The 250,007-nt window shown below is 36.8% G+C and overlaps 1 protein-coding gene and 1 long non-coding RNA gene across 3 annotated transcripts; both read left to right on the top strand.

Annotated features, from left to right (window-relative positions):
* Positions 1-7,736: 7,736 nt before the first annotated feature.
* WDR72 (WD repeat domain 72) lies at positions 7,737-127,975 on the top strand (the record flags this gene model as incomplete). Its single annotated transcript, XM_082769143.1, has 20 exons — positions 7,737-7,748; positions 15,833-15,994; positions 17,117-17,223; positions 20,032-20,110; positions 22,953-23,124; positions 23,656-23,732; positions 24,755-24,874; positions 27,177-27,322; positions 27,666-27,762; positions 29,360-29,501; positions 29,989-30,231; positions 30,785-31,005; positions 32,361-32,556; positions 45,941-46,146; positions 62,202-63,022; positions 67,850-67,941; positions 70,166-70,248; positions 75,991-76,102; positions 120,358-120,456; positions 126,347-127,975. 20 exons carry the CDS (start codon positions 7,737-7,739, stop codon positions 126,400-126,402), a joined length of 3,243 nt encoding a protein of 1,080 aa, XP_082625269.1. The 3' UTR covers positions 126,403-127,975.
* Positions 127,976-138,665: 10,690 nt separating this feature from the next.
* Positions 138,666-158,531, top strand: LOC309882478. 2 transcript variants are annotated; one of them, XR_014318295.1, is made up of 5 exons: positions 138,666-138,807; positions 151,256-151,302; positions 152,330-152,458; positions 156,945-157,111; positions 157,990-158,531. It is a non-coding gene; the product is annotated as an uncharacterized lncRNA (long non-coding RNA). The 2 variants fall into 2 exon arrangements; XR_014318296.1 differs by having other exon boundaries at positions 151,256-151,334.
* The last annotated feature ends 91,476 nt before the right edge of the window (positions 158,532-250,007 follow it).

Here is a 250,007-nt window from a genome sequence, read left to right as displayed (position 1 = left end):
CCAAATTTCAGTTGTTACTAGAAGTATGGAGCGTAGAAGTTTCCTTGCATAATTTACATTTCTATCTGAATATTATGGAGCAACCTTTTATTCTGACCTGTATATATATTTATAAAGAACCTTTTTTTTTTTTTTTGGAACTCCAGCATTTAATCTTTTTTTCTATTGAAATTCCCCCCTTGAGAAGAGGGGAAATCTGCTCCTTTGCAAATTAATGTGATGACTGAATTTTTCAGCTTATTAACTTTGATCAGTATCTCCTTAGTATCTCACTAGCACATGGAGCAATATGCCAATCACCACAAAAGATGAGGAGATAAACTGGGGTTTTGGCCTCTCCTTTGAAATCAATAAAATAAAAACTAGCATGAGGAGATTTTTGTCTATTATGGGAAAATTACACATTCTTCACATCAAATTCAAAAGACATTATCTTTATTGTGATCACAAAACTAAGCTGAAAACAATGAGGAATTCAACCAAGAGTCAGAAAAATCAGGTTTTCCAGAGGTCTTTTCTACCTTTCAGAAATAGATTCTACATTCCCAGATAATTACTAATAATTTTTCAGGAGATGCCATAAGTGATAAAATGTAGAAATAAGGAACTTTAACAAAATATGCTATCAAGAGATGTATCAAAACAACAGGATAAGCAGAAAACCAGGAAGCTGATTTTTGAGTCTGAGAAACTATGAAGCAGTATTGAAGACAGGAACTAAAAATTAGACCAGTTTGTTCCCTGACTCCTGAAGATAGGCACAAATATGGCTAGGGATAACTGGTGATGTGTTCTGGGCTTTACAAGAATCATCTTGATAGTGATGCATTCTATTTACCCTTTTGTGAATGGAAACAAAGAAATGGTTCTCCTTACAAACATTTCATGTTGTTAACCAAGTACATGGATACAAATTTCACTGAAATATCTATTCATTAGTTTTGGAGATTAATAACAAGAAGTCAAACCACAGTAATAAAAAAGTCCTAAAATTATAACACATATGCAAAAGATGTCTTAAATTTGTATTCAATATGTCGTATGCTTTGTAGTCACAGGAGCTAGTAGGCTAGTAGTAGTTTTATCTGGCAGGTTGTTCCTCCCATTCTATTGCTGCAAAGTGGTATTTCAAGTAGAATTAAGGTAGATGCCCATAGATTTCTGAGTTTCTGAATAACTGAACACCTAAAGCTAATGATAAAATTTTGTTGTTTTTAATTTAGGAAAAAGCTTTAGAAGAAATGGATGAGTAAACCCAGGTAAAACATACAGATTTATATACAAATTTTGCATGTTAATCTACATCTTTCCTTCCTTAACTACCATTCCATTAGTATTGAAAACTATCAATCGCCTATTTATGAAACTACATCTGGAATTAACATATGTACAGTGCTTTGGGATCTTCTTGTGAAGAACGCTACTAAAACAAACATTTTATTTTACATAAATAAACACTGAATACATACAAATCAAGCCTCGCACCACTATACTGAGAAAAGGATCATGTACTTCTGATTACATTCCCTAAGTTTAGGTACTATTCTGACCTATGACCTCCGCCTCATCATTTGGGCAATTGAGACCATATGCCTTTGTATAGGTGGATCAGAAAAGGCTATGTTAATACAAAGAAACAAACCTCTTAACAAAAGCCCAACTTATTTAGTATTCATCATCTATTTTTTTAGTTAACCATGATTATCTATAGTTTTTTTGTTTTGTTGTTAGTAGCTCTGTTCCTTAGTGTGATTTGTATAGAATTGGTTGCTCCTAATTCAAATTCAACTGTGCTCATAATTAAGGAGGAATAAAGGTTTCCAAATAACCTTTGCTCACCAGCAGCCAAACTCTTCTGCTCAGTCAGTGATTGTTAAAAATACAGGTCTGTTCCCTAGGAAAGGAAATGTTTTCCAGTCTCTTGCATCTCTGTTCCACACATTCACATGCACACATGCTTGCTACCTTCATGACTACTTTTATTTTAGAGACACCTAGTGGAAATTCCGATTTGTTCTGGAGGACAGCAATGCCTTCTCATTCCCAAGTGATTTTCAGTTGTATTCAGACTTACTTACCTCTTTAAACACAGTAAATATTTGTCTTGTCACACATGCACAAAAAAAAAAAAAAAAAAAAAAAGATAAAATACATTGCAGTATTTCATACTACATGTGAAAAGTTTGGGATGGAAAAAAATGTCATTCTTCTCTTAAGTACACATCCAAAGAAAAGAGTAAACATATCTAGTTTTTAAATTTTGTTTTCATGACTATAAAAATAGTACCTTGTTTTTATAAATTTTCTTTCTTTGGGATGTCGAATATTATTCATCTTATTCACCAGATTTGGTAATTTTGCCTCTGTATCTCTTCCTAATTATAGATCTGAAATGGGTGCTTATTTTGTCCCCATTGTTTCTATACATAAAAGCATCCTGATGAATTTGAGATTCAGTGGAGTGTTTGGACCTAGCTAGCTTTCTTTTTGTCAATGGAATTATTCTATATGTAAAAAGGTACACCCTTAAGAGAGGAGGAAAAAAAGGTTTCTAAGCAAACAGATAAAAATAAGAGTCTTCATCTTACTATCACTATCCTGTGATTTAGCAGAATGTTTTCTAACCCAGTCAACCTTGCTAAGTATCAGGAGCCTAAAATCAGTTGCATTTCATAAGCATGGAAAATTTTTCAAAGCATTGGTACATTCAATGGCTGCATTTAATCTGTATGGGCACTTGACTTCTCTTTAAAGATGTAATATTCTTTTCAATTAGATTTAAAATATTAGTATTAAAAGAAAAGCAGTGGAACTATCGATAAGTATTTATATCCTGTGTCTGTTTGGAAATATAGCCATATCTTATGTTTATAAATGTTCCCTCTAAAATCAGTATTTCTAAATATCTGTAATAGCTCAGCATTTCCAGACTTTTCTTTTAAAATCACTTTATGCCCTGAAGTCACATTAAACACAAATTTACCTGAAACCAAGATATTTCCTGTCACACTTCTGTAGAAAGACAGTGCAAACAATTTTTTTTTTTTTTCCTCATGGTTTCTCACATCCCAGGAAAGTGAGAAACTCCTAGAAACAAATACAGCTTTCATTATTGCCCACATTATAAGACCTTAGAGGAGCAAGACTACAGGAAAACATATGGTTATGTTGTTTATTTAAAGGAATTTTAAAATTGGGAAAAATTGCTGCAAAATTTTCATATTGTTTACCATGATAGAAATAAGTATTCCACATTTTTCCTCAGAAACAACAACAAAACTCACAAAAACTAAATCCATTTTGTACAGATAATCTTACAAGGCAAAGCATAAAGATAATTATTATGACAAGAAAGTTGTTTTTTTTTTTTTTTTTTTTTAATAGTTACGATATGGAAAAAATAGTAAGAAAGGTGCTTCTACAAGCTTGATCTAGTTCAACATCAATTCCACAATAACAAATCCCATTTCCACATTCTCAGGAAAATTAGGCAATTAATGTCTTTTTTTCTCCATGCTTTCCTCTGGCTCTCTCTAGCGTCTCAAAGTGTATATTACATCTAACGCTCACTACGATTTATTCCTTATATTTTCAAATTAATGATATTGTGATGCTGTCTTATTGTCGGACCTAGAGATTATAGCATTTCATCTGAAAAAAAAAATCTGTACAGTTTGCAAATCCAGTAAGACAGAGATGACAAGAGGTTGAATTTTGCCATACTTTAATTCCAGAATATAACAAGTAGAGACTTGTATCATCTGTTTAACCTATTGGTGAAATTGTATTTTTTTTCCCCTCATAAAAGAGTCAATTTAATCAACAGCATCCTTCAGTCTCCAGGAGTACATCCACTGGTGAACATACCCGTAGCTTATCTTTGCAAAACAATAGCTCAATTGACATCAAATGTAACATTTTTCATCAATATTTCAACACAGCATACATAAGACAATAAATTCTCACTACTTGACAATTCTTCCCTAATGTAATCTAAGCTAATGCTGTTTCATATTTCAGTACACAACATCTGTCAATGTTGTTAAACACTAATTGCACATACTCATCTCAAAAATATCCCTTGATTGCTAATTGGGAACAGATGAATGCTTAAGTTCATGGAAGTTACTTTTCTGCTCATTCAAGTAAAAGGAAAAGTACTTTGAGGGAGATGAAGATAAAAGAAATGGAGAAATTAGTTACTGGATTCTAATAATATAAATAAAGACTGAAATTATTATATGGTCTGAAAGGTTAATAAATTAGTGAACTGGCATTTTTAATGAAAAATAGATAAGAAATGGGTCTAGTTTGTTAAAACACATTTCTGAAGTTCTTTCATAGTTTTTTGTTTTGTTTTTAAGTGCATTTCATCAACAAATTTCAATTTTTATCATAATGAAAGCAAGACTTATTTTTAGCAATTTACATTTGGGGAAAATAAGAGACTAACACAGAAGTTAGCTACATAATGTCTCTGCATAGACCAGTGCCCAAGTCTGCAATGGAACACGACATTTCTGGAGCTAGCACTCAGCTAACTCCCCAAGCCAGAATAACTTATCTTCAACAAAACAATCAGAAAAACTCACACATACAAACCACAAAACCTCCTGTAATAAATAACTGTGTTTAGGTGAAATGGAGTAGTTTTCCTGACAGACTGAAAATTAGGAAAAGAGCTGGAATAAAATGCAAGTATCCTATAACAACACATATTCCTCAATTATCATTTTTACAACTAGCAACCAATGTTCACGTTTGGGGGAAAAAGAAAGATCTAATTTTCTTCAGAAGAGATTCTTTCCAAGCCTACAGTATTCAATACCTACACTCTTCTCCTTTGCACACTTTTCTACCTGTGAATTGCTCTTGCCTTCCTTGTGGAGAACCAGCAGCCCACATAAGCCAATATCCTTTCCTCCAGCAAATAGCGATCTCTTGAAATCCTCAACTTCAAACTACATTATCTTAAAAATGTTATGATATCTAAGAATAAGTTACATGATTTATACAACTAAATTGTTGTTTTTAAAGGAATAGTGATTGCTGTACACACACATATATAATACATGCAGATTTCAGAATCAATATTTTTACCATGAAACTGTAAGTGTATTTAAATGATGATAAGTATGGGTATTACTTTTATGGCATATTTTTTTTCTACTGAAATAACAAATATGGTGTTGAAACACCCATGACCCTCTTGAGCATGAAATATAACTAAATATAATTAAGGTGTTTGTGTCAAATAGTGCTAAAATGTACATAGCAGTTTTTCTTATGGGAGCTTCCAGCTATCAATGATTAAGAAGTCTGTCAAAAATCATTTATTTAAGTTCACAAGCAGAATTTGCAGTCCCAAGAAGCTCCAAAGAGCATAAGCAATATTTGGTTTATCTATTGGTATTACTTGGTCTCATACAATTATTTCACTTTCTTCATAAGCATCTTCTGACTACAAAAACTTGCTGACATGCCAGTTAATGCCACTGGCTTTAGAGGGTAAGAGATCTTTAAAAATAAATAAATAAATAAATAAATTGACGGCTATTAGGGCATTTTGCTTTCAGTGTGACTACTACAGAAATCCCCAGAAGCAAGCCCAGAAAGGAGGTGCCTTTGTAAGCTTTCACCTAAGACACTCCATGCCCATGTCTGCCACTTGTAGCAATACAACCTAACCAGACATCAGCCTTTCCACTGGAGGCCTATTTTCAGGGTTTACAATTTGCCTACATAAAATCATTTGTGAAGTAAAGCAGTATAAGAAGTTTAATTTCTTAAGATTTTAATCTTATAACATTAAAAAAAAAAATAATCTGAATGTTGAACTGCAGAGCCACTAAGAAGATAGAAGTTTGAGAGAAATGTGTTTCAAAGTTTCATAAGCTTTATAAGCTTTTTTTCCTTGTGTTTACTTACCCTTACAATGTAGCCAATAGACAAAGACTATAATTACATATAATTTATTAAAACATTGTTGTTTTTTTTTTTATCTTAAAGCAGGTACCCCAGGGAAGCATTCTTAGCATGAATTTGATATTACCAAAACAGAGACACAGCACAAGTAAGCCACCATACTAGTTACTGTATTAAAACAGAAAGTTAGCTCTTACCTTAAAACAGAAAAAGTATAGGCATTAAAGATATACATAAACTTTTTTGCACCCTACTCCCTCCCTGGGCATTTCAATATCATTTCAGCAAATATTAAGCAAGAAAATTCAGGAAGCTTTGTGCTTAGCAACACAAACTTCTAAATAATGATAACTCTCATTATTCTGTTAGCTCAGCTGTAATTAAGTCTTTCAACAGAAAAGATAAACTCACAGTTGTACGTTGCAGCTAGTCCACATTGGCTCCTCACAGAACATCTCACAGGCTATAGTTGCTTTATATCTGATACTTGAACAAGAAAAATGCAGACTTGTAAACCAAAGGAAACCTAATTTCTTTATTCACTTCTTTTCTCCTGCTCACAACTTATTTAGTATAAGTTAACTAAGTTACTATTTTCAAGCATAAATATTTGAAGCACAGTTTACATCCCTAATGATTGGTACCCCCTTCTCACCATGAAGAGCCTAACTCTGCAGCTAACTGCCATCTCATATTGAGCCCCTAGGAGCACCTGTCTGAAGGCTTGCATCGCGGGAGAGCTACCCTCACCTACAGCCACACCTTCAATCAGCCACTGCAAATAGAAATGCTCTTTATGCCATGCTTGAAGCAGGACAGATGGTTGAAAAACTACCTGTACCTCATCATCGTTAAGGGATAACTTCTGAAGGGCGGGTTTGTACATCTCAGACTCTCCCTAGGTGGGGAACAGTCTGGGTCTGCCTCTAACAACGCCTATAGACCTGTGAGGGGGGTGGCAGGGTAGCTGTAGCCCAGGTTTAACCTTTTTTTTTTTTTTTTTTTTTTTTTTTTTTTCTCTAGTCTCTATTTCTTACCATTTTGTCCATCCCCTCACCCCGACTCAGTAAATAAATAAATAAATAAAACTGTTAAGGCAGAAAACTCCCGTTTAAGCTCTTCACCTCAGCGAGAACCACTGGGCTGTGACAGGGCGGTGCGAGCCGCCCCTGCTCCATCCACCGTCCCGCGCCCAGGGCGGGTGCAGAGCCGGGTGCAGCCTCCCCTGAGCGGGATAAAACCGGCGCCCGCTCCCTTCCTCCCTATCCCCTCCGCGTTCTCGCCGCTGCCGATCGGTCCTGCCCTCGCTCGTCGTGCCTGGGAACCGCTGGAGGTAAGGGACTGTGCTCGCTCGGCTCTTGCGGTGCGACCGCTCCGTGGGGGTCGGAGCTTCGCGTCCTGCCGCTGGTGCCCCGCGCTGGAGCGGTGGCGGCCATGAGGGTGCCTCGGGAGGGCTGGGGCCGGTGCAGGTGCAGTGCTTGGTCAGGATCCTGGGTCCAGCTTTGTCCGAGCTCCTGGGAGTTTTGTTTGAGTAGAGCAGACTTTTTTTCAACTGTTTCTGGTCCATCTGTATGTCACTTAAAATACCTGTAAAGCTGTATTATATTGGAGCTTTGGTACTTGGTGTTAGCTGTCCCATGTGAGTGTTCCCAGTCCCTGAAAATCAGGAGACTTATGCATACCTTCCCTTGGCTGTGGGAGAGTGTGCTTCTTCCTTGGTCTTCCTGAAGAAAAGCAGTGATGGGAGGACACAGCAGGACAGGAAATAGTAGGCCATGGGAATGGCAGAATGCTTTTGCGCTATTGTAGCGATGCCCTGTTGGGTAGGCACAAAGTATAGGGTATTGCAATGCCATTGCTCTCATGTTTCGGTTGTTACTTTTCTAGTAATTGCTAGGATTATTAGAGCAGTATTTTCTTAATAGATCAGGGACTTTTAACACATTGATGCCTTTGGTAAAGAACTATGATCCTTTAGGAATGCTCATTACAGAAACAGCTGTTTGTTGTGAGCTAGTTCTGCTCATAAGGCTGGGGTTGGTTGGCAGGCCTGATCTCACAACAAGAGTGGAATTCTCATTACATGTTCTTGGTGTTAAAGTTAGAACTTTACTGTAACAAGAAGTGCAATCCATGCATTGCAATGCATTGAATCAGTTCTGGACTTTGATTTTGCTTCATAATAAACAGTGTCTTTGTACTTAAGCTTATTTGGCTGTGTAAATATTATAAGTCATTTAGACTTGTTTACACTAAACAGTTGCATGCCCCATAGCACAGAACACTGCATAGAGGCCTGTTTGGTCATAAAGAGTATTCAAAGAGCAGGATGGAAAAATAAGGAGTTCTTGAATTGTCATAGGTTAGAAATCTTGATTATGATGCAACTGATTACAATGCTAATTAGTGATTTTTACATCACTATATAAAAGCCAAAGGATGGTGAAATGTTTTAATTGTTTTATTTCCAGCATCTGATTCCAAGTTTGTTTGTTATTTCAACATTCTGGAGTACAGTGTAGCTGAACCAAAAACACCACCCCTTTGTTGAACAGATTTATCTTCAGTGACTTCAAGGTCACTTAAGGAAGACAAACTGAGTGACCAAAGCTTTGATGAATATTCACTGACTTTCGGTTTGAGAGTTTTTCAGATTTAAAGTATCTTGACCTTTCCAGATTTTCTTTTCTGTTAAAGTACTGTAAAGAAAAAAGAATTCTGTAGGCTTAGTTATGGCTAGTTTGTTACAGAATCTGTGGTATGTCATAAAAGTCAAAGTACATCAAACCTATTGCAGATTATATATGACTTTGCTTACATCTATGTGAATTCTTGACATAGTTTGTTATTCTCTGTTCTCCAAGGCATATAGGCCATAAACTTGGGGTTGGAGCTACATTAGCAGATCCTGTGATGCTTGTGGGAATCACTAGTTCCTTAAAGAACATAAATGACTTTCTTCAAAAGAACTTAATAGGAAAGTCTAGGAAGCTGTCTCTTTGCTGGCACAAGGAAGCAGCACTTTTTCCATATGGAAAACTTACTTTTTAATAAAGGTAGGTATAGTTTAGTGTATAGAAAAGCTAAGGCTAAAACATGTCTATATGTCAGTTAGGTGCAACTTCATAGAAATCTGAGTTTAATATCTGTAGATACTGGTGTCCCACTTCTGTTATATATACTTTCTTGTAAGAACTGGAGGAGTGAACCTCCCTGATTAAATACCCACATAAGTAATGCTTTTCACCATTTAAATACATGTATGAGTAACTCCACTGAAGATGAATTAGCTGATGCTATTTGTATGCTTAAGCAAGTTATACCTTAATTCAGGTAGGACTAAGATGCTTAAACATCTCATTTTCTATAGATAATTAGTCTTGTATTTGATAGGACATTCAGACAATAAAAAGAAATGTGGTTTTAAATGACACCTGGTTCCAAACACTCGTATAATGTACTCTTTTTTCCCCCCAAATAAACTGCATGTACACAGGATCTCTTAATATGTGGTTTAAAAACAAGTTTCTTAGCTCACATGCATTAATTGTTGTCAAGCAATGTTTACACAGCTACCAGATCCTTGATTTTGTTGTTGAAGCATTTACTGAAACATTTACTGTTTAATGACAGTAAAAGGAAGTGTTTTTTTATATTTTTCCATGTATTCTGATTTTTTTCACTTGGCCAAAGAGCATCTCATGACACTTGTCTAGCAAGCTTTAAATAATAGGCCATGGGGTAATGCAGTAACTTCAAGGAGGTGTAGGTTATTCTATTGTACCTTATTACAGTGTGTAGAGTACAAGGGTTCTGAGTTGCTTATGTTTTCACTGCCCCCATTTTCCAGTTTAGGAGCAACATAAACTATTTTAATTAATATTGTGTCACCAAAAGGTTTTGAAATGGCCAATTGAATTCTGCCAAGATAGAGTCTTTTGATGAAAACATATCTTTATTGATTGTAGAAGAAGAAAATCATTCTTAAAATGAAATCCAGAGAAAAATCATATCCCTCAGAGAAAATTTCTGAGTGGCAGGCTGAGATTAACATCATAAAATTGAATTTGTGCTGCAAACCTTTGATGTAATCAGCAGCTGGGAGATGGTGTTGCCCTTACTGTGCTCCTTCTGATTGTGGTAAATTATTGTGTGGAATGAAATAAGTGTTTCTTGTGTCACTCGTTCAAGAAATACAAACGAACTATTACTAGGTGGTTCTTGCTAGTTAAAATGGTCTGTATTGATTCCTGGTCCTGGTATCTTGCTCTCTTAGACTGTAAAGCGGCACATTCACACTGCAGGGGAGGTCTGCTGGTCACTCAGCAGTGACTCTGGCTGACTAGTGTGTAGTTCTGCCAGGTCTCCAAGCAAGTCCTGTTAAATCTTCAACTGAAAGTTTGTGGCAGGCTAGCAGGGCCTCCAGGATGAATGTGAGGGGATGAAACCACCAAAACAAAGTAGAGAGAGAAGTGTGGAATAATGCAAGTTCTGGCAGAATACATTAGAACAAAGTAGTGGGAAATAGAGATGTCGATGACTGAAGTATTTTAATTGTAGCCCAACATATGATTAGAGGTATTAATTACTTCAAGTATAAAATCATTTTTTTTCTGTTGAATGCACATCTTAAAGGATACAGTTATATCTATTGTGTAATGTGCTGAATACTAATTGGTTTGAAGTTGTTGCTATTAACTACTTCAAACTTATTTCTTATCTTTGTCCTGTTGTTTAGTGTCATTTCTTTGGTTATCATTGCATTTTAATTTACCTAACCTCATGTCCTACCACTATCCTCTCTGCTTTCTTCCCTGCAGCCTCTACCTCTCTGTTTTATTCCTGTTTCTCACTTAAGCTTTCTCATATTTCATTTCTTTTCTAACTTATTCCATTACATGCACCCTGCTGTTTCACAAACTGTAAAATATTGTTGAGCTGTATTTTCAGATTCACGGATATAAGATTCTGAATAACAGCTTATGTAAATAGCAAAGTTGGGACCAGCAGCATGGGCACTGTGGTGTATCAGCAAGCTTAAAAAGGCAGCATTATGTCACTTCTGCACCTTTAAAAGTTTTTAGCTCTAAATGCTAAATCTTAATTGTGGCTATTAGAGGGACTTGTTCTATATTGTGGACAGTGAGTGAGTATAATCTTTTAGTTCTGGAACAAATATCTTTGCTGATTTCTGGAGATAACACATCATTCTTAAGGAGAGTGCAGTATTTACAGGTTAAAGTAAATTCTGAGAAATTTGTGATAGCTTTGACTTGCATTCTGTTTTGTTACATTTAAGTAAAATATTTGTTTCACTAACTACAAAAATGTTGATAGAATGTCAGATACAGAATAGAGAGAAATAGGAGAATGAGGTGAGTTAGGAACACACAAACCTTAGGAATTTGTTATCAAAACCTACCAGGCTCTGCTTAAAACATTTCCTAACACTTCACCACAATGATCAAGCTAAAGAGGGTAAAATAGCTGACATGCTGTTTCATGTGGCCTTCAAGGATATTGCTGTTTGGGCAAATAGCATTTTGATAGATGCATGTTGCTTTTATAAAATTTTTCAATAGCTACTTTTAATCAGTTTGGCCCACTTAACCTTCTCTAAATATTTGACTTTTGAATCCGATATAAACAGTTAAATGCTGCTCATCTCTTAATACTTTCAGGTCTGTGAATGGGTTTCTGCCCTCCTCCTCCTCCCCCCCCAGTTGTTGAGCATTTACCTGGATTTTGAAACAACTGACTTTGTATTGTACAGGCTACAGAGAAAACACAAAATAAGTAACAATACAAAACCAGAAAAGGCTTTCTGATGGGATGACTGTCATCTGTAGAGTGATTTTTTTTTTTTATTTTTTTTTGTCAGGGAAGGTATACAAAGTCCCTCCTTCCCTACATAAGCTATAAATAACTATTCAGTACCTCTCATTATGGGATGTTTTGTGAAGGAGGCTTCTGTCAAAACTCATGTTTTATTACATGAACTGTTTAAGATTATATCTAAGGCAAGTTCACTTCCTAGTTCCAAGGACCCTGACACATTAGAACTGAAGAATTCTGAAGTTTGCTTTCAAAATTTAGGATGTTTTCTTGTATGAAGAAGTGATTCCTATAACTGTAGCTAATAGTTTAATATTGTTCCATGTATCTCATACAGAAAAGTTTCCTTTATGCTTTTGAGTAAGCTCTACCTATAAACATAAAGCCAAATAGAGAATGTAAGCCATAGACTTCAGTGGGAGCAAAACACAACCCACATCTTTCACTTCAAATGGCTGTAAATATATGCTGAGAAATGTGTCCAAAAGTATACCTCCTCCCCTTTGCAGCCTTAAAGTTTTTGATTAGACTTCTAAATACATTGCAGCTTCTGTAAAACTATAGTTGTATTTAGCTATTCAAATGGAAGATTTGATACTGTACAAATGATCCAAAGTAGTTAAAATAGCACACCTGAAGTCCTTCAAGCTGTGCAGATTGGCATAATTTTCCCAGAGGCTTGTGCTGTGATTCCAGTGTGAAATGTTCACAGAACTAGAGACTGCAGGGTGGAGATGTGACAAGTTAGAGGTGGAATGAACTGGACTGGTTTTAACTAAGAACAAGAATATTATTTTGACAGTCATGAGGGAGTACTCCTTGGCAGTGAAATGAGGGCAGGACAAACAGAAGTGTATTAGGTTGCAAGCGGGGAGAAATAGGGAGCTGAACCGAGGAAGCTGATTTAAAGTTGGATTACAAGCTAATACAACAAATCAGATGTGCTTGAGTGGGCAGAGCTGGAAAAATTTAGCATGTGTTGATAAGCTTACATGCAGGCGAGATATGCCTTTGGCAATATTTGACTTTGTGGAAACAGATTTTACCTTTCTAAAGGAATAGTCTGATTTATATGAACTTTCTTTGCTCTAGGTGTTATCACCTTCAATAAATAGTTTTGATAAAGCTAATAGACAAAGAGTGAGTGTATGTGCATGTAAGTATACAATATTTCTAGGGTCATGGTATTCTTTGAATAAAAACCTTTATGCAAAGTACTTCTATCTTGTGCATTTAAATATCTTGATCTAAAAAAAAATAAGCAAGGGGGAGTAGTTAGGGACAGTTATATTAACACAAATTAATATAATCTGTTTTCTATTTTTCTCCATCTTCAGCCACAAAGGCTGAATGTAAAAAGGTCAAAAGGTTCTTGTAAACCTTCATTTATATAAAAGTGAATTTAGAATGATTTGTCCTTAGTGTGGTATATTAGCAAATTCCAGTAATTTTTTTAATTTGTGTTGAGTTCTCTTATGCATCTCTTGCTCAGCAGTGGGTCTTCAACTAAGAATATTTCACACACACAGAATCACACAGAATTTCTAGGTTGGAAGAGACCTCAAGATCATAGAGTCCAACCTCTAACCTAACACTAACAGTCCCCACTAAACCATATCCCTAAATCTTGATTCTATATTTCTGATAGAGAAAAATACAACTTACAGCTTCATATTCAATGCACTACAAAACTGGGTTCTGCTACCTTATGGTGTTTTACACCAATTGAACATTCCCATAGCACAAGTATAAATGACTATATGATATGCAGGAGGGGGAAAAAAGGGCACATCTTAAAGACCTAGGATTTGGCTTATCATTCAAATATTACCTTTGCAGCCATCATTCCATAAATGTTATGAAAAGGTGAATTTTTTTTGCCTAGCCAATATCTAGAAATGTATCTCTAAAGTTTGGGTAGAACAACTATTCAGGGCATAAAACAAAGAAGAAAATTACTGTTTTTCAGTAAACATAATACTTCATATGACTAGAAATTAAAAAAAAAAAATAAATAGAAAAATCAAATTCTAACGCATTTAGAATATGCAATAATACCTCACACTGTGGGCCTATACCAAAGTTTTGTTTTAAAAGTAAGTTTATTTTATCCTAATACACTCTTGATCTCATAATTAATTTCTCAGGTTCCTCTTCCTTTGCCTTTGACATTCTGGTTGAGGTTGCATGGCCAGTCCTTCTGCATTGATTGCCATGCCAGACTTTTCTGTTCTTTTTCTCAGTGACTGAGCTCTTCATCTCGTGTTGTTGTCAGCAGTTAAGACCATTCCCATAGTTCTGTGTCACTTAAGGCTTTTATTAATAGTAGGGAAGATACTTATTGTCTCCCTTCAGCTGCTATGGTGTTGAATTTAGCAATAGTTTGAATTAAATTTTCTTTAAACTTAAAGGCTGCTTCTGTTTCCTTTTCTGCTTTGTAGTCTTCTGAATTATCATAGGAACCGCAATTTCATGCTCTTGCATGATTGTTACATTACTTCCTTCAGCTGGCTGTTATCTGCTGCCACATATTTTGTACTTCCCAGTTTGTCTCCTGATATTTCAGCTTTGCTGTCTTCTATTTTGGTTGACCATTTCCATCTGTACTGTTCTAGCACCTTATTACTGGAACCTGTTTCATTTCACATATCTTTGCAAAGGGTGTGGGATATGGAAATAGTTTGCATTTGGGCCCAGGTAGACACTGCCAGTTTATTGTAGGAATTCTTCATGTAAAGACATGGATGATACAGACATTGTTCATCTGTGTAAGTTTTTTAGTAACCATTGCTTTTACATAAGTTCTCCCAAAGGAGACATATTTGGGTGTTTCACTAGTTCCCCTGAGAAATCTTAACAGGACGAATATATATTTTTAGATAAACTGACTATTTAAATATCAAATTATTTATGTTCACATGTTTTCTCATTTTGAGGATGCCATTGGGAGTACTCTGTAAATATGTTACACTTAGGAACACATGAATGAAAAAGCATTGAAAAACACTGAAACCAAAAAAAGGCAGAAGGCTTGTGAGGTGACTGAGACAGCAGTTTCCTCCCCAAGACTTTGTTTGAAGCAAAACTAGTACAGAGTCCAGCTAGTAAGCTGAAGTGTTTTTAAAACAAATGTGCATCAGTTTTTAGAAACAAAAAAAGTAGAACTTGTTTAATAAGGAAGATCTTGTAAGTACTGTTGTCTGAACAGACACTGTAATAGTTTCCTAGAAATGCAGTTCATAAAAATCTCGTGACTAGTAGTCATTTTGGACAATTCCAATAAACTATTTTTTCTCAGTAGTGGTTGAAACCTATTACGCTGACAAATCTTTCAGACAAAGGATATATGAGTTAGGAAGAATTAACAGTCTTGTTCTACTACATGCTTACTAACTGCAGGTCTGCCCCCATCTTCCTTTTGGGTCACATCTGTAGGAGATTATGCTCAGTGGTTGAGGGTAGAATTTTTCACTGTCCTAGGTGTCATTTCTGTCCCTGACCCACCTCCCATTCTGTCCTTCGAGCACCCCATTACTGTCTTCCTTTAACCTTATAGGAACCACAGACTCTTTACTGATACCCCTGTTCCCCTGTCATCCATATCCTATAGTTTGCTGCTGAGCTTGAACAGCACTGCTTGTTAGGAGGTAGAAAGTAGGCATGGTGCACTCCACCAATAAAAACTTAGGGCAAAAATAGTGATGTGCCCATCAGATCTAAGGCAGGTTGTGTGAGACAGTACGGGACTCCTGTTGCTGATACTTCAGTATTGTGATAGTACTGGTATCTAACACTGGTCCTGTTTGTTACTGCAGAAATTTAAAATAGCAGCACATCACCTCACTGTCCCATTGTACATATAAGCTATTAATGGGTATCTATTTCAATGGAAGTGTTAGTGGGATATTGGCAACAACTAGAAAATATTTCAAAATGTCATCATCTTTTCTGTAGCTCCCCTTATCAAATGTTGATTCAATTATTTGATTGTGTTTTGCTCTTGGTTGTGTCGTGTTTTCTTTTTTTTAATCACATGTGACTTAAAATCATTTTGACTTGTTTCTGTTTTCAGGTGCCAGCTATGAATGTACCAGTACAGGCTGTGGCAGTGTGGGGCAAAATTGCTCCCTCTCACAGCATCACTGCTATTATGATTACAGATGACCAGCAGACTATTGTTACAGGAAGTCAAGAGGGACAAATATGTCTCTGGGATCTTTCATCAGAATTAAAGGTTTGTGTCTGCCAAATTGATGGACTGGAGTTTTCTCTTTTATTACCAACAGTGGAATTACCCATACTCTTGCACTTAAATTAATTATTAAAGAGTGTGAGACTTGTTATAGGAAACTCATGAAGCAAAGTTATAAATGTTGAAATACCTATATGAATAACCTGTTATTTGTGGACTTCAGAAAACTTTTCATGGATGATCATTGACCTGTATAATTATAATTTGAAATTGTGCTGTGAGTTCTGCTGTAACTCACAGTAATATAAAATATATGCTACTATTTTAATTCATATCCTGTGAAGTGTCTTTTTCTTTAAACCAATTGATGAGTGTGGCCTAACATTTCAGGATTAAACACCTATTTATAAAAAAAAAAAAAAAAAAAAGAGCTCTCTACCAAGTTAATGGAAAAACTTGTAAAAAGATGGAAGTAGTAAGATGAAATATTGCAAATACATATTTTTGGTATAATTAAGCTGCAAACCTACTGGCTTATTGCTACTCTTTCACATTTATTTTCTTCAAAATGGAATGAAGTCAAAGCAATGCTAACTTTTGACTGTGTTCCTAGAGGGATGGCTTTGTTTTAGATTTTGACATCATCTGAGTATGGCTTGAAACTTTAGTGGTTTGTTTTTTTTTTTTTTTTTTTTTTGTTTGTGTTTTATGGGGCTACCTCTTTCCTTTAAGATGACCTTTGCATTTAGTGAAGCTCATCAGAATCAAAGGGGTTACTGAAACATAGTATTAAGTGTATTCTTAAGAGTTTTGCTATATCAGTTCCCTACTTTGCTTTGCCATTTTTGCTGTATGTAGTACTGCAAGGGCCAGAGTTCCTGTACATTACCAGTTGTATTACATTTGACACTCTGTATTCACTGTAGTCTTGAAATTGTTTTTTCTGAAGAATTTACAAAGACTGTACTTCATACTGCCAGTGTGCAAACTGCATAGTCTTTGCACATTTCTGTGCATCCCAGAAACATCATTCAAGAATGCAAGAATATAGAACACATTGTTACTTACTGATAACATCTACAAGTAGTATCTCTATTTTTTAGATCTTTGTAGCTTATACAGAAAATGCTCTGTTTAAGTTAAACCATTGTATTATTCTCCTAGATTTCATCTAAAGAAATTCTCTTTGGCCATACTGCTTCTGTAACTTGTTTGGCAAAAGCAAGAGAATTTGAGAAACAACCATACGTAGTAAGTGCTACTGAAAATGGGTAGGTAACTGAATCCTCAATTATTCATTTTCTGAATCAAGAAATGTATGGCACATATAGGTCAGATTCTGCATTTAGCAAAGGGTCTTTAATCCACTTCCTCTATGCTATGAAAAGGATAACATTTAGTTATGATAATGATTATATTTATCATAGGATAGGCTAACTGGGAGCCAATGTCTTGGACAGCAGAAGGGTTTGCCAGTTTCAGGTATCTAGTTAGTGGTCAGGAGAATGAGGGTCAGCTAGGCTCCATTCAAATGGAGAATCCCAACCTGCAGCAGGGAATCAAGATGCTTAAAATTTTTAGTATTGTAGTGTTTCCTTCCTGAGTTCAGTCTCAAGAACAGAATTGGTAAAGGAGGCTCACGTACTATGTCCAGTTTATGCTTGCTCAGTGACCAAATCTGACTAGCTATTTTGGAGCATGTCCTTCTAGAGGCTCCTGATCTTGCAGATTCTCTACTATGTTTGTAGTGACTTGGCCCACCACTTGAGTCAAACTCATTTCTCCAGTTCTTGCAGGGTAACATTTGAGTCTTCTTTTCCTCTGAATATTTGATAATTCTTTCAGCTGGAATTTGAAGCCCATCTGTTCAGGCTTTCAGCTTTTGAAAGCAGTTAGTCAGCTTATTACTTCCTTATGGGTTGTTCTTAAATAAATTTGTCTTGCTACTTAATACAGTTCCCTTCTCATATTAGGTTCATCTTTTCCATTTAACAGGACAGCTTTAAAACCTCTTCCCATTATGAGCTCCTGTCAATTGCCCTTCTTCAAGTTACATTTCTCATCATCCTAAGGGTACTACTTTACCATTGGAAGGCTTGTTTCTTTTCCAACCATCACCAGCTGCTAGGATCTAATTGTCTCAATATTTGATTTACAGGAAGAGGATAACTGAACAAACTGGTTTGGGCTTCTGAACCCAAAACTGCTTACTTTTATCTTCCCAGTGGGATGGTCTAACCTGTAAAGACTGCAGAAAGGGAGATAAGTCTACAGAACTTCTTTTTATTGACCTCTTACAATTTTAATCAAAGATTCAGAGATGAAACTATTTTTCATCCTAATTTTGAAGTTCTGTTAGTGCAATGTTATTTCCAGATCATATTGGGAGAAAATACATGTATACTGTGTTCACAAAAAAACTGGGATAAAACACATTAAGAAACAAACAAGACTTCTTTTGCTATAGGTATGCTGTGAAGAAAGAAGTTCATATTCTGAAGGTTCTGCATCTGAACATATCATTGGGCTTGCTTGGAATGGATATTGGTAGTACTAGTCTTCAGACCCCTTTAAATGTGTACTTTCTACCAAATTATAGCTTACCTTTCATCTGTACTGAATACAGGCAAAGCATCTATCATTGCTTACTGGAAGGTTGCAGTGTCAAGTTGAGGTAATTACCAACAGTAAGCTTCATCTTCAGGAGATGTGGAGTCTGTCCAACTGTACTGTCTGGCCTGTGAATCATTCAGTTCTCTCCCACTTTCAACCCTCCATCTCCTTGGATTGAGGAAATTGTGTGGAAGATGTTTGTTTCCCCCCAGCCTAAATCCCATGTCAGTATCTTGAGTGTTTCTGTAACTGACTTATTCCAGAAGGATGAATATCAGACGCTTTCTCTTTCTTATACGCAAATGTTGAGATCAATCCATAATGATTCAGAATCTTTCACTGATGTGAACAAAATTTCACTTTGTCTGCATGTAGTATGCCCTGTAGGACAGGGTTATCAACATGTTACATTACTTGTTCCTTGTGGTACAAAAAGTAAATTAAGTGCAACATACAGAAGCTGAAGTTATATTCCAGTCTAATATGTGCATGTTTGCATGTATGGATAGCAATGTAGCTGAAGTGGTAAAGTTAATTTTCATATTCTGATATCACCAAGAAGAAATTCATTGCTTTAAAGTGACTAATAAAGTGAGAGAATTAAATTATGATTTTTTGGTCTACAGATTGATACACTGTGTAGGTATAGATTATACTCCTCCCATTTAGTTGAAAAATGTAAATTAAGTAATATTTTTAATTTCTCAAACTATGAATATTGGTGTGTAGAATAAAATGCAAGTCTTTGAGTTTTTCTGATATATTAAAATATTTTTCCATAATATGTTCAAGTCTTCTTACAGAAAATGTCTTAAAGTATAATTAGAGAAATCATAAAATGACACAACATTTAAATTGATTATGTTTCTGTTGTACTCTGATTTCAAAGCATGCTGAATATCTTGATGAAGACTAGCTAGTGAGTCTTTCTCAAACATTACTCTTAAATGTAACTAAGTGCAGCTGGAATTGTTGCAGATATTCACTTTGTAAAGACAGTTCAGGAACAGCCTCACGGTGGCACTGTTTAGTCTTAACAGAATGCATCAGTTCCCCTCGATGCCTGTTCTGCAGCAGCATTCAGTTTTTGTTTTTCAAAACGCGTGGTTTAAGTTCAGTGAAATGAATCATTTTCAGGAGGATGTCATTCCAACGAATGATAGTTACAGTGACACTTTGACGAGCTGTAATGGCAGTATACCTACAATTTGTTGTAGAAAAGAGTTGGCCTTAAAGTCAGGTTTGCTGTGAGGTAGCAGGGTATAATTACCAAAACAAAAAGAAACAGATACTGTATGTCATCCCCTGCTAATGACCGCAACATTTTCTTACCCAGTAATCTGTAACAAAAAGCCCCATGAACGATCAGACTGCACTTAAGTACAGCACTAAAGAAAAACTTGGTGCAAAATTATTCCAGCCAATTGAGTGGAAATGACAGAGTAATATGAAATTGTTTTTGGCAGGGAGATGTGTGTTTGGAATGTCGCTAGTGGACAGTGCATTGAGAACACAAAGCTTCCTTATAGGCACACAGCAATCTATGTAAGTATAGCAACTTTTCATGGAATGTCTGTTCATTACAAGAGGAGTTTGCTTTATTAACGTGATTTTTCAGAAGCATAGTTTTAAACATAGCTAAAATAGACTTCAAAGAAAATTTGTTGCATTAGCTTTGTTATTTTTCCTTTTGACCTTCTTCTAAGAAAATAACTAGAATTTATGTTCATCTGTATTCATTATTCAAATCAAACTGATTTTAAGCCACAGATGTCTAGAATGCCATGTCACTTAATATATTATAAAGCTTGGTCATCAGGTAAATGCCACTGTCTTGTAATCTTTACTTTTGTCCTGTGTTAAAATGGCATGGGAACTTCAGGTCTAATGTTAGTTTTTGATGTATTTCTGAATTACATGCAATCAAGGCAAATACAGTGAGCCAGTTTGCAGAAGATCTTATTTTCAAACACATCTGAGAGGTTTTGATGCTTAATGGCTATCTTCTAAAAGACTGCTTCCAAAAATGTACTTTCATTGCAGAATTCAGGGGCAGATTACAGAGTATTTTTTTTCGGAGGCCAAACTGCTTTAAATCTTTCTTCAGATGATCCCAAGTTTTTGGCTTTAACTGTATCAGGTACACTAAATATCCAGATATTGGAGTATGAGGGTGTTTAAAATGTGTGTGTGCACAGGTATTATTTAGGAGCCCAGCATGTGCGAATTTGATTCAGAGAGATGTATTTATTTATGAAAGTATTAGTAAGAGAAGAACTCGGGATTCCTTGGTTAATTAAAATGCTGCTTATATTCAGTGAGGAAGTCTGTGGTGGAACTAAGTTTGCAAACGTTGAAGATCTGAGACCTCACTGAGTTCTCATGTGACTCTTAAACTATGGGTGAATTCAGCATTCACATTCTGCTAATCTTCCAGCAGACACTGTTTTTCATGTCAATGTTTTGGTTGATGTGATGAATTCAAACATAACTGTCAAAGATAAAGGGAAGAAGGAAAAGCTTAGGTAAACTACCAAATAAAAATATTGATGAATCGCTTCTTAAAAATGTATATGTTTATTTATATATGCACCAATATGTGTATGTATAAACAGCGTAAAAAGCTATTCCTCTAATTTGTATGTGTTTATAATAAAGTATCTATGATTTTGTTTGTACACACACACAATATTAATGCCCCCAGTTACGTAATTGAAGCACAGTATGATCTGTGTGTTGCTTAATTAGATCTTAATAGTGAGTTATGGAGAAGTTTGCAAAGAAGCAGACAGATCTGGCCTAGCTGATTATCAGATAATCTGTGTCCTTTTGTGATAATCAGAAACAGAAGCTTAATTCTTATCCTTCAAGTAGGAGAAACAAGTACTTCAGAAGTATTACTTCTCTATTAGGAGGTGAGAAGTTACTTATGGCTAGATAATTATTTTTCATCTATAGCTTTGACAATATGGCTAAAGGAAAATATGAATATCTAAGAAAACTTTCATAGGAAAGAAAATAATGTGACTAGAACAAAGTTATACTTAAAATTCAATTTTCAAGTATTAGTAATAGCTTACTTGTTTTGCTGTAGGTCTTTTTCTTCCTTTGAAGAATAGCTGTGTGTGGCATAGTAGGACCTGAAAAAGAATAGTTTCATACAGAATGTAATCGCCTGGAAAATGTAGTGCATACTCTCTTTGATAACATCACTGTCCTAAAATGTTGCTTTTAGTTAATGCTCTTATTTAGTGTTTCCTTTTGTTCAGCATAGGTGGTTCTGGTGTAAATTGCAAATATCAAACAGTACAAACAATATTTGCAGTTTGAAATGAAATGTTGACCAGGGTCAACTCCTACCTGTTTGTGGGACCTTAAGCAGTGTGGAATCTCTTCTTAGAGGACTGGCTATACAAATATTCCTGTTCTAGTCTAGTTTAAGAGTACCAGTTACAAAAGTTTCCTATTTCTAAACATTTTTCCTTCTGATTATTTATTTCTGTGACAATAGTTATCCTCTTCTCACGTATTTATCTTTTTGGTTTTAGACTTCAATTATTTAACTGATAGTCTGAGAATTATCTAGCTAAAATTAGTAGAGAGGATTTTAAACAAAAGACAAAAACTCTGTTATTAGATACTTATCTCTGACTACATGATAACATCATTAAAAAACGAGAGCTTGAAAGCTTTTTTACATGCTATTGCTTATGTATTTATAGCAATTCTGTACAATTATAAACAGATATAACATGAAATGCAAATATGCTTGCACATAAGACACCTCACAAAAAAATCTTCATAATTACTCTGCACCCTTGTCATCTGTTCTCAAGTACTTTTCTGTGTGTGTTTCTTCTATTTTCTTTTTAAGAAAGAATTGTTCTTTTGAACACCAAAGCAATTAGTGTCATACTGAATAATATCTCAGAGCAGAAATTATTTCTGAAAAATAATTGAGAATTCATTATGAATCCTCTGTGGTTTATACCTGATTTTTTTCCCATGTCCTTATGTACCTCTTGGTGATGGAAATTTGATCTCATCTCCCTCCAAACACTATCTCAGAGAAACAAGTAGCAAATTCCTTAGCAATTTATAATTAGAACTAACACCTTAATCATTTTCAAAAATCCTAGTAGGCAGGGCAGATAACACTTTTAATATTAAGTACCTCTTTTAATATATGTCTATTAAATTGTTGTAAATATATGTGGAACACTTGTATCATAGGCAAAATGGTGTATTGACTCATGCTGTGTACTATATATTTTTAGTAATTCTTTGATTGTTAAATAAAAATTCAAGTATGATATGCTTACTGTAAAAAAATATGTATGCACACTTACGTAGCTCTGTATGCTGATGCTTCTTTCCATTTGCACAGTACTACCATTGCTCATTCCGAATGACAGGTGAAGGCTGGCTTCTTTGTTGTGGAGAATATCAAGATGTTCTTATTATTGATGCTAAAACTTTGGGTGTTCTGCACACTTTGTCTTCTCAGTCTTCTGATTGGATAAATTGTATGTGTATTGTTCACTCTGCAAGAATTCAAGGTATATGTTATAGATGTATTTATGTAAGTCAATTTACATAATATTTTTTGTATAGATAGTAGAATTTTAGATTTACAAATATCTAATGCTTTGCAGAGCAGTTATGTACAGGACGTTAATATTTCATTGTTGATACCTTAAAAGGTGTTTACATACTTATAATGCTGGTCATGTTTCATTCAGTATCTTAAAGGAAAAACAAATGGTCTCTACAATAGTAAGCAACTCATTACTTTAATGTGTAATTACAAATTAATTTGGTAATATCAGGGAAATTTTTGGGTGTTGAACTCCTGTTTTATCTTCTGTTAGAACATATCTATAAAGCAAAATAGTTATTCACTATTTGCTTGTAAGCTTTGTATTTCAATGTACAAATTAGTTGTTTAATATTTAATTTAAACAGTACCCTGCAGAATCCATCAGGTTTAGTACTGTGTACAACACCATTGTCTATACCAAGGTTCTCCTTTGGTGTTAGGCACTGTTTGGACTTGGTTTCAAATTGTCTCACTGTTGCCTTTTTGACAGAAGACTCGTTGGTTGCAGTGTCTATAACCGGAGTTCTGAAAGTATGGGAGCTATCTTCATCTCTGACTAGCATACAGGTCAGTTTGTATGAGCTGTGAAATGATAATTGGAACAATAAAAAAATATAGTAATATCCTCAAGTGAAGGATGTACTGAAACAAAGCACAAATGAGTGAGAATCTTCTGGACATGAATTAAACCAGATTGATTAGTATTGTCTGTGTCCTTGATGAAGATGTTAGTCCTCACTAAGTTTCAAAAAAAAAAAAAAAAAATCTGAGGAAAAAAATCCCCCTATTGCAATTTAAAATTATTTGAGCCATTGGACAGCTCTTAAATTGATGCAGCAGTTTTCTACCCAGGCTTCATATCTTTCCATGTTCTATGGTGCTGAAGCTGTAATGGTTTTCTACTGTCTCAATAATGTCACTCAGTTCTTGCAACCTTTTAATTCCTTTAAACTCAAAGCTCTTTAAAGCTTACTCTTTGTATGTCCTCTTCCATCTTGTTGCTTTTTCTCAAGATGGTCCTCTAGTCTTTCTTCTATTTTTTTTATTATACTGTCTTCACTTGGAAAACTATTACTGTGTCATGACCTATTTGTCCATCTTCAAACTCGCTTATTCTCTTCAATTTTATGTTAATATCAACAGCTGTCACTTGACATGCACAGGTGCTAGAACTGGAATACAATGGCTTGGTTTGGATGACTGGGAATGCAGAATATTCTTTAGCTATTTTGAATCTGATAATGTCACTCTATGGGTGGTAGTAGCTATTTCTTGACTGAAGAATACTTAGCATATATTCATGGCAGCAGGTTCAATCCATAACCTGCCTCTAGTTCTTTTCCATGCTCATTATCACTTAAAGTGAGATCAAGATCTGAGCCATGCAGAATGTCTTCTGGTTACACAGTACTTGTGAAGCCTACTGCACAGTACTCACGAACGTTGTTCTCTTATTACAGTTTTAATCAATAATATGTCTTATGCTTTGAAAATACATGTCAAATAAACATTGAAAAAATGTTTTCTATTCTAAAAGTAAAACTATCTGGAATAATTTGCTTGTCTTTTTTTCCTTTTGTGCTGTGAAGGAGAGGCAAGATGTATGTGAAAAGGAATCAAAATCTCTGGACTGTTTAAACTGTCAAGCAATACGGTTTTGCACTTACACAGAAAGGCTCCTTCTAGTGGTGTCCTCCATATGCTGGCAGGTATGTTGTTGAGCGTTATTCTTTTTTAATTTTATTAGTAACTTTGAAAAGCTTATTAACTCATCCATGAAAATACTACTTTTCTTCAAGTTAAAATGCTAACTAATGGTCATATGTGTGCTGTCCTCTCTCCTGTTATTTTAACTGCCTTACTGAGATGAAGTGTTTATTTTTAATTAAAGTATTTCTGCTTTAAAAGTTTGTAATGAAATATACTTACTATCCCATCAATTTCAAGTATTACTTACACTTAAAGAACGGGGTATATTATGGCCTTCTCAGCAGTGCATCTCAAAAGGAGACAAACACATACTAGAAGGACATGGAAGTATTAGAATGAGTCCAGAGGAGGGCCACAAAGATGATTAAGGGGCTGGAGCACCTCTCCAGCCTGCAGAAAAGGAGGGTTGTTCAGCCTGCAGGAAAGAAGGCTCTGGGGGAACCTTATTACAGCCTGCCAGTACCTAAAGGGGAGCCTACAGGAAAGCTGAAGAGACTCAGATTCGTTATCAGGGAGTGTAGAGGTAGGGCAAAGAGTAATGGTTTTAAACTAAAAGAATCGTTTTAGATTAGATATTAAAGAATTTCTTCCTTATGAGGGTGGTGAGGCACTGGAACAGGTTGCTGAGAGAATTGGTGGCTGTACCATTCCTGGAAGAGTTTAAGGCTGGTTTGGATGGGGCTTTGAGCAACCTGGTCTAGTAAAAGGTGTCCCTATGGCAGGGGTATTGGAATTATATGATCTTTAAGGTCCCTTCCAATCCAAGTGACTCTATGGTTCAAGAAATCGCACAATAAATGTTTAAGTATGTCAGAGGTAACCATAGTCAGCAAGTCCTCAGTAATTAGAAGCCTTTGTTTCATCAGGGCCTCAGTACCTTTAACAGTAGCCAGCAAAAACAAACAGCCCAGACTATCACTTTCTGTTTCAGTTTTAAGAAAACAGATGATTGTGTAGTTACTGAAAATGTAATTTGGTGTTTTTAAAGTTGGTCTGAACCATGGTGTGAAAACTCAGTATTTTTCACCTTGGTTGTGACATTCCTCTTGTGCTAACAGCTCAAAACTATATTAAATTAAGGACCTGATCCAAGGAGTACTGTCTGATGGATGGGGTGTGGAACTCACATACATGACTCGAGTCAGCTTTAACTAATACACTTATAGGATATTCTTGAGACTTCTCGTGTGCTATTTAAAGTCTGTACAAAAGCACTAATAAGTTTTGTATATAGAACAGATACGTTTTATGTGAAATGAAAGTAACATTCATTGTTTTCTATAAATTTGAATAACATTTTTCACAAAAGACACATGTTTCTTGTAACATTTCCATTACGCATTTGAGTATTTTACTGCTTGAAGCGGTGGTATAGATGTATAAGTTGTTTGTTTTAAAATTTTGTCTGTTAATGAACATATAGCTTTAAAGAAAAAGAGAATGTTACTACTTAATTAGAAAGGTATGTGTTGTAAAGATTCATGTGTGCTTAGTGACTCAATTTATAGTAATGAAAATATAGAGGGAGTTAGATATGAAGTAGCTCCTATACGAGCAATTCATAGAAAGATTTTGGAATGAGAATTTCTTCAAACTGTTGGAATAAGTTATTGAATGTGGCTAAGAGAACTCTGCATGGGGCTATTAGGAACATGCACAAACTTATTCAGTTTGCCTTGCTCATATCCTGTTCTGGTTTAAAATGGCAAGGTCAGAGGAAACAAGCTATTTTTCTTTTTTTTTAGTCCTCATAAGTGGAAAAGCTACAAGAATTATTCCAAGCAAATGGATTTATACACATGTTTTATATGTATTCTTTACTTTTAATTTGTGAAAAATAAAAATCTGTTTACCAAACACAGAAGAAAATCTGTTCCGTGAAAATGTGCTTTGGTTACACTAGCAGTTTCTTGTACAGAATTCTTAAAGAATACCAACAGAGGTATTCAATGTCTGTCAGACTTCAATGTCATACTTGTTACATACTAAATTCATTATTTTTAATATTTACTGGTCTGTTAAGTTATATAATAAAAAATGCAAAGCAAAACCTAAACCCTATCTAAAATCTACTAATATACTAGAAGCCTTTAATTTTATTTTGTCAGTTTATCTTTCAGATACATTTTGATTCAGATATTATGGCATTTTAATGGTACAAAAACTGATTTGTCTTTATCTTGACTTTGTAGTGAAACTACCTTTTATGTTTTACTTACTGATCCTTTGCACAAAACTAGCTTGAACTAAAATGAGACAGTACTGTTTGTTTATATTTTACTGTTTTTTCCTCTCTGTTAGGTTTATGATTATTGTGACTTCTCCTTGCTCTGTACTGAGTTCAGTAAAAGTGGTCAGTGTTTTGCTGGTGGAGAAGTACTAGCAGCTTACAGACTGATCATCTGGACAGAAGATGGCTACAGTTACATCTACCAGCTGCTAAACAGGTGGGCTCAGATGGGAAATTCACACAAAAAGTTCAGGTACAAGATGAACTTTGGGAGGTTTATTATGGAAAATCTCTGCATGTTGCAAATGATCAAAAACCTGAACAAAACCACTTTGGCACTCAAAGATTTACCCTGAATTTGACAGCCCTTAGCCTTTGTTTGACACAGCAGGGGACACAGAAATAAGATTAGCCATGTAGAACTTGGGCAGCTGGTGCTGTGATTTCACAAAGTCGCTTGTAATTGCTTGGTAACTTTTAATTTAATGTGTGGATCTTGGACATTACCATTCTGCTTTCTAAAAATGACTCTTTAAATCTCTTATTTTTAAATTATGCAGCGGGCTTTCTAGAAGCACATATCCTGCAGATGGGAAGGTGCTGAAAGAAACTGTTTATCCTCATTTACTCTGCTTTACTGGTCTGAAGGAAAATAAGGTAAATTCATAAAGGTTTACAGTCAGCTTCAAAATCTGCTGTATGCTTTTAGTAAATTACCAGAATAATCCCTAAAAATTGTTTAAATATCAACCAATCTGAATGTTGCATAAAACAAGTAAGGCATTCCTTCATTTGGACACTTATTTGTAAATTTGGAGATGTTCATAATGTATTGTCTTAATCTCTGGCAATTTTTCACAGAAATCCTGTGTCTTTATCTACAGACTTTTATTCTGTTTTTGTAATACAGGCAGAGCTTTTCTTTAAGTGGTCTAAAATAGCTTTAGATCCTTTTATTTGCACATCTGTAAATAAAAGCGAGCAAAATGTAAACAAGTTGTTTCATTCTTGTTCTATTAAGATATGCATGCATATTTCAGTGAAATTGTGTAAATAGGTTGTTCCCATGTATACCTATCTTAAGCTGAAGGGGTTTGAGTCTATGACACTTTATTTAGAACACTGTTATCTTGAGCCTTCAGAGGCATAATCACATGCCTAACTTATATTGTGAGCAGACTGACAGTACTCAGAATGCATAAAATACCCACAACTCTTCAGAACTATGGCCTCTGCCTTGAAGAAGCTTCTTTGGTAAGAGAAGAGGAAGAATTAAAGTAGGTGATCTTTACTTCTGTTTAAGAACTTATGATTGGCAGGGTATATCAATTTCAAATTTCCAAGTTATCGCTTGGATGAGTTCACTTAAGCTATTTTGTTTGAAATCTGTATCTTGGTTCACTGTTTTGCCTTGTGTGACCAGAGTGAAATAGGTCAGGAAAAACAGCTGAACAGCTGACAGAAATACTGAACAATGGATAGAAGTTAGGAAGTAGAAAATCTGTGTGGGGGTTTCTTACTTTTGGAAAAATAAAACAAAAATAAATCTAACCCTTCAGCATAGCAACAAAACCAGAATCAAAGCCATTATATTATGAAATTTGTTTGAAATTGGCTTTGGAAGATGTGAGGTTTTTTGTGTGTGTTTTTCTTAGAAAGCATTTGTATTGCATACTTTTCTGAAACCTGACATTTTCCTTCAGCTGAAGGAAAATAGAACAACTCATGTTACCCTCAACAATCCTTCTGATCTAAAAACAGTTGTCCTAACTGGGGAAAGATGCCAAAAGGTCATTTGTCATGGGGGGAGAATAAACAGAAAGCATGCAAATACAAGGGTTACAGTGAAGGAAGGAAAATAATGTTGACCCCCTCCAAATGTATGCATTTTTAATAATGTCCAATACTATTTTCTTATACTTCTGCTCAAGTATTTACCCTCCTGCATGAATAATTTTTATAGCCAATATGGGGTCTTCACTTAGAGGCAGTGAACCTAGGGATCTCTCCAAGTACGTTTTTCCATTTGAGATGTAGGTTCAGCCAAAGGTACTGGCAAAGCAGAGGGGCTTGCACCAGACAGATTAGACCTGGTCCAAGCAGAGCTTAGTGACATCTGAGTGTTCAACCTTTATTTGTTTTAGATTTCTATGGCTTTTGATGCCAGAAACTTTGAATTTTCAATTATTGCATTATTTGATCAATTCTTCTACAACAGAAAACTGATTTGCTATTGTTTTGGTTTCTTTGGTAGAGTTTTCCTTTTGTTATGGGCTTTCTGAACGAAAGGAAGGAGCCTTTTTATAAGATTCTTTTTTCTGGTGAAGCTTCAGGAAGAATCACTTTGTGGCATGTTCCCGATGTCCCTGCATCAATGTTTGATGGTTCCCCAAAAGGTCTGGAAAATCTATACTCTCAATACAGTCTCCTTAGTTATGTCTTTAAGTCAATTTTCATGAATGCTTATTCTTATGGAAAAAGCTTTAACAGAAAAAAAAAAATAGTGCTCATCTATATAGTGTGATGATTGTCTCTAATTAGAGGCAACACCAATCAAGAGTGTCCAGGAATGGACACAATTTCTATGTATAACTGAACAAATCTCCCTATTTCCACCTGTCCATAAACACGTCTTTACTAAACATCATCAGAATTTGCTTAGCTGATCCTACTTGTGGCTTTTCATGGACAGGTAATAATACTTAAAGATTTTTAGTGAGAAGATATGATCCAATGTTGGAACGGCAACTGACTTTCCAACTTCAGGATGCAGAAGGGATAAGTTAGGGAAATAATGGAGAAACTAAAATGTATGTTTGGTTTTGGTTTAAAACAAATGTCCCTGCCTCTCTCCACCCCCTACCCTCACTACCCTCACTCCAGAGATCCCAATTGCAGCAATATGGAGTCTTCAGGATAACTTTGATAAAAACCTTTCCATGTCAGAAGGCATTATTGATCATCTTTGTGCATCTAAATATGGAATTGAAAGTGCAGTTGTGACTTCCTCTGTGTACATACCCAGCCTTGATAAACTTGTCTGTGGCTGTGAAAATGGGAAAATTTTCATAACACTAGGCTTAAAAACCGCAAGAGCAAGACTTTTAGAAAATGTGTCTTTGAAAGGTAAGTTTTAACAATTTTACCTATTATCTCAGCCAACCACAGAATACTTCATACTTCCAATGTCCCCTTCAATGAGCCCTGTAAAAATTCACTGAAAGTGAAGTTGATGGTCAGGCTCTGAATGAGAAAAGGAAGATTATGATGGGCTTTTCCCTCCTTATGTAGATAACTTACTAAGATACAGTTTAGTACTACCAAGGTGCTTTGCACTGTTAGGAATCTGGGAATGGCTGCAGGGATTAAATCACCTGGAACCTGGGTTGCAGGATGTCATGGTAGGGGCAGTAGTCTTCTTTATTTTCCCTCAAAAAGATGATTCCACTGAAGGAATGAAAAGGATACATCTTAGTAGCTGAATCTCAAAATGTAAATCTTTGTACTTCCTTTTGGGAAAATGTCTAAAATTGTTTGATCCTATGGATGTCTTGCCTAAAACTCATTGGATGAAAATTCTTAGTTGTATTTGTTTTCTGAATCAAGGTATTAACAAATGTGTTTATTTTTATTTTAATTTAATAATAGTCTTTAAAGAACAAAAATACTTTTGTTTCAGGTAATCTATCTCATAAAGTTTTGAATGGTCATAGTAGCAGAGTTACATGTTTACTTTATCCACATGATAACTCAGTCAAGTTTGATCCAAGCTGGCTTCTATCAGGGGGACAGGATTCTGTTGTGATCTGCTGGAATATATTTACTGGAGAAATCTTGCACCAATTTATTCTGCAAGCTGGTACAGTGATAGAGCTATTGCGATCTCCAGAAAACTTCAAAGTAAGTAAAAACAAAAGGTATCAAATATAGATACAAACATAAAAGTATATATATAAACTTATGCATGTGTGTTAAATATATCTGTATATATGAGAAGAAAACACTATCTGGTGGTACTTCTGTGACATTTTGTCTTTGATTTACATTCACTAATCAATCGTCTTGTTTGAAAGTTACTTTTAATTCTAAGGCAGTGACTTTTTGTTAATTTGTAATTTCAGAGGTTCAGAAAAGTGCTAAAAAAAAAAGTGATGTAGTAAATTGAAGTTCTTAACAGTATACTCATTTTTTTATATTATGATTATCAAGCTATTTTAATCTGTTTACACTTCTCAACTTCAGAAGTAGATCTATAAGGTTAGGGATTTGAATGTAGTAAGACAAGAATTAGACCAATAGCACTTAAATATAAATAGTATTTCAATCTATACGGTTGTAGTTAGTTCCTGACAGATCTCTGTGGTCTGTTGTATGTACACCGTTGTGTTTTTTAAGCTTTAGAAAAACTTGATTTGTTTTAATTTAATTTTGAAGTAAGAATTCATAAGAAAAAAAATTACTGAACCTTTTATGAAAAATCACTGAGCAAATTCTGTCCCCATTTCATTTGTCTTAGCCTACATTTGATACTTATAATTGGCTGAGAGTTTTCTTAATGATAACATTAAGATTAAGCAGTCTAAAAGACCTTTAGCAGTGATGCGATTGAATACCTTCTAGAGGCCTGGCACAAGTTCTTAATGTTTGTAAGGTTCCTTAGTGCTTTTTCTGGAATCTAGATGGGATTTAATACCTGCTTGGATGATGATCCAGTTCTTAAAGGGCTGAATTTTTTCAGTGTGAATTCCTTTGTCACCAAAAATTATTAGCGGAAAGGGGAGGCTTTGCAGAATCAATTCCATCCAATTTTAAATTAAACTGCAACATATCTGTTTTTCATTAGAAATATACTGCCCTTTGCTTTTGTGCCTTAAGACTTGATATAAGTTTATATCACATGATTAATAGTTTGGCTTAAGTTAATTTCTTTACTACTTTCTCTTCAAGGATATCTGCAGATAATTATATATTTGGTTATATAATCACTGTTTTGTCAGGCTAAGTACTGTGGACTAATGGTATTTAGATTTCTCATATTTGAAAAATCAGAGTGGGTGTGTATCTTCCTATTTGTGTATTAGTTTTACAGCTAGCCTGCTAAAAATGCATCAGAGAAATAGGCTGAAATGAAATATTTTCCCAAACTAGTATGTTTCAGGAAATAAATCACTAGGCAACTTGCTCCAGTCTTGTATCTGGTGTGGTCATAGCTGTTTTTGCAGTACTAATAATGAAGTTCTTAATCTATTCTACAGTTTAAAGATCACAGCATAGTATGCTGTGTGTGCAATGATCACTCAGTAGCTATTCTACACCTTCAGAAGAGAGAGTGTCTCCTACATGCCAGAAAGCATCTGTTTCCTGTGAAGAAGATCAAATTTGACCCTGTTGAAAATCTGTTGATTGTTGGATGTGAAGATGATTCAGTGTATGTTTGGGAAATTGAAACAGGTAATAAGTTATATGTTCACTTTAAGTTCTGTCTGTCTGTCATGCTAGGCTATACAAACCTAACTTACAGATGACTGAAGCAGAAGTACTAACATGTAGAACATTTTACTTAGGAAGCTAAAATTTTATATTAATATATAATTTCATATAACAAGCATGATATAAAACTTCCATATGGTTCAAGATATGGTTCAAGATAAAATAGCTTATCAGATCCTGACAATTGGATCATCAGCTGATGTTGTAGTGAATAGAGTTGAATATTTCTGGAAGCTAGGAATAAAAACAATGTGCTCTCTTGAATTAACAAAAGAAATTTACTGTTTTAACAATACCAAATTATAGCATGAAGTTCTGCTTTCTTCAGCAAAATTAATTTGAAAAACCTTAGATATAATTGTGAAGCTCAAAAGTGTGGAACTTGGAAAACTAAAACTGAGTATTCAAAGTTAAATTGAAGATTTCCTCCAAATTAAGACTGATTCACAAGTGTAATAAATGCAGTTATTTGAACTTTTCAACAGAACATGGGAGAATGTACTTGCACTAGGTGTTGCAATATAGTGTTTCTGTGCTGTTCAGAGTAACGTGCCTTGTGTGGTGGAAAGATTACATAATGAGTCTAGAAGCACTGAAATGCAGAGCATATTAAAGCTGCATGAAAACAGTTTTATGTGTCCTGTATGACACTGGAACCACAGTTTGCTTCACAAATCATTTCAGTGCAGTCCCTGTCTAGGCTGTGTTTACTTCAGAGTCCTCAGTTATACGATGGAAAAAGTGTTTAATGAATCAGAAACATATAAAGGCTCAGGTTGGAAGGAACCTTAAATGTGTGTTGTTAGAGAAGGCCATGTCAGCACAGGAAAAAAAGCATTTTGCAAAATTAAGTGATGCCTAAGCGGTCTAGGGCTTTGAATTTACTACTGACAGTAGGGATACTTCCACCACCCTGCAAGGATAAGAGGTTCTTTCTTAATTTAAAAAAAAAAAAAAAAAAAAAAAAAAACAAAACACTCATGGGCAGTACTTATTGTGGAGTGAATTCAGTGCTGCTGCTGTGTGTGTTTAGCAATGTGGAAAATTATTTTGACTCTCAAAATCTGTAGAAAAGTAAAGTTAAAATGCAAACTTTTGCAGTGAACTATAAAAGACTAATCCTTTCTATCACAATGCAATGAGCAAAGCAGACCAAGAAGTTAAGGGACTGAAAGGGAGACAAATGTACCTCAGTTGCAACTGTATTCTAGTGCAACTAGATGAAGTCATGTGAAAATATAGTGAGTTCTTTGTGAATCACTGAGATTTAATAGTGTAGGATTTTAATGATACCAGGGAGACAAATCAGAGTATATTTGTCCCCTTTAGCTATCAAAATAATGCCTGCTTCACAGGAAGTAAAATGGATGCCACTACTCATGTATATTATATAACGAAGAAGGGTGAAGATAATTAAAAGCACCTTTAATTGATGTTTTTGTATCTTTTGCTAATAACATCAGGCCGGAAGGAGAACTACAGTCACCACAATTAAGGAATATCTGGTAAATAAGGGATGCAGTTATTTGCTATATATAGTGAATAGCTTCTGTATTTCTCTTCCATATTTGTGAAAATATAGCTGAAAAATATACTGAAATATATATCTGAAAAAATGATACCTAGAGAGAATACTCAGGAAAGCCTACTAAGATATACTGTAGTTGGTTTAATGTAAGTTATGTTTTTATTCCAAGAGAACATGAAAGGTCATAGCATTGATCCTTGAAATTGGCCTGACCTAGATCAGGAGCTATGTAGATACTTCAGTATCACTCAGGCAGACAGCATTATTCAGAGGTACAGGGAAAGATGTATACAGCATCACAGACAAAACTCGGCAGGAACAAAGCAGACTTCCGTTACAGTTTGATCTGTTGGTTAATGGATAGACATGCAAAGTACTAACTGCTGATGCAGTTACCTGTGAGCATGTCCCCTGATATTTAAAGAGGATAGACTCTAAGTGACAGCTTTGTGTTTGGATTCCATTATGGATATGAACATAAGATTAAAATGTTAGTCATTTCTATAGTCAAGAAGTATTTCTCTTCTGGCTGTACTGTTAGTTTCCTGACTGAAGCTTTGCCTCCTTAAATGAAAGTCAACAGATTTTGTGTCAGGATTGTATATCACTGTTTGCAGTTTTTTTAAATGGGGGGGGGGGGGGGGGGGGAAGGAACTGTTATTGTGCTGGAGTTAATGGATAACTGGGAAAACAGCCAGTCTGTTTATAATTCACATCCCAAAATTAAGGAATTTCCATGAATACTTAAATATTTACACTGCTGTAGAGTCTGCAGTAATTCTGTTGAATTTGACAAATGACTTCACAAAAGTTTAGGGGTGTCTAGTACCTATCACTGTCTTTTAGCGATACCAGTTTAGCTTCAAAACTGTCCTACCAGGTAATTAAGAGGATGAACCCTTAAACAAATGAAAGACTTCATTATACATTACAGTTCATCTTCTCAAGTTCCTATGAGGGAGGTCAACACTTCTCAGAAAGCATTTAGAAGCTCAAAATATCTTTTTAGCAGGCTTTTATTTTCTTGTTTTATGGGGTGGGAACATCATCACAGATTAAATCTAAACCAGTATTTCTTCATGTGCAACCTGTACAATTTTCATAAGATCGCTGAAGATACTTTATTTTACCTTGTAAATGGGAAATTGCCAATGAGTATGATGGGCTGCCTCTACTTAAAAAAAAAAAAAAAAAAAAAAGCATTTAATGATACTTTATACTGAAGTGCATTAACTGGCGAGAGTTGACTAAGTGAAATTTACAGTTTACCTTAAATAACTTGGCATTTACATGTATTTACACTTAAACTACTAGTTTATAGGTAGATGTCTAAACTCTGTCTTTAATGAATAGGAGGAAGTAGGAATAAGCAGAAGTGCTTATTTTTTCTCCTCCAATAACTACAAGAAGACGGGGGGGGGGGGGGGGGGGGGTGGAGGGGAAGGATGTTTAAGTGAATTGTTTACTGCTTTTACAAGTCCAGAATAAGATGAATTGCATTTCATCCTTAGTACTTTGATTTACAGAACTAAGTAAAATTATTCTATGTTAAATTTAAATGTTGCTGCTGAGCATACATGTAAGTAGTAATATAGATGTTACGAACTAATATTTGTGTAGTTTAACATTTTGCCTACAGCTTAATATATGGAAGCAGAGACTTTCCATTAAGGTGGAATATCCTTCCATGGCAATAAATATTGATCTAATAAAACATATGGAATATTAACATAGCATATATACAAGATACATTCCAAATTGGTGTACTAGAAGACAAATATGACAATCAATAACAAATTTTATTTAAATTAGAGTGCAGAATATTTTCTTCAATAGCCACCACTTGAAATCCACTTTGATAAGGAAATCAGCTCTTATCTATTGCTCTTATTATCTGCTCAGGAAAATGCATCTTTGAGGTTTTTTTTTTTTGTTGTTGTTTTTGTTTTTAAAAAGGTAAATGTTAGTGTAAGATGCAGCAATAACAGGATCAGTTTTCTTCCTGATTTACACACCATATTTATGGAGCCACACTTCAATCTAATATATAGAGACTGAGGAAAGAATGGACAGACTTTTTTAAGCATGTCATTTGTTGAAGGTAGATATAGTTTTGAGTTATTACTAGTTTAATATGACTTTATTCATCATGCTTGCAGAATCATCTAGTAACTTACTATATTTTTTTCCCTGCAAATCTCGTTCTGTTTTATTATTTAACAACATGCTTATTGTGAGTTAAAAATAAAATGTAGCTCAATCAACCTTTTTGTTCCATTGTCACGATAGTAATATACAGGTATGATCTGTTTCTGCTAATGGGAACAGTGATTTTACTATAGCTACCTAAAATGGGCACTCTTGGGAAACATGATTCATGAGACATTGTTTGACTTCTGTTCATCTATTTTGTTCACTCCTCTTCTGAACTGTTTATGGATCTTTACCTCTTACCTTTTACATGTTAATATTCTGTACCATTTATTACATGCGGGGTAATTAAATTAGTTATAAATAGCAAAGGAAATAATTATAGCATTCTGAAAACTAAATTGCTAAAGAAAAACAGGTTATTAAAGTAGCTATGTAACTATGCTTGAGATGTTTGAAGGAAGTAAAACATAAAATTTAAGCTTTGAAAAACTTGATGCTAAGGGTAAGATCACCTGTATAAATCTAACTGCACAAATTCCTTCAGTATTTAGTTTTCTCATGCACTTCTGAATGCTGGAGGACAGACATTTACTAATGTGTAGAATTGCATAGTGTTTTGTCTACATTATGTGCTGCACTCCCAGTTTCTGTTACACTACTTCAAGCCTTTTATGAATATATTTTCATGTATTTTGACATGATGGTTATCACAGTATGAGGGCTTTAATAAGAAAACTTTTGGCATCTTCCTGTCAGGTGCAGACTCACTGCTTCTAACTTCACTTAACACCTATAGTAATCCAATGGCATATATAATTTTAAAAGGTTATGTGCAGAATACATTGTACTTGCATAAACATGCAAGCTACCTCAGCTGATATTCTGTGTTATCCCTTCCTGTCTCTGCAACTTTATGTTGATATTTACACAATTTTCTATGTGTGTATAGCTTTTCATAGAAGAAAAGGAATTGTTATGACTTCTGTTCACTGAAGTCCATATATGTTGTAGTATGGGATGGAGTCTGTATAAACCTCTCCGGTTTGAGCAAGCAAATGGTAATGATGCTACATAATCCCCTTCAATTGAAGTTGCCACTATGGTGGGAACAAGACATCAACATTGACAACGTATTTAACAGAAGTGTTCTATTCAGTTTTGATTCCATGCTCTAAGGCATTAAGATTTTATGCAACACCATGTGTTTCATGACTAATATGATAACAATAATAAATTATTTCAAACACTTCTGCTGGGGGTGGGAGTAGTCATAGTCTGACAGTCTGACAGTCATATATGCCAGAACACTTTAAAACACCAGAGTTCATTTTTAGATATCTATGCTTCAAAATTTTTTTTACAACCAGTGCCAAAAAAAGTCTAAGTCTCTGATAAACTCTATGCTATTGTTATATAAGCTGCAGGATATGTGGCGTTTCCTTTCTTTGTTTTAAAGGAGACCATCTTTTTAGTACATCTGATAGCTTTTCTCACCTCAGAACAAATTAATCAGTTAAGAAAACTAAGCTTTAGGTTTCATTTAGGGACTGTAAGGAAATAATCCGGAGAGTTTTAATGAAACCCTTAAAGCTATAGCAAAATAAACTTCAAGTTTGTTCTTAGATAATTGTAGAAGTAATCATAATTACTCCTCTCACCCTTTTGTCTTTGTAAAACTTAGTGATTTACAGTCTCTGATATCTTTAATTTTCCTTTTTCCTCTCTTTCTCTTTTTATTTCATGTCATCAGTCAGACTAGATTTGAATGGAGTGTATGGCCTAGCTGGTAAATCCTGTGTTTGCTTTTCATATGCTGCAGGCTGTGGTGTAGCTAAGGTCAAGGTCATAGCAGTCACTGATTTTTTTATTTTTTTCTCCTCAAGTGCCCTCTGCATAGCCTAAAGACATGGGTTGATTAAAAAAAAAAGTTTTAGATTCCTTGGTAACTACGCCTGGTAACACTTTTGTGAAACACTACATGTGTACAGGAAGAATCTTTCATATGGTACCCCATTATATTATTGGGAGCAAAAAAGGCCTATTAATAACTTTCTGTGAAGCCCATTTATTTATTCATGTATTTGTGGTGAACAAAGTTTATCTCTAGGGTCCCATGCTCCTTGTCAGAAGTCTAAGTCACTTCTATGTTTGTAGGAGTAAGATGCAGTAACAGTGAAAAGGTTTTCTTAGAAACCAGTCTAGTGTCTCCTTTCTATGCAGTTCATGTGTGTAGAGTAATGAACTTCATCTGTAACTATTGGTATAACACGATTCTTCAAAAGTGCCAAATTCTGCAATAGGCATTACAATGAGATAATACCTAACTAGTTCTATTGAACTCTCGTCAGATATTTGGCTAGTTAACATTAAGCTTTTGATAAAATTGCTGTAGTTATTAATGAAAGCAGTCAGGTAGTAGAGGGCTTTCAGAGATGCCAGATTATCAGGAAGAGGTGGTATATGACATGTTTTAATTTTTTTTCCAAGACATGCTGTATTTTGATTAAAATCTCTCTTGTCTAACCCTATACTTTAGAAAATGTTTACAATTTGTCTGTTTTGGTTTTCTATCGTTTAGTCTTTTACATGCATTTTACACATGCTCAGTTTGTACCCACACAATCTTTGCTTTCTTTATTCTAGAATTACACAAATAAATATTGATAAATGATTTGTTTAAATAACGTTTAATTTTTAAGGTACATGTCTGTGAATGAACCCATAATATGGGCCCTGAAGTCTGCTTGCTTATACAAAAAACACTTGTTCATACTTCTGACGTTACTGTTAATAAATATCACTTAATACAAAACTATGGATCAAATATTAGGTACTCTGCTGCATTCTTAGGAGTTAATTGAAGACTGAGATGCTTATATCTCCCCCAAAGGGAGCTTTTTGCGTTTAGAAAAAGACTAGTGATTTAGCTCTTCTGTTCTTAGGTCATGGTCTGACCTTCAACATCAACAGTTAGGGCAGACGCCATGTAGGTTGACATCTTGACATCTTCTTGGTTTCCCCCTCCTCCTCCCTACTTCATGCTTAAGAGGCATCCTTAGAGAAAGGGAGAACCTGCTGTACACTATTGAACCAGAGGCAAAATAACTTATTTGGCCAATGTTACCATAATTCTAGGAATATGCAGTGCAACATTAAAGAATGTCTGGATTAACTAATATTTCTTTGTTAGTAGCTCTGTGCAGAAGTCATGTTATCATTTACACTGTGTTACTTTGAACACTGAATAAATTGGAAGGTGATCCCATGATTGCTTCCCTGGGGACACTCCAGTACCTGATCACCCCCTTAGTGAAGAACTTTTTCTTAACATCTAATTTGAACTTCCTCTGATGCAGTGTTAATTTGTTCCTTCATGTCCTATCACTAGTCACAAAAAAGATCTGCTTTTGAGGAAGATGGAGACAGCAATGAGGTCACCCCTCAGTGTCTTCTCTAAGCAGAATTAATCAAGTATCCTCAGCTGCTCATTACAGGTCATACACAGAGACTTAAGTCCTTTTTTTTTAAGACACAAAATATCAGCACTCACTTATATGTATTTAGCATATTTTAGAACTTCAAATGATCAATAAATGTGAAGATGTGTTTTTGATTTTTTTCATGGGTAAACCTTTAAGCTAAAACTTTGTTCTTTTTGTGTTATCTTGCAAGTAAGCCTCAGGTTAGTAAGTAGATTCCACTCAAATATTTCAGTTGTCTAAATCTGAGAAATTATTCAGTAACTTGGTGATGTAGAAAGTACTGGATCTTGGACAGGTCTGTTGAAAAAGCAATATCGTCTTTTCTTCAGCCTGGAGAAGCTCAGGGTGTGTATTTTGTGCAGAGAATAGTAAGGTACATCTATATTTAATACATGTTATTTTAAACTATATATACTTATGTACTTATATTTGCATATATTTCATGTATATTCAGTAGAACGTATATAATTAATTCCATATATTTTCTAAAAAGTATGATTTCTTATAGTTGATAGCTGATGTCCATTCTTTATTGCTAATTAATTAAGTAGGATATTAAAAAAAAAAAAAAAAAAAGTAGTGGAAAGGAAAACTGATTGACATGGTCATTGCGGTCTGAAGGGTTCAACTCTACTCGATGTTTTTAATTCCAGACACTAAGGGATGATTGTCGTGCTCCATGTTTAAGATGGCAATAAAAAAAATAGTTTAAGATGGCAATATAAGAATAGTGAAACTGCTCATCTTTACTAAGTTCAGAAATGTTCACTTCTTCAGTTTTGCTGACATACGTTATATGTACTAAATTCTTGTTACAGTTTTGTTGTCTTTAGCTATTCAGAATAGTGGAGTGAAGAAGCAAATGGGAGTTCTACTGGCCGTTCTTTCAGGGTATTTTGTTTGCAGCAGAAATCTTGAGATGAGGACTGTCTGTGTTAGAGAATTTTGCCTACACTGTGTAAACTGTGCACTACATAGATAATGTCAGAACTTTTCTTTACATAGTTCTTTCTTGCTTTTTTTTAACTTAATATTTTTACAAACTTACTAAAGCAGTTCTAAAAATGTGTATTCTGAAGAATCTCAATGTTCATCAGACTATATGACAGAAGTCTTCTGAATGTGGAAACCACAGCAGTCTGCCAAGTCCATTTTCCTCAGTGACAACTATTCTACTTGCTCCTGTATACAGTGCTGAAGTCATAGTAAAATATAATTTCAGAAATAAATACATTTCAATAGGCAGGATATTATTTGGTCTATCCCATCTGTATTTGTTAGATTTTATTTATTTAGTTTTCTGTCTCAATATTGGTTTGAACTGTGTATTTTAACTTAACACAATTCTTGTTCTATCTAGTTTATGCTATTTGATATTTGTGATAGAGCTAACATTTCAAAGATTTTTTTCAAGTGCTTGAATACTGTCTTGAAGCAGAATGGTAGACTGCTTGAAAAATAAAAATAAATAAATAAATAATAAAGCATTTTATAGTGAGGAAGGTGTAAGTTCTGTTTCTCTGACTCAACCAGCACAGAAAAGATGTAGGTGGATGCTCTTCAGATGAAAAAGATATTTATGGAAAGGAATATTTTGATAACAAATAAAACACCAAGAAATAGCTAATATCATGCAGATGATAGTTGGCCTGACAAGTGGTGATTTTTGTTTTGGCTACTAGTAAATTTAAAGAAAGACTTGTTCTTAACCGCATGATCTTTTTAAATAACATCAATTCTAAAACCATTTGTCATTCACATAGAGCACCTCTGCTATAAAATTCAGCTGAGTTACTAGGTCACAGCAGCACTGCAGTATTGAGGATGTCTTTTCAATACTTAGCTGTGACAGCAAACAGAAAGCACTGGAGCCTGATGATATGACAGGTCATGTGATGTCAGTGAATACCTTGTCTTGAAAAAGATAATATGCATGACCTCCCCAGTAAAAATGCATCATTCAGTAAAAGCAGAACCCTGAGAACTGCATGGACAGCACTAACACCAAGAGACCCAATTTGTAGTACTTGGTCCAGAAAAAGAATAAGATGTTGTAACAGTCTCTAGCCAGTCACATCTAGTGGTCCAAAGCTGCCCAGGAGAGTGAAATACTCCACTCTTGTCTGTTCATAAGACTTGGTTGCCATGGTCACAACCTTAGAGAGATAAAGACTTTTTCCTGTATTTTGTATGTATAGTAGGGGGTCATAGCAGTGGACTTGCTATACAGGAAATATTTTCTCCTTCATTCATTGGTACCTTAACCTTCCTTGTCAAAAGCTTTGGGTTCATTTGTGTTTAAAATACTCCAGATTGGAAAGAGTACAAACAAGACAGCTTTCAAATGTACAGTCTCTTTTATTGCTCTTTATTCTTGTTTTCCCTTAAGATTAGGGACAGCACTTGTAGCTACAGTTTCTGGAACAAACCACCTAGCCCCTGTATTTGTTCAACTGTCTGCATTGGTCAGAATCTTTGTTACATAAACAGTTTTCTCCCTAACATGCTTCTTTCTTGTATAGTTGTATTCAGGATTTCCAGCATATACCTCTTCCTTCGTCTCTGCTGCCTACTCGCTTTGCAAATGAATATTTCAGTCTTTTCAGAAATGCAAACACAACTGGATAGGATAAATGTTTTCTAGTACTTCCACGATTGCCCAGCTTCCCCCATCATCACAATCGTTTCCTTGTGTACTCTGTGCCCTTTTATTGCAGCTTCAAATGTATGCAAATCCGTGCTTATAAACATACTGTGCTCTATGACTTAGAAGTATATGCAAACAGGTACACCTTTAAGAACAGAGCTTTCTTCTGGAAGATGTTACTTATGATTATAAGGAACCTGAGATAGCCGCTATGAATAAATAGCTTTAAGATGGAACTCCAAGTGGAACTCAAGTTTTTGAGATTGATTTTATGATATCATAGCCTTCTGTCAGTAGTAAACGAAGCTGGTTGTCCAGGGAATTTCCTATGTGAAATTCCTGTCTACAAATGCACTTTTCTTAATCCCCACCTGGCTTCTTTTATGTTACTCTTGTATGTCAAGGGGTCTTTTTTTTCTTTTTTTCTCCCATTATGAACCTGGATGTGTTTCTGTGGCTTATAAGAAATCAATTTTCTCCAAACTATACCTACAAAATAGTATACTTGCTGTGGCATGATCTTGCTGCAACCAGTTGCTGAACACTTGCAACTCAATCTGTTTGGTTTCTCAGTTTGCATCCACAAGTCTGTAGGATGTAGAAGTACGTCTGCCAGTATTTGGAAATAAATCCATATAAAATGTTGATTTGCTTTCATATACATCAAGACTGCTCGTTTATTTCATTCAGGCAATGGTCTTCAAAAGAGAAATACTGCTGTCCGTCTATTTGTGCAAGGAGCTAAGGGATGGTGAGGCACACTTAGGTGTAAATGCAGCCAGCAAAGCCTGTTTTGCATATTTGAAGCTGTCTAATACTAAAGAGTATGTAAAAACAGGTCTTTAAAATTTAATAATAGGTCCCTAAAATTATTGGATTCATTAAGAATTTTTCCACAAATTCTGCCTTAGCTCCTTGCTCATAAAGGTAATATCCTATTATTTCACAGGTATATTACGGTACTTCTTTCTGAAGTAGCTGAGCGTGTAGTTAATTGTAGTGAATTGTACAGATTACAGTGATATGAAAAACAAGGATGGGTAGAAGCACGTACACATATACATTTCCTGTATAGTAGACTTGCAATGGTAGGTCTTAGTGAGAGTTTAGTCTTCTACGCTTAAGGGAGAGCTACTACTTTTTTGGTGACTTTTATTTATCTTGTGTTCTGAAAAATGCCGTGAGATCTGTAGAGAGCACCAAAAACTATTCTGTATGCATAAAGAAGCTAAACTAATATTGAATGAATGTCCACATTATTTCCTTATAAACTTAACTTTACAAACATGATAACACTTTTAAGAATATTGTTCATTCATGTCTAGTATGGATTGTATAGTCCTTCCTTGAATTTTTGTGGTCCTGAAATATTGAAATGTTGCAGCCAGTATTTTTTCCTGAAGCGTTCATAAGCAGTCTGACTGAAGATCTTAGGCCTCTTGTTTTCCTACTCACTTCTGTAAGTCCTTGACACTGACTGCAAATTTCTTCACCCCTGGGAAGGGGTGAAGAAAATGACATTGAAAAGAACAGGGCCTGATTTTTTTATTTTTATTTTTTATTTTTATTTTTATTTTCATTTTTTTTCTGTAATAATATAGTGTAGTTTATGGCATTCAATTGAGTTGGAGGGGACAAAAAGTCAGTTGCATTGCTTTCTTGTGCTTTGAACAGGAAGACTATTGGCCATATAACTGAGGTGATACTGCAGTTAAGAGAGATAAGTTTTGGAGAAATTTCAGGTAAAGAAATTTTATAGAGACAAATGCATTGTGTGAGATCCCTCAATCCCAGTCCAATATTTTTAGCAAGTGCTACTGTTAAAACTTCAATGTTACTTTTTTTTTTTTTCCTTCACTGACAATGAAAGGGGAAATTCATGTTGTATTACTTGAGGCTACACAGAATTTAAATTTAAGGAAAAATATGTCACATTATAGCAGATACTTACTTTTAAATTGTTCACATGTCTCTTATTGCTGCTATTTATAGGAAATGTAATAGTTTCTCAAGAGTTTAATTCATGGAGGAAATTTGTAGTATTTATTAGGATCTCATTTTAAAATATACTCAAGCTCAGTTACAAAGCTTTAATGTTAGTTATGAATTAAGTACTATTACTGGAATATCTTCTTCTGGTCATGAATGTTCATTCAAATTATTTCAATTGTTTGTGTTTAAATATCCTGCAAATTTCAGATATTGAGCCCTGTTTTCTATTCTCCAAAATTTAGCATTTAGAGTACTATAGAAAAATGTGTGTGGAATTTTTCCTGATTCCAGTCAGACCTTATATCTTGGTGGGAGGGGATGGGAATACAATTTCTATGTAGAACATAAAAAGGGGTAGAAAGTTTTAATTGGGAATGTAACTTGAAGGAGAGAGAACAGAGCAAATTCATAAGGTCTTCATTCTGTCTGACCCATAAACAGCCCAGAGACTCTGGAAAAGAGGTGTGCTGCTGTCTTCAAACAAAATCAAACAATCTTTTTCCATTGGGGACTGTCAGCCTTCCAACACACGAGCAAATGGATGACGTCATATTTAGCTTTCCTGACAGCATTTCACTCCTCTGCACTAACCTAGGAAATCACATGAAGAGTGGGAAAAATACAGTCAGAAGTATCAAGAATTAGCAGTCACTAGTCAGAACTAGATTAATTTTAGACTCTACAATTTTTCCATGTCGGCTAGAATTTCCAAAGCCTAAGGTAAATGATTTGTTCTTCAGGAGAAATGAAGAGGGTACAGTAAGAATGAAAAGAAAACTGAAGAAAGTAACTGAAGAAGAGCAGAGCCAGAAGCTGTTCCTTGGGGAAATAGCACTCAAATCTTCCTGTATTGTGGATGCAATGTTTAAAAGAATCAGATTCCCTATATCCACACAACTGATAAAGCAGTCCATGAAACATTGTATTCATATTCCTGACTCTTAAGCTAGGTGTAATATATTCAGGTATTTAAAAAGTTTCAGAGGTAGATGGGTTTAAGTAACAGAATGAAAAATTTTGAGCTTTCCCTTGCTATTTGTAACCCAGAACACTAGAGGACAGCACTAAAATATTACATAAACATATTATTGTTTACACTGTTAATTACACACTGAAGGCTTTGTGGGAAGGAAAACAACTGAGAGCTAAAGTTAGGGAAAGTGGTGTTTTGAAATTTCTTCACTCCTTTTGAAAGTTGTATCTGACATCATGTTATACAGAATATACTAAGTCTGTTGATGTTTAAGGTATTTGTTAGAGTCTCTTCAGTAGTTAAGCTTTTTTTTAAAAAAAATAATGTAATAATGCTATAAAATAGAATCTTGTGTAGAATATACATTTTTAATGTCTAGAAAGTAAGGAATTAGTTGGCTTGTCTACGAATATAGGTTAATGATTTATCTGTTTACATGAAGTGTACTGTGTTAATATAATATTTTAATATTTTGTTGTAAATATTGTGTTATTGTCACAATATTCAAATGGGAATGTGTATTAGTGTAGTTCCTTGAAAAAATTACAAATTGTGTTGTGGTCTTCTAGGCACACTGGAACGGCATGAAACAGGCGAAATAGCAAAAGCAATTCTTTCTTCCATTGAAGATTCAGAATACTTAGTGGCAGATGCTCTACTTCCTATATCTCAAGAGTCAAAAAGAAATAAAAATCCTGAATACAAATCCTCTAGCTCTTATAAGCTTGGCATGGTCTCTTATAATCTTACTCATACAGAAAAATCTTCAGATAAGGTAAGGATGCAAAGTAATGCATTTCTCTAGGGCACATATTTGTGATACAAATTATTTACCCTTTCATCTTCACTGTGGAGCCCTGTATTAATGTTGTGGATACTTGGTGTGAAGTTTGTAAAGCCATGTGCCTACTTGTTCAGTTTCTGTACCATTTTGTAAAACAAGTGGGAGGTGTGCCTTATGTATAGCCAGTAGTAGATGATCTCAGAAGGATTTTCTTGATTTTTAGCATTAGTTTTGACCCTATTTGCTTATTCTGCTAACTTAAGACTGCATCTATTAGCAATACCCTCAGGGCAAGTGAACCCACAACTTCAGTTGGAAGTCTTGAGAAAAGCACATCATGGCACAATGCCATTGGCATTTCCCTCATTGCTCTTCTACAAAACTGCAGATTTCTCTTGACATGCAGTAGTAGTTTTTATTGGTTGTTTGTTTTCTGTTAACAGTGGGGAATGGAGTGAAAGTGCTTTTCATTTAATTAACTTTGGAACACTTTATTGCTTAAAAAGGGCACAGTGGGCACCAAATATGTATGTCAGTATTCAGGAGTGATATGATCGAGCACAATATCTAGATTTATTGAACATTTTTTCACTAATGTAATTAAACAAAAAAATTGTGACTGATGGAAAAGATTTGCTCTTCCTTCTTGTTTTCCTGTTTCCTTCTATTATTCAAAATATAAAAAAGTACAGAAACTAGTGCTAATATGCTGTTAAAGCTGAGAAAAAGAGTACAAAGATATTGAGAAATAAAGTGGAAAGCTCATAAACAAATTTGCTTATGGCTCAGATATATATGTATATTACTTTTTAAAATTATCTATAAATAGCTGTTATTTGTTAAATGTAAAACTAACTTTTAAAAGAATCTCAAATTTAATACAATCTCAGATTTACTGGATTATGTATTACCTCATTCAAGCTGGAAGATAATGGCAAAATGGCAAATACCTTTTTCTCACAGTCTGTTTATCATGAGTTAAATATATTCACTGAATTTTTGATACAAACATATCTTAAGAATGGGGATTCAACATTGCTTGTTTGAGTGTAGTCTTAATACATTTTTGGAATAGTTTTTCTCTGTGATGAATCGGAGGAAGACAATCTGTTATTCTTCAACAGTAAATGTAGATCAAAAATACTTTCCTGTGAGTATGAGAAGGTGAGAAATGTTTTCCCTTAGCTTGCATGTAGAAACAACCTTCACAATGGTCTCTGGGCTTTTCCTGGCTTTTTCGATTGTGTTAAATGAAAGACTGGGTTTTCCAAAATTCAGTCTGATAAAGAATAGCTTAATCCAAGTCTTCATTCTGAACTTTCTTTTCTGTTGTTTTTTTTTTTTTTTTTCTTTATTGCACTTAAAATTTATATATGCCTTTGAGTTTATAATTATGCTTGTTGAACTCTTTATATTTCTCTTTGACCTTTTACTAACCTTTGTCTGATTTCTAAAGTTCTTTTTGATCCCATTTTCTGAAAAGTCTTATTAGAGCATAATCCTGCTGAGCATGTTGTGAGGCAGATGGTGTGCTAGTTGGCCATTGACACAGAATCTGATCTCACTATTGCTTTATTAAAAGGAATAGTTTCTTCTAGTATTTTTAAAGAGAAATAACAAAGTTATAAGCATCTTTGAATCATAATTTTGGCCATACATTTTAAATCAAAAATTGTATGGATTTAAAGTGGCTGGAAGGGAGATGTGCTGCTCGTGGAATATAGGAAAGTAGTTTTTGGCAGACTATAAAGTATGCAGTTTAATGTGCTTTAAGGATTATTGTGATTTTAAATTGGAAGTAATGTCACAATAGGTGACAGTGGAGTTATAATAATTTATAGCACTTTTTGAATAGGCATGTGTCTCAGCTACTCTGAATCTGCAATAAAATATTCCATTTACATTTTTAAACTTTGCTCCTTAGTTACCTTGTTCTAACAAAAACTTTGAGAGAATATTATTGATGGCTCTTGGACTTTCCTATGACTGTCAAAATACCTCTTTTCTTTCACCTTCTCATTTTTTGTCTTTGTAGTCATGTTATGTTAGTCTAGTTCCTTAACAAATGGAGATCTGTACTTAGGAAAACTGCTCTTCATTCAACTAAAATCTGCTGTCTGTTGCATCCAGCATTTCTCCCCACTTCTGTCTCCATTAGAGAAGATTCTGTAGATTCCTGTGGGAGATACTGGAGGCTAAATGTATAGGGTGTAGCCAAACCTGGGAAGATAATGACAATGGTGGTCCACTTAATGCTTTTCCAGAAACCCAGTGTGGTCTGCACAAAGGGAGCATGCCGCCCTGTGGATTTTTATACCTGATACTTTTTTTTTAATGAAGTTCAAATAAAGGCTTCTTATGAGTTCTACCACTTTTCTTAGTTCTTATTCTGGATTTTTTTTCATTTTTTTCTTCCAAGTGTTTTGTGTTGACTCTTTTGGAACACTGCGGCTTAGCATCTTGAAATAATTTCCTGAAATCCACTTTCTATGAAACTAGTGGAAGTTCTGTGGATATCAGTGGGTTCAACACTTCATGCTGTATTATTAGGTATATAATGATGACACAGATCAAACTATCATGAAAATTTCAGGTTCTCAAAAGTCTTTATCAAAATGCGTATAAACAATCACTAATTCATTATTAATTTGCTTCTTTGGCAAATTGTGTAATAGAAAGTTAACATGTTAAATTATTGGTAAGACTGATTTTGTGTGTGTGTGTATATGTATATAAATCAACTTTAGCTTGTTTCTGAATTCAGTTTCAGAAGACATGAAACAGAAAAAATGAGGAGGCTCTTCTGTCCTTGTCAATATTACTCTTGTAAGCAAATCTTATTTTGTACAATGATCAACATGAAGCTCACAAGCAAGATTCAGTATTTTTTATTATATTGTTTTGTCATTAAATATTATATTTAAGACAAAATAACATCTGCAAGACAATGGTTTTTCTTTCTTCCTAAGAAGAATAATATTCTCACATAACATTCCAGCTTCAAAGCCTTTCTTTCAAAACATTTGTCATCATGTAAATCACAGATACAAAAGCAGAATGCTTTGATTTCATGGTGTTTTGACCATTTTAATTCTTTTATTGTGCTGCACGTGCCAGTGGGAGTACCAATAACAGATGAGTGTGACAAATGCAGTTAACACAAGATCCATATTAATGTTGTCAAATACCCTTGATATATTTAAACAGATTTTAATTATTTTCCGTGTCAAAAGACCTGGAATATATAGTTTAATAGTTCTTCAAGAAAGCTTTACTTAATATGTGAATGTAAAACCTCTCATAAAAATGAAACTTTTATATTGGCCTTAGTCATTGACATAGGGTATTCATCAAGTCGGCAATTTGTGTGGCAAAGTGCCATTTGAATAGTGTATTGTTAGAATACTTATGGTCCACTTGACAAGGGCTCTTGCTGTAAATAGTGCAATTTGACTCCAGCTGTTAAAGAGTGGCTTTGACAGCAGCCAAATAGAATGGAGATGCTTTACTGCACCGCAGAAAAATCAATATTGGGTTCTTGTTCATAGTAACCTGTTTTTTCTTTTTTCTTTTTTTTTTTTTTTCTTCCCCAGATTTACACAAGACTACCTAGAGTTCATTTGTGGAGGTTTAAATATTTTTAAGTGTCTGCTTTATTTTCAGATTAATATTAGTGATAAATGATGCATGTGTTTAAGAAGAATAATAATCAGAAAGTATTTTGTGGATGTACGTAAGCAATGTGGTAACACAGCATTATTTCAACTCTAGCTTATGTGGATGAGTATTAGGATGTGGGTGCATAAGTTATGTAACTAATGACAAAGTCTTTCCTTCCTCTGTATCTCTTTTCCTTTTTTGTACTGCTTCTGTGCTATCGTGTTGTTTTTTTTTTTTGTTTGTTTGTTTTTTGTTTATTTTAAAAAGCAGGTCTCTTTGTTGTTCTTCCTGTAACAACCCCCACAGATGTTGACAATCTGTAGTGCCATTGTAGATTTTCCTGAAGCATAGTCTTGCTGGTGCTGAACAGTTTTCCAGCAGTATTCAGTGACACAAGGTTGCTATGATACCTGGCCAGTAGCAATAGGTATTGAATCACTGGTCTTAATTACAATAGGCTACATACTAGATTGTGTGCTCCTGGTGTTTGTATGGAACTAGCTCTCATCATATCTTTAAATCATAACTACATTTGCTATCAAAGCTGTGTAAAAAGCTGTTTTTTAAATGTGTGTGTGTGTGTATATATATTTATAAATGCTTCGGTACTGAAGATTAAATTAAGATTTAATTGATGCACAAGCTAGATGTTTGGGAATTTTTTCCTTGACATTTCACAAATATAAAATATTAGAAAATTTCTCAGCTTCTGAGTTTCAATAATTTAGATGTAAATCTGTGTTTTCAATACTCTTAGATTTTTAGTGCACTTTCCATATGATTAGAGCTTCCTTTAGATAAAGATGTTGGAGGAAGAAGAGCTTCTAAAATTTGTACAGTAATTGCTAAACTAAATGATCCATGTTGGCCCTTGGTTTTTTGAATTATACTACTGCAGAGCTAGACTAGAAAAGGGAAACTTTTAATATTCTCTTCATATCTGTGTAGGTAAGATGAGCAAGACAATGATGAAGGGATGAAATAGATTTATCTACATATGAGCATTTATAGGAGTTTTTGTTTTATATATTTCACTTCACTATTTCTTAAAATACTGATCTTTGAGCACTGAGCTATAACACAGCGTTAAAGAATGTTGCAGACAGTCAAAAATATTGAAGTGTACAAGATCTGTAAAGAGTAATTTGATTTATGTAATTATTAGAAATAAGTATAACTAGAGTAGTTAATTAACAAATACTATGGCACTCTTAAAATGCATTTAAGACATTTTACCTAATATTTGTACTAAGGAACTCCTTATTCACTTAATAGCATACATACTTTGCTCTTATCAAAATATATGTATGATGCCTCTGAAACAGAGGTATTTCTTCTGTAGTAGTCAAGTTCATATTTTTATAATTGCTTAAAACTGAAGAAATACACAATAGAATGTACAGAAGTAATAAATTAAAAACCCTACTTTGTGTTGTAATATTGTACAGAAGCAAAAGGCAAATAAGTGCACTGTAGGACAACAGCAGACATTACTTTTAGTAAAATAATGGATGCAATTGAAAATTGTTATTGGAAAACTGGAAAATAACTACGAATTAAGTCTTACCAATGGGGAAACTGATAGAATAGTGGAAATGAATTCAAAGCACAAATACCAACCAATACTTTTCAAATATGAGATCAGAAGCACGGTACATTAAAGACCTTTTATTTATTTTGTTTAGTGATATTTATAGCAGTACTATGCAGTTACAAACTTTCATTATTTGTAAGAAACGGACTACTAAGGCCAAATCAAAATAAAAAGACAAATGTTTCTCTTTAAAGAACAACTTTTGTTGTTCTGCCAATGTATTTCTTTTTCTTGTTTAGGGATTGGTGTTTAGAAATTGTATTTAGTAGTATATTATTTAAATGTAGTAGTAAAATAAGAAAAGAAACAAAGATCTATATATAGATTTCCCATAACCCAAATGCAATGTACTTCAGTACCACATTTATTGAGAAAGACACAATTATGTATTTTGTCAAGGGACCAATGTGGCAACATAACTACAGTGAAGGAATCACTTTGGAGTTCTGAGATTAAATAGGTGACAGTCAAAGGGCATCATGATCCTGAGAGAGGTTGATAGCTTGGACCCCATGCTGGCTTTGCTGAAAGTTACTGCAGTTTTCCAAATTCGTCAACCCAATCAATAAGTTGTTGATTTTAGTGTTTTCTCTATTGATTACTTAAGAAAAGAAAAGAAAAGAAAAGAAAAGAAAAGAAAAGAAAAGAAAAGAAAAGAAAAGAAAAGAAAAGAAAAGAAAAGAAAAGAAAAGAAAAGAAAAGAAAAGAAAAGGCTGCCATCGTGATATTGTAAAATATTTTACTCTTACAAATGTGGATAGTAAGCAACACAGGTTGACTAAAATCTGTGAATAATCTTTAAAGTTTTGTTTCAAAAAAAGCACAGTACTTATATACTTCTACAAGTTTTTCTCTGCTATTATACTGAAGGTGAAGTATTATACTTAATATGTTTGTTTTCTTTGTCTAGAAATCTAATTGGACCCTGTGCTAAAGCTACAGAAGTGCTATAAGGTTCTACTAGAAGCAGTTCAACATCTGTAGCTCTTGTAAAGTATTTCACACTGAAGGACCATTTACTGAAGCTAAGCTAGCCATTGCTGTCTTTGTCCTTCTCATCTTTCCATGTACTTCGGTTGCCATGCTGCAATTCCCTTCTCTATCCTGTGGAAGCTGTAGCAATTTTTTTCTCTTTTTGTTTTTTTTTTTTTTTTTTTGGGGGGGGGTGTATGTCCTGTGTTCAGTTTCTACCCTATTGAAGTGCTATTCCCTTTATCTTATTCTCCATTGATTGTTTCTTTTAGTTCTGTATATAAAGTCCTATACAGTTCTAAATCTTTTATTTTACCTTTACCCTTTAGAAGTCCCTAAGATGCAACTTCATCTGTAGATTGACCTAGTTTTTCCTTGTAAGTGCTTTACCTTATTATAATTCTGAAATTATAGTAAATTAAATCATCTTTGTAACCTTTATGTTTTGATGTTCCACAGTGGAGTTCTTGAGGATTATTCACAATTAATGACAAAAGAACGGTGGAGTCTTTGCACTTGTGGCAACAAGTATTTTCTGTTTTAAACATTAGATTCCTGGCCTTTTAAGTATAATTTGATTAGTGGTATTTTAGTGAAGAAAAGTACCAACAGGCATTCAGATCTGTGCTGAGGTGTGTACCTATGCCCATTCAAAACAGAATGGTAGCTTTGTCAGAAATACATTGGCAGCTTAAATGAAATTATGGAACATGCAGGGCTTGCAGAATGGTTTCTCCTGAAACCAACACCCAAATTTACTTTGCAGAAGAAAGACTTGTTATCTGCCAGCATTCTTCTAAAAACATTAAATATCTTGCTTCCTTTAAATAAGGCAGAAATAAAGGACTGAATTGCAGATCAATTAAAAAACACTATCAACAACAAAGCAAAAGAAAAACAAACAAAAAAAACCAATGCTTATATTTCCTTCTGATGTGTTTTTCCTACATGTGCTTAAATTTCCTACTCAAACCTGAATTTGTTCTGCTGGTCAGGTTTGGCTCTTGCAATTAATTCTGAGAAAGATGATTTAGCCAACCAGATACGTCTGAACATTTATTTGGAAATACTGTCCTCTTGGAAACCTATGCAGTACTACTGCCTTTTGTAAGATTAAACAACTCAAAGAAAGGATGGCATGAAAGCTATAGGTACAGAGATATTGCTGTTGTTCTGACATATCCTAGAAAATGCAATTAATGATACAGGAGCTGAAGAAAGTCCAGCCTGCAGATTCATGAGTTTTTAAGGACGGCATTTTCTGGGCTAGACTACATTATAGTATCTAAGGATTTAATCCCATAATTTCCTGTTTGCTTGTTTAGGAGAAGGTCACTTTCTTAGAATTCAATTGTGTACTTTCTATGTACTTCTAAATTATATGAATGGGTTTCTTACAATCCCATATGGAAAATTCACAATCAGAGCAGGCCAGGGCAAATGCATTATTTCAGCTGGAGTCACCAAACAGCCATGTGTTGGTAACTTAATTTTTTATATACATCAGTTCTTCTTGGAACAAAGTTATATTCCCATGCTGTTAGCCTTCTTCTGTGGTCATGTTGGCAGTATCTCTTTCCAGCATTATTCTCACAGATATTTGGATATTCATTCTTCCAGTAAATTGTTCAGTATAATTCCCATATCCATGAATCAACTCTGTACTTTGTGGATTACTGTGGCATTGTTTGTCCAGCTGATCTAGGAAAAATGGCAGATTTTCCATTTTACAGATTTTCTAAGAGCTGGGTAAGGCTAGAAAAAGTTTTGGCTATTGCCCGTCTCTGAGTCCTGCATGTTTCTAAAGATTAATAATTTTTGGTTATGGTATTTACTTCTACATTCAAGATATCTTAATATGTTAGGATGTAGACATAATATACATACATTTAGTATATAAATTAATAAGACTTCATTTAAAAACACTTTATACTTCCCTTCCATCTCTGCTTTTCATGGTGCAGAGACTGTCTACATAGACAGATTTTATTTTGAGGTGAATGGAGTTCCCCAGTTCATTTGGATTTTTTCTATAATACAAATGTTACATAGAAGAGACATTGTTAAAGGTATTAAAAATAGTAAATGAACATGAGAAAGTGCTGAATGCCCACCTCAAGAGAATACTGTCTGTCCTGTGACTATTACTAACTGAACTGTCTGAAGTTAAGTGATAAGAATGACCTCATTATAGTCATGTTTACTCTGTATAGTGCTCATCCTATGCATAACATCAGCATTGTTTTGGGGTGGGTAGGCCTGACCTGTCTTTGCCTGCTTTGGAAGGCTATAGATACTTTTAGTGATAAATTGTTCACATGCTCCCTAAAATCAAGTGATCCTTAAGAAACAGGCAGGATAGATGTGGGAGTGTGGATGGATTTTCTGTAAGAGTTGTATTGGGTTAGTCTACTATGTAGAGATGAATGTGCAACTGATGACTTGAATTCTTTAGCCCTGTGCGAATTTTTAAAGATAACGTGTACTTAAGATCTATTTCAATTGTATACCTATAGTCTGTAACTATCTTTTAACCAAATGCATTTTTGCCCGTATCCTAAATTGTTCATTTCAGCAGAGCAAGAGAGTGAAATGAGATAGCTGTGTATTTGCAAATGACAGAGGGCTTATTGTAAGCCTATTGTGAATAGCTGATACAATTAACATGGTGATAGAACAAAGAACTAGAAAATGTTTTAAGCTAGTATTCCTATAAAACATCAATGATGCTTTGCCAAAAGATTCAGATAAAAACTTTACCTCTTGGATTTATTTTTCTGAAAACTGAGACATGTTTTAAGAAGAATATGCCATGGTTTCATACAATTTAGGAAATTTTCAACAGTATATCTTATTAAGACTGTATAACACTCGTGTATTCAATATTATTGATGATTATTTTTCAATTACAAATGCATAAATATGGCAAGACCACATTTATATCTATTACCAGTTCTTCAAGCATCACCATGAAATTTGATGCTTTCTCTTTTGATATTGTCTGACTGAAATTTTGGTGCAGTAATTTAAAGAGTAAGGTTTTTTCAAACATGTAAGTTCAGGGAAATTTGCAATCGAGGTCCAAGCCCTATCCGAATGCTCTGTAGTATCTAACTATTCTAGTATTTCTCCACTGTATGATCTGTTTGAACATGCGCTTTGTACTACACTAATTCTGACTGTCATAGTAAAAGCCTGGATTAAATTTTCTTCTTGCCCTTTAAATTAATAAAATAATTAAGCTTTCAAAATTTGAAGTAACTTTGTCATAACTAGTAAGTTAAGTTGTACCAAGCTTTTAGTTTTATCTGTAGAAGTTGAATCTGAAAAGTATATTTTCCTAGTCAATAAAGAGGACTTGTACATGTATTTGTAGTGCAGATTTAAGATGTGCTGTTTGAAATCTGAGATTTTTGTGGAACTTGGCAGCAATATTTTATGTTCATAAACCAGGTTGAAGCCCCAAACACAATTTCATTTATCTTTATATTCTAAGCTTTATAGAATCTGCAAAAGTGTCCATCTGTTCAGCTGAGATTGCTTCAAATAGTGAGTGGTCAGAGAGACTTAGCTGATAAAGGTCAAAGGAGCCTCTTGACCCTGTGATACTTGCTAAAGCAATTGGAGCATAGGGACTGATATACAGTTAGATATAGCTTGCTAAAGCAATCTCCACTTTAATTGGTAATGATAGCAGGAATACACAGTAAAGTCATTGCTGAAAGAAAACAAAAAGTATCCAATATAGTAATTTATTACCAGTCAGTGGGTTTCACGCACTAGGTTGTTTTACCCCTGCAGTGGTCAGAGAAAGCAAAAAGGTACTCTAACACTTAACTGGAAATGGATGCCCTGCTGCTATCAGAGATGCATGGTGGTCAAATGATTGCCTGTGCCATTAGCTTGGTAATGTTTTCTCTATTGTAAACTCAGCTCCCCATGTTCTTCCTGTGCATCAGCTGCAGATTGAAGGCTTTCTTGTTTGTCTTCTATTTGTGCTGCCAATCATCAAGCTGCTGTCCACCAAGCACATTTCAAGGAGGCAATTTTTTTACTACTATCGACTACCATCTCCAGCAGCCCAGGGCTCAGAGGATTTAGAAATGAATTTAATGCTTTAATTTACACTGTGCCAGCCATTTTGTGCATTGTTTATGTATTTGTATTTTTGAGACAATTACAATTTTTCTATTTTGCAAAACTGTTAGATTGCACCTGCAAATATGTCCCTGAAACATAACTGTTCCTTACATGTATTATGTAATGTTACTATTTTCATTTAAAAGGCTAAAAAGTCTAGTCAGGTAAAGCCACTTACTAAGGTATTCCATATTAATATTTAAAAACAAACAAACAAAACAACAACAAAACTTGCTACCCACCATCAAGGTCAAAAACATCATGGAGAATAGAATAGAGCTGTCACTGGCAATACAAGCGGTTATTTAAGACAACTGGGCGTGGTAGCCATCCTTCAGTCAAAACAGTTCTTCCAGATCCATGAACCAAAAATTTGAAACATAGGGTAGGAGTAACAGACAGATTTTTACAAGCAGCTGTGAGACATGCTTATTTTTTTATGAGCCTAGAGGCAGACCAATGATGGGACATGATTCCAAGAAAAGTTAGGAGTTCTGAACTTCTATTGATATCCCAGTAACAGGTATAATCAAGATGCAGAAAATTTTTCACCTGCAAAAAAATTTTAGTTGGCAAATTCTACTGCCCCACCCTCCTTTTCTTTTTGGTAGCTGAGTTTTGTCACATGTTAGTTTATAAAATAATAATCCTACTTATTGTCAATGCTATTGATTGCCACAGAGGTAATGAACAGTAAACGGGAGTAAATGAAATATGTAAAAGCTATTTAAAATTTCTGTTGTCTTTGTAGTGTAACTCAAGGGCAGATTACAGAGAAAAAAACCTGTTAATTTCATTAAAATACATCCAGTCATAGTCTCAAACATTTTGTGCTATTTCAGAAATTATCATCTGAAGCAATTTAGACTATAAGAGTGGTTTTAAAAACATTTTTTTGCTTAATAATATTTGTGAAAGGGTGAAGTGTGTGTACTTTTTTCGCATTTTTCACAGATTGTCTTAATTGAATGCACTTAAGCAGACACACAAGGATGCTGGTATTTAACTGATAAACTAGATTTCTTTTTAATAAGTATATTTAATAATGGATTATTTACTCTTTAAAAGTGAAAGTCATGCTTACAAACTTTTATTATGGACTAAATGCCGTGTTTTATTGGGTCTATGATTAAGTGGTCTATTAAGACTATATTTTAATGATTGTCAAAACAGTGAAGTTTAAATCTGCTTAAAAAAAAACTGCAGGACACTAACAGAAAATCCCCTTCCCAGCTGCTACCACCCCCTTCCCCAGGCCTCAAAATCACCCATAGCACAGTTTAAGAATTTTAGACTGCTTTCTCAATACTTCAGTGATGCTCATTGCCACCCCCCCCCCCCAAAAAAAAAAATCTAACTGAAATTTATCCTAAGAAAAATTTATCCTGAGAATAAGTTGTTCATTTCAGCCTAACATTTTCTAGAACCTACTCTCACAAGAGAAAGCTTAAATGAGCAGAATTTTAACTCCCTGAATGTTGCATAATTTAAAAACAAATAAAGCAAAAACCTTACAGATTGGAATTGGTGGCTCACATTTATGCTTTATATACCATAATTCATATTGCAGGCTCTTCTGTGGCTTTTTTATTTTTATTTATTTTTATTTATTTATTTATTTTTTAATCCCAAAGTGTACAATGGATAAAGGAAACCCAAACTCTGTAAGAATCCCTTTTAATAGTTTTGGACACGTTTTTGTGTAGAAGTTGATACTACCCACACTGTGAGGACTGAGCTATTTCTTTTTAGTAGTTTTAAAGTGCTCTCTAAGTATACTTTGAGTCTGGTTTTCCTTCTAGAGTCCACCACATGATCTTGCCACTTTATTTCTTTTATGTAAAATAAATGTCAAGACCATTCTTGTCAAAACTATTTTTAGCACAAAGCCAACAAGAGAGTGCATCTGGTAAAGAAAGCTGGAGTGCAGAAATAGTACATATACATGAGGAGCTGAAAAAATACAGGAATCCTTGCCAGCTAATGGAAGTGTGTATTTTACATGGAAAAATGTAAAAATGTTCCTAGATTAAGTTGTATCCCAGTGGAAAAATGCTTTTAGAGATGAGAAGGCAGCTAGATAAAATAACACTTGAATTCTAGTTCCCTTTAAAATTTTACGTAGTGTCTATGTCTCAAATATGTTAAAGATAGCCCACACATAGATCAGTGTTATGGTAAGGGTAGCCCCCTACCTCCCACTACTCATAAACAAGGGAAAATGTTTTCTGGGCTGCTAATGTGGTTTTGTAAAGATTTGTAAAGAGGGAAGTAAAAGCGCAGTCTTCTAAGTTATGGGAAGGAAAGGATTCCATGTTAGAAGAAATCCTGCAAAGTTGGCTCGTGTCTTGTCCTGGCTCCAATACCTTTAATAGCTCCCTAGATGGCCCCTAGAGAAGTCATAGTTGCCATGCATGGCATATAGCATGGCCTTTCTTTGAATCCTTTCTTTTCTACATATAGAAAGCTGTCATTCAACCAGAGATGATGAGTCTCTGGATATAATTTTGGTCTGTAGCCAAGCTTCTTTAAAGCTCACAGGTGAAGGCTTCAAATGGAGCATTATCAGTGAATACAGATTACTCCAAGCAGCAAATGCTCTGAACTCCAATTGTTAGCAGGAATGTCATCAACATGGCTGTGTTTTTGAACAAGGGAAGTCTCACCTCTTTACTAAACTTCAGCATCTAACAGGGATTTTGTTTGGTTTGGAGAGGGGAACAAACACTATTTTACTTCAGAATTTGTTTAAATTAAGTTGTGATGGTTTCAAAAGCTTTATGAGAATTTATCAGTTTTGTTAGGAACTAGCCAATATTTTAACTTAAATGGCTGGTGGTGGTATTAATTTGGTAATAATGTATAAAGACACAATAAAATAAAGTGCTTCCGACTTCCCAGTTTCCAACGTAAAAAAAAAAAAAAGTGTTAGGTACATCATGACAATGAGAACGTTTTTAGTGACAGTTTTTAGACCTTACAAAAACATGTTTTTCTTTTTCTAAAATTTACTTTCTTGACTGGCATAGATCTCCTTCAGAGTGAATTGTTCTTAAACTTATTGCTAGTGATGCACAAAAAATGTGGTAGCAAATTCAGCTAATTCTTACAACTAAAGTGCGGTGGTGTGCCTTAGCATTTATAGTTATTTTAGATTCATACATCTGGATAATGACAAAAAGGACAAAGTTCAGCTTTTAAAATGTGGATCAAGTTATTGAAGCCAAGAAAGGCTTTTTCCCTGTAACAACTTTCAGAAGTTTGTTTTTTTTTTAATAAATAATCTTCCTAATTGCTCAGCTAAATAATGAAAGTAGATGAACATTGGTGGTCAGGAAAGAGATGCCAATGTGGAATCAGAAGGTAGGCCGTGCCTACAATAAAATTTAAAATTAACAATGGTAAATCAGAAAAAGACGCCTCTGGTCATTTAACCTGCAGAATTGAAGGAAACCTTTGTATTATTAGATGAATCCTTTTTTTTGACATGAAAATTTGAAATTCATTGGGAGAATGCTAAGGCTTGAATGGCTTGATATTTGGGTATACACAGTATTATCAGATCAACTAATTTGGGTTTGAAAGATCCCATGATATATGAAATTGCATCAAGCAAAAATTGTCAGAAAAAAAAAAAAGTATCTTATTACAGAGACCTGTGTGTTGGCAACAGGGAGACCCCAAAGTTGGACCATGTGGTTCAGAGACAGGTCATGCTTTGTTATTGCAACTCCTATTAGCCCACTTCTTGAAGCCAAGTTATTAAATTCTTCATATGTTCATTTAAAAATGATAGTTCTGATACTTATCTGTATATAGTAAAACTTATTTTTGTAAAATACTTCTGGAATTTCAGGAAAGACAGTACAGAATGTAAATAATTTAATCTACTTTTCAATAACCATCATCAAATGCTATTCCCTGTTCTCCAGTTCATAGTTAGTTTTATGGGTTTCCTTCCATTTTCTGTCATCTTATGTTACAGTGAATAGCTTGTCCATATTTCTAAATAGTGTTTTATGTCTGAAGCTTTAGATATCCACCTTCTTTCAATGGAATTAAATGCCTATGGCAGAGAGCTAAGGTAACTTTGTAGATGCTTTTAGGATCAATGTCAATAAGCTTTCATATTGCCAATAAACATTTATTGTGGCCTTGCACCCAGTAACATCACCAAATGCCTCAACAGATTGACATTGTCATAGTATTTTCTTTTGTTTGTATGGCGATTTTTCTAAAGGCTTCTAAATGCTAGTCAACCAAATATAAATGTATAGAACAAAGAAGAAAGTTCAAAGCCTAAGAATACTTTCTATTAATGTTAAAACTAGCTTATGAATTCCACCGTTTGCATTCCATTGGATTCTCCCTATGTATCAGTAAATATAAAGATTAAAATAATCCTAGTGCTGAAAAACAGCAATATATAAATGTTACAATATATACATTAAAGGAAAGGGATAGAAAGGAAACCTGAACAAGCTGTTATAATCTCTTACTTATGCCTTCCCATAGAGATCTTTAAATAAGATTGTATATTTAGAGTCTATCTTCACCTGGTGGTAACATCATTCCCTAAATAACAGAAGGGCAAATTTTTTATTATCCAAAACTAAGTAGTCAAATTGCTTGTAAACACGGTTAAAATTGCACTTGTGTTATTTGTAACTAAAATATTAACAGTTTATGAATAGTTAATCTTATAAAACTTGTTAGCAATGCAAAAGCAGTTAGGTAAAACTACTCTTGAGAAAGATGAGTTAATCAACAATCATTAATCATTCAAATTAAATCCAGCTGTCACCTCATTTTTACTAATATTTGTTGATAGTGTCTTTTAAGATTCAGCTCACATGCTCAGCAGAAACAGTTCTTCATTTGCATTAGCATAATATTTCTGACTATCACAAAACAAAGATCCAGAAAATCCTGCATCACCTGTGATAAGGAGCATGGTGCTATGATGGCTCTTTGCAGAAGCATCACTGGGCTGAAAATTTGCTTCTCTATCTTTCTGCTTGTACATGCTTGCTTGTAGACATGAAATAACTGGAATGAACACAGTGCTGAGAGTATAGGCTTGTGCAGGACAATAAAAGCATACAAGCCGTAACTGCTTAAAGAAACGGGCAAAAGAATCAAAATGGAATTTATACTCATGTCTGTTTTTTCCCTGAAGGTAAAAGATGCTTCTTCAATAGATAGAGCAGGTTTCTGATATCAGATGTCACCATCTCATAATTTGACTTTAACATTTGATGGTCCTTCCAGTAACTTCAGAAGAGTGCACCTTGGTAGTGAGGCACAATGATTCCTATGAAAGAAAGTAGTTGTTTTCCTGGAAACTCATCTGAAATGTGTCTCAGACCAAAAAAAAAAAAAAAAAAAAAAAAAAAAAAAAAAAAAAAGTTTCTTCTCTACAATGAAAATTTATTAGAATATTTTTATTTTAAAAGATGTTGGGGAATTGGGGTTGCAGTATTTAAGTACATGTCCCTTTGCATATATGAAATGATGTAGAAGGAAAATCTTTTTCCTAAGTAAGAAGTGAATAAATATGATTAAGTTAGACTTAATGGAGTTAATGGATTTAGCCTATTCTATATGCAACTCTATGCAACTCTATAAAATTACAAAATATTATGGATTTGTCTTTGGACGTTTATTATTTTTCTTTCAGATAATGGATAACAGCCTCATTCGACAGCCCTTTACTGTTTTACCAGTTAAGACAAAATGGAACAGTGCAAACTTTCATATTCTCTTATTTGATCTGGAAAAACTTGTGGAACTTCTGCTGTCATCTCAACTCTGTGGATTAAAGTCATCAAATTCATTCCACAACCTTGACACTATAGAAAGAGCCAAAAGTACTACTGAGAAAAGGGCACTGACATTAAGAAGAAATAAAACTGCTGGTTCCATATCAACAGTTGATGGGCAAGTAGATGCTGTTTGTGCAAACCAAGTCAGTGGGGATACTAATGCAGTTAGATCTTTGGAAGAAAGTGGTGGCATAAAAAGACAGAAAAAAATGAAGAGTTCGAGAAAGATTAGAATGCAGTCATCAGGAAACATTGATGTGGACATCGCCACAGATACAGCTAAACTGCTTTTGTCATGTCTCTTACCCTGGGGTGTAGATGAAGAAATAGACAATCTTTGTGTAAGACACCTAGATATATTACGGCTCCAGTGTCCAGTTTCTTTTGGACTTCTGTCAAATGAAAGTCACATATCACTGATGTTGCCGGGATGGAAGTGTACTGATTGTGGTGTGCTAGAAGAACACACATTGAGTAACTTGTTTTCAAAGAGAGTGTTTGATTTATCAAACAAGTACCTTGCTGCAACTGAAGGACAAAATGAAACAAAGGAAGAACCAGTGAATAATGCTTATGGAGCAAAGGGATCGGAAACAGTTCTTTTCTTATTTAACAGAATAGCTTTAATAAACAGGATAATTAACATGCCTTCAGCAGATACAAGTGAAATTGAAAGGTAAGAACCCTTTCTTTTGGTTGTTTTTTTTTTTTTTTTTTTTTTCCAAAATACTTTGAAAGAAAAGGGAGGGGAGGAGGAGAGAATGACATGACTGATTTTGTTCTTAAATATGGACGTATTCAGTGTAATTTGCATTCTTCCTGTAGAGATTTTTTTTATAGGATGTCTTTTCAATGAAAGAACAGGTAAAAGTTAAGTATCTTTACAGCTGATGAATAAAATGACGTAAGAAACTTTTCAACTGAACAAAAATTTGAATTATCCAACTTCACACCCTATCTTTCCAGAGAACTATTTTCCTCACTACTTAAAGTAAGGAGAATAATGAGGTCTCTTCAAGCACATTTGGAGACGTATTAACGCATTTGTGCTGTTTTAACTTCCATTCCCTATAAGCAATATACTTCCTTTACCACGAAACCCCTACCTCCACAGATAAATAAAACATGAGAGGCAACAATCTCTACTTGTTATGTTATCTAAAGTAACACACACAGAGTAATAATGGCAGCTAGAAGGAATGAATACTTTATCAGCCCTTATGTTATAAGAACCATCCCAAATAACATTTGTTACTTAAAACAAATTTATCAACTAAACACTTTTTCCACATTTTGAGAAATAGTATGCTCATTAAATAATAATGACCCATCCAAATAAGGCTCACTAGTCAGCCAATGGATATTGTCCAGACTGTTTTCATTCAGCAAACCAATGTTGGTCCATATTTAGTATTTTAGGGACAATGAAATTCAGTGTTGACACTATGACCTAGAGGTAAGGAGGGGAACAAAAAATACTGATCCTGGTGCAGCAAAGAACTGTGCATCTTCCACAAGGCTCTGGATATTCAGGATACCTCATCCTGAATATATATACATCCTGTATATATATACATCCTGAATATATATACAATATCCTGCAGGACAAACATGCATTTCTCAGTTACTTTTCCTGCTTATTGCATTGTCTACTGGTACATATTCAACACAAGTTCTTATATTAAAGGACACTTCCAAGATTCCAGCTTGAACATGAAATCTTTTTTATGCAAGAAAATGTTATGCCTACATTGTGTCTTACAGTACTCTGTTGGTAGAGACAATGTATTCAGTTAGGAACATACTAAAATAATATATTTTTCCTGACAAATTCTAGCTTTGGAGAATCTCACCCATAAAATTATTGAAGTTGAATAGAAAAAATACATAGTTTATTTTGTGAAAACACTATTGTACAATTTTAAACTTTCTCTAGGGAAGGTAAAGCCATAAAAGCAAGTGTCACCTGTAGAAATAAGTGATATTCTTATTGTACAAAATACAAAAAATTGCCATAAATTTCAGTTTAAAAAAACATTAGTTTATATTCAATGACTGTGAAATGCTTTAGTTAGGATTTTGACATGGTTTGGTATGGATTGTGTCTTTTTTTTAAGAGCTGAATAGTATTCTTATTTACAGCTGTCTTGTGACTAAGTTTCAGTTTGGTGCCATTTGTGATGCTCTCATATGGGCTGTTACCTCCTTATGGAGTCATCTGAATAAGAGCTCTTGAGTTGTATCCATTTAATTCTTTTTTTTTTTTTTTGGGGGGGGGGGGAGGTTGATTGGTTGGTTGCTGTTAAGCTCCCCTGAGTTCCTACACAGCAATACCATGTACTATGAGTCCAGATAGAGATAACACAAGTCTTTTTTTTTTTTTTTCCTGATTTTACTTGTTGAAAGATAGTGTTCTTTAATAGGGAATTTGATCAGTACTAGACTGTATCTGCTGAATTAACGGAGACCTTAGAGATTTTAGAGTAACCTGGGCCTTTTCCCTCTATACCTTTGGTGACAATTTTTTTTTCTCATAATGGCTTTCTGTTCAGACCTTATTCTCCCTGCTACATTCCAAGAACTGTTTTGGAATGTTAGACGTGTGAGTAATAATTCCCTTTTTTCCCTAATAAACAAAGATAACAGATGAAGTATGTAAAGAACTTTGTACATTTTCCTAACGGCTGTAATGTGCAAATGATGCCCCACTACAGTAAAGAATCATCCCTTTGACAGCAAATCAAAGTTGTGTGAGTAAAGACAAGATTGTTTTTCTGTCTCATACACACACACACAAGAGGTTATTTAAAGAAAAAATAATCTGTCTTTGTAGAAGAAGCATATTAGAGTCAAGGAAATGAATTTAATTCTTCAAAAATTAGTTTGTTGTTTGTTTTAATGATTCCAAAGTTGGTAGGCTTAGGAAAAAAAAAAAAAAAAAGACACTATCTACTTTAATGCAATAATGTTATCGTTGTGTCTGAGTATTAAAGGCACAGTTCTGCTATCTGAATTTACTATCTAAATGTATCTATAAATTCTGTATAACCTTAAAATCAGTAATGTGTATGTAAATGTATCTCTTTCCACCTAGAAAGCCCTTTTCCCGTGAAGTTTCCTTTTTTTTTATGCCTAGTAGTATGCCTAGTGTGAACATGACCATTTATTTACCATGTTTTTGTTATTTAGTATTTGCTTCACTTATTCTTCTCACAAATAATTTAGGTTTGAAAAAATTATCACAACCTATGTTAATTTTTTTTTTCATCTTCCTATATGACTTGTCCTTATTCTTTATACATTATTCACTTTGTTTTGGGGGTTGGAATGAGTTTTGTTTTGGCAAGCTGTTAAAATAATGCACTTTTGCCTAATTAAAAGTTTGAAAGAAGCTGAGCAAATACAGTTTTATATAGTCTGATTTCTAAAAGTACAGCATGTAGGCACACCTGCTTGAGCAGTTGATTTAGCTGAAACTACTGCATGCCCAAGGGAAAAAGCATATATTGAATTCCAATTTGCTGCAGCATTTGCTGAAGGAATTAGTAAGACTGCTTTTATAGCTTGTAAGAGTGCTGGTCTACTAATTATTACTGAGGTACAAACAATTTTTACTAATTCAGTTACTAATACAAAACAAAAGAAAAAAAAAAAAAAAAAAAAAAAAACCAACACATTTTAATCTCATTTTAGTAGGATCCTTTTACTTTTTCAGTAATCTCCTTTTGAGAGTTACAACTCTTTCCTTCCTGTGAAAGTTTACTTTCTATTAGCACACTAGTGCAAACAAGAAAATAGAATCTTTTAAACTTAAACACTTGAATAGATTATCCAGTGACCAAGATTCTTGCTTAATATGTATGCAGCTGAAATGGAAATTCCTGCCTAATTTCATGAAAGAGAATAGATTGCATGTTTATTTCTGTCAATGTAGACTGGTGTCTAGCTACTGGTTTGATAATTCGGGGATTACAGCTTTCTTCTTTTTATGGTAGACCACTTCTTTGCTTATAACATATTCTTGCAATAACATATTCATTGGACTGTAGGGAGAATTATTTTATTGTTAGCTATGGCCCTTATCTGGGGAAAGAAATAATAAAGTTTAAATCCCTGTTCTTTGGCATATCTGATAATTTTGCTATTACAGGAGAGTGAAAGGATTTTTTGTTGTTGTTAAATAAAATACATTTTTAATATGAAGAATGAGAACTGGAAAATGAATTCAGTCAGTACATACACTTTTGGGTATTCTTGGATGAGTCTGGTATTCTCATTTTGAGCAGATACATGTCCTTGTCAGCATATATACATGTATGTTTCTGCATAAACCATGTCTTTAGCAGCTCATCACTCCCCAGTGAAAAACACTTGGTTGACAAACTCATACATTTTCAGGTAATGATTTGGATCAATAAGTTTCAGGATATAGTTTGTATGTGAACTGTTAGCTACCTGATACACACACACACAAAAAAAAAAAAAAAAAAAAAAAAAAAAAGAATGAAGTATGAAAAAAATGACTTTGGAAAAACTTGACTTGGGACTGAGTCTATTAGCTATTATTCATAAAAATATTTTTGAATCTGCTTTTTTTTTTTTTTCAACTTGACCAATGCTGTGATAATAGAGGAAATTGTAGTAAAATGTCAGGTTATAAAAGTGGAACAGAAACAGGAAAAAGCTAACAGATCTTCAAATAACTTTTGTTCTGCTGCATTTTGAGTTTTGTGTCTGTACCTCAAAGTGCTCAAGCTCTCAATTTTGAGAATTGCTTAGTATTGTAAAGCTTTCAAAATATTATGACTTATTGTTGGTTGTAGTGAATTTGAAAGGTGAAATATATTATTTTTAAATGACACACAAATTCAGGGTCACTATAGCAAAGCATTTGAAAGAAATAGTTTAAAATAGCACAAGGGTTTAGGGGGTTTTCTACTTCCTTTCCACCCATATTCTTTGTCTTCAAGGGTTATGGTTCCTGAATTAGTCAGAGACAAGTACTGAAGGGTTCTCCTAGATACTAATAGGTATACAAACATGTCCCCTAAATTGTAGCTCTTTATCAAAATCCCAAGTATTACAACTATATTCCAAGTGAATATTTAGAACTGTGAAAAGGTGAAAACCTGTAAAAATTAAAGCTGTCACTCTTGGACTTTTATCCTATGTAATAGAAAAAAAGCTCAGGTACTTGGTGAAAATAGTATTTTGATGAAATTCTTTTCACATGACTTTGCTTGTATAAAATAATGTAAGAGTTAACTGGAAGAAGTTTTGGCTAAACATGAAATTTCTGCATATGGACGATACTCAGACTTGTGTACATGTGACTGTTTCAATAGCAAGTTGAGGGCAAAAGTGTGCAAGTCATCTGAGGATAAACTAATTTGTGGTTGACTGATAGTAATAGCTACAGTGATTGTGAATATCTATCTTAAAACAGACATAAGGTTTTTGTAAATATGTTCAGGTTTTATTTAACACTTCCATATTATTTTAGTTCACATCGATCAGAATCTGTACGTGACAAATGGAGAAATATGGAAGCGGCCATGTCTTCGTTTTCCAGTTTTTATGGAGAGTTATCAAGCAGTAAGTGTTGAAGAATGACAATATTAGCTTTTTTTGGTGTTGTGTTTTGCATGCATTTAATTACTAAAATATATCATTTAATTTCAATAATGAAAAAACTATTTATATTCTTTAACTTTGAGGAGGTCTGGATTGACTGGTTTAATATGTTTTTTAATGTGAATATCACTTTTACATGCAAAAGCACATTAAATAATACAAAGATATGCGTTGTGTGATGGCAGAACATTTGGCTGAGTTTCTAAAGATATCTTCTAGCAATCTGAAAAATAGAAACGTAATAATATAAACGCTGTTGTCTTCCCCCTCCCCCATCTCCCTCAACATCGTTACATGCCCACCCTACAATACATACAACCCTTCAAGCAAACTGTTGCCTTAGCAATACAAGAGTTGTGTTGACTGTTCGGTAATGCCAAACTTAGACTTTTGGCTTAGTGCAGAATCTCTTCATGTTAATGTCCCATAGGCAATCGTTCACCAGTCTTGGCTTGCAAGTGACTTTAAACTTGTTTTTATAGCATGTAATGAACCAAAGAGTAGAGGAAAGAATATGGATATTTGACATTATACATTACCTTAACAAATTATAGTGTTCCTGTTATGAGTTAAGTCCTGTCTAGACAGATAAAATGAACTTTTTCAAGTTAAAACTTTTTTCCCTGCTATTTAAATAAACCTTAAAATCCCCATCTAAAATCAGCTTGTGCATCACACAGACATTTTAGGAATGACCACTTTAGCATCAAGGACACACTGGGCAATGTTAAATCTTAATTCTGCTGACCTTTTGGGAGTTTCTGTATATATTTACACTTGTAAAAAGAGATGGGAATAAAGCCAAATTAGAACAGGAGCATTTTGCATATATATGGACATTAAACTGAAATATATTTGCATGAGAACAGACAATAAGGTTGGATAAGGTACCATATTTGCTGTTCTCTTTTTGATTATGGGAGATGCTTGCTAAATGACCATTTATGTTTAGAATGGAGAAGCTTCAGGTTAGCTCTTATCTAGGTTAGTAAGAACAATAGAAGCTGCCAATTCAAATAAATATTGCTTTGTTTGGGGGGGGGGGGGGAAGGGAGAGAGCATTGTGTTTGAAATAATCTTTACAGTGACAGAGACTTGGATTGACAGACAGAACACGAGAGAAAAATAACACTATCTTTTATTGCAATGAAGTCAGGCCATACTTAAATTTGTATTCAGTTGAAATCATTGAAATGAAGCAAATTCTGTTTCAAAGGTAGAATGTTAATTGAGTAAAAAATTCATAATCTGGTCCCAATGCCAAATCATTAATCAGAGGATATAGCATTTGAAAATTTGGCACTAATTACCTATACTTATAAAATGTTTTTACCATATCTGCTGGCCAACAAAACAAACAAAAAATCAATCAACCTTCAACTTGGCAATTTTGCAAGTTTTGCTGTGTCAGAAAAAGAAAAAAAAATAAAAATTCATCAAAAATTCATCATCCTGATGTATGAACAAATTTCAAAATTCAAATTAAAATGTGAGAATGAAAGAAGTTTACCTTCATATGATCAGTTTTGCCTTATTTTGTCAATGCTTTTTATATTTTTGTATTAGCCTTTACATTTTGTATAATATGGTACGTTACGTCAGCTACCAGAGGTAAAGAATGTAGTGCTTGCCCTTATCCCATCTAACCATAAAATAATATCACATGCTCTCATTTTATTTTCCTTTCTTTTTCACTTTTCTTTTTGATCATACCTGCATGTATATACATATGTTTAAATATTTAATTAGATACTGACAAACATAACTATTTCACAAAACCATTTACTGAATAGCATACGATCCTCTTCAGACTACACTAGTGAATACAATTGACTTTACAGTATACGTATACCCATGCAATTCTTTCAAGCTCCAGTCTTCATGGCAGGACTCGATCATCTCAGTGGACGACTGCATTGTATGATCAGAATACTTTCAGTATTTTTTTTGGTCTTTGCAAATAAGCAGACAACTGTAAAAAAAAAAAAGGACTAATCTGATTTTGGATAACTGTAAGTAGTTCAGATGACAATGTGATATGGGTGCCTTGTGCTTATGTCATTAGATTGAAACGTTCTGAGAAATTATTCTTTTTCAGATGTTGGAGTTAAAAGTGTTTAACATCTTTGTATTTCTGTATTTATATGTGTACTGTCAGTTCATAAGTTCTGTATGTGTTTTTCAGAAACAAGTAAACACCATTCCCCTGACTTTAGGAGAGTTTCACTGCTGAAACTCATTTGCTGTTGGAGTGACCAATCTATAAAGGTAGGTAATAGGCTGTGTTAATAGCAACAATCTAATCTTTAAGTGACATTGACTGTAGTTTAGTACTTGGAATCTGTCATGTGATACCATAGTTACCAATTTAAGGAAAATATTATATATAAATCATGCCATTCATATCTTTAAAAGTCAGATTACTTTGATATGGGGTATGCTATTTATAAAGCCTTAATGCGCATGCTCAAATATGAGAAGGTAATTGTCCTAAAGTCTGAATGAATAATCACCAAGTATGCTTCGTGATGTTTTCTAGAATTTGCAGCATGTTTTTATATTTTCTATTGAATTTAGTGATTGATAAGTTTATGCAATGATAATGGCCTTATCTACCAAAGGAGATTAGTGTGTGGAATAAGCTACCTCATAACTTTCATCTGAAAAGATCTTAAGACACTGAAATTGTGAAGTACTGCAAATACCATCCTATCAATCCTACACAAATTCTAATGTTATTAAGACTCAGGTTTGCAATGATCTTTAACCAGCTTTGTAGTGCATTTTTTTTCCTGTTTGCAGCCAAACTGCTGTAAATGCCATAACATTCAAAGCCATTTGTGACTTTGGCAATAGGGGTGGGTATTCAGCCACCCACATTTATATAAAATGATAGTTTTATTGATAGTAGGATGGCTCTCTTACTGATTTCTTTATACAAACACAGATTCATGGCCAAACTGTAAATCCTGAACAGACTGATTAAACAGTCATGTATGTTCTCTCCCAGCATCGCTAGTTATTCTACTTTTTAAAAGTTTTTTCTTTTTTTTTTAACGTCTTTTATGGAGGATACTGACTCTCAGACATGACCCAAAGGATTTGCCATTTATTGATTCCTCATCTCCTTACAGTACTACAACAGATTCTGTGCAAACAAGGAAACTGAAAGAACTTGCAGCAAATGATTGATCATGACTTTACTGACTAACTGACTTATTGAAGTTTAAGGGCCAAGGGAGGTCTTTTTGTTTTAAACTTTAAAAATGCACATATTTTTAAAATATTTTTACAGGATTTATTTCACCGGTTGATTTTAAAGAAAAGGTCATCTTCATTCATTTTCCTGTTCTTTTGGGTGAAATACTGCTGCTTTTTGCCACACTCCCACCTCACCCAGAAATTACTGAAGTGTTTTGGCCTTTCCAGAGATACACATATATAGAAATAATTGCTTGCCCAGAAACATTTAACATGATGAAATAATGACTGTTCTTACACTATACTTAAAATAAACTGTTCCTCTATAATAGACGTTTAGTTGTATTTTAATTTTATTTACTGTACTCTTACATTATTTCAGCTTTACGAAACCTTTGTGGCTGAAAGAGTGCAAAATAAAAATAAAAAAAAATTTAAAAAAACACATCAAACTGTAATGCAACTGAAGTGTTTTGATGTTGATTCTGGGAGATATAAGCATCCTTTTTTCCACTAGGAAGATTTCTTTGATAAATATTCCTTTGCTCTTCCTAGCTCCTTATTATTCAAATAATAGAGATTGAAATGTGTCCTTCCTATTCCTTTATTCAGTCATTTCAAGAATAATACAATATGAAATAATTTGCTTCCTTCTCTTCTGTTCTAAGATATTTTCCAATCTCATTGAGTGAAGCTACTTCTTGTTAGGTTGACTTCCCTGAAGATTGAAGTCCTTTATCACTTCATAAAAATGTTTATAGACCAAGTAAGCTTCTTCCTACAATGTGCCGTATTCCACGAGCTGAACATTTTGTAAGACATAGTAAACGACCATGTTTCCATAGCCTTTGCTATGGAAAAAAATAGCCTTTAGCCATTTTCAGTGCTAATCTCGGTAAAGGAAATCAGGATCAAAACAGTAAGTTTTGCATGAATCTTTTATAGGTCAGTAGTTCCACTAAAAAAAATGCTGTCTCCAACCTTTGTATATATGGTCAAGGATTTTATTACATGGCAATATGCAAGCAGTCTATCAGACTTGTTTGGCACCAATCAGTTTATGGGGATTCAGCAGTTTGTCTCTGTTTTATGTATGACAGCAAGCGGAATCTGTAGTGTGACACATCCATATCGAAATGTCTGAGCTTTGTCCCATTAACTACTAATGTCTTTGCAATCAGTAGGGAGTCATGCATCTGTTTTAGTTCTGAGCTACCTGGACATAGGTCAGTTCTAATCTTGAAACTGTCCCAAGTAGTAAGACCATGTTAGAACTGTATTAATTCAGGACCACCATCAGAAAAACAGTTTATATAGCTTCAGTGTATAACATTTAGGTTCTGGTTTGGAAGTCCTCCTCTATCTTCCTGATCTTACTGTATTCCTTTTCTCTACAAGAAAACCTGTATCGTCGATAATTAGTTAGCTACTCCGCACAGTCTTCCCTTAGGAAAACTGCTGACGCCATATTTAGACCTCTGACATAAACATTTGCATGAGGACTGTGGTTGCTTTAGCCTCCTCTTTCACCACTGGGAAAAGATAGAAACTGTGGAGGGACTGTTCATATTTTTGGAGGAATGAATCATCTCTGTACATCTTCATCTTTCTGTGGATTTCTGCAGTACACCTATATTATTGTCACATCAATTACTTCCTTTCAGTTAATACCTAAAATAAGATGGGATAAATCTGAGGCATATTACAGAGAATTTTACTTTCAAGCCATAGACCACTTCCTGTTAAGGCCATTGCTAACAGTAGCACAGATGAGCAAGTACCTTTTTACTTATGCTACTCATGTTTACAGTAATTTCCCTTAAAAACTATGGAAGCATTTGTTTTTACTGTGTTTGACTCTACCTGAAGACAACTTACCTCATTATTAGGGTCTAAACAATTCCCCTGATAGTGGATCCTCTCCATAGCCATGCCACTGATAATTAATTTAATTTATACTCCCCCTGCTCCATATGACTATATGTTCTTGTAGTTGGGTTGGCTATCAATTTCTTTATATTAAAGGAAAGCAAGCTGGATGCTACAAGTCTGATGCTTTGATCTGTATTTTTTTTTTGCTCCCTGATGTGCCTGTGTTATACAGATTCCTGGGAGTCAGATTCCAGAAGGCTTAACACCATAAAGGCTATGGTCTGAGCAATAACCAGGGGTGATGCCTTCTCTCATCAGACCCAGTCATTATAAGAATCGTTATGCTTGGAAATAATTGATTAGGAGAAGAAATGAAAGTCAATATAACTTAGTATTTATGTAACAATACTGCTTGCTTCTGCTCTTGTTCACTTATGTTTGAATTGTTCTCAGATATTGGTGCTGCATGTCCTGATGGTCAAGCAATTACCTTTCACCACTGAATATCTCTATTTGTAGTTGGACATAGAGTATTTATACCTTGTCAGGTATACCCTTAAAAGAAGTATAATTTCTATCATATTTCACAATCTCAGCTCAAAAGTAGATGATTTTTTCAGAAATTTTCACAATTATGAGGAAAAAGGAAAACAAAAACAAACAAAAATATGTGTTAGCCAACAAGATAGCAGTTTTACATGTAAGTCAGAAGAATCCTGAAGACAGACTGGAAAATGTCAAAGAAAATGAAAAGTACTCATGTAAATGTGTTTTGTGCTAAAAATGGGCAAAGTTTCTGGGGATTTTTGAGCTTGGAGATAATGTTAGATGAGGTATATAAACTGATGGGGAAAACACCAGGAGGACAAAACCAAATGTGAAGCCACACTGAGCCCTGTGGAAATAGGGATTCAACAGTAGTAGATGAGTAGCATGCAGAGACATACAGGTGCCTGCACAGTATTATGCTGTGCCATTTGCAACAGGTTTTTTTTTGTTTGTTTGTTTTTAATTCTGTTGTAAGATGTTAGAGGAAATAACATATTATAAATGCTGTCTAGCTCACATACACAGCAATGAATATCATATTCAGATTACCAACAGGTTCTTAGTATATCAGAAAAATAGATAATGTGTACAATTCTTTTGTGTAATCTTGTTATTTTTTTTTCTTGGTCTGAAGTTTTCCTAGGACAATTAAAATGTCTCTGGGCTTCTTTTTCTTTCTTAATTATTGTAGATACAGTGTAAGAGTCCTCTATAAAGTCAGGATCTGTAATCCCCAAAGCTCAGGGTTCTATCGATGTGAGGAATCAGAAAATGCCTTTGGTTTCCATTGTAAAGTCAAGTGCTATTATAACAAGATGGTTTGCACTGTGTCACAACACGCAGAGCTGTGTTCATTTGCTGTGAACTTCCACACTATGAACCTGACTGGGGTACACTTGTCTGTAATAAGGAATTTTGTCATGAAGGACACCTACAGCCTTTGTTCTGCTTAATGATTTGAATTTACAAGAGCAGCTAGAAATGTGATTGAGGATAGCCCACGAATTCACTGTACTTGATTAGTGAGATGAAATCTCTCTCCTCCAGGCAGTTTGAGGAAACCTGTGTATTGACTTAAATTCCTATTTAATTTAAATTATTAACATACTGTTTTTAATATAACATTATATAAAGAGCATTTATTTCACAGAATTTCACAGAATTTTCTAGGTTGGAAGAGACCTCAAGATCATCGAGTCCAACCTCTGACCTAACTCTAACAGTCCCCATATATATATTATAATTATTATTATATTATTATATATTTCAATTATATTATAATTCAATTATTATATTATTATATATTTCAATTATTATTATAATTGAAACATTTCACTTATTTATTTTCATATGCAACTTAAATTTATATTTATGTTAAGGTGGGGTACACTGTATTGGAAACTTCAGATTTTCTCTGTCCTTCAGGAAGAAGAGTTGAATAACTACCTAATGGGGCTTGGGGGGGGGGGAAGGGGGATGTATCCCTTTTCTGATAGACATACCAAATAAAAAGGTATACATGCTACCATTCTGCATCATATTGAAATATAGACTGAGTAGGAACTACAAAAGCTCAGGTCCATTGTGGAAGTTCTCTATGTGCTTTATACATGTACATGTCTTAGGTTTTAATATTTCCCAAGTTCTCCTTGGGCTTCTCCACTAAAGCAAAGATGAGTAAAAATAATAACCTTGTCATGCAGTTTCTAAACAGCACTGTCTTAATACACACGTGGTGTTAACGTAACAGGTATTGCAAGTGCCATTTATAGGCTGTTCATATTTGCAGCAGTTGTTCCTTTTGGATAAGAGGAGTCAGTGGAACCTTTTGCTTCTTGTGTTTAAAAAAAAATAAAAATGAAGTATTAATACAGTTGAGCTGGAGAAATAGAAGATTGCCACTAATAATGAAACATTTGGAAAGCTTTTTGGAGAAGACTGGACATCCAGATTTCTAAAAATGTCAAAACACCAAGTCCTTATTCAGCCCATGAATCATTGCACACAAAGAAGCAAATAAAGATATTTTTTTGTTGGATGATATCACCACCTGTCCTATCTGACATATATTGTCATGACCCCTTGATATCAAAGAGATAGTAGGCAAACAATTCTAGTTTGGAGATTAAGGAGAATTAATGTTTAATTTGTGAACAAGTCACAATTCACAATTAACATTTGTTAACTGGATAGCAACATCTGATGAATACTCTGTGCATATAGAACCACATGATTATCACTGTCTGAAAGATATTGGTAAATGTTGACTTTCTAATGGCATCTACTCAACCATCTTAAAATCTTCTGGTATTTGCTTAAAAGGGACAAGTGCTTAGATAAATGACTGAAATAAAAATATCATCCAATTATAATTTGCATTTTTGACAGATTATTGAGGCAATGCAAGCGGTGCTGTTGGCAGAAGTTCAAAGGACTATGAAAACCTTGAGAAAGACAGCAGTCTACAGACAACCATTGGCCATAGTAGAGAATGGAAATGGTAAGTTGCAGACACTGCCAAAGTCTGAGGAGGCAAAGCAGATGGGTTTGCAATACATTAAAAACCTTGCCATGTAAGTGCAAAATTTATTGGAATATTCTTTTAGCTGAGAACTTTCTCTAGTACTCAGAAGTTAGCAGTATGAGTTCATAATACATTATTATCATGTAAGACAAGCCAAGTGGCCTATTTTTGACCCTATCAGCCTATTGCTTTTTCAGATGTATGTCAGGGAGTTAAAGGACTTCTACACTCTCTCATCATCTCACAACATTAAAGAAGAACAGATAGTATTTTGCTTGTATGATTTCCCTTATAAATATAATTGTTCTGGTATCGTAAATAAATCTGAAAATAAAGGAAGAAGTGTGCTTGAAATAGGATCAGTAAATCATAATTAAAAAAAGTTTTGCAAATGTATCTTTTCTATGACATCAGTCTTATCCAGCACTAAAAATTAATTGCTTAAATTTTATACCTTCGTAATGTAATATAGAATATTTTATTTTTCTTTTAGAAATAACCTCTCTGCAAGGAGATATCAAATACATTTTACAATTAGATCATTTCATTTTACAAGAAGCCTACCCTTTGCAACTTTACAATGGTGCTAATGTTTATGGTAAAAAAAGATTGAACTTGAATTTATATTATGAAGTTATACTTTTTTTTACCACATTAGCTGAGTCATAAAATCAAGTGACCTGAATTTTTGATCTGATCTTATTAGTGAACCTTCTCTTGGGAAACTAATTTATAATCTCATTGAGTATGTGTCTGTCATATAAAATTGTTGCATACTTGCTTCTTCCAGAATGCTAAAAGCTATTAGTCATAGTTGTTTCAGGCCATGGAACAGTACAGACCCTAAAATTTTGGCTGTTGGAATACAACAAACTACAAACACTTTGAATTATTGTCATATATGAATTTAGAATTTGTTTACACTGGAAACAGCATTGAATCATTCTAGTTCTATGCAGTTTGGGATAAGTTGCTTTATAACTAAAAAACATCCCCAACAACAAAGTTCATACCTGGACTTGATTTCAAAATTTCTGAATTTTCAGGCTGCATTTGAATGCAGTGTTTTGATATGGATTACAACAAAAATTGGATTAACTAGAATTTGCAAATGCAGACATCTGCAAACTCCAGATGTGTTTAAGTGTTGGGTTTGATTCAAACCCTTCTATACTAGATGGAAAAAAAAAAGTCTCTTATGTAAAGAGTGCTGGAATGATTACAAGATTCTGGTAGTCAAGTGCTATTTAATTCTGCTTGAGTATTGAGGCTCACAAAAGTTATGAACTGAGAGCAGCTACTCTAGATTTCCAGCCTCTGAAAGGGGAATGTGTTTGTTTGCACGTAATGTTAAAAAAAAAAAAAAAAAAAAAAAAAAAAAAAAGTCTTTTTTTTCCTTACCCTATTTTTTGCAAGTTAATCAAGAGAAAACTAGAAAATTCCTCTGTTACAGTGAGCACAACACTCATGTGTACCTATAGTGGTTAGGAAATAGCTTTTTTTCCATACTTGAACCTATCCACCAGTGTGGATTTTATTTTTTTTTAATTATCATTGTTCAGCAATGTATTCTGGAGCAGACTGAAACAGATAGGAACACTAGGAAAGAGTTGTTACGCTATGAGTATTTGATATACTGTTTTTCTTTTTTTTTTCTCATTTCCATTACTGTTTTAACTTACTGCATTATTCATCATATTATGTAAGTAGCACAAGTATTCTTATTTTGGCTTTTACAGTTTTCTAATAGGAACTATTAAAAGGAAAAAGTTGTTAAAAGGAAATATAAATGCAACTAGATGTAGTTTCTTTGTTAATGTCAGTGATATGATCATTTTGGGCCTTTTCCAAATATACTGATAAACATTTTCATATCAATGGCATGATTGCTATCTGTGAGCTTTGGTTAAGTTCTTCAGAGAAACTGAAGTTTTCCCTGCTTTTTTTGGTTGTTGTTTTGTTTTGTTTTGTTTGTTTGTTTGTTTTGTTGTTTGTTTTTTTTGGTTGCTTGGTTCTTGCTTTGTTTGTTTGTTTGATTTTGACATTCATCATAATTCTGAAAAAGGACACTGCACTAATCTTTTACTGCCTTTTTCCTAAACATTAGTAACCTTACATTAATGGTACCATTTAACAGATTTCACTGTGGTATCATTTTCCACTGCCAGCTAAGTCAGAAGAGGTGGGTTTAAGGATCTTATCTACCCTTATTTGCGTAAACTAAGAGGAAATAAATTTGCTGACATCCTTTTATTCATCTTTCATTTTAAATATTTGATCTTATGACATATATACCTGGTACAAATCCACACATGCAGAACTTATTAGATCAGAGGAAAAATGGTGGTAATCTCATTCAATAGCCCAGTGACTGGATACAAAGAAATTGGATAGTACCTCCTGTAGTTCATTTGAACCCACAGCTCCCTCAACATTAATTCATTGCTTATCTTGCTTGAATTGCTTATTCAAGGTGTTTTGCAGTGAGTTTTTCAAATTCATTTACAGAAGATGTTTCACTCTTAATGCAAATCACAAAATATTTCTAAGTGCTAGAATATTTGCAAAACTTAGAAACTAGTTTCTCTCACCTCCAGATAAGTGTTGTGTGTAGAACTGTAATCTCCTTTTAGCCAGTGCACTGAAGCAGTGTCATATGTGCCATCCTTGAATGTCTATTTCTTCTAATGCAGAAGGAGCCGAAACTATATTACCTGAGATAGCAGTCAAGCACACAAGTTTTCTGGCATTTTGTACCTAATTTTATTTTTTATTTTTAAATGTGAATAACTGGATTCAGTTGCACTTTAGGAAAATTGAGAGGATAAATGTGTTTTTGATATTTATGCTCAGATATTAAATAGAGGAATTGATGAACACATTTCAGGAATGCCAAAAGTTGGAAAAGTGAACAGCAAACACAACATACCAGCTTTATTTGTAAATACAGTATATTATTTTAACTGCATCTTAGATTAGTGAAAAATCACACTTTAGCTGGCAAAAAGTTCTGGTTAATGCATAAAAAATACTAATTTAAGTATGATTAAAGTAATGATTAAGATTTTAAGTATATTTGAAAGCTATTAACTATAACCTCATCTTTTGCATGTGGTTTTGGAGCACTTTGAATTATTCAATTAAATTGGTTCTTGCAGGAAAAACAAGCTTCTTGTGATAAATACCATTACAAAATTAACACTCAAATATGAATTTCAGAGTTCAGTGTGTCAAGAATTGTCAGAGTCTTATCTACACCTTAATGTTTTGTTAAAATAAGGACTCCTATTTGGTCAGTAATGATAAATCAATGAAAGACAAGATATAACAGCTTCTGTTCGCTACAAAGTGCAGTGTCTTGCAGTGGAAGCTTGCAAATACTTCTGTTGTCTCCATTTCAGAAACCAGTCTGGTTGCATACTTTTATGTGAAATTTATGCATATTTGTTAGGAAATCATTTTGTGATGGTGCCTTTTTGTATAGCAAATTAATCTTCTAGCATGCCTCTGAGGTCTTAACACTTTGTCAGAAAAGTGCAGATAAGTACAAAGGATGTGCTTCTGTCTGATACTTTCTTTTATCTTGTCTTCTTCCTGTAGCCTACTGCCTTTTCATATTAGACCAAGTATGAGATTTGACTCTATATTTAAACAAACAAATTTGTACCATTGATATCACCATGATTACATTTAATAGAAAACTTGACCTTTGTTGCCTGATTGATGTAGAAATAACTTTTAGTGGTGTCAGAGACATTTGATAATGTAACCACACATTAATATAACTTGCATTGTTTCTGTTCTGATGGAACACTCCGTACCCAGGGATCTTGAACATCTGATGAATTCACTGTACATTGAGATGAATGTACCTGTCCTCACATCTTTACATTTCCCTTACTGTGTTAGTTTCAAGTTTGGATTTTGAAACATAATATTCAGTCTTTTGAAACTCTTTGCATTGCTGTTGCTGGGTTCCATATCCAACATGAATCAAGTAATCAAATAAGATCTGGGAAAAGGTGTCTAGTTAAGTCCCAGAACATCACTTAAGCAGAAAAATAAATGCATAAATAAAAGGAGGAAAAAAAAAAAAAAGTGAAAGATAAGATTATGGATGCAAAGGAATTGAGGTTAAAATATAGAAATCCAGATAAAATAGAGAAGAAAAAGATACTGTAATAGAAACATGGCAATGTAAACAGGGTGAAAAATTTCCAGTGTAAACAGGGTGAAAATTTTCCAGTGGAAGTCACATCCAGAAAATTGGCTGCTGATTAAAAAAAAATCCAGGAACAGAATTTGATCCCATTTCTGGCATGATACAGCTTTTTGATGTTAGTTGGCAGATAGACAAAAAAATGAGGAAATTTTGACAGAGTGCATTATTTTGTCTTGAACTTTGTCAATTCCAAATTGTGAGAAGACATGATTAAATGTAAAAACTGGTAAAAATCCAACAGCATGGGTTTCAAAGAGTATGAGACAGAATCCTCTTTTTGTAAGCACATTCAAATAATATGAAGGAAAAATACAAGTTGTTATTGGGAAGAAAACTGAACAAATGGGAATCACCTTTCATTATGACAGATTTCCTAAAGAAAAGCAAGTGAAGGATTTGTGCTAGCTTTTATCTCTTTGTGAAATTCACAATCGTAGTGCTATTTTCTTGCATGCAAATATTTGAAGGAACCTAAGATAGTTTACTCCACGAAGACTGCTTTAAAGATTTTATTGCTGTACAGGAAGCAATGGTTAATTCCTCCTGATTTCTCAGACTAGTTCAGTTTTTCAAGAGTATTGTGATTATTTTCAGTTTCACCTATGAAGACCTGGAGTATGACTCCAGAGCTTGTATTTTCACAGGCAGAAAGTAAGTGCCACAGGACTAATAGATTACATGAGATGAGCATAGGTTTTGGTAAAAAAAAAAAAAAAAAAAAAAAAAAAAAAAAAATTGACATGAAGAAATCTTTAGATTCCAGGTACTGTTTTCATAAATGGAGCCTCCAAAATGTGTAAACTGAAATCACTTTCAGAGTCGCACAGCACCTATGGTTAAAACAAGTACAATTTCAAATTAAATAGGTTAAAATTGACCCTCTTCCTATATAGTCTCTCTACTCTTTTGAAGGATTTCTAAACTTTTGGTTGTAAAGCAACTTCTGAACTAAACACTATGTTCATATTTTCTTGTAGTTGTTACTTTTCAACTGGTTTGAATTTTGGCTTTTTCCACTCTGGTGCCTCTCACATTTTTCCAGTCTAATAGTCTTCTCCTGTTGCATGTTATGTCCTCCACCTGGATTCTTCCAGGCTGCTTTATCCCTTTACAGTGCCATCTTCCTTTTCAGCATTCTTCTCTAGCTGCACAGTCTTTCTGATTTCTGCATTGGTCTTGCTTCTCTCTCTTCTAACTCATCAGAAATTCTCTTCCATTTGGACCTTGATATATCGCACAATGCTGCCAATGGTCTTAGTATATACACTTCCTTGGCATGAAACATTGTCTACTATGGCTGCCTTGAAGTTTTCTATGCATTTTTTGTTGTTGTTGTTGTTGTTCTGCATTAAGCTGAATGGCAAGAGAAGCTATAGAATTTGTTGTATGGAAAAAATGTTAGGAGGCTTTTTTTTATGGTAATAGGGGTGGGAATAATAGAACCAAGGATTATATAAACGTTGAAATGTTTTAAAGAAAAAGGATAGTAAATGTACAAGTTTAGTTAGAGAGGAATGCAATGAATAAAAATAATTTAAGGAAGTTATTTATAGATTTGTTACAGGAAGGCATTTGGAGATTATTGATACAGAAGGTTTACTGTAGTTAATTAGAGATGCTCAACTTATATGTTAAAAGATAGACTTTCAAAAAAATTTGTTAAAAGTATGATACTACTTGATGAAAAAAAAAGTGATTACACAAATTGCAGTTTAAATAAAATCAGATGCTCTCCCAGGTCATATCAAAGCTGTCAACATCACGGCAGCAAGAGGGAAGAAGTTCAAACACTTCAACCTTTTCCTAAGCAAATATTATGAATTTCCCTCTGGAACAAAGTATTATCACAGAGACCTGCAGAATCACAGATTTGTAGGGATAATCATAGAATCAATAGGGTTGGAAAAGACCTCCAAGATCATCTGGTCCAACCATCACTCTACACCAGGCCAACCTTTTCTTAAACATCCCCAGGTATGGTGATCCCACCACTTCCCTGGGCAATCCGTTCCAATGCCTGACTACTCTGTCTGTGAGGAAATGTCTCCTAATTTCTAACCTGAGCCTCCCCTGGTGCAACTTGATGCCATTCCCTCTAGTCCTATCACTAGTTACTTGTGAGAAAAGGCCAACCCCCACCTCCCCACACCTCTCTTTCAGATGGTTGTAGAAGCAATAAGGTCTCCCTTAAACCTCCTCTTCTCCAGTCTAAACAACCCCAGTTCCCTCTGATGCTCCTTGCAGGACTTGTGTTCCCTTCACCAGCTTCTCTGGACACACTTCATGTCCTTCTTGTACTGAGGGACCCAAAACTGAACACAGTAGTTGAGGTGCAGCCTCACCAGAGCAGAATACAAGGGGAAAATCACCTTCCCTGTCCTGCTGAATACACCATTCCCGATACAAGCCAGGATGCCGTTGGCCTTCTTGGCCACCTGAGTGCATCAGGCAAGAATTAATCAGCACCACCAGAACCTCTGCACAGCTTTCCAGCCACTCTGCTCCAAGCCTGTAGCGTTGCATGGGGTTGTTGCGGCCAAAGTGAGTGTTTTAATTCAGTAAGGTAAAACTGCACACTATTGAAACATAATATTTTGCTCAAAGGAAGATTTTTATATTTGCTTTATTTTCCCAGGAAATAAGAATGTTACAGTATTTTCAAAATGAATTTTCCTTTTTCTGTTCACTCTGTTCATATTATCACAGATGTGTTGGCCAATAAGAGCAATTTTTGTAGACAAAACTGACATTTTTTACTTTGGTCTTGGACAAGTTCATGCAACTAAAAAAAGCTCATTAAACTATGAGACTTCAGGTCACTTAAAAAATCTCTGGCTGACCAATTTGGTATGCACTTGCATTAGTAACTAGCAATGTAAGAAATGACACTATAATCAAAATTTCATCACTATTGAGTGAGATTTATCTGTAATCTCATTATAGTCCTTTAAACAGCAAACAAATTAATCTAGTATTTGACAAATACATGCTGGTGACAGCAGTAGCTTTCTTCTATACTGAATATGCATTAAAAATGAGTGTATTATATCTTAGTTTCATATTACAAATATTTCCAGTAAAAGAATACAAATCAATGTTATATTTTAGCATCTAACCTGTGGTTTATCTATACCACTGTATCATCTCCTATATATCCAATTAAAACTGTATTTTGATCCAGTAGTCTTTAATATTAGTGGTCAAGTACTAAAGGAAGCCAGCTTAAAGACTCATTCTAGAACTACAGCTTATTTCATTCCATGCATCATATATTTTACCAGAGAACTTCTTAATGTAGCAGAAATCAGATTTAGTGTGTATTTTTACACAAAATCAAATTGTACAGGCGCCATCTCAGACTCCTCCAAAACATTAGGAAGGATAGAATTGCTGTAGGACACTGGTCAGGGAGGGACTAAGGATGACATGTATTCTAAATTCAAATGCACAATATAGTTTGGGCCATTTTCTACTTGTTGTTTTTTGTTTGTTTGTTTGTTTTGTTTTGTTTTGTGTGTGTTGTTTTGTTTTGTTTTTTTTCAGTGTTTATATACTGACCAGGAAAAATTCTCATAACTTTCTATTTAGATCTTTAAAGGTAGATGCTTTTTCTTTTACTGTTAATGCAGGCATAAAGTTGTTATTGTCTCATTTTAATCCCTCTACTGATTAACTTTATTTATAAGTTCATTGGGCAAAGTGAAATGAAAGATTGAAAAATTTAAAGCTGATTCTGAGTTCAGTCTTCAAAATAAATAAAGGAACTGCACATACTTCATGTTTAAAACAGTGTTCCTAGCTTTTTGGGTGCGAGGCTAGTCACCTCTGTCTTTTACGCTTTTGTTGAAGAGCCACAACTTGTCATACCTTGTTTCATTATTGTGAATGTCCTTACGCGAATTATTCTTAGTCAAACAGTGTTTAGATCACAAAATCACAGAAGGGTTGAGGTTGGAAGGGACCTCCAGAGATCATCTGGTCCAACCCCCCTGCTCAAGCAGGGTCAACTATAGCATGTTCCACAGAATGGCATTCATGCTGATTTTGAGTATCTCCAGAGGAGACTCTACAGCCTCTCTGGGCAGCCCATTCCAGTGCTCTGTCACCCAAACCATAAAGAAGTTTTTCCTCATATGGTGATGAAACCTGTGGTTCAATTTATACCCATTACCCCTTGTCCTATCACTGGTCACCACTGAGAAGAGTTTGGCCCTGTCCTCTTTACGTTGTCCCCTCAGATATTTGTAGAGGTTGATAAGATCCCTTCTCAATCTCCTCTTTAGAATCACGGTACCACAGGTCTTCAAGTGTAGGTGCAGTGGCCAGCAATACTGTGACTTTTTATTAAGCTGTGGATGTTTCAGGACAAGACAAAAGTACAGTGCTCTACCATCTGAAAATTAAAAAATTAAAAAAAAAAAAAAAGTTTAAAAACAAAAAAATAAAGGAGCTCAGGAACATATTCACAATTTCCAGTCCGAGCCTAAGAGAATCACAGAATCAGAGAATTGTGGGGGCTGGAAGTGACCTTAAGAGATCTTCATATCCAATCTCCCTCCCAAAGCAGGTTCCCTTGTGCAGATTGACCAGGTAGGTGTCCAGACAGGCCTCAAATATCTCCAGAGAAGGAGACTCCACAACCTTCCTGGGCAGACTGTTCAGCTCTCCATCACCCTCACTGTGAAGAAGTTCTTTTGCATATTGGTGCAGAAATTCCTGTGATCCATTTTTTGCCTGTTGTCCCTTGTTCTGTCCTCACAAACTGCTGAGAAGAGTTTGGCCAAATCCCTCTGTCTCCAACAGTTAAGGTATTTGTAAGCATTAATAAGATCCCCTCTCAGTCTTCTTTTCTCAAGGCTGAACAGGCCCAGATCTTTCAGCCTTTCCTCATAGGGAAGATGCTCCAGGCCCCGTATCATCTTTGTGGCCCTCCGCTGGACTCTTTCCATAAGATCCCTGTCTTTTCTGTACTGGGGAGCCCAGAAATGGACGCAGTACTCCAGGTGAGGCCTGACCAGGGCCGAGTGGATGGGGAGAATCGCCTCCCTTGACCTTTTAATGCATGCCAGGATCCCACTGGGGATCCCATTGGCCTTCTTGGCCACTAAGGCATGCTGCTGGCTCATGGTCAACCTGTCGTCCACCAGGACCCCCAGGTCCTTCTCTGTAAAGCTCTTCTACACCAGGTCATCCCCCAGCCTGTACTGATACATGCAGTTGTTCCTTCTCAGGTGCAGGACTCTACACTTGTTCTTGCTAAACTTCATTTGGTTTCTTCCTGCCTAGCTCTCCAGCCTGTCCAGGTCTTGCTGAATGGCAGCACGGACTTCTGGCATGTCGGCCACTCCTCCCACCTTTGTATCATCAGTGTACTTGTTGAGAGTGGATGCTCTTCCCTCATCAAGGTCATAGATGAAGATGTTGAACAAGACCGGACCCAGCATTGACCTCTGGGGAACACCGCTAGTCACAGGTCTCCAGCCAGACTCTGTGCCACCAATAACCACCCTCTGAGCTTGGCCAGTCAGCCAGTTCTCAACCCTACCTTACTGTCAACTCCTCTATCCCACACTTTCTCAGCTTTGCTAGCAGAATGTCGTGGGAGACAGTATCAAAAGCCTTGCTAAAGTCAAGGTAGATGCCATCCACAGCTCTCCCCACATCTACCCAGCTGGTGATGTGATCATAGAAGACAATGAGGTTGGTTGAGCATGATTTCCCCTTGGTGAATCCATGCTGACTACTCCTCATAATCTTCTTCTCTTCCAACTGCTTGGAGACGGCATCCAGAACAAGCTGTTCCAACACCTTTCCAGGGTCAGAGATGAGACTAACTGGCCTGTAGTTTCACAGATACTCCTTCTTGCCATTCTTGAAGACCGGAGTGACATTGGCTATCTTCTAGTCTTCAGGCACCTCTCCTGTTCTCCAAGACTTTTCAAAGATGATAGAGAGTGGTTTGGCGATCACATCCACCAGCTCCCTCAGCACATGTGGATGCATCCCAACAGGACCCATGGATCTGTGTGCGTTGATCCCACTTAGAGGCTCCCAAACCACTCCCTCCTCAACCAGAAGGGGAGCTCTCCATTTCCCAGACTCTTTCTCCTCCCTCCAGGGTCCAGGAGTCCTTGGTGGGGGGCAGGGAGAGGGGAAGGTCTTTGAAGCAAAGATCGAAGCAAAGAGGGCATTCAGTATCTCCGCCTTCTCAGTGTCCCCCATTACCAGGACGCCCCCCTTGTTCAGCAGGGGACCTACATTATCCCTAGTCTTCCTTTTACCGTTTGCATGCATAAACAAAAACAAAACAAAACGCTTATTATTCTTTATCTCCTTTGCAAGCTTCATCTCCAGATAGGCTTTAGCCTTCCTTGTTGCGTCCCTGCAGGCCCTGACAATACTCCTATACTCCCAAGAGGACAGGCCCTTTTTCCACATTTCATAGACTTTCCTCTTCCTTTTGATCTTGTCAATGGGCTCCTTGCTCATCCATGCAGGTCTCCTGGTCCCCTTCACCAATTTCCTACTCAGGGATGCACCGATCCTGAGCTTGGAAGAAGTGCCATTTTAAATGGCAGCTGATGGCATTTTCAAAACTACATGCCCAACAACAATTGCGGCACAGCTCCAAGCCAGCTGCACCCAAATGGTCATGGCCAGTTCCCAGCACCAATTTATCTCATATACTTAATTATCCTTAATTATAGTTTATATATATATATATATATATAGTTTAGTTTGGATCCTGCCTTTTCTGACTGAATATACAGAGTCATTGTGTTCCCTTAGACATGGAAAAAATGTGAACAAAATATGGAAAATAAGTGTGTAGGTTACAACATAATGTTTTGATTTCTTGTTCCAGAATTTATTTTCACCAAGCTATATCTACATAAGTCTTAATGTTAACCAGAAATGTAGAAAGAACAAAACCTGTTCTTTTTATTAATTTATTTATTATTTTATTATTTTTATTTTTTAGTTGTCTGGTTTTGTGGTATTTTTTGTTTGTTTGAACCCTAGTTAGGTTAGGTTTTGAAGTTTGTACTTTCATTATCTTAACTAAGCAATATCCAGAATTTTAGGGCTCAGATTCTCAGTTGCTAATTGGCTGAACTGCCAAGCAACTCACAGGCCCTGTTTGCACTATTTTCCATTTTTCCACTCACCCAGCTGCTATACAAAGGTTATCAATAAAACAATAGAAAAAGGAATCTCAGGATGCTTTAGTACTAAGCACAACTCTTCATCTGGACTTATCTCTGCTAATAATATGTGTGAAGTTGTTATTTTTCTGTTATGTGTCCATTATGAGAAGCAGACTGCTGCGGGTAAAAAAGTACTTCTAGGTATAGGCATTCATTATGAGTATTGAAGATTAGGCCTGTGATAATAACAACAGAGTTGAACAACGTAGTAGCAAAGTACTTTGTATTTTTAATAACACACCATCTAGCTTTTTTCTGGGCTGTCTTGATGCTTTGTAATCACTAGATCCACGTTACTATTTTTATTCTCCCTTTAAAATCGCTATTTTCTCTGCTCACATACCCGGGGCAGGGCCCGGGACTGTGGCAGGGCCGGTCGCGCTGGCGGAGCCTGTCGCAGGGCCTATGGCGGCAGCAGGGCTGTGGGCGGGGCCCATCGCAGGGGCCTATCATACTCTCATGCTCTTTGCCACTCCTAATTGTATTGCCTCAGAACACATCTCTGGGTGGGATTTTTGAGTAATTGTTTAACCTTAAATAAAGCCTGAAATGCATTCAGGAGACATAGCGATAGTAACATGCTGGTTTGAACATCCCAACGATATTCAGAGTTTTGAAGAGGCCTCTCTAGGAAGGAGGAGGTGAAGGAGAAAGGAAGAGTGAGGAAGTGGAGGAAAGTGTCCCCCTTTGTTCCGTTGTGCCCTCTTCCCCCCCATAGACTGGCTCTGTGAGGAGACAATGTAAAGACTGTAATTATTAATAGTTTCTGATAGTGATGACAGCAGTGCTGAGTAGAAATACCAGAATTGACTGGTAATTTTATCATTTTGTAAACTAGTGTTACGCAGTACAGCAAAATAATAACCTTAAACCAGCCCTCAAAAATTATAAACAGCATGACAGGGAACAGTAATATGCTATGCAACACAATTCTGAGAACCAACACAACAACCCTGTGAGAAAAAAAAAAAAATCAACATTGTGATCAGCAGCTATTAACTGATATAATACTTATAACAATTTTATTTTAACACATTCTGGTCTGATCTGCCATTATTTCAGTGACATCTAATGATAAGGCAGAGGGCAATGGGTACAAGCTAGAACTTAGGAGGTTCAACTTAAATATGAGAAGAAACTTTTTCATGGTGAGGGTGACAGAATGCTGGAACAGGCTGCCCAGAGGGCCTGTGGAGTCTCCTTCTCTGGAGACATTCAAACCTGCCTGGATGCATTCCTGTGTGACGTGATCTAGGTGTTCCTGTGCCAGCAGGGGGATTGGACTAGATGATCTTTCAAGGTCCCTTCCAATCCCTAACATTCTGTGATTCAACTCCTTGGGCCCCACATTGAGCGCCAAAAGGAGTTGTGCTTTAACCTGGCAGGCAGCTAAGCATCAGAGCCATGTGGATGGTGGAGAGAACTGGGGGAAAAGAAATGGTAAAAGCTCATGGGTTGCGATAAAGGCAGTTTAATTGGACAAGAAAGGAAGGGAAATAATTAATTGTAAGTAAAGATTGTACAAAGCAAGTGATGCATAATGCAATTGCTCACAACCTGCTGAATGATGACCAACTGATCCTTGAGCAGCGGTCCCATTCCTGCCTTTCTCTCCGTTCCCTGGCCAGCCACTCCATATTTATTTTTCAGCATGATGCCGTATGGTATGGTATGGTATGTCTACCTTGACTTCAGGAAGGCTTTTGACACTGTGCACTGTCTCTCATAACATCCTCATAGACAGGCTCAGGAAGTGCGGCCTAGATGAGTGGACAGTGAGGTGGATTGATAATTGGCTGGATGGCAGAGCTTGGAGGGTTGTGCTTAGTGGTGCGGAGTCTAATTGGAGGCCTGTAGCTAGCTGTTTCTCTGAGGAGTCAGTACTGGGTCCAGTGTTGTTCAAATTATTCATCAACAACCTGAACAATGGAACAGAGTGTATTCTCAGCACATTTGCTGACACAAAGCTCGGAGGACTAGCTGATACCCCCCCAGAGGGCTGTGCTGGTATTCAGAGGGGCCTTGACAGGCTGGAGGGATGGGCCGAGAAGAAGAACTCGAGAAGTTCAACAAGGGCAAATGCAGGGTCCTGCACCTAAGGAGGAATAACCCCAAGAACCGCTCCAGGCTGGGGGCTGACATGCTGGAAAGCAGTTCTTCAGAAAGAGACCTGGGAGTCCTGGTGGACAGCAGGCTGATCATGAGTCAGCAATGTGCCCTTGTGGCCAAGAAGGCTGATGGTATCCTAGGGTGCATTTGGAAGTGTTGCCAGCAGGTCAAGGGATGTGATCCTCCCCCTCTACTCAGCCCAGGTGAGGCCACACCTGGAGTATTGTGGCCAGTTCTGGGCTCTCCAGTACAAGAGGGGCATATAACCACTGGAGCAAGTCCAGAGGAGGGCTACTAAGATGACTGGAGGACTGGAGCACCTGTTGTACGAGGACAGATTGCAAAAACTGGGCCTGTTTAGCCTGGAAAAGAGAAGAATGAGGGGGAGACCTCATCAATGCCTATAAATATTTGAGGGGAAGCTGTCGAGAGGATGGAGCCAGTCTCTTTTCAGTTGTGCACAGTGAGAGTATGAGAGGCAACGGGCACAAACTGAAGCTAAGTATGTTCTGTCTGATTATGAGAGTGCATTTCTTTACTGCAAGGGTGACAGAGCACTGGAACAGGTTTCCCAGAGAGGCTGTGGAGTCTCCTTCTCAAAACCCACGTGGATGCCATCCTGCGCAGAGTGCTCTGTGATCCTGCTCAGTAGGGGGTTGGACTAGATAATTCTTAGAGGTCCCTTCCAACCTCAGCCATTTTGTGATCCTGTAGTGTCTCTTTGGTCAGTTTGGGTCAGCTGTTCAGCTTGTGTCCCCCCAGCCTCCCCACTGGCAGGGCTGTATGAGAAGCTGAAAAGTCCTTGATTTTGTGTAAGAACTGCTTTGCAACAGCTAAAGTATCTGCATTATTCTCATCTTAAATCCAAAACACAGCACCATACCAGCTACTAGGAGGACAATTATCTCAGCTGAAACCACACATTTATTTACTTATATGATGCATAAAGCAAGTGAATACAACATTTTTGAATCATTTTGAATATACATAAATTGTTCCCGAACATAGTCTGTACCTGTTTGAAAAGTTTCCATCCTTGAATTTCAGAATATCTGACACCCCTAACTTAAACAAGTTACTATAGAAATTCAACTCAGACATTGAACTAAACAGCAAACGACAACTATCTGGTAATAAGACAAGTTAAATGCTTTAGTATTATTGATTGTTTAAAAAAAAAAAAAAAAAAAAGTGCACTGAAAAGTAGAGGTACTTAGTACTTTATACAAGGCTTTATTGTAAGTGTTGAAGTTGAGTCTAGCTAAAGTCCACTTAGCAGAGCAACACAATTGAGCAGTTCTTGTCTCTAATAATAAAAAAGTAAAACATCTGCATCAGCCAAAAAATACAGAATGACACAAAAGACACTATTCTTGCCTATTAAGCTTATTGAGAAAATATTGAACTGTATGTAGATATGTATGTCCATCACTATGTAGAATGTTCATGAACAGAACTGTTAAATTTCAGGATGTGGAAGTGCACATACAGATGAGCACAATCTCCACCTTCATACATTTTTATAAGTATACATGGACATATATACAAAAGATTTGTATGCATCCATTTGCATGTTATGTCTTTTGTAATCCAGAATCTAGCTTTTCTCTTTAATGTAACTTAACATCATTCAGCTCAATAGTTCTTTGAGCTTTCAAATGTAGAATAGGGTAATTGTAGTTTGTAAATAAAATATAGTGATCTATAACAGCTTTTTCTTACATGATTTACTTAGCCTACTATATAAGGCATAGACAGAACTCCATATAAAATTGTTGTAAGATGTTAGCCAAGAATAGTCCTGGCTGAAATTTTTGTATGTGGTTTTGTTTTCTTAAATTAAACAAACAAACAAACAAACAAACAAACAAATAAATTACTTCCATACTTTTGAAATTATGGAGGAGAGCACTAGTATGACTATTGCAGACTTGAAAAGGGGGAAAATTATAAGGCATCACTGCATTTCTCCCAGTGATTTTTGCCAGATGCTGGTAAAAGTGTCAAAAAAAAATGGGAAAGTACAACTTCAGTGTGGCCTAATGTGTTCAGTATTACAGGTTCAAATTCAGAGGCACATGAAGGACCTGTAATCCATAAAAGTTGCTAACCTGGTTTTTGTTTTCAGAACCCTTTTAACACGTTTGTATTTTAGAATAATCCTGGATTTATTTTATTTTATATATTTGGACTATACTGTCAAACCCCAAATAGCTTATTTCCTCACAGAAATCTTTATTTAGCTCTGTGCTCATATGATGATGATATCACTGTTGTTTCAAAGCAGATAAACAATAATAGAAATGGTATTTCATATTTGGATGGTGTGTAAAACTAATCAGCACAAGATTTCCAAATTCTGAAATGTAAGAAAAGCATTGTTCAAAATTTCTCCTCTTATTCCTGGTCCACATCTAGTGTTTCAGCAGATGCTTTATTTTGAGTCACAGTTAGATCCAGTAAGTATCTTATTTTGCTTCAGTAATCTATTTTAGATTCACTTTTTGCATTGTACTGTACTGAAAAAAAAAAAAATAAAAAAAAATTATAATGAATACAGAAAACTTTCCAGTACATCTGGGGATTTTTTTCTCAAATTCTAGTAAATATTTGCAGAAGATTTTTTTTTCTATTCTTGAAAAAATTCAACTTCTGTCACACTTGAGATACCTATCACTAATGCCCTAAAGACCAGATGCCTGCACTGTTTTCATATGATAGATGTTAGTTTCATCACTCCTAGAAGATGCTCAGATAGCCTAGTGAAGATGGTGAAGTAGGAACGTGAACCCAGGAAGTACTTTCTGTAGTATATAGTGAATAGCTGCTACATGCATTCTATTCTTCTACACCGCCCTTATGTAAGGATAGGTTTGGGATTTTCTTTTTCCTTTCTTTTTCCTTAAGTTCCAGGATTAAATATAAAAAGAAAGTAGATCTGACATAAGGAAAGCATTCTTGTTCAGTTTCGTGTACTGATAAAGCTCTACTGCTAAATTTTCTGTTTCTTTTAGAAATCGAGTACTGGCAGGTTTGGCATCTCACCACACTGGAGAGGTTAATGCTGACAGCATTATCTTTTATGTCAACATAAAGACTTATCTGTTTTTGTGTTTCAATGTAACTTAGGCAACAGTTTTAATTTGTGTTTTCAAGAAAGCGCAGCATTTTGATATCAATGAGAATGATCTTTCAGACAGGTGTGTTCTAGATCATGTTAGCAGATTAAGACCATATTAAGGCCATCTTTATCCCACAGTTATTTAATTAGTTATTTAATTAGCACATACCTCTAGAAAGGTTCAAGGAGTTCCTTTCATTAGTGAGCATTGCTATCTATGTTAAGGTATGAGTATTATATGAATTACACTACTGCTAATAGGCTATATTAAGGAGGAGGAAAAATCATGATTGTAAACCTGTACTTTCCTTTGTATAACAACGATGTAATGATTTAGTTAAAAAAAAAAAAAAAAAAAAAGCAACACTAAAATGCCAGTAGAATGTCTAATCTAACAGGAATAACAAGCACATCTAAGTCATATGTACTGGGACAGCAAGGCGTGATACAAAAAAATAATAGGCTGATGGAAAGACAGGGCAAAGAGAACCACTTTTTCCAAACTCTGCTTGTGATAATTGTGTATAACAGCCATATTTGCAAACCAGTATCTCCAATGTTCCATACTTTAGAAGGGCATAACTTCCTTTTAAGTTAGCCTGGTTTTCGTGACGGGTCTTGAATGGTCAGTTCACAGATACTATAAGACAGTGTTCTTGAAATCTTCTTCTCTCTTTAACTGTGCCTTTTAACATGTCATTCACTGTTTGTGGTGAAATTCACCACATTCTCTAGGATGCTAACCTCCCTGCCTTGGGATGGATGCTCATCCCTCCCACCCCCACAAAGGTGGTATTGCAGTTTGAACCTTAACAGCGTAGATGCATTTTTCCTAAAGCTATGAATGAATAATGTGATGAACATAGTCTACTTTATGGAAAAGCAAGATTTATAATTTTTGGATCAGTGGTTTTGGATCAGTGGTATTACTGAACGTTTTCTATTTTATAGACCATCTTATAAATAGATGCTTTATTTATAGAACTAATAGGTGAAAATATAATGATACAAAATGAAGAAATTTCTTTATTTCATCCAGCTGTCTGTGTGTGATATTTGAAGTTGTGTATCAGGTTTTATAACAGAATACGAGGGGGAGCTGTCTCTTATAAAAGATACAGTTTTAGGGCTCTGTGTTTTTAGGAGTCAAGCAGTAAGTCTTGCAACAAAACAAAAACCTTTAAGACCTTGTTTATTGAATTCTGTTGGCTAAAACTGCCAAAAAAAAATAATAGCTGTTACCACTACAGTGCTTTTTTTGTTCACAAGAAAAATATCTTGACATATTTTTTCATTTTGTGATTGGTGCACATTTCAAGGGTATAAATTAATCTTCAAAGGATCCTAGGGAATATCTTTCCTGGACACTTCACTTATACATCAAGTTGGCCATGTTAGCAATCTAATCACAAACCTGTAATTCAGTGGACAACAATTTCTTATTGTGACCAGTGTAGCAGCTTTTACTATCATTTAGGTCAGCCTAAGATTGCTGATGCACCATATGTTTCAGGCCACAGATGATGGATGGTATCCTCTGGTGCCCAGCCCTAAGTGATTGGAAAGATTGAAGACACACAGTTCACTTAAGCTTGCTTACTATTACATCAAGTAATCAGCGTGATAGGCAAACCTGTGCTCTTTATGTCACACTGCCCAACTTTCTGCAGGGACATTGTGTCAAAAAATCTAACATTTCCAGATGACAGGCCAGTTACTAGAACAGCTATTTAACAACTGGATTCATCCAAAAAGCTCAATAAAATGAAGAAATCAATACACAGTTTTAAAACACCTTTATTTATATGAAGCAGACATGCTGTTTTGTATTTAAAGGGTTTTCATTCTGAGGTTGACCTTATGCAACAGAGATGTAACTGTGCAATCCTTCTCATAATTCAGCCTTTGGGATGTAAAAACAGTGTTCCCAATATTAATCACTGAGAATTGCTACTTTGAAATAATTATAAATGCTTTACAAGTCTGTTTTAAATTTCATAGGTAGAAACACACAACATCAATTGGAAGCTTAAGACAGAAATCTTTTTCCTAATGCCTGTCTCTACTGATAGCAATCAATGTTATTTTCATTCTCCCCAACTCCCTTGGACCAGTATCTAACCCAGGCAATTGAGAGCATCTGCCTTTTTATCAGGATGCACTGTGGCGAGAAAAGTCTTCTATGCTATAGGAGCAAAATCCTAGATGAGAATAAAAATGACATTTTGCATAAAATCCTGCAAGACTTGTAGTTACATGCATCAGTCAGAGTAAATGCAACCAAATAAAATCATAGTAAGTGCTTAAAATTATATAGTTTAAAACTTCTATTGGTCTTATTCTATAAACGGGTATTTTTTGTTTTGAACTTGGTTGAAAGCTGAATACGTAAGACCAAATGCCTATATACCCACAGTACCCATAAAAAAAGGAGCTAGACAGATTTGTGAATTCAAGCTGAGTAAAATGCTCACAGTTTGCCATTAACTATCATTTTTTGTGTTTGTATTTTCTAATTAAAACATAGCTACTGCATGATCTTTGATGATTGAACAGCTTACAGAATTACAGAATGTTTTCCTAAAGTAGCAGACATTGCTTATTTTGAACACTAAATCCTGGAAGGCATTCTGCTTTCTTTTGTCTTGACTTCTTTGCCTTATTTGATCAGTTATTATCTTCACAGTTGTTATATAGACTTAGTTAAGGAAATTGTGGCCTAACATCAAAATAAATACATTTTGCATATTTGAAATGTACAATTAGTGAGAAGTATTGCTAAAATAGTTTTAAAACCATTTCAAAGCCAGTCTCTTCAAAGTCAGGATTTCAAGACAGGCTTCCGCTTGTCAGCCCTTTGATAGCTGAGACTCTGAATTTCATAACCAGAGACGATTCAGGCAGCAGCCTCTAAAGTAAATATTAAACTAAGGTAATGGAAAGAAGAAACTATTCTGAAGCAGAGAGTCAGGGGAGAAGTGATTAACGTGGACTTTAAAACCAAGTTAAAGAAGTGGGGAGGGAATATGTTGAGAAGCATGGTATCCATAAGGCTCATTCCTTCACTGAGAGCAGAAATTGTTAGAAAGCTGATTAAGAACCATTCTTCTAGTCAATACCTGAGTTACATGACCTTATCCATACTAAAACTGTGCTTTTTGCAGCCATTGACACTTTGCTGGATGAAACACCTCCTGGAGAGACATAAGTTTATTGGGCTTTACCATAGCTTGTTCTGGTCTGAAGATGTTCTCACTTAAATACTGGCATTTACATTGAGGCACTGCAGCTGACAGAGCAACAAAAATTGAAGTATATGAATAAGTGCAAGGATTAATGAAAGCATTCCAAATATCAATTGCACTACTTTGGCTTTGCCAATTTAAGAGAGAGAGAAAGAGACATATAGTTAAGGAAAAAAACTATCTGAAAATACATTTTTTTTCAAAGGAGAGTCAGTGAGAGTGAATGAGAGATCAACCTCTGGAAAGCTATTTTAGTAACCTGATGAGCCAGGTATAACAAGAACATTAACTAAAATAGGGTATTATCAAACTTGTATACCCTGAAACATTATTTTTGGAATTTGTTGCTTTTCTAATATCAGAAATGTCAGTCAATATGAAACATAGTCCCTCATATTTTCTTTTTTATGACTGTTCTGAGTTGGATAGCAGTGACAACATGCCAGTCATCTTCATTTGAAAGAAGAAGTTAAAAGCAGCACCTAAAACTGCGTTGAGGTATCCAGACTGGAGTATGAGCAAAGAGAGGTCCTAAATACCTGTAAATAAGGGTTTAGGTATTTAAGCAGTGAAGAACCATCTCAGTAATCTCCCATACCTGTATTTATATCAGACAATAATATGAGTCTCAAGTCCACACGCTGAGCTTAAAAGTTATGGCCTATGTTGTTTCATATAATGATTCAAATGAGAGCCAGCTGGTTCCTGAGCCTGGGAAATCTGGAACTGTCTGCAGGAATAGTGGAATGTACACAGTGGAACGGGCTAAGCCATGTCCTGCAGGTATGTTTTGTAGAAGTGACTGGCTCATAATATTTGGGTCTAAGTTGAGTCTGAATTCAAACGACAAGAGCAGTACAGCCTCAGCCAGTGTGTATCACAGGTAGCTAAATACCTTCAAAATCTGAACCAAAAAAATCCCACTTCCTAAAATAAAGAGAAGTCACTGCTCTTATTAAATTTAACAGTGCACAAAAGTCAGGAGTGTTTAGGTCGCTAACTGTATATGGTTTATATCAGTAATGCAGTGTTGGCTCTTTCAATTTAATTTTAATTTTTGATTTTAATTTTCCCTAGATATCCCAAGCATGGAGATGAGCATTCAGTTTTTGCTAAAAGCAAGTGTAGTGTAATAATCAGGTTTTGTGAATATTTATTTATGAAATCTATCAGTAGTGTCATGTCAGTGGAGAATGGAACCACACTTGGAAAACAAAAAGGCATTAGGAAAATAGAGATTATATTTTGAAAAAAGTGAATGACTTCATTTCTGAAGAAAGTAGCACAGCAGGTAGATATTGCCTACTATGCATAATGGTGTGGTTTTTTTCTGTATCTTTAAAATGAGACAGTTGTTCCTGAACAGTCAGTCCTGTCACTGCAATAAGAAGCCTGTGGTAAAACTGATTATATTATTTTTAGTCACTGCAGTTAAATGAACAAGAGGCAAAGTTTTTACCTACTGCAATCTGCTATCCCTTTTAAAATCCTGTAAAGATGGCAGACACATGTTAAACACTGTGGATTGTTGGTAAAGTTAACCGTGTGCATCCAAAAGTGGCAGAATATGGACTAAGGTGCAACCTCAATCTGTGCTGTAATAAAGTAGCTGTTCATCTGTGGTCAGAGATCGTCATGAAAGACCTTGAGTTCCTTCACTTTATTTTGCAGAAAGGCCATCAGACAGCTTTGCATCATCTAACTCTATCAATCAAGGACCTCAACCACTGCTTTCTGCTGAAAGCTTTCCTGTTTGGCTCTGTTTTTCACAGACAGCTCAATAACTTGTCTGTGGAGCTGTGATAAATGTACCATGTGCTTCTAAACTGTCTCTTTAACACTGAACTGAATTTCAACTTGTAATGCTTGTGACTAATTGTTTTCATCAGAAACATTTTGTTTCCAACTATTACCCAATAGCCTCTGATTATCTCATTTTTTCATTTATTCTCTGGCAATGGTAGCATTTGAAGGCTGCCTTCCATACAATGGACTGCTAGAAGACTAGATGTTACTCAATGAATAAGCCGCATAGTGTAAAGAATAAAATTAAAGCAAGCCCCCATGAACAAGAAATATCAATTTCTAACACTTTTTTTTTTTTTTTTTTTTCAAAATAAGTATTAAATCTCTTTCTAATTACAATTTTTTCTCTTTCTGGTTGTGAGCTAGTCCTAAGTGAAACATCCTTGTGCTTTTCTCAGTATATAAAAAACAGGGCTGATACCACAAAACCTCATGCTATTTGGGCACAATTGCCCATTTTGCTGAGAAGGCCCAAAATAGAGCTATTATGGCAAATGAATAACTTCTCACTCTGAAAGAAGGTGGTTCTTTCAGATCAGGTTGTAGGTCAATGGCAGGGCAGGGTAAGGAAACTCATGTTGCAGCTGTCTGCAAATGAGCTTCACTTCTGATACAATATAAAAAGGACTCCAAGGTTGGTAAAGGTTAAAAAATGGATAAGAGGACAATTATGTAAAATATGGGGAAGCAAAAGAGTTTTCATATCTGGACACAAACTTCCCAAGCATTTGTGTAGCTCATACATTTTTAACATTTTTAACTTATGGTCTTAAAATCTCTGAATGCTAAGACTGAAATTAATACAGTTTAATGGCTGAGAAAGTATGGTGATTATTGAGAGTATATAGATAGATAGATGGAAATTATGTTACATCAAATTAAGGTCCTAATAAGGAATGCAGGTAAAAAACGTATGTTGTGGGTTGTTAGGCAGCATGAAGCTTACGTACAGAGAAGCTGTTCCTTTGAAATATAAATAGACTAGAATATGTTTAATTGTTGTGACAAAGTGTAGGGTAATTCTCAGCTGCAAATTCATGCAAATTACAAAACTGTAGTATGCATTCAACATCAGAGTAAATGGTCATCTTCCCAGGGGAAAAGTGGTATGCAAAAGGACATTTTAATAGAAAATAGCTGCCACAGAATGCAAAATCTGTTCTGGGATATATGAATGTGACTCCTATCAAGCATAATTGTGCTCAAAAACTGGCGGCTAGGACTTTAATGTGGATCATATTAGACAAAACATAACCAAATCAAGTATTAGTTTTCTACTTTTCTCTATAGCAGTACTAGTAAGAGAGGAAAAAAGAGCATAAGACATGTTAATTGCTTATGGGAATATGCTGTTCCAGGTTAGGAAAAATAAATATTGTAGTCTGGAAAGCATGTTGATTTTTGGTGTACAGTACTAGTTTACACATTCCTCTTTTAGAGCACAAAGGTAATACTAAAAATACATCTTTTGTACCAGTGAAGTAAAAAATTACATGTACTGTGAAAATTCTCATTCCTTGTGTCACTGCATAAACATGCAGAATCAAAAATAAAATGGAATGGCATTGCTGTACTTCATGAAAAGGAGGGCAAACAGTGGAAAACTGCAGCCCACTTTGCATTAGCTGTTACCACAATGACATAGCAGCACAGGGTACATTAGAGCACAGCTAGATTTGTTTAACAAATTCTGTGTGTAGGACCTATCTGGGATGATTTTCTATAAGAGAACTATTTACTGTTATTACAGTGCCAGCTGAGTACAGTAACCTTTTTGACTTCTCCATTCCTTACTTATACCCTTGCAAGCCCATAGAGAGATCCAATCTGTAATGTATATTTTTTACTCCTGGCTCACAAATAGAATACCCAGAAGAAACCTGCTGTGCAAAGCCAAATAGAATTTCTGCTTGTAGGTGACACCATTTGCCAAATCTGTTGAGCTCCTCCTCTCCCTCTCAGATTAAAGTATTTTCAGATATTGGTTAATAGATTCATCTCAAGACTGTGACTCTAATTCTAGACAGCAGTGTTCTGCCTCACACAGTTTTACTAGTAAGCAATTAACATATGTCCAGCTGATCTATGTAATGGAAGATTTACTCTGTTAGACAGAAGCTTCTGCTGGTGCACGTAGCCTCCAGGGTCTCATCCAGGGAAAATAAGTATGAAGCTGTTGTGAACAACTCTTCTTTGGCTTCCAAAATTACTTGTGCTCTCATGGCTATAAAATAGAACACCCATAAAAGAAACTGAATAGTGGGGGTTTCTGGTTGTTGTTGTTTTGTTTTGTTTTGTTTTTTCCCTTTATGATATTTTCCAAAGATCCCATATATGTGTGTGTGTATATATATATATTTATATATTTAAGAAAGGTATGATGTTGGAATACCATAGCACTCATCAAGAAAAGGAAGCAGCAGGGAAGGGGTTAAATTAGGAGCACATAAATTAGGTTTGACACTGGTTGCCCACTGTAGAGCTCATGTCAATTGTAAAGCAGAGTGAGTATAACGTTTTAAGGAAATCTAGCAGAGTCCTTAAAATACAGGTATTATTTAGTGGCAGGAAAGAAATGAAGCAAGTCTAGGTACTCTTTACTGATACACTGGATGCACTAAGATAGTCTTTTGCTTGTGTAGGCTACTGCTGTCTTAAATACATGAAGTAAAGCTACAGGCAGATTTTTTGAGCAACTTTTGTAATCTAATCAATTTATAATCAAATTTTATTTCAATTGCATGCAAGCTGGAAGTGCAGGAGCTGGTTGCTGTTACTGGTTCCCTAAATGAACGCAGTAAGATTTAGAAGCTGGGTTCACTAACAATGAGTTTAATTGGTAGCTACACACAATACTGAAGTCCCAAAATTGTATTCTAGACACACACTTGGCTCGGTGAAAAATTGGGATAGATTATGTAGAGACAGTGTTTAATTCTCCTTGCAAAGTCCTTACAAGTGCAAACGGAGGACATGTGGTCAAGACAATCCCTTGTGCTAGCTCCCCTAGCTATTGGCTGCTATGAGATCTTTAGAGGCAGTGATAAATTTGAGGGTAGTCATCTGACTTGCCTTAATCAGCACTGATTAAAAAGATCTAAATGGCTCCTGGCAGCCCCTGGATCAGAAGGATGCAGATTCTTTCTCCCTAGTGGTATGCCAGTCACCACTGTGGAGGTAAATTTCATCTATAAATGTCAGGGGTAACATTTCAGTCAAAAGTTGCACAGTGGCACTCAGAAGAGCTGATACACTGTGGGGATATAAGAAGAATGTAAATAACACTGCAAATATTACAAAGTTATTATGTACATTGATTGTATGGCCTTTTGAGGAGGTCATGTTCTTTTCTGTTGACTCTGTCTCTGAGAAGATATGGCATAAATGGAGAAGAGCTTAAAGAGAGGCAAGAAAAATTAACAGGCTTCTTTATAAATGTAATTTTAAAAGCCGGTCAGTTTAAAGAGGGGATAAATACAAAAGAACGTTGCATAAGAAGCATATGAAGCATATGAAATTACAAATGGTTTGGCAAAAGTAAATCAGCTACTCAGTCATCTTTATCCTTTCTCATAAGTCAAGAACATACAAACATTCAGCTAAACTGAAAGGTTGAAGCTTTAGAAAGCTTGAAAGAAAACCTTTCTTCATAACACGTCTCAGTTTTGCCTTCTATTAAATGGGGCAGCAGTTTTTCTCCATCTCCATTAAATGTTCCAAGGTTCCAAGTTCCTAAGCACCAGTCCCCATGTAACTTAAAAATAACTTACACAAAGTTCTACAGAATTAAATAGGCCATAGCAATTTTTCCGTAGAATTTTAATGTAGGAACCAGGCTTCTGTATCTAAGGAGCATCCTCTGTAAAAGTATTTATGGTGACTTTTAAAAGATATGGAAAAGCTCCTCCTGTCAGCTTTGTAGCTCCTGCATTGTATTCACAGTCAAATATTGAGACATGAGGAGAACAAAGCATTTATTTACTTTTAACAAAATAAATCTCAAAAAAAAAAAAAAAAAAAGGAATCCAAGAATGGTATTTAGAAATTTAGCATATAGCTGCTAATTCATGCAGGACAAAAGCAAATATAGAGGTATTTGTGTAAATTCATACAAGCAGCTAGAGCATACCTGACAAACAAGCTGGCAGTTTGTGGAGCTCAGACCCAACACCCAGGGTGAAGTCAAAACTCAGAGTTTCCAAGGTCTGGAATGGAGTAGTGACCCTAGGCCTTTCATGCACAGAAACCTAATGGTGGGTAAGAGAATTACTTCTAGTATAGGGGTCTCTCTTCTTCATGAACTACTTCTAGTATAGGGGTCTCTCTTCTTCATGAACTATCTACTTTGCAACTCTTTCTAAGAACTGTTTATGAAGTGTTCAGGAGAAAATCGTTCTTGGCCTTACATGCTCTAGGCTTGTCTTTCACCCCCTGAAGAAAGAATATATTAGCTTGAATTTCAATAGAATAAAATTGAATGCATCTTAAAAGTATTTTTTTGCTGACTTGCATTAAATGAGGTGCCAAACAAAAGCACTAACAAATTATGCCTCTTCAAAGTACATCCCCTGAATGGGAACCATATAAATATGAAGAGAAAAGACCTCATAGGAAATGTTAGTCAGGTATTATATTTTGTGGCTAAAGGCCATCTAGGAGAAGCAGTAAAATAATTGCTGCAGTAAGGATTACAAAGTATGTCATATTGCACCTTACTGTAAATATCACTTTAATTTTTTATGGCACAGATTATTTGAAAGTTTATTTTATATACTGTATAGCACTTAAATGTCACTGGATCTGAAACCCTTATGCAGGAAGCTCATTAGTTGAGCTGTCTGCGTCTGTATATCTGCCATCAGCATCTGGTGAGATGGCTGCTGCTGACCCTGCCAGACTTGGGTCATGAGGTCAGCAGGTCTCATTTATTATTCAAAATTGCTTTCTGACCTTTTATCTGCTAGGTCAAAGTATGCTGCATTTTCCTTGGTTGAATTTTATAGTGAAATCAGTATCATGCCCAGATAATATAATTACCAATTCATGTGAATCTCATCCCTCTCTCTCCAAAAATGTACTCACTCTGAGGTTGATGAAGTTCAAAGGGTTGCCAATACAAATACACGTATGCTTCAAGACCATGTTTATACCTTGTCATCCTTGTGAAATAACACATGTAGCTTCACATCTAATTCATGCTTCAAATTGTTCATCTACTTTCCACCGTTGTGGTACTGAGACAGCTAAAGACAGCTTTGTAGCTCGCAGATATCTCTCATCTTTATCACTGCCATTCTTTTACATAGATTTCTTTTTAATGCTTTTAAATTTGATATACATACTCAGTATATTTTTCAGTAGTAACAGTATCTATTATTTCAGCTCCACATATGTGTATCCATTGACAAAAGGAGATCTAGAAGGACTGTAAAGCAAAAAATGCTAATAAAAAATGAAGAGACTTTAATTTAGTTTGCAAAAAAAAAAAAAGTCCAAAATATTTTTACAATATTTTTTGATTACAGATGCAATCTAGATCTAGGAAATCAGTGGTCAGCATGATTTCACTCTCCAAACAGAATCAAGAAGGACTCTGGTGAAATTAATGAAGATCTGATGATTTGAAATTTTCATTTTGCAGTGAATAAATAGGTAGCATAACATCCTAAGAAGAAAATTATTTTGAAGTTTTAAAGCACTAAACTTAGAGGATAAAATTAGCCAAAATTAGCTTAACAAGCCGTAATACAGTATGGAAAATTAGAAACCATATATGGCAGATTGATTCTTAACAGGATCTGTGCCGTTCAGCATTATTCCTCTGGAATGATTTCATCCTTTTTAAAAGAAAGAGTCAAAGGTCACATTGGTCTTGCCCTTGAAGCAGACAATATGAGATGTCAGCGTGTGTTTTCTGACACTGCATATGATGAATAACCTTGACATAGTAATAAACACATAACCTATATTAACGTTTATAAGCACAGTGAAGTATTAATGAAATATATACTTCGACAATATATTGTGAATACACAGCTTTCATAGAAATGGATTTCCTCTAGCAACACTGTAGTGAATTTATTGTTTGTTAAAAATTGCTGTAAAATACAAATTCTTTAAGTATCAGAATTCATACATATCTGAAATATGTCCAACCATATATGCATACAAACTGAGTAAGAGAAGTACTTTAAGCAGACACTGGATTAAAAATATGCAAAAAACTAAACATGTGATTCGTATTTGTGGAGATTTGTAAGAGAATTGTTAAATTCTCTTAAATTGTAAGAGAATAGTTTGTTTTTTTTTTTTTTGTCTTTCAAATATTGTGCAGTCGATTGTCTTTGCAAGTACAGCTCTGTCATAAATTAGTACTCAGTAAAAGTTATCAGCTATTCTCATGGTATTTCCAGTAGTGGAGAAAATAATTGTGTACTGGTATGATGTTAAAGTGTACCTAACATTTGGTTGGAACAAAGGAGTTTCCTGTAAGTACAGGAAGCTGTGAATCTTGTTGTGAGAAGAGTTATAACATGATGTAATAGTCCTTTAAAAAAAAAAAAAAAAAAAAAAAAAAGTAAATATTTAGCTTTTAAAACAGCCTTGTATTTGTTATAGCTTTCTTGATGACACAAAAAGTTTTTTCTCTCTCTCTTTTTATTTTTTATTTTTACTGAGAATTAAATAAAGCTATTGTATATTAATGAAATGCAGGCAAACATTAAAGGATACTACTTTGTCCTGTGCAGAACAGTTTGAAGTACAGTCTTGTTCATGAGTAATATCTGTATCTTGCAAATATTCTTTTGTACATCATTTTTGCTTGCTTTTAGCTATATAGCATGCTCCCAACCTAGTAAGCTATTTCTAATATAGACAAGCAGTGTCAAAGTTTGTCAGTATTCTCTCTGAATCTTTTAGAGAAGTCACCACATACTATTACATGTAAGCTAACCCCAGTTTCTACTCCAACTTTTATTATTATGCAAACACTATTATAACCATGGTGCAATAAATATTCACACTATGTGACAGAGTTGGACTAATGCCCTCTATCTTAATACTTGCAAAACATCCTAGCACATATCCTGGTGTACTTTACAAAGTGAAAAAAAGACATTTGTCATTCCTCCTATATATTATGAATGTTACATGACCATGAGATATACTTTGTAGGAGGTATGTGTACAAGAGAGGTCAAGAATACATTTCATAGGATTAAATGAGAAGAAAAATATATAGAAAACAGAATTAAGTAGGTTAATGAAAAAAAAATTATCTTTGTATTTTAATAAACACTTAACTGCTCAGAGATTGACATGTCTTCACATGGGTCCATCATTGTTCCTATCATTACATATGGTGTAAATCTTCAGGTGATTTGTAAGTATTATTTTGGATTTTTTCTTTTCTAGTCTAATGTTTGTCATTGAAGTATTTTAATGTAAATATCTGCTTTTAAAGCAGAAATATACGTTCTCTCACTGTTGACTTTTTGGATCTTACCTGAGACGTATATTATTCATCTATTTCACTTAAAGAGGTGACTCTGAGGGAAAATTACTTTGAAATATACTGAAAATGAAATCATTTAAGGACAGCTAGATAGCTGGTCACAGTGTTTATCATGGTGGAGTAAAGAATATTAATTCCCAATTCAAAACTCATTTTAAACCCATCATTAATAATCTCTCCAATCATGTTTGGCTTCCATGAAAAGCTAAAATGAGCTATTACTGGTGTTTCTATACGATGTTATTGTGTTAGTTGTTTTTTAAGGAACAAGATTTATAAGAGGTTGACTGAGCTGCTAGAACAGGCAGGGATAAACATAAAGAATGATTAAGCTACAACTAAACTAAAAATAATAATAAAAAAAGACAAAACAGTCTCTCTATTGTCTTTACATTGAGTGTTAAGTGAATCTTAAGTAATGAAAACTAAAGGAAATAACATGCTTATACATCCAGATAAGTTTGCAGTTCCAATGAAACCATAGAAAACACACCAGCTTTTTGTGGGTGTCAGTGTAAGAATAATAAATAAGTTGAGGAATGTAACCCATATTCATTTGCACTCCATAGCTTTCTTCATGGACTAAAACAAAACAAGTGGTTTGCTCCTCTCAACCACATTTTCATTTTTCTTTAGCTCAGAGTGACTGAGTGGTTGTCTTGAAATGGAACGTGAAATGGCACCTGCCACCACTAAAAGTGTCAGATAGATACAAATAATAGGTTTATAATAATACAATATGGTAATACTGCTGTGATCCCAATTTTGTATTTTTTTCTGGAAAAAAAAAAAAAAAGTTTTTTTTAATCATGTTGATAGATTTATTTACTTATTTACTTATTTATATTTTTTAGCCTGTCTCTGTTTTAAAGAACAAATCTAGGTACTAAATGTTTTACACAAACAACTAAGCTACTTGTGTATTCTTGAAAACCTACAGGTAACATACACTATAGATATCCTTTCACATACTGTTGTAAGAACTCTTTTGATTCTGTAGCAAGGGAGAGAGAGGGCATAAAAATACCAAAACGTAAAGCAGTTCTCTCTCTCTCTGCCAAGGCAGAGGCAGGTTCTTCCCCTCTGCAAAAAGCATCAGGCCATGAGAGCACCTAGAAGCTCACCTGCATTTGTCATCTGGTTGTGACAAAGGATGTGCAAAGTGTGAGGTGCCTATGAGCATCAGTGGGTTCTGTGCATTTAATTAATCTCTGAAATTAGATATACAGTTGCAGTACACCTGTGTAGTCTCAAAGTTTTGGACTTTTTTTTGGGGGGGGGGGTGGGAGCGGATTTGGGTCTCAATTAGCTTATAACTTGGAAAAGATTGGAAAGATTCTAAAGTGCCAGTTATATTCTGGTGATAATGAATTTGTCTTCTGATCTTCTGGACATGATTATGGAAAGTTGTCTTACATTTTATCTGTTCTAATCTTTTTAATACATCCAGAAGAATTTCTACATTGCTTGCTTTTATCTCAGTTACCTTGGCCAAACTCAGGCTGTGGTTAAGCAAGTGAAGTTCTATTGACTTTTGTAAAAGTGCACCTAGTTAAGAGCAGTGTGAACCCAGCTCCCTGAACATTCTGTGATTCACTTCACAAGAACGATGTGTTCTCTGTTAATAATACTACAGCCATTGCACCGTGCCTTTGAAACTGCAATGAGGGTCCTGCTGCACATTTGTACCTTTTTTTTTTTTTTTTTTTTTTTTTTGCAGGAGCCCTTTTAACATTTCCACTTCACTCATCTTACAAGCTAGTGTGCAACTTTTAGTGATCTCCTGAACATGCAGTTTTGTTTCCTGAAACACTAAATTGTTTTTATCTTTCAATATGTAGAGGGATGTATGTGACTGTCCCTAGATTCACCTCTGATTGTGCAGACAAGCTGTTAGCTGAAAGCATATAAGAACAAAAAGCAAATTAACCAGTAAACAAGAGAAGAGTACCAGGAGTACAGTTTGAAATAGGCAGGACATTTCCACATGGAATTTCTTGTTGAGGACTGGATCATTTCTAAATACCCAGAGTATGCTTACCTTTTCTGTGTGGGAATTAGGATATAGACGTGTGCAAATAAGCACCAGCCTGGAAGAAGTAGGTTTCAGAATAACTAAAGATATTTCACATACTTTGAGTTTTGCATACAGACTCTTGTTCGTGTTAATGCAAGAGTTGGAAAATCACTTCAGCAACAAAAAACTGCCACAATCAGAAAATCAGAGGTTGCATGAAATGATTTATTTATTGAATCTAAGAGACTAAGACTGTAAGTATGACACTTTACTGAGTGGACACTCACAATGAAACCAATTTGATTTAACATTTTCTATGATAACTGCTTTTCTAATGTTGATTTTAAGATCAAGAGGGAGAAGTTCTTGCTGTATGCTCACTAAGTTATATCTTTGTTTTCAGAATTAACAAAGAACTAATGATCAGACATCAATGAAAAATCAATTTGTATCCATCGACTTGACTACCATGATAATGCTGGCTCAATTCAAATTACTGAACATAATGTAGCTTCCCCAACTTTCATAATTTTATGGCAAGTCTTAAGCTACCTTGTGTGTTTCTTTTTTGAAAGTTCAAGTTCATACAGCAATAATAATAGGAAAGTATTAACTTTTAGTAAAAGCAGACATACACACACAAAACAAACAAACAAACAAAAGGAATGGAACAGAAAAAGGACCTAATGACCTCAAGTTGCATCAAGGGAGATTTTTGTTGGGTATTAGGAGAAATTTTTTTACTGAAAGTGTTCTGCAGCATTGGAATAGGCTTCCCAGAGACTTCCCTGGGAAGTGGTGGAGTCAGCATCTCTGGAGGTCATGAAGAAGCATAGATACGTAGAACTTAGGAGCATGGTTTAGAGGTTAGAGATGGACTTGCCAGTACTAGGTTAAAAGTTGGACTAGATGATCTTAGAGGTCTTTTCCAACCTGAATGATTCTATGATTCCTTCTTTTTTAAGTCTCACTTTTGAAGAGTTGAGTCATATGCTGAAGGTGGGCAGCATGATCAAATTGATTGCAAAATTTTAAGATTGGGTGCATTGAGCTTCAGGCTCCTGTTTCATCTTACAAAATATATTTAAGTGAATTGCAGTGAATCTAACAATTTAAAAAATCTTGCTGCTTCTCCCTCTGGATTCTTTTGTCCTCACACTCTTATGTGGCATTTGAATCAAAGAGAGTATGGATAAGCTCATACTCATGTTACTTGTTGGCTCTTCAACCTCTGTGATGACTAACTCCAGTAAAAGCATGGTCTTGTACCATGTTTCACGTATCAAGAGAAAGATCATCTGCATTTTGGAACTGTGTTTTTCAATTTTTCATGCGTGTGGTTTCACACAGCCTCTGAACTACAGGGATACTTTCAGTCTTCTCCTTAGATGCCTGTCTCTTTGCAAGTGCCTGTAGTCTCCTCTTTCTTACTTATTTATTGCCCATCTCAAAGTGGAGGGTCCAGGCCCTTTTTCCATTTACACATATGTCTTGAAGATGGCCTGAGGAATAAAGTTGAGCACAGGTGAATGGTATTAAGGTGCAGTAAGAATGGTATTAAGGTGCAGACAGGGGTTATCTTTTACCTATTAACTACTTTACCATTTCTTGGTCATCATCTCATTTCAGGGAGTATCACATTGCTTTTCTGGTAATATATACTGTACTGCTTGAAGGGAAATTCTGTTTCCCAGATTTGTGTCTGCTTTGTCATAACTGAAAAAAAAAAAAATGGTGCACATTCATTACCAACAATTCAACAAAGCACCTTTCCAACATTTATATGTATCAACATTTTTTTTATTATTAATTCATAGATAAGTAAAGTATAGATTTTGTTCTCAACTGCATCAGGAGTGTAGCTCCATTAGAATTAACTTGGATTTATGCTTGTATAAGAGATCAGAATCATAGTCCACATGTGCAAAATGGATTTCTAGCCACACTACAAAGGAACAATTACTTGGAGCAGCTGTTGTTTGGGAACAAATACAAAATGATATAAATCCATTAGAAGCTAGTTTGCTGCCTAAAACACCAGTTTACTACAAAAAAATAAAAATAAACATGCAACTGAAACTCGTTAATTAAATACAGTTTAGTCAAGAGTCATGCATAATGTAACAGCTACTGCGAACAGTTCACTCCTTGTTTAAATTTCCTTCTTGCTCTTACAGACATGAGGATCCTGTACATCAGGTAGTCACTAATAAGATTTTGCTTTCACATACTTGGAGAATGTCCTAGTGCATGTTTGTAAGACAAAGCAGAAGGATTACATATGCAGATTTTTGCTTTTATAGCATTAACCCTAATCACTGAAAAAATACATACCTTGGCAAGTGTTTCATACATAGTACTGCATGACTACATATGTACACCTCAAAGGTCTTCAGGCTGTATGAAAAACAAGTGGCCTAATGCTTTAAGCTTTTAAGTAATAATATTATGACTGGGCTGTGTATGTGAGATAGCCACTTTTAAATGGAACGTGAAATTCTACCAGAAAAATAGTATTTCTATGCCTTCCAATAATTTCTATGAAGAGGATTTTAGTAAGCAGTCCACTATGCACAGCAGTGTTATTTCTGTAGTGCTGTCATGTTAGTGGTGAGAATATGTTACTACAACACCACTGCTAATGTTCAAAAATGGAATTTGTTTAGAAGACAGGGACAGAAAAGGAAGCAAGTGGAGTTCACAAATTAAAAATTGTACAGCAGTTTCACTGCAAAACCATCTACTACTCATACAGTACCATCCAATTAATCCATTACTCTTAATCCAGGTACAATCCTTGCCAGATATCTGGACACAATCATAGGCTTTTAGGATTACAAGTAACATAATAAAAGATAATGACCAAAATTAAGCACACCAATACAGAACGCTTGGGTTAACTGGGCCTGCCATGTGCACACTAAGGCAGCAGTCTGTTAGGTTTAAAGTGAGATTAAGGAGTTGTGTAACCTGCAATTATGCTGTTTTTCATTTAAAAAAAAAAAAAAAAAAAAAAAAAAAGATTGGGCTCAGTAGGGCTCTTCCTTATATTTATCTCTGTTTAATTGGATTGGGAACTGCTTAAACATCTTTGAGTTGGAGCTTAGAAGAAGATGATCCCAGCTGTTTTTCGAAGCTTAAGACAGCAGGCAGACAACATGATCATGTCAAGACTCACACTAAAGCCTTAATCCTACTTTTTCATCAACTAGCACTACAGCAGAGTCTTTAACCTTCTAAGTACTAAATGTGCTTTGTATCTCTCACAGGACATTTGCTGTCAAATGTTACTGTCCAATAATATTAATTTTGCTTCCTTTCTGACGAGGACTTTAAAGAATAGTTTCTATCTATCTGAATTTGGAGAGCTGTAGTGTAAACCTGTATTTTCAGTCCTTTTAAAAATACAATTTAAAAATCAGCACCCATCAAACTCTATTGCTCTCTAAGGAGGTGAGGAATTGCATTAACCTGTACCTCATCTGTTATAATGTAAAACCCAGTATATTGGTAACTGTTATTCTTTGTACACCTAATACTAGATTGAATACAGTTTTATTTTCAATAGGAAATAAATGGCAACAACTTTAGATTTGTTCAGGTGTTGTTTTTTTCCTACAAACTGTTAACATGACAAAAAGAGACTTGCTAACTAGAGTGTTACTTAGTTTGGTAATCCTTGAGTTGCATAAAGATTAAAAGTTCTAATGATTTTTCCCTGTATCTGTTAATAGTATTCTGTGAAATTTGTAATGCCATAATCTCTTCTCTTCTCTTCTCTTCTCTTCTCTTCTCTTCTCTTCTCTTCTCTTCTCTTCTCTTCTCTTCTCTTCTCTTCTCTTCTCTTCTCTTCTCTTCTCTTCTCTTCTCTTCTCTTCTCTTCTCTTCTCTTCTCTTCTCTTCTCTTCTCTTCTCTTCTCTTCTCTTCTCTTCTCTTCTCTTCTCTCTTCTTCTCCTTTTCCTTTTCCTTTTCTTTTTCCCTTTCCCTTTTTTTCCTTTCCTTTTTCTTTTCCTTTTCCTTTTCCTTTTCCTTTTCCTTTTTCTTTTTCTTTTTCTTTTTCTTTTTCTTTTTCTTTTTCTTTTTCTTTTTCTTTTTCTTTTTCTTTTTCTTTTTCTTTTTCTTTTTCTTTTTCTTTTTCTTTTTTTTCTTTTTTTTTCTTTTTCTTTTTTTCTTTTTCTTCCTTTTCCTTTTCCTTTTCCTTTTCCTTTTCTTTTTCTTTTTCCTTTTCCTTTTCCTTTTCCTTTTCCTTTTCCTTTTCCTTTTCTTTTTCTTTTTCTTTTTCTTTTTCTTTTTCTTTTTCTTTTTCTTTTTCTTTTTCTTTTTCTTTTTCTTTTTCTTTTTCTTTTTCTTTTTCTTTTTCTTTTTCTTTTTCTTTTTTTCTTTTTCTTTTTCTTCCTTTGTGAGGCATTGCTCCTATTTGTCCTAGTGACACAAGGCTGCCAGCAGGAAAGCAAGCGTAGTTAATGCTCAGCTGCTCAAACCAGTCAAGCAAGCTAGCAAGTCCCAGCTGTGCTACTTGATGTTTTTTGATTGCACCTAGTCCTCAATCTGTGAACTGTTTTCTGGACTTAGATTCATCAAGCTCTGCCGCTTTAAAAACTCATGCAGGCAGGCATCCTAGGATATGCCATTATAAGCTGCTGCCAGGGGATCTTCTAGGAGATAAATGGAATCTGTGTGAAGTAAATTAGTGTGAACCAGTCAATCTGTGTGTCAGCCTCGAGCCACATCCATGGGTAACTAGCTTGCTGACTGAAAAGTCCACTGTCTTTTGCCAATCAGAGGTCTCAGCCACCAGGAAGCAGTCCTATACAACATTAGTTTCTTGGAATAATGCCTGTTTGACCAGCTAGTGAAACTGTTTGGTATACGGTACTGTACTGCCTGAGTTTACTTATTGCTTACAATTGAACTGAAAATCTTTTAAAGTCCGATAACATTTTAACAGTAGGGAGCATCACAGAAATGTCTTGGAAATAAGTACTTCCACTTTCGTACGGCAGTCATTCAGCAGTTTCATGCTGTGCTGCTGTTGGCTTTACCTCCCTATCAGTAATGCATCTTCAAGGCCATAAGGCAAAGTAATGACAATAATCTGTCCAGAAGAGGTTAATAAAGATTCTCTGTGTATATTTTTCCCCATGGATTAAGCTATTTGGAAAGCTTTGATCAAGAGATGGGACGAGTATGCAAGCTATAAGATTCACATTATGAACAGGGATATGTGAGTGTCATAAAGTGCTACACACTGTTGTTTCATTTTGTTTTTAGAAGTAAACTGAGGCAATCAACAAGAATTCTTGTGTATAAATGGAATAATTAAAAGGATTTTGGACTTGAATGCCAAATAAATCTATCTTCATGAATAATCTGGCAATAATGCAATTTTAAAAATATGGATTTCTTTATGTGTTTGATGTTCTTATAGAAGCTATTGATATACTAATAGGCAACTGTATGTGCAATATGAACTATCTCACACCATTAATCTGATGTGCAAAAAGCAAGACTTTATATATTTTTCAGAAGAAAGGACAGGACAGGAAAGGAGAGGCCATACATTTTAAGGAAGGAAGGAAAGGAAAGAAAAGGAGAAAGAGAGAGGAAGGGAAGAAGGAAGGGAGGAAGGAAGGGAGGAAAGGAAAGAAAAGGAGAAAGAGAAAGGAAGGGAGGAAGGAAGGAAGGAAGGAAGGAAGGAAGGAAGGAAGGAAGGAAGGAAGGAAGGAAGGAAGGAAGGAAGGAAGGAAGGGAGGGAGGGAGGGAGGGAGGGAGGGAGGAAGGAAGGAAGGAAGGAAGGAAGGAAGGAAGAAAGGAAGGAAGGAAGGAAGGGAGGAAGGAAGGAAGGAAGGAAGGAAGGAAGGAAGGAAGGAAGGAAGGAAGGAAGGAAGGAAGGAAGGAAGGAAGGAAGGAAGGAAGGAATAATTCTTGTAAAAATTTATTTCTACTATCTTCCAGTGACTGGATGGAGGAAAAAATAAAGGGGGGGGGGGGAATAAGTATAAATAACATTAATCAAATGTGATTACACTATTCAGTCCTACACCAGTTTGTTTAAAACACACACAACCGGATATTTAGGGAAACTGGATAAAAGAAAGTTGGGCTTTCTGGCTAGAGCGATTATTGAGAAGAAAAAGCAGTGTATAATGATAAAAGAATTAAAGATGGTTTGGGGTTACATTTTCCTTTTTACAATCCTCCTAAGTTTTACAGAAGCATATGCTTCAGAGCTTTGCAATAAATGCTGTGTGGGATTTTATGGGAAAGAATTTTATTTCTTGCAGCAGAACCCACTGAGACAAATTTAACTAGTTATGTACTTTATTATATATAGTACACAGAATACATGGACAGATTCTGATATAAATCATAACTAATATCAAGACAACTGCTTTAAAATTGAGTGAATGTTTCATTGCACTAATGAAACAAAAATAGGATGTCCTTTGAGAGCATAATTTGTTACATGCCACTGTATTTTAGTTGAGAGAAAAAGGGAAGTCCCTCTGGGTGAATAAAACTTCAAGGTATATTGGGGAAAAAAATCACTGAAAATTTCAGTTTTCCTGTCTGGAGTAATTCTGTCCTCATAGATATAGAGAGGGAGAAAAAAAAAAAAAAAAAAAAAAAAACACAACAGAGTTTTAGATGTTTTTTTATTTAAAATATATAAAAACCTTAAACCAAATTTTAGCCAATGTCACATTCAATCATCAGAAAATAACAAGTCATTCTCAATTAAGTGACAACTACATGCATCAGTAGAGTATTTTCTTTGTGGTTTTTGTTGTTGTTAATTGATTGTTTATTTTAATGTCACTAAATATTAAGAAATGACGAGCAACTGATGTCCCTTGTCACCAAGATGAATTAGTCATTTATATGACCTGAGAAATGGTTTGAGAAAACAAACAAACAAACAAAACCAACAGGGTTCAATTCAATAAGGGCAAGAGCAAGGATCTAGACTGAGTAGGATTAATCTTCTGGGGAAAGACAGGATGGGGTGGAAACTGTGGCAACAAAGGCAAACACTGTAGCAGATTCTGTAAACAGGAGCATCACCTGTAAAAACGTGTGAAGTAATCTGTGTGCTGTACTCAGCATTGGTAATATCAAGGGCACATCCCCAGCCTATCTGCCTGCTGGCACACTGCTCAGTGGTGAGTTCTATCACTGCAGTGGAAGGGTGAGTGCTCCATATGGGCTGGTGGTACTTCATTATCACCTTGTCCTGTTTCCAGTTGATTGTGGCAAGTGCTGATAATACTTCACCTGCCATTTCATGAATACTTTATGCATTTTTGTACTAGTGAAAATCAAAATACACGGCAAACTAAAATAAAATAAAATAAAATAAATAAAATGCTAAGTAGCATAGTAATTCTCAACTTGGAGAAAAAAAAAAAAAGTTAAAATTTGAAAAAGGATACAACAAAAGACTGGTTGAACACCATGAACACCACAGAGAGTGTAGTGTGCAGGAGTCTTCCATATACCTTCTTCTTCCACAGAGCTGGGGAGTTTCATGTTAAGCTAGTAGGGACACACACAAACAAATGAAAGAAGATGCATCCCAGAAATTCTGTGATTCTGTGATCCCTATAAAACCATAAAAATCATAAAACCACAGAGCCTTATATGTTAAGGCAAGTTAGAATATGGGGTCTGAAAATGCTACACACTTAGGGGAAGAGTGGGAAAGTTTATGGAAGAACAATATACTGAGAGTTATTAAATATCAAACAAAACAAACAAACAAACAAAAAGAGTCTGTTTCTGGAACTAACTGAGTGTCAAAATGTAATTTAGGAGGAGTTTCTGGTGGTTTTACTGTATGGGTGTTGCATTCTTCCTTGGCATTTCCTTTTAAATTCCTTGGCATTTACTTTTAAACAGTGAGGTAGACAAGTGCAGTAGATGATGTTTTCTCAGTACGTGAAGGTATTCTTACTCTTTTTATGATATCTGTGAAACAACCTTTTAAAAATAGTATTCAAAACATTTATTTCCCAGTTGTCAATCTAGCTTCTTTGGTGTATTATGGTTATGGTAGACCCAATGAATCCCATTGAAGAGCAGCTGAATCTATAGAAATGAAAAATTACCAAGTTTTTCTTTTACATACCTTTTTTTCCTGCAGTTTTACTTAAATTCAGGTTGGTTTATGTTCTGCATTGGACCATAACTACACGTATAACCTATAGCCAATCTTACCTAATATCTTTGAATGAAAAATAATTTTTGTTTTGTTTTCAGCTTGTTTTGAAATGTCACATATTGAATGACAAATATGTTACTGTTTTCTCTGCAGACACACTGTGTCTAATTTATTAATCCACCTTATTAATAAAAAAGGCATATTATCAAAAAATGTGAATTGGTTGATTCACCTGCGTTATGCAAACTTTCTCCAATATATCTGCCCTGTGAAAATCGGTATGCAGAACAGGTTACCTAAACTTTAGTGTCTGATGTTTCTTTCCAGCATGGAACAAGGCTTTTCAGAGTTCAAACAAAACATATAGAAATAAGATAGTGATTAGCTGTTGCTGTAATCAGTGATTAGTACATATTCACAAAGAACAGCTTATCATTTAACAGCTCTTTTACAAGAAGACTGTTCTTTCACAGGCAGGTCACAAATGAGTTTGTGATCTCTTTGTAAATAATTTGTTTTTATTTTTTTGGAACTTGAAATATTTGGAAACTATTTACATAAATGTTTCATTGAATACTCTGATCTGATAACATTCATTTACTATTCTAAATTCCATACTTATCTTGTCTTTTTCTTTCTTTTTTAATGTTTTAATATAAGAGAATCAAATTCAGTAAACAACTCTGAAGAGCTTATTAAGATATATCAGAAAAATTACCACAGTCCTCAAGATTGATTCTATACAATGAAGATTTACATCACTTTACATATGAAGTTCAAGGTCTTTTGCATCTATGAAATCTGTCCTTTTTCCTTACTTCCATGCTAACAAGGGTAATTTCTACTATCCGTGTTTTAAGAAAACATGGATAAAGAACATATCATTGGGGTTATGTCAGAAATTTTTGTTTCCTAACTTTTTTCTCTGACACATAGATTTGGGGTTTATTTGAACTCCAGAAATTTACATCACTTCAGCTACATAAATTAGCTTTCAAATGGAAACAAACATAATGTTAAGGTCCATTTAAGTCCAGAATAAGATGGAATATCCTCAGAATAAGTAATGATCATACCATTTATGGTTACATCAGTTCTGAAATTCCATCAATAACCTAGGTATAATCAATTCAAAACAATATTTCCCCTATTGATATTTGAACATAAAATCACATTCCTGTAGCTGAGAATACAGTAAAGTAGGTTTCAGTTTTACAATTTTTTGATTTTTTTCCATGATTACATAATGCCATTTTTTAACTTTCACTCTTTATTTGGGCCAGACTGTTCTTGTCTTATTTTTAACTTTTCAATTCCCTTTGTTCTTCTGTCTTTTGTGATATTTTTAAGGAACCTTCCTCTTCAAATAGAGCATGTAACACATTTATTGTGTGTTTAAAAAAAAAAAAAAAAAAGATGTGAAGACCTTTGCCTAGGTACCTTTCTTTTCTCACTGCATGCACTATTATATAACTTCACAAACTAGGATATTGTGAAGTTTATTTGCCTGTATTATCTAGGGAGATATGTGTATTTAGAGGTAAGTGACAAAGCTAAGATACTCATCCCTCACTTGCACCAGTGACCTTATCCTGGTTTTCTGAAACATTCACTTGCTGACCTCACCCTTGCTGGCTGAACATCATTCTCCAGCAGCTTTTTACTTTAGTTATCTAGAGATCTGCTTCTCCATCGCTGTGAAAACCCTTCCCATCTGTACATTCCACTTCCTCAAATTTGTTGCTAACAGCTCTTTCCCAATCAACTATTGATGACAGCGTTTCATTGTTGTTTTCCATCATTAGTCGGATGGTATGAGCTCTACCCATGACCCTTTTTTAAATCAATTTTGTCTCTCTTGGGCTTCTCTGACTCCATCTTCTGAAGAATCTCCCCTTATCTCTGCAATCTTTACTTAAGCATATCACATGGAGATTCTTCTGTTTTGTCCAGGGATCTGCTAGACTCTCATTTGATTTCTTTCTTGTTCAATTCACACTTTCTTTCTGATGTATGCCATCTGTGTATGGACCTCCTTATAGCTGTCTTCTCTTCATTATCAGAACTCAAACAGATATGTGATAATGAAGAGAATCAGATCTGGTGGTTCCACTGATGTTTGTCATGATTGCAGAATAAACAACTAAATCAGAGCTCTTCATCATCTCTTTCAAACCTTCTCTCTCCTTACTTTCTGATTTTGTGATTCTGTCCTTAAATCTATGTCCTAACAAAACCCTCTAATACGTCTCTTTTGCATGTTTGGTCCTGGCCTGATTCAGAGCCCTCACTCCGCTATGTTTTTGGACACACTTTGTGTCAAAAATAGTTCACATTCTGCATGTATTTCATCTGAGAGGCAAGATTTCAAGTCCAGTTTAGGAAATGGCTAAAGGATTGTGTGCCCAGTACCCCAGCTACATATTGTCTTCTTTGTATTTGATTTGACAGAAAGGGCTGAACAGAAGGGAAAATGCATTGCATATGTTATATATGATAATGAGTTTATACTGTTTGGTCCTTCCCGTATAGGTGCCCCAAAGATTTTTTTCAGAGGTGTGAATTTTGCCTCAACATCACACCACATTTTAAATTAGACATCAAGTAAGCATTCTTCTTCCCTTGGAATCACCTTACCTTAATTAAACTAATATTACATAGCTTTTAGTAACTAGACCCAAGAAAAACAGTGATAGTTTGAAAAGGATGGCCACTCAGAGTTACTTACTGGATAAAAATACACCTCACAACTTATCCTCAAGTCAGGAACTTCAGGTCCATTCATTTTGAAAGTCTAACTCTGAATTTTTGGTGACTGTTATGTTGTTTAGAGAAGATAGCTATTGTGATTTTTCTCATCCTCTCCAGAGTCATAGCTGTATGTTTTGTTTTCTCCCTTTTATCATAGTATTCTCTGTTGGAAATTTTCCTATTGCTCTACTTCAGAGGAGTTCTGACTTCTAAATTCGTACAGCTGTAATGGCTCTATCTATCACTCAGCACAGCAGAGCTCGGTGCTTAATAGGAAGAACTGTTTTAGAAAGAATGTTCTAATAAATCTGTCACAGAACAAATATATAAATACAATACACACTTGAGGTTTCCAGTTTTTCTTTTTGAAGTGGGAAACCTGGCCTTCATATAAATTTGAAAATTATTTAAATATTGTAAAAATCAGACAAAACCACAGACATCTATGAAAACATTTCTTCCTGCACATGTTGTAGCATTTTCTTGAATGAACAAGAACATATTTTATTTACTGTAAGTTGTTCTTCACTGTCAATGCACCTCATGCAGATAATTTTGTCAACACTTCAATGGTAGAGGTATGAACTAAAACGCCTCTTTATGTGGATAAGTTGACTGTTGTTACACGTTTACTAGCTGTATGGTTAGAAATTTAAAGACTGCTTTTGCTTGGTTGCCATCTGCAGCAGATGTTTTTAGGAAACTATTTTTTTTCAGTTGAAATGTGCAGTGTTAGTATCAAAGATTTTACTATTTTATTCTGTTTTAATGTTGTATTTTCAAGGGTCTAACTCCACAATTGTGCTGAAGCATGATTGCTTCAAGCGGATCCTGTGTAGGTGTAGGAGTCAAGAATGATGGAAACTTTTGGTGACCTGGGATCAATAGCTGCAAGCTGATGGAAAGTGAAGAATGTCAAAGTGGAATATGTGTATTTTGAGGTCTTCCTGCCTTAATAATGCCCTGATGCCTTGTTAATTCACTAATAATTTTGGCAAATTTAAATGGGTCCGGTAAAAAACAAAAACAAATCCATCAAAAGTTAAAACGGAATAATTCTTTCTTTAAATGGCACTTGTTTTAAAAACAGGATAAATCTGTGCTGGAATTGTTTATAGCCATTGTGATCCCAACCCACATGGACTGGAAGCCTGGAACTTTTCTTAGTTTTGTAGATATTAGGGAAAAAACAAGTCAGCACCATTTATTTAAGAAATGAGATCAGCTTTTAATTAATCAGAGTTTTAATGGGACTGAAAATTTGAGATCTACTCTTTGTTCTTCTTTAATGCATTTTTGGTTCCATATGAAGATATTGAGCAGGAGAGAGAAATTAACATTGTCAAGATAAAAACCTTTATTCTTTTCAGCAAAACTCGTGATTTTTTTTTTTTTAAACCAAGAGAATTAAAAAGTCATATACAGACAAATAACTATTTCCATTAAAATATTTTTCTACTCTAAAATTAAAATGGTTTTAGCGATTAAGTAAATGAAATCAAATTTTACCATATCTAAACTGCAATTGAGTCTATTTTCTTCTGCATGCTATTATAGCTATATATATTATGTAGTTATAAACATATATATTATAATTATAACTAATTTTATTACAGATTCAAGCTTGTTATATTCAACATGTTTTAATCTTAAAATGGATGTAATTTCTCTCCTGGTGAATGACTCCAGTAATTGCAAAACCAGCTAATTGGTCTTTTTTGTTGTTTACTGGGTTCTTTACTGAAACAGAAAAGCACTTATTATGACTACTAAATTAATTTATTATTTTTGGCTTATATAAGAAAAAAAAAATCTTGTTGTTTGTTCTTTACTTCAAAGAGATCAAATTTAAGCCAATGTCTCAAACTTCTCCCCAGATGAATTCTTGTCTATAGACTTTTCAAATGCGTTATGGTTGCATATATGTACTTTGAGTTTTGGTTTTATTTAAATCTATCATTTGAGTTTATAATTTATATTTTCAGCATTGAATGATCTGCAGAAGATCAGGAAGTCTTTGTTTCTGGATATATTACATTTCTCTCTCCCCCTGTTTTTATTCTTTATTGCTCCAGTTAGTGCACTGAAGCATGACAAGAGCTCAAACTCAGCAAACTTCCAAGATGTGGAGGATGTGCCTGACAGATGTGTCTTGGAAGAGTCTGAGAGTCCAGGTGAGAACTATTTAAAGACAGTCACCAAGTATCAAGTGATAAATCTGACGCAGCTTTTGGGTCTGTGAAAAAGGCACATTGTAATGCTGTTTCCTTTTTAGCAGCTGCAATGTCAAATTAATGGTCACCTCCAGGGGTCACAGTATGGAGCTGTTATCCTTTCCTCTTTCATCAACAATTCAGGTCTTAGAAAGGATAAAGGCTTTATGACCAAAAAGAAAGCTGACACTACCAGTTCATTATAATTAGTTTTGGACTATACTGCTTAGTTAATATATGTATGATGTCTGACCCTTTGAAGGTAGCATGAGATTATGAAAACTTAGAAGCACTGTATATACTGCAGTTGAATGTAGCAGTGGACATTCAAACACTGTATCTCTGGAGGAAAGCAAATTGGTAGTGTTGAGTAGCTTGATTCTTTTCTCTAAATCAGTTCACAATCATGATTTCATTTTAATGACTCTTAACATTGATTCAGCTAAATAGAGGAACATCCATAAAGTGCATTATTTTTGGTGACTAAAAGATTTATCTTCATGTAGTTTCATTATCTTTCTAGTTATGGGATATCTAAGAAATTTATTAAATGATTCCCAAAGGGAAACAATTAAATATCAAATGTATCCAGTCACAGATGATTAAAAATGTTCTGTGTGACTGAATATTAAGATCTTTCAAACAAGCTGTTTGACCCACATACAACATATATGTAACCTGGATGTAGCACTCATTAGTGAAAGAGTTAAACATCTTTCTTAACGTGGTATTTTCCTTTCCTGCCTTATCTGGTGTCTGTGTACCCTCTTGCATCTTTGTGTGCTGATCCGTGTATCATATTTTTGATTCATCGTCTCTGCGGCCTGTCAGCTTAGTTAAGAGATTTCCAAATCTTGCAGCCTGTGCTGACAGGGGGCAGCTGCCAACAGTCCCCTGATCCTTCCCCAAGGAACACTGCTGAGATTTAATTTTCAGTCAAAGGGTGCAGTCTGAAATCCATGTCAGGTCCCCTAAGTCATCTCAGAACCCAGAAAGGACCCCTGTCTGGGGGATTATATTTCAGTGCACTCCACTCCTCCAAGATTCCTTGGGAGTTCAACTGCTGTCATATACCTGATTTGAACTACATTCCCTTTTCATCTTTTCCACAGAAGTGAACACCAGCATACGTTAGAATAATTGAAACCAATGAATTGTAAATCCATATTCACTTTAAAGCCACATTGTCTTGGACTCACTGCTGTACAGCAGAAGGCAGCATGAGATTTAGAAAGAAATAGGTAAGCTACTTGAAAAGGAGACCAGTTTAATTTCTTATCAAGGCTACATCAAGCTATCTGTGGCAGATGACACCTCCTTCAGAAAATATCTGTAGTCTCTTCTACAACGAGTATGCACAAAAATGTGGATTGGCCATCCAAGTTCTGATCTGTTTGGAAGTGAGAAAGAATTTAAACAAAGTGGTACTAACGCACTGAGGTGAGAATTAATGTGCCCTTAAGATAGCTTTAATTTTAATCTTGATTTAAATTATTCTGTGGGGCAAAATGCACGCATTTGGATGGAAACTTGAATATCCAATTCTGCCTTCTGCATGACTATATGGAAAGAATAAAAAACTGTCAGGAGGTGAATATTGACTAGCAAAAATACATGTTGATAAAGCATATAAACTTAAAAACTGAGTTCCATTCAGTCCATCTGACATCATTAAACTGGTAATAAACAATGAATTACTCTGGCTTTTGTTTCTGTCCATTCCTGCATTTTAAGACATCTTGTCTTCTAGGTCTGAAAACCTCAGGAGATTTCACTACTGGTCTCACTGCTTTCCACTGAGAATTTGTGGCTTGGTTGTCATGGAGACATCGTATTTCTCCAAGAATTGCTCATATTGATCCGTGGACAGGCGTAAATGGCCAGGCGAATGTGAGGAGTAAAGGGGGTTGGGCAGTACTATAAAATGACCAGAGGTTATGGGTCAGAAATAAGCTCATAGCAAACACTTAGGTAAAGAGAAAGAAACAGTTTCATTTTGTTTCAGGATTTCGTTTTTGCACTATATGCCATTGTCTTCTTTCACTATAGACTGAAAGAAACTTGTTAGTCACTTGTCATGTCAGATCTTTGGTGCTTGTCCTGACACAGCTGTCAGCCTTCCAGCTCTGTGCAGTTCAGGGACACACAACAAAGAGCTAGGAACATGAATTATTTATTGCTCCTTGTGCGGATGAAATTCTGTGATAAGAAATTAAGACACTTCTGACAGAAGTGCTTGTTTGAAAGGAAAGATTTGGTAACAGAATACATTCTCTTAAAACTTACTACTTACTTTTAGAAGCAAACATTGAAACAATAATGCGACATTCACTTGGGTATGATTATCTGTAGTGTTTCTCAGATGCTTTAACTTCAGAATGGATCTTGGAATTTGAGAGTGCCTGGGAGGTCAGAATTTGATTTGATGAATCCTGGGACTTTAGAAGCACTCTCACATATTCAAAGTCTCAGCAAACTTACAAATTTGTTTTTATGTAAAAGTTGTATGTATGTATTTTTTGCAGAATCTGTTGCAGTTTGCTTACCATATGTTGATATATGCACAAAAGTGACATTAAGAAATATGTTGACTTTATTTATCTCTTCTGATGGGGAAAAGGTGAAAGTATGACAATATACCTGTAAGAAATTCCAACTATTTCAAGAAAAGGTTATTTATGACAACTTCTACCAGAATCAGTAAGGCTTTAGATGCATAGAGCAGCCATTAACAGACACATCTGTGTACTGTGTTTTCTGATGCTGAAAGGTACAGTATCTAACCTTGACATTAGACTTAGAATTATTTTCAAAGTGATCTTAGTTTTCTAAAATCACATAAAGCATACTTGGCTAGTTTTGCTTTCACACTTTCTACATGTCTGCACATTATCTCACTGCTCCAGATGTAGGCTTCCAGCAGTCATGGAAAAACATATATACTCTGATGGCAGGAATCTATCTGACTACCCAAGACCCCAGTCTGAGATTTACCTGTGATTTCTTATATTCAATGTGTGATCCGAACTACTCTTAGATGGGAAATGAAACCCTTCAACCTGCACTTTTCTCTTGGATAATTCACAGCAAACACTTTTCACTTGTGATGGACACAGGTAAATATCAGACTGCAGTTTCTTGTCTAAGCGAAATAGATTTTAGTTTCTCCCTTCATGTGCCTACAAGCTGCCATTATCCGTGATAGTGGTTCATGTCTATTTTAGCCCACACACAGCGGAGATACAGGGTTTCTCTCCCAGATGCCTAATAGTAGGTTTATCACTGCCATTTTCCCCACATGCTGAGGACTACTTCTGTTTGATATGCAAAGCCTTGGCTTTTCAAACTTGCCTCTGCTCTTGCCTTGAACATAATAATCAGATAAGAATTGCAACATCCTTTTGCAGAACTTAACTTTTAATCATACCAACCCCCCATAAAGAGTTCGGTATCACTTAGAATGCTTCTTCAGTATAAATATTCTCAGCACAGTTTTCCATTTTATCAGTCAAATTTTCCACATTTAGAGAAATTGAGAAGGAGGCTGAAACTGGCCAAACTTAGGTGTCCAAGTTAGAGTTCTAGGTCTGAGCTACTCACCCAAGTTTTCTTGTGTAAACAATGGTGGAAAATTCACACTCCTAAAGGCAGATCACCCTATTCAAAGGGAGTTGCTTAAGATAAATTTTAAGGGAATTGAAAATGCTCAGAATTTTGTCAGTTAAAATCTGAGAGGAATGCAGCATGACTTGACACAGCTGGAGATGTCTTAGCTTCCATATGGGCTGCAGTCCCACTAAGGAGGCTTCTGCAAGCATAACTCTTATGAGAAAAATGAATAGATTGGAGCTGGAGTTAGGAGCAACAATGTAGGCACAGATATCCCTTGCTTCTTATTTCCTCCAATGCAGATTTTGCACCAGACTAGGCAGTAGTTTATTATTTTGCTAGGTAATACAGGGAAATTGACCCTGTACAGCTCAAAATCAAGCAAAGAAACAAAAAAACAACCGAAAGCTGTAGATTGAAATTATAAATGGGTTTTCTATCTCTTACATGAAAACCATGTAAATAGTGAGAAATCTATATACTTATGGCCTTCAGTAGCCAGGAAGACTGGCTGAGTCAAGTGACGCCTTCTGCAGCTCATGATCCTCCCATGCGTTCATTGCAAAAACATTGTACGTACTATATTTTTCCTTCTTCATTCAGGACATAATGTAATTCTGGTTGTATAACACTTAATAGTGAAAATACAAGCAGTTTTCACAGGCTAACATAGTTGCATGTCCTAGGTAGATCTTGTCACAGAGATGAGAAAGGTCTCTGACTGCTCCTAAAGTACCATCTGTTAGAAAAGGAATTGCAGCAAATAGAAATGAGAATATGGAGATGTATCAAGAAGAATAGATTCCTATTAGCCACAGTGTGCTTAAATATTCATCGCTACAATTGAGATTATCTTGTTATCAACCAAGTTATAATTACTTTCTTGAATATTGTTACTAGCTCCAAGTTCCTTCCATCAACTGAAGACTACGTTATTTACATCAGCACTATGTCATCTTTATCTATATTGTTCAGTACGCTGGCAGGAGGTATTCAGTAGATTGACAAGTGTGTGCAGCACCCTAGAAAAGCATGATTTTATTTTTTTGTATTTGCATCATCATCAATAGTAGTTAGCAGTAGATGCGAGCTGGAGTGCTGGAGGCTGTTCACAGGCACTGATAGCCCATAGTACTCATCAACTGTGTATAAAATATTGGCTAGGTGTAAGTCCAGAAATTAAAGTCCATAAGAATTTCACTGCAGTAGATGCAATGTCGCATCCTGTCAGCATTCAGGGTTGCAAGTATTATGACTCATTTTTTGTTTGATTGGTTGATTTTGTTTGGTTATACATAGTAAATCAAAGTGTAAAAACAGAAGACTACCTCAGTGGACATTTATGACACATATGCAGAGAGATGATAATATGATAAACTGAGAAGATAGTTATTATATTGGGAAAAAATAGTGTGTGCTTCTTTCTCTGTGCTCATGTATTCATAAAGTGTGCCATGTCTATTTAAACAGTGTTTCTAATAGAAGCATTATTTTAAATTCAGGTGGTAAATGTTGTCATATATTAAATGGGAAAAAATCATGAAGCTAAAAATTGATGGTTGAGATTGCTTTTCTGTAGAATTCCAATTAACTGTGACAGAGTTAAACTATAATGACTTGTTAATATAGCTTCCTATCAGTTCTGTGATATAATATATATATATAGCTGTTATATATACATATAGTTGATATAATAGCTGTTTATGGCTATTACAGAATATTTTCTCTGGAAAGGATATATATAAAACTTGAAAATAGTATTATCAGAGGAAACATAAATAATTTACTAACTTTATCAGAAATTATCTTCCAGCTGATCCACTAAAAAGTGTTCCATTAAAAGATGTTAAAAAAAAAAAAAAAAAAAAAAAAAAAGAGAGAGAGAGAGAGAAAACAGTAAGAGGAAAAAATTAAAAAAAAAGAAGAAAAAAAAAAAAGGAGAGTAGGACTGTTCAGCAAAAATTCTGGGGAAGGCTATAAATTTTCTTAAGCTATTTTGGTTCCACATTGCCTCTTGCAATATAGAAATTGTGATGCAAACAGAACAGAACAGTTTTCTAGAGGTATATTTGTGCTCTTTTTTTTAACCCTAGTGTGTTGATGCTGAAAGTTTTATTTCCATTACAAAAGTTATAAATTATTACTCTAACAAAAGATTATCAAATAATTTAAAAAATTTTTTGCTTACTACTTCAAACTGTACAGTCATTAAACCAAATTAATACATTTATTTCTTTTCCAGATGATATGAAGGCACATCCATGGATATCTAAGGTGTGCTCCTGTAAGGTGTGTTAGAAAAACCCTACTTAGCTGAAAGAATGAGAAGATCCCAGAGAGCAGCCAATAAATAGGACATACGTGGTGTGGACATGGAACAGCTTGCTGTAGCTATTATCTTATACCTTTAATAATTCATTTTCAGAAGAAATATCTTTCATAAGATCTGCCACTTTTTGCTAATTTATTGACTTCAATTCACACTTTCATTGTTTATAGATTTATGTTTATTCAATTTAATTTCAATAGTTCTAACAGAAAATATCAAGTCCTTATTATAAGATATTTTTCAGTAGTTTAAGTAGTGACTCCGAATCTTACAACATTGATTGACCATAAAACTCTTGCCTCACTTTTAATATTCTGTTGTATACAACTAATTTAAACAAGCTAATTCATTTTTTTCTCTCTCCTTGGCTCTGACTGTTATTACCATTAACATTTTAACACTGAACAAAAAACAAATTTGAAAAAAAATCAAGAATTTTCTATGATTTAAAGGAAAAATGTATAGTTTGAATTAAATGTGGAATATCTAGAAACAATAAAGTAAAATTTTTGTGTGCACAGGACAGCATGGATAATTGATTTTAAATCTGGTCTTTTCTAGCATGTAAATTTTCCTTTTATAAATACTGCCAGCACTGTCATCTGAAGAAATGTGGTGCCAGTATGAATATGGAGAAGCCCATCTGTGTCCTATTCTCAAATGATGCACTTTGTTGAATTGTATTTGTGCTCTTGGGGAAAAACATTTAAACTTTTTTGTCCTTATTTAAAAAAAAAAAAAAATAGGTTTGGAAAATATGTGCAGTTGATTAGACTCATATCTCCTAAAGTTCTGAGAAATTTATGCTGGCTTGACAAAGAACAGCCACACAGAGTGGTAAACTTTCTGTATTACCAATTGTAGGAGCACTAATGAAGTCAAAGGGACTTGTGGATGTGTTCTGGATCTGTATCTTATGGTGGAAGCCATCACCTGATACTATCCTTCCTAACTGCAATGTTAGCCAAAATCTGCCTTAACGAGGAAAATGAAGATTTCTTTGGTGTGAAAAGATTCTCTGGCAATGAATCTCTCCTACCTGTGGGGAAATGTGGCTGCAGGAGTGACAAAACCAGGTTCTTGTTGCTGTACTATGACATGAATTTGGTTAAATGTGAAACAGACAGGAATTCTTTTGTTTGTTTGTTTTCTTTTTTATATCCTGTGACTCTGTATCTCTAAGCTATAGTGTATGAGGTCTTCAGAAATGTTGAGTTGAAGGGCATTATGGGAGTAGTCTTTCAGCTAAAGCAAGCATTCAGCTTTAGTGTATTCAGCATTTAGCATTCAGCTAAAGTATATGTCATTGAAATGGGCTGCAGCCCAGGAAAAAATAAAGTTAATTTAATGTTCTTTTTCTGGAATTTTACATGCCTTGCAGAAAATTACATCTTTCACAGATTAGTCAATGTGTTTTACACATTTGGTATTTTTCAGGAATAGCTTTCTTTATTCTTAGAAGTCATTTTCCTATGTAAACCGTATCTTTTGTTTATACAGTCTTGTGTATGAATTACCATGACTAAACAATCTAGATGTTGAGTGGAATGGCTTCATTCTTTCACTTAGCATGCTGGATGTCTGGAGTAATTTCATAGACTTATTTATACTCGCATAACACAAGTTCTGCACAGCTGAAAGCAGAACGTGCCTTCAGCTGACATGTATCCTCTTCTTAAATTTATGATTAAATTAGAGATTAAAACATCAAGAAGGTAAAAATAAAATTAAAACTACAACTACAGGAACTTAGTAACAATACATGTACCTTGCAGACAGTAAACCAAATGGACTATAAGGCATGGATTTGCTATCTGTTTTGCCACACATCCTTGTCAACAGTCACCTCTATTTTGCTGCAGTACTCTTCCATTGGCATTGAAACGTCCATTTACCTTCACTACAAACATTACTACTTTGTATCAGTTCACTTGGGCCAACTCTGTTCTTAGTGCAAGAGTAGGAAATCTTAAAACAATTTCTGCTAGATATTTTAAAAACTGAGTGTTCAATGTGGTTTCATAGCTCAAGGAATTGGCATTGTCCATAACACCCAGTATCGCTGTGGTAGCAATTACATTTGTGCAACACAATATTTGATTGCTTGTCTTTAATTCCGCAAAGCAGTGCACATCAGCAGACTGCCAATACAGACAGCCCTTTGGAATGATTTGTGCAGTGATGATTGGTGTTTGGCACATGCTTATGCGTGCTTTCTGCTAATTATAATTATAGTATCAGTAAGGTAAGTGTTCTGGGTCTGGCTGGGATGGAGTTAACTTTCCCCACAGCAGCCTATATAGTGCTCTGCTCTGCACTCCTAGCTAGAACAACATTGATATTGCTGCCTATTTCTGAGCAGTGCTGGCACAGCATCGAAGCTGTGTCTCCAACTCCCCGCCCCAGAAGGCCAGTAGGTTGGGGTGGGCAAGACGTGTGGAGGAGCACAGCCAGGACAGCTGACCTAAAGGGGTATTCCATGCCATATAATGTAATGCTTAGCAATAAAATCTGGGGTGGAAGAAGGAGAAAGGTGGAATTCTCATTATGAAAGTGTTCCCAAGCCCTGAGTTTCTGAGTGTACAGGGGACCTGCTTTCCAAGAACCAACTGAACATTGCTTACTGATGGGAAGTATAGAATAAATTTTCTCCTTTTGCTTCCATGTGGCCTTTGCATTTTTTTCCTTTCATTAAACTGCTCCTTATCTCAACCCACAAACTTTTCTCTACTTTCATCATATTTTCTCCCACTTTCCTTCTGAGAAGGGGGAGTGAGAGAGTGGTGTGGTGGTGCTTAGCTGCCTACCAGTTGGTAAGTCATCACAGTAAGGCAGGAACTTTTTTAATTACGTAGAATGAATATTTTTCCAGTGTGGTCTGAAGGTCTTTCAAATAACCAAAAATATATTATATGCTCAAGATGAACTTGCTTAGAACAATCTTTTTGTATCAAAATGATGATTGAAAAGAAGAAAAGGTTCTGTACTAATGCATTATGATGTACCATTCTGTTCATGTTTATGGAGATTGATGTTACAATGAAGTTGCAACGTAATTATGAATATATTTTTCTATTGTGTTACACTGAAGGAATCCTGCCAAACGAGTCATAGACTAATGTTTTAGAGTACTTGTCTAAGTTTTAGATATGGAATTAAAAAGTCTTAAATAGCTGTATTTCTTAGGGAGAAAGGTCCTTTTTCTACTTCTTCCTCCAGAAATCATGGGGTCTCTTAAACCTTATAACTCAAGTTGTCATTTCATATTTTAAGCAGTATTAGGACATCCTTCCACTAAACAGGGCAGTTTCTCCCCATTCCAGCCATATGCTTTCATGTCTCCTTACTTATGTTTGCACTAGTGCTCATATGACCAGGCCATGTCAACAAAAACACTGGTCTCAGTGCAAGCAGAGAAGTAACAAGCAGCCCAGGGTAAGAAGATGGGTGAGATACTGATACCATGTAAGTAAGGGGTAACCCACAATTACATTAGCATTATCTCAGCACAAAATTGGAGCTTTAGGATTCATTATGAAAGGGTCTTTCTTGAAAATAGATCTTTGGCTTTCAAGCTTTCAAATCCTATAGGCATTTATACATTTTTGCTCACAATTCTTTATATTATCAAAAACAAAGGGGGGGGGAGGGGGGAATGGACATGGGACACGACACATTTCTGATTCTTTAGTACAAGCCCAAGTCAAAACTCATTGACATGTCTTTGATTTGAGGGATTTTGAATTTTCCAAATGATTCATACTTTTTAAATGATCACTGACAGAGATCCATGCCTGGAAACTTCCCTGAATAGACTGTTCATCTATGGCTCCAAATACAAGCCACTGTAATTTGAAATCTCATGCTCTTTACATAGCTTCCATTTCTGGGTTCTATTTTTTTTTAATTTTGTTAAACAACACTCTTTCCCAGTCAGATTCTCTGAAGGTAAATTGGTATAGAATTTGAATGAGACTTGGCGTTCCATCAGAGAACACTGAGATTCAGAGAGAGAAAAAGAGAGACTTTAACAAGACCACAATGCAACAGGGCTACAAGCCCTAAATAGAACCAGGAATCTAGCAAGGGAAATGATTTTGCTAATCTGACTGACCTAAAATTGCTGAAAATTCTGAAAAGAATGGGACAAGGTATAATAAACAGCATCATTTCTCTCCAGGTTTCTTCTCCTTTTGAAAGAACATGTTCTCTGAAGGCAGACTGGGTGAGTGGGCTGGAACACAAATCTCAAAGTCACTGCCAATTCTGAATAGTTAGCAAGCATGCACACTCCTGATGCGGGTTCTGTGAAGACAAAATCCTGCTCCTCTTAATGTATATTTCTGTTGAATTTTGCAGGTCATTCTTCTTGCAAGAGAAAAGGATTCAAAGGAATTTAAAGGGCTGGTCTTCCCCTTTTTCCTTCTTCACAGAATAGCCAGTGTGAGCTGCTAGGCAAAACTCTTAGAATTATTACTAGAGACTGAGTTAGATTTGATTTACAATTTGAAGTCATAGATCCCCGAAGTGATACTTGAGCAATATTATTTTAGAAGTAATACCAAACTTGGATGCAACACAATAAATAAATAAATAAATAAAATCATATGATCACCCAGGATTGTCTTATTGGGGATCATGGGAAGTTTGTTTCTTTAATGACACCTGCTGGAAAGTCTAAAGTGCATTCAGGAGCTGTGCTGCAGTACAAAGTTGATGCTCACATAAACTTTACATTCCCCATATTCTGAAGAATATGAGTCCTGTACACGGTATGATAGGTAAGTACAAATATAAATGCCAAGGTGAAGCAGTGAAAGTTACTAAGCAATATTAAACATAAGGAAGCTTCGACATCTGCCAAGATTTTTTTAGGGTGGACTGTGCACATGATGAAATTGTTACACAATTCCAATTTAGCTGCACTTGTCATTTTCTTTCATGTATTTCTAGAAAGAGTAGCTGAAGAAGACAGTTATGCAGCCTGAATTTTCATTAAGTGTCTCACAAACTTAGAATTAAGAACTGTTTTTCTTCCTCTGGCAATACTCTCAATAAGATAGCCATGAAAAATAGCATCACCAAAGTAATATATGTAGTGTAATTAAGTACACTTTTTTTAAGTACACATTTCTCCCTCCATTTTTACAGCAACCAAGAGAATTTTTTACTTTGTATTTAGCATTTGAAAGCTTAATACTCAGCAGAAAAATGTTAGAAATATTAAACACTAGTAAAATAATTGCATTTTTCTTATCTATTCTCAGATTTCATCCAAATAATTTGTAAATTCCTTGTTTAAAGGGATCTGGGGAAATTGTACTCTAAATTATTATGAATTTCCCACACAGAATCATAAGGCAATAAAAAATTGTGTTCAGCTTCATAACTTTTTTTTTTTTTCTGTAATCACACTGGCAAACAGACTTAAGATCTGCCCAGTAAAATGCAACAAATATGTTTTTGTTGTTTGTTATAGTTTATAGTCTTCCTGCCATGTAGATGGCAGCAGCACTCAAGACTTGAAACTCACACCAGCTTTTTCTGGAGCTTATTCCATAACTCCATGTTCAAGAATATTATTGCCATAAATGAACTAAAAACAAGATTATTTTTAAGATGGATATGACATTGGTTGCACATATATTTAAAGAAGGCTGCAACATCATAATATCATTTTTTAAAGGGGTCTTATATCTGCCTGTATGAATACAGATGTCACTGTTTGTTCTTTGTACATTATGATTTATTTTCTTTCTCTAAATTAAATTGCTAGTATTTTTTCTACCTTGTTAGGCTTCAGAACACACATGCTGTTTCTGAAGGTCTGAAAATGTTAAGATTTACTTGAATAATCCCCACACATATTTCCCTGCAGAATGAGAAGCAGCTAGTGGGTGCTTGGGCTGGAAAGCTGTTGACTGTGAGCACCCTTGTCGATGATACAAAGAGAAAGAGCAGAGAAAGGTAACGGAATGCACGGTGTAGGATTTTGTGCTGTGGGCTCTGCTAATCATAGTACTTTATAAAAATATCATGATTTATCCTGAAAGGATATATTCTGAGGGTCCAGATTTCTTTAGTTGTATGAAAATGTCTGCACTCTAACATTTGCTTTCCCTAAGTAGAGCGAGGTTTTAAAAGAGAAGCAACAAAACTGAGAGCCAGAATCAAAGCTGTCTTAAAGCCTCAGTCTCTTTGCAGCATCAGTTGAAACCTCAAGGAAGCTTTGTGGGATCATCTTCAGGCCCCGGGAGATAAAAGCAGGTTTTAGACACGTGACTGGAAGTATTCGTTGACAGGGCCATAGAGGAAAAACTACCACAAAAAAAAAAAAAAACAATAACAAAAAAATAAAAATTAAACAAACAAACAAACAAAAACCTACAATGTTAGGTCCTTGAGCTAGGAAATACTTGTCAAATGCTGGAGGCAAAAGGTAGTGTTTCGGTAACCTGTAATATGCAGTAGTAGATAAGCACTAACTCCCAAAGTTTCCTAACCAGTAGCAGCTGCATTAGCAGGGAGACTAAGTATGCAGTGGGCAGCATTTCTCATTTCATAGGTTCTGGGCTACCAATGGCATAAGTGACAGTTAGTACAGGGAACAAAATTAGGCTATATGCTTTTCAGAGTAGGATACACTATTTTGTTCTGTACGTCTGCTGTTCCTGACCCTTGCTGACACTACAAAAGAGAAGAAAAAATAACAAGAGTAGCACTAAAATGAAACCATTGCCTACTACGACCATTTTGGACAGCACAGTCCTCTTTTGAGTAGCTACCTCTGTTTTCTGCTACAGGTAATTTTAAATATTACCTCTAGCAACCTGGACTCCTTCTGGCAGTTCAAATCAGGCCCTATCTGATAAAATGGGGATGCATTTGGTATATCTTAATCCATATTGAGCACAGAATCAGAGAATGTAAATGTGAAAGTGGGCAGATTGTGGTGCCTCACCCATCCAGAACTGTCACTGCTGCAGATTTTGACTGGTCTGTTCTAGCCTTGTGCAGAAGCTGGCAGGGAAACAGGAGGCCATATCCCTCCCTTGTTATACAGTGTGAAGCAGAAAACCTTGACCCAGTAGATCACCCAGCCATTTGTAGTCAGGCAGCTGTTCTCCAGAGGACAGAATTCCACACTGAAGAGTCTATTATAGCTTCAGGCTGCACTCGATGGATGATGTGTCCCCAAACAGGCTCCTAAAACATAATGGGACTACAACCAAAAAGCTATTTCAGATGTCATGATACATATCCTGGAATGATGGCATTCCTGCTGCTTACCTGGTGCTTCAGGTAAAGGACTAACAAGGGGAAAGTATGAATTTGTCGCTTTTAAAATTTGTGATGTCATTAGAAGTAGAATTAATTATAGTGAAAAAGGAGCAGCAATAGGACACCTGCACCATAGCTTTCCATGTCTCCTGCATGTCACTGAGTATGACGTTACATCTGCTACGTGGGACAGGGCTAATGGGAAATCTCGTCCACTGTTAAAGCTCTTCCAGACAAACACATGCCTAGAATGAACATGTTTTAAGTATGTAACAGCTATGTTATGGAGATTTAGGAGTTTTTACTCTCCACTGTACATCACTCATGAAATGAATGTTACAGATTTTTTTCCTGTGAGCATACATATATATTTGCTAGAAAGCTGCTTTAAGGTCCACCAGCTCTACGTGCGTGGTGTTTTATTTTGTGTGTTTGTGGTTGTTTTTGTTGTTGTTGTTTTTTCTTGAATACATTCAAAATGATGCTTGAGTAATGAAAATATTTTTTCATCTTTCCATCATACTCGTAGTACATTCAGTGTAGTTACGGTAGTGTTCTGTGCCTTGCAACAAAAAATGCATTTGCATTCAAATTGCAGAGCTTATATTATGATTGCGCACAACCTATAAAGAACATTTTTTTTAAGTTCTTGGAAGCTTAAAATATATTTCTGTATCTTTTTACTTTGTCTATGGAATAGAAATAATGACAAGGCCCTACATCAGAGTTTTTTTTGTATTTGTGCATGTGGGTGATCACTGCATTCTGTCAGCAAAACACACAACAAAAATTACACAGGAAAAAGCTGATAAATTTTCATTATACCTACCCAAACTTTTTAGGCTTTTTAGGTATAAGCAAAACTAACTAAAGTAATAATGATATAGCAACTCTGATAAATATCAAATATGTCTTTCCTTAGGGATATTTTTGCAGAATCACGTTGGAGGATAAATGCTTTTAGGAACATTTTTTTTTTTTTTTTTTTTTTCAACAGTAAGATTTATTTCAAACTTCTGAAGAAGTTGAACGATTTAATGGCTGGGATACTGAGAAACATATCAGACATGACACCATAAGGGAAGATTCATTCTAGCCACTGTTTCTTATATTTGTTGCTTTCATTAAATGGAGTGACAGCCAATGAATCATTGGGTGGTCTTTTGGTCTGACAGTTTGGGAATCATTTGAGCAATTAACAGACAGTCAGCCAATTGCAGTGGCTAGTGATTAAATTACAGAGGTTCTTTGGTGGTTTCCATTAAGAAGTCTCTGGGAAGAGTCAGGTGGATCCATCATCTATCATATGATGAACATGTGTCTTGTTAAATTTACTTGCTTATTCAACTAAATACTTAAGATTATTATGTCACTCAAGAAGTATTGATATTTGAAAGATATTTCATTATTTGGTTTCTACTGTAATAAGTCTGTGCATGAGGAAAATTTAGGATACTGTTGGGGTAAACCTTTATCTTTAAAATTTCTTTTGTAAGAGATTTCAAAAAGTCCTTTCCTCATGTCTTAAGTCATATCCCTGACTAACTCCATGAGTACTTTACTGGTTTCTCACTAAAAATTATTTTCTCTGTTACTTAACTTCTTTAAGCAGATATTATTGATATGAACTTTTTGCTTAGCCCACAAAGCCCATAGCATCTCATGTTACTCCTCTTTTGTACCATACCTAAATCTGTAGAAAGTCATTCAGTGTTTCTGCTGTTTGTGCATTTTTTTCTTCCTTGTGTGTGTGACAAATCTATCACACTCTTCACATAATTTTGAATTTTTTCTTTCTCCCATGACACCCAGTAGTTAAACTCCCATAGGGTAAGAGCAGAGTAAAAGCAGCAATAAGGAAAAATAAAAAGAAGTCTATTAGCAAGAGTGAATATTCTAGTATGGCCAAATTATGGTCACACTGACCTTCAAGCTGCACTCTGATCTTTTATGGTAATTCTGAACAGAGCTGCTGAAGGTAGATGTAGATGTCAATATGGTAGGAATAAAGTATTTCTGGAATTTGCATAGTATACATATAGCCATAACCACAATCCTGCATGTATTGGGCACAGTCCCCCACTACACTGAGCTCACACTTGGGATTCTTGGAAGGGAGATGGGACTATAAAATGAATCTCAGCAACATTAAGTTTTCCTAAATGTTTAGTCCCTTTCCCTGTGGCTGGTCTTTCTGGATTAGTCAGAAAAGTGCCTTTGCTGGCTAGCAGAGAGGGGAGGAAGCAGTTCTGTACGTTTTACTGCTTTTACAGCTTCTGCACTAAAAGATACTGGGAATAGGAGGGATGCTTGCATGAGTTCCTTAGAGATAGATTCAGCTCCCTTGCACATAAAAATTTTGCCAAGGTTCTGACAAAATGAGTCCTCACAGTAAATGACATGTTTTTCTTATCCAGTATTCAGTCCTGGACCATGTCCTCCACCAGGTTTTACTCAGCCAAAGTTGCTTCCAAAAGGGTTCAGGGGAATCAGTTGGTCAGCAGCAACCAGTGGTTTAATACAGCTTGGCTTCTGCCTCTTCCTAATATTCAGGGGAAGATGATAAAGCAGGAATAGAGCCAGTAGGTTAAGGAGGTAACCCAACTTGAAGGAGAGGCTTGGGAAGGAGATGAGGAAGACAGTGTTAAGAGGCTTTATATTCAGGTATTACACAGTTGAGAGAGTTGCTGGGGTAGGATCATTTTCTAGGACCATTATAAGGACCATTTGATTTGTTAAAGCATAGATATGAGCAATAAGAAATATAACAGAGAACACAAACTTGAAATTACTAATCTGCCTGGCAAAATAGTCTGCCTTTTACATTCTTACGATAGTTGATAGTGGACTATGTTCTGAATTCTGTTATGCTAACTATAGTGAAAAAAGAAAAAACATAGGTACTTAGGATAAACAGTGAAATCTCTCTAGCAAATTATAACTACTGCTTGAGTGAGCATTGCTAGAAATATCTCTCATGCATTTGAATAGCATCTATTAATAAAATGAATGAGTAGAACTTAGACAAATATAGGGTGGCAATACAGTAAAACAAATGGCCCTAATAAAAGATGCTGTTGTACTATACTGTTTTGAATACCATCATGAAAGCAGCTTACCTTTTTGCTGAATCCTTGCAAAAATCCTGGGCTCTAAATGATGCAGCCATGTAAATAACTCTGACAGTTGCATCTTGACCACATAATATGAAAAATTGCTAGCTCTCCATAATTGCATTGTCAAAAAATTCCTTATCAGTATGCAACCTCCTGTTACAGACAAGCAGAATACAGAAAAATCTACACAGCCTGCAGCCTTCAGAATGCTATTCTTACTGGTATTATCAGCAATGACGATTATCTCTAAATGTTCAACAGTAAATCCAGGAGAATAAATGGAAACATTTCTCCTAAGTGGTGTATAACAATACCTGACATTTGTATAGCACCTTTCATCTGTAAGAATCCCAAAGTGCTTTACAAAGTCTGCTGGGATCACTTCACCCACCACTGAAATGTAGCTATCTCCATGGTGAAATTCTACTTCCATTCCACACAAACAGCATTGCACAACAGTGTTTTTGTAAGAAGTGGCAACTAAGTGAAATGCATTGAACTACTCTTGTGAAAGCTATCATAGGATCCTCAGCAGCAGCCAGTGGTTAAAGCTGTGATTTGGAATGTAGAGCAAAAAACAGCAGCTGCTTCATCCCCTCTGCCTCACAGGCTTTCCTCCCAGCACACACTCCTTTTCTATTCCTGTTCTTCTTGGAACACTGGGCCTATGGTGGGACCACCAGCGCCAAGTACAATGACACGTTTGACCTTGCTTATCTCGCCTATTACCAACAAAGACTATTAAATAAAATACTACTAATGAATGCAGTTCTACTAATGAGATCACAGTAGTAAACATGGGTGCCTGAAGTTTTCCTTAGATAGTTAGTAATAATGAAAACAGAATGCTTAAAATTTTATAGGAAAAAATGGGTATCACTAATCTAAGACTGGGCTTCTCTGATAACTTTGATCTCTTTGAGACTACCTTCACGAAATTAAATACTACTCTGTTTTGCTTCATGAAGTACTTGCATTCTTTTTTACTGTCTTAGTACTATATTTATCTATGTGTAAGAGTGGTTATGCCTGTGTCCTCACAGTAAAGTGACTAGAAATGGATGCTGTATCTGCACTGGTAAATTAGAGTAAGAGATCATTCTCAGGAATGGGTTCTCATCTATCTGTATTGATAAATTAATGGGACAGTCTCCAAGTTCTTTACCTGCAAGAACTAACACACTTTCAATGACCATACCTGCTAGGAAGTGTTTAAACATGTCCATGCTCTTCTGGAAAGTAAAAGTATTTTGCACTCAACATTTCTTTCAGGTCTTTCCCACCAGTTGGCTTTCTTGCCAGAAAACAGTCCTAGGCCCAATTCATTTGCTATTACATATAGATATACATATGTACCAAGGGTATATAAAGAGAGTATAAGTGTAGTAGCTGTGCATTCCTGGATGTGATAAAAGCCAGTACAAAAGTGGATAGTATCTTCTTCAAGAGAAACGTAGTATGCAGTATGAGTCATCTTGAAAGTGCTCTACACATATTAATTAAATTATGGACCTCAAAGTACATGTTCTTACTAGAGTTTTCTATTAAATTTTCATCTCATAGAAGATTGGGAGCAAGCCAAGGCAGAAGGTGTGAACCCTGCTAAGTTTTGGAGAGCTTAGCTCCTCCAGTTGATACAGATATGATCCCTCCGACATAGGTTTATGTCTGTAATGTGTCACTTTAAAAAGTCAAGGTCCCATATGGGTTCGATCCACTGCAGAGTTAATTTTTTATCTTACATTCAACCTTCTCTATGGTCTTGGCTGTTATTCGGCAGTATGGGAGTCAGTAAGTTCCTTTTCTTTTAGGTCTGGGGAAACATTGTACTTGTCAGCCCTACAGGGCTAAATAGATCTGTTTTACTACTAAGAGTGTGATGGTCTCTGCTCTTCCACAATTACAGACAAGGAAGGGAATCAACAGTTTTGTTTCAAAAGAAGTTACTGACGTATTTCTTTACTAGAAAAAATGCAGGTAAAATAATTCATATACCTTCTCATTCTGTACATCAATGTAGACAAAATATAAGTACTGCATTTGATAAAATACTGCATAACTTGATAGATTTTTTTCTTGAAATTACTATGTAAATAACAGACGAGCACGTTAAGCATGTTAAGTTACACCTTTTACTTGGTAGATATATAGAAATAAAAGGGAAAAACTGAAGTGATTGTAATATACCGTAGCAAGTATCTTTAAGTGTAACCCAAGCATAAGAACAGTTTCTAAAGACATGCTGTTGATCTGAACTGAAATTTGGAAGGATTTCTCTTTCAGTTTTTGTTCCCCATAAATTGTGAAAAATATAACATTTTCCAGCTCCATAGGAATTTTGTGAGTGTAAGTCCGATAAAGTTTGTGTCAGTTGAATACTATTGCGGTGGGATCTGTGTAAGTATGGATGTAAATAGTATATCAGAGTTACATGCTATCAACCCTTCATTCCTGTAAAAGCAAGGGAAACATCATACTAAGTACTTAAATGTAATTATTTTTTTCTCTCAGGAAGCTTCAGTGTGCTTTTAAAATAGAGATGAACTGTAGAGTGAAGCCTAAAGTAATGGTAATATCCCTGAATCCATCATGAGATATTCTGAGCAGTATCTTAAGAAAGCACAGTGTGAATACTTTATTGGAGTTTGTCTTGCACACAAATCCAAAATGTTCCACTGCCAGAGAGACAAAAAGATACGTGCTTATCAGGAATGTTGGTTTTCTGCACTATATGTGTAAAATATCTGCTATCAGAGATGCTAAATTAAATCGTTTAGTAGGAGTTAAAATGCATTAAAATATAATGTTGTAAATTTATCTTAAAACATCACATTGCCCTATCCCTGTTGGTGTTCAGGGCTGGGTTGGATGGTGCCCTGCGCAACCTGGTCTAGTGTGTGGCAATCCTGCTCATGGCAGGGGATTTACTGGATGGTTTTTAAGGTCCTTTCCAACAGAAGCCCTTCTATGGTTCTATGATATATTTACTGTGAGCCCACTGAAATGGATTCACTGATTATGGGTGATTTCTAGTCCTATATATGTATATATATCTATAAACACACACACATATATATGAATACCTATCTGCTATATCTGCTATTGTATATTCCATATTGAGTCCTATTTTAAAACGGAATGTGAAAATTTCAGTTACATTGTGAAACTCCAGCTATAGAACTGCAGAAAGAGTGGATAAGATAATACTTAACTCTTTCCACTGCATGTAAGTATCACAAACCAATCTTTGTGTAAGTATCACAAACCGATCTTTAGCACGTCCTTTCAAAATCAATAATATTGCCTCCTCCAACTTCTTTATTTTTATATGCGCAAATGTTTAATTTTCTTAAAGATATTTTAAAGATAAATGAGTCTAATTTTGGTCCTAACAATCAGACCAGAACAATACAATTGATAGATTTGGGTCTGCTTTTGAAATGTTAACCTGTTACAAGGTAGGTCTTAGCAAACACGGTAACAAACGAAACCTACGAGAATCTGACCACTTATTTTCCCTGTCTCCAAAGACTTTATGTTTGAGGCCGAAATTCATCATTTGGCTTTTTATATTTACTTATCATCTGACCACTTAACTTCAGTAAAATCCATTTCCTCCTTAAATTCTCCAACTTTTTTTTTTTTTTCCTTTATTTGGCAGACAGTTGCTAATCACATGTATAATACCCTGAGCAAATTTCAGGCCATATGGGGATAGAATAGTTTCCTGCATATTTTACCCTCTTCCATCCTTACTGTTTTCACTTTATATGTGAGACTGGTTTGCATTTGTGAATGAATGCTATGGTGTATATTGTCTGCAATGAGAAGAGGGATCATGTAACTGTTAAATCTTTAAACATAGATGATGAAGTTTAACAGAGACATTCAAATTCACCCATTCAAAAACAACATTTACTACTACCTCTACCTGCTCTGAAGTGGAATTCTCTGCAAAGAATCAGCTGAGTACACACAATAAATTTTCCTTATGACAGTCCTGGACAGAATGTTTTGCAGTTTGGTGGACAGAACAGGCTGACACACTGTCCTCTGAGTGCTAGACTGGGCTTTGCTGCTAGTCAGTGTTGTCGGGAGAGCGGATCCGGTCCTGAGACCGGATTCAGAGTTTTAAAGATTTGTCATATGGATTTTGATCTCTGAGTTGCCTTAACAAAAAGCAAATTCTGTAGCTTCCTCTGCAAGGTCTGTTTGCTGGAAGAAGAATGCTTGTTCAAAGCTAGCCCAGCAATCATCATTCATCACATTGTCAGTTGCACTCAGATACCAAAGCACCTTCAACAAAAGTTTTGTATTGTAACCTGTTGGTTGGTTATTAAATTAGAGTTTCCCACAAAGTTCCAGTAGTCACAGACACTTTGTGATCTTTATGGGATTTATATTAACTCATAGAAATCTTTACAAGGTTGCCAGAAGGTGTAAAGAAACTAATGATTAACTAGATTCTTCCTAGTAATTTAGAGATATCGATGAGTGCTAAGTTCAAGTTGCTGTTAGTGGTAAAGAGTATTGCCTGCAATGCTTGATTCCTGCTTTCCACAGGAATTAAGAAGGAAGTCTCCCACACTCAATGCAATCTTACCTCTCGTTATTTTATATTTTTTTAATATGAAAAATACTGTTATATCTGTCAAAATTAATTTGCTAAGATTGTATAACTGCTGAATAATTATCACTGCAGCAATGAATTAATGACTGCATATTCAAACTAATTATTTGTCTGAAGAAACCATCTTTCAGTCTCTGTTATTTACTAAAAACTAGTTACACTGTCCTTCAGCTGCTGGCTTTGATGCAATAAGTAGACGTATTCCTTTTTCCTTTCTGCTTTACACTACCACACTTTGAATTGAATGATCTGACTCACAATACCCTGAAGCATTTACTGAAATCTTCTGGTCCTGCCAAAGGCAGAGTCATCCACTATAACATGAGTCCTGAGACTAAAGCTGAAGCGATATTATCCTCAAAAATTATTGTCAGTAAAAACAGTTACATTAATTATCATTAATATTGGAAAGGTCTTTTAATCTATCATCTCATTTCAGAAGCAGTTAATAAGAGCCCATAATATATAAGTAAGTTATCTTAAACTACAGATTTAGTCTTATTTTAGCATATGAAGACAAGTTTTTAAATATTCTGACTTTGTTCAAACAGTTTTGTGTACAGTTCAAAAAAGGTACATATTTGATAACATAATGTCAGTACCACATGCACCTGTTCCCAGAGAAGGCTGTTTATTTAAGGTCTGAAGCAAGGTTCGATTTTGAAGAAAACTTGACAAGGACAATTTTTTACTTACCTTTACAAGCTGACAAAGCACAATAATAATAATGATGGGTGGTAGCACTCCAACTTTTCACTCACTTGAAACACCACAGAACAATTTATACGTATTTGTTCTTTGCTTTCACCTTAGTATTTCACAACTGTAGGTGGGATTTCCAAAGCTCAAGGAATAAAGCATTCAGCTCTCAGAAAGAGTCACTAGAATGCATGAAGCTCTGCTTGTTCATCTATAGCAATGCTGTTCTTCTGATGCCCCGTGCTTAGACCACACTCCTGGCACTTCCATGAATCACTCCTCTCTGCAGTATTGTCAAATGCAATATTGGCACTTTCTGGAACTGTACATCAATTTCCCTCAACACCTTACATAGAAAGGCTCAGCCAAGCATCTAGAACAGTTTCATTCTTGCCTTCCAGCCCACTCTTCCTCCTTGTCCAACATCTGAACTCTCATGCCCTTCTGCCACTTAGCTGTACACACTCACTTACACACTGTGGATATTTGAGGGATATATCTGAGGGATAGGAGAGGTGCTTTGCCATATGCTCTCCATGAGCAGAGCACTGGATGGTACCAGCACAGAACTGTTCCGTTGAAGACCTCATCACTCACAGGAGAGTGATTCTCCTCCGGGATCTGGCCCTGATCTGTCTGTGATACTGGAAGGAGACACTTTATCCTTCCCTCTGTCTAATCTATTCCAAACTAAAATACAAGAGGCTAGCGTTTCCTTGGCAGCTTTTTAATGGATATTCAAAATAGTTAACAAATAAAGTGGACATCTATTTAACTCTAGAAAATCTGTTCATAGGCCTTTGGGGTTGAAGAAAAGTATACTTTTGACTTGTCTGTAGCATTCTCCAACCTGAATTCCATACTAATACTAAATGCTGAAATAATATCATCGTAAGATCTGTCATTTCTATATTCCTGTTAGAGTAGTCCCATCATCTGCAGTGGGAAACAGTTCTGTGTCATAAGTTTATACCTTTACACTTTATCTGGACAGTCTTTAACTGGTTGCTCTTGTGAAGGAACAAAGATTTTCTGAGCTCCCTAACTCACAACTGTCAAATACAAGCAGTAAGGTCCAGGATTTTAACAAACTTTCCAAACTCTTCAGTATGTGTTTTTGTGGTTTTCCTTATCAAATGCCAAAATCTTTCCATGGATTGAAAATTTCTATAGGGCATACTTGTGTACTCATCTGATTCACCTTCTGATTTTGAGCTGTGGATCAGGTTTTCCATGAGGCCTTTTGAAATACAGAGGTATCAGTCGAGCAAACCAGAGCAGGCCATTTCCTGTAGTCATCTATGCCATCATCTGTGCTGGATCATGGCAGCAGCTGATCAATAGAGGAGTATTTAAATATGTTAGAGCCTGAATCTGATATTCTACATGTTTAACTGCATAAACAGATCAATAGGACAGGATTGATCTCCATTGATATTTGGCAGTTTTCAAATACAATTAAACCACATTTGGAGTGCTGAAAGTACTTGAAATAAACAACTGGGCACTATTTATAATTTAAAGAGCTACTCAAAAAAATTTAATAGATCAAGCAGTTGTTTCAACAATGCCAGTGTCAAGGGAAAAGTTGAAATCCATACACTGTATATAAATAGCAAACTGAAATTAATGACAAACTGAAATTCAATGTGTTCCTTAGCACATATTATTATATACAAATATTTCAGTATTTATGATGATATGGTTATGCAATTAAATTGGCATTAGCTGATGTATATGAATGACTATGCCTGAGTGGAATCTGGTATTGGCATTATTTGTAGGATAGCAGCACAGATTCTTCAAGAGTATAAATGGAGCCATTAATAACTCTTGTAATGTGACTAAGTTGCCAGTATATAAATGAGATCCTGTTGACAAAATGGCAGCTTTAGCTTTCTCACATCCCATAAAACAGTAGAATGCAAGAGTTACACAGCTATTTTTTTGTTTTGACCACTCTTGGCTGTAACTGCATGGTGTCTGACAGGGCTCCAGCAACTCCCTGTATTCCAGAGCACTTCTGTGATTTGACACCTGGCCTCTCTATTATCCCTTCTGAGAGCCTGGCACCAGCTTGAATTTAGGCTCAAGGAGATAGATACTGGAGGTCATATGATGGACCAGTGCCTACAGGTTTTCTCTGTGGCAATTTCAGCTGAGTCACACCAAATTTGACCAGCATATTCCTTTGGGGGAATAAGATATATTGGACACTGGTCTCCCTCAGGGCAGTTTTACACTGCACTGAAGAATCAGTCGTAGTGGAACCTAATGTGAGAGTTGTGGATTTGATCCAGAATGTACAAGATGATTAGGATGCTTGCTTTCTATAAATTCTTTGCAAAGAAAGGCTTATGGTTTAGAGCAATTCAAAATATGCAAAGGAAGCAGATCTGTAAGACTACTCTCTGCTTTATGCTGACAACATTTTGAAACATGCCTGAATGATATCAAAAGGTTTCCTCTCCCAAACACTCAAAAATAATCCCATCTGTTTGCACTTATGCCCATATCATGAAAAGACTGGAAAGTGATTGTGATGGGTACCACCTTCCTAATCTAATGCCAGATAATGCTAAAATTAAATAAATAAATAAGGCTTTTTATTATGATGATTGAGAAGAGGAAAGTATAGCAAGTTTCTTTTGTCCTGATAAACAGAATGGTTAAGTAGCTTAATCACAGACTCACAGAATGCTTTGGGTTAGAAGGGACCATAAAGATCATCTAGTTCCAACGCCTTGCCTTGAAACCCCAAGCCTATCTGAGCTCCTCCTAGCTTACAGAGGTTTCAGAACACACGCATATGAATGTGTAACCTTCTACTGCAAGTACACACATAAGGTTCCCAACATAACTGCTTTTTCTGTTAACAATACCAGAAATTCTTTTACCTCAGAGGCACTTACAGGGTAAGATTAAGAGGCTACATACAGCATTAAACTCTGCACTGTTCCAGTGGTCACGAGTAAGCCCCTGAACCAATCTGTTGCACAAAGCAGCACAGTGAAAACTGTACAACAGAAATACTTTGGCAGTATTACCCGAAGAGACACGGTGATGACTTATAGTACACCCTGAATAATATTTCTTCTCTGTGCTTTATCTGGACCAATAAATGCTTATGCTCCTGGATGCAGGAAAAGCTGTTTGTTCTCCTCTACTGACATCCCATTAAAAACAAAATAAAGTAAACATATCAGAATTAGTCCCCTAAAGCTTCTATCAAGCCGTCTGCCATGAGCACTTTGGTCTTGTCTTTGTTTTTTCCTTTTGCCAGCTTTTGGCACTCAAGGGCAATCTATCTTTGGGAGAGAGACTATCACTCTTCTTCCTCAGGATGTATGACCCAAGACCTAAAAACTGTGGCTATTCAGAACAACATCAGAGGGCCACATAATAAATAAATAGCCAAAGTTGTTGAAGAAAACTTCTTCAGGTGGTGAGCATTACACTACAATTAAGAAAAAATACAAAATCTTCCAGTGAGTAATTATAGGGTAACTAATTGAAAGAAAAATTTACTTCCTAACTCTACCCAATAGTGGTCAGTTTAAATCTTAAACCTGGGGCATTTTTCCCAGGATAACTGTGAGGAATTATCTGACTTCTCATTATGCTTCCTGAAAATATTCCAGTTTTATTCCTTATCATCAAAGGGTAAAGAAGGAAAGAAGCATCACCACCAAAAAATATACATAAGGCACCTGAATTTTTCTGCAGTTCAGTGGGTTTTAGGACTTGATGGAAATGCAAACCCTCTAATGGCTTTCAGGCAAACCTTTGTTTTCAACTGATCATTACTACTTCTGACCTTTTAAATCCTCTGCTGCTAAGGGAGAATCTGGTCTTTACAGAAAAGCTGTTCTGTATTCCATTCATAGACAGTGGAGAACTTAACTATATTTACTGGTATTTAACATACGGAGCATATTTGCCTGGAAGGTAGATGAAATCTTCCACATTTAAGATCAAATCAATTTGAATTTAAGGTCACATTTGCAGAAGTCAATGTTCCGTAAAATCAAAGAAGAGCTTAATTCTACTTTATTTTAATTTTTTTTCTCCACCAATCATCTGTTTAGTTTCCCATAACACAGTTCTGCAACCTTCCTCCCTTCCTATACTTGTTCACTCAAATATTCATATGAAAGCCGGTGATGTGACTCCACTCTTACTCACCTGAGTGGAGCTGTGAGTGTTTAGGCCAAAGACAAACATGAACTTTATTCTGCAAACTTCATATTTTTACTTTTCACTTCCACAGTATCAATCATATTGCAGAGCCTACTCACATCAGTGTCTCATCTGCTTAAAGAGAGGTGCTCAGAATCTAACCTTTCTTCCTGAGATGAGATATACCCAGTTTGGACCATTTAATTCATGTGATTTCAGGATAATAATAAAATAGGTCCATGTGATTTCAAGGTGAATGTGCGTGTATCTTCATTCATAAGCAAGTGCTTCTACTTCAAAGGAGAGGAGATTTGCAGGAATCAATGATCTGCAATATCTTTTTGCTTAAGGTGTAATTGCCATCTAACATCACTTTGCTATTGCAGAGGTCTGGGAAACACAAGTCCAAAATACAACTTTCTGGTTGGGAGATTTCTAATATTGGAACATTGTCTTTGCACACTACCAAACCACAGCCTTTTCCCTTGAAAGTCTAAACAGGAGAGGAGATAATAGGAGCTGCTCTTGATTTCCCTTTCCACCTTCCCTGTGAAAGAAAGACACGGCATGTCTGAAAATGACATTTATGTTGTTAAGAATAATACTGTACTGTTCTTTAATTTTAAGTGAAAAAATTGATCATTTAGTCTTTATGAAATCATGAAAAGTTATAGACAAAGTCAAAAGGAAAAAATAAAATATAGTGTTAACTGCTTCCCCAAGGCCAAAAGGACTTCCCTTAACAGAATAGAAACAATATCAGAAAAAATAGCGCAGAAAACTGGGGAAAATTAACAAACATGTATTTACTGGATTTTGAAATTATATTATTAATGTTATACATGGGGTAGGCCACTGAAATGTTTCTATCAGCACTTCCTGTTCTGATGAAAAGTTGTCAGCCACTTGAGCAAATGGTTTTGAAAGACAAAATAGAACAGGATAAACTACTTTTTTTATTCAGTACACTTCTAACTGATTCAGGGGAAAGTTAACAGAAATCTTGCTGGCTGCTACTATTTAGATCTTAGGTAAACACATGGCAAGTTGTGAACTCCTATTTATATTTCATGTTGTTTATTGCTGAATTGACAAAGGACTCCTAACCCGTCCCTGCCTGTCAGGATTTGAATCTGTGTTTCCATACAGTCAGCAGGACAAATTCACCTTGGATGTAAATGAACACAGTTCTACTGAAGTCAAGTGAGTTGCTTTCTCTTGCACCAAGGCTTAATTTGATCCTAGATGTTTAGATCACTAAGCTGTGCCCTCTGGCTTAGCAATTCTTCAGCTGAAAGATTACTTTCTGACTGTGAATGCCAATAGTCTTCTTACTCTGGTAGCTGAAAAAGTAATAAGTGCATATAAGGGTTTCATGAACTGCTTCACAGGTGAAGGGAGACAGCCCATTCCATTCTGAAAGTGTCTCTCACCCTTCAAATGAAGAGGAAGTCTGAGGGAATGAAAGGTTAGTGTATTTTTGTGACTGTTACATCAAAAACAAAAAAGTTGGGACTGTTAGAGATGAGGGGAACAATTGTAACTTGTTTCCATACAGCATTCATTCAGCTCTGAATCAACAGAGCTTGTAAACCTTTGACATATAGATTGACCCGAGGGGGAAGAAGGAAAGAAGGATGTAATTGCACCAATTAATCTGGAAAGGCATCTGAGAGAGCAAAGTCTTTAAAGAAAGCCTGATTCTGATCTTTGTTAGAGTAGTGTAAATCCAGAGTGATGTCACTGAAATCAAAAGAGTGTCTTCTGCTTATTGGTTATAAACTTGACCAGAATTTAGCTTGGAAATTGGTTGTTCATCCTGGACTAGCTGTGCTAATTCCAGTCACAGCTCTATAAGGGGAACTTACATATAGAAAAGCAAATATTTTCAGTACATCATTAAAAATTTAAGGAATTAACAGTTTTGTTTCACTGATTTGGCATTTTGCTACAAAACCCACAAAACATTTTGAATAAGGATTTATCTGGTACTTATCAGGAAGGGAAAAAGAATCAGTAATGTGTACAGATCTGATTAGTAGGTTTATTCTAAGACTCGTTATATTCTACAGAGGAGTCAGGCCATCAGGAAGCAAAGTAACATGATCTCCAAAGCAGAATGGAGACAATGAGCCATCTATCATTTTGATCTATTGTACATTAAGAGATTAGCAAGTCTGGGAAAGAGAAAATATATAGAACAGAAGTGCGTTCTCATTCTTCCTGAGAAATGGGGGCATTTGTGAGGCCCAGGGAGCTCTACAGGTAGAAAAGGAGCTCTTGCATTCTGCTCCCTTTGTTTATGCCTCCTGTCCCGTTGATGCAGAAGCAGAGCCAGCCTGTCTGCTTGCTCTTCCTGTGATGTGTGCTGCAAACTGAGGAGAGGGGCACAGAATCCAGTCTGTCACCTTTGTACGGAGCTGTGACACACAAATGCAAGCAGGTAACTCTCATCCTTCCAGTCCCACTTCCCAACGCAGGAAGTACCAGACTTAATGGAAGACATGCTGACAGCAGACCTGTAGCTAACACATCATTTAAATAATCCCTGACTAATTAGTGAAATGATAATTCTAGGAGGCATTGAGTGAAATGGAAGGTGTGGAGTCCCATTGAAATGTAATACTGATTTGATGCTTCTACATTTGCTAGATGCTGTAACTAGCACTTCTGTTCACCTATTTACTATCACCAAGCTATTTATTATTGATCAGAAGCAGGTCTGGATGAGACTTGTTAAAACAGAGGTGCAGCTTGCATGTTGCAGTTTCTGGGGATAGTCTCCACATAAGAATAATTTCTCAAACATAACTCAGAACACAATGTCTTATCTCCAAGCCACTTCTAATACTCTGGCAGCAATGACAGCCTACTGACGACTGCTTTTGCCAGCTTATGTGCATCATTCCTGGAAATCCTAGAAAAAGAGGGCAGAGCTGGGATCTAACACATTTTGAGCAAGAGTAGTTCCATTTTTTAAATAATTTTGAAATGACAATCTTTGAATCAAAGGTTATGATGTTTACTATAGAGGAAATACTTGGGAATCTTAGCTTCTTGTCTGCCTTTCGCATAGTCACTTGCATGGGTTCATTTGCTTGGTTGGCCAGAAATCTAACAATTTGCTGTAACCATAAATTTTCCACTCACTGCATTGAGAGTTAGTCCTGGCTGATCATACTGAAACCTACTGAAATGACATGAGTCTTTTAGACTCAGTGTCTGCTTCCAGTATTTCTTTGGCATTGCCAGACATGATGAGACATTAGGTCTGGATTTTCTAATCCACCTCTTTTCTTAGGAAAAAATGCAGTTGGGAGATTTAAGATCTGATCCCGTAATTCTATTTCACACGAGCAATCTCACTGCAGATTAAAGACTAATCATAGAGGGATTTGGAGGATTGGGCCCTTTGATTTCTCTTCATGCTAAGGCTCTTTAGTATCTGGATCATCCCATTGCTTATTGTTCTCCATTTTTGCATAGGGCTTTAGGAATAATTAGAAGGAAATAAGATTTTCTGATTTTAACTTAATCAGTAACATGTAAAAAAGTTACATTTTTACATGACAAAGAATGCATCATCCAAAACAAATATCTCCAAGGTATTTGGACCTGCGTCTAATTGACAGCTTGGACATTATCACGATTGTGGGATTGGTCTTTGTTCTGATTCACAGACACAGTGAATGTTTGATAAATGTTACCTTTTTAATTCTTGATAACATTATGAAAATGTTAAGAAATGTTACAGCAGATAACCTTTCTAGACCAAACAACAGCATTAACCATGTGAAGTTAATAACTGACTACAGGACATTTCCTTAATTTAACTTTAAACAAGTTTTGCTCATACTACTCAAACTTTCCCTTCATTTTTATCTCCTTTTCTCCAAGGCCAAAGATAAGATTTTCCTCTTACTTACTGTGGGTCAGCTTTCCATGAGACTCAGGTCTGCCTACAACCAAAACCAAATATTTATGGGTATGTGGGTATGAAACAGCACAATGATAAATGCATGATAGCACACCAGAATGAAAGATTTCAAGACAACAGTATTTGCTGTCTGAGTTGGACATTTACTTAGTCGGTGTAGTGAGGAGCAGGTACTTTGATATAAATCAGATGAAGTGGTTTTGAATGAATAACTCTATACTCTGAAGTATGACTTCAGAGATCAGGACATATGAGTGCACAGGTGTCATTTTGCAATGAAATCCGCTAATGCTTTCTGTACGTGCCTAAAAACACTTTGTTTCAAGGTTGTGCTTCTGAGAGGATATAGCTCTGCAGGTTTCTTTAAAAAGAATGAAGTGCTAAATAATGGATTAAAGGCTAAAAGAGGATTTGAAAGGTCTTCACTGTATTCTTAGTATATTTCAGTTATTCATTTTACTCCTTAGAAACACACTTCCAGACTGTATTTAAATTTGAAGCATGTCATGGCATTACATATTCTTAGACTGATCAGATAAACTTGGAAAATTTGATGTTTAACCTTCATCAATTATTACACAGAAACCTGTTTTGACAAATAAAATTGCCTGTAGTTTGGTTCACTTTAGGTTCTTACTGGCTTCGTTTTTATGTATTTATATATCAATATCTATCTTTACATTATCTCTGCTGAATTCCTCATCCAATACAACAGATGCTTGGTTTTAAGCATGTTAGTAATCACACTAGCCCTAACCTCTTTGCCAAACTGAGGACATAGTGGACTTTCATGAAACTCGTGATAAGTCCTGCAAAAATGTAAACATATTCTTTATTCTATGCATGTTGATAATGACTGTGACTACTGGTGTTTAAATTAGATGCTTTTGCTGGATGAGTACCTAAGTAGAAATCATCTGACTAACTTTTGCCATTAATAAGAGCACTAATCTTGTCCTTTCTCTCACTATCTGTCACAGGAATTCACATGGGACTCTGACAGTCAAAGTGCAAGTTTCACCTGAGTGTGAGTGGGGCCTTGTTACTACGAATTCCTCTGTAGGTGGAGCACGAGCTTGTTTTATACAGGGGGAGGCTGGTTTTGAGACTAAAAAGTAATCACTTCAGGTTTAAAAAAAAATAATTTTTGCAGTGTTTGTCTACTACTACTTATATTAGTGGATACCTTAGTAGTGCAGCAAGAAGGAAATAACAGCTGTTTTGTTAATTGGATTTGTTAATAGTGGTTGTCTTCTGCAATCCTCATCAGAAATGTACTGACTTTTTGTTCGGATTCCTCAGACTGCAATATCAAGGGCTAGAAATGCCAGTCATTTCTACTTAACCTTACAGATTCTTACCACTTTATTCAGCTGTGTGAAAATGTCTTATCTTACTAAGACAGTATTTTATTTCCAGGCTTGATTAACTGATTTACATAGTTAAATATATGAGAGAAATATACTTGACCATTGTTGCCAAAGCCATATGTTGACAAAATAATTTTTTTAAGTCTGGTGAAATTTTATTCTATTTTTCAAGTAAACATTAGAGTCAGTCTCTGTCTCAAAACAAACATTATTAAACTAATTTCTTGGGTTGTTTTGTAAGCCCACTGCCATTCTTGCAACGTGATGTGAATGACACCATTCAACTGTTTAAATTTTTGTAAAGTTCAAAGTACAACAGAGATAGGAGTGCTGGATAAGATGGCAGTTTTATTACCTACAAGCTAGTCACTATCTGTGACTACCAGGGTTGGAAGGATTATATCCCATTTACATTTCTTTAATGAACTAAAATCAGCTGATATCTGTTCTTATTGCCAATGACCTTAGCCTTTTCAGATGTAGTTTCTTGATTTTATTTGGCACTATTTATATCTTAACCTGAAAAGCTAAATAATATCCTTTTGTTTAACAGAGTTCTGATTTACATTTTACATACATCTATGGCATCACTGGAAATGTGTTTGACTGTGGTGACGTATTACGTCTGTTGAAATGAACATCAAAAAATCATTTACTCACTTGTAATGTTTTCTCCTTTTCTAGGCCAGGGTTTTGTAAGGGTAGAGTTCTGCTAATGCACACTTCTGCCGGGAAGCTTCCCAAGGTGGGGCACAAAAGATGCTAAGTGGCAGGAGGAGGATGAGTAGAAGCCATTAACATTCCCTCGGCAAGGTCAGATTTGATGTTTCCTTTGTTTGTAGTATCCAAATTAAGAAGATGCTTCTGTGCTCTCAGTGTTGCTTCTACATAAACATACTCCTGGGTAATCTCAAACTGGTCACATCTCCTTACTATTAGCTACCCATTAACAAGCTGATTGAAAAGGACCCAGCACAGCTTACACAAAGCACTGACTATTTTCCAGGAAGACCAAATTTCTCGTCATCTTCATCAACACTTCAGACTATCAATATACAGAGTAAAACACTCTGGTTCTGAAAGGCTATGATCATAGGAGAAACCTTTGCATTCTTTCTTTTTTTACTGCAAACATGTGTGGGGAAGGGGAGAGAGAGGGGAGGGAGGAGAGAAAAGGTGTTATCGTGTTCTTTTTTTTTTTTTTTTTTTTTTTTTTTTTTTTTTCTGAAGCCAGTATTACCAGCCATTTTACTTGTACTTTACTATTATTATCTAGGTGATGGCTGTGACATGTTGATCATATATGGCAGTGAGAAAATTGATTTCCCTCAACAGAAATGCTTCCAATTTTCCCTGGGCCATAATTTTATGTCCACAACAAAATAAAAGGGTCATTTTCCTTAAGATGAGGGAATTGAAATCTTTGATAAAAGCCATGGTAAATGTTGTACTTTTGATTGCAGAAACTGCAGTTTTCACAAACATCTCTCCTGTCTGTTCTGTGTGCATGTGGGTTTCTGGGGCTAAGTGGAGGTGAGAAAAGGAGAGAGAGAAGGGAGGCAAAAAATTGGCTTTGTGAAAGACTAAGAAGTTCTGAAAATCTGCAACTTCTTCTTGGACACTAACATTTGTTTCCCTGGGAAACTTTAGGACTTTATTGGTAGCTTTCAGTCAAGCATCTCCTTTTCAAAAATGGCTCTAGTCAAAGCCACATTTTGCAACCACCTGTTTTTAGATTTATTTGCATTTCTGGTATGATTTTAAACAAGCATGATGGAAAATGTTGATATAAATAAATAATAAAAAATATACACAACAAGACTATAATCATTGTACAACAATAGAAATGAAAATGATCTCTTCTACCCTTAAACAACTCAATTTATTGGAATTTATTAGATTACTATTTCTGGCAAAATACAAAATTATTGGCTGATGAGACTAAAAGCTACTTAAGTCCGATTCTTCTGTCAAACAATTTCTTTGAACATATAGAAATTTTTGGAAATGTTTTTTTCTTCTTTGGCTCTTTACATTGAAGTCTGGGAAGTTGACCAGACAGTCCAACATTTTTTTTCAGATGTAATTATGGAAGTTGTATTTGTTCAGCAGCCTGAACAAAATTTACGCTGAATCCTTACATACTCAAGAAATCCTGAAAAATGACCTTTGAGTACTCTACTACATTGATCTTGCATGTCCTTAGTCCCATGTGTCTGTGTAACACAGGTGATGATGTCTCACTAGAAGGTTTTGTTTTTATAAAACTACACTGTTTGATACCTTACTTCTACAAGATGAAAGATGCTCATAATTGGCCTCATCTCAGTTTGGTTTGTGGAGTGGCAGGGGACTTGTACCCAATCAAAGTTGTGTTTCCAGAGTTTACAATGAAGGAGTGTTTGAACAAGAAACAAAGCATGAACAGTCCTTTCCCTGTAAGTCTGGTCCACATTTAGTGCCAGGAACCATATGTAAGGAATAGCCATTTTTTTGACTGAAACCCACCATCAGATAAGTACAATGTTTTCTCTTGCTCTTGTATACATGAGGGAGAGTTTACTCAGTTTGATTGCCTGATGGATATTTGGCTGCATTTTTTTAATATATTTATGATATTCCACCTCTTCAAAAGCTGGTGAAATCTGAAGTGGCTGATATTCTTTAAATTGGATGTTTTTCAGACTTCCCTCTGCTTACAGATAATATGTGCAGGAATACAGCATGTAAGAACCACAGCAGTGCAAAGGTTAATTAGGATGCTGAGGTGCTGCTAACATCTAAAAAGAAAAGTGGTTTGAGAATCTAACCCAACCTTGTATGTTGTATATGTATTGTTTGCAACACCCAGAAGATGTGTATTTGTTGGAAGAGTGTATCTTGTGATCTCTTTGCTTATTTCATCTGTAATCAGAGAGGAGAGAAATGGAAGGGAGTTCGGATTGGTAACTTGTGTTCATTTCACTGGGGACATAAACAGGAAGCAGTAAGTCATGAAACAAGAGTAGTGAAAAAAAAATCATGGCAGCTTTTTTGAGGCGGTAATTTTCACAGCACCAAGAGACGTAACTGTTCTTTCTTTTTGACTTGGAAGTTACTTTCTGATTAATAGCCTATCAATAAAATCCTATTCTCATAATTTTTTTAGACATCAGGGGGTTAGATTGCAGCAAGTACTGAAAAAGAAGAAAGCTTGTGTCTTTTACACAGCTAGTGATTGAAGGGCTTGGTTATAAGAGGATTTTCACATTTTGTCTTCTATGAAAGGTATATCAGAGAATAGACAAGGCCAGTTGTGAGAATTTGGCTTTCTGCTCCTGATTTTTGCTTTTCTTATTAAGACACAGTACACAGGATCTTCTCTGCATTTTCACATGCTGAACCAGTGGAGAAAATACAAAGTCAAGGGCACTACATCTTATGGGAGAAAATAGTTCTGCACTATGTTTAGAAGTGTCGGGAAAGAATCACTATTAGAAATGGCAAAAGCACGTGCAATCAAAAGCAAGGATCACTTTCTGGTGGAGTGAGCAAAAGAGAAAATTAGACGGGTTTAATATGATATCACGTCTCATCAAACAGACAGAGGAAGGATAAAAACGAGGCACCTGAGAGGCAGAAACAGATGCTAGAATGAGGCCTTTCTTCCTACAATAGGCACAGTCTTGAGCTCTCCTCTTAATGATTACTTAAGGAAACAGTATCAGAAAGGAAAAGTTTGGCTCTGAGGTGACACTGATATCGGCATCGACAGTATTGGTGACTGCTGCTGTTCTTGCTCAGAGAGAGGGAGGACTCAAACCCTCTCAAATGTTCCTGGATAGCCAATGGCAGCCAAATTTGATTCCAGCTGAACTCAGAGACTGACAAACGTGTTGTGTGTGGACTGTGTTTTGCCTCTCTTGGTTAACCATCTGGAAATGTGAATTGGAAATGTGAATTGTGGTACACCGGGAGCAATCACCCATTACAGCAGAGAGTGGATGATGGAAAATGAAATGGGAAAAGGGAGCAGACAGTGTCTGCTGGGATTCTGCAATTGGCCAGAAAAAGAGCACACAGAAGCCAGAGATGCTGGGGTTATATGATTATGTGCAGTACACACTCCCTATCCTCCTAGTACCCAAACTTTTATAAGGGAGACTCCTGCAGCATCTTTTCTTGCTGTGTAAGTGGAAAGAATTTTAGGATAGTATAGAGCATCGTGGAGTGCTTTTCAGTACTGCGTAGGCCAGGTTCTAACATCAGTCACATCTGAGCAATTCTTTTCACTTCAACAAATCTGGGAGATTCCACTTTCCCTCTCAGATATTTTTTTCCATCACCAGAATAAGAAATGATATTTATTAAAAATAAAATCCACATCTACCTAGTGACAGTTTGAGAATTCCCTAAGCAGACATAAAAGATGCTGCCTTACTAACATCTGCAGAGGAAAAGGACGTGAAAAAAACATCCAACATCTTCTGAGGGGGAAATCCAAGAGAGACACAAACACCATTTTTAATTTATTTTACATCCTGCTTGGTTTCATTGTTAGTAGCACTACTCCGGGAGCCCTCCTGAGCTCTCCTACCTTTCCTGCCTGACTCACAGAGGGAGTACTCACAGCAAGCTCCATTTGGAGGTGCTTCAAGACAGCAGCAGAAGAGGGCTCATTCCTGGTTGGGTCTGAGCTCAGAAATATTAGTAATATCTTAAAGCACCTAAATCCCTGAGGATCCTACATGGCATACGGCATTATCAACTGCAGCCTTGTCAGTGGAACATGACAACCATCTTGTGACTGGAAAAGGTGTTTTTACACTCTATACAGCTGCCCCACCATGATGCTTCCTGGCACTGAATTTCTAGCAGCCATGTTCTCATTTGCATCCTGGATGCAATAATTTCTCTAATAATTATGAGGAGAGCACAGTCCATCAGCACAGTGGCATGGGTCCCCATCTCATCCTTCTGTTGGAAGTTTTGGAACATCATGGGTCTATATGTTCAGTGTGGAACAATGTAGTGTGCAGCACAGTTCTGTAAACAATTTCCTTTGTACCTCAGTAAATCACATCTATTAGGTTACTAAGCCCTTCCTGCTGATGGACCAGTGTAAATGGGATATAATGGAAGAGAAAATTTAACCCCATAGCAGTAATAATGTTATACCTATGTCACTGTATCCTGCTATAGTGCTACAGATTGTATTCTGTTTCCTGTTTATCTACAGCAGAGTTTGGTACCTTTTGTAACAATAAGGCTTTATTTCTTTCATGATTTTTAACTGGTTCCTCTTGCTTTCTCTCCTCAGCCATGCCATGCAGCTGTATCTCATAATTGTGGAGTGTCAGGTTTGGTGAAATATTACTGCATATTATTCCTACAGACTGCAGATAAAAGCAGCATACTGGGAACAAGTAAAATGTCAGATTCTTGCTTAAGGAGCTTACAGTGGTGGTCCCACCATCAGGTACACAGGTACAAATTTTTTGTACAAGAGATGAGTCTGATTGTTTAGTCCTCACTTAAATTCACAGCTAGAGGTTGGAACCTAAAGGACAACTCCAAAGGCTAAAACAAAGTCCTCTACCTTTTATTTTTAATGAATAACAGAGCTCGCTGACTATTATAAGTGATTTGGCACCTCAATATGCAATAGGCCTAGACTGAGATTTTTCAAAACCACTACACATCTAATTTCCATTGATTGAAAATCCCATGAGGCACCTAAATACCTCTGACAACCTTACTGTGTCAATTCATAAAGCTCGCATAACTTCCTCTTTCTCACATTGTGCACACTCTTGATTTTTACTGTGTGAAAACCTCCAAATTCATGTTCCCTTGATTAAAAGGATAACTGTATTTGTAAGCAATTTTCAGGTATTATGGAAAGCCTTTCTAAGCAGTGCTTTCTTCTTCTTGTAATATTCATTGCAGTTCTCTGCAGCCATCCTGCTGCAGAGTATGCGCATCATATTCAGATTGAGCCAGTGTAATGCAACCGTATGAATTTCCTAACTGACCTTCAGTTCTCTTGTTCCATTGCAAAATGCAGCTTTCTGTTCTACTAAGTACACCTTACAAAGAAGGAACAAGTGAAAACTGATTTTTTCACTCTTTTGCAAAAACAACAAAAAGCTTGTTTCTGTATCTGAGAAATTCTTTTGCTCATCTCTACTGGAGATTGAATTGTTTATTGTATTGACGGCACATCATTTGGGATGGGTTTTAACAAATATGGCCATTTATCTGTATCAAGGATTGGGGGGGAGGGTTGTTTTGATACATTAAATACCTTTGCAATTGTTTTTTTTCTTTTTCTTTTTCTTTTTTTTTTTTTTTTTTTTTTTAAGCACTAAATCTCAGCATGACTGTATCCTGCAGTGGAAAATTACTACCCATTCAGAAATGTGCCTTGTTGCATTACAGTCGTATATTTGAAGACTCAAACCTCTATCTGCAGCACAAAGGCATGCTCAACAAATGACTTAGCATCTTTGTTCCTTTATCACTACACTTTATGATAGCATTTGCTACTTGTTATAATCAAGGTATGCTTGTGAAATTAATCTTTTTGCTCTTTAGCTTATATAATCATTATGCATCTTCATTAAAATGGGATATTACAATTAATAGCTATCTGAATTTGTTTCTAGGTGTGTATGAATTAGTCTTTGAATGAATGAATAAATGAATTAATGTTTTTGCAGCAACAGATGACAAAATTTAACATGTACTATCTCTTTATCAAAAAGGCTGCCAGGAACAGCATTTACAATAAACTGTCTTTTTAGACCAAATGCAGAGAGGTACATTCCTAGTCAGCTCTGCATGCATGATGCAAAAGGTAAGAGGATCCAGCTACAACTACCCTTTTGGGGGGTTGATTGTTAAGAATTTCTCTCTCAATATGCACTTGGATCCACATTAGAAGCAGTCGGAGGCTTTTAAGGGTAGAAAATCTCAGGACAGTGTACAAAATCAGAGTCAGGGTCATGACCTTGACTATTGATCCAGCCTCTCTTATTTCCACAGCTTGCTGAGGCTTGTTCTTCCAACCTGCTGGTGTACATTAGAGCAGAAATCCATAACATGGCCATGTTCATCCAAGCACAGGAAGAAACTAAATTAAATGTTAAAAAACAATCTGAGGCTAGAGTTGGAGACAATTCATCATGATCCTAGACGTCAGGCAGGTAGGATGACCAAGAGTTCCTCAGCCAATAGACCCCAAACAGAATATGGAGGGGCCTCAGTGCCTCATTTGTCAGGTACAGAACAGATAGTCAGAAAAACACCAAGGAAAAAAAAGTCTACCAAAGGTCAGTGTTTTAATTTCCAATCATGCACAAAAAAATCATCTTTTGGAATGCAACCTGTAATTAAGGTTTAGGGGAGAGAGGGAGGAAGATAAAAAATTATCTGAAGTTAATGTATTAACAGTCAAAATTAGGAGGAAATAAAACTGCATGGAAGAAGTGTACTAAAAATTGAGTCCAGCTGAGTTCTTACAACTGTGGAGCTCAAGTTCAGGTGACAGCATTTGACCACTGACTTCAGTTACCTATTGAAATCAGCAGTCAGTCTCTTTTTTCACTTTCAAAAGGTATCTCAGTGGAGTGCTAACCTTTCTTCTTGATGAAAGGGGTTTAAAGACATATAATCTGTGATGCAGAGAATGAACTCGGCATTTTTAATAAGAGAGAAATTCTGTAGGCGGTTGAACTGTTTAGAAACTGCCCTTTGCTGATTCTCAAGCTGATCTTATTTGTACTGGACACAGAACACATGTCCCTTATATACTCAACCAAAACACGTAACCTAAAAGATACTTCTCAAACGGCCTTTTTTTTTTTTTTTTTTTCTGCTGCTGCTGGGAACTACGAAACATACATACTTTGTAAGTACTGTGCAAATATTACAGTGATTGAAAATAGTCACAAACCCCACTGCAGTCAGCACAGCTGCTGTTCTAATTTAGCTAGCTGGTGAAAAGAAGAACTTGCCAGTTTGTGAACGTGAATTACATTTCCTGTTGTGGTTGAATTGTGTTCTATCTCAAAACATTGATAAGCAGGTATCCGAGCTGAAAATAGTCTACTGTCCTTTAAATTTATTTCTAAATTATGTTATATTATTTGTGCGTTATCAGCATGTGCTGTTAAACCTCATCATGGTGAATGCCAATCTGATGGAACGTAATAAGACATAACACAGTTTGACAGCTAATATTTAAAGAAGAAATCTTATCTCTCACTATCTAAATAGCAAAGGGCTCCCATTCAGACACTTACAGATTCTTAGTGGATATCTTGAGAGAACAGTTAACCTGAGCTTTCTTGGAATGGTTCTCCAGTATAGACTGCAGATTTGTACATTTATGAACCTAAAACAAAACACATTCTGATTTTTAAATTCATGCTAAACAATTTATGTACTGCCTTTCTAATTTGTGGTACTCCAAGCAAAATTATGTAAGTGATATGAGTGAACTGCTGGAATTTTGTTCTTTAGATGTCTTTTATCAAGTGTTCTGCAATATCTGAATCAAATAATGTATTTTAACTAGGCACTTTAAAAACTAAGCTGTTTTCCAGTTAACAAAAGTGGGAAAGATTTGGCGTATCTTAGGTAAAGGAGTTTGCTGAACACAAATTCCTGGAGGCTGTGCATCACACTTTGCTCTGGTTTCTTGCCTGGCTCCTTTCCAGTTAGCCCAGGGTGACTGTAATTCCATTTTCCTGCATTATTAATACTTGCCATTCACACAGACATAACCAAGTACTTGGCAGTCTACATATAGCTAGAAGATCTATATCCTACTGCCAAGGATTTACACTTTGTCATATTCTTCCAAAGTGCCTACATTTTTGGATTGTTATGTTTATCCATCATTAGCTTAATTTTTATCAGCAAAAGCTTACAGTTAAAGTTGTATACTGGTAATTTCAAAGTAAAGTTAAAAATGGATTTTTATGGATAAATATGAGGGCAATAACACCTTATGTTCACCACTTGAAAAACTGAAGCATTTCAAATTATATATCTTATTTGGAAAGTTTGACTTGAATATATCTGAGTTTCATAAATGATCTTTTAAATTGTAAAACTACTTGAAAGTTGAAAGGAACTAGTGAAAAGGTCCTTCAGCTTCCCAAAGCAGACCTCCTTTTTGGAAAATAAGGGATCAATTTTACACCAATGAAGCAGGCTGTGTCAGATGTACATTATCTCTGTCACTGAATTCCAGAGGTACCCCTGATCCTGACTGAATAATTTAATTGCATGCCAAGACTCTGATACTCTCTGTGCAAATGGCAAGCTGTAGCAAGGTTAGTATCCACCCAAAACAGCAGTCGGAGAGGAGAGATGACAGCATGCCACCTTTTTGCAATGCCTATTGACCCACTTCTGCTCACAAATATCCTGGCCAGCATGCATGAACATGTACTCATCATTCAATAAACCTAAATCCTTCAAAAGAGTAGAGAGAAACAGTAAAGCCATTCACAGCCATTCAACTATGTATGATCTGTCCTTGTGGCATTTTTGTAGCATGCTGTGTGACAGGTTTTTGTCCTCATGGTCTCTGACTTGCAGAGAGTAAGGGTTTTATTAAGGGAGAAGCAGATATTGCATTTTGCAAACATTTCAATATTAAAGTGAAATATTTCAGGTTTTGGTCAAGAAAATGCAACTGAGCACTGTCATAAAACATTTTCATTTTTACACTGTAGACACTTTAATGCTGTTATATTCAAATACTCCAACAACTCTATGGATGTATAGTGGCACAGATTAGCGACCATTGCCTTTGACATCTCCAGAAGTCAAAGTTCCTAATCACACTACATATATTCTGATTAGTACATCTGCTACCTATCAAAACTAAGATTTGTCCCTTTTCAAATATGAAAGCTTCTGCCTTCCTCTTCCCTGATGTCAACCATTACCCTCTCAATGTATGTACCACACTGTAATTTAGGGGTGTGATGGTCCTATGCAAGGGCTTCCAGCCTGAAGAAAGTGATTATTTCATTTGGCTATCCACAAAGACAAAGAAAGGTGTCCTGGAAGTTGAATTATTTTTTGTTCAACACTTCCTTCTGTCCCATGTTTGAAGATTCAGCTGGCCTCTTCCTCCACGGTTATGTCAACAAGTGCCACTGCTGTACCTCCAGCCACCACCCTGCTACTTCCCACAAACACTGAAGCGGTGAGTATATAAAGAGTCAGAAGAAAAGCAAAAAGGCTAAGTATGAAGTTCTGATGTATGAGAAATAGTTTTGTATGAGTCAAAGACAAGGACAAATAGGAAGGGAAGACCTTGGAGGGTTTCCAGTTCACTAAGAGGATTCATTTATACATCAGGTGCCATGGCCTTAATTTTCATCTGTTTTTGTTCAAGTCAGATACATGTGCGAACCAAGGACATTGTCTCTATTTGCTTTTGGAAAAATCATAGGTATTTTATATCGTATTAAAATTCTGTGCCAGGTAATGCAGTGCTTCCAATCTCAGGATTGGATTTGCATGATAATATTTATCTTTCCAGTTTTCTAACAATCAAATAACAGAACTCCACAGGCAGGGTCTAGGATATTCCGTCAGGGAAATGCAGGCAAATTTAGACAAGTTCAACAACCCTTTTAAATATTAATTTACCATAGTACATTAGTAGTTTGAATGTAGATGTCTGTGATGTGTTAGTGAAGATTTCTGTAGTTCCATATTACTGCTTTATAGGACTGAGAAATAAGATGCAGAAGAAGCAGAACTCTAAAAGAAATTGTAGCTGAGAGACTACTGAATAGTACAAACAGCAGCTGGCGACCTTCTAGTGCAATGACAAACTAGCATTTAGAAAAAAAAAAAATCTGGAACACAAGTGCTTCTGAGGAACTTGGCTGTAAATGCTGGCCCTAGACATAGGCTAGAGGAATAAAAATGGAACTCCAATGGCATATGGCAGGCCATTCTGCATTGACTTTGCGGTTACTGTTAAATCATATAGGTCTATCATTTAATAGCCTCAATCTGGTGTTTTTAACTGTTTAATCCAAAAGATTTTTGTAATGTTTTCTACACAGTCTTGAGGTACCTCCAGTTGGGCTTGCTCTCCCTAGGCTAAGTGATCCTACAGGTTGTTTTGCCCTGCCCTGAAATAAAAAAAATACCCAAATGACACAGGCACTCGTTAGCTAAATGTGAGTTGAAAACTTAGAACTAGACTATATATTTCACTTTATCATATAAAGGCTCTTGGACATTGTTATTTGACCATAGAGATTTCTACAGACTGAGATACCACAGAAGAACATTTTCTCAATTTTGGGGGAATTTGGTATTCTTAATCTTTATACCATGCTTAAATCTAAAAAAAATCTGAAAACAGTTTTGTGGTCCAGTAGTTAGAATGGAAGTCTCCAAAGACACGTAATTTTTATTGTTTGCTTAACTTAGCTCCAAAATTTGGTTCACCTTAATATTATGCTTAACTTAGCTTCAAAATTTGATTCAGCTTAATATTGTGCTTGAGACCACACTTCCTTTTCCAAATACATCTATGCAGTTCCTTGCTGCTTAGGTAACCAGGAAGAGTGTATCTGATAATTTGCCTCCTTGGAGTCCTAGTATTTTATTTCTTGCATGAAGGAAAGTGGCCATCAGAATGTAGGAGTGCTGCATTATAATCAGAACAGGGCTTAAAAGGAGGACCCTAATTCATTGTGGGTTAGTTGGAAGTCTCTTTATGAGCTATAATCCAGTAGAACTCAATAATATTTTGCAGTGAAAAAAAATACCATCAAAAGCTTTTTTTGTTTGTTGTTGTTGTTGTTGTGTTTGTTTTTAATGGTATCACACAGTTTTCATTGTCCTTTTTAAAACATCACAGAGGAGTTAAAGGACCATGACAGATAAATGCAGTCTTTAAAGCTACTCATGCATTCTTAATGGACAGCTTGTTAATTTGAGGTCTAGGTCATGAATTTGAATGCCATTCACTAAACACCTCTTTGTCAACAAAAGCTAGTTTTCCCTTAGGGTAAATTGTAACTCATTAATTGTAATTAAATTAAACATATGCGACAACTAGAAAACCCAGGGTGCATTCAGTGAGGAACTGAATAGCAGTCCATGGTTGAGTTCTTGGATGTTCATTTTTTTTGCAAATGAGAAGAAAATAAAAGTCTATAGTTTTAATAGTAGATAGATTCAATAAAGAGAACAAGAAGTAAATATCTTGCCCATTTAATAATTTTTATTAATGTTCTGTGGGATACTAATATACCCCAAAAAATTGACATTAAAAGTCAGGGTTCTTTATTTTGTAGATTTGAGCCAATAGTCATGATATTCAAAATATTTTGTACCCCATAAATCAACCTTATGAAAATGTAAACAATTTTCAGTCTGTATTTATGTTTATAGTAGTGATTAAACTGCTTTAACAGCAGAGGCCTTTGTACTTGGAATCTCTGTATAATCCATCCTCAGGTCCTGAGTTAAATCAGTTTGGTTGTCAAAGATGAGTCCCTAATGGCCAATGGACCACATCACAAAGCCATCATGTAATTGCCACTATTTGGCATATTTGGCAGTTCCTATTAGGAGAGGCCCAGGACACAGCTTGCACACTGAAGCGTTACATCATCACAGATTGGACACCATGAAACAAGAACTGGGATGAAAAAGATATACTGGTTTGTACTTTTTTTTTTTTTCCTCATTGAAAACGTGGATAGAGGTTTTTATTCAGATTTGCAGGCTTTAGCCATGTTTCTGCACATCCAGGATTTCTTTAAGTATTTGATTTTCATTTGTTTATCATTTCATTTTTTTCAAGTCCTATTTTTTCTTTCTAACTAATTTGCTAAAATTGTTACAAACTCATGAAAATTTTGTAACAATTTGGGGGGAAGGAATGTTTTTATTAGAATGTACAGTTTATTAGAATGTACAGTTTAACATGAAAAGATACAGTTGGCTAAGTATCAGTGTACTAAAGCATCATACACAAGAAGAGAGCAAGCCCTGGTGCATGCAGACACTAAAACTGCAGTTGTGATTCAAGCACTAAGTGGTTAACTTAGAAGACTGAGGACATTCAGAAACAGTAGATAACTGACCTTGTATTATTTGTTCGGCTGAGATATGTGCTTATAAAAATTCAGTTAATATGCTCTCTGCAGTTTCCTAGCTGCAACCCTATTGGGAGCACGTCTCTATTTAAAACATGTGTGTTGTTTATCATCACTATTTGTATCAAAATCCCCACTGTGAATAGTCAGGTGACAGATATTAAAGTGGGGAACCTTGTATAAGCAGGAGTGCGAGGCCCCTTTGAATGTGTATGGAGAATGTTAAATGGAGTGTGGGGTGAAGATATACTTCACCTTTCCCTGATGCTATGGCTTACTCACAAGAAACCCAAAAATTTAAGTTATTAATAAACACCACGGCATTGGACGTGAATGATCTCTACATGAAAACTAATCCATGAACTCCAGTTTCTAAGGCTTCTTTCACGTTACTAACTTATCTCACCTTCATCATTGACCTAGGCCTGAGCAGAAGCACCTCATCAGCAATAGAGACATACCATTTCCAAAAGTTCTCACTCAAAGAGGCAGTTTGACTAACAAATTGCCAGCACTGTAAAAAGTGTTTGGATCTCTCCCTGTTGTACAAAATGCAAGCTACTGAGCTGATAAGAGTACATGGGAAATTCAAATTCCCAAAGAAGGATGAAAGGCAGAGGGAAACAGGAAGATAAGTATCAGATTTGTTTCCTTCTCTGGCTTTAGAAACCAAATCTTAACAAAAAAAAAAAAAAGCCTGGGATCTAAGCTAAGCAAGACTTAATGCACATGCTGTCTTTCCTGAGGTCTTGGAGTAAATAAACCCACCTTCCACAGAGTTATTCTTCCTTACTTCTAGTCACAGCATAGAAGTGCTTCAAAAATACAGCAACAGCCACAAGAGTAGGAATGATCCTTATGGTTGCGTTGTCCATCTTTCATTTAGCTTCTGTAATGGAGCTCAGCATTAACTACTTATTCTTCATTTCTTCTGTTTTCTGCTTACTTCCAATTTGTATAAAACCCTTCCCAAGAACTGGCTCTTCAAGATCTAGAAACCTCTGTTTTACTAACAGGTAAAGGGAGGCTGCATGGGATTATATAACTGCCAGTTTCACAAGCAACCTGTGAAATTTTTTGTTCTGCCTTCTCTGTGGTTGACTAATCTTTCCCTTTCTCTATCAGCAAGCAGTGTCCTGTTGGTTCAACACTATCATCTGTCTTATAAATTGTATTTGTGTGATTGAGTAATGATCAGGAAGTGGCATACCTGTTTTGCTTTCCCAGGTGTTATGGGCTTCTCCTCATAAAGTGTATTGATGTTACAGAGCACACAGCTGCTTGATTTGTTGAACTTTTTTTTTTCTCTGTTTTGCTACTTCATGAAGAAAAGTGTTGCTTTCTGAGCCCTGACTTTTGTATAGCCAGTTACTTCGTCTACTGCTATGAAAATCCAAGAAAGAATCCTCCTCCACTGGACTTTTATTCACTAACTAAATCTGTGGGAGCAGTGAGCAGGAGCATGAAGTGCTAATGCATATTGTATGAGGCTTTGCCACAATGTTTGGCCTTCTCTGGGAAGCAGATAAATGTAGAAAGCGTTCCCCACAGTTCAGCAGCTACTATGCCTCTGTAGGCAAATTCAACTGACCTTTATAGCATATTCTGATCTTGGGTGGATGCAGCCTTGAAACTGCCTATCTCTTTTCCCAAAGGCCCATGTTTTACCAGTCTATACCCTAATGCTTAGCACTGGCCCTTGACTTATCTTTCTAGGTAGCCACAGGCCACTCAATCACATTGGTCATTGTTGCTAAAAATAACCTTTATCCATTCAAACATGTCATTCAGTTGCAACACATTACAAAATTCACCTTTGAGTCCAATTGGCTCTGTTTTTATTGACAATGTGAAGAAATAAAAAATACCTGACTGGTTTTAGCCTATCTGGTCATCCCAAGAAAACCCTTTCTTTACCTTTGCAGATACTAGACATCCCATAGCAAGCATCATGCCACATGTAATTACCCCATGATGATAGTGATCATAGCTTTATCACTGTGGTCACAAGAAAATAACAGAGGCTCACTAAGTGCAAACGAAATACACTTTGCTGGCACCCTTGAGAGGCTGCTTGTGACCAGAATCTAAAGTCAGGAAAGACTGCAGTGAACTCAGACAACAGTGGTTGCAACTTCCTCTCATCACCCCAGTATAGTCAAATCCTCCTTCTCTTCCCAGATTGATCATGGGGAAGGGGCAGAAATGCACCTGTTTCTGATATTACTAAGGTCTTCCACAAATGTGAAGAACCTTTTAGAGCCACTAAAAAAGAAAATGAGTCACACTGGGAGAAAACACTGAGGTAAGAAATACATCTTACTCACAGGTTCATGTTAGCTTGCTTGGGGGTATCAACTTCTTGGCTGTCTGGCTGTATGATTGCCATTGTTAAGATCTCTCAACTATTTGTGATTTGGTTAATTGCTTGAATGCTCCACTTCTTCACGAAATGAAGTTTTATGCAGATGTATTTGTACATATTGGAGTTCATTGTTAGGCTGCTCCTCCAATGCAAGCATATCCTGTCCAAACAACCAGATTATATACTATTGAAATCAAATTTCGGTGTGTGTATATGTGTGTGTTTTTAGGTGATTTCTATGTCTGTAATAAGTCTGGAAAGCTATTTGTAACCAACAGTATTAATATTTCCTTTCCTGTGTCAAGAACTGAGGGCATTTTTCTACAGGGGACTGCGTTTGCATGAAGGTGTAGGGGAGAGAGAGCATGTGGACATCTCTGTTTTATTGCTTCTCATGTCAAGAACCTCTGTGTTTCTTGGCAATTTTAGACAAATCCAATGTTCTTTTCTACTTGTTTAGTTTACTTCTGAGTGACCCCAAATAAAAGGTGAAGGAAAGGCAAAGGAAATTATTTCTGAACATGCACAGAGAATATTAGAAGCCATCTTCAGCATTCTTATAATGACTTTGCAATGGCTGCTTATATTGTCCTATAATGAAGACAAATGAGGCCTTGAAAAGCTTCACACTCTCACGGAAAGTGGAACAGAAAGTTTTGTATCATGAAAGCTATGCACAGGATGAAATGTGTGTTGGTGAAATGGCCAGCACTTGCTGAGTACTGATCAACCTCACCTGTAGGAACAGGTGGGGTTCCCTCACAGACACAGTGCTAAAATTCAAAGGTTTTACAAAAAAAATAAAAAAAAATAAAAAATAAAATAATAATAATAATAATAAAAATCTTAAAACCAAATGAAAGTAAAATTGTTAAAGTTAGTTGAATATGTTGACCACACTCACCCAGAGGCCTGCATCTGTGCTGGAACATACTGTGAGGCCCTGCAGGATGGGCATGGTTTGGGGCACAGCCATACTGTGGCCCTGAGGGTATCATCAGGTCAGGATGGCCCCCACCAGCCCAGCCATGGCCTCCCCACACCCTTCCCAGGTTCCACAGCTCTATGTCAGCCTACCTTGCCTCAGCCATGCTGGTCTCTGGCTTGGCCCCACCGCTGGCCTGCCCTCCCACCTCTGCACCACAGCCCTGACAGTCTGAAGCCCTGGGCTGAAGTATAGTGCTCAGACCTCGTATGCACATTGGTATGGCCTCAAATCACCTCAGGCTTGGAGGGTGGGAAGAAAGAGGACTCAGAATCCAGCTGCCAGGACCACTTCATCTGCTGATTTTAAGAAAGATTACATAAGTACAGTGTCAACTCCTCCCTAAACTGTAAGAGAAAATCCTAAATACTCTCAGCAACGGACACATCTTCTTTTCCTCAGCTGGCACTGGAGGAACATTGTGTGTCCACAGCTGTTGCTGGGAAGTGCAAACAGGCTAATGGCCTGCCTAGGAGCACCTGGGGCAGGCTGCAAGGAGGGACCTAAGCCACACATGGCTGTATGGCAGGCTGAGGTATAGGTCTGATTGTGGGTGAGAAGAACTTGGTGTCCCTAAGGCTCATGAAAGTTCTGAGGGAGGAGGCTGGTGAGCCCAAAAAAGCCGTTTTGTGCCATGGGAAAAGGACTGGGCATGTGGCTGCCTCACCTCACAAAATGGAGGGTCCGCACTACTTCCAGTGTGCAGATTGTGCCTCGCTGCTTTCTGCCAGTGAGCGGTGGTTGCTGTGCCTTTCTGTGAATAAACTAATGGGTTTGTTCTGGAGGTCTATGTAAACTCAGCTTTTCCTGCTTGCTTTTCACCACGGCCTGGGTTATTTTATTCATCTCCACACAAAGCCATCGTGACTGAAGTGAGCAGCAGCCTCTTGCCTCCTCCATCCTGCAGACAGAGCTCTATCCATGTAACTTATGAGCTTGCTGTAGTGGCCATAATGACTCTGGGACAGAAAAATAAATACTTCAAGGAGACACGTTGACAAAAGAGGATGGATAAAAGGCATCTTGTGCCTTTCCATGGCAGACTGCTTGAGGACACTTGAAAGCTGGAGTGGCATGCAGTACCTACTGGGCTGTCTGACAAGCAGTTGAGGTGTAGGTAAGAAACCTGATGGGTGCTGTGGGTGCTGTCCTGTGCTTTGGTTTATATAATTGAATCCCCCTGGACTGAAGGGTCGTGAAATTCCCTGAGGAAAAGCAATAAGCAATGAGGCAATTGCTGAGGGAAAATGTCTAAGAATACAAAGAATGTAGTGAAAATGTAGGGAGAATGACCTTCTTATCAAATCTCTATCTCCAATATCACTCTGATTCTTTGTTATTTTATTTATTTATTTTGCTTTCTTGGCTAGTTTATGAGAAGTAAAGGCAAGAATATTCAGAAATAATTGTGTGATTAAAGTAAGCCATTTCACCTGTTCTAATGGTTCTTGTTTCCTGTAAAGTCAGGAGAGAAATATTAAAGAACTGATCTTCTTATGGGTTGATACTGTACTACAGATTAAGGGTTAAGATATTAAACATCAGGGGCATTAACTGTTTTGCATCTGGTTTTACAAATGAGCAGAGTGGAGATTTACTTAAACTGTGTCAGATGTTTATGGATAACAGATGAAGAATTAGGAAGTGTGCAGATTAACACGAGTAATGATTAAGAAAAGCTTATGGACTCTAAACCCTCTTAAGGTCTATGATAAATGATGAGTGATACAAGAAGGATATGCACAAACGTGGTTTGAAGGGGCATGGAAACTTACACAGCAAGGATTGCTTAGTTGGCGTCTGAATTTTGGACATCATCAGAAGGATGGAATTAACTTTGGCAAACTCAAGCACTGTAGATACCTTTCTTCTATCCTGTTCTCTTCCTGTGAGCTATTAGCTCTGAATTTGGTTGTTGTATGTCTGCTGCTGTTTACAAAGTATTGAGAAGCCCTCTGTGGCCTGAAGGATATTACCTGGTTGCATATGACTGCATTAAAGTCAGACTTGAAAGGGAAACCTGGGTCATCTGGCTTCTAAATATTAAATAGGTCATGTTCTGACACTCCATTCTTACATAAGTTGCAATAAAAAAGGACATAATGTGGTTTTGAAGAAAACAGTGTTGTCAGTATATTTTAAGTATGGCAAATGTTTTTTTCAGAACTAACATAAATGTAAGTATTTTTATGTTTGACAATGGCACTTTTACCTCCTGAGCTAGAAGCATCTTAGGATCTGAGAATGCTTGCAGTTAATACTTGGTAAAAGTCATTCCATTTTTATTTTTTTTATGGTGTCTGCTCTGTCATGTCTAGAGAAAGGAAAAGAAGACTCAACCTTATAGACCTGGCTTGGATGGAAGGAATTGTGCTAAGAGGCAATAGTTGGAAATTTGACCCCCCCAAAAAATTAAAAAAAAAAATAGAAAGCACTGTAAGAGGAAGGGGTTTATGGAGTTTGAGGGAAGAGGATGGGAAAGTCAATGTGCTTGGAGATAAAAAGCCTGAATTAGAGAGACATGAGCTACGTCACAAGAGGAATTTCCATCTCCAAGTGTGGAGATGAAGACTGTACAGGTAAGAGCTAAAAGCAGCTGCAAGTAATAATCTGGTAAATATTGTGGAAAAAAATGGGAAGGAGTTAGTGCCATTGCAGTGCTTCCATTAGTCTGGCAGTATTGCTGGAAAGAGATAAGAAGAAAATGGTCTTCCTAAGGAAAGAAGGCACCTCTGTGGTAGGACCAGGGACCAGAGGTGTAGTTCTACACTACTGTGCTGAAAATATTGAGATCCAATGGAGAGGGATATTTTGGCAAAATAATAATGCCAAGGCAAGGTGAAATGTTGAGGTGGGAGGAAATAGATGCGGAAGAGGTCACCCACTCCTGTCCTAATTGGAGGGAAAAGGGAGTGAAATAGCAAACCTATTTTTCCTGATGCTTTCTCTTTTCCTTTCCTTCTTTCCAAAGCTGGGTACCCTGCCCTACTCAATAAGGGCATGAAGGTTACATTGGCTCCTTCCCATTCTTTCTCTAGTAAAAATTTTGGTTTTCCTGACTCCCTTTACTTCAGTGCCATCCACCCCCACCCTGAAGAATCATTTTGGTCTGTGAAAATGCAAAGAGAATGAAATTTGTGTGAGCAGTCAAGGCTGTCCTGCTGTTTGTCTAGCTTTCCTGTGGAAACTTCTGCTTTTTTCCTTTCTTCACTCAAAAAAACTACTTCAGGGATATAGCATACTGTAAAAATGTTATACAGCTTTATGTACCCCATTGATTACAACAAATAAAATTTGAAAACTAGGGTGACGGTTACAACTGAATTCACAAATGTTTTTAAGGCAATGTTTAAAGCATATATGAACTACAGTCCACAATTTATGCTAAGAGTTATAGCTGGAAGAGTAAAGGGTTGGGTTTGCCCCTGGTGTAGCCTCACTTAGCAGGGTCCCAGCAGTGACCATCAGGGAGTCTTGGCTCACAGTGTTAAGAGGCTTTTTTCTCCTGAGACACCACTGGAAACATCACTTCATTTTTGTAGACTGTCAGTCATGAGTCAGAAGTGAAGCAACTCTTTAAAATTTCAGGAGGGAAAAATGGATTTGGGTTCTGTTAACCCATCCCCTTCAGATATTACTGTTGTTTGTGTCTAGGTGGTAGAACAGCTGAGACACAGAATTATTGTATCTGATGTTCTGATGCAGTCTGAAGCTATATGTCCTGCAAAGTGACCATGTTTGATGCATTTGTTAATTAGAGGAGATAATAGTTTCTGTAGTTTCTGGGAAGCTTTTTTCTGCATTGGTGACTTAATTCTTTGTTGATATATAGATTTGGACTCTTATTTTAGATCGGATCTGAGAGCCAGTACTATGTATTTTGCTTAGGTATAAGTGATGTTTTCACAAAATCACAGAATTATAGGGCTTGGTTGGACCCGATGATCTCTTGAGGTCCCTTCTGCCATGTTTTGACTTGCTGCATCGTGTTTAAGTTACTAAATCTCATTGAATGTTTTAAAAGTAATTACAGTTTTACGAGAAAATGTGGTTTACCAGAAAACTACATAACACGTAAAGGTTTTCAACCTCGGCCATGTGTGCACATGCAGACCATATGTGCATCCAGGGCTTGAACACAGGCTTGCTTAGTGTTGCCTGTCATACTTTGAGAACTTTGGTATTCATGTTATTGAACATGCTAAGGGATTTTTTTTGCCAAATAAGCATTTTTGTGCTAACTATGAGATGTGTGAGAGAGGACTGGGGAAACTGGAGTTCTGCTTCCACTGTGCTGGGCACTGTTTTGGTGGGATAGATGTGGGAAGCTGTGCCCCTGTCTGCAAGGGGCACCACTTTCCAATCCCTTCTCCTCTGGGGGTTAGGGAAAGGCAGAGGGCAGCATCCTGGCTGAACAGCAGCAGGAGGGTAGGACGTCCCACATGGTGCCTGTCTTCCCTTTTCAGAAAGGGTCAGTGCGGAATCCTTCTGCCTGCCCTTCAGAGTTCAGGTAGAGAAATCCTGGCAGTCCATAGAGCATGGAGGTGGCCTGTGAAGGGGGATCTAACACTGTTCCTGTGGGAAGATGAGTGTTACCTCATGGCAATGAACTGGTAACCAGGACTGTTGTCTACTGACGGCTATAAATGACGTTCCGTCTTGGAGAAGTAAAGGGAAATTCAGTTGCTGGGCCGTGCCTTCAGTGTACAGCACTGGAAGGAGATGTACAGTTTGTAATAAAAGTTTAAAGAGAAAATATATCCAAATTTGACTATTTCACGGCTTGAGCTTGCTCCTTAAAATGCTGCGGTAGGTGGAACTTTTTCAGAAGCTGAGGCACAAATTCTGAAAGGCCTTCTAATGAGGGAAAGTAAAACTGAAAAAGCAAATTGAAATACAGGTAACTTTAAGTTAAACTACAGTAAATCAGGTACAATTTACCAACAGGCCTTAAATATTTCTGAGCAGAAAACATGGGGGGGCACCCTGCTTGATGTGAAGTTGCAATCCCTCCTTGGCGTGGCGATCACAGCGTCACCAAAGACTAGTGGCCAGTAATGAATGTGTTGCACTCGAAGATCCCTCCAGGGTTCTGATTCAATCTTTTGAGTTATAGGATCAGGACAAAATGAACTATTTTTCAGGCTTGTAAATATGTGACAAATGACAGTGCAGGAACTATTGATTCCAATCACACTGATACAATGTTTCATAGTCAGGACGGACCCGCTTTACAAATTACTTGCAAGTTGAACAGCAAAGCCATACATAACATGCTTCAACCCGTATCAATCTTCTAGGGTGTTTCTGTCACCAGTTGCCTTCAGATTTGAATAAAGTGCTCCACATTGAAATGTGTGTTTTTTGTTTTATTTTGTTTTTTTAATATTTTTCTGGGTGCAGGCAGTGCTTTGCCTTGAAGCAGAGTCAGATAAGGGGACTTAGGCCCCTGAAGCAGGGTTTGGGTTTTTGTATGGTGCTGAGCACATCTGTCATCTTTGTAATGTTAGCAATGCCTAAAATAGCCTGCAGGTGTGAGGAACTTACTATCCTCTACATAGGGGTTGTTTCTGCAATTATTGGGATGTAAGAAACACTTATGATGAATCTAGGTCACCTCAGCTGATTCTGAGGAGCCAGTTAAGTTTTTTTGGAAGTCTCTTTGAAATAATGGATGTAATTGCTAAATGTGGTTGAATTTGCCATGCATTTCTGAAGCTGACTTTAATATTTGAAGTAATCTTGTTGTGTTTTTTTTGTTTGTTTTTTAAAAAAAGGAATATTTTAGAGTCCAGGCTAATAGAAATTTGTTACATTCTTGGATAAAAAAAGCAATAATAAAGAAAAAATTGTATGTTGCATTACACATGCTGTATCTTGCACAAACCGAGCCTACTGCACATGGCAAGTTGTTAATGTCACTAACCGCATTAATGGAATGTGTTTACATACAATGGTAATGAGGGCAATATAAGAATCTATATAAAATGGAGAAAAAGAAAAAACTCTAGTCCAGTAACTTTTGTATAGAAAAGTTTTTTGGGTTGTTTGTAATAGGTAGGGACTTACAATATTAATAATGCTTGAAATCTCTGTGCTCTATATAGAATTCAAATTAAAGCTTTGTTTTTTAATTAGGGATAAAATTACAGGAGGTTTAGCAAAGAAAAGCTCCTTTGATTCACTGATAATAAATGACCTACGATGCTTTTCAGTGGGATGTGAATAAATAGCTTCACCTGAGAACAGCTCTTGGTCAATAGCAGACATCTTCAAAGTTAGTTGCAGCAGGAAAGTAATAAAAAGAAATACCCATGTTTCTAAGGAGTGATTATAGCGTGCTTGGAGCCACAGAAATGGGTGCAATATTTTGAGCTATGTAACAACTGTCTGTGTTTCCTGGCTTGCTACTGTTATTCAAAATTCAGCCTTAGTTCACCTTGCTTTATTTCCTTAAAGAATCCCTGCATGGTAATTTATTATAGGTGCTTTTCCTTGCTGCTTGAGGGAACAAGCCATCTGTGTATCATAAAGATATGATAAAATAGTTCAGTGTGTTTGTAAGTCAGAACTAGATGGTTATTACAAAGAGAATCTTCTGCTCATGGAGGTACTTGTACTACTGTGAGCGCTGCTGAACCAGATAGCATGTAGTCTCATCCTTCACTTCACACCCAACTGCAGAATTAGGTTGGGAGGGGCCTTAAAGACCACCTGGTTCCCTGCCTATGGCAAGGGGGTGGACACCTTAAGACCAGATTGCCCAAAGCCCATCCAACCTGGCTTTGAACACTGCCAGGTATGGAGCAGCCTGTGCCAGGGCCTTGCTGCCCTTCCTTTTCTTTTCTGTCCTCTCATATCGGTTTTTCTCCTCCATTAAACTGAGATAAACCAAAATGCTTAGGGAAATAGCAACGCTACCACCAATATCTCATTAGGAAGCCAAGCTTCTGGAACGGTTATAATTAAGGAAGGTTTTGTTTGACCACATGCCCATATCAAACCATATCATTGGCTGAGCTATGCAAGCCAGGTCAAGCTTCTACTGACCTCGCTAAGTGAAGTCTTAGTCAGAAAGCTATTTTAACTGTAGTATGCTGTGAAATCTAAATTGTAGTTGCCTGCCATTTATTTGGCTGTGCAGGCTGTGGCTATAGCCCAGTCAAACTGCAGAGAATTCAGCTTTGCCAAGCCAGGCTATACCAGATGTGTGGCTTCCCAAGTGATTTTTTTCTCAAGCTGGAATCCATATTTTTTTTTTTTTTTGCTGCTTCACTTGGTTGATCAATGGGTCCCATTCAGCAGTAATATTGACTGAGAAAACTAGCTCAGAATGTCAGATGAAGTTCATACTGCTCCAGTCTGTAGGAGGCAGTTGTAATCATCAGCATTTTATAGCACAGCAATGGTACAAAGCAAGAGGTTTTATCTAGTCCTGTCCCAGATCTACAGGAAGATGTTGTTCAAATGCTTTGTCATGTGGTTAGGGAAGCATTTAATTGCAACTTTTTCACTGACCTCTGTTACTCTGTGGACCCGTGTTTGTTTTTCTATAACTGGCTTGGCTCACAATATCTGACCCAATATCCACAGATAAATCTTTCTCAAATTATAGAGTTGTATGCAATAATTGTTTGAAATCTTGCATTTAATCCAATGCACTGTGACAAAGCTTGTTGACATCTATAATTTGAAAAGGGAGACTCACTTATGCCTTTTTTTTTTTTTCTAAACAAGGCTAAGGAATATACAGTAGTAGGTTCCAAATGCACTTTACAAAACACCTGTAAGGGCTAGAGGAAACCTCCAGCAAACAGAAGCTTAAGTATCACAGATCCTTATGGTTGTCTCAGTCAATTAAAATCCAAAGTTGGCCGCTTTATTTGATGTTATCCAGTTAAAAGATTAGAATAATCTGTATTCGCCCCTTTCCTTTGAGTATTCCATAGAAGTTTAACTTTCCTGATTTTCTTTGCATTTGAACAATACATGGCACAGGTTCTGGTGCAGAAGTGAAAGAAAACACAAGATTTCTCACTCCCTTTCCATCCTCAACAAGGTGTTGCTGCTGGGTGGTGGAAAACTGAGCAGCAGCTCCACGAGCAGACAGACCGAGTTGGCTCACTGGTCAGCTCAGCTGGTGCACCGGCAGGTCAGACTGTGTATGAACTTGATGAAAAAATGCTTCCAGTATGTCTGTGGGAAATCTATGGGAAGGGGAAATAGAGCAAGGCTGTGACCTTCGCTCTTATATTCTCAGAAATACATACTGACTCCAGCTGAGAGCTTTCAGGAAAACCACAATTAAACCTTTTTCTATTTATAGTCTACAGAGTGTGTATGATCTGTCTGCTGTGTGTATTCAGGTTGGACATGTTTGCATCAAAAAGCTCTGGGAGGCCATATGGGTAAACTTGCAATGCTTCACTGGATTAGCAATTTCTAAATCTGGCATCTAGTGTGAGAGACTTGGTTCCCGAAAACAGAATTTCTAATAAATTTAAATCTTGCTTAAGTATTTGATGCTTTCCTCGCAGGAGAGATGATCTAGTTCCTTCATCTTTGTGGTCCTTTGGACTCTCTCCAGTGTGCCTATGCTAGTGTTAATTTTGTTGATTCTTGAACCCTGCTCTGTGCCTGCGCAGCTTGTTTGGGCTTCCAGCCTACCAGCTCCTTTCTTTGGAGCTGCATAAAAGCTGTAGGAAAACAGGCACGTGTCTTTCCTGTATACTTCCATTCCCAGCTGTGCTGCTATGCACTCAGCCATTCGGATGCATGCTTGCTAACCCTAAATGTGTAATAAGCACCTTTAATTTGTTATCTTTAAAATCGTGTCATTGAGAACAATACCCACCTTTATTCTGTTGTCTTAAATGCTAGAGCTTGGATGCAGCCCCACTTGTGAAGTGCATGCTGTAGTGGTTCACAGCAGGGGCACCTGCAGAGTCCTGCTGCTTCTGGTGCCCACGCTGCCAGTGAGAAGGGATTATGTCTTGGCAGGGTTTTTTCACAGCCCTTGAGAGGATATCTTCTGCCTCTGAACTTGCACAGAGGGTGACAGGCTGCAAGGAATTGCAAGGCTGCTCCATCTGCATGCAGACCTCAGGAGCAGCAGATGGCTGGCTGCTGTTATTAAACTGTGCATCTTTCCCTGAAGAATTAAGGTTGTCCAAGTGTAATAACCTCTCCTTTTTATCTCAGGATTGCTCTCAAACAACAGCTAAAAGGGGGAAAAGCACTGATAAAACATCATCACTTCATCTTGGCTACTGTATTTGGATCTTCTGTGAATTTTGTGACATAGCCGAAGAAAAATTTAAATATTTAGGTGGCACCAAAATTGGAGGAAAACGTAGGAAGAAAATCTCTCCCATTTAAATAGAGATGGATTGAGTTGTGTGAATAAAGCTCTTGTGTAGACTTCATAAAACTGTTAAGAAAAAGGGGACATTACCTAAAATCCTGGGGTAACTGAAGTGATACTGTAACATCCCTGAATAATCCTTACATGAGCTCTTGCTCCTTAGCATTATTCCCCACTCAGAGGGAATGTTCTTCATTACCCATGAAAACATAAAAAATGATGTACATATCTAATTTTAAATGCAATCATGTTTATCTCCTCAGGTGCCTGCTATATTTTATTAATACTGAGTAATGCCACCCTTCTAACTAATGAAATGCATCCCTAATAGAGCAATATTTTGAGATATGATAAAGTGGACTTATCATATCTGAAGCGTCCAATACTTGAAAACTCATCAGACCTTATTTTAATTTTCATGGCATTAAGTCCAGTAATACTCTTTAATGAATGAGCAACACAAGACTTCTGTTGAGGAGAGAAAAAAAAACCTCATTCTCAAAATTTGAATCTACTGTTCGATTTAGTAATTTCTGAAGTATTTGTCTTGTTTTCTATGTATGTATCACAATTTTATTCAGTGTTTAAGACAAGCTTGTGTGCATGATTTTGCACAAATAGCCTCCTTCTTAAACCATATCATCAACTTCTCCCAGCATGAAACAAATTACCTATTGGGAATCTAAACCAGAAATCATTGATAGATCATAATCGGGTCTTCAGGGTTAGCTTGAATCATAGTCCTAGGGGTGAAAGGTCAGAACTTCAAATACTTCCCAATTCGTTATTTCCTTTCTTAATAGCATTCGCTTAGATACAGCTGTTAGTACTTCCAGGCCCAAATGTGTGGCCTTGTTTGATAAAAATAAGATGTCGTTCTGGAAAGCTTGTGTGCAATTTCTCCTTAACTTTGTAGCAGAAGCACTAAACAATCAAACCAATAGCCAGATCACTTGTACATACCATCCCTTACATTAAAAGCTGAGTGTGGTAGGGTAGAGTAGGAAAAATCGTCTTTGCTGCAATTAAATATTTTGAGTCTATCCAACTAAAATCAGCTGAAAATTGAAGGACTTGGCTGATGTGAATTTTCTTATCCTGCTCATAGGGAAGCTTTGTACCTGTGTAAAGGCAAATTCATGGACTGTAAGTTGTGTTGGTACACACAACTGACACAGACCATGTAGAGGTCTGCTCTTTAAAGGTATGTCCAGGAGTAGAAAGGACAGAAGCAAAGTACAATAATTTCTTCCTAGCAGAATGGATCCCCAAGGGGCCAATCAAGTTGGTATAAGTCACAGCGGTCCTCTGGCTCAACCTGTGTTTTACTAGGTCACAGGTTAGTAACTATGGCTAAACTGCCTGGGGTGGCCTGGGCTGCTCTGCAGAGAAAGGCAGCCTGAAAGGGCTGCTTTTGTGAACTACTTGTCCTGGAGTACAGAAGTCACGCATGCTCTCTCAGCTGGTGGTAACGGGCACAGCTTGTCACAAGTGGTGTGCTGGAGCAGTCTAGGATGGAGGCTGGTGGCATTTGTAGGGTGTTTTCCCAAGGAACATAGTGCTTCAAGAAGCAAAGTTGGTTTTGCAACTAGTAGTCTCTTAAAGTACTGTTTTGTCATTTGCTTGTGTGTCAGTGTTTTCAGAACCTTAATTTAATCAATAGTTTACAAATGGTTGGAATTAAATGTCAAGTGAAATTTCAAAATCTAGGTAAATGCATTAACTTTAAACAGAAGCTCTTCTTTCCTATTTCAAGTAAGCAATTTAGTCTTTGGCATTTTTAAATTTTTTTTTTTTTTTTTTTTTTTTTCCAAAGGGTTTTTATGCACCTTTAAAATATCTTGTCCCTTTCCTAACTGATAGGAATTATGGCATGTTTAAAAAAAAAAAAAAGGCAATAGTATTTTGAACTGTTATTTCACCTTGTGCTTCTCACTGTCCACCAGTCCCTAGGCTGGTAAGTCATTCCCTTTCACGCACTGAGTGTAATGTCTGTTGCTTCCTTGTCTTGAAATGTCAAGGACTGGCTCTGCTGAGATAACGTGAAAGCACACATTGGCCCTGGCTGCAGCTTCCACATGGAATTCATTAGATGCCAACAGAACCTTGTGTTCTGCAGTAGTGTTTATCTGCTTTCCCAAAACGTGTAACTTGTAACTCTGTCAATGGCTAACTGCTGTCATAATATAATTTGGTCACTAAGCAAATTTTTTTTGCAGTTAAAATCTTGGCAACCTCTTGCTGTTTCTATATGCAGTCTGGGTATGCCTTTAGACCATAGGAACTCTGTCATTAATTTATTTAATGAGCTGTACACATTCCTTTTTTGTTTTTACCATAGTGAAAGGACAAAATGGGTGCCCAAGTAGAAAGAACTGCTAACATAAGTTGAAAGTGATTTTTTTGGAGACGTCTTTTTTTTTTTCCTCTCTGCTGAAGACTTTGTTCATCAGAAGCTTTTTCTCAGATACACTTTCAAATGATCAGCTGAATGGATAATTGTGTCTGTTTGCATCTCCACCCAGACACCCAGAAAACTGTTATTGTACAGCTCAACATTAATTCCAGGCAATAGGTAACACTGTTTTCTTCTAGCAGTGCTGTATTTCCACTGTTTTTCCTCTTGTTTACTACATTGGCTCTGGAGACACAGTGAATGAAATTTGCTTCTAGCTTTTCCAAGCACAAGCATACAAAGCATCGTTGGTCAGTGCTAGGTATGTTCACAGCTTCATAACTAAAAGTTGCATAATTTGAAAGGGAACAGAAGGCTATTGAAACATATGGTAGGTCATTCTGATTGACCTTACAAGCATCCGAAGTGATTTCAGGGCCAAATCTAAATCAATAAATACAGTTTCTGTCCAGAATAAGTTTATTTCTGTCATTGTCGGGAGGTAATTTGTGTGCATCTGAATTCTTATCAGTGCTTCCAGGTTTAAAATTTTGGATGCACATTGTGCTCTCAAGCTGAAACTTGGGACGTGACATTGCATTGCACGCAACCAGAGTTGAGGTCAATAGAAAAACGGCAAAGCTCATATGCAGACAATCGGTATAAGCTGAAACACCAATATGCTTCATTTCTGTGTAAGCTATTCATGCTTTCTCTATGAGAAAAATATTAATCGGTACTAAAATGAAGGTTAATAGAAGTAAAGCCAAAACATTCAATATTAACAGCAAATTAATGCTACTAGATAAATGTCTTCAATTATGATCTGTTTCATTTAGTTGCAGAGGGAGAATCAGGTAGAGATAATAGCAATCAATTCCTACTATTTGGGTGAAGTAGAAATTATGAAGTAAAACAATTAGCTTAAACACAGGGTTATTTAAAATGGAGGTTAAACAAATCCATAGGTTGTAACTGTCACTACAAATCATGTTTCTGCCAATGCTCTGAGATACAGAAGAAGCCACATCTGATTTGAAAACTTAAAGCTCGAAAACAAATTTGTGGAGAAGTTAGTTACACATTTCCATAAATCCTAGCTTGTCTGTAAATACACTAGTGCAAAGACTTTAAAGGAGTCTTTCTATTCAATCACTTATAATGGGATTATTCTGGTATACACTATAGAAGGGATTTTCCATGCATCAGCTGCTATTGTATGACCATACATAATTGGGTCTAAGTGCTTACATCAGCTGCCTATTATGTGAAATTAATTTTTGGAACATATGTTGTTGTATTTATACCATTGTTGTTTCATGCTAGATTAATTCTTCAAGGGTTACAATCACATGACACTTATCATTTTAATTATGCCTCTTTAGTTGCAACATATGACAGCTTTTGACTTCTCACCCTCTCCTTTTGCATGTGTGACAGATAAAATTATTAATAAATGCTTGTTTATTATGTAGTTATGCTGTACATGTCCACAGGGTGTAGGTTGGCCTCATGTATTTTACCCACAGTACAGTGTCAGAAGAGCCTTTGTGGTTTGCTAATGAGCTAAATCCCTCTAACACCACACACACTCTAAACTGCCAAAAGCCGTTTACACATTTGAACATATACAAAGACTCAGCTGGGTCCTTTGTATAAAAGATTAACTCTTTATTCCAATTAAAGATGAGCTGGCCTAGCTTGGTCCAAGCAATTAAAAACTGGAAGTAATGAACAGAATTGATGGGCAAGGGGGTTTCATAGCAACATTAGACTTTGTGATAGTAAACAGGTATTTTTACAGATTTTTTTAAACCTGATATGGATTGAGAAAATATGTTCCAGAGAACCCTTTTCTTCATGTTCGTCTCTGAGATGTGTAAGATATCCTGGCTTTAGCAAAGTCTCACTTCTGGCAAGAAGCTAGTTCTGGCTGTAAGCAGATAGAAAGAGGAATGTTTTGGCATAACTTAGTGCACTTAAACCCTGATATTCTCTGCACCATCACTTCCTTCTGAGGTTTGAATTGCACGCTACTTGACATAGATTTTACAACTTCAATTAAGAGACTTTTTATTAGTCACTTCAAAACATTTTGGCTTTAAATAAAAAGCTTGAAACTGTCAGCTTCAGATCCCTCTAGCCAAGTTTTCATGTTACTTTTCACTTTCCCACTAATTTTCTTTGTTTCGTTATTCCAAAACATCTGAAACTATGTACATACTTTAGTCTTTTTTTTGTTCCCATGGAACTGGTTTCTCAGTGAGAGCTGGCTGGCTGAGTCATGGACAAGGGCGGCTAACTGTGTGGAAGAAAGGAGCATGCACGCAGTGCTGCTCAGTGTGTGAAGATACTCTAGAATGCTTCCTATCCTTTTTAGTAACAATATTGAAATATCAGCTAATGGCTGATGCTAACGGGCAGTAGCTTTGCAGGCAGAAGCAGGATTAGAATGGTTTTTCAGCATGGGTCGATACGAGACATTGCTTTCAAATGCTCTCTTACTCTGTGTTCAGTGGCATAGGACCCTTCTAAACTCTTGTGCCTGCAGTTCACAAGCCATAGATGACGCCATGGATTCCAAGTACAAATGTTATGGTCACAAATTGATGGTTCTGTTTTTTCTACTCTGTTTAGGCAGCCCTGCTCACTCTTCCTGGCTCATTAGGACCATTGGTTAGTCCTGAGTGTCCTCCTGTCTTCCAGCTGGGGCTCTGTAGCTCATGTGTAGGACAGCATGCTGGCTCTCCTGTGCCACTGTGGCCCCCTGGTAAGGAAACAGCTTGTTCAAGTTATAATAGCCAACACAAAATGGGAAACCAGTATGATTTTATAGATATGTCTGAACACAGAAGAATGGTTTAAAAGCTACCTGACCCAGGTATTGTTTCACGTTAAAGCAACTTTTGAATCATTTGCCACATGTAATAATATGGTTCTTGACTAGACATAGACCAAACAGTATATAGTCTCATGTACATTGCCTATGTTTTTTCATAATTATCAGAAAGTATTAATGAAGTCCTATAAAGTATGTGTTTTGACAACCTTAGAAAAAGAGTACCTACTGAATTAAATATTACCTTTAGTGAGGGCTTTATAAGGATAGACCAAAGCTGTTGTGCTCTCTCTCAAGAGCTGAAATGACTACTGTTCCAATTAAATTTAACTCTATTGGATAAAGGAAATTAAAACTCACGCTAGTGTGATACCATTTCAATGAATGGAGTTACGTGATCTGAAGGAAAGAAGAAGCTCACGTGTCCTGTTAGTGTTTGAAAACAATTCTGCAATTTTCTTCCTTAAAAGTGGCAATAAAGGCAGAAAAATCTCAAATCTGAGCAAGGAAAGTTATTCAAATGCCTCACGCTAATGTGAAGATGCAGGCTCTTCAGAACTCTGCAACTACTGGGAATTGGATGTCTGCGCTCTCTTAAAAATCCCAGTGGGCACAATCTACCATGTTAAATGCCTGAATGCCTCCACTTTCTGTATTTCTGAAAATTCATGTAAAATCTTAATTTCGGTGCTAGACAGAAATCTCCATTAACATTCAGTGAGACTGCTTTTGAAGTGTTTGTATGTCGCATGTTGCCTTAACACTTGTCTTCTATAATCGCATAATCCAGCAGATTCCTCCATAACTTTGAAGGGTGGCATAGGATAACCTTCCCGACACATCAGTTAAAACACATCACCGGGAGCTGGGGGGAGGGCTGGTTTTGTTCTTGCTGTGTTTTTACATCTTCTGTTTTTTCACCTCCATAACCTTGTCTGATGGGCATCCCTCACATTTACAATGCCTGATGTGCTTCCTGACATCTGTTCAATTTGATTTTCTATAATTTCCATTGATGCCCCTGTTTTCCTGCCATTAAACTAGTATATTGCCCAGCTGTATTCTGGGTCAAGAATGGGCAATCTTTTAAATCTAGTATAAGGTGAAATATGACTGTGGAATGGGGAAGGGAGGAGGGGGGAAGAAGAAAGGGTAAGATGAGGACTATAAAACTGACTGAAGGGTTGTCTGTCCTAGAAAGGGAAGGTATGTGTTTATCTGGGAGAGTGGAGGGGAGTGAAGGTGCATGCATATTTAAGGAAATATATTTGTAGGCACTGGAAGGCTATGTACGCCCGGCAGGTGGAATGCTGTCTGTAGCAGAGATGAATACAAGCAGACAATATCAGCCTCCCTACCCCACAGTGACTAGCCATTGACCTTAACCCTGAAGGAAAGGGGCACTCTCACTAGGGGAATTGCATGCTTACTCAGCCCTAAGCCGCATCTGAGCCGAAGCCACCAATTTTGCCAAATTATGTGTGATGCTTTTGAAATGTGGACTATTGTCCACCAGGGACTAAGCTAAAATGACTGAATTCATTTCACTTAAGTTTTCAATGGCAATAACATTATTTTTTAAAAAAATACCAACAATAAAACATTTATCATTCTGATTTTATTCATCTTTGTCATTTACTTATGTTTCATGGTAGTTTGTAAATGGCAGTGAAGTTAATGCCCCATTATTTCAAACCCCTAAGGTTAGATTTTCAGGCTTAAATTGAATTTAAAAACCACATGTATAGTTAATTTGTACATTAACAAAATTTCTATCAATCAAAAGAGCCTTGGGCTCTTGCAGATTTTTTCATGTTTTACTGAAATTGTTAATAGCTGAAAAAGCCTAGAGATATTCTGGCAGATACTCTAGCAGATACTCTGAATGCATCCTTAGATGAATCTTTAACATTCTTCTGCTTTGCAAAATAACAGAGAAAGGTAAGACCTGGTGTACCCTGGGTCATTGGTGCCAGGCCAGTACTGTCAGAGCATCCTCTAATGGTGTTGTTAGCAAGTGTAATGACACTTCTAGCATTCTGTTTGTGGTCTATTTGTGGTCTAATTTTTTAGAAAACTAAGCCATGGAGCCTTTACCTAAACATTTTGAAGCACTTTGAATCAACTAGTAAACTTCAAAATTGTTACTTTGTCAGGAAATCTATAATTATTTCTTTCACTGAGAAATTTTTAGAACAGGCTGTGTTGTTTTTGCTCTAGAGACAATGAAAATTGGTCACAGAACACATTGGGCTTGGTGACAGAATGATAATGTGCTTTTTATTAACATTTGAAAAATGCTGTTTTTCATAAAAATGAGGTTCCGGGGAAATCCTGCTGTAGATTCAGTTTTGAAAGGAAGTAGAAAATGCCCAGGCAACAGAATTTGCCTGTGTCACAAACTGTGTCCTAAACAGATGGAGAAGGATGGTACTGCGTATGTCCTTCAAAGCCTCAACTGTGAATCCCCACACGTTTGGCTGCTTGCAGAGCTGTACGTTTTGTAAATGCCCATAAAGCTGCCTCCCATCTTGACTTGAGCTGCAGAATTAGGGACAGCCTTAAGCCCTGTCTTGCTTCAGCACTCTCTAAACCTGCCTGAGGCCACACAAGTGCTGCAAAATCAATTACTTGATAGCCTACTCCTCTGTGGTCAATTGCTTGCAGCACAAAACTAACTTTTCGCAGAGTAGAGGATGAGCAGAGGTAGAGGCAGCCAGCCCAAACATGTTCCATTTGGACAAAGAATGGAATATAGGACAGGCTCTGAAAGAACCAAGGGACCAAGATGATCTCTCTAAGCTTTAAAATTTTTATATATATATATATATATATATAAAAAAAATATTCTCCCCCAAACTGCCTTTATGCTTTCCTTTCCCACAAAAAGAAATCTAGTCTGCTGTCATCCTCTTTCTGGAAACCTCCTTTACTCTGAAGTTAAAAGCTAACAGTGATGTGACCCAGTTAATAACCAGGCAGTTAGAGCTGTTGCCTGTGTAATTGTAATGGAAAGGCTCACACCTTCACTGGCTGACCTATAGCCTGTATTCACATTTACAGGAAATTGTAAACTTTTTTCCATAACATTTCCTCTTACCTGCTGTGTTCATTTGTTGCATTAGTGGTTGTTTTGGTTGGTTGTTTTTTGCTCTTAAAATCTAGCCTCTAAGGAGGAAAAGCAGATGATTTGTCCCACCAGTCAGCTTACATTTGGGTGAATGCTGCCCAGGAAAAGGGGCACCCAGGCAAACAGTCCAGCAAAAGCTGCTACTTGGGGCAGGGACCTTAAGAGGCCTGATGGGGCTTCTCCTGGTATACATTGTAGTCAATGGTGCATCTCCTTTTCATAGGAGGAGAGAAGTGATAGAATTTGTGACTTTTAGGTCTTTCGAAATAAAAATTTTATCTGTATGTATAATTTTTTTAGACTTTGGAAGAGAACTGGAAATTACCTGCCAGGTATTTTCACCTCAGTTCAATTCAAAGCCTGCTTCTGTAGCTTGGTAATGGTTAAAACAATAAATTTGGTCTTTACCTGATAATGTTTCTTTCTGCATTACTTAACATTGTAGTAGGACTGAAAATGGATCTTTTCCCTGGTTTTAAACCATTTTGACAACAAGTTCAGTAGCTGGTCTTCTATATCCATGCCTGTGTAGGAGTGGTTTCAGGCTACGTGTCTGTGTGCGATGAGCTGACCTATCACCCATCCTGATCAGCTGGAGGGATACATCAAGATCTACCAGATCTGGAAAAGAAACAGCATGGATAAAAGCTGACTCACGTACTTCTCTATGAAGTCCCTGCGTTTCACCATGCCTGCTTCTACTCTGTGTGTGCTGGGCAGTGGTGGCAGGTAGGACTTCAAGTAGATAGTTCAGGAAGTTGTGTAAAACTGAATGCAAGACCCTTCTAGAACCTGAAGTCTGGGGAAAGCTTGCAGGGAAATAATACTGCGCTATTGTTCTGAGAGACTCAAGTGCAGTTGTTCAGATCCGTCTTATTTTTTCTGGTCTGTATTACCCTAAGTTGCAAAATATCCTTATCTATAGTTTAAAAAAGAAGCTACAGGGATGCAGTAAAAGGAGCGTGAGAATGGTATGAAATAAATGTAATTTCAAACATACCCATCATTTTTCATCATTGAATTATACTTGCTGAAAAGCTTCTATCTATCCTCATCAGAATCTCATTACAGGTCAACTCACAAAGTAAAGTAATACTCAGTAAAAGTAAAAGTGACAGAACTTAGGTCTTTATTTCCCAGCTGGCAGATGGCCCAATTCCACAATTATTCACCTTAGAGGAGTAGTAGTAGTCATGTGAGTAATACCAAAGAGCTTAGTAGTGCTTTACTGGCAAAATTGATTTATATTTTGCATAAATAAATACTGAAGAAATGGTTCCTTTACAATTTGGAAGCAACAAATGTACTGTGTTCCTTTGTGTTGTGTAAATTACAATAACTGAGGCAGTGACGGTGACAATGGCTGTACCACAACGGCAGTTATCTGGCTTCTGAGAGGAACCAAGAGCAGACGTTTAAGTACTATAGCAGAGTGAGCACATGATGTCCTACCAAACTGATGTATTCTGCACTGGTTTGTGGATCAGAACCTTGAGTCTGATGTGGTACCTTTTCTGTTCAGTAGCCCTCAATGGATTTTCCTTCCATGAATTTGATTGGCTCCATTTTGACCTTTTCTACCTATTACTAGATAATAATCAGAATTCCTCAAGCTCTTTTCAATCCAGATGAAGCTTGTTTTATAATCAGTGGAATGATTCTGCCTGAACAGAAATGATTTTTTTCTTTAAAAAAAACAAACTGTACCTACGGAGAAGATCCAGCGAGGCTGGTGAACCCTGCCACATTCTGCCTCTGTGGTGTCCTGCAGCACCAAGGCTATGCTGTGAAGGCACAGCTGTTGGAAACTTCAGGTGGGTTAAAATTGCATAATGATGTGCCATGGAATGCTAGCGTAGCACAGAATCATAGAATCATAGAATCATAGAATATCCTGAGTTGGAAGGGACCCTTAAGGATCATCAAGTCCAACTCTTGACACCGCACAGGTCTACCCAAAAGTTCAGACCATGTGCCTAAGTTCACAGTCCAATCTTTTCTTAAATTCAGACAGGCTCGGTGCAGTGACCACTTCCCTGGGGAGCCTGTTCCAGTGTGCAACCACCCTCTCTGTGAAGAACCCCCTCCTGACGTCCAGCCTAAATTTCCCCTGCCTCAGCTTAACCCCGTTCCCGCGGGTCCTGTCACTGGTGTTAATGGAGAAAAGGTCTCCTGCCTCTTGACAACCCCTTGCGAGGAAGTTGTAGACTGTGATGAGGTCTCCCCTCAGCCTCCTCTTCTCCAGGCTGAACAGGCCCAGTGACCTCAGCCGTTCCTCGTACGTCTTCCCCTCAAGGCCTTTCACCATCTTCGTAGCCCTCCTCTGGACACTCTCCAACAGTTTCATGTCCTTTTTATACTGTGGTGCCCAGAACTGCACACAGTACTCGAGGTGAGGCCGCACCAGCGCAGAGTAGAGCGGGACAATCACCTCCCTTGACCTACTAGCGATGCCGTGCTTGATGCACCCCAGGTGTAAGCAGGGGATGGGGGAACACCATAACTGGAAGGCATAACAAACTTCAATCTAATGTTCTTTACTCTGAGGAAAATTTGGTATAGTACTTCAGGAAAGGGAGGAAGTCATCTCAAAATATTTGTTTCTAGGGGAAAAACATGTATCCAAGCAAAACAGAGGGAAGAATTCCTCTAAGGATCTGGGCTAGAACTTTTGTTTAAAAAAATTCTTTATTACAGACTGACTTGTGTATGTGTGCTCATGCGTACACATGCAGCGATTTTTGTTAGCTGTCTACAGGAGCATCTGCTGTTGTAGAGCCTTGCAGATTCCCTCAGGTCCAGTTTTGTGTCTGAGGAGAGTGATGCTTCCCCAGAGCTCTGCTGTCTGTCTACAAAGCTGGTTCCTTCCCCAGAGCTCTGCAGCTTCCCCATAGGATTAAAGCCACTTGTCTTTAGGGGTTTGTCTGACTGATGACACTGAAGGCTTTCATGTCTACAGCCTGTGGAAGTTCTTATGCTTTTATAGTAAGGGTGTTTGGCTTACTGGCTTAGACAGACAGATTTTTCTTGCTACTTTAATTTTGGCTTTGGATGAATTGCCTCTTCCTAGAAAGAAATAAAGATGAAACAATAATAATCCCTCTATCACAAAAGAATAGAGTTTCTGGATTTTATTCTTTCAGACTAAATAGACAAGTAAAAAAGAATTGTCAACCCAGTATATTAGCTTTACTTAAACCTCTACCATTTCATGGTATCACTAAAATGGCAGCACTGCTAACTGGTCTGATTTTCAGTTCATAGTGTGCTAAAGTACTTGTTTGAGATGTTCCCTGGTTCTAGGCGTACAGACCATTCAGGAGTACTGTTTGACAGGTGCCATGCCCTCAACCACTTGAAAATGCTTTGACTGCTTTTGTTTTAATGTCTTTACATGGAATTATAAAGAAACTTGACTAAATGTCTTGGTGATTTCACTTTGAAAATTTAAACTGTGCTTTTATGTCCTTTTATTTGTCTTGCAAAACATGCCTACTAGCTAAGAAAAATGTTTTACTTCTCCAAAGTGCTTTCCATTGCTGGAAATCCGAAATAATTAGGAATGCTCTCCTGTATGATGCCTGCTGTCTGAGTCCTGGATACTAGACGAGTGCATATCCTCCCTGTCATCTCCAGCCTCATGGGAAGGCATGGGATATCTTTTACATGATTGACAGCACACAACAAAGAGTATTTTTCTTTCTCTCTAACTATCCCATTACTAGAAAACATAAGCTATTTTAACTCATCTGTTTTTCAAGGTATCGCTCCTTCATTCACTTTTATCTTCCTTGACTAGGACAAACGGCTCTCAAACAGGAAATGTGGTGATTACATAGCATTTTTATTTACTTTGGTAGTTACAGAAAATGATGTCCCAATAGCTCAGCAGGTCAGCATGGATAACTGGTACTCCTCATCCTGGTGCAGGCTTGCAGAGGCAAAGGCAGCACTATCTAGGTAGTGCAGCAGTGTCTGAACCCAGGGAGGACCAGCCCAATTAAGCTAGCGCTGTAGTAATGCTAGTGCTGTTATAGCTAAAAATATGCTATCAGAAATGCAAATTTAGGCAGTGTGTGGGCAGATATGGTGGTCTTCATACCACTGGCTTTTCTGTGCATGCTGTATACCCACATACGTCTTCCAGGAGATATATTTGTGTGAGGAGAAAAGCCCTACTCAGCCTCAGTCACTTTTAGAGCCCTACCAAGTTTGTTCATGGGAAACCTTGCTTTGCAGTTGCAACAAATTACAACTGCAGCTCTTGCAATGAATTTGAGTACTGTACTAATAAAAAGATGAACAGTGAAAATTATCCTGAAAAAATGCAGTACTGTTCTTCAACTTTTTGTCATAATAAGGAGAAATGCATTATTTTTTCCTCAGAGTTCCAACCTCATAAGCACTCAAGTCCTTTTTCAGCTCCATTTGAAATCAATGTGAATAAATTGATTTCAAAGCCTGGTGAATTCGGTTGGAGTTACTCCATTGACTTTTAATGTGCTTTCAGGTGTGCTCTGTAATAGTGGTATGATAGCACCTGAAACAGGAAAATTTTAATTTTAAAATAAGCAATGGGGTGATGAAATTATAATAAGAAATTCCTGCAAGCTGGAGGAATAGCAGGGTAGTGCTTGACCACAGTATCTTAAGCACACAGCCCCCCTAAGAAAATGGTCTATTTTTCAATCAACTTGGTGACTGCAACATCTGAATCAGCAAGAGCTGTGATAGATCTGGTACAAATTTTTAAAGCTAAAGAAAGTATTTCTAAAATTCAAAAGTGAAGGCTGAACTCTGGATTGTTTCAGCTGTTCTTAATTAATTTCAAGTTAAATTGTATGGTCCGTTGTTCCAGTACCTTTGAAAATTGCCTTGGGATGCCTGTGTGTGAAGGCAAGTATTAAAACTAAAACTATAATGATTGGGTGTTTTTTTTATCATCAAAGTGGTCTGTGCTGAATTACATCTGTATTTGAGGCAAAATATAAGAAAAACATTAATTTTCAGCTATTTGGAGCATCTCTTTCTAGATGGAAATTGAAATTGCAAAGTAACTTTTTTGTGCTCATATATTTAAGACCTTCAACCTTTTGCAAAGATAACTGCATGGCTTTTAGGGAACTGTACCCATTCACACTGGCTTCAGCATGACACAGATATTTGTTATTCCCTGTACTCAGTGTTCAGTGTTAACACCTTTTGATTTTTTTTTTCTGCACCAGGGTCTACATAATAGCATCCGTAGATTTATTCCAAAGCAGCCATTAAATTAGTACAGTAGGCAGTTGCTCCCTCAAACACTATAAAGAGATGCTCCCTAGTGAACAGGGCAAATGTCACTTGTATTGGATCAGGCTATAGGTTATTGTTCCTTCTGCAATTAAATACAGACAGCCCTCAAATTCAAGCCTATAATAGCTGATGTGGAAATAGTTGTGAATGTGAACCACTCAAATAACAGTACAAATGAATATCAGTGTCTGTTACTGTGTTCAACTTTGAAGACTTTCATTGGTTTCCTTTATCCCTGGGTCTCCTAACAAGAGACCAGAAGCCTGACACCGAGTACTCCCTATCTTCCATATTACTGATTAGTTTTAAAATAAAGCAATAGCTCTTCAAGTACATGAGAGGGTTTGTGTTGATTTAACTGGAGAAAGTTTGGTTTTGTTTTTTTTTGTTTTTAATAGTTGCAAGACTGCCTAGAATGATAGTTATGTGCATGTTTATGCTAGCTTACGTACATGTAATCAACTTCATTTTCCTTTTGAATCATAATTTGACTCAATACACATAAGCTACTATCACTTCTCCAAATCCTTTGAAATGAACTTTGTAATGTCCCTGTGCTGTTCATTAACATACGTTATTAATTTTTGCTCTATTTTCTCCCCAATACCTACTAATCCTAAAATTTAAATCCAAAAGAGTACAAACATGTAGCACACTGGCATAAAACCATAATAAAAATAAACACCGGAATGAGCCTGAACAAACAAAGCAGGTTATTGTTTAAAATTATATCTCTAGGTGGTATATGCCTAGCAAAATATGGACTGCTTTCAAAGTATTTCTGGCCTTGTTTGTGCAATTTTTCCATGAGCAGACTTAATAAATGAGATGAATGGAAGGAAGCCAAAATTTGCTCTGTTAAACTTCAGTTTCTACATACTGCTAGCCAGTGGTCCTAACAAAAGAAAAATGAAGCATTCTACACCACTTTCCTCAGGCAGACAAAGCTTCCACTTGTTTTGATGAAAAGTTTTAAATTCTAGAAGTTTTTTTTAATGTCTCTGAGCTGGAAATATGCTGAGGTAGATGATACCTCTACATCTTTTACCTCTTCTTAAACAGTTAAGTCTGTCCAAAGGCAGGAAAACAGGGAGGACCAATGTACTTTAAATGAGTTTTAGCTTGAATTTTATCTTGCTTAGGTGTCCCACTGATTTGTCATTAATTTACTGAAGAATAAAAATCAGGAATCTTTGAAATGTGTGATATTTTTCGGTCAGCCGTTTTTTAAGAGTTCAAGGTTGTTCTTGTGGAAAACTCAACATAAACACAAACTAAAATACTTTCTAACATGGGGATTCTGTCTGAGCAGTAGGTAAAACTAATGATATCTGAATTCATGTCGAAATAAGTTTCATTGTGCCCTTTCAGATGAAGAGGCCTGAGTGTGGAGTAGGGCGTTGCTGTTGTTGGCTTGATGGCAGAAAAGTCCATAAATATAAGGGGCAAGGGGAAAAGCCTGGAATGAGAGTGCAGGGAAATCGTGGGGGCTTGGCCCTGGAAATCGTCACCACCCACTGGAAGCTGATTTTCCTGATTCCTGTTGGTGTGTACCCTCCCTGAGCCTCACTGGGTAAGGACAGGTTAATGTCCGGCTGTAGAACTGCCGAAGGGACAGGGTGAAGCTTATTCTTGTAAACACAGCATTTCCATAATTCCACATGGGTCAGTGAGTGTTGGTCTAGTGTATGGGGGGGGTGCGGGGGGATGGAGCTGCAAAATCCTGCCTTGAGGCAACTGTGCTTTAGTTACTCCACTAACGTAGTGTGCAAAAATAAAATAAAATTTCCTAACTTAGGAATGATTAGCACTCAAGAATTAGGAACAGCTTTTTATTGTTGCTGTTGCTGATGTGATATTTATTACTGCAATTAATAAATTTGAATCAATTCCTCAAGCATCTTTTTTATGATTTACAGTGGATATAGAGCCATCAAGCCTATCAAAAGCATTAATCTTTAATATGAGGACAATTCAGTTATCTTGCCAGAAAATTTTAATTAGAAATTCTTCATCTATGTGATGCTTAGCTGTAGTGTATCAAGTTTTGGCTGCAGGAAAATGTTTTAAGTTAATTAATTCTTAAGGAAAAAAGTTGTTCTGAAGGTTGAGCTTTGCTCTCATTTTCTAGATAGCTACTCAGTGCCTCTTCTGCCCTTGAGAAGAAACTTTTATAAATTGTACCAATTTGAAAAGTTGAACAAGGTTTTCTGAAGACATGTGCATCTATCCTCAGAGCGTGAGTGACTCTGGATGTGCTGCCGTGACAGGGAAGGCGCCTTACCTCTTCCGGGTGGGCTCCATAACTCAACCAGTAGCCATCTCATAGCAGCAGGATCGCAAGCTTTGAGATCAGGAAACAGGGCCCCAGGAAAGCTGATTGATGTAGATGATTGTCTCCTGAAGAAACAACAGCTGTAGTTGGTCAGAAATGGTAGCTCAATTAAATCTTTTTTTGCGACATGATATATTATCAAAATGAGAGTTTTTCTCTTTCATTCCAGGAAAACATCTCAGACATTATTATTGACAATATATTAGTGGTAAGCCTTGATTAAGATGATCTGTGCAACTGAAAAGCATATTTCAAAGTTTCTAATTTATCTAAAATTAAATTATACAGAAGCTAGTATTTTTCTTTATTCAGCCAATTGCATAAACTGAGAGAATGCTTGCATTAAAAGAAAAAAGAAACTAATTCCAGGTATTTTAAAAAATAAATTCACAAGAAAAATCCCTAATCTAAGAATGATCTAATCCTGTGTATATATTTATCCATTTCCCACAACAGTGGTTAATCATTGTAATAGCTGAACTTACAGGAAATAGTTAGTATTTTCCTATCTAATATTAAATAACAGATGTCTATTTCTTTTTAAATGTTTATGCACGTATCTCTTTCACGTAGCAAATTTAATTTCAAAGTCATATTGTGCCTCTTTCTGACCACCTTCCAACTGTTATGACATGAAAATAATACAAGAATTCATTGCCAATTTTTTTTGTTAGATAATGTTTTAAATATTTAATATGTAATCAGGAGATTTGTTTTTTATTAAAAATATATATATATATAGTTATCTGAAATATGAAATTTTCCTCTTCTCCTTGAAAATCTGCTACCTGAGTGCATTTTTTAAAAGCCTGCTCAAGCTATTGACTTTATCACATCTTCCACAAAAGGATTGCCCCATTTCATTTCAGGTCCACAATTTTGGAAGCATGCATCTCACAAACATCTTTTTACCCTGGCTGCAATGAAAGCTAGGCTATAACTGGGCTTGTTGGTAATGGGCTGAGTACACTGGTGCTGTCTTAGGAACATGTGAGAACATGATCACCATCCTCATAACACATTAAATCATCAATAAAAAGCACTGGGAAGTGAAATTTGGGTTTTGACAAACCTGTGCTAGTGGTGTTTCTGTAGTTATTTTTTCACCAAAACTCTGCTCTACTTGAGCCTAGCTTTTTTCTTCCAAACAGTTTCACACAACCAGTATTATGTTATGCCACAAACAAGATACATGAGGGTATGTTCTTCATATAATCAACTACTTTCCACATTTTCTTTTAAATCCAACAGACATTGCTACTAATGTGCTGGTCTTCTGGAAAAAAAAAATACTTGTAATATGATTGAAGGTATAAGTGTTTGAACCAGGACTGACCTTTAGTTAGACAGTTCAGCTGTTTATTTAGGCCCTATGAGAAGCTTGTATGAAGGGCAAACAGCACAGATGGATCAGAAAATGTGCTTTGTGGCCAGTGAGGAGCTAAAATGGTTTTATACTGAACCTTAGACTCTGGTTTGATGCTTGAACATGTCACTTAAGAGACCTCTAAAATGGAGCAATGAAGCTAAATGAAATGAGCTTTGCAGGGTGCATAAAATCATTGTTGAGCAAGAATAATTGTTTCTTTCGCTTGTGCTTGTAAAACAAACCATGTTAAATGCAGATGAATTTACAGAAGACAAACAGTGGAATAGTCAGAATTTTTCTTTGATCCATTTCATTTTTTCAAAGCTGGAAACTTAACATACAGCTCTTTTATGCAGTGTTCGGTGGCTCTTGCTACTGTGACTTTATTTTCAGGCTCAAACTTCTACATATCTGAGTGTGTTTTTTACATGAGGTGTGCTTTCAAATGACTTAAAATGTAGAAGGTAACTGTACTCTATAGTAAACTGCTTTCTGTCATCTTAAGAGCAAGCATGCAAGTTAACTGTTTTGTTTTTTTTGTTTGTTTGTTTGTTTGTTTTTTTAAAAAAAAAGTCATGTAGTACATTACTTTCTGTCTTCACCTCATCCTGAAGGCTGGGTCCCAGACCCCACAATTGAAGACATTGTGTACTCATACATTGTGTTTAGAAGCCTAAGTCTGTAAGCTATGAAGAAGCAGTAATAGATGAGATGTTGTTTAATTGTTGAGAAATTAATTTGTTATATGAGGAAGTCCAAACTCATCAGTGGTAAAAAATAATGGAGACTGGAATCTTCTGAAATTTGGCCTAGTCTATCTCCAAACAATTGTATTCCTGCAGTTCCAACTTTCTCTCCCTATCTGGGAGAAGGCTAGTATAATAAGGGAATTAGCAAGGGACTGCTGCTTCTCAGGGTAGATGAAGGAAGGGGATATTGAATGCCATTAAATTTTTTAAACTGAAGGACCATCGAGATGGTATGAGCACCTAATTACAGGGTTTCTCAAATGTTAGTATTTTATAGATTATCTCATACTGACTTTCAGAAGTCTTGACCAAGAGACTTATATGGCATTTTAGTCATTTAAATGATGCTGCTAGTTTTTTGAAGGCTGTAAAGTAGTAAAATTCAGAAGAGGTACAGAAGTTATCTGCTGTAGATCAGACTTGAAACCAAGAGGGTTGGTACACGCAGAAGTTTGCTACCCTTCCAGTAATATCAACATCACCATAGCAGCAAGTATAGTGCTTGTACATTTTCTAGTTCTGGTTGAAAAGTTCAATGATTCAAGAAGACTTTTCTCCTTTCTAGAGATGGGCCCCAGGTCAGGAGTGAAGCATGTTGAAAGAGCTCTTCAGTAAAGTAGCTAGTGTATACTGCAAGTGTTCTCCATAATGTATTTGTGCAGTGGATTAGATTTTCAGTGTCATAAATCTGAAAGTTCAACATCTTTCAAAAGCAATGCATGCTCTTACAAAAAATAACCTAATGGCTGAGTAGAGATTTCGGTAATGGGATCAACAGTGCTCATGGAAAACAAAATAAGTAGGAAAGGTATTTCAACTTGAAAGTTGAAATCCTAACAAAGCAAAGTATTAATCAAATAAAGTAGATTTATATAAATATATTATTTAGATTCTAAATCGCAGATATGTATAACCCAATAGTACACATTCAAAATTCATAGATGAATGTGCTAGTGAGCACTTACCAAGAGGCATTGCAATGTTTCTGTATGTGTTAAATATCCAGACCTTGAAGACGTTTATGCTTTAGCTACATAGACATTTAGTTCTCATACTTCTAATTCATTTTGCTTGAATACTTGTAATATGGGACCAGATGCTGGCTAGAACAATCAGATGGGGATTTGGGGTACCCAGAATTATATTTAGGACAGAGGACTTTAATAGGTTCGGTGGCAGAAGAATCAGTTACCCCCTGAAATCTAAATCATCAATTTGTGTAACTTCTTTAAAACATTTGCAGGGCCTTAAGGCTCCCAGCACTTTTGGTCTACATTATGCTGGTACTCTGTATTCAACAGGGGGAAGAGTAATAAAAGTGTATTTTCTGGGAAAGTTATGTGCTCTTTACAAAGTATGGGTGTGAAACAGGCTAGCATGTTCATGTGTGTATGCCTGAAAATAGAATCCTTCCACAGATTTAATATTCTGTGTCAAGAAATCTTCAAACTGCAATATGTATAGGATCTACCTTCCTTATAAGGGACTTATATTATTCTCTTTGATGAAAATCCTCTGGCTCTCAAATAGTGTGCATGAAGGCCTATTACATTCTCCTTTATTACAGCAACATCTCCTTGTGACATTCAAAATGCTTGTTTTTCAAGGATGCTGTTATAATTAGGTCCAAAGTGTTTGTAATAAATTCATAGAGATCAATGAATAGTTCATGAAATAGCTTCACATTCACTTGTGAGAAGCAGTAGTGCAGCAATATAAAAACTAAGAAAAAGCAGCTGAAGTTGCATATAAAATTAAATACTATTCAGCTTTTGATATGAAGTTGAAAGGTTATGCTTTTCTTTTACTCTACATATGAAAGTGTTGTATTTGTCTTAAAATCCTCGAAAATCACTGAAAACTTGGAGATACTGAATTTCATTTTGTTCTTGCTGTGGGATTCCAAGGATTCCCATTTTATTTAGATGAAAATAAATCTAAATAAATAACCACATGATTATTAAACACTTGGAGTCAGTTAACACAATAATAGGCTTTTAACATCTGCTCTAACTCTTGACTATAGGTTGCTGCTACCAACAAACAAAAGGTGACCCGTTTGCCAGGTAACTAATTGTTCACTATTTCTGTATATGTAACTTAAATGCTTTAAGAACCTCATGATAATTTGTGTCCATGTAATTAAGATGGCACAATAAGATTCAAATGCTATTTTGAAGGAATATCTTTTAAACATGCAGAAGATTTTTTTAACACTTAGAATATGCATTTGCACTGTTGTGATGTAACAATTATTATTTCAACTTCTTATAAACCACACTTTATAAAGTCAAATTGTTGAACACAGCATACTTTATAAATAAACCAAACACTTTATGACATGTAATGGACTCCATAAACACGTGGTCAGGCATTATGATAGTTAAGGACATTGCCAAGGACAAGCCACATAATTAAATCAATGATTCTGAATTCACAGAATTTGGATTGTGAACATTTACTCTTTAGAATTCAGATTTCAAACTGAACACACATTTTTAACTGTGAAAAAAGTCTTTCTTAAATTTGTTTCAAATAGAATGAGCCAAAATTATTCATTCTTGAGACTTTTTTTTGACTTCACCTTTGGACTAGAAAGCTAATACTGAAAATGTATATTTTCATGAAATAGTACTAAGAAATACCAGAAAAAGCTTTTCACTCAGTTGAACCCATCACTGTTGTTCTGTAATACAGCTAAGCTGCTCTTGATTTCTGAAGATGGAGTATCACTCTGCTTTAGAATTGCTTTAAGCCACTTTCACTCTTTAGAAATGCAGGACAATGAAGAATGAGGTGCTGCTTTTTTTGTCTATCAGTCTGCATAATCAATAGTTGACACAAAAGGACTAATTGCTCTTAGCATTTAAAAAGAAGTGCTTATTAGCACGAAAGCTGTGTATCCTCTTATTTTAGTTACTCTACTACTTTGATACTTATCTACAGTCACAATCAGATAAAGAGTTGATTTCAGCAGCCAGGACCTGTAGAACAACTAAGGACTATAGGAGGGTGGGAAGAACATAACGTTAGAAGTGTAATCCTGTTGTCAAGAGGTTTATCTTCACTGTTACTGAACTATTGGCCTAAATCCTTTCCAATTTACCTTTATTTTTAATACTTAAATCAATGAATGATAAAAGAGAGATTGTCATAATTGAATTTCAGGGAATATACAGTTAAAAACTTTGTAATCATGTCTGTTCTGCATTCCCTTCCTTGTCTGGAATCCAGAAGTATAGTAAACTGCAGTGAAAAGCTAACACCATTTCAAGATGGTTTATTTTAAAACAGTGAACAGGAATAGGCATAAACAGAATGTAAAGTGCCTTCCACTGGTTGACTACATCAGATAATGCTCCAGACAATTGATTTTGTTGCTTGCAGTTATGTATGAAGCAATATGTTGGCCTGATTCAGCACATATGCATCATGAGGTTGTGGGAAAGGCTAATTCTACTGAGTGTTACCAAAGGTGTGTGTATATAAAGCAAATCAGTGCACACAGGGAGGAAATTAAATTGACTAAAATGCTTGCAAATTACCCAAGATTACTCAACATTTTCCATGGCCATTTATATCTTAGAAATTCACTGCACCTGATGCTTTTTGGAGTTCTCAGTTTGAATTTTAATATAAACTTCCTGTAAAAAGATTCCTGAAATGCTCTGAAACATTAATTAGTAATGCAAAAATAACCTTAAGTGCCTTCCATACTTTGTGTTCTTATGCTGTGCTACAGAATACAACCACACTCTGAAGTCTACTTGAATGAGAGGATTCTTGCAAATTTCTGTCGCATTTTGGTCAGAGCCCATGTTCCCTGCTGCTTGTGGAAGGGCAGCAGCTTACAGTTTGATGGAAGTGGGACACTGCAAGAGAACTAGCATTTTCTGCTTGTTTTAAAACTACAGCATTGAGGTGACATGCAGAAGCAAGGGTGCAGAACACGTTTTGGTTTTGTTTGTTTGTTTTCCTACAGAAGCCAAACATTCCTCATACACTAAATTTTATTAAGCACTTAGAGGAAGTATGAACATTTGAATGTAGAAGGCTGAAGTAGGGTTGCAATGGTAGCTGATGTTTGCATATGTCCTGCCTCACTCCATCCCTTTGGCTCCCTGCTGCACCACTTCCCAGCTTTCTGCTGTCTTCATTTCCGAGTAGCTATACAACAGCTTGTGTGGCCGCAGCACAGTGGAGATCAAAGGGGTAGAAACAGAAGGGTAAGGAGTGAGACTATTAGCAGAATTGCTCCAGAAAGTTGAAATGTGGAGAAACTTCACTTTCAAATTGCATTTGCCTACCACCAGATGTCTAAATCCATAGCTAGATCTCTTACGGACATTATCTGGTAGCTCCCTGCTTCTCCTGAGGTCCATGAGAGCTGTAGATGTACGTGCAGCGTGTACTAAAACAGAGTCAGTAGAAGGCCTAGCTGCACTTCAGTCATGATTTTATCCACATTGATCAAACTCTCATTGAAAAGTATCTGGGTTGCCACTGTAAATGAAGAAACAGGACTGTGGCATTGCAGGAGGTTGCTTATGTTTATTGAGCTATTAAAATATAATGATGTGCTTCTAGCTGAGGGATGCTTATAATTTGAGTCAGGACTTTTCTGTTGTAGAATGGCAGAGTTTCTGGTGTAGAATTGCAGAGTTTCATTTACTTCCAGGTGAGGAACAATTAGTCCTTTATATTCAGGTATTTTCCATGTTTTCCATAGATTGTTCTCAATTTATTTTGAAAGATTTGCTTCTATGAATGTTTTATTTAACAAATGGCAGGTCTATATGACTATAGTTTTTCTCACTAGGGTTCTCTCCTCTTTCATGTTCTCAGCTGAGTGTTTTACTGGTGTTTAAAACATTTTCCTTGCTATTCCAAGGCTCTATGTTTTGTTCCTTTTTTTTTTTTTTTTTTAACTGACTTCTGCTTTTCCTACTGAATTCCTTCTAAACTGCTGGTTTGGGGTCTTTTAGGAGCTAGGTACAATTCTTATTTATTCTCTGCCTTTGGTCACCTTCGGTCCATAGTATGCTTAGAATAGAGTGTTGCTGTCCAGCATTTTATTTCATGTGACAATGTTGCTACCACAACCTCTAATTTTAATTGAAAAGTTTCTGGTATCTTTCCATGACATATTAATAGAAAGAACAAAAATTATACAGGGTTTTTCAAGTGTCTAAAACATCCTTTTACTCACATGGTTGGGAATTATTTCCTAACTGGCCACTGCTAACACAACTCTCAATTAGCTCCAGACTTTAAAAAGCAATTACGCAAAAATCAAAATCCTTGTTATAGATATCTGCTTAATATAGAACAAACGGATCCTGGATAATTAATGGTATGAGATGGAGATACTTGTTTCTTAAAGATACCTTTTTCAGATGGTGCTCCAGCAATCTTTTTACCCAGTGAATCTTTTTCACCTTCCCTCTTACATTTATTCCTAAGAACTCTTTCCATCAATGTATGACTAAGTCGTTCTTTTATCTTGATTTTTGTGAAAAACTATTTTTCCCCCATGGCTTCTTTTGGCCTAGAGCTTGTGAATTTCAGTCTTTGTCAGTATGGAATGAAGGAATACAAAATTTTCTGCAAATTGCCCCAGTGTATTAGCACCAGAGCTAAGTGAACCTTTCCAAGAGTGATTTGAAAGGGTTACTTTCAAATCATAACTTCTGTAGGAGATCCAGTTCATATGGGTTCACAGGCCAACCAGTTAAAGGAAAGGTTTCAGGCTGAGCTGCCCCCTCCCTTCTCCCTACATGTTTTCCCATGGGTTGGATCTCATTACAAACCCACAGGCAAGGTACAGGGTCAATCACATCATGTTAATTCATACAGGTTGACTGGTTCACTGGGACTGGAAGCTGGATTAAAGGTGAGAAGTTTATCACAGTAACAGAACTCTGATCTTAGAAAAACAAACATCTCTAAAATAGGTCTCTAGTTACCATATGAATCAAAATTTTAAATAAAAACAAGATCATTTTAAATAATTGAGGGAATCATACAGGGAATCAATCTTCCCCTGCCAGGAATACTCAGAGGTTGGCTTTACTTCTAACACAACAAGAACTCTGATCTCAAGGAACTATTCCTTTCTGAAACTTGGGTATAATTACATGAGCTGGAGTATAAAATAATAATGAGACAGTTCTATATACCTGGGAGAATTACAGAGTGAGACACACAAGGGAAGGAAACATTTTAATGACTTTTCTGGCTGGAGAAGTGAACTCAATTGAAATGCTTTATCTTTCTGTGGAGGGGGGAAAAAAAGGTTTTATTTAAAGAAAAAAAAAAACTCAGCCGAGCAAAAAATTGCAGTAGACAGCTTTGATCCCTTGCATTAATTTTAGCTAATCAAGGAAATGTAGGAAGCATGAAATACGTTTCTTACATGAGCTCTCCTAAGGAATATATTTGAAATATGATATGAATATCATGAATCTTACTGTGGTTGGTCTGAAAGCAATCAGCAGCATCCCAAACAGCTTTGGCTTCGTTCCTCTTCACTTATTAGCATTGTATTAAAATCAGACTGTATTAAAAGATTTGTTTATATCTCTAGACCTAAGCAATGCCAAGTGCAAACAAAGTTTGTATTGTTACCTTGTTTACTTGATGATCATGCAGATTTATACACTTCATTTTTCTCTTTGCTTGCTCTTGCAGCTCTCATTTGACTATTCTTATGAAAAATGCCATTCGATTTGAATTGGATATATGCCATGAGCGTGAGGGTTACCTTTGGCAGATACATGGATATTTAAAAACGGGTTTGTTTTCTGTGTGCATGTATAGTGTACCTAGCAGACACAGTACCTACTAGCAGCAATTGCTCTACTTTTGAAGGTATTGCTGTACAGTAGGTTTGAACCTAAAATGGCTGACTAGTTTCTAAATAATCCCCTAGGAAACAGTTTAGTCTAGGCCATTATCTTGATAGTTCATAATTAGGTTCAATAATAAAGCTTGTTTTGCTGACCTAGGTCAGATCATGGCGTCCACCGCATCTGTGCGCAGTGACCTTGCTCCGAGAGTGTATTGTTAGAAAATCCATTATTATCATCACATACACTTCGGAGAAGTGGCTGTTTTGTGAATTGATGGTGTGATGTTGCCACTTTAGATAAAAGAATCCATGAATTATTGACTTAATGAGTTAATGTTGCTTGATTTCGCAACAAGGTCTTTTTAGTCTGGATGCTATTTACTGAACACATAATCACAACATATGAAGGAAGGCACAGATAATAGTATAGTGCATTTATAACCCTCTTCACTTCTAACAAAGCAAAGTGTTAGCTAAGAATTGTTCTGCTTCCTTTGGAAAACCATTAAAACTTATGTAATCATAAGCAATTCCTGTTTAAACAATTAAGAAATAAAATGTTTGTCACTGATTTCTTCTGCCTTCCTTCTGTTTGCTTATGGTCTGTTGCCAACAAGAACTTCTTAATTTTTAAGAATCGAAAGATGCTTTTGTTCCTATGCCTAAACCTAATGTTACGATCACATGGAGGTCTGGAGAAGGCTGTCAAAAGTCAATCCGTGTCATCCAAAGTTCATCACCTTCATACTTTTTAAAGCAGAGTTCTGATAAATTTATGGTATCCAAAAACCTTGACAATATCAGGTTTTCATTAGAGAATGTAACTTTTGAGAGGAAAACAGGAAAGCATATTCACAGTGTGTCCCAGAGCAGATACTTCAATGATATAAGTATTTGAAACCTGATACCTGTGCTCCTTTGATCCTAAGGTGTGAATCCTAGCTCTGTTAACTCTTCACACTTGCAAGATAAATAACATAAAGTCTGTGTGCAGTGTCTTATGGAAACATATGTCCTATGGAAATATAACTCTCACTTCAAGTGGAGTGAAATTTGTTTTCAGAGACAGGACTACAGCATTCAGCTGCATGCATAGATCTTCGGAAAGGGACCACATCAGCCCATACTCTCACATTCTTCTGAGAGCACCACTTCTTAATCAACTCTATGTAAAAACATAAATAACTGTATAGAGTTGTCAGCTATTTGTATGTAAAGTTTTTGTAGAAATAGATGTGATTCAAACGTGCTGGCCATGTGTGACTTGTCTTGAGAAAACTTGATTCTGACTCTTGACTCTTTTGTGTTTTTTAAACTTTTCAGTCTCTGAGCATTGTTAATTGCTTCAATTGCTTCATCTTTTCTACTGCTGTCCCAGTTTTCTAAGGAGCTGCCAGATGGGACTGTGTCGTCAGGGGTGAATAAAATAAACTGACCCTTACATATATGCACAACAAATATTTTAAAGGCTGGATCTCATGTTTGCTTTCATGATTTTTCATTTTTACATTCAATTGAATATTGATTATGTGCTATGCTGGACTTTGGTCCACCTGGAAGATGGAAGTTAAGGTGCCGTGAGTCCAGGTCTACAAATGACTGGCTGTAATAATGTGGTATGTGGGAAAACCTGGGAAGCAGCCATACCAAGCTTTCTGGAAACTTTTGGGAGTGAAGATGCTATGTACTGGATCCACGTGACGCCTAGCTGCTAAATCCAGAAGTCTGTACAATCCTCTGTGATTTTGTAATCTATGTTCATTGAAACAAAGCAATGCTGAGGACAATACCCATCATGGATATACCTAACAAACATGGCCCCTCTAAGTTTGTCTGAGTCACCAATTTAGAAAATCATCAAGACTTTATTCAGAACATTTGGTTTGCAAGTATTTTTAAATAACAAAAACAGAACTACTGCTGCAGGAATTCAAGAACTAAAAACCTGAGAGGGCATGTGAGAGATCTCCTAGAAAAACTAATTCTTTATGCCTGACCAGCTCTGATCACAAACATGGGGTTAGCTGGAAGCAGCCTTGAAATTCACTGGAAACCAAGATTTTTAACTGTCCGTACATCATACCTTATATCACAACACCAATAGTGAGATAAATGATGCTCAAAGCCAGGAACAATCTGCACATAAATAGCAAGTTAAGTGATGTACTTCAGACATGGTGAAACATTTCTTAATGGGAAAAGTGTTTCTTTCCAATGTTCAGTTTTAGTTTATTCATCTGTCTTCAGTCTTCTAATCATCTAAAATTCTTTAGAAACCTGTGATGGTGTTAAACTAATGCATTAATACATTCTGATTCTTGTTGATATTGATAAATTGCAAATGAGTTAATGATTAATTATTTGGAAGTGTCATCATAATTTTAAAGCATAAAGCAGAAGGAAGAGTAGTTCATTTTCTTTACTACTTTTCACAAATCAGCACAGAGGAGGAGGAAAACATTAAGGTTTTAAGGAAACTCTCCAACAAGAGTCCCTATGTTTTTGTGGTTACCATTTCAGTATTACCTATTCAAAGGAGATCATTTAGATAGTTAATTCTTGCAAATGGGGATAGATTGTTCTTTTTAATGATATTCATGGATATATTAGGACTTATGTATGTATGTATATATGAGTTTTCTAAGAAATGGTGAAGAGGCAACACAAGTATGTCAGATATTTCCAAAGCAAGCTGCATCAGCAGGGATAGCACATGCAAATGTCATTTTCTTCCCCAGTTAGTGTGAAGGTTTACTACTGTTGCTTTTCATTAGCAGGTGTGCTTGGCACTGACCCAAAATCACGTTTCATGGGCTCTGGTTTCGTTGTATGTTAGCAGGAGGAGAGGGGTCAGGGCAGACTCTTGACCATTTGTCTTCCTTCCCAAGTGTTGCTCTCTTTGTAAACAAAAGAGGGCAATCGATAGGGCAATAAGGAAGGAGGACAAGTAGCCTGCTGGTATGAACTAAGTGGAATGGTCTGCTTCTTCCCAAGGTCTTGCAATTTGCTGGATCATGCTATAGCTTGCCAGTGGTACCTCAGAGAAATGCGACAGATGGAGTTTTCATAAGGAATGTGCATGAGAACTTTGGAATAAACAAAGGCATTTTACATTGTCTTATACCCTTCCATCCCAGCCCACTACACAGAGGTGGAACGGAGGTGATGGTTTCATTGGTTTGTTGGCTGAATGTTATCTCTGTGTACAGTGGATAAGCTGCTGAGCTCAAATACTCTATGGGAAATGCCTTCAATCTGCTGAGGCAGAACCTGAGACCTTGATTTCAGTAGTTCTCTACATGTGCACCTAGCTGCTAAAAATGTTGGCAGTACCTCCTGCTATTTTTTTCTTTGCCATGGAAAAAAAAAAAAAAAAGATAAATCTGTGTGACAGACCACATAGACTTAATCTGCCTACACCTGGAGCTTATTCATTGCAAATAAACTCAGACTGGTAAAGCATACAAATAGACGGCAGTAGATGTACTTTGCAATTCTTAAGGATCATGTGTGCATACCCTTTTCTTTGCTTCCTTTGTACCAAGTTCCCCAGTGCTGTGAAATTAGTTTTATGGGCCTTTCAAAGCACTGAACTTGAATAATTAACTTCAGAATATCCAAGTGTGAGCTGAGGGCCTTGCAGTGCCTTGCAATGCTGCAATCTGAAAGGCTGATATCTTATGACCTACCAGGACTAAAATAAAAACGTGGACATGTGGTAATGTGGTAAAGCCTATAGCGAGCAATTAAGGGTGTGTGTTCATAGCTCTCCCCTATTTATATAAAGTACTCATTTCTAACCTTCAAGTGTTCTGAGATATTAGATGTTAAACTTGTCAGTGCTCTAGGAGTGCCCTGAACCTCAAACCAATGTATTTTGGGGGCAAATTCCTCATTTGTGGGAAGGAAGAAAACTTTTTATTTTTTTTTTTTTAGCAGGTTATTATCTGAAAAAAATAATAATAATGATGGTTGTCTGCAAGCAGCTGATAGGTTTGGAAGGTTAGAGGTAGTCCTGGCAAAGATGGATTAGTGGGCAGAGTGCAGGTGAGGCGGTCAGAGGTGCTGGAGAAATGCAATTTATCACTTGGTTTCTGAGTTTAGTACATGTATGTCACTGCTGCATATATGGTGTGTATGTAATTATTTTATATGAAGGATAATACCGTTTTTATCATTGTAAAGAGTATTGGCATCTGTACTGATGAGAAACTATGAATTAGCAGAGGGATTTTAGTGATATTAATTTAATTTTAATTTTAATGATATTAACTTCCTGGATTCCTATGATCAAGCATGTCTCTATGCTTTGTTATAAATATGTGTACTTTGTTTGCTGTTTCATGTATTTGCAAAGCAGAATCTTTATATCAAGTCCTGGTTTTCTTCTGGTTTTGGGTTCTGAACCACGTCAGTTACTTCATTAGCCATACTTGCAATCAACTACTTGTTTGCTTCCCTGTGCTAGGGCCCTCAAACTATACTTTCTTCCAGTTAACTACTGCGTTAGCCAGATACGTCTTTTGCTATCCAATTTTCTAAAAAAACTCACTCTTGTTAGAATGTAGGATCAGTACTGCTTACTGTCTCTGTAATAAATATCATTGATTTAAATGTAGGTGCCCATAATAGAACTAGCCACTGTAAGCAAGAGTAGCAGAGTCTAACTCACTGGATTTTACTGGAAATCAGATTTTTTTTCAGCTGGTTCACTTGATATCTTCACAGCTGCAATATCTGTTGGGTGTCAAGGAAGGTGCTAAGAGCATCAGATAATCTTTCTGCTCTTTTCTAATACAATAATAGTAATTGATGGGAAATCTTCTGCGAGGCTGGCTGTGCTGCTTCTTTGCAGTTTACAGTAGCAAGTGGTCTGCTTTTATAATTGTGAAAAATCGCAGTAGACATCTGGCACCAGAAGAAATCTAGGTAGTAAGGGCAGAAGTTATCAGAGAGGCAGTGTTAATGAGAGTGCATCTGCTTTTCAAAAGCATCAATAAATTATTCAAAATACTAAAAGGCTTCCTGTTCAGTTGTACCTATAGTAAAAGAGCACAGGTTTTTTGTTGCGTCTTTCTACTGGTATAACTTCTATGACACTTGCACATATTTTCTACTGGAAATAGAGTTTTAAGGTAGGCTGAGGACACATTAAGCTTATGCTGATATACAGCAGTAGAAGGAACAACAATATGTTTGGGGAAAAAAGTGTGGTTTTTGGATATTGTTGCACATAAAGTACAGTATTTTAATCTTCTAATGGAATTAACTTCTTGTATAACATAGCAGTTTTATTTTCCAGACAGATTCAAACAAAGTGACTTGTAGCAGGCTGAAAAGTAGGTATCTCAGGTTTTTATGTTACTTTTCAGGCAAAACCTGTAGTCAGGCACCTGTCAATCATCCTTGGGAAGCCTTTTTAAGCAGCATTTGATAGCAGCCATAAATAGCAACTTTGTAAGGAAATTAATATGGATGATCCATTATACCAATCTGGAGGGGATATCATGACCAGTACAATAGAAATCACAACAAAATCAGAGAGAATACTTCTTAGGAAAAAAAAAAAAAAAAAAAAAAAAGCTGTCTAAACAGCTGTCTTCATGAGAATCTATCAGCTGGGACTAGTCAATACCAAGTGTAATGCACATTTCAGCTCACAAATGTATATCTGAAGCAACTCTCTTCTGTCCTGTTATTTAAACCAGCACAAGCAGAGGAAGCCTCCACCTTCCAGCTCTCTGATAACGGTGTAAATGGCTCCTGACACTGCAGTACTGGGAGTCAAATGTGATCGGTGCTCCAATTACATTTTGCTCAGACATGGTCATGCCTGCCTCTGCCAAGCAAAATAACTCTTCAATTACTGTATTCCTCATCCTTTAGCAAAGCTCTTCTCTTTACAAGAAACTTGACCACGAGTTTAGTCCTGACCACCAGTGAAACACTGAATTGACTCGCCATAGGCTTGACTGTTGAATCTTCTTGCAGATGAAGATGTCAAAAGGCAATCTGTAGTGAGAATGACAGCATGATTAACCAGAATGAGGCCTAAGTCAGAAGTAGCATGGACCGCTGGGAAATTAAGGCACCAATTTTTGCCGTCAAGATTGGCTGTGATAGGGCAGTATATCCTAGCAACAGCAGAAACCTTAACCTTGCCATCACAGCAAAAACTAATTTTGTTGTGTTATCTGTTCCAGTATCTTTTAATCCAAGGTCTTTTAAATGGAAGGTAAATACTCACTTGCCACTTTTCCAGGAGCTGCTTTCTTCTCTAATTAGGGAATCCCTAATTCAGTGAATTAAGGGTTACGGAAGCTTTAATACAAATTTCTTTATCTTCTTGAAAAAACTGCCGTGGAAAAGGCTCAGTGTCATTTTGTTGCAGTTGCAACAGGTTAAGAAACATTTTAATAGTTAATGTGGTTTTGTTTCTGCTTTGGAGAAAATCTGTATCTCAAAATCTGAGCCTCAAGTTGTAGGTTGTAGCCAGTCATGCAAGTACTATATAGAAAACTAACAGTGGATGGTAAGGATAACTTGGACAAGAGGGAAATAATAGGATTAAACACAATCTTCATGAACGGCATTTCCTTCACATTGTGGGGAGTATAGCTTATGCTTTTCAAATTGTGGATCATGGTGCTATTAAGCCTACCAGTGACCAATGAAAATCTTTTTATTTTAAGGGCAATGAAGCTGTCTACTAAGGACATGACTTATTTTTCTTTTATATGTAGTAAATCATTTTGCAGTCAAATAGTTATTAAAGTGGATTACTTTGCATATTAAATAAAGTACTGTTATGTTCCAAGAGGTACAATTTGCTATTTTAGCTTTGAGTGACACTGGCAGATCTTTGGGTCAGGCTTAAATCTCTTTGCGTGGGTCTCCATGTTCCTAGACATGGGTGTACATGGATTTTCTTTGATTATCATGGTTATGGAAATGTATCTCTTTTCCTACTGTATTTTCTGGTGTGTGTATATGTGTAAAGGCATGTGTGTGTGTATGTAGTAGGGAAGAGTAAACTTGTCTTCCTCTTTCTGTCAGTTCCAGGAGACCATTCCGCAATGAGAGTATGAGGGCAGCAGCAGCAGATGTGAAGCTCATTCAGTTCCCTTTGGGGAAGTTCCATATCAGAATCTGAAAAGTGGGCAAACATTCAAGTAGAATCATAGAATATCCCGAGTTGGGAGGGACCCATAAGGATCATCGAGTCCAACTCCTGGCACCGCACAGGTCTGCCCAAAAGTTTAGACCATGTGACTAAGTGCACAATCCCATCACTTTTTAAATTCAGACAGGCTTGGTGCAGTGACTACTTCACTGGGGAGCCTGTTCCAGTGTGCAACCACCCTCTCAGTGAAGAACCTCTTCCTGATGTCCAGCCTAAACCTCCCCTGCCTCAGCTTAACACCATTCCTGTGGGTCCTATCACTGGTGATTATGGAGAATAGGTCACCTGTCCCTCCCCTCCCCCTTGCGAGGAAGTTGTAGACTGCGATGAGGTCTCCCCTCAGCCTCCTCTTCTCCAGGTTGAACAGGCCCAATGCTCTCAGCCTCATATGTCTTTATACCTCTGGGCCCTTCACCATCTTCATCGCCCTCCTCTGGACACTTTCTAACAGTTTAATGTCCTTTTTGTACTGTGGTGCCCAGAACTGCACACAGTGTGTGCAGACCTCGAGGTGAGGCCGCACCAGTGCAGAGTAGAGCAGGACAATCACCTCCCTCGACCGAATAGCAGTGCTGTGTTTGATGCACCCCAGGATACAGTTGGCCCTCCTGGCTGCCAGGGCACACTGCTGGCTCATATTCAACTTGCTACCATTCACAACCCCCAGATCCCTCCCTGCGGGGCTGCTCTCCAGCATCTCATCACCCAGTCTGTACGTATAGCCAGGGTTGCCCCATCCCAGGTGCAGGACCTGGCACTTGCTTTTGTTAAACATCATGCGGCTGGTGATCACCCAGCTCTCCAATCTGCCCAGGTCTCTCTGCAAGGCCTTTCCACCCCCATCTGAGTCCACAACTCCTCCAAGTTTGGTGTCATCGGCAAATTTGCTCAGAACACCTTCTAGTTCTACATCCAAATCATTTATAAAGACATTGAAGAGGACTGGCCCAAAAATGGAGCCTTGAGGGGCCCCACTAGTGACCATCCACCAGCCAGATGTGGCCCCATTTACCACAACCCTTTGAGCCCTACCCGTCAGCCAATTGCTCACGCATCGTATGATGTTTTTATTAAGTTGTACGCTGGACGTTTTGTCCAGTAGGATCCTATGGGAGGAAACCATGTAAAAAGCCTTGCTGAAGTCCAAAAAAATCACATCAGCTGTTTTCCCTTGATCAACTGTATCATAAAAGGGAATCAAATTTGTTAGGCAGGACCTACCCCTCATGGACCCATGTTGGCTGGGACTGATGACTGCACTGTCCTCCAGGTGTGCTTCAATACTTTTCAGGATCATCTTCTCCATAATTTTACCAGGCACTGACATGAGACTGACAGGCCAGTAATTGCTAGGGTCTTTTTTCTTGCCCTTCTTGAAAATTGGCACAACGTTTGCCAGCTTCCAGTCTACTGGGACCTCTCCAGATTCCAAAGATCATTGAAAAATAATTGAGAGAGGTCCTGTGATGACATCAGCCCACTCTTTAAGCACCCTGGGATGAATCCCTTCTGGAACCATGGACTTGTATGGATTCAGGCAGAGCAGCAGATCCTGCACACATTCAGGGGAAGCTGGGAGTTTGTCATTCCCACCATCATGGTCCTCCAGCTCAGGGCACCCTGGGTCCTGAAGCTCATCATCAGTGTTGAAGACAAAGAATGCATTGAACGTCTCTGCTTTGCCTGTGTCATTGTGAGGAGACCTTCCCCATCAAGTAGCAGACCTATGTTTTCTTTGGTCCTCCTTTTTCTGTTAACATATCTAAAAAAAAATAAAATAAAATTATTGTCTTCCACAGACATGGCCAGCTTCAACTCTAGTTGGGCTTTGGCCACACGAATTTTCTCTCTACAAACACGAACAGCATCTCTGTATCCCTTCCTCGTCGCCTGACCCTCCTTCCAGCAGCCGTACACTTTCATTTTTCGCCTAAACTCCAGTAGAATATCCCTGGTCATCTAGGCCGGCCTTCTGCCCCGCCTGCCTGACTTACGATATTTTGGAATTCCATGGTCTTGTGTTTTTAGACGGCAGTGCTTAAAGACTGACCAACACTGAGGGACGCCAATGCCTTCAAAAGCAGTTTCCCAGGGGACCTTGCTGACTAGTTCCCTGAACAGCCTGAAATCTGCTTTCCCCGTATCCAGGGCTGAAGTTTTGGTGGAAGTTTTCCTTCTGTTGCCATAAATTCTAAACTCAACCACTTCATGGTCACTATGACCCAGATGGCTGCCAGTTGCCACATCTCCCACAAGACCCTCTCTGTTCTCCAGCAACAGATCTAGGAGGGCACCTTTCCTAGTAGGCTCCCTTAGCACCTGCACCAAGAAGTTATCATCTAGGTGCTTTATGAACCTCCTGGACTTGTTCATGTCAGCCATGTGGTGATCCCAGTTGACATCTGGCAAGTTGAAGTCTCCCATAAGGACAAGGGGAATAGATCTCAAGGCATCTCATAGTTATGCAAAGAATAAGTCATTGGTGTTGTCGTCCTGGCCAGGTGATCTGAATAGATTCTCACTATAACATCCCCTTTATTTGTTTGTCCCTTAATCCTTACCCAGAGGCTCTCAACTTTGCCATTGCCACCTTGAAGTTCCACACAGTCCAGCCCATGCTTCACATACATTGCCACCCTACCTGTCCCTCCTGAAGAGCCTGTGACCATCTATTGCAACACACCAGCCACAGGACTCATCCCACCAGGTTTTACTTATGCCAATGATGTCATAGCTGTGGGACTGGGCCAAGACTTCTAGCTCATCCATTTTATTCCTCACACTGCGTGCATTTGCATAGAAGCACTTCGAATGCACCTCCCTACACGCAGCACCTTATGGAGCAGACCAAAGGACCTCACTAGCACAGAGTCCTTCTGATTCTAGTGCACTATCCCTTAGCTCATTATCAGCGTGCCTGGTTTTATCCCTTTCCCCCTTTGACTTAGATAGGAGGAGGCCTCTCTGGGGTTGCTCTGTTTAATCAGCCTTGAAAATATTAAGAATGTGACTTTTTTAAGACCAGTTTTCAAGGAGATATGCTAATATGTTTTGGTATTTCTGAAAATCAGATATTCTGTGGACTTGATATTGAAAAAGTCTGCCCATGGATTACAGTGGTGTGTATGTGGTAGCATCAATAATACAAATATTTTTAAGTATGGATACCTAAATATAGTTTCTAATCCATGTTCGTACATCTAGATAGAAACTATTTTCCAAGCTGTCAAGTACCTGTAGCTCTCACTGGTTCCAGTGGGATTCATGAGCATATATCACTCATGAAATTTGAGGAACTTCAGCTAAGAGCACAATTTAGGTTCTGTGTGATGTATATTCATTAAGGTATACAAATTTTGTCCATACACCAAGCATGCAGTATTTTTAGTACACAATCTGAATATAACACCTTCACTAGTAGTGGATGTTAGAAGTCCTATATTGATAAAAAGGAAAGTAGATCCTTTTCAGTCCTCCAGTTCTAGGAGATGAGACATAGACACCATTTTGTAAATTTTGCAAGAAAACAAAACAGAGACAGATAAATATCCCACTGTCGTCCTACTATACTGGTTGACTTACCTGTGGAACAAGTATTCCAATAACCTTTCATTAAAAGTTTGAAAACCTAGATGTGAAAGTTTGCCTTGCCATGAGCAAACTGTCCCACAGTGATGGAAAAGGGGAGAGGAGAAGCCAAGAAAATGCTTTAATTGATTTGTCAATGCACCAAAGTGTGAACAGGCATGATGAAGTGTAAAGAGGGATGTGACACCAGTGTGGCAGAGCTGTCACAGTAGAAAGGGTTTCCTATAAAAGTGATGGCACTTAAATGTTAGCTAGGCCTGTCTGAGCTCTCATATTCTATGGAAATTTATGCCTTAGAAGGAAGAGTCTAGCCAACTTGTAAGCAGCCAGGCATCATAACATCTCAAGAGGTAAACACACACAAGCTGTGAAGAACCCCTGTTTATATCAAGTTTGGGAGTTATGGGGATTAAGTAATCTCTGATGGATCCAAACAGTAACCCATCTATGGATATAATCTTGGTGGAGAGGTGGGGATCACTAGCAGTGACTCTGTGTAGCATCTTTTCTCCCAAAGCACCATAAAACCAATAAACAAAGTTTAAGTTGGAATCAATACCCTCAGTGTTTAAACAATGCCCCCTCCAAGGTATAATGCAGCAGTTCCTAGGTGTTGCACATTAGACTACATTTCAAGGAGTTAGGGTAAGAATGTGAAGGTGAGGCAATTGATAGTTAAATATAACTGCAGGAGATGGATTTGAGCCAAGCTATTGTACTGAAGGGTTGTTGTGAAGTTCTCCAAGGGATTTTTACTAAAGAGATTGTACCACGCATCTCATCCCAAGAATAGGAAATCAAAGAGGATGGAAGCCCTTAGAGTCTTTGGGGTTTTGGCTCAGGACTCACTTGATTAACTGGGTATGAATGTTACTAATTTAATATTGATGCTTCATACAACACCTAAAACACAGAGGGAGGTATATACAGTGTGTTAAACTTGTTCGTAGGGAATTAGGTGTAAATTATTCTGGAAGGGGTTTTGTCACCTTCGGAGGAGCATGTTTGGAAGGAACTATGTCAATTATTGCTAGGCCATATGCCTTTGCATTTGCAGATGCATCAATTCCTATCTTGCTCTAGGAAACCAGATTCAAATATGGTCTTGAACTGAAAACATTGGCAGAAGTACAAATGCAAGTGAATGTGTATATTACTACTACTGATGTTACTCTGCCACTTTGAAAAGCACCAGTCAGACTCCATTTGGATTATCTGCAATTCTGTAATGTATTATAGGAAGGACATTGCTGACTGAGCTTGTAAAAGTGCAGTGGAAGGCAAACAAATGTATGATTTAGTGTTTTGAAGGTATGACTTATAAAGGAAGATTGACCTAACCTGTATTCTTGTAAGTTGAGAAGATTTGAAGTATTGAAGAATATTGGTATGGGCAAAAAATACTGAAGTCATCTGGAAGGAGATATATGTCCTAGTTGCACGCTAGCTGCACCATTGTGTAGCATCACCAAATCAATGGCATGTCTAAAGCTAATTTAAGACGTCTGTTATCGTAAGGCCCATGACTGGGGTTCACAGAGCCAATGCTCAGTGCTGTGCCCAGCCAGGGAGCAGGCAGAAGAAAATGGGGCTGCAAAGTACCTTGCACCAGGCAGTGGCTCAGCATGGGGCCAAGCCCATGTTATCAAGGGCTTGGCTAGCATCACAGGGAACCGGACTTCTAAAGTGAGATTTAGGTGAGGCTGATGAAATCTCTGTTGCTTTCCGGGGGTTCCTGGAAAGTCCAACCCAACCGAGAGGGTCAAAAATAGGAGAGGATGTAAGTACTCTGAAAAAATGACAGACAAAATGATGGGATGAGATGGAGAGGCAGGAACCGACCGTGAATGAGAGTCAGCAGGTGCAGGGGAAATACAATGTGCCTTGTAAATATGAAAGTGCTTTTTCTATAGCTTCAGGGAAGGTGGAGTCAAACCAAGTGTTAGAGAAGATCATAGAGCCTGGAAAATGAGCTTGAAGCAGCATCCCAAATAGATAGTTAGAAAATATGGCATTATTTGAGTTTTGCTGTGAAGAAAAATAATGCTTAATGAGCATCTGAGACTGCAAACCAATTGATTTGGTTACTTGTATTCCAGATAAATGTAAAGGAGGGTGGAGTCTGCAGTGATGGGCTGCCTGTTCAGTTCTCGAATTCTTTGGCCACGATAACATTTGATGCAGCAAGGGAGAATAGGCATGTGCACCAGCCAGCGACACATTTATCTTGAAAGATATCTATGTGACGTTGCTGCTGCCCACCCTCCCTTCCTTCCCCCAGAGTGAGCTTACAAAGCACATTTATTGTCATAGCTGTATGTTATCTACAGTGGGAAAGATTCTGAAGTAATTCCATTTGATTTTTTACTGTTCTGTTTTCACAAATCTACAACAAGTCAGATGCTAAATGAGCATCCAATGATTGGACATTTGCGTCAATGTCTCACTGTTGACTTTTCTGAAGTTTTAAGGTCTGAATCTTTGACTATGGAGACAAATGCTATTGTCCTGTAACGTGGTTGTGCTCCAGGTCTTTAAGAATGACTCTGAGATGCCTAAAAACATTTTTTGCTGGTAAAAATTGATTTCCAATCAGTATGATATCACTTGAAATTGAGTCTTTCACTTAAAGCGAATTTGTACAAAGACCAATTACCATTGATTTCTAAGTTCTAAATTGTACCTTTCTTTCAGCTACAAACATAGCAAAGACAGCAATATGGACATAACCTAGAACTCTGGTTTCTCACCCTGTCAGTAAACAACAGCTTGGGTTTCCTTGCTGTACAAGGAAGGGCTGGGTGGAGATGCACTTCCCCACCCTGCCATGTGCTATCTGCTTTCTTTCAGAAATGAGAAATCTCTGGAGAAGGGCACAAAGGTACTGAGAATGGCAGTGGAAGGAGATGAAACAAAAGGTGTAAAAAGTCTTTATTTAAAATGCGAGGACTGCTGGTTAAAGCAAAACCACTTCTATAGACATGAATACAGAACATCTCCTAGGCAGGTCTGAGCTACTCTGGGGGTGGAGAAAGGGAGCAGCCAGAAAAGAGCTGGGACAAATCCAAGCTCAAGCAATCTGTGGCCACAAACAAAACAGGTGGAGACAGAGTGGGGAAACTTTTCACATGGTGCATTGTGCTAGTGACAAACCAGGCTCAGCTGCTCTAGAGTAAAGGATTTGGAAATTGTACGCTGCTCAGGTCCTATGTGGGGTTCTCCACAAGTACCATTCTGTCTGTGTTTTTCTTCTAATTTACAGTAAGTGTATCATCACTGCTGAACTCCAGTTTTAACCAAGTCTGTTTTCTGCATGATTCCTGCAAGGACATTTTTCTTTTGTATATTTTATATATGTGTATATTTATTTTTTAAAGGCTTTTTAAAAGACTTTGGAAATGTCTCTGTTCTGTGGTCCTAAAGAACCCTAATCTAAGCTAGAAAATAGGACGCTTTTCCCAGCAGGTCAATAAAATGATAGATGGATTTGAGGAACTCTGCAGTAGAGGGCACACACTCCATTCTCTGCAGGAATAGCTGAAAAGATGAGCTTATAGTGGATAATACTGAATCAGACTGTTTTGCAATGTACCAAAATAAACTAGAGGAGATTGCCAAAACTATGCATATTCACTTGCATCAGCTTTTGCATCTCTATATAGTACACATTAGGGTAAGAGGCAAGTTTGGATACAATCTCCAGGGGAAAGAGTAATGATAGCCAGGTTTTGGTAAATGTAGCACATATTGGGTTATATTTAAATACATTAAAGTCTGATTTTCCTCTCTTTTTGATTGACCTCTCATGATTTCAGAGGAGCTATTCCTGATTTATACTTGGGGCAAGAAAAGAATCCCACTCCTGAGACTTTTATTTATTTTATTTTATTTTATTTTATTTTATTTTATTTTATTTTATTTTATTATTTTATTTTATTTTTCCTATTACCTACATGGTGAATGCTGTAGTTGTTCCTGCCAGGTGCTGAGCCCTTCTAGGGGTGTCTCAGCTCTCACTGCAGTACCCAGCCCACCACGAATTCTGCATTTCAGCATCGCCTGAGCCTGCAGTCCTATGAAAATGTAAAAATGGTAGAAGCTTAGCAGGCAGCATTTTAATTCAGCAGTTTGTATTCTACTTGGTTGTAAAATAAAGAACTAATGTTGCTGACTTTTCCATATGCTGTTTTGAAACTGCTGAATATCTTTGTACATAATAGTCTATTACAACATCATCTCAACAGCAAAGATATCTGACTTAAAAGATTAAGGAATTTTATAAATACTTCTCTCAGGCAAAACCAGTGCTAACTGTTGATGAGCTCGACTCTCCAGGGTAGGTTTACAAGGGAGAGTAGGGATTTTAAGATGCAGTCAGGGAAAATCCATGGTAGATAGGTGTCTGCTCAGGCATTTGTGTCAGTCTGCCCTCTTAGGCACTTGCCATGCGTTTGATCAGTGCGATTATTCTACAACTACACTAATTGAGTTAAGCTTTAAAATAAAATTAAAACAAATAAAAAATCTGAAATACTATAGCATAATGCTGGATATAATTATTTGTTAAAAATGTTTGATAGCAGCATAAATTAAAGTTATAATTGCGAGCTATATACATCTTTAGTTAAGTACCTCTATTTAAAAATATCTAAGACTGAAAGCCTAAAACCCTAAGCACTAAAAATCTAAAAGTCTGTGTACTGACCCACCAGAAAAGCCTGGAAACTATTCAGTAGCTCTCAGCTCTTGCATTTCTTCCACTTAGTGGGCACCTTTGTCCATTAAACCTGCAGATGAAACAAGCAGACTCTTGCACAACCTCTGAAATGGCAAAAAGTAACTTCAGAGGCTGTGTGGTTAGTGGAGACAGTTTTACCTTGGGTGAGAAGATTATTCCAGCTCAAAGCACATTGCAGCAGCGTATGCCCTGGGTGCACAGGTGAGAAATGTGCTTGCCTCGAGCACAGAGCAGTGCCGCAGCAGTAGGGCTGCGTGAGCATGCAGTGTGAACACGATCCAGAGGCCACACCTTTCCCAAAGAGCATCCACAGCTCAGATTGCCTGCTCTGACTTGAAGCTGTGCAAAAGCTCTCAGATGTTGCTGATGTTTTCACTGGTGTTTGCCGTCATTTAATGGGCTGACAAATGTTCTTAACTTTTGTCACAGTGGTCAGAACTGAGAGACAAAGTGGGTCAGTCCCAGGAGAGCTGCTGCCCTGTGCGGTAGGGATCTGCTCATTTAGGGAGGTTCCTCCAGGAAGTACAGATAGAAATAAGTGGTGGCTGCATAGAAAAAGCTCAAGCAGATGCAAGTATTTGTTCCATTTTAAATTTGCAGATCTGATTTCCTGCAAAAAGGACAACTGCAGCTCCAGTACTTAAAGAGCAAACTGAATGAAAGAGGCTGCTTTCAGGCAGCTGTAGACTTGCACACACACAGAATTTCCATCTCCATGAAATGGCTCCTCAAGTCTTTGGGGAAATGGAGCTTATGTTTTTTTCCCCTTTTTGTCTGTCTTCTGAATATCTCCACTCTTAATAACCTCCATCTCCAACCTTATGAAGGCTTATTGCCTTTAAAGGTTGTGCTTCTTGTCTTGGATAGTGCCTTTAATGTGGAGTTTCTTTATCACCATTGTACAGCCAGACTTCTCCTGTTTAACGTATGTGTTGAGATAATCAGGAATGAAATGTCTGAAGTCGGTCAGATCTCTGTTAGAATAAGTGGGCAGAATTCTTCTGATTTTAATGGTTTGTGACAGTTGTGAATTTGATCCCCTACCTCCTTGAATAATAGGATTTTAAATACTGTGAGTTTAGGGCAGGGCACGAAGCCCTGGATGAAATATCTTATTGCATTGATTTGTCTCTTATTTTCTGTCCTATGAGAAATACCCAACTTGCAAATAAAGGGTCAAGAAGGATATTTAACAACGTATGGTCTATACAGTATTAAAAGACCATCTCACAGTTAATCATATGATTAATTTCTACAAGAAGGCTCCACTAAGTCTGCAATAAAAAGAAGTAATGAGGTTTTATAATAAAATTGAAAAGCTTCTCTAAGATGCACACAGAAGTCTTTTAAACAGAAAGGTAAGAAAAATCAGCTGTCTTCCTTTCAGCTGTGTTTGCTGCAATAGCTTTCTCTGCATGGGCTCTTGGGCTCTGCAATGACATCTAGCCCTGGATTGAAATGGTCAAGTTATAGGGCATGTTTTAGGACGTTTTTCCTTTTGCAAGATATATTTAAAGAGAGTGAGACAAGGTTCACAAAGTGTCTAATGTACTGTTATTAGGTTACTGGCATTTTATAGAAAGAGCCGATGATCTGCAGGACGGTTGACTGAGGTGTATAGGATGGTTCTGTAACTGTGTTAAGATCTGGCTGGTTCCTCAGAGGCTGTTTGGAGGCACACATTTATGTTAAAAATGGCAAGCAATAAATCTCACTGTAATGCTACAGTAGCAGTTGTTGTAGTGACTTGGCACTTACACAATATATTATGAGGTTTTCAGCAGGTGTCTTAAATTCCACTGGAAAAGTCAAAATGCATATAAGGACACTTGTCCCGAGAGATAGAAAGATCACAAACCTGAGAAAAATGCATAGGTAAAGCAGATGAGCCAGAATAAAGCAGAAGAATACTAATCCTCTGTCAAGCCATGCTGTAAACTGCATTTACTCTTAAGTGTTACTGCAAACTAGAAGGAGCCCACTTGCACAGAACTGAAATCATGAGGCTGTAGGGAGAGAACCTGCAGCTTGTGAATCTGGCATGCCTCTGCTCACCAGAGAAGGTGGCAGCCATTGAAAATGCCAGGGAGGGCTCCTACTTTCTGTTAGGGATCCATCCAATGAGTAATTTAAAGCAGCACATCGTTGCAACATGCAGTAGTTACCAAGTCAGTAGTACTGAGTTCCTTCAGCTCATAGGAATTAATTTTTCTGCCATGTCCTATTTGCTGTCCCACCAGTGAGTCTGGTAATAGGCTTAACAATGAACTAGTAGTCCAGGAGAACCTGAGGTCACTTCAGTGGATTTCAGAAGCAGACTACATCTAATGTCCATGGATATACATTTTGCTATTTTTTTCCTAGCACAAAATTGAACAGAGCCTTTTGAGATGTGGTTGACTTCTTATGAACAGAACATGCTATGAAAATAGAGGAGAAAACTTTCTTCCCTTTTTGCAACTGAAGTCTGCAAAATTTTCCATTTTTACTCATGCAATCTGTCCTATGTGTAAGCTTGTTAGTTTTGAATATCTTGTATAGGAATAACCGTCATTTCAAAATGTATTAATTTTCCTTATTTGAGGGAAGTCTTCCTAATATGAGAAAGTTATTTTGACTTGTGTGCAAATATTTTGGATCCAGCCAACATGTGTTTTCTTGCAAAACTCCTATGCAGCTTTGGTTATAAAACCAAAGATCCCATCAAGATTTATAAAGGCTGTTCTGGGGTCAGAACCTCATTTGGAGTGGAAATCTGCCTTATTTTGTCTTTTGGTACAAATTTAGTACTAGAAGGGTTGTCATTTTTTACATATACAAAGTTCTTTAGGGAATTCTGTGATACTCTTCTTCAAAAAGACAGTTCCTGACTGATTCATCTAGAAAATGTCTTCAGGCAGATTAAGTTCTTTGTGAACCTCTATGAATTCCTATACAAAGTTTCTCCCTTTAGTTTACCCTAAAACCTTTTTTTCTCTCTTCAAAGTAAAAGACATGGGCAAGATGAAAGGTCTGCAGAGTTGGGAAAGCTAGAATGAAAGTATTGCAACTATGCAACCAATAAAATAAGCAGTTCAAGTGTACTAGTCATATAGTTGCATGAAATTCCAAACATTTGCAATGAAACTAAGTTAAATAATTCCTTAGGGGCAACCAAAGAGTTGCACATGCTATCAGTGTCTGCAAGTCTCAGAAAGCACTTATGGTTGAAGATCAGACAGAAACTGATCTCTGGTTCTGTAGTTAGGTTTGCTATTATCGTTTTTACAGCCTGCTGAGATAAATTGATGTTTCTGCTAAAGGGATTACATACCTTGGATATCTCCACTGTAGAATCTGCCTCTAAGAAAACATTTCTTATGAGATCTACTCTAATGCATTAAATACCCTTTTAGATTGAGGAGAAACTGTAAGTACTCCATGATCCCTCTTCTGCATTGCTTAATAACAGTAGGGCAAATCCCAGAGTCCTTATAAAATCATTACTGAAATCATTAGGTGTTTTGTCTGACTGAGGATCGACTGTAAACTGACCAGAGGTTTCATGACTCATCCTCAGGGGACTCTGAAGATTGATCAAAGTTAGATTGCTAATGTTGTGCAACTTATCCCCCTGTGAGTAAAATTTAAAGGGCACAAAATAGGTTGAAATAGGAGACAGTCATCAGTTCTAAAATATTGGAAATGCTGTTAATCATCAGGTAATCACAAGGTAAACATACATATGTATGTGTATTTTATTTTTGTACATATATGAGTAAACATTCACACTTTCATTTTTAGTGTGTCACTAAACACAAGCACACAAAAACATGAAAAAGCAGGTTAATTTTTTATCTGTAATACTGATGTTGATGAAATATTAGTGCTGAACTACATCAACAATCACTTTTGACAAGATAATCAGGTGTACAGCATTTACACATATACCACTTTAAACTTTGGAAAGGCAGCTCACCAGAGTCAAAAATGGAAATTTTCCTCTATGTGTATATATAAACTCTTTAAATTTCAGTATGAAGAATGTAGACAGCATGTAGAAAAAATGCACCAGAATTTTGCCTATGTGCCACGAAGTCAAAGGGAAAATTCCAATTTGTCATGGGTATAACATTTTATGTCATTGCATCCGTCTTGTTAATATCAGCGTTGGCTGCTTTCCCCCAGACTATATGAAGATGTAAGCAGTTGGCAGTCCTAGTGACAATATGTAAATTACTCAGAGTGAACCTGATCTTGTATAATAAATGCCAATTTGACTCTAAATTTGTTAACAATATTTTAATGTGGTAATTGAGGTCAAAGAAGACTCCAGTTAAATACTGTGCTATCTATAACTGTCAATGTTAAATAGTACTTAGGTATCCTTGCTGAAAATCAGATATCTAGGTTAACATATATCATTGGTTTTTTTTGCAGCCAGAAATCAAATAAAGTGTATTAGTCTCAGCAGCACGTAAGTATATTAGTTTATAAATGTGTAGCTCCAACTATCTATAGCTTTTTGGACTTGTTTTGTATTACAACAGACCAGTAATTGCACTTTTTCCTGTTCTGTATATAATTTTGATTAGAAATCAAGTAAGAAATACATGCCTAAAGGCTTCTGGAAATTAACTGGCATGTTTCTGTTCTGTCAGCTGATTGACGAGGTCCAATTTTAACCAATTTTATTCATGGTTTAACTTATCATTGCTCTTTTAAAAAAGCTTTACAACACCTTGATAGACATGCAAGTGATGAACTTCTTTTCAGTCCAGTGTAGTTGCTTTAGGTTTTGTCTATTAAAATATTCTCATTTTTCCCTCAAGGTGTTGGCATTCATCAAAAACATGTAGGCAATAGCAAGTCAATGTATGTCCATCCTCAAAGATATTTTTACAGCTTGGGTGCAACTGTAGCAGGTATGGGGGGGAGTTATGCAGTTACCTTCCTCATACCTTCTCTGTTTAACACACAGAGCCCTTCATTAGCTCCCCTATACCCAGGAGCTAATTTATTAGACAACAGGAACAGCTTTGCTTATGCACAAGGATATCTAAAATCTTATATCCTGGTATGTGGAAATGGTTGGCATATTTTTGTTCTAGATAGGTGTTTGGATTTTTTTGTTGTTGTTGTTTAAAAAACAAAACAAAACAAAACAAAAACAAAAAACAAAAACAAAACAAAACCAAAAGAAACACTCCAGCTGAGTGTTATTTCAGCCAAAGCAGATTTGTTTCAATTTCCTTATTCTAATTTTGTCCCTTGTTAGTGGTCACTGTTCAGTATAAGAGGAAAGGATTTCTCCAATGGAATTAGTCTGCATCTATCAATTTCATTAGCCCACGGTTTGCAAAGGGAATAATCACTAAAGAATAGTAGTCTCTCGTACTGCCCATGGTAGCATACAGTAGCTCTGAGCCCACCAGGGACCACCAGCATAACCTCCTGTGCAACACGTGGAAGAGGTTACATAGAAGACGCAGCCATGAGTCCCTCGCTTTCCTTGTTTGCCACCTGAGAACTGTCTCCGTATGACAAAAAAGCTGGGAGCAGCCATGCAGTCCTTAGCACTGACACAGACTCGCTGTGCAGTGGGACAAGTTCCAAAATTGCTTTGCACCATCCTCAGTGGTGAGTAAATACAGAACTGTTCTATTTTTTGTGTACAGATACTGCTCTTTACAAAATAGTTCCTCAGTTACCTCATGACCTCTGATATTTCATATCATTTCATTTCAGTCAGGTGCAGGGAGCTATTGGTGAAGAGTAAAGACCATGGTTGATAAAGAGGAGATGGGCTTGAAGTCCTATAGGAAAACAGGGAATTCAATGCAAATAATTTCTTATAGACATGGAAAATTGTTCCAACAGCACCTGCCTGGGACAGAAGCAGCTTCTCCATGTCCTGCAGCTGGAGTCCTGGTCTTAGCATGAGAGTGTATGTGTTACTGGCCTAATAATAATGATGATTATCAGTAGGTTTTAGGGGATTTACTGTTTAATCCAGGATTTCAACCTTTAATAAACAATTCCTGTTTAATTTTGATCCCATGAAGGAAGGGCAAAATCTTATTTTAGCTGACCCTCTAAATATAAAACATTGTCTTCCATTCTGAACACTCAGGACTCGTACTTTGTGGATGGTGTTATCACATATAATAATACCCTGAAACCTATCCCAGTTAATCTGTTTGTTTGGGGTTTTGTTTAGCACCTTGTAAACTTTGCACATCTTATAGCTTTGCACTGACTGAATCACCAGATAAGTAATAGCTTCAATAAAATCTCCTCTGGTGGAAACACTTCATGATCAAATTTACAGAACAAGTTAAAAAGCTCTGTATATAATCCTTTCCCTCCTTGTTAATGTTCATACAGGGTAGCACTACTATAAAGTATGTTCATCCAGTGAATAAAGGTACTGCATGATAAACCAGTTAACAAAAAGCTGGTGTTAAATTTAAGCCGATTGGATCATTTCCACCTGCACTGATTTCAAGCTCCCATTGCAGGCAGTGGGGTTGTTTGTCTGGGGTAAGGAAAAGGAATGGGCTGGATGAGGTCTTTAGGATTTAGCCCCTGGGCTTCAAAATGGATTTAATAAAAACAAGTAATAACCTGTAATACAGCATAAACCCTGCAAGGTGTAAGGAGAGAGAAGGTTGGCTGAAAATGAGTGGAGAGTCTACCTTCCAGTATAGTTGATAGTTAACACAGCAGACCTGGAGAGCCTGATTCAAATCCCATAGAAGTCAGTGCTTTTTACAGACTTTGAATCAGGTTTGTGCGTTCACTGGTCAGCAAAAGGTTTCTAGAACGGTCACTGTGTTGCTGTGGATGTAATTTTACTGATTCCAAGTTACTTTAAAAGTAGCATCGCAGATGTTGATTATTACTCAGTCCTCATCTGCCTGTTTGCAAGCAACACTGCTGCAATTATTGCTGTGGCATCTGATCAAAAGATTGTGATGTAATCTGGAGCGCTGGTACTATCAGATATCCTCATAAAAATACACCAGGACTGAATGCAGTGTCTTGATTATCTTGACTTTAATATGTCATTTAAGAATAATGTCCTTGTCTTTATTGGAAGCCAGGGCTGACATACAAAAACATTATTAGTAGCTAGACTAGGGCAGCTGGAGCAGTGCAATGGCACTGAATGCAGAAGATGCAGTTCAGGCACAGAGCATCTTGTGTCTAGTGGTATTTCCTGTTCATCCTCAGGGGAATCCAACTAAACCCTGGACATTCAAACCCAGAAAATTGCTCTGGCCTTGGCTAGACTAATAGAAGTCAAAACTTCAATCAGGCACTTATTAGTTACTTTGCACATGTGATATAAGGTGCCTTTGTTGGTGGCAAACAAGTGCAATTGCAGCTTGGAATTGACTTTTTTTTTTTTTTTTTTTTGCTATCTTTGCTCAATATAAGGTTAGGATTGGGTCATGTACCAGGGCTTTTACCAAATTAATGCCATCAGGGGAATTACACTTAGATGGAATTCTTTCTATCTAAACAATTTCATCTGGCTTCTTCTATGCTTTTTCTTTTTGTCAGTTGATATGGGTATATAAAATAATTCAGACAAGTCAACAAGTGAAACAATACAAAAAATACCAGGTTTTGAAAGAGACAGCAGTGTTTGCATTAGCTTTTCTGCTGCTTCTTCAACCTGAAAGTTCTAAGTATCTGCTGCTTTTTATCAGTCTGAACCAAATTTTGTGACTTGCCTTTTGGTAGGAAACTTTAATTTAGGTTAAATCAAGGATGTTTCCCTGAATTTAGAAAGGATGATTTGCAGTTTTATTAAGCCCTACATATCATCATGAAATTATTACCATGAGCACTTCTGTACTGATATCATGAGAAGATTATTCGCACACAACTTGGGTCGATGCCAGCTGCAAAGCTGTATCCATGTAAAGACTTTTCGTTAGTGGAATCTATGACAATGCAACCAAAGCCGCACCTCGTGCACTTGCCCTTGCAATGATTCTTTTCAGGAGGATGTATGGAGCATGTCCCAAACCTTCAAGATGAGGCTTGATCACAGGACATGACATAGCTGCTCTTGCCCCTAAGGTTATACCAGGAGTAGGAGATTACTGGAAATAGGAAAAGAAAAACGTTGTATAAGTAATACAGATATTTAGTAAAGTCCCATGATGATAGCTGACTTCAAATTCCAAGATTAGGATAGACTTCCTGTCTTAATAATTTGTGGACTGATGAATGCAGGGCTTTTACGCAATGACTCCAAATTTCCATGGAAGTAAATAAGGATCATTAGATTTTCAAATTTGCTTTAGACAGCAAAGAAAATTTTCTGAAACCGCTCTATTAAATGCTTCATGCTGACTACAGAAGTCCTGGTTATTGCTGTCAAAATTCACCTGTTAGAGTTTAGGTACTCATCTTTACTCAGGTGGAACATATTCTTGTTCCATCAGCTGCATCTCTGCCATCTAAGCTGAGACTGCCAGGAATCTGCAGTATCTAAAAGAAAATGGTTTTTTGTTTAGTTGCATTTATCATTTTCTTTGACTTTTCTCAGCTTTGTATCTCCCACCCCCTTTTTTTTTACATAACACTTACATTGGTATTATATGAAGATAAGTCCAAGCAAGACTATAAGTGAATAATATTTCTAATAAAAAAGGAAAATAGTTTTCATCTTTTAATAATATGGCACTATAAGCAGCATGAAGGTAAGAGTAGAGAGACAAATTGTATGTTTTTGAAGTTTAAGATGAAAGGAAATTGAAGAAGAGTCTGAGCGATGAGGTTCGTAATGTTTTGGTTTTTTGTTATTTTGTTTTGTGGTTTGGTTTGTTTTATTATTATTATTATTATTATTATGGCTATAGCATAAAACTAGCTTTCAAAGGCAATGCCTGCAAATAAAAGGTATAAGCACCCTACCAACAGAAGCTTCCATCTCCTCTAAATGTCAACTTAGAGATTTTCTAAAAGTAGAGATGTTTCTTCTTTGTTATGGTAACAACATTTTCTATGTGTTTAATCGATGGACTTTTAATCAGTTAACTTTGATTTTATTTGCATGCTTATGTGCTTATTTTGATAAATTAATTTAATATACTCTAATTTTAAATATGCAAGTATAGGCTGGCAGTCAATGACCTTTGATTTGAAAGGAGTGCATTCAACACTGACAACAATTTAATTAAGTTTTTGTGTTCTTTGTGACTAGGAAATAATCCTTTTTTATCCTTCCACCTGAATGAATTGTGCATGATTCTGGAACAGGGCTAACACTTCTCACAAAATATTTGACAATTAATCCCCATTAAGAAGTTCAAATACATCTACATAGTGGTTGTTGATTGACAGCAGTTCACAGCATTTCTATGTTAATCATTTCTATGAAGATCACATTTTATGTGAATAATACTTTTCATTATGAAATCTTGTCTCTTGGTTATTTAAACTAAGATGATTTCTGGCAGCATCTTCTCCCGAATTGTGTAAAATACTTTTTAAATGGTTTTAGAATATTGTCTCTATAATGACCAGTGCTGTACAAGTATATGTGATGATTTACTTCATTTCCAACCTAAAAAGTGAAGAAATGTTAAAAAATGCAAGAGAAGAGTTGGAATTAGTTTCAAGTAATTTCTCTCTAGATATATTTTCATACTGCATACATAAAACCAAGATGATGTAGCTGTACACTTTTCACTGACGAGCTTCCTTTGTATATTGCACTAGAGCATTAGTAATGCAAACTGCACTGTGGTCCATGACAAAGCTCATATTTCCCTGCACTTGTCCCAGACGTTCTCACCCTATTGGTCTCCAGTTTTCAGTGGTACAGTGATTGTTGGGGAGCTTCATCTTTCTGCTAAACCTTACTACTTACTGATTCATGGTTTAGAAAACAGCGATGTCTACTGTTATAGCTAGGGTAATACACTGGCTCTACTTTAGCAGCAGTTTGAAGCCTTGCTCTCTCCTGCACTCTGCAAGGTTCTCACCCAAGAGTCCTTCAGGAAAATAAAGGAAAGGCTAACTTCTCAGACACCCTTCATGTCTCTGCATGATTTCCTGCAGTCCACTTTCTAGGTCTTTTTTTGGTGCTAATGCTAAATCTTTGCATCTCTCTAATCTGAACCAACTGTAGAGGGACCTTCAGCACTTCCTGTTCCTTGTAGAAATGGATTTCATGGAATTTGTCCTCATCCTGAATATCCACAAGATCCTCAGGTGCTAGCTTCCTTTCATGTGTTTGAAAGTCCATCAAACTAGTACAGACTAGTGAATGAATTTCTTTTCCTTGTAAGAGTCACTCTTGGAGAAAATCAAAGAGGGTAGGTCTAGAACAAAAGCTATTGTGAAATAATGCTCAGAGATTAAGATAAGGCTGGCATTCAGCAACACAGAGGGTGCAAAGGTTATACAGTGAGAAACAAGCGTGTTTAATATTAGTTTTGGGATATGGGAGCAGAAAGCAAACCCAAGAAGAGACCACAATACCAAATTTTGAATTCTTGATAGTTTTCCTTAGTTAGTTTTGCAAATTTAAAATTGACAGCTGCATCCTAATCAGTCACATTTTAAATTATTCGCAGTCTTGCCAATTTGTTTCTACATGAGTAAAAAGGAAAAATCACTACAAAACCAGCTCCAAATGCTTGCCTGGTAATCTAGTATTATACAATGTGATCTACAGATGTTATGACCCCCTGTTTGTAATATTTTCTTCTTTGATAAAACTTCATAAAAGTCAAGTTTCATCTGATATTGAATTTTTATGACTACTTAGAAATGCCTGAAAGTTTATTTCAGTATTGATGCTGACAGATCTTTTAACTACAGAAGGGCATTAGATTCTCTATAATCAACACGATTATTAGGTTTATATTATAAAACTATGTTACTGCCTACAAATAATATGAAAGAAGAAAAGAAAATAGAAAATGCCTATCTTAAGTAGCAGGAAAAGAGTGATTAATCATCCTGTTCATGTAAACAGGGTTATTTTTCTTTTTATAACATGACATCGAGCCAAAAGTATGTGACTGATTTTATAAATCAGTCACTACCCTGTTCATGCCATCTTTTTTTTTTTTTTTAATGCACTCTGCATTAATATCCTGCCTCTGGCTTGTTTCATTTAATTTTTTCCTTGCCAGTAGAAGGTAAGGAGCAATGTATGTTTAAATGCAGTAAGCAGTTCTCTTGCTAAAAAAAAATCACTAAAAAAAAAAAAAAAAAAAAAAAAAAAAGCACATACACACGAGAAGGTAGAATTTGGGGAGCTTCCAGTGGGAATTCAACAGTAAGCATGATAAGCTCATTTTGTGTTTGGAACTAAAGAGTGAGATTTTCTGTTAGGCTTTCAGAAATTGCTCCTGCAATAACAGCTTTACTGCTGTTAAACCTCTCACATAATATGCAACATCTTTCTGACTCTTCATAAGGATTTCCAATATCTAGCAATGGTAGATAACGCTCAAGACCATACCCTGACCTTCAGCTCTATGACTGACTAGGCCATTTTTTCACTGTCCTTGTGTCCTTGTGAAAAACGAAGCTTTTTCTCAGCCTTTGTTTTTATTCTGATTGCTAACCAGGCAATAATTCTGCTAGCTTCTCACTTGATCATAGAAACAGGGAATTTCAGCAAGGCATGAAGCCAGAAATCCAGCCAGAGGGGATTTGAACTACTGTTTGAATTCTGTTTTATTTTTGTTAAGCTATTTGTTGTTCCCCATGTGCTGGAGCTCTTCCTAGTCCATTTGATGAATTCATAATAATTACCATAAATACTTAAAGTACGGATTTATGTTTCTCACTGGCATGTTTTTCTCAAAGTAATTTTTTTTTCAATCCATTAGTAAAATGTTTCTACTTTGTCACTGTGTTCCTGGTTTTGTAAGAAGGAAGGTAGTGGCAGCTTTATCCTACATTGTAATAGGCCCTGGACCAAGAAAATACTGATGAGAATAACAAGTCAAATCATACTTTTTAATCCTGTCTGTAGAGAAAAGATCTATTAGCACCTGTCATCTGCTGAGACCAACTACCTTGCCTTGTCTTATTGATAAGAATTCCACTGCTATGTTGCTATGTTTAGAAACTAAGTTGCTTCTAAAGTTTCTCTGTGAAGTCTTTTTCTCACAGTTGTTGGTTTGCATTAGGCAACTTCCAAGTCTTTCCACTGGCAGCTACTCTCCACAGCCTAATCGGATTCAACACGTTCTTCTCTTTCTGGAGAAGCCAAGCTGATGGCTAAGATGTATTGAATTTCTTCTCCTGTGAGGAAGTCTCTTCATCTAACATCCAATATCTTTCATAAGTGCATGTATTTTAGACAATATCTTGTTTCCCACCCCTAATGTTTTAGTAGATATCCACTTCTATCCAGCTACATGTTAACACTCGTGGGGTCAATAATATCGATTGGTCTTGGCACTTGCCCATTCCAGGCATTCTCATACTGGTCTGTCTTGTCATGATGCCTTGGTTTGGTTTGTTGTTGACACTGTACAAAACACCAGGAATTCAACCAAATTGGACCTGAAGAAATGCAATATAAAATGAGCTTGCTATTCTTTCAGTGACTAGTCCGCTAAACACCATGATAATTGTACTGGATAAAGAATCTCTCACTCCATTTTAGTAATGGTATGGTATAGTGTTTATCCCACATTTATTTATTTTTATAATTGCCTACTCTGTCAGGAAACTACTCTTGTTACCTCCTAAGAAATCTTCCTAATTTCACATCTTAGAGTTGGTTGAAAGGTGACACTCATAGCGTTTGGTTTTTCTGTTTCTTTTTATTCTTATGTCTTCCATTGCTTGGCTTCTTTCTAAAAGCCTACTGATCCTTTCTCCACATGATGACTATATAAAAGCTATTCTTCCTTAACCTGTATTACTTTATACTTCTGTTCGTTTCTGGATCTTGTGTAAAACTATTTATTGTAGACCAGTACTTTTTTCACATTTTTCCTACACCTGAATTTCATACTTTCTGGTATTTCCAGAACACTAATTCTGCTCTTAAGAATCAAAACTGACTTGGGAATCATTTCAGTAGCTGTGTTCCCAAATACACACCCATTTCTTGTTTGACAGAGCATATGGCACAATGCGTGATGCATTTCCTCATGTTGTAGTTCCCCAGGATGTTCTCCCCAGCAAAATATGAGTCTGATTATTTTTCCATTAGTCCAACTGCTTCATTGCCAAGGCAATTGGAAAACCCCTGTGATGTGCATGTACTTCCAATGAGATTAAGATGATTCTAGTATCCCCTCTGAGTCAGCAACATTGTCACTACCTGAGAAAACCCACAGACCTTGTCAGTCACCCAGTATGTAAAATTCACATCACTTTTAATATGCAGTGCATGTGCTCACACCTGTTTGCATGTGATAGATTAGCTGGTTTTTTTTGTTTGTTTGTTTGTTTGTTTGTTTCTCTACCACACTCAATGTTCATAAGGAAAAAAAACAGCCTCAAAAGATAACCTTTTTCTCCTCTTCGGTTATGTATTGTTTTGTTTCATGGGCTTACTTAACATCTGCTGGCAAATAGTTTTTACATAGCAAAGTGCAGGAAATGGCATGGTTGTGTTAGAGTAGCATGCAATTTTTAGGCATTTTATGTTTGAGATGGAAAAAAAAGGCCAACAGCTAACTACTAACCACATGATCAGAGTAGTTAAATGGACAGCCCCGGACCACATATTTAAAGCTGTGCAGTAGATGTGGGGCTGTTTGTTCAGTGCTATCCCATCACAGAATTACACAGCTCGCTGTGGTTGCAGTCTGATAATTATTATTGATTCGCTCTCAGGCTGTCAATCTGGGGACAGCGCTAAAGCAGTCCATGATGGACAGAAAGAGGATTGGACAGCCACCATCCAACGAGGAAACTTCATCTTGAAAATGAACTTAGATGAGATGGTGCTAGTGGATAAGGGTAATTGATGATTGTTTCAGAGTGGAAGAAGGGAAAAAGGAGAGATAAAAAATTCCTCTTTGGCATTCATCCTTAGTGGCCTGTAATACTCCAGGGACTGTCTGCAAACTCTACAAAGTTTCTATTTTCAATGGTTAGCCAAATACACTGCTCTTACTATAAGTAGTGAGTAGCTTAAGGTCACCAGAATCCATGAGAAAGAACAGCATGTCAGGAAAATGACTTTCCTAACCTGCACATGGTCTCTTGACTGCCTTTGTTCCCAAACAAATGTTAGCACTTTCAGGCTGGTTAAAACATCTAGTACTTAATACGTGGATATTAGCATGATGGATCTGTATATTAAAGATTGGCACTTGGAAGTGATGCAGTTACAAATTATATTTTGAAGTATCCGTACCTTATTAAATATTTCTCCATAAATCTGTCCTAATAAATTGCCAGCTCACAAGAGAGGAAATAGTCCTAACAAGTGCTGGACAGCAGGGTGCTTCCCGAGCAGAGTCAGAGGGGCCAATCAGCCAAAGCAAAATACAAGTTTAGTTAACAAAGCAAAGGGCACTAGGTCACCAGCATCTCAGACTCCAAAGATTTTTCTTGTCCTGTTTTTGTATTTTTGGGGTGCCTAATAAACAATTGTCTTCTGTAAAGACAGAACAAATATTTCTTTGGTCTTCCCAGTAAGACCTGCTTAATAAGAATGAAGTGCTGCTATAACTCAGGCATACTTTTGGTGCAGTAGTGCATAAAAAGACAGAACACAGCTTGGGCTTCCTCGCTAGTATGTCTGTGCTAGTAATCTAGCCAGGGGCAAACCTGAGGCTCTGGCACTGGCCTGCAATTACCTACTGCTGAATTTATGGTGCAGTCCCTGGAAATGTTTTGGCCTGGATCAACTTGTGCTCCTCCAAACAAGCAAAGCCAGGGTTCACCTGCTATGCGGGAGGCATCAAGGGAGAGCATGGCTGCATGGATGAAAGGTGTTCTGTACCATCCTGTTTAAAGCCCAGAGGACAGTCTCTGACCCTTCGCTTGCATAGGTGTAGTGATTGTGTGATGCCCTGTACAAATACAATCCCTGGTGTAGATTTACATCCAAACCAGATGCTGCAGCTTTATGGTAACTGCTGTCACATGTAGATTGGGGGAAGAAAAGAGGAAATACGCTGTGTTCCATTTTATATGTTTTCTTTTGGATCTTCTTTTTTACGCAGACATCTTTTTTCAAAAGATACCAGAATAAATGTCTAAGTAGCTAGGGCTCTTTAAAAGTCTGGAGCACTGAGACAGAGCAGAGGCAGTGTGATCAGAGATCACTAAGAGCAGAAATCTTGAGAGAGGTCAGATGAACAGCAAAGCAACCTTTCTCTACTGGTGGCTTTGTTTCCAACCAGTGGTATTCTGCAAAAATTATTAAGGAACAGTGAAATGCAGCCAAGTGTTTACATTCCCCTTCCTGTCTCATCCAGTAGACATGACAAAGGTTTTGTTTATTCTTAATGGTGTTGGAAGGGAAAAAGAATTGTCTCCATGTGCTTTCCAGGGCCACAGGTCTGCCTAAAGGCATGTCAACAGAATCGAAGGTGTAAGCCTGGTGAGAGGGATTTATCATCTTCTTTGCAGGTAGCCAGAAAGGTATAACTCTGGGATACAACTAGAAAGTGGTTAGTCCTTCTTCCCTCTTATATTCTTTATCGTTAGATGAACTTTCAGATAGAGCAAAATTGCATGAAACTTCTCATCACTGTACCTTAGAATTAGCAGAAGAATCAGAATATTTTAAACCTGATCAACATTTGATGTCTGTCTGGGACAGTAGATTGTACCAACCAGAAGCCAAGAGCACCAAGTTTATCTTCAAATTCTAGGGTCCCTACAGCAACCTAGATGCAGCCTTAGGAGCCTCATCATCACAGCAGGAGTGCTGATGGTGCAGCCCATCGTGATACCCATGTGTAAAGAGTACTTGCCTTCTCCAAATGGATTACTGAAATGTCAAATTGGAGTGAACAAATCAAGGCACGCTTTCCAAAGACTAACCCCTTTAAAGCTGTTGTAATCTATGTGCATTTTAGGTGAGATGTGGAGATTACAGTGCTGTTTGTATTTGGGTCTTCTACTCCTTTGGCCCTAAGCAGGACAGTTTTACATCCCTGCTTTCTAGTTAAAGGCAGAGCTAGATGTGGTGTTAGCGAGAATGTCAGATCAAAGGGACAGTTGGGGAGCAACAGACCATGTGCTCCATGCACTGCCCAAATTTTGACACTCTGTGTACAAGATTATTATTTTTAGTATTGGTCAGGAGGCATTTTGAACTCTGCCAGGCTGCCCAACTGTTTGTCTATGCAACTGCTCCTGTTTAATAGCTGCGATGCCCTGCGTCTTAGAAGTCCCCCTTTCCTTCAGATTTGCTGACTTTGATGTCACAGCAAGGTCTGCCTAATCTTCTGTCCTTTCCCAGAAATTGTGAATTGAATAAGGCTGTGTAAGTTGAAAGAATTGTTTCTCTGATAAGATTGTGGTTTTTCACTGTTGATACTAATCTGTATCTTTATTATTTATGTTAACTAGCTTGCTCGGCTATCCCTCTTTGCAGCAACAATAACTGCTAGTGCTGGGCCTGGGCCAAGCTGCATAAATGCCAGGAGAAAGCAGTCAGCTGTCCACTGGGTATTTGTGTACTGTTCAGAAATAGCTTGAATATCGCTTTGGGTAGCGCAGCCTTAGAAACCTTGGCTTCAGTAGCTTACCTTATGACCAGGTTGCCTTGTGATACAGGTTATTGATTTGCAGCCTGCCTGGGACAAGGGGCTGCAAGGAACTGAGCAGTCCTCATGGCACATCGGAGAGACGATAGTGACAGAAATGCAGAGAAACTCCTCGTCTTTTATCTGATGGGCAGCAGAAATTATCTGTGACTCTAAAGAAGCTCATTTCTAGGAAACAACAGCCCATTCCATGAGCTCGTTGGCATGAGCCCCACCAGTCCCTCCCAAAATAAGAGAACTCAGGTTCTCTGGGGCCACACAAACATTATATGGAGGGGAAGCCAGTACAAGAGCCAGAGCAGCACGCTTTACTCTCCCGCATAGGCTTATAGGCCAGGCCACATTTTAACTTCAGGGGCCATTTCCTCAAATTACAAGCTGTAACTTAAGCTGTTACAACCTCGTTGTGACAGTGACCCCCCAGAAGCACTAGGAATGAAGACAATAGGTGCCCACTGAAATGAGTCACATGGGAAAGGACGGCTCCATCGCTTCTCGTGAAGAGCACTGGCAATGAGCGGGTGTCAGTGCCAGTATTTTCCCTTAACACAAAGAGTGCCCTCGTGCTCTGGGCTGAGAGGGGCAGGGAGGTGAAAACTGGTGTGAGTGGCACGTTTTCTGGAAGCTAGACGCCTGCAAGTGCAGGGCAGAAAACTGCAGCTGAAAATATTGAATTTCTTCAGATCCCTAAGCAGGCCTGCAGATATAATAATTGATCACAGAACATCGTAGGCTGCTCTGAGATGTGCAGAGATGAGGCAGGAAAAGGCACTGCACCTCAGCTGCCTCGTTCTGTTTCTCTCCATCATTCTTTGTGTCACATCTGCTGCCTGGGGTTGTTTGAGCATCTCCCACACCTCCGACCATCGTATGACAGCTACTGCCAGAGGTGGCCCTCACTAGGGGCTGACCTTTACATCTGTGTGCATATGCATTTTGTTAATACTGTAGTGTTTTAGAGAAGTCCTTTCAGACTGCGACACCATTGTTTTTCTCTCACAATGCCAGTGCAATATTCTGTGCGCTCTTTAGGAAGCAAGAATGGTAGCTTTTTGCCTAGGGCTCAGTGGCCTAAAAGTAATATTCTGCAGTGTTTCAACATTATCCTAAGAAGCAGCATTGCTGCTTTCCTAGTAACAGGGTAATAACCCAAAACAAGAGTCCCATGCTGCCATGGGTGTAGAAAGGAGGGGGCTATTTATTCCTTACACATTGCAGCTCTGAGTAGTCAGGCCTTTCACAGAAGCACCATTACATGATTTCTGACCCAAGTTGGGACTGGGGGATACCAGCCTCAGGAAAGAGGAGCACGATAATCCTACAAATGGTCGGGACACACTTGTACGTCATTTGAATGAGGCTGTGTCTGTCAGCAGGTAAGCATTTTTGTAATATAAAAGAAGCTGGTTTGCCGGAGCTACCCAGAAGTCCCACCACTTGGAGCAGGTGTTATGATAAGATAATGGTCTCTGGTAGTAACCCTTGTGAATCACAATCCTTGAGGAAAAAGTAGGACAAGCCCTTCAAATTGGGTTTCAAAAGCATATAAAGAGCTGACCTTACAGAGGTAGTTCAAGGAATAACCTAATCTTTCTGTCCCATATCCCCCCATGTACAAAAGCTTGCCTGAAATTGAAGGGGGGGCTAGGGGGAGGCTGTAAGGCAATGTTGATACCAAATAAAAAGAACGGTGTCCCCACGAAATCATTTTACAGCCTCTCTCTGCAATCTGCAGAGGATTACAGGTTTGCAGCATGGTTATATCTGGCTGAGACCAAGGAGGGTTTGTTGCAAAATGGTTATCAGTACAGAACCAAGGCATGAAAACGGCACAAATGTAGAAAGCCTAATGATTCAAATAAGCTGAGTGGAAGAAATGATGCATTTAAAGACAGTATCACTTGAAGAAAATATTTTCTGCTGTGAGTGGTTGTTGTTTTTTTCCCCATTACTAAACTACAGTAAGCTCTTACACACTCACGGGCTGTCTTTTGCAAAACTAACATAATTTTAACAATTAAAGATTGAAGTGTGGACTTCTGAGATGATCCCTTATGACCTACACTTTATTAGATTTATGTTACCTTTTGATATGTTCTATTTGCTGGAAGCCCCAGCATCCTATCATTATGATTCAAACAGGCTTTGCTCTCTGCTCACAAATAATTGATGCTCCCTCTGCACAAAGCATAGTTTTCAGCTGATAAGCAGCAGGGTAATTGGCACCTTCACAGGATATTAGGCAGAAAAAAAAAAAGCATCACACTTAGCAGACAGGAAGCAGACAGGAGAAGGTAACCAAATAATTGTGGTAGTGTAAACGGGGCTAAATACTACTTGACAAGTCCTGCATGTTTGTACTTCCTGTAGGAAATATTAAGATTTCTATTTATCAGCAGAGGGGTGATGGAGTGGAGCCTTTGTGGCATGAACATTGGTAAGAGAGGTGCGTTGTTAGTGGTATCAGTATTTCAATTCATTTAAAATTACCGTGCAGCTTTAAACTCATCTACATGAAACATCTCTGTAGTCCCTCGTTAGCTAGTGGGTGTGATATAATGGCACTGTCATATCAGGTAGGTGGCTGCGAATAATGTTAAATTACAGTGGATTCCTGTGCCAGCACTATGTTACACGTTGTGTTTAGAGGCTTGCAGATTATTTTTATTTTTTTAAAGAAAAGGAAAGAAAAATTATTTTTGAGGGAGCCAAGAAATGCTTTCAAGACTAAATCTTACTCTATCCCAAGCAGATAAAAAGCTTCTTGTCTGCAGTCGCTGGCAGTGTCACCGTGTCTCTCAAAATATCTTTAGTTTGTTTGACTTTGCAACTCTATTCTGGTACAACTTTTGTGGTGTCCAGAAGCTAATAGCTGTACATTTATTTTGAAATTATCCTTTCAGGTTCAACCATGGGTCTGTTAAAGCTAAAACCATTGAACAAATGAGTCATCAAATGTGCAATCTCATCAAATTTAGCTTCTTATGTTTTGGCTGGTATTTTTAACAAGTGTGGCATTTCTCACCGGTAATTGCTTTTTCTTTCTTTTCTTTGTACAGGTTATGGACTTCATAGTAAATTTATTGATGCAGAAAGGTTAAAAATAAGTGTAATTGTGCAGTGCCATACTCTATTTCTAGCAAAAACATTTGTTTACTAGGATGCACTTTCATTAGCTCCTATTTACAATTTTCTTACATGTGTGAGAGGAGGAGGATGTTGCATTAACCAGACAATTTGGTAATGAATTAGATTCCACTTTCCAGACAGGCCAGTTCTTAACATTTAATAGTTATTAGAATATCACTTTTGAATCTACACAGAGCACCAATACATATGTATGAGACTTAATTGTTACTCTAGGGTTGTGAAGACTGTGGCAGAGTATTTTATTAGATAAGAATAAAGAGTGTCAGTGGAAATAAGACCTATCACATTATACAACGACTTGCTCCCAAGACAAGCACTCGTGTCTGTCCTGATGATGGTGTTGCTGTATTTGTTTTCCAATTACATCTTGAGTGAGCTCAATAGAGCACAGGGCATGATGGGAGAAATCACCTCTCGCTGCAATTACTGTTTATGGTCTGCCCAGAAATAGGTGAAGAAACATTCTTCCTTGCCATCTGTGCTTGATTTCTGAGCACATTCCTGAGTACTTGCACCCAAAGGTGAGCCTGTAGCAGAAGGAGGCACATAGCAGAGCTCCCTCGACTTCAGTCCTATTTCTCATTGCACACACAACAATTACACCGTAGAAGAGGATTGATTTCTCCAACCAATTATGCTTAAACATGCTAAGCTTGTTATCGAGCTATGTTGTTGTTATGTAGAGCACTGCTTACGTGGTGCAGCGCTTTCCACTGATGCTAATTGCCGAATGAGTTCTTGCTGTCTTCGCAACGCACAGATGGTGACAGTCTAGGTCTGAGTAATGTATTTGGAAGTGGTGGGTGATAATTCTTCCTATAACGTATAGTTTGGGTGATTGTGGCAACGTGTGCTTCACTGTCAAGCAATTAGTATTTTAAGAGCTCTTAAATTTATTATAATATCAAATTTCACTAAATCTTTTCTGTTCATTAAACATATCCCCCATCAAGGTGGCAGATTTTGACATCAAATCAGAAAACAAATGTTTCGTTTTTCTCTTCTGGACAGAAAAATAAATATGTTTAGTTGGGGAATACTCAGATGCTTTTTTGAACATTGTGCCAATGAAATTTGTTCTCAGAGTTGCAGAGTGTCTAGCAGAATTATAGTGCTGTCTTGCCGATCTCTAAGTTTTATTTAAGCTGCTCTATTGTTATCAGCATCACTAGCTGTTGTGGCATGCTATGCATGAACCATCTGTATGTGTGTTTCCTGATCCTGCATGCAGAAGGGCAGTTAGTTCACAGCTGTTTGAAGCATTCCCTGCATGCTGCGCTGCGTTGCCATCGCCCTCAGGGTACTCAACATCCCAGCTGCTGCACGACGATATTTCTGCAGCTCTGATTTCACAGGCTTGAGGAATATCAGCCTGTGGACAGCCTTGGTGCTGTAGCTCATTGAACCAATGCATGATCGGTCCGGAGCTGAGCTCCTGTTGGACCTGTCCTTGTGCTTTGCTGTGCTCTGCTCCTCCAGAGCCTGCTGAGTAACAACAGGCTCAACACCTGCAGTGTTGTCCTCTCTGTCTTGTTGAATTTACCATCTGGAAGAAACAAAGCCATGGGAGTTGCACCTAGATCTTTGCCTCTAATATGCAGCGTGTTGATTCTTGTGGCAAACTGAGAGGTATTGTGTAAAATAAATGCTGTGATGCATTAAATTAGGAGGGCTTGCAACACCGCCCTGTAGCGTTAGTCATTGCCACAGATGTAACTCTACATTAAGAGACCGTGCTAATAAAGGCAATATCACTTTTCCTCAGACAGGATATTAACCCCACGTTGCTCGGACAAATAAAGCCAGAAATTAAGGTGTAATTTTAGCTATAACAAGAAGCCTACCCTAGCCCACAGAAGAAAAACCTGCTTGAGGTTTTTCATCACAGCATCTGCCTTGGATGGTTGAGGCTGAAGTTCCAGCCCCTCACAGCATCCAGCCCTGCAACCCTCCCCATTTCTGGGGGCACTGCCTTATGGCATCAAGAGTTACAAGACCCACAGCTCTAATGCTCCCTGTGCTTTGTCACCCTTTTCCTGCTGTGGCTGCTGTTTTGGGCAATCTTTTGCAGTATTCCTCTGCTGCTGGCAGGGATCTAAGTCGAGATATATGTATTGTGGCCTCACTCCACAAGCAGTGATTTTTACTAATCCAGTAAAAGTGACAGAGTACTTAACAATTTTACAGACCTTCATTTGTATGTCACTTTTTTTTTTTTTCCTTTTCTACATCCTGAGTGTGAATTAGGATGCTACTTTCAATGCCAGGATGGCAATTTGGCATCCTTGATATGATGTGCATTATTGGAACAAGGGAAGGCAGAGCCTGCCTGTTTAGATCAAGAGAACACTTAAGAGGATACTTACTGTTCTTCCAAAGTCATCATTAAGCTCTATTAGTGTTTGTTAAGTGGTCTGAGATTTTTAGGTGAGGGGTAGTGTGTTATTTACCTACTATTGCCATTTATATGTAATAGAGAGGAAGGCTGATCTTGTGGTTGAGGCAGAAGCTGCGGAGCCGGGAGAAGTGGCTCTGTGTCACAACTCTGCCAAAGATTTTTTGTGTGACAAGTCATTTAATCTCAGTGTCTCAGTTCTCTGGCTATAAAATGGGAATAATAACAGCGTCTTGTTCCCAGCTTTTGCTTGTCTTATTATTGATGACTGCATTCTCTTTGGGGGTTAGACTTTCCCTTGCTTAAAGGCTTAACACAAAGAGATCCTAATCTCAGCTACTTTAATACAAATAACATCTACAGAAAGTAGTGCTATTACTACCTGGGCATCAGCATGACTTGTGACATCAATATTGTGCTGACAAGCTCCTTACCTCTCAGGATTTGCTTTGCTCATCTCTGGTCCTAATCCTAATGCATTCAGTCCTGCTGGTGTGGAAAAACATCTTCATGGTTAATACTTCTCCCTCACAAAAGGGACATTACTCTGGTTTTCTGCCCCTCTCTGCTCGTCAGGATGAACTGCTGGTATTGTATCCTGCATACATCATAGCTTCGTTATACTCAAGGAAACCTACAGTTAGTCTTGGAATTTATTTCTCCAACCTGTGCCCATTTTTAGAGAGTTGCTGCTTTTGAAAAGTGCATTCTCCTTTTCTCGCTTCTGAGCATGTACAGCAGCTTTCCTTTAACGTGGCACTATAACACCAGCTCCCTCTTCTTCTCCCCCTTCCCTGGTCATCTTTAAGAGGTTTACACAAACCCTTCCTTTAACAGCAGAATTAAAACAGTAAAAATGTTAGCATCAGGCTTATCTATTTTGTCAGGGAAGCATTGCTGAGGCTCTCAGCAGAGAAGACCGCAAGATGCTCGATGAGGCCCTTGAGGCTCACAGGCCCCATGGTGAGCAGCACAGATACTGTAGTCTCCTCCACCAGCACCATCCCAGGGTGAATGGACCCTGGGAGCAGGACCAGACCAGGGAATAGGTCCCATGGTTGTAAACCTGCTCTTGTTTCTGGATGAGCATCTTGTAGGATGTCAGAAGCCCTATGTGGTGGGACAGAATCCTCCACAAGCAATGTTTAGCCTGCCCTATTACGATGAAAGTAATCCCATCTAGTAGCAGGTTATTTTTTCTTCCATTGTCCTTGTTAGCAAGAGAAGGAAATACATTTATTCAGGAATGGCTTTGGCTAGCAAGGCTAATGCACTAAATGGCAGCGAAGTCCACCTACCAAAGCACATGTTATAGAGTCTTAAAAGATCTGAAATAATAGAAATGAAGGCTACCATTAAAGAAAATTTAGGGCCAAGTTAAATGCTTTTATGACAGGCAGAAGTATCATAAATTAGGGTATTTCATAGTGTTTATTACAGTTTCAGCCAAAGGAAATAATAAATGCAATGACTGGCTGATTAAAAAATATCCTATTATTGGCTAAATTATTAGTGGGCAATGACCCTAATTAACAAGGTAATAAACCTAAAGATTTGCTTATGATGCAGCTGTTGAGGCACCATATGCTCCAGGTAGAGTTTGCCCTGAAAATGAGAAGGAACACAAGGTTCCTGGAAGAAACAAACCAAACAAAAAAAATGGTTGATGAGAGTCCCTGGGTTACTGGAACTGACACTGCATTGTAGCTTGCAGACTATAATTGTCCTATAAATTTATGGCTTGGGTAATAGGAAAAGGCTACAACATAGTTCTCATGTAATGCACCGAGCAAATGTGGAGGTCAGATAACAAAGTTCATGCCCAAGCATAGGTACACTTACTGTTGTGGAAAAAAAGACCAACTTCTCTTTTTCTTCTTCCATCTCGCATTTAAAAAGAAGGGTAAATGTGGAGTCTCGATTGCCTTACAAAAATACCTAATACAAATAATTTTTCAAGGGGAGAAAAGAAAGAAACAACTATAATAATAGAATCTAGTGAGTCTGATCTACTTTGCACCCCATCTACCCTTTGGGGGATGTCTCCCTTGCAGCCTCCCTTTTTCCTATCATTTATTTGTGTAGGTTATTCTCTTTAATTCATAGTCTGATCAAGGTGATCATTGCATGGTTTGTACAGTGCCGAGAACAACTTGGCCTATCCTAATTAATTCCTTCTTCGGGTTTTCTTCAGTAGTTCATCCTGAAAAGCCCAGAGGAAACTTGACAGTATGGAAGGCTAAAACACAGGCTTGCTTCTCTGATAAGCTCTAGACATGTGTTTGGGGAATTTTAGAAGAGCCCAGAAGTGGCCTCTGAGTTTGTTGATGTTTGTTCTTTAGAAATAATGGCAAACTTTAAAATATTTGTGCAGGTTTATAGATGGAAGTAATGGCTGATTAATTTAATCAGGTTTAGATGTTCAGCTATCTGATTTGCATGTTTAATCTGGTCATCAGATGTCTAAAGGCTATAAAGTGCTCCTGTAGTTACTGTGGGTGCAAAACTGATGGATAAAAATTAAGGTCATTTTCTAACATCAGGCTCAATTATATGCAGGGCAGCCTTCAGGCAGCAAAATTAATCTTGTTCATTCAGTGGGGCAAAATGAAGAGTGCCAAAACATCTCACTGCTTAAATTATTTTTGTTTAACCACAAAATAAGATATAAATATGAAATTCTTTGGTTCTTTCTCTGCCTTCTCATTTGCTCAGAGGGGAAACGGTTATCAGACAAACCTGCAGTGTATTGGGTATGTGCTTTTAATTTTTTTTTAGTCATTTTGTCATTTGGAATTCTGTTTTTGAAATGATTGGGGAAAATAAAGATTTTTGAATGTAATCAGTATTTGCAGCTTGACGTGGAGTAACTGAACAGCAATCCCCCAGGTCTCCAATACCTGAACCACATTTCACTGATGCTGTTGAGAGTTTCCTAATGCTTGTGAGAGGTTTTGGAATAAGCTGTCAGTGGCCTAAAATGAAATGCTTAGCTGAATGTTAGACTTGGCGATGGAAATTCACAGCTTTATTATTGTTCACAAATTTACTGATAAATGTAGATATTTTTAAGACAAACTCTTTGGGATCTGGCTCATGTCTTACATATAAAGTAGTCACGTGTTTTTTTTCCCCACAAACATGCCCTACAGAAAAGCATCAAAGGCAAACAGATATTTTCATTGTACAAAATGAAAATTGTTGGCAAAAATCTGTTTCCTATATTGCCATCAGGCATTGCTTGTTCCATGACATTTTTACTGCTACTATGATTATTCAAAGGAATTGCCATAAAATATACATGAATTATGGCCAGAAGTCACCCTTAGTATTTGGGGCTGTGATCAGACATGAAGGCTTTACGTAATACATTTTATTGGTTTCAGGACCTTGCATATGAATATGAGTAGGGGTGTACCTGCTGCATCCCCCATTAGTAACCTGGGCATGGTGTATTTCCCATACCTGGTAGCTAAGGCTGTGTTTCAAGCTAAAATTTAGAGGCAACAGAGCATCATCTTCTCCATCATCTGTGTATATATGTGAATATAAGTATAATAATGGTTGAAAAGCTTTCATGCACTTCCTCCCTCTGCTACCTCCTTCCCCAGTGATTCAGTCACTTCATATTGTAATACTTTGTTGACTATTGATTTTTGGTTAAGGTTGGAGCCCAGTACAACTGTATGAGCATTCGTTGGCTTTAATTTGATGTTATGCTGCTGCCTTCCATTCCATATTGACAGGCATCCTCTTATTTTCAGATTGGTGTCCATTCACTGATGAACGCGCACTAGGGGGATCATGACCTTTTCTCTTATCTGGACAGCTCTTGGCTTCATGAACATTTTTTGCTGCAGGGTGTTATTAACAACAGGGTGATAGAACAAAGAAATGAAGCAATGGGAAGCACATCAATGTATGAAATTTGCTTTATTAGGATTCCCCTGAGGCCAGAGCAGTCCCTAATTACAGAGGTGTTACATCCCTTCTTGGAATAACAAACTATATTTTTAGCAGTAATGAGAACATGATTTTGAAATCGCTTTGTGGTCATCCTCCCACTGTACAGATGCTTGTTAATTCACGTGTTCCCAGATACTGATTTTGAGAGAAACATACAACAAAAGAAAAACTAGACTTCTCTGAAATTTACCTACTCCCGACTGAACAAAGCATCACATACTAACAATAGATTTCAATGTATGTATTTTGAGTCTAGAGCTTTCCTGCCATTATATTTCAGTATGTAAGAACACCAGGTAATTTGTAAAATAATCCAGTCCATTAATACTCCTATGCAGAGAAAAGGCCACAACGTATTAGTGATGTGTCTCTGAATCTCTTGTAGTATCTGGATGCTCTGTTCAGATAAATAATGGGAAGTATTTTTGCTAATAGAAATCTTGTCTGAGCATGCCTGGGAGATGAGCTGGCAGGTTGAACTCTAAAGAATAGGCCTTTGCTGATAATTCCCAAATTCTTGGTTCCATCTTGATGTGACTTCTTTTCAGAATACACTATTTTAATCTTTTTTTCAGTCCTCCTGCTCCCAGACATCTCAGACAAAAGGTAAAATGAAAAACATCCCAAATGCATTTCTTCTCAATCTACATACTTATCACAGCCCACCCCACTATTAAAATAGGCTGAGTATAACAGAGCTCATCTTATCCTGCGCAGGCTGGCCACGTTCCCAAGACAGAGGTGACCAGGAGGCCCCTGTGCAAAGCATGTAACCTGCTGATTACCCGGCTAAGCAGCCCTGATGTTCCTGCCACAGCATCTGACCCCGTGTGTCAGATGTGCCTGCCAGATTAGCCTTTCTTAAGACTCAGTTTGCAGATCTAAAAAGAAAAAAAAAAAAAATTCAGGCAATGAATAAAAAAAAAAATGTTAAAGCCTTTCAAAAATACAGAAGCCAACATTCAGCTATGTGAGTACCCCATGAAGCATTGTGATCGCACTTCTCCCGCTCAGTCCTGCTTTTTGCCCCTTCCTTCTTGCCTCGGGTTAGGCAGCATCGCGTGTAGCTGGACCTGTGGCAAGTGGTGGCGGCTCTAAGTGAGCAGGCTGTGACCAGCTCTGCCATCTTCCAGGGGCTATGGAGCAGCTCGAGTCAATGTATCCCATTGCCCTCTGTTGGGCTGATCCAGCACTACTCTTTTCCTGCATCAAACGGCTTATCTGATGTTGGGCAAAGCAATTCTCATTCAGAGCAGGGCCAGATCTCAGTGCCTCTTTTTTGTGACCTTCTAGAGAAGCACAATAAGTGCTAAAATGACAGCTTGAGTTTAATCTGATGTTAGAGATATTTCTTTGTAAAATTGGGAAATCTTTTAGCAAGGACATTTTAAAGTTCTTCCTTACATCAGGGTTTACTGAAAAAAATACATTCCCATGCCATAGTCTCCTTCATTATCCAGTAATTAACAATGGTGAGGGGGAAAAAAAAAAAAAAAAAAAAAAAAAACTTGAATTGATGAAAAGTTTTATAGCAGTGTTCCTAACTACGTTGTAAATCGAGCTTTGCCCTGTCTTTTTTGGCTTCTAAATGCTTTCTCTCAATAATAAACAGATCGTAAAGGATGGAAGTGCTCCCTTGTGTTTCAAAACTTTGACAGTAATGTCAGTGACTGCTTCACAAAAATAACTGAGCATTCATCTGGCCACAGGATAAGTGAGAATAATTTTGGAGCCAGGTATGTAGGACCCTCACTTGGATAAGGGGACAGAAATTCCTCTGTATGGCTTAATGTATGTGTATTTATACAAGAGAAAAATGTTTTGAAAGGTGAGATCACAAGGACCTTACTTGCAAATACCCTGTGAGAACAGGTTGGTGGCTTTCCAGGGCAGTTCTGTGGTGCCACCTTCACGTGGGGAGCTGCCTCTGCTTGCCATCTCGCCCGCCCACCTGACTTCCTCTCTAAGGCCTTTTTGTTCTGAATGCCAGTGAAAGAAAGATTTTGTTTCTGGTCGATAGAAATGTTTCGCTCGGCCCCATTTTCTTGAAAATGTGAGTAAAAGATGTAATGTAAAAAGAACTGTGGTGCTATTTTAATAAACGATTCAACACAGTGTGTCAAAAGGGGATTAGCATATGCGAACCTTGCTCTGTGCTCATTATCCCTTTTAAAGACCCTAATATTTTTTTCTACATGATATATAGTTTGGATTGCGTTACAGGCATTTCCTTCTCTCTAATAATAATTCAGTCAGCCCAATACAAATCAAAGGAAACACTTAAGTGGCTCACTCCCTTTTAAAAGAAAAATTATACCAATAAAAGTATTTTAGGGCTTTAGCCCTTTTCTGCCCCAGAAGCTTCTTTTAGACTCCTGCCTCTCCCCAGATAGTTGTTTATTCAATATTAAGCTCCGCTTTCCCAGAAGACCAAAGCATTCACATTCACACTTCACCAGCAGCCCTGTGATTCAGTAATGAGGATGAAATGCTTTCAGGATCCTGTGCTCATTGCAAGGGGTAGCAGGCTGACACTAACCAATCTACTTGGTAAGAAGATGACTTTGTTCGGCCAAGAAATATCTCTTACAGGGCTCCTAAAGCCCACCCTAACTACTAGGGAGAATGCTAATTGAAAGATGAGGGTGTAATTGTACCAGACAAGTAACTTTTATTGAGTAATTTTTCAGTGTTAGGTGGGCAGAAACAGCACAGAGTCTCCTATTAGTGTTAAGGAAAGATGCACAGCTGAATCCCAGAACCTGATAATGAAAGTTTTCCTCTTTATTGTAGCAGTTAAAACACATGAAATGCCTCTGCAGTTAAATTGCAATTAAATGCTTTCCTTTTGTACGTGGCTGACAGATTTACAGAACATTTTTTCCTCAAATAGGTATCTGTGCTCTGTGTACCTGTGAGCACAGCACTCACTGGTGTCCTTCAAAGTAGGGAGGGAAAAGCACACATACTCCTGTGCTGGAAAAGAGCCTGAGGTGGCTGATCCCTCAGATAAAAGAAGTGGCCCTAGCACTAAAAGGGAAGGAGGCAGAGGATGTACGGCATCCTCTGTTGTAGTATGCCTGTATTGTGGCATGAAAGGAAGATGGAGACAGCAGGAGAAAGATAGCGACACTTCACAGTCAGATGGGTTTCTCTGTTAGGGGAGATGGTCTGAGTTAATCACAGGGTCCTTTGGATTTTGCTTTTAAAATCATTTGGTAGCAAGATTGTAATGGAGCTAGGGTATGCTTAAATCTAAAACCTATTCTGCTTAATGCAGTACACTCTACTAAAACAGTGCCTAAGATAGCAGACTTCAAATTTTACCTTGAAAATGCTACAGGACTTTACATCCAGTGTCCTAATAACCACACAAGCATGGGCAGTTTCAGCTTTCTAACATAACTCAAGCATCAGCTGTGTGTTCACCTCTGAGGGCTCAGACCTGCATCTGGAGAAACCAAAGCCGTCCAACCCCACACAGAATGGCCACGTGCCATTAGGCTGGGGCACTCCACAAAGGCAAGGAGCAGAGAAAAATATCTTGTTCTTTTCCAAGTGCTGGCACTGTGTGTAGCAGCAGACTGGGGGCACAAGGAGACAAGCTGCTCTCCCGACGAGTTTATAACCCAAGTAGGCAGAGAGGACCAGGTGGGAGTCTGCTTGGATCTCACTGCAGTAACCTCAATGGGCAAGCAGGGCAGGTGGAGCACAGAAACGGGGTCTGCCCACCCGTACAGGTCCCACAGACAATGCACAGGGTGCAGTCACCCTAGGCAGCAGTTACATGTGGAAGAAAGGTGTGTCGGCTGCTCCTGAAGCACAGCATCACTGTGCGCTACAGCAGAAGGAGCAGAAACACACTTACTCTGAAGGTGTAATCTAGTGGTTTCAGCATGGAGCGGGAAAATGTCAGAATAAGAACCAGACCGGAGAGAGCATTCCCCCTCTGTCAGAAATAGCCACAGGAACTACAATGAGAGCAGCTGGCAGAGAGGCTAAAAATAGCGCCTCGCTAGCACCAAGCCTGCAAACATTATATTGAAATATTGGCTCAGCACTGATTAACTCCCACCGCTTCGTACCACCAAGTATTGAGCCATCGCAGCTCCAGTGGCCTTACTAGCCTCACTGCAATATAGAGTGTGCCTTGTTAAAATGAAAACTTGAGGTAGCTAAAAGATAATGCGTTTTCTATGCAAGAAAACTTTTGAAAATGCAGTGTTGTGGGATTTGGGGTGTGGGCAGGGGAAAATTCCCCCCACAGCTTCCTGACATGCTTGTGCTGGGAATCCTTCCTGTGAACGCTGAGCATCTGGTTAGCCAAAGCTGAGGGAGCTCAGCATCTTGCAAGGCTGGACTTGTCACAAAGGGAAAATAGGCTTCTAGAGCAACTACCTCAGCATCTTAAAATCAGCCTTAAAGCTGGTTTTTGCTAAAAAATGGAAATGAGGGATGGGATGTCTTCTGTACTTACCTGAGTATGATTATGGATAGTTTACCCTGTTAAGGAGCAAGGCATGGTGATAGGAGATCCTGTGTGTTGTTTTTAATCCATAGCCAAATGAAAAGCTGGTGCAATTAGTTTAGGTGTAATGCAAATTTAAAAATAATTAATTAATTAATTTGGTCCAGCATTTGGTATTGACAAAACCAAGAGTCTGTTGGTTTTAGGAACATACCGATTATATCTCCTTTTCAGATCAAATCCTCTTTTTTTTTTTTTTTTTTTTTTTAAATCCTGTATTGACACATTACCATGCAATGCATGGAATACTTGGAACTTGTAGGAGTTGTACTGTCCCCAAATTAAAAGGGGGTCTTGAAGAGCACTGCTCTTCCTGGAGCTCACAGTGGACTGCTGCGAGCAGCATCTTGTGATGAGCAGAGGCAGTGGCAAAGCCTCAGCTCCCTACAGAGCCGAGGTGTTCCCTGCTTGAGGGGAAGGGGGAGGTGTTTCACTCTGTGCAGGGTGTAAAGTTTCCTAACAAAGCCTGCATACAGTTTGCATTCGTTTTGGTTTCTGTTATAGATATTCAACTTTCACAAGGACTGAGAAGAGGCGAAAGCGAGTCTGGGTTTAGTGGCAGGGAACCAGGGGATGAAAGCATTTGTGACTCAGGGAGAGGGTTAAAAATAAAGCTAACTCAGTAACATCTGGGCCAAAAACTTCTTGCTGAAGCATGAGATAAAGGTATTTGTGTATGTTGGCAGCAATCTTACACCATTATGAAGATGGCCAAAAATGTTTGCAGTGATGCAGCTTTCTAGAAGTGCCTGAAACAAGGCCCAGTTACTTTTCTTTGGCTTGTGAGTCACACCCTTCTGTTTGTTAGCCACCTCCTTCAGGATGATAAATCCTTCCAGGTTCTGTGATTTCAGAGAAACTCAAAGACAGTTGATGCTCTAGAAATATTTTTCAAAGCTCTCAGTATTGAATTAAATGGTTGCGAGGCTGGCTGATAATGGGTGTCTTGAAAACCTATCTGCAGCTACAAGTTGTAAATATCAGCTACTTTGTAGTAATTACTGAAAACACAGGACTTTCCCACTATTCTGCAACCCAGTAGGATCTAAGGCAACTATAAACAGGGTAACTGGTCTACCCTGAAGCTGATTTGGTTGCCACAGCTTCCATTGCTGCAGTGAAAGCAGCTCCTCAGGTCAGCGGTGCCAGCAGCCAGGAGCTCTCAGCCAGGAAGAGGCGCACGTACCCCAACCCCTTCTGCTTGCATGTTAGGCAAAATCAGGCTACATGGCTGAAGCTGTACACATGATGTTTTCTGACATCGTAATTGCAAACAGTATTTTAGAGCACACT

Source organism: Aythya marila, assembly GCF_965140915.1.
Source record: "Aythya marila genome assembly, chromosome: 11".
In the NCBI taxonomy this organism is placed as follows: domain Eukaryota; kingdom Metazoa; phylum Chordata; class Aves; order Anseriformes; family Anatidae; genus Aythya; species Aythya marila.
Note: the sequence above shows the minus strand (reverse complement) of the source record. Positions and strands in the feature narration are given on the sequence as shown.